General features: G+C 45.9%; 7 protein-coding genes, 1 long non-coding RNA gene, 3 other non-coding genes and 1 pseudogene across 30 annotated transcripts in view; 5 read left to right on the plus strand and 7 right to left on the minus strand.

The window, feature by feature from the left end:
- Positions 1–3,165: 3,165 nt before the first annotated feature.
- Positions 3,166–8,460, plus strand: LOC132533411 (uncharacterized). Its single transcript, XR_009545275.1, has 2 exons — positions 3,166–5,907; positions 5,941–8,460. It is a non-coding gene; the product is annotated as an uncharacterized LOC132533411 (long non-coding RNA).
- Positions 8,461–32,499: 24,039 nt separating this feature from the next.
- DUOX2 (dual oxidase 2) lies at positions 32,500–55,927 on the minus strand. Of its 3 annotated transcripts, none has more exons than XM_060174565.1 (34): positions 55,778–55,927; positions 55,283–55,366; positions 54,997–55,086; positions 54,660–54,824; positions 53,722–53,909; positions 53,417–53,618; positions 53,115–53,281; positions 52,742–52,802; positions 52,541–52,637; positions 51,443–51,533; positions 51,063–51,165; positions 50,129–50,292; positions 49,490–49,665; positions 48,413–48,531; positions 48,038–48,175; positions 47,706–47,819; positions 47,340–47,542; positions 47,003–47,188; positions 45,487–45,706; positions 45,099–45,192; positions 42,925–43,106; positions 42,349–42,418; positions 39,817–39,900; positions 39,171–39,349; positions 38,809–39,039; positions 38,529–38,628; positions 37,747–37,796; positions 37,363–37,490; positions 36,937–37,114; positions 35,240–35,472; positions 34,874–35,032; positions 34,080–34,235; positions 33,847–33,975; positions 32,500–33,496 (listed from the first exon to the last, which is right to left on the minus strand). In XM_060174565.1, exons 2-34 carry the CDS (start codon positions 55,350–55,352, stop codon positions 33,374–33,376), a joined length of 4,650 nt encoding a protein of 1,549 aa, XP_060030548.1. In that variant the 5' UTR covers positions 55,353–55,366; positions 55,778–55,927; the 3' UTR covers positions 32,500–33,373. The 3 variants fall into 3 exon arrangements, with proteins under 3 accessions (XP_060030548.1, XP_060030549.1, XP_060030550.1); XM_060174566.1 differs by having other exon boundaries at positions 36,961–37,114; positions 55,778–55,926; XM_060174567.1 differs by lacking the exons at positions 36,937–37,114; positions 37,363–37,490 and having other exon boundaries at positions 55,778–55,926.
- DUOXA2 (dual oxidase maturation factor 2) lies at positions 52,849–66,677 on the plus strand. 2 transcript variants are annotated; one of them, XM_060174583.1, is made up of 7 exons: positions 52,849–53,117; positions 56,290–56,397; positions 62,656–62,713; positions 62,917–63,051; positions 63,210–63,423; positions 63,664–63,878; positions 64,143–66,677. In XM_060174583.1, exons 1-7 carry the CDS (start codon positions 52,965–52,967, stop codon positions 64,334–64,336), a joined length of 1,077 nt encoding a protein of 358 aa, XP_060030566.1. In that variant the 5' UTR covers positions 52,849–52,964; the 3' UTR covers positions 64,337–66,677. The 2 variants fall into 2 exon arrangements, with proteins under 2 accessions (XP_060030566.1, XP_007534168.1); XM_007534106.3 differs by lacking the exon at positions 52,849–53,117 and having other exon boundaries at positions 56,009–56,397.
- Positions 66,619–77,460, minus strand: DUOXA1 (dual oxidase maturation factor 1). 12 transcript variants are annotated; one of them, XM_060174574.1, is made up of 9 exons: positions 77,378–77,460; positions 76,998–77,151; positions 74,512–74,602; positions 70,109–70,266; positions 69,747–69,804; positions 69,057–69,191; positions 68,594–68,807; positions 68,161–68,378; positions 66,621–67,126 (listed from the first exon to the last, which is right to left on the minus strand). In XM_060174574.1, exons 3-9 carry the CDS (start codon positions 74,543–74,545, stop codon positions 66,858–66,860), a joined length of 1,086 nt encoding a protein of 361 aa, XP_060030557.1. In that variant the 5' UTR covers positions 74,546–74,602; positions 76,998–77,151; positions 77,378–77,460; the 3' UTR covers positions 66,621–66,857. The 12 variants fall into 12 exon arrangements, with proteins under 12 accessions (XP_060030564.1, XP_060030557.1, XP_060030555.1 ...); XM_060174572.1 differs by having other exon boundaries at positions 76,998–77,146; positions 77,378–77,459; XM_060174573.1 differs by having other exon boundaries at positions 76,998–77,146; positions 77,299–77,414.
- Positions 77,452–125,630, plus strand: DUOX1 (dual oxidase 1). Of its 4 annotated transcripts, XM_060174561.1 has the most exons (34): positions 77,452–77,589; positions 80,826–80,927; positions 83,014–83,097; positions 83,260–83,424; positions 84,180–84,367; positions 84,471–84,672; positions 84,808–84,974; positions 85,288–85,348; positions 85,453–85,549; positions 86,670–86,760; positions 87,738–87,840; positions 88,060–88,232; positions 89,261–89,442; positions 89,670–89,788; positions 95,059–95,196; positions 95,726–95,839; positions 99,065–99,264; positions 102,021–102,206; positions 104,812–105,037; positions 105,952–106,045; positions 106,610–106,785; positions 109,700–109,769; positions 110,201–110,326; positions 110,849–111,027; positions 111,472–111,702; positions 112,104–112,203; positions 112,454–112,503; positions 114,050–114,177; positions 121,155–121,308; positions 122,579–122,811; positions 123,061–123,219; positions 124,131–124,286; positions 124,391–124,519; positions 124,954–125,630. In XM_060174561.1, the coding sequence occupies exons 2-34, from the start codon at positions 80,870–80,872 to the stop codon at positions 125,074–125,076; spliced, it is 4,662 nt and encodes a 1,553-aa protein (XP_060030544.1). In that variant the 5' UTR covers positions 77,452–77,589; positions 80,826–80,869; the 3' UTR covers positions 125,077–125,630. The 4 variants fall into 4 exon arrangements, with proteins under 4 accessions (XP_060030544.1, XP_060030546.1, XP_060030545.1 ...); XM_060174563.1 differs by lacking the exon at positions 124,131–124,286; XM_060174562.1 differs by lacking the exon at positions 110,201–110,326.
- On the minus strand, positions 121,726–122,552 carry LOC103108376 (proteasome subunit beta type-6-like; annotated as a pseudogene).
- A 1,972-nt stretch (positions 125,631–127,602) lies between the features above and the next one.
- On the minus strand, positions 127,603–152,734 carry SHF (Src homology 2 domain containing F). 3 transcript variants are annotated; one of them, XM_060174568.1, is made up of 7 exons: positions 152,225–152,734; positions 140,664–140,805; positions 135,499–135,705; positions 133,819–133,959; positions 132,622–132,790; positions 132,382–132,501; positions 127,603–128,208 (listed from the first exon to the last, which is right to left on the minus strand). In XM_060174568.1, the coding sequence occupies exons 1-7, from the start codon at positions 152,717–152,719 to the stop codon at positions 128,022–128,024; spliced, it is 1,461 nt and encodes a 486-aa protein (XP_060030551.1). In that variant the 5' UTR covers positions 152,720–152,734; the 3' UTR covers positions 127,603–128,021. The 3 variants fall into 3 exon arrangements, with proteins under 3 accessions (XP_060030551.1, XP_060030552.1, XP_060030553.1); XM_060174570.1 differs by having other exon boundaries at positions 128,070–128,208; positions 132,382–132,549; positions 132,624–132,790; XM_060174569.1 differs by lacking the exon at positions 133,819–133,959.
- A 13,349-nt stretch (positions 152,735–166,083) lies between these two features.
- On the minus strand, positions 166,084–166,155 carry TRNAH-GUG (transfer RNA histidin (anticodon GUG)). The gene has a single exon. It is a non-coding gene; the product is annotated as a tRNA-His (tRNA).
- A 1,509-nt stretch (positions 166,156–167,664) lies between these two features.
- Positions 167,665–167,736, minus strand: TRNAH-GUG (transfer RNA histidin (anticodon GUG)). The gene has a single exon. It is a non-coding gene; the product is annotated as a tRNA-His (tRNA).
- A 573-nt stretch (positions 167,737–168,309) lies between these two features.
- Positions 168,310–168,381, plus strand: TRNAH-GUG (transfer RNA histidin (anticodon GUG)). The gene has a single exon. It is a non-coding gene; the product is annotated as a tRNA-His (tRNA).
- A 43,975-nt stretch (positions 168,382–212,356) lies between these two features.
- Positions 212,357–235,772, plus strand: SLC28A2 (solute carrier family 28 member 2). The gene is made up of 17 exons (XM_016185637.2): positions 212,357–212,457; positions 212,565–212,695; positions 218,030–218,118; positions 220,058–220,241; positions 221,535–221,676; positions 222,416–222,529; positions 223,739–223,816; positions 224,074–224,154; positions 224,898–224,978; positions 227,491–227,616; positions 227,698–227,828; positions 228,223–228,391; positions 228,585–228,782; positions 229,754–229,835; positions 230,862–230,960; positions 231,621–231,732; positions 235,190–235,772. The coding sequence occupies exons 1-17, from the start codon at positions 212,377–212,379 to the stop codon at positions 235,320–235,322; spliced, it is 2,031 nt and encodes a 676-aa protein (XP_016041123.1). The 5' UTR covers positions 212,357–212,376; the 3' UTR covers positions 235,323–235,772.
- A 31,120-nt stretch (positions 235,773–266,892) lies between these two features.
- Positions 266,893–284,453, minus strand: part of GATM (glycine amidinotransferase) — an 18,508-nt gene continuing 947 nt past the window's right edge. Inside the window, exons 2-9 of the mRNA XM_060174585.1 lie at positions 283,933–284,151; positions 277,168–277,363; positions 276,296–276,486; positions 274,944–275,081; positions 274,636–274,800; positions 272,676–272,739; positions 271,507–271,623; positions 266,893–267,943 (exon numbers count right to left, since the gene is read on the minus strand). Of these exons, the coding sequence (XP_060030568.1) occupies positions 267,831–267,943; positions 271,507–271,623; positions 272,676–272,739; positions 274,636–274,800; positions 274,944–275,081; positions 276,296–276,486; positions 277,168–277,363; positions 283,933–284,151 (1,203 nt within the window). The 3' untranslated portion in view covers positions 266,893–267,830. The remainder of the gene's footprint in view (positions 267,944–271,506; positions 271,624–272,675; positions 272,740–274,635; positions 274,801–274,943; positions 275,082–276,295; positions 276,487–277,167; positions 277,364–283,932; positions 284,152–284,453) is intronic.

Here is a 284,453-nt window from a genome sequence, read left to right on the forward strand (position 1 = left end):
TAGCTCATGTGTAACTCACATTTGCAAGGTGAAGAACCACCAGCCAGTTAGCAAAAGTTCAAGGCCAGCACTGCAGGTGCCTTTTGTCAGCAGGTAACCAGGAGTCACCTACCTAAAGAGAGTGTTGAGGGGCACCAGGAAAGACCCTGAATCCTGCCTCTGACTAGCCTATGTCTGTCTTTCATACCCACAGGCTTAGTATCCACTTTTAGGCTCCAAGTCACTTGGAATTCTGAGACTTCCCCTTGATTCTAGGAACTGGAACCAGAAACCCTTTCTCCTCATAGCCAGTTAGGAGCCTTGGTACCTTCCTGTCTGTTTGAATGCTATTTCCGAAGGCATCTTATTTTAACTTTGGGCTTTTCCTGTATAATATTTGGGTCCAAACTACATGATGCCCATTTGTGAATTTGAGATTGTTAAGGTATAGAAGGTGCAGCGGCCCAGGTGGTGGTACAGTGGGTAGGACACACAAGGAAGACTGAGGCCCCAAGTTGGAGCCCTAGAACCATATATGACAGAGTGATGCTCTGGTTTTCTCTCTTGTAAATCGATTATTTTATTTATTTACTTATTGTCACTAGGTTATTGCACAGTGCCTGCATGACAAATCCACCACTCCTGGTGACCCTTTCCCCCTCCCCCTTTTCTTTTTATTTGATAGGACAGAGAGACATTGAGAAGGGAATGAGATAGAGAGAGGAAAAAAGAGATACCTGTAGCATTACTTCATTGCTTGTGAAGCTTCTCCCCTGCAGGTAGGGACCAGAGGTTTGTAATCAAGCCTCAGTGCCTGGTAATATGTGAGTTTAATTGGGCTCACCACTGCCTAGCCCCATAAATAAATTTTTTTAAAAATATTTTTATTATTTTTCCCTTTTGTTGCCCTTGCTATCATCATTGTTGTTATTGCTGTCGTTGTTGTTGGATAGGACAGAGAGAAATCTAGAGAAGAGGAGAAGACAGAGGGGGAGAGAAAGAGACACCTGCAGACCTGCTTCACTGCCTGTGAAGAGAACCCCCTGCAAGTGGGGAGCCGGGGACTCAAACCGGGATCCTGATGCGGGTCCGTGCGTTTCCGCCATGTGTGCTTAACCCACTGCACAACCACCCGGCTAAATACATATTTTAAGGATATACTGGGCCCAACATAACTTGGGCTGTTGCAGCTTTTTTTTTTTTTTTCCCTCCTTCTAGCTGCTGGGCTCAGTGTCAGAACTATAAATCCACCACTCCTGGCAGGCATTTTTCCCATTTTTTTCTTTCCATTTTTTATTTGATAGGACAGAGAGAAATTGAGAAGGCATGGGGAGAGAGAAAGGGAGAAAGACAGACAAAGCAACCCTCCCTGCAGGTGGGGAGTGGGGGCTCGAACCCGGGTCCTTGTGCAGTTCCTTGCGCTTAGTTATATGTGTGCTTAACCTGGGATGCCACTGCCTGACTCCCAGTTGCAGCTTTTTTTTTTTAAAGTCTTTATTGGAGAATTAATAGTTTACAGTCAACACTAATATAAAATATGATAGTTTGCACATGTGTAACATTTCTCAGTTTTCCACATAACAATTCAAACCCTACTAGGTCCTCCTCTATCTTCCAGGACCTGAAACCTCCCCACTTACCCCAGAGTCTTTTACTTTGGTGCAGTACATAAGTGTTGCAGCTTTTAATCCCTCTCTTCAGCTGGGGGTGGTGGAGGAGTTTGAAGAAGTTTTCTTTTAAAAAAAAAAATTTATTGGGGAATTAATGTTTTGCATTCAACAGTAAATACAATAGTTTGTACATGCATAACATTTCCCAGTTTTCCATATAACAACACAACCCCCACTAGGTCCTCTGTCATCCTTTTTGGATGAAGAGGTTTTCTTAGGATAGTGGAAAGCTATGACAGTGCCTGAAATTTCTTTTTTTAAAAAATTTTTTAAATATTTATTCCCTTTTTGGTGCCATTGTTTTTATTGTAGTAGTTATTATTGTTGTTGTTATTGATGCCATTGTTGTTAGGACAGAGAGAAATAGAGCAGGGGAAGACAGAGGGGGAGAGAAAGATAGACACCTGCAGACCTGCTTCACCGCCTGTGAAGTGACTCCTCTGTAGGTGGGGAGCTGGGGGCTCGAACCAGGAGCCTTACGCTGGTCCTAGCGCTTTGCACCACATGTGCTTAACCAACTGCGCTACTGCCCGACTCCCCTGAAATTTCTTATGTTGCTTTTTTAAAAAAATTTTCTTTATTGGGGGATTAATGTTTTACAGTCAACAGTAAATACAACAGTTTGTACATGCATAACATTTCTCAGTTTTCCATATAACAATACAACCCCCACTAGGTCCTCTGTCATCTTTTTTTTTAATTTCTTTATTGGGGGATTAATGTTTTACAGTCAACAGTAAATACAACAGTTTGTACATGCATAACATTTCTCAGCTTCCTTATGTTGCGTCAGTGGGTAAATTCTGTGTATGATTAACCACTGTCTCCATGTGTGTTCCTATTTAGGGAGGGATGGACTGATATGTCCCAGTTCACAGGGAAAGGGTCCAGGATTCTTGAAAGTGACACCTTCCACATCACGTGTAATGGCATTGACTTGGAAATTCGCACTGATGCTTGGACATCCTCACAGCAAGGGGAATGCACAGGGTTGCTTTATAGTTAAGGAGGTAGAGAGACCCAGCGATGTGCTCAGGGTCGTGCTGCTTCCTTCTCTCATGTCATCTCTGGGCAAGGGCAGGCTCTTGAGACTTCTTCAAGTCTTGCACTTTATCAGCTGGGTTATCTCCCCAACTCGATCTTGAGATTTTTGTACACGCACACACATGTGCAAACCGACCCCAGCCCACTTATGCTTCCTTATGTGAATCTGCTCACCTCAGGTCAGGCTGGTCAGCTGCCTCTCTCTTCCTGTCTAGTGGTGTCTGTCCCAAAGTCCTGGAAGGTGGAGTGAGAAACCTCTCTCCTTTCTAGATGAAAGGCTCCCCATAGAGAAGCCCCATGGAGATGGAGGCACTGTGCTGAATTCACATATAACTCTTGTTTCTCCGACTCTGTTTTTATAGAAGACAGGAGGCGGTCCGAGTCTGAAAGGGACTCAGGAGCTGCAGAAGGAAGCAATGGTGAGGCAGGGCTTCCTTCTCCATCCATTGGATAAAAGTCCAGTCCCACATTTCATAATCATGATTGAGATGGGTCTTTGAAGTTCATGTCTTGGAACCTCCATTTCCTGGACTATCAGATGGATTCAGTGATACCTGTCACATCACTGGGATGGGCTGTTGTGAAGAGAGAAAAGGTTCTTTGAAAACAAATTTGTCTGGGAGCTGGGCTGAGGTGCACGTGATTAAGCGCATGTAGTATGAAGTGAAAGGACCCACACAAGGATCTGGGTTTGAACCTCCTGTTCCCCACCTGAAAGGCAGACGCTTCAAAAGTGGTGAAGCAGGGCTACAGGCGTCTCTCTTTCTCTCTCTCCTCTCTATCTTCCCATCCCCTCTCAATTTCTCTCTGTTCTATCCGATAAAAATGTTCTACAGGAGCAGTGGATTCGAGTACTGGTACTGAGACCCAGCGATAACCCCAGAGGTAAAAACAAACAAAACAAAAGACAAAACAAAAAAAATTGTTGATATTTCTCATTTCCACATCTGCCTTTTTCATAGTTTCCTCAACAAGGATGACAGGGGTGGACAGATGGTAGTGGGCAGAGTCAGGGTGTGGGGGTGGAAGGCTAGAAGTGCTAGAGCTTCCTTTGAGTGGTGAGAGGACCTGAGTAGATATCACTGCGTTGGTGTGTGTCCCTTCATCTCTGCATCTTTATTGAAACGTGTCCTCCTCACTTGCTGAAAAAGACTTCAGGGACCCCAGGATTTCATTTTATCCCCTCAAGTTCATCGAGGCTCAGTAAATATTGATTGACTCAGTGAATCAGTCCCGGAACCAAGCATATGAATTTCCCTCAAGCTTCCCAACCTCGAGTGGCCTTTGTCTGCTTGTGTGTGTTCTATCACAGGTGCCTGGAACCTAGGTCTCTTTTCAGTCAACATTAGAGAACCCCACCCACCCAGTCCTGCCAGCACCAGGGTGGGGTATAAAGAATGAAGTCTCTAGAGAAGGACCCTGTGGTGGGAGGGAGTGGTGGTGGTAGTGGTTTAGATGATGATGCTAGAAGACAGAATGGGGAGACAGCCCCATGGACCCCAAAGAGGTTCATCCTTGGCTACAACAGACACAGATGTAGTCACTTCTGGCCTCCCAAGCTCTGGTTCTCAGGCCATCCCAGTCTTGCTTCTGTGTGGCCTCTTCCTCCTGGGTTCTGTTTTCTCCCTCAGGAGCAAAGGGAGCCTGTGGTGGAGGTCATTGGGCCAGAGCTGGGGAGTCTGGGAGGCAGACTACAGAAGGATTTCCTGGCTGTTTGCCTTTCCCTAGAACTGCCCTCTGCACTTTATTATTTATTATTATTATTTGCCTCCAGGGTTATCACTGGGGCTCAGTGCCTGTACAACGAATCCACTGCTCCTGTGGCCATTTTATTTATGTATTTATTTATTTTTATAGGACTTGGTTATGCAGAGAGACTCTCATACCTGAGGCTCCAAGGTGTCAGGTTCAATCCCCCAACAACCATGAGCCAGAGCTGAGAAGTGCTCTGGCAAAATAAGTAAATAAATAGAAGCTTGGGTTTACATCTATTACTGTTAAGAAAAGGATTTTAGGGAGTCGGGCGGTAGCGCAGTGGGTTAAGCGCACATGGCACAAAGCGCAAGGACCAGCATAAGGATATGGATTCTAGCCCCCGGCTCCCCACCTGCAGGGGAGTCACTTCGCAGGCAATGAAGCAGGTCTGCAGGTGTCTGTCTTTCTCTCTTCCCCTCCTCTCTCTATTTCTCTCTGTCCTATCCAACAATGACGACATCAGTAACAACAACAATGAAACAACAAGGGCAACAAAAGGGAATAAATAAATATTTAAAAAAGAGAAAAAAGAAATCTAAAGAAAAAAGAAAAGGATTTTACCCCCTCCTTTCTCAATTTCTCTCTGTCCTATTCAATAAAATAGAAAAAAAAAAATGTCTGCCAAGAGTAGTGATTCATAGTGATGGCACTGAGCCCCAGCAAAAACCCTGGAGGTGATGAAAAAAAAGAGGGGGTTAATTTACATATATTAATGCTAAGAAAGAAATAATAATATGACATTTAAATACTTATGTTTAAGAAAAGAACTCTGAAAAAAATGAGAAAAGAACTCTTGTTAACATCTGCTGGTTAAGGAGAGAACTCTAGGGGCTAGGCAGTGGTGCACCCAGTTGAGGGCAGGTAGTACCCTGTGCAAAGACCAGGATGTAATAAGCCCCTAGGCTCCATTTGCACGGGAGAAGCTTCACAAGTGGTGAAGCAGGGCTTCAAATATCTCTCTCTTTCCCTCTCTATTTTATCTACTTTTTTTTTTTTTTTTTTTGCCAGAGCACTGTTCAGCTCTGGCTTATGGTGGTGTGGGGGATTGAACCTGGGACCTGGAAGCCTCAGGCATGAAAGTTGGTTTGCATAACCACTACGCTATCTCCTCCCTTTCCCTCTCTATCTCTCCTCTCTCAATTTCTCTCTGCCCTATCAAGTCAAAAATAATAAACAAATATTTTTAAAAGGGGGGGCAGGCGGTAGTGCAGCGGGTTAAGCGCACATAGTATGAAGCACAAGGATGTGCAGAAGGATCCCCGTTCAAGCCCCCGGCTCTCCACCTGCAGGGGAGTCGCTTCACAGGTCTGCAAGTGTCTATCCTTCACTCCCCCTCTCTGTCTTCCCCTCCTCTCTTGATTTCTCTCTGTCCTGTCCAACAACAACAACAACAGCAATAACAACAATGATAAACAAAGGCAACAAAAGGGAAAAAATAGCCTCCAGGAGCATTGGATTGGTGGTGGACACTGAGCCCCAGTGAAAACCCTAGAAGAAAAGAAAAAGAAAGAAAGGGAGGGAGGGAGGGAGGGAGGAAAGAAAGAAAGAAAGAAAGAAAACAAGAAATGAAGGAATAAAGAAAGAAAAAGAAAACTCGGGGCCAGGCAGTGGCGCACCTGATTGAGCACACGTGATAGTGCGCAAGGACCCCAGTTCAAGCCCCAGGTCCCCACCTGCAGGGAGAGTTTCACAAGTGATGAAGCAGGGCTGCAGGTGTCTCTCTGTCTCTCTCCCTCTCTGTCACCCCTTTCCCTCTTGATTCCTGGCTGTCTCTATCCAATAAATAAAGATAATACAAAAAAAAAATTTTAAAAGAAAGAAAACTCTAATCCTTTTTGCATATCCAGAACTAAAAGGGGAACACCCGGCTTTACAAAATGGACTTTTTATCACGTGACTGACTCAGAAGATTCTGAAGCATGTAAGCGGAAGAGATGAGACTCTGGTAAAAGTAAGATGACGCTAACTTAGGGCGTGGGGAGATGACTTGTAAGTGATTTAAGTAACTAACCTCTCCATTCGTGTGTGTGTGTGTGTGTGTGTGTGTGTGTGTGTGTGTGTATGTGTATGTTGGGAAGAGAGCAGACTTGAAAGATAGACCTCTTCCCCCCATTAGTCAATAGGTCTTTTAAAATAAAGTTTTGCTAATTTTGGCCTTCTTTACTCACAGATATGTGTTATTGATTAAAAAATTAAAACAAAAAAAAAACTTTTCCCTCCCTCTCTGTTTTACCAACAGCCCCTGTAGAAGGTTGGCATAAGGAGGTCCAGGCTCCTAGGGAAGTATTGAGAGTTCTTGAGGAGCAGTGATCAATGTACTGGTACAAAAAGACCCTTCTGTGCCAGATCTCCTTGCCATTTCCTCCTACCTTGCCATTTGCCTAACTTTAATAAGTCACTAGAAGGAAGTGGAGGCAGTGTGTAGAATGTTCCTTTTTGCCTCTGCTCTTACTTCAGTAGATGCGGATCCATGTGGCATAGTGTGAACAGTTATTCTTAAGGTGCACATCTCGGATTCTCAGACCCCCTCCCCAAACCTTGGCCAATTGGAAGATTCTTGAGGTACTTTGTCTTCTGAGTGAGTCATTCAAATACAATCGTCTCGTTGCAGTTTTAATCTCTTGTCCCATACATATCTATCTATATAGTCTTTAATATTTATTTTGGATAGGAACAGAGATAAATTAAGGAGGAGGAGATAGAGAGGTAGAGAGAGAGAGAGACAGAGAGAGAGAGAGAAAGAGCTGCATCACTGTTTCACTATTTGTGAAGCTTCCCTCCTGCATATGGGGACCCAGGGGCTTGAACCCTGGCCTCTGAGCACTGTTATGTGTGTGCTCAACCAGGTGCACAACTGCTCGGCCTCTACAAATCTATATTCAAGGCTGTATATGAGCTAATTAATGTTGATTTTTTTTCTAGCGTGCCTGCATATTTGTGCTGTGTGCTTTCAGGAACGCAAAAGTGAATCACCTTCCTTGCCATGCCCTGTGTGAGATGGTGCTGACATTGGCAACATCAAGGACTGATAATTCCATGGAACTTCTGGAAAAACTGTTATCAGAAAATTGGAGAACAACACATGACCCAAGACAAAATGAATGAGGAAAAGCTGGGAGGTGAAGGAGCTAGTAATCTAGGTCAGGGTGAAGAAAGTGACTCATCTGTGGCCTTTGGGGACTGGGATCACTGATTCTGAGGAACAGAGAGGTTTGAAATACAGCACAGGGACAGATAGGCTCCAGCCAGAGCTCTCTGGTCCAGCCCCACCCAGACTTGGCTGCCCTGACCCTACAGTGGAACCCAAGCAACAGCGCCGCTGAGTCCACTGCTCCCCTCGAGCCAGCTGCTTGCTCCCAGAACAGGGCTCCAGAGAGAATGATACTCCTAAGAGCAGACAGACAGTGTTGGGAAAAGTGTCTGCCTCCCAATACCTGCCTTATCCTGGTTTTGCCACAAGCAAAAGCTCCCTTTCATTTGAAAGAGGCAGGAAATTTGAAAGGGCCAGCAGGAAATCTATCTAGACCTGTTGAGCTGCCTTTAATAAGAAAGAAGGATTTGTCCTTCTCTTGTTGGCATTTAACATGATGTCTTCAAGTACCATCCAAGGTGAGGCAACAGAGATGACTTTAACAGCTCATTGAAAGTAAGTGGAAATCAAGGGGCTCCGTTGAGTACACCTGCCACCATGCACCAGGAGCACTCAGTCAACTGCACCTGTTACCATAAGCAAGGATTCGGGTTCGATCTCCCCACTCCCACCCCACCCCCACCTGTAGGAAGGATTCTTCATGAGTGTGTGGGGTTGGAGAGGGGCCCCAAATATTGATAGCAGCTGTTGACCCGAAACCAATTGTTCCTTGTTCCGTGTGGATATTTCCACCTGTGCCCACCCTGTGATAACCATAAAAAGGTGGAACGAGAAGTGATTGGGGTCGCAGACTCTCCCCTCTCTCGGAAGGGTGTCAGCAGCCCAAGCTTAAGCATCCTAATAAAGGCTCTTGCTCTTGCATGTGATTCTGGTCTTCTTTGCGGATTGGGACTTCTGGGCATAACAAGTGGTGAAGCAAGTCTGCAGTTGTCTTTCTTTCTCCCTCTCTATCTCCCTCCCTGTTCTCTCTCAATGGCTCTCTGCCCTATGCAATAAAAATAGAAAAAAAGAGGGGTCAGGCGGTGGCGCAGTGGGTTAAGCGCATGTGGCACGCAAAGCGCAGGGACTAGCATAAGGATCCCGGTTCAAGCCCCCGGCTCCCCACCTGCAGGGGAGTCGCTTCACAGGCAGTGAAGCAGGTCTGCAGGTGTCTATCTTTCTCTCCCCTTCTCTGTCTTTCCCTCCTCTCTCCATTTCTCTCTGTCCTATCCAACAACATCAACAATGGCAATAATAATAACCACAACAAGGCTACAACAACAAGGGCAACAAAAGGGGGAAAAATGGCCTCCAGGAGCGGTGGATTCATGGTGCAGGCACTGAGCCCAGCAATAACCCTGGAGGAAAAAAAAATAGAAAGGAAGGAAGGGAGAGTGAAAGGGAGGAAAAAAAGAAAAAATGGTCACTGGGGTCAGTGGATTTGTAGTGCTGGCATCAAGCCCCCGTAATAATCTTAGTGGAAATTAAGAAGTAAGGCCAGAGAGGGAAGCACAAAGTAAAACTTGGACTGGGTGTGGTGTATTGCACCAAAGCAAAGGAGGGAAGGGAAGATATGGAGAGAACATTGGGGGCTGATATATAATGATGTTTTATAACAGGATCTAAATGGCAGGTGAGAGGGTTCTGCAAGGGACTCTCACTGGGAGATAAGAAACTATCAACCACTACACTGCTATACACTATTAACCACCTCACCCCCAATACAAGGAAAAGCAAGGAGGAGCAGGAAGAGGAGAGGAAGAAGAGACAATTTAAGTAAAGAAAAGGAAAGGAAAGGAAAGGGAGTCAGGCAGTAGTGCAGCAGTTAAGCGCCTAGTGCAAGGACCAGTGTAAGGATCCTGGTTCGAGCCCCCGGCTCCCCACCTCCAGGGGAGTCGTTTCACAAGCAGTGAAGCAGGTCTGCAGGTGTCTGTCTTTCTCTCCCCCTCTCTGTCTTCCCCTCCTCTCTCCATTTCTCTCTGTCCTATCCAACAACAATGACATCAATAACAACAACAATAATAACTACAACAATAAAAACAAGGGCAACAAAAGGGAATAAATAAATATTTAAAAAAAGAAAAAAGGAAGGAAAAGAAAAGAGAGAGAAAGAAAGAAAGAAAGAAAAAGAAAGAGAAAAAGAAAGAAAGGAAAAAAGAAAATGGGAAAAGATGAACTTGCCAGTCTTCTCTGTGTCCTCAAGCAACACACATTTTTAGCCTCAGGTACCCGACCCTCTGAGTCAGGAAAGTAGTACCCATCTCAGTTTTGTCCCCACCTCAGGTTTGTCATAAGGACAAACTGAAGTGCTTTGGACGTACTTGGCATGGTAAATAGCACCACGATGGTGATTAATAAATGCTCTTGCTCTGCCCTGCCTTCATCAAAGCCTATCTCTTCACCTGATAAATGAGCAAAATGACCTGCTGCCTGATGGTGGACCTGATCTGGAGGTGAGAGTGTTTTGCAGACACCTATCTTCGTGAGAGGAGAAAGTGCACCCACAAGCCAACATTGTACTGTAAAACATTAATGCTCCCCCCCAAAAAAAGAAGCAGTATAGAGATTTTTCAGAACACTAGAAATAAACCTACCCTGTGACCCAGAAATTTCTCTCCTGGGGATTTATCCAAACAAAACAAAAACACCTATCAGCAGAGATCTACATACACCTATGTTCATAGCAGCACAATTCATAATAGCCAAACTTGCAAGTAGCCCAGATGTCCAGTGGCAAATGAATGGCTAAGAAAAACAGAACAAAATAAACAAAAACACTGTGGTATAAAAACACAATGGAATAGAACTCAGTGGTTAAAAATGAAGCTATCTCCCTTGCCTTATTTTGGTTCGGACTTGAAGACATCATGTTAAGTGAGATGAGTCAAAAAGAGGACAACTACAGAATGATCTTACTTATTAGGTGGATCTTAAGAAGTAGGGACAGGGGAGTCGGGCAGTAGCATAGTGGGTTAAGCACAGGTGACACAAAGTGCAAGGACCCGCTAAAGGATCCCAGTTCAAGCCCCTGGCTCCCCACTTAAGGGGAGTCGCTTCACAGGTGGTGAAGCAGGTCTGCAGGTATCTGTCTTTCTCTCCCCCTCTGTCTTCCCCTCCTCTCTCCATTTCTTTCTGTCCTATCCAACAATGATGACAATAATAACTACAACAATAAAACAACAAAGGCAACAAAAGATAAATAAATAAAATATTAAAAAAAGAAATAGGGACAGATATTTGGTGATGGGTGTGATATAATCTTACGCCCTTGTAACATATTACTAATAATAAGCAAAACAATGTGTAGTAAAAATAGAATTCCCTCTAAAAAGACACCATAAAATACCTAATGAAATAGTTTCTACTTAGACCTAGATACCTTCCTCACCTACCCTCTATTGCACGTCCCTCAATCACTCCAAGCTAACCTTGTCAGACAAAGTAAGAACTACAAAAGCTGAGTAAGGGCAAGAGACTGGCACACTTTAATGATGATGCTTTAGTCACTACTAGGTCACCCCATCACCTGGGGTCCTAGTGAAGGAGTCCCGGGATTCTCTGCTTTCTATCTTAACTCTTTTTCAACCACCAGGTTCCAGATGTTACCATGATGCCAACCAGACTTCCCAGAGCAAATGACCCTACCATGTGTCCTAGAGCCCCACGTCCCCAGATCCGTGTCCCACTAGGGAAAGAGAGAGACAGTCTGGGAGTATGGATTGACCTGTCAACACCCATGTTCAGCGGGGAAGCAATTACAGAAGCCAGACCTTCCACTTTCTGCACCCCATAATGTCCCTGGGTCTATACTCCCAGAGGATTAAAGAATAGGAAAGCTATCAGGGGAGGGAATGGGATATGGAGTTCCAGTGGTGGGAATTGTGTGGAATTGTACCCCTCTTATGCTATGGTCTTGTCAGTGTTTCCATTTTATAAATAAAAACTTATTTTAAAAAAAGAATTCTCTACACATGAAAAAATGCTCCAAGTCTCTGATTGTCAGAGAAATGCAAATAAATACAACAATGAGATACCACTTCACTCCTGTGAGAATGTCATACATCAGAAAAGTTAACAGCAGCAAATGCTGGAGAGGGTGTGGGGTCAAAGGAACCCTCCTATACTGCTGGTGGGAGTGTCAATTGGTCCAGCCTCTGTGGAGAACAGTCTGGAGAACTCTCAGAAGGCTAGAAATGGACCTACCCTATGATCCTGCAATTCCTCTCCTGGGGATATATCCTAAGGAACCCAACACACCCATCCAAAAAGATCTGTGTACACATAAGTTCTTGACAGCACAATTTGTAATAGCCAAAACCTGGAAGCAACCCAGGTGTCCAACAACAGATGAGTGGATGAACAAGTTGTGGTATATATACACAATGGAATACTACTCAGCTATAAAAAATGGTGACTTCACTGTTTTCAGCCAATCTTGGATGGACCTTGAAAAAATCATGTTGAGTGAAATAAGTCAGGAACAGAAGGATGAATATGGGATGATCTCACTCTCAGGCAGAAGTTGAAAAACAAGAGCAGAAAAGAAAACAGAAGTAGAACCTGAATTGGAATTGGCATATCGCACCAAAGTAAAAGACTCTGGGGTGGGCGGGTGGGGAGAATACAGGTCCATGAAGGATTCAGAGGACCTAGTGGGGGTTGTATTGTTATATGGGAAACTGGGGAATGTTATGCATGTACAAACTATTATATTTACTGTTGAATGTAAAACATCAATTCCCCAATTAAAAAAAAAGGAAAAGAAAAAAAATTTAAAAAAAAGAATTCTCTGACAACAAAGAAAGAAAAGAAATAGGGGCAGAGAGGGAGAACACAAAGAAAGACTTGAAGATAGGCTGTTCAAAGAGGGAAAGAGGGAAAGAAGGCAGAAAGGGAGTTGTGGGGAGGGGGAGCTTTCAGATCCTGGTATATGGTAATGAATCTAATTTGAGAGTGGTTTTCAGACATTTTTCTTGGTGAGATTTTATTTTTATTTTATTTTTAAAATTTTATATTACTTTTAAATTTTTTATTTCTTTATTGGGGATTAATGGTTTATAGTCAACAGTAAAACACAATAGTCTGTACATGTATAACATTTCCACATAAAAAAACAGCCCCCACTAGGTCCTCCTCTGCTGTCATGTTCCAGTACCTGAACCCTCTCCCCTACCCCTGAGTATTTTATTGTTTTATTTTAGTGAGCGAGGTAAAGAAAGAGAGAGTGGTCTGGAGGGTGGCCTCACCCCCCCAATAAAAAACCAAATCAAACAAATATAAATGAATATATCAGAAATGAATGAATGAATGAATGAATGAATGAATCTCAGAAAACTGAAGTACAGAGATTAGTTTGCTCCCAATCCCACACATCCATTTGAATGTGTTGGAAAAGAAGTGCTTAGGAGCAAAGTCATCAAACTGTTAATGGTAGTTGACTCCAGAGAAGATTGGGGGGTACATTGTGTTGCTTGAAGGGAGGAAAAGCAGGGGAAAAAAAAGTTTTTTAACTGAATAAATTCCTCTACTGGTTGAAAAGGTGGAGTGTTTGGTTTGCTTTACCATGATAGAGAACCACATAATTTAAGAAAATGAATGTGGGCATCAGAGAAGACATTGACCATACTCACAGAACCACTGGCTGTAGTCAGTTCCCAGGAACAGGGTGAGTGCTCTCCAGCTCTCACACCCCACCCCACCCCTCCCCTGAGAGACATGTGGAGAGTTGGGGCAGGGTAGGTCAAGGGTCCTTGTGAGGTCTCAAAGAAGGTGGAGTAGAGCTCTGAATTTTACAGAGTGAGCTGCTTGTAGGCTTTAGCCATGAAGCTGCACACTTGTCTCATCTCTTGGTCTTTAGAATTAATCATCTGCTTACCGGATAAGCAACATAACAGCTGCCCACAACTGGGTGAGTCCTTATCTCTCACCACTTTGGGCCCTTATAGCCCCATCTTTGGTCTAGCCTTGTTTTGTGGACTCCCTGTCATTGGCAATTGGTTTTTATTAAATATATATATATATATATATATAAAATATATAAATTAAAGCCTGGTGCCAGGCTTCACAAATATATAGTTTCGGGGGCAGGGGAGACAGCATAATGGTTATGCAAACAGACTCTCATGCCAGAGGCTCCTAAGTCCCAGGTTCAATCCCCTGCACCACCATAAGCCAGAGCTGAGCAGTGCTCTGGTGTTTCTCTCTGTGTGTGTCTCTCTCTTTCTGCATCTCTCTCAAAAATAAAATTAATTATATATATATATAGTTTCAGTGCTCTTGTTTTTTCCTTTTTTCAGAAAGAGAGGAGAGACATGATAGATAACACCATTCCACCATTCATGCAGTCCCCCACTCCACCCTACCCCCACACCAACACTTGGTGTTGTCCATGGGGCTACTTTGTGGTCCCAGGGCTTGGTAAGACATGCATTCCACTGAGCTGTCTCCTGGCCTCTGACTTTTGACTTTAATCAAGTGAATGAATGGCCTTTCCACTTTCAGGGGCATTCAGTAGACATTTATTTATGACTATGTTTGTGCTATCATTATCCTTTGATCTTCCTGCTATTACATCCTCTGCTTTATGCTTTCTGTCTGATCCTTTTAAACTAGATCAAGATAACATGTATATTATTGGGGGATTAATGGTTTATAGTTGACAGTAAAATACAATAGTTTGTATATGTATAACATTTCCATATAACAATACAACCCCCACTAGGTCCTCCTCTGCCATCACGTTCCAGGACCTGAACCCTCCCCCACCCCACCCCACCCCACCCCACCCCAGAGTCTTTCACTTTGGTGCAATACACCAACTCCAGTCCAACTTATGCTTAAGAAGAATATATATATAAATATATATTTATATATATAAATTTATTTATTTATTCCCTTTTGTTGCCTTTGTTTTTTATTGCTGTAGTATTGTTGGTGTTGTTGGATAGGACAGAGAGAAATGGAAAGAGGAGGGGAAGACAGAGTGGGCATAGAAAGATAGACACCTGCAGACCTGCTTCACCACCTGTGAAGCGACTCCCCCGCAGGTGGGGAGCCGGGGCTGGAGCCAGGATCCTTATGCCGGCCCTTGTGCTTTGCACCACGTGCACTTAACCTGCTGCGCTACCGCCCGACTCCCGAGAATATATATTTTTTTAACTGCATCTGTTTAACAGTTTAAAGTGTTGTTGTTTCTGCTGCTGGTTTTATCATAAGATACTCAAACAAAATATGCACCCTTAGTTTCTATTAGTAATCAAGTCATATTTTAATCTTACTTCAGAGAAATATGGACTGAAGTGCTTTCTTCCCAGATATACTCATCCTTTGGTGTTCCCTCCCTGCCTAAAACTTCCTTTTGCAGTCAAATGCTCTACCACTGAGCTATACCCCCTAAAAATTCCTTTTGATAAAAGGAATCAGTGTTATGTTGTGAAGGATGGAACTGGCCTGCTAATGGTGAGCTTAATGTACATATACAGATAACCACTTGTAAAGACGCCCACCTGAAACCTGCACGCAGTATGATGCAATGCTACTTCAATTTAAAAATTGCAGAAGAGGGGGCTGGGCGGCAGCTGATCCGGCATACGGATCCTGGTTCCAGCCCCTGGCTCCCCACCTGCAGGGGAGTCACTTTGCAAGTGGTGAAACAGATCTGCGGGTGTCTTTCTCTCATCTTTTCTATCTTCCCCTCCTCTCTCAATTTCTCTCTGTCCTATCCATCAACAAAAAATGGGGAAAATGGCTGCCAAGAGCCATGGATTTGTAGTGCCAGCACCTAGCCTCATAGATAACCCTGGAGGTAATCATCATCATCAACCAAAAAATTACAAAATAAATCTAAATCTGCACCCTATAATGACCCTGGGTCCATATTCCCAGAGGGATAAAGAATAGGAAAGCTATCAGGGGAAGAGGTGGGATACGGAGTTCTGGTGGTGGGAACTGTGTGGAGTTGTACCCCTCTTATCCTATTTTTTTGTCAGTGTTTCCTTTTTATAAATAAAAATTTTTTAATTTAAAAAATTAAAAGAAAAATAAATCTAAATCCACATGCTCATTGCAGCATTACTTACAATAACCAAAACACTGAAATAATATAAATGTCCATTCGTGAATGAAAATATAAAGAAAAACATATACATACAATGGAATATTATTCAACAATAAAAAGGAAAGAATCCCTGCCAATCATAATAATATAGATGGACCAAGAGGTCATTATGCTAAGTCAGACAGGGAAAAATAAGTGCCTTGTGAGGGCTGGGAAGATAGCAGAAGGGTTAAGCAGAAAGACTTTCCTGTTGAGTTCCTTGCACCATCATAAGCCAGAGCTAAACAATGCTCTGGTAAATAAATAAATAAATAACATATATTTCACTTATATGTGAAAGCTAATAATAAACAAAGCAATAAAATGGATACATGTGATACAGTAGATGCAACAGAAAAATAATATAACTTATACAATTGAATTATACAATTTATACAAAGAAGTGATAGAGTAGATTAAAATGCATAAAATGGAATCAAGTGGACAGATGAGTGATTTGTACAGGTAGGGTGAGTAATATAGATGAAACATGTTGTTCAAAAGATACCAACTTGCACCTGTGAAATAAATAAGTCCTGGGTATGCAATATACTAATATACTTCATGGTGATTATAGTTCATAAAACTCTCTGCTATATTAGAAGGTCAATAATAGAGTAGACCTTAAAAGCTTTTATCACAAGAAAATATTGTGACTCTGTGATGATGGAAGTTAGCTAGATTTGCTGTAGAGAAATATAACTTCAAGCGCTTTTGATCACCTGGTCATGTACACATCATTATGCTGTAAACATGAAATGAATATAATATGAAAAAAAAATTAAATTAAAAACCCTACTGGACTTCCCTGTTTACTGTTCTGAGAGTTCTCACAATATTGCATCTTGTACATGATTTAATTAGGCCTCGTGTCATTGGCCATGACCTCAGTGAATCTGAGTCCTTCAGATCTCCCCTCTGTGTCCACATCTCTATTGTTTCTGATGATTACTTCTGTACCAGACATCCCTGTTAAGGAATTCTTTCAAGACTTCTTTTTCTAGAAACACTCTTCCAGAAGGGAGAAATCGACTGGGAGTCTTACCTTACTTTGCTCATTCTGTTTCCTTTAGGTCGTGGGATTTCCCTTTGGTTCTTCTCTTCTCCCAAGCATGAGAAATAAGATAGAAAAAGAAGTTCTAACTTTTCAAACAAGATTTATTTACTTTGTTAATGCAAGAGAAGACAGAGAGAGCCAGAGCGTCACTTTGGCATATGCGTTGCCAGAGATCAAACTCAGAACCTCATATTTGAGCTTCTGGTGCTTTAACCTACTGCATCACTTTCTGGGCCACTTATTCTAACTTTTAAAATTATCTTTTTTTTTTTTTTTGTCTGCAGGGCCTCCCCACCCCTCACCAAGGACTGCATACACATCTGCATGATTCCATTTGATGTCACCTCTGAGTTTACAGAGTTTACAAGAAAACATGTAGGGAAAAGTCACAGAGGACTGCATTTTTCTACAAAATGAGTTTTGCAAGCAGTATTTCACTTGACTCCCACACTCACCTGGAAACTGAAGGTCAAAGCAGTCATGGAACCTGGGTGAAAATAACAGGGATGTAGGGAGTTGGACTCTAGGCTGGTGACTCCAAAGATTTTCCCCCAGTCATGGTGATCATTTACTTTTTTGATCAAGTTCCTGTTCACTGTACTGCCCTTGTATTTTGTGATTTTACTGTGTTTAGTTGTGAGGCTTGTTGTTTTTGTTTTGTTTTCCATTATGCTTTGTTTAATTTGGCTCTGTTTAGGCTTTCCATGCTCATATTTTTGGTTTTGATAATGCTTTGCTCTTCTCTCTAATAGAATGTTAGCTCAAGTACTGCAAAGCAAAATATTCCTACTTACCCTACCCAGCCCACATTTTCCTAGAAGCCGCCATTGTTAATATTTTGGAGAATATCCTTGCACATGTGCCTCCTGAATTCCAAATCTGTCTATCTAGCCTGTGTGCACATGCATAGGTTCAATTTTACAAAAAAATGAGTTTACATCCTGGCTATTTACATGTCAGTTCATGTAAATCATATTCATTCATTTTTTTTTTTCTGCCTCCAGGGTTATCGCTGGGGTCTGGTGCCTGCGCAATGAATCCACTGCTGCCGGCGGCCATTTTTTCCATTGTTATTGTTGGATAGGACAGCTCAGCCCCCACCATTTCCCTTTTTTTTTTTTTCACTTCCAGGGTTATTGCTGGGGCTCAGTGACTGCACTGGAAATACACTGCTCCCAGAGGCCATTTTTTTCTTATTTTTGTTGCCCTTGTTGTTGTCGTTATTGTTATTGTTGCCATTGATGTTGTTGGATAGAACAAAGAAATCGAGGGAGGAGGGGAGACAGAGAGGAGGAGAGAAAAATAGACATCTGCAGATCTGCTTCACCACTTGTGAAGCAACTCCCCTGCAGGTGGGGAACTGGGGGCTCGAACCGGAATCTTTAAGCTGGTCCTTGTGCTTTGCGCCATGTGCACTTAACCCTCTGTGCTACCGCCAAGCCCCTACCATTTCCCTTTTAATGGTAAAACACTGATTTAATTTTCTTTCCTCTTGACACTATCAGTCAAGATAGTTACCACAGTAACACAGCAACTTAAAATTTTCTGTGCTGGTTATCAGTCATTGTATATCTGTATTCTCTTTAGAATCTCTAATGTTATGGTTGTGATAAAATTAAGTCATAAATCACAGAAGTTATTTTTAAAAAGTCACAGAAGTGATTAGAAAATGAAAATCATTCTATTCCTCTCCCAGTGATAAACACTGTTATGAATTTGTAGATAAATATTTCTTCAGTCACCATCAAAACACAGTAACAGTTTATTTGCACTTAATAAATCTTAGTTATTTTTAAATACTTAACAAAATCTTTGTAATTATAGTTCTCCCCCCCTCCCATTGCCCAAAAAAGCTTGTTTGGATTGGAATTTACTTTCATAGTTTTGCCTTTTACTATAACTATTTTGCAATATTGGACAAATGTACAAAATTAAAAGAAGAAAAATTAAGACTGACCCTAATATTATCACAGAGAAGTAGTCCCTTGTTATTTAGGTTCATTTTCTCCTGAAAACATACACTTTTCTCCAGATTTTTAATCATTTTCCTGGGAGAAAGTAGTTTGTGTGTACCAGGGGGATGGGAGGGGAGGCTTAAATATTTTAAGACTTCTGAGTATGAGATTATTTATGTAATAATTTCACTTTTTGTATGTGAGGGAGCTTTGGGGGTCAATTCCAAACAACATCTCTCTCTCTCTGACTAATCATTCTCATTGTAAACTCCATCTGGGTTGCACTTGTACTTACTTGTAGCCTGTTGGGCATCCAGATTAGTATGGGTGCCTCATAAGGTTACTGAGAGAATCATGTGAGAGGACATTTGGGGAACCTGGTCCTAGTCTGACTTAGAAAGTCAACTCCATTACTCTCTTTGCCCACCCCTACTTTCATCACTCCAAGTAATGTTACTCCTGTCTTTTTACTGTCTCTCCTTCCACTGGGAGCCACTCCAGCCCCAAAGTCTTGACCTTCCAACGGTCTCAACCTCTCCTGAACCCAGGCCAGATGAGACGCTTGTTTCCCACAAAGTGCTTCTCATAAAGTGACAACCTTTCCTTAGAGGTCACTGAAACTGATGAGGCAATGACACCGTCATCATACTTTAACCTGGGTGGCTGGGAGATCCTACTACAGATCCAGAGACTCACTTTCTTCCACGGGTGCCATCTTAAAAAAAAAAAAAAAAAAAAAAGTCTGGCTGTGGAAGGAGGGCACATCTTACATCTGGGCCGGGAGAATGTGGGCTGCAGCCCAGAGATGAGCTTGTACAAATGGCCTTCTTTTTCCTTCAAGATGCAACTCATACCCCCCTTCATCTGAGATCTGTCTTCCATTCCTCTGACCCTCACAGTCACTTTCTGTGCACTGCCATCTGCTTAGTAAGTACCTGTGATAATCTTCAGGCACCGGTCCTGTCTTCTGTGGGTTCATGGTATAACAGGAAAGAAGAAACCTGAATAAACTCAGTGCCAACAAACATAACAGTTACCACACCTTCTCCCCAGAGCTGGACTGGTTTTCCACTCCAGAAGGATGAGGAGTGAGTTATGCATTCCTTTTAGGTTCCGTAGAACTTAATATGATCTGTATTCATAGCAACTGAAAAATTAACAATGGGAAATAAAATATAAAAATACAAAAATTGCTTCCTCATCACTTCCTCACCCCCTTAGATTTATGAGAGGGTTAGAAACCCATAAGATGATCAGAAGGTTGGAAAGAGGAGAGGTTTTGAGAATTCATGAAACCTGAGTTTAAATGTCACCTTCTTAACTAGATGCACTAAACTGTCCATGATGGAAATAACAAAACCGCCTTCAAAGAGTTATTGTGAGGGGTAGGGGTAGACAGCATAATGGTTATACAAAGAGACTCTCATACTTGAGGCTCCAAAGTCCCAGGTTTAATCCCTCGTACTACCATAAGGCAGAGCGGAGTAGTGCTTGGTTAAAAGAGAGAGAGAGAGTTATTGTGAGGAGCCCAGCTATTGAACACCTGGTTAAGTGCACACATTACTGTGTACTGTGCAGTGGGAGAGTTTCAAAAATGGGGAAGCATTGCTGCAGCTGTCTATCTCTCCCTTATTATCTTCCTTTCCTCTCTGAATTTCTTCTAAAAATTTTTTTGTATTATCTTTATTTATTTATTAGATAGGCAGGCAGAAATTGAGAGGGAAAGGGGCAGTAGGGAGAGAGAGAGAGAGACACCTGCAGCCCTGCTTCACTACTCTCAAAGTTGTCCCCCTGCAGGTAGGGACTAGGGGCTTGAACCCAGGCCCTTGCACTTTGTAACATGTGTGCTCAACCAAGTGTGCCACCACCCAGCCACTCCTCTCTGAATTTCCAGCAAAATAAAATAATTAAATAAATATTTTTCAAGAGTTTTTATGAAGAGTGAATGAGGCCATCTGTGTAAGTGGTGAAAGAGCCATCAAATATTAGTCCCTTCCCCCTAACCAATTGGACTTTAGATGGGAAGTCACAGAAGTTTTTATGTTAAAGTTCATCTGAGGTGCTTCCCTAGGAGGATAGGTTCCTGTGAAGCCAGCTGGACAGATTCCCAAGGCCTTGACAGCTTTCTGGAAACTGGAGGGAAGAGCGCCTGCATCTTCCATTCCATTCCAGGCAAGGTCAGGAAAGAGTGACCCCCACATGATCTGAGCTGCCTGGTTTCCCTGGGGTGTAAGGCAGTCTCTTCCTCCTGCACTTCCTGGGGAGTTGAGAAGGAGATGGGGAGGAATGTCAGCTCAGTATAGGCCTGTACTAAGATCAAGTCACTGGACATCACACAATCCCCAAAGACTACCCAGCAGAGTTTCGACTCTTCTGAGAGCAGACAAGACCAGGCATGTTCAGGGTAGTATGGCCATAGTCTCACCTCTTAATAATAACAACAATTATTATTGGACAATTAAAAAATTCCTTCTTAAAAAATAAATAAATACAGTCGTTATTGATGAGGGAAGGGGGTAGGGTAGTGTCAGAGCATCATTCATGGGATACCAGAGCTTGAACTCAGGACCCTGTGCTTGTGCCTCCAAGGTTTTATCCATAGAACCATGCCTGAGCCTGAGTTGTTTCTTGTCTGTTTTATCATACTAGCATGGAAGTTCTGTAAGAGTGGGATCTGTTTCTGGGACATAAAAGAGACTCTGCACAAATTTGTTCAGTTGAGTCAGATCATATCATTGAACTTTCCCTTATGAAACTTATGAAACAGATACTTGTGCCATCCTCCCTCTCCCTCCCATTTTTAAAATTGCCATTGGGGCTCAGTGCCTGCACAATAAATGGCCACTTTTCAAATATTTATTTTCCTTTTTTTTTTTCTCATGGAACAGAAAGAAAGTGAGATGGGAGGGGAAGAAAAAGAGGGGGAGAGAGAGAGAGATACCTGCAGCACTGTTTCACTGCTCTATAAGCTTCTTTTCTTTTCTTTTCTTTTTTTTACCTCCAGGGTTATTCCTGGGGCTCAGTGCCTGCACCATGAATCCATCGCTCCTGGAGGCCATTTTTCCCCCTTTGGTTGCCTTGTTGTTGTAGCCTTGTTGTGGTTATTATTGTTATTATTTATGTTGTTCACTGTTGGATAGGACGGAGAGAAATGGAGAGGGGGGAGACAGAGAGGGGGAGAGAAAGACACCTGCAGACCTGCTTCACCGCCTGTGAAGCAACTTCCCTGCAGGTGGGGAGCCAGGGGGCTCTAACCGGGATCCTTACGCCTGTCCTTGTGCTTTGCACCACGTGCACTTAACCCGCTGCGCTACTGCCCAACCCCCTATAAGCTTCTTTCTGCAGGTGGGGACAGAGACCTGAACCCAGATCCTTGTGCATAGTAATGTGTGTGCTCAACTAGTTGTGCCACTGCCTGGCCTCCATCATTCTCATTTTATGGAAGAATAAACCGAGTCATGAAGTTTTTTTCCTGATTGCCCAAGGTCACCCAGTTAGAACTCAGACCCAGGTTGGTTTAATAGTCCTTACTTACTCTTAACTACTGTGCTAGATTGGTATCTTTTCATCCAAAATTGTTGGCAAGTGAGTAAAAAGGGTTCCACATCTCAGTTTCTGCCCCCTCAGTTGGGGCAGAAGCTGAGTGTAGATATTCAGGAAGAGAGGTGAATATCCAGCTTCCATTCCTGTCCTGTAAGGCATGGCCTCACCAGCTTCCTGAAGAAGCTCTTCCCTCCTGTCCCACCCTCATCCTTGTCGTCTTCATTCCCCAAGTCATCGCCATCTAATCCCACCTGACTGCTTCTCCTTCCCTTTTCATTCTTCTCTTCATCCTTGCCCCTGCAACACAGAACTTGGCTTGGGCTTTGTCCCAGGACCTGAGGTCAGTAGCTGTGTTGCCAGTGAGGGAAGTCTGCTGTCAGCACAAAAGTTTTCATGAATTTCCTGACTCATTCTTCCTCAGTCTTCTTTCTCTGAGCCATTTTTGTAACCTCCCTTGTTTACAACACTCACTTGTGCTGTTGATGACCTCATCTTTGCAATCCAAAGGCATATCCCTCGAGAGCTGTTTTATTCTATTTTCCACTACTCTTCCAGAGAAGAGCTGATCACAGAGCCCCAGAAAGGGTAAGGCCGGCTATGAGGCCTAGACAATAACCAAGATGAAGATAATTCGATCTTCTTTCCAAGTCTCTGACTCTTACCACAGCAGCAAGTGATTTTCTAGAAGTCTGGGCAGGGTTACACAGAGCAGCCAGGTCACATGTGTATGTGCCTGGGACTGGCATCTAGCGCTGGGCTGGGGAATGAATCAGGTCTGAGGTCGGGCAAACCCAGTGACAATGGAGACTACTCAAGATCACGATGGACAGTAAAGTCCTCTGCCCAGCTGGACATGTATTTGGCTTTGTCTGGAATCTAGACAAGAGAAATCCTAGAGGAGCAGGAGAAGTAACTCAGCTGGTACAGGGCAGGACTTGCATGCCTGAGATCTGGCATTGCATGTACCACAGTGGTGCTCTGGCTTAAACTTCTCTCTCCCTCTCTCTCTCCTTCTCCCTCTCCATCTCCCTCTCCCTCTCCCTCCATGTAAAACACTATATGAAATAAGTCTTTTTTGTTTAAGTGATCATAGAGTCTTCAGGAGACCCTCATTTCAAGGCTGAAAAGAGTGCCTCTCCCAGTGTACCTCGGGTGGAGAGGGATGCAGCTTGCTACCCAGGCAGCAGTTAAAGCTTGGAATAAAATCCCTGATCCAAAGCACTCCAGCTGGTTCCTTCAGGGCTATAATCCAGAATGCTACAGAACCCTATATGGATTTTACTGATAGATTACAAGAGGCGATTGACAGACAAACTGGTAACAAAGAGGCCACAGAAATCCTTATCAAACAATTAGCTTAAATAATGCAAATCAGTGGCATCCTTGGACCACTTAAGAGTCAAAATTTAAATATTGCTTAAATGATAAAGGCATGTAGTGCAATTGGGACCCAAACCCATAAGGCACAGGTCATGGTGGCAGTAAACTACGCCACATTTGTCGCCAGCTCAGCACAGGCTATGCAGGTTTTAAGTGCAATAATGAGGGTCATACCCAAAGAGACTGCAAAGCTAATTTCCTGCAATCTAATTATAGATTAAATAGAAATGATAGCTATTCAAAACCCCCATCTACTAAATGTCCATGCTGTAAAAATGGGTTTCATTGGGCTATCCACTGTCCACTCAGAACCAACACAGAAGATAATTCTCTGCTGGGAAATGAGAGGCAGGGCCTACGCCCTCAGGCCCAGCACAAAAAAAACAAGGGTTTCTCCATCACTCACAACAGCTAATCACAACAGGCATGGACAGTAGCGAACCTGACAGGGATGCCTCAGCCAAGCTGGGATCCACTTAATCCATTCTCAGATGATCAGTAAATGATCTTATGACAGCCCCCACACACACACACACACCAGGCAGTGGAGGATTAGATATTATCATCTCACAAGAATGCCTTTTAACTGAATGAATCAGAATAGAAATTGTACCCACCAATGTATGGGGACCTCTCCCTAAAGGTTTCACAGGTCTCCTGCTAGGGCGGTCTAGCTTAACTTCCCAAGGTATTCAGGTGCACCCAGGTGCAACTGACTGATTATGAAGGAGAAATTAAAATTCTGATTTCCAGCAAAGGATTTTGTCACTTGCCCAAAGGCACCTGAGAAGCACAACTAGTTCTTATTTCCTACTTACAAGGACCGTCAGATGGACCCCCAAGGGTGACAGTGGATTCGGCAGTACTGATGCTTTCTGGGCCACAGAGATTTCTGCTAAACGACCCCTCCTGACTGTGCTGATTGACAGGAAGGCTATTACTGGATTACTAGATTCAGAAGCAGACGTTACTATCATGGCTACTAAAGATTGGCCCAAACAGTGGAAACTTATCTCTGCAGATCTCACCCTGTCTGGAGTGGGAGGATCGAAGGCTCCTACACAGAGTAGAAATTTTCTTACCTGCAAGGGACCTGAGGGACAGGTTGCCTCCATATGCCCTTATGTCCTAAACCTTCCTGTTTCACTGTGGGGTTGTGATTTATTAGAACAAAGGGATATGTATTTATGTACCCAGCCAAATTTTTCCTAGAGGCCACTGCAACATTCCCACTACTCAAATTTAAGTGGATACTAGGACCTCCCCTGTTTGGGTGGTTCAGTGGCCGTTAAAGGAGAATGAACTTCAGAAGGCTATAGAATTGATGAATGAGCAACTCGAGGCTGGTCATATTGAACCATTACAGAGCCCATGGAATACCCCTATTTTTTGCACACCTAAAAATTCTGGCAAATGGAGACTGTTACATGACTTAAGACTGGTGAATGCTCAGATGTTGCCTATGAGTGCCTTACAGCCAGGACTCCCAAGTCCTACTCTTATTCCCAGAGAATATCACTGGATAGTTATAGATCTCAAAGACTGGTTTTTTTTTTTTTAATATTTCACATCATCCTAAAGTTAAAGAAAAAGTTGCCTTTTCCCTGCCTGTGCAAATTCATTCAACCCCCTCCAGAGGTTTCAGTGGAAAGTCCTACCACAAGGAATTGAAGAATAGTCCCAGTACTTGGCAATATTATATTGGCCTAGTGCTCAACCCTATTCAAAAACAATTCCCAGGAGTCGGGCAGTAGCACAGTGGGTTAAACGCAGGTGGCACAAAGCACAAGGACCGGAGTAAGGATGCTGGTTTGAGTCCCCGTCTCCCCACCTGCAGGGGAGTCACTTCACAGGTGGTGAAGCAGGTCTGCAGGTGTCTATCTTTCTCTCCCCCTCTCTGTCTTCCCCTCTTCTCTCCATTTCTTTCTGTCCTATCTAACAACATCAATTCTTTAAATTCATTCTTTAAATTTATTCTATAAATAAATATTTAAAGAACAATCCCCAAATGTTATTCTGTACCATTATATTGACATTTTAATTAGACATTCAGATCTATCATATCAGTCAGCCTGTCATACAGTCCTCCTAAAATGCGTGGCACTGTATGGGCTACAAATAGCTCCAGAGAAAATTCAGTTAACCTCATCTTGGAAATATCTGGGATAGCACATTATGGCCAAGACTATCTCAGCCTCAGCCGATTAAATTACATTTGCCACATACTCTTACCATTAATTCTTTTTTAAAAAAATATTTTATTTATTTATTAATGAGAGGGGTAGAAGGAGAGAGGGAGGGGGAGGAGGAGAAGTAGGGAGGAGGGGAGAGAGAAAACCAGACATCACTATGGTAAATGTGCTGCCAGGTATCGAACTCAGGTCCTCATGCTTGAGGGTCCAATGCTTTATCCACTGTGCTACCTCCCGGACCACTAGATTACCTTTTATGACAAAAAGCAAACAGGGAAACAAACACTTGAACATTTGTGTACCTTGTTCACTGCTCTCAGTTGGAATCTTCCTGTCGAAGGAAAAATTTCACTTCTTCTCTTCGTGGCCCCCACTTCTGAAGATGTTCATACAACATATGATCGAAGGGTATGGGACACTCATTTCCCCTCCACACTTCAGCTAAATGGCAACTGCTTTCCCCGGGTTCCTTACAGAATTCTGTAATGTCTCGACATGCTGTTTCTGGTGTTACAGGAACTTCTGTTAAAATCTGTTCATTGTTGCTCAAGAACACGGTTAAAATCTTCGGCATCATCATGGTATGGGTCCGCGGCACCGCAGCTCCTAGGTACCGCTGCTCCCTCGGTTGAGGCGGCCGGGGCGCTGCGTCTGCCACGTTAATTCTTTACACAAATTACTTAGTCAAATTAATTGGCTGCAACCTTCCCTAGTAAATCCAGCCTACCTACTTACAAATCTTTTCAGTACCTTGAAAGGTGACCCAACCCTTAATTCACCAAGAACATTATCGTTAAAGGCTTTACAGGAGTTAGAAATTGTTAACCAGAGTCTTACACTGAGGTACTTGACTCGCATTATTATTATTATTTGCCTCCAGGGTTATTGCTGGGGCTCAGTGCCTGCACCATGAATCCACTGCTCCTGGAGGCCATTTCCCTCCCTTTTGTTGCCCTTGTTGTTGTAGCCTTGTTGTGGTTATTATTGTTGTTGTTGATGTCGTGCTTTTTGTTGTTGTTGTTGGATAGGACAGAGAGAAATGGAGAGAGGAGGGGAAGACAGAGAGGGGAAGAGAAAGATAGACACCTGCTGACCTGCTTCACCACCTGTGAAGTGACTGCCCCGCAGGTGTGGAGCCTGGTGCTGGAACCCGGATCTTTACGCCATCCTTGAGCTTTGCCGCACGTGCGCTTAATCCACTGCACTGCCACCAAAACCCCGACTTGCATTAATTTGAACTGCAGAGTCCACTTAATCATGCTTACTACTCCTCATAGCCCTACAGGTGTCCTAGGTCAATTTGATCCCAAGTTCCAGGCAACTGAATGGCTCTTCCTCCATTCTCAAATAAAGAAAGTATCAACCTCAGTAAATGTTAAGATCTCTCTTATATCCCAAGGAGGATCCACCCACAACAGCTCACTGGTAAAGACCCTGATGTGATTCACCCAGGTTTTACTAGACATGATTTTAATATACTTATGCTTTTTCAGCGGTCACTTCAAATTGCCTTAGCAGATTACCTGGGAGACATATAATTCTTTTTTTTAATTAATTAATTTATTTATTTATTTATTTTTTTATTTAAGAAAGGATTAATTAACAAAACCATAGGGTAGGAGGGATACAACTCCACACAATTCCCACCGCCCAATGGGAGACATATAATTCACTCTGCCTAATGACAAATTACTCAGAGGGCTTGAACTATTACCTATCCGACTCTCCTCTTGTATATTCTCCAAACCTTTATCTAATGTACCCACAGTTTTTGTTGATAGTTCAGGAAGAACCGGCAAAGGGGCATTCACCTGACAGAGTGACTCACAGTGGCGTCATTTTTTGACTGACCCACAGACTTCAACCTAGCAAGCAGAGCTTGCAGTGGTGACTGAAGCACTTCAATGGTTCAACAAGGATCCTATTAATATTCTAGCTGATTCTGCTTATGTGGTTGACCTGGTTAAAATATTCATTCTGCCTTACTCTCAGATGCTAATGATCCTTCTCTCCTACAGATGTTTCACACTCTCCAACGTCTTATCCGGAACAGAACCTGCCCACTTTTTATAACTCATTCATTCCCACACAGGTCCTCCTGGTCCCCTTGCTGAGGGAAATGATAGAGCTGACAAATTAGTCATGCCCGCTACATTAAATATGGCTACTAGTTCTCACTCCCTTTTTCACCAAGGTGCCAAAGCCTTAGTTAAGCAATTCAGTATCTTCTTAAAACAGGCACGGGCCATCAATCTTACATGCCCACATTGTCAAGTTATCACCCATAATTCTGCTTCCTCTATAAGTATTAATCCCAGAGGGCTTTCTAGTAATGAATTATGGCAGATGGATGTTACACACATGCCACAGTTCGGTAAGATGAAATTCGTTCATGTCTCTGTAGATACATTTTCGGGTTTTATACATGTCACCTGTCAGACAGGAGAGAAGGTGATCCATGCTCGTAAGCACCTCCTCTTGGCCTTTTCTGCTAAAGGCATCCTCCATAAAATTAAGATTGACCTATTTCTAAAACTCTTGCACATTTTTTCTCTCAGTGGAATATTAAGCATGTAACTGGCTTACCCTACAATCCCACTGGACAAGATATTGTAGAACACTGTAATGCACTCCTAAAAAGACAGATTCTTAAACAGAAACAGGTGTATACAGATATATCATTACAGCCTCAGGAACAATTACACAGAGCTCTCTAGACATTAAATTTCTTAAATTGCAATTCCTCCAGACAGCTGCTGAATATCATTTTTCTTCACAGGACCAGTCACTTGGTAGTGACTGGTCTTGGTAGACCACAAGTCCTGTATAAAGACCCATTACAAGGAAATCATTGGTTAGGACCTGCTCCTCTGCTAACATGGGGCAGAGGGTATGCCTCTGTTCTTTCTTCAACAGGTGCATTGTGGTTACCATCACACCTAGTGAAACCTTTCCATGAGCTGGCCAAAGGCAAACCCCAACCCCATCCCAAAGATGTCCTTGCTGAGGATAGACTCTCCTCTGAAGACAAAGGCAAAATATCAAAGACCAAAGAAACACCCCCATCAAAGCTCCCAAAACAGCCACCCTGCCCACCAGTTCAAACCCTGACAGCCTCTCCCATCACATGGGGAAGTGTGAAACATCTCAGTGAAGATGCTACAAAAATCCTGAATGAAGGTAACAAGCCACACACATCAGAAAACATGATAATAGCAGCCATGACTCACATGGCCATTAGTTCCTAGGAGAAATGGGTAAGCTATTATTTCCTCCTTGTTCTCTTTCTTTCCTTACTTCTCCCAGTGCTGGATTTGTTTACTGGGCTCATGTGCTAAACCCCCCCATGTGTTTACATTACACACCTGGGGGGATCTGGAGCCTCCAATTTCTTACAATGACTCCTCAGTTACAGGAGGTGAATGGCTCCCACCACCAGACAGATTGTTAGAATGTACAAACTCCTGTGCCGGTAAAAGCTATCACCAGGGGTGGCATCTTTTACAAACAGATTGGTATTTTCTGATGGAAGATCTTCCATTTTGTCTTAATACTAATGAACAGCCAGATGTCTGTATTAAATTAACTCATCAGTGGTATATGAACCACATTTATCAAGGTGTAGACAAATCAGGCCGTGTTAGTATAATCAAACATCAAGCTTTTGTCAAAACTACCAGAATCATGGGGGAAAGAGAGATAGGTATTGGAAGATCTAAACCTAATGTTCCTCTCTGTGCAACAAAATTGTTTTCTCTTGATGGAGATCCTAACTTCTGGAAAATATGCAGATTCGTTAATTATACTATACAGACCCTAAAAAATAACTGCACTATCCAGAACTGAGAATCCCAAGGATTATTAACCCAAGATTCCAAAAATTGCGATTATCCCCTTCCTTTTAAATATTTCGGGTTAGGTATTAAGTGGAACCCCGGATTGGCTGAACCTTTACTCTACTTAAACAAATCCAGTCTCTTATCTTCAACCAAAAAACATATCTGGAGAGCTGGACTTCCTTTTTTTTCCCCCTGAGAATTCTTAGACAAATGTATCATAGCCAAACTGGAAAGATATCATGAGTTCCTAAAGACTCTGTTCAAAAAATCATGATCTGCCCCTCTAGACCCCATATCTTTGCTACGATTTGGAAGTTTGATAAAACTTCTCTTTTTAATCCTCACTCTTTCAACAAAAAAAAGGGTATTCTACATTTAATGTCACACTTCCAGCTAAACACACCTGGCTTATTCCTGTGTCACTCATCAAAATATTACATATCTCAATATATCCCATTTATTATACTCAAACAGAGAGCCAAAGCCTGGCTACCTGTCAATCTAACCTGAGAGTGGACAGGTGACTCTGCCCTGGCTCCAGTTGCTAGAGCTTTAGAACACATTCATAGGAGTAAGAGATTTTTAGGATTATTAATATCATCTGTCATTGCCATTACAATAATTGCTGCTACAGCTTCAACTGCTCTTGTAGCTTTGTCATGTTCTGTTCAAACAGCACATCAGATGAATGAATACTTTCAAAACACAACCTTTGAGATGTTAGCTCAAATGACAACTGATCAGGAAATCCTGGAGAGACTTGACGTCCTTGAGGCTGCGGTCTCCTGGCTGCGAGAACACCAGTAGGCATGGTGGACGCACAGTAAATTAATGTGTGACACAGTCTCTGTGTATTACCCAAGCACCTTTCAATTACTCCCAGTCTTGGGAAGATGTTCAGAGGCATCTTCATGGGGCCTTCCACAACTATCTTGGACAAGATATAAATAATTTAAGTAAACAACTAAAATCACAACTGGACAGACTAAAGTCTGGAGCTAGGAACATGACACTCAGTAATTTAGATGATCTTGCATATTGGCTAAACCCCAAAAACTGGTTTACTGGACTTAACCTCCACATATGGGTGTTGTTGGGAGCAAGTTTATTACTCTTTCTGCTTTTTTAAAAAATATTTTTATGATTATTCTACAAGCTCCTCACAAGAACACGACGAGCTGAAGCATGGATTGCAGCAGTCCAACACCCTGGATATGCCACGATTGTCACCCAGGAGCCACTTGAACTTGGGGACACCTCTGTAAGTTTCTGTTCTGAGCTTCCCTGAGTGATGGACCATCTCTGGGTTAGACACAGATACTAGACCACAGGTCTTCAGGCTAACAAGGCCTTATCTGATACCCAGAAATTGTGCCTGCACTCTGGGGGCAGGGGGGGGGCGGTGAAGACAGAGCTTTCAGGGGTAACCTTAGAATCACTTGAAGATTTGCTTATTTCTCCTGTGTTCATACAGACTGAACATCTTGTCCATGTCTATAATCAGAAGTGGGGAAGTGTTCCTCTCCACTATTCCAAGCTTTGGGTCCATGATTGCTCAACAATTTGTTTGGCTTTGTATGTTAACTCTCTTTTCAGTCACCAGGTTCCAGATGTCATCAGGATGCCGGCCAGGCTTCCCTAGACTGAAGACCCCACCAATGTGTCCTGGAGCTCCGCTTCCCCAGAGACCCACCCTACTAGGGAAAGAGAGAGGCAGACTGGGAGTATGGACCAACCAGTCAACGCCCATGTTCAGAGGGGAAGCAATTACAGAAGCCAGACCTTCCACCTTCTGCAACCCACAATGACCCTGGGTCCATGCTCCCAGAGGGATGTAGAATGGGAAAGCTATCAGGGGAGGGGGTGGGATATGGAGATTGGGTGGTGGGAATTGTGTGGAATTGTACCCCTCCTACCCTATGGTTTTGTTAATTAATCCTTTCTTAAATAAAAAATAAAAAAATAAAAAAAAGAAGTGGGGAAGTGTTGTGACCCCAGCAGGAGTTTGATGTCAGCCTGAGGTTGGGACACACAAGGGAATTTATAAAAGCAAGGACTTGGAGCAGCACAGTTTCTTGGTTGGATCACCTTCACCTCAGCACGCTCCTGTTGGTTTTGACTCTTGACTTATCTCTACACATGGTGGTCTTGGGTGGCTTGTTGCAGACTTTAGACTTTGCCTACTTTCTTAACTAGACTTATTCCCTCACGACTACTGTGACTTTATAAAAAAAATCACTCTTTTTATTTAACCTTAAACAGAGCCACGTGTTATTTGCTATAGGTAATCATGATAGTCATGGATATTAGCCATACTCTCTAGTCTAGCAAAAAGAGACAAATGAATTCAGATGGGACAGATAAATATTCTGAGCAGCCTTTAGAAAGGGGTAGGGGAAGAACTGATGGACCAGATTTTGGACTAAAACTGAGGCTGAGACTTAAGGGGCTGAAGTCTAGAATAACTAAGAGGGTATCTGTGAGGGGCAGCAGAGCTAGAGCCCATAGGCAGGATGCTGTTAATGATACACAAAGAAAGAAACTCAGGGGAGTTAAGGATATTTTTCCTTAAGAGCGGCTGAAGGGTGAAATTGGCACAAGAATCTGGGTTTCTTGGCTACCAGTCCAGTGCTTTTATATTATAGATATGTGAAAGACAGTCCTTCAATATAGAGGGGTGGGAGTCAAAGCCATCTGACCAAACAGGAGAGAGGCAGAGTAAGACTAACAGAGAGAAGCGCCCGGGGCAGGGATGTAAAAATGGCTTGTCGCTCTCTCTGCTATGCTTCTATTGGCTGGAAAACTCTTAAGACCCATTCCCACCTTTGTCCCCAAGAGGAATGAATGAATGCACCAAAAGTCAGGGTTATGACTGTTCCCAGTAGTTTTATTCATAATCATCAATAATGAGAAACTGTAATTTCCATCAGCAAAAGAATAGTCAACTGGGGTCCATCTCAAAAAAAATAAAAAGGAATATGAGTCAGTAACAAATGGCTGGTACCAGAGATAACACTTGGATGAGTCACAGAAGCATTGTGTGGAGTGACATAAGTCAGCCTCAAGAGCATACAAACTCATCTGGTCACCTGACTCTTGAAGTAGGGAATTAAAAAGGGGTGTTAGATGTCTGGAAGAGAGGGGCTGAACCCCCTCATTCCCAGAGCCCAGGGTGGTGAGCTTTGCTCGTCAACACCAGTAACACCAAGGGTAAGTAGGCATCTTTGTTCCCTGATTTCTCCTCAGGATTTCTGACCCCCTGGAAGCAAGAGGAGGGACTGATGCAGTGGGGGAAAGGCTTCAGAGACTGATACAAGGCAATTGGGCCGTCCAAGTTTTACACATCACAGTTGTGTAGCCATAGTCTGAGGAATTCTGTCTTTATATCAGTTATTCCCATGCTTCTGCCCTCAAATAGCTAGGCTGAGAAAACACTAGAAAAATACCCTGATTTTTGTGGAATTTAGAGATATGGGGACCTGTTGCGGGCACGTGTTGTTGCATCTCTTCACCTCCACACTGTCACCAGGCAGCCCACCTTGTCTGCCACAGCCTGCAGTGACTTGAGCCAGCAGAGTCTCCTCTACTTTCTTAGAGAATGGGACATGTGGACAACAGAGGGAGGGTCTCTCCTGCCTCGCCAGCAGAGGCTCGAGGTGGATCTGGCAGAGAAACTGCCAGCAGGGTTATTCCACAGAAGAGGAAGGCAGGGTTGGTGAGAAGCTGAGTGCCACTCAGAAGTTTTCATAGTGGTGCATGAAGAGAGCTCGGTCCTGCTTGTTGATGAGCTGACAGGCCTTCTCTACATTCTTGGTCATTCCTGGGGGGCCGCAGCTGAATACCCCAATCTTCCGCACCTGTCAAGTGGACAAGGAAATGGCTTCAGAGAGAAGGATGGACACACACACACACACACACACACACACACACACACACACACACACACACACACTCACACACCCTAGGAGGCTGCTTCTCAAGGCGGCTGCAGTGACCAGAATTTCAATCCCATGTCTCAAGAGGAAGCTTGGGCTAGGATCAAGATGGGGGGTGGGGGGGGCAGGTGCTTGCAGCCTACCATCCATAGTCACCCCACCTCAGGGCCAGGATAGGAGGTGTCCACTCAGAATAGAGCTGCAGGCTTGAGGACCAGGATTTCCCAGCAGCGGGAAGACCAGAGTCCTAGGATGACTGGGGTGGGACTGACCTGTGGGTGGACCTCCTGCAGGGAGTTGAAGAAGGGCTCGAAGGGGGGGCGGCCGAAGTGGGTGACAGAGCGCAGGCCCGTGAACAGACTCCGGTTCAGCACCTTCTGGAAGTGCCGCTCGCAGATGTACTAGGGAGGGAGTGGGAGGAGGCGGTCACAGGCAGGTAGGACCAGGGTCAGCTGCTCACGTGATCCCTGACCTCCCTAGGCCTGTTTGGCCGGCCCTGGCACACCAGCATGGTGGTCCTGAGGTCGAACTTCTCAGCCAGCTGGGTGATGTAGATGTGCACAGACACCAGGTCCTGGCGGTCATTCTCCTCCACCTCCCGGATGATGTCAGCCAGCCACTCGAACTGCCGCTGGGTCCGCGTCACCCAGATGAAGTAGATCTGGGGACACACGGCTGGAGCTCAGGTCCCAGTTCAGTGCAACATCCCTCCATCCCAGAAGCCCTCCCCTGAGAGGCTGGAAGGCCCCGAGCACTGACACCAAGCTTCTGATAGCCTGACCCAAGGTTTCTGCTCAACAGCACTCAGCAGAGGCTCTTCTGGGATAATATCCAACAATCCCTCAAGTCTCTCATCTCTCCCTCTCCCTCTCGCTCTCTCTGCCACCAAGTCTTTATACCTGCATGATTTCATTGCTTCTGGCAGACTTTTTCTTTTTTTTTCTTTTTCAGATAGAGCATGAGAAACAGGGAAAGACACAGAGAGAGAGAGAAGGAGAGGGAGACAGAGAACAAGGAAGGGAGAGGAATGACACTACCTCACTGTCCCACCACCATTTAAGAAGCTCCGCCTTTGCATGAAGATCTCATATGATAGCCAAGGGCTGGAACCCAGGTCCTTGTGCAAGGTAAAGTGTGCACTCCACCGGGGGAGCTATCTCTTAGACATCCCTCACTCCAATCTTTGGTCTCTGGACAACCAGAAGTGAGGGGCGTTTTCTCACGCTACTCTGCTGTATCTTGGGGTCACCTTGGGCTGGCTGTCCCTGTTCCTTCAGGGAGTGGGAAAGAGACACTCACTCTTTTGCAAAGCATGTGGCTGCCCAAGGATGACTTGAAGACCAGGTCTTTGAGGATGGAGGCAAAGGGGGTGACCCCAATGCCCCCTCCCACCAGCACTGACACCTCAAACTTATGCCACTCCTGGTGGCCCTCTCCAAATGGTCCATCGAGGTACAGCTGACAACAGAAAGGGTGAGAGGGGGAATGAGACTGACCTTGTCAGACAGAGGCAGGGAAAGGGACTCTATAGGAACATCCCAGCCTCTGCTAAAGCAGCCCCCTGCAAGCTGGGCCTTAGGGTGCCTGGAACTCATGGTCTCAGGGAGGGGGAATGGAGACCCTATGCCAATGCCAGAGGCCCAAAAGTGACCCCAGGGATGGTACCTTGGGATATCGGGTATAACCGTCCCCTTTGGGGAGTGAGTAGATCTCCCTGAGGCGTGTGGTCCAGGGCCCTGCTGCCCGGATGTGCAGACTCAGCGTGTCCTCATGGGGCGCAGATGTCAGCGTGAAGGGGTGATACTCATTGGTCCCCAGGGCCAGGCAGGCGATCCGCACCCACTGTCCTGACTTATACTCGAAGCCCTGGGGTCGCTGGAACTGAAGGTAGGTTACTCCTGGTGGTTGTGGACAGGGAAGGACAAATACGTTTTTTTTCTTCATTATTTGATTGGGGGAATAAAGATTTACATGACAGTGTCAGCAAGGAATCATGTTAATTGAGTTAAGCCCAGGGAGAAGGCTGAATAACAGATGATCTCACTTTTAGGTGGTACTTAAAAAGCCAGGGGGAGGAAAGAGGGCTAAGGAGACAACAATATGGTTCTGCAAAAGACTTTCATGCCTGAGGCTCTGAGGTCCCAGGTTTAGTCCCAGCATAAACCAGAGTTGTGTAGTGCTCTGGTGTCTCTCTTTCATTAAAATAAGTAAAATTGGGGGTTAGGCGGTAGCGCAGTGGGTTAAGCGCACATGGCTCAAAGCGCAAGGACCGGTGTGAGGATCCTGGTTCGAGCCCCCAGCTCCCCACCTGCAGAGGTGAAGCAGGTTTGCAGTTGTCTATCTTCCTCTCCCCTCTCTGTCTTTCCCTCCTCTCTCCATTTCCCTCTGTCCTATCCAACAACAATGGCATCAACAACAACAACAATAATAACCACAACAAGGCTACAACAACAAGGGCAACAAAAGGGGGAAAAAATGGCCTCCAGGAGCAGTGGATTCATGGTGCAGGCACCGAGCCCCAACAATAACCCTGGAGACAAAAAATTAAAAAATAAAATAAAAGAAGTAAAATTTATTTTAACAAAAATAAACACATTTAAAAGAAGAAGAGGGGTCAGGTTGTAGGGCACCTGGTTGGGTACACGTTACAATGTGCAAGGGTCTCTGGTCCCCACCTGCAAGGGGAAAGCTCCTCTCTCTCTCTCTTTCTCTCTCTCTCATTCTCTCTCTCTCATTCTCTCTCTCTCCCCCTGTCTCCCCCTCCCTTCTCAATTCTCTCTGTCTTTATCTAATAAATAATAAGTAAAATAAAAGAAGATGCAAAGGGAGAAAAGGGGAACAGAAAGTAAGTAATCGCGGTTGCAACCATGTCAACAGGGTTTTAGTCTTCTCACTAGGTGAGTCCTGAAAGCTAGGTCATTCCTCAGCACCCACAATCCTCTCCTGCCACCCCCGACAGCAATGTAAGTTCCTACTTTGGCCAACACTGACTTGCAATAATGGACTCTGGCCAGTGGTGTCTGAGGGGACGTCATTCTGTGAGAAAGTATGGTTAGAGGGTCTTGCAGTTCCCTGCCCTGTACCCAGGCAAACATGGAGGGGTTTTTCTGGCCCTTACTTTTCCTCAACTACTTCTTCTCATGGTCACTCCTCATTATTTCCTAAACACTAATTGAGCACAGTCCTTTGATGTGTGTGTGTGTGTGTGGAAGGTGGGAGGGGGGAATGGTGGGGAGGCTACATTTTCATCCAAAAGCTACAGGGTTCTCAAAAAGTCTTATCAAAAGCAGTGTTGGGAGGTTGTCAAGAGGTCTTGGGGAGCTATTTCCCCAAATCCTGAGTGGACTTTGAGCGCTCCCCACCCAGGGTCAGGCCAGGCCTGGTACCTGAGGGCAACAGCTCGGCCTTCACCACGCCAATCTCCACCTTCTTCCGGCTCAGGCTCACCAGCTTGTCCCCCATGTAGATGAGGGCTGGCACCAGGAAGTAGATGTGGAAACTGGGCAGCTGGATCAGAGCGTAGCTGCCGTGGATGATGATCTGGAGAGGTGGCCAGTTAGTACGTCCCAGGACTAGCCAGGACCCCTGCCTGCACTGGCCCTACCTAGGCACCCCCAGTCCAGCCCCTGCACAGAAGTGGGGTAGATGGGGCTGGCAGGGGCTTCAGAGCATCTTAGGTTCAGGGTTTCAGGCTGGGGTCTTGGGTTCAGTTCAGCCTACTCCCTCCCCTGAATCATGAGTGCTGGTGTCCAGCCCCTGGTCTGTCTCTGCCCAGAGAAGTCCCTCACCAGGACATAGAGCAGGATATAGAGGTGGTGGGTCAGCCAGAAACCCCGGAAGCTGCGGCGGCGAAAGTGGTGGGAGGCGAAGACATACATGATGGCCAGGACCAGGAGCAGGAGCACACCTGTCATCCCTGAGGGCAGTGAGGACAGAGTCAGAGAGTAGACCTGGATCTCACTCTGGGCTGGAAATACAACAGAGTGTCCCCTGCCCTTTGTCTCCCTCCTTCTCCCTGTCCTCCCAGAACAACTTGACTGAGGAGACAGCAGCTGGGGCTAGAAAAGGAACCTATGACCACTAGAGATGAGGGTATGTTTGTGGGAAGATGAAGACAAAAGCAGAAGTTCCCAAACAGAGCCCCAGACCCCACATCAAGTTCCACTTCCTACCTGGGACGGTCTGAAAGAACCACCAGTAGAACTTCTGGGGAAGCTTAGACCTGTGGAACAAAGGAACACGGAGCCTCAGACTGGGGTGGGTGGAGCTGTCACCCTGTGACATACAGCCAAGGACTCTTCCAAGGAAAATGGTACCCACCCTTCTCCCCACTGGTTTACCCTCTGCCCCCTCAGCCTGAATTCTCTGCCTGTGATTGACCTTTGCCTCCTTTTGAATGTTTCATGGAAAGCTGGGTGGGGGGGGGGGGTAGCTGCCTCATGTCCATACAATGCCAGGCACATAGTGAAGGCCCAACAAGAACTGTTGTTGGCTGTGCCTGCTTGACCACGTAAACCGTACTCCATGAATTCTTGCCTAGTGGAAGGATGAGAGTCTGAGACAGCAAGCTATCTGTCAGTTACATGTGCAAAAAAGTCTCCAACTTCTCCCAAACTCCTTTCCTAGACAACCACAAGTAGCTTCTTTCTGGAGACAAGGAAATCACCTCTCAGCTTCCCCAAGAAGGTTAACTTCTCACTGTCACTTAAATGAGACAGTAAAGTATCCAGGACCAAATATTTCTTTCTCTTCTCTTCTCTTCTCTTCTCTTCTTTTCCTTTCTTTTCTTTTCCAGACTTATGTATTTATTTTATGAGTAGGAGAGATCAGAGCACTCATTCTATAGTCAGTACCTTGGGCATGCATGCAAGATCTGCGCTCTACACTATTTCTTTCCTATTAAATTCTTAGGCCTGTGATAGGTGTCCTAAGGAGGACCTTCCCCAGCACTGACCCATCATTCACAAAGACGTTGGGGAAGATGCAGGACAGCAGGCTGAGGGGACTGACGGAGAAGATGTAGACATTGACTGCGTGGCCGGCACTGTGCAAAACTGAAAGAGACAGACCCTGTTAGAGAGCCCCCAGAGCCTGACTTTCTTATCAGCCCCATGGAGAAAGGATTGAGGGAGGTGGGGTAGAGAAGGGAGATTCTCTAAGTCCACTCATGACATCGCCCACTGCCAGGTCCTGGGGGGCTGCAGCAACAGAGAGGATTCCCAGGACCCACGTACTGGCCAGGACCACAGCGGCCATGGCAATCCAGCGGTGGAAGTCCACGGCGGCATCGAAGGGTATGTAGCGGTTGAGGAAGGTCTCCCGCAGGAAGGTGATGAGGTTGCGGCACATGGTGAGCAGGATGTAGGAGAACATAAAGGAGACGCTGGCTGCTGTGCCCCGCGACAGGATGATGCCCACGAAGGTGGTCTGGGCGATCTCCGAGGGTGGTGAAGAGAAGGCATAGTCTGGAGACGGGGCAGGGGTTGGATCAACATGGGTTCTGGGATCCCCCCCACCCCTGCAGACATCACAAGGAGGGGTGGTCCAGCCAGGGGCACCTCCCGCCCTGTTGCCCACAGCAGCCTGGAGCCCGTACAGTAAGCGCGGTCTGCAAAGAGGCCGGCGCAGATGGCGGAGAACACAGCCACGCAGACGATGTGGCGCCGGTAGTTCTCCACGAAGCGCTTGTACTGCTGCAGCTTCTGGGCCAGGAAGCCCCGCTGCATCTTCTCCTGCAGCGCCTCTGTGTACAGCCGGGCTGGGGTCCCCACTGACCTGCAGCAATGAGAGGCAGAAGCTGGCCCCACACTCACCCCGCCTCCCCAAACGGCCACCCCTGATGGGCTACAACAGATGAAGGCAAAATCATCTGGGGGCTAGACTCCCACATCTGCAACTTCTACCTCCCAACTTGATTTTCCCCATCTGTCTCTCCTCTACTCCACCTCCTCAGACTCCTTTCTGGGCTGTCCTTCCTTCCTTCCTCCTTCTCCCTGTATAGGCCTCCCTGCTACACTCAAAGTGGGTAGGAACCAATGGTCCCTTCTCTGCCACCTCAGTGCTGGATCTGAGTGGAAGCTCCCTGCTTGAAGAGTGGGGTGCAGAGGCTGAAGAGACATTACTTTATATACAGACTGCCGGTTAGGCCAGGCACCAAGGAGAGGGGACTCAGGAGGGGCCCTTGTGTGTCCAGGCTCCTCTCCCTGTGTGTCCTTGGGCCCAGGGATTTGGGAAATACTCACTTTTTGCCAAACCTCTTCTTCAGTCCAGAACCTCCTAGTTCTGAGGATTCTGAGGCAGGAAATGCCACTCCCTGAGGGCCCGAGCTGACCAAAAAAAAAAAAAAATGAAGAACTTCCAGATTGGGGGCAGCAAAGAAGTAGCCAGATGGAGCCTGGGACCCAAGGGGCCTACAGAAACTTGCCAAAAAAAAAAAAAAAAAAAAACTGGGCAGAGAGAAGCATGCTAGAGGTAGGGAAAAGGAATGAATAATATCTGGTTATCTGCTTTGTAGCATTCTTCTGTCCTATTCCATCTCACACCTGTGAGAATGGCTTACATCAACAAAACAGGACATGACGGACGTTGGCAAGGTTATGGAGAAAAAGGCACTCTGCTACACTGCTGGTGGGAATGTAAACTGGTGGAGTCCCCTTTGGAAGACTGTATTCAGAGTCCTTAAACAAATAAAAATGGAACTACTTTATAATACAGCAATACCACTCTTTAGCACCAAACCAAAGGAACATATCCTATGTTCACCCCTATGTTCATAGGCACGTTATTCATAATAGCCAAGGAGTGGAAGCAGCCAAAATGCCCACCAACTGATGACTGGCTAAAGAAGTTATGGGAGAGGTCGGGTGGTGGCACACCTGGCTGAGCGCACATGTTACAATGTGCAAGGATGTGGGTTTGAGCCCCCAGTCCCCATCTGCAGTGGGAAAGTTTTGTGAGTGGTGAAGCAGTGCTGCAGTTGTCTCTCTGTCTCTTTTCCTCTCTGTCTCCCTCTTCCTATTAATTTCTGGCTGTCTCTATTCAAATAAAGAAAATAAAAAATTTCTTCTAATTAAAAAAAAAAGTTATGGGATAATCACAGATCACTTCCGTCAGGAATGTCATCATAACATAATGAAGGTCTTACCTAAATGTAGGTGTGACTTGGAAAGGAAGTAAAGGGAGAACCATAGAATAAAGGGATAGATAGATAGATAGATAGATATAAAGTTGGTGGGATTAGAAGGCATAATGGTCATGCAGAGACTCACATGCCTGAGGTTCCAAAGTCCCAGGTTCAATCCCCTACATCACTGTAAGCCAGAGCTGAGCAGTGAGTGCTCTGGTAAAAATTAAATTAAGTTAAGTTAAATTAAATTAATAAAAAACATCTATCTGGGGGCCAGGTGGTGACACACCTGGTTAAGTGCACACATTAGTGTACATGGACCTGGGTTCAAGGCCCCGGTTCCCACCTGCAGGGGGAAAGCTTCACAAGTGGTGAAGCAGGGCTGCCGGTGTCTCTCTGTCTCTCTCTAACTCCTCCCCTCTCAATTTCTCTCTGTTTCTTTCTTAAAAATAAATAAAAATAAAATTAAAAAAATCTATCTGTGGCCTTGGGAGAACTATTGAAGCTTCTGCTGGAGGGGGGTAGGGTCATAGAACTCTGGGAATGGTGTGGAATCATATACATGTTATCTTATTATTTTGTAAATCACTACTAAATCACTAATAAAGAATAAATTAAACAACAAAAAGAAGTTATGCGATATATACTCCATGGAATGCTACTCTGCAATTAAAAAAAGGGGGGGTTGGGTGGTAGCGCAGCAGGTTAAGCGCACATGGTGCAAAGTGCAAGGACGGGTGTGAGGATCCCAGTTCAGCCCCCGGCTCCCCACCTGCAGGGGAGTCACTTCACAGGCAGTGAAGCAGATCTGCAGGTGTCTATCTTTCTCTCCCCCTCTCTTTCCTTCCTCTTTCCATTTCTCTCTGTCCTATCCAACAACAACAACATCAATAAAAACAGTAATAATAATAACTACAACAACGATAGAACAACCAGGGCAACAAAAAGGCAAAAAATAGCCTCCAGGAGCAGTGGATTCATGGTGCAGGCACCGAGCCCAAGCAATAACCCTGAGAGGCAAAAAAAAAAAAAAAAGAAAGAAAAAAAAGAAAGAAAAAGATGGTATTATGTCCTTTGGGACAAAATGGACAGAACTGGAGGAGATTATGTTTAGTGAAATAAGTAAAGAATTGAAAGACAACTAGCAGATGGCTTCACTCATATGTGGAGTCTAGAAAACTGATACACATGAACTTGAAAAAACACAACAAATAAACAAAAACAGAATCAAGCAAACTGTGTATAAGGCTTGTGAGAACTCTGGCGGTGATCTTTGAGAGTGGGAAGGTGGGGACACAGAGCTGTGGTGATGGGAGTGGTGTGGGACTTCACACTGCAATCTTACAATCTTGTATCCCACTATTAATCACAAATAAAAAGTGTAAATTAAAAAAAATAGAATGATTCTGTCCTAAAGTAGTGGAGACAGAAGAAAAAGGAAGCGAGGGAGAGAGAGGAAGAGAAGTTTCCAGGCTCCTGAGCGGCATGCTGTGGGAGGCAGCTGGAATTCAGGCCAGGACCGACCATGCATGAAGAGCTACTTTCAGAGGGCAGAGGTCTGACCCCAGAGGCTGGCTGGTTCAGCAAGCCCCACCTCCTTCCTTTCTCTGCAGGGGACTTAGTCAAGGGGCCGTCCTGTCCTGCTCACCGTTCTCCTGGAGTTCGGTTTATGAATGAGACTCGGCTGCTGATGTTCGGTTTAAAGATGTCTCCAGCACCTGGAGAGAACAGGGAGCTGAAGAGGCTCCCCCATGGAGGCTGTCGGGTGCAAGACTCTCTCTGCCCACCCTGAAGGCTGCAGCCACAAGCACTTGTCAGTGACTGGTCATAGCCTCATCTCCTATCCCGGCCTTGTTCTCCTCACTGTCCATGGGGCGGCCACTGCTGGACAAAGGGAAGCCGCCCAGTTGGAAAGCAGACATGCCCTGCAGCTTCTTCCAGGGGAGCAACAAGTGCCTCTTCCTCTGACCATAAATACCCCTCAGAGGATTGCCTGTAATTCGGGGAGCAGCAGAAAGGCTGGTTCTTGACCCACCCCAACACTGCATGGGCATCATTTTGTAGTGTACAGATCAAACAACCATGGTCACTGCCCTTGATGGCGCATGTCTGTTATGTGTTAGGTGCCAGGGACCGAGAGAGATGGCAGATCTCAACCTCCTCCACCAGGAGTTCTCATGCTAAAGACGGCCCCTCCACAGCCCCTCCTCACAGACTCACGCACCCCCAGCCCGGACACAGAGTTGCGTGCGACGGAGCTCGCTGTCATGGTCCCGCAGCATGAAGTGGAAGTCCTCCCACGTCAGTTCCTCCTTGTCCTGGAAACCCGACTCCCGGAACATGGACTCCACCACCTCAGCCAGCTGGGCCTTGGACAGGCAATTGTTGGAGATCTCGATGAAGGACCTGGGGGTGGGGGGACACCAGTAGCAGAGCAGCCTGTCACCCGGTGAGGTCAGGCTCAGGCAAGTGATGGGTGGGGTGGCCTGGGATTACCAACTGTGGTTTCCCATGACCTGGGAAGTGACACTGAGACTGTTCTTGTCCAACCTGTAGCTGACACTAAGCTGGGTGGGGTGGCCACAAGGCTTGAAAGGTAGAAATTGAAAGTGACCTTGACTAACTAGGGAAAGGAGCCCTCAACATGGAAGAAGAATGGTGGCTTTCCAATTGGGACAAAAGTCTGTTTAGCTTTGGGGCACATCCAGTGTACACGGCCCTCTCTCTGCGCACTCTCTCCCACTAATACCTCCCACACTACCCCTGGGGTTCCATCCAGCTATGGCTGGGGGGAGGGAGGCGCACACCCAGGAGGGCTGGGAGAGGGTGCGGCTGTAACACCTCAGGGCAGAGACCCAATCTGACAGCACCAGTGTCAACCCTGGTGATCATGTTCTTGACTTAGACTGTGCTTTTGCACCACAGGCCGTGCAAGTGTGTGTGGGTCTAGCGGACGAAGATTGCTTGGCACAGTGAGCACTGGGGTCACATTAACCACACACACCATCCCCCTCTGAGACAAAGCAGGAGGACAGGACAAGATGGTGGGAACACAGCCCTTGGGAGGAAGGGACATGCTCCCTGCTTCCCTAGAGCCCTGTCAAGGTCCTGCAATAACCCACGCAGTCAGGTGGGCCCATAGTCACACTGGTGCTTTAAATGCACAGGTCGAGGGCAGGGGAGATGCCACAATAGTTCTACCAAAAAGATTCTCATGCCTGAGAGTCCCAGTTGCAATCCCTCATACCACCATAAGCCAGAGCTGAGCAGTGCTCTGGAAAATAGAAAAAAATAATAATAATAAAAAAAAAAAAGCCAAGTCCAGCCATGGAATCTGACTGTAAAAGGGACGTGGCAGGGGGGCCAGGTGGTGGCACACTGGGTTAAATACACATAGTATGAAGCACAAGGACTGGTACAAGGATCCCGGTTCAAGCCCCCAGCTCCCCATCTGCAGGAGGGTCGCTTCACAAGCAGTGAAGCAGGTCTCTCCCCCTCTCTGTCTTCCCCTCTTCTCTCAATGCGATCCAACAACAACAATGGAAAAAAAAAAAGAGATGGCTGCTAAGAGGAAAAAAGAAAAAAAAAGGATGTGGTAGTGAAAGGGAAAGAAAGCTGGGGTCAACAGAGAGGATTACTGGTAGGAAAGCTAAAAGCATCTGCGTTCTGTGGGCTCTTTTGCTTCTTGGTTTCACCTCCTTCAGTTCACTGCATATTGGATAGCAACTGTATGCCAATCACAGCGCAGAGAACAGGGCTCAACTGGAAACAGGGAGACAAGAGCCCTGTCCTGGGCAGCTGTGTCACTGCAGCAGGACTTCCAGGATCGAGAAACCCAACATCGTGTGCTCAAAATCGGTCTTTGACAGCAGACCACACCCAGAAAGGGCAGAAGAAGCAGGAAGTGAAATAGGTCGAACACAGAGTTTCTCTTCCTGTTTGTCTGGTGATTACCATTGGAAGAATCACCATGGTCATCCACTAATTCAGTGCGTGAACCACAGTGTTTGGATCCTGTAGGCATCCACGAGGGGGCTTGTGGGCTTTGCTGGTGGTCATATTGGTGGTGACTGGCTGACTGGCTTGTTTGTTTAATCTAGGGAGAGTTTTCTAGCTGGTGTTGACAGTGCGAGTATAGACCCTCCTGGGTCAGGGGCAAGCCAAGTACTTTTCTTTCTTTCTTTCTTTTTTTAAAGATAAAGACATAAAGGCAGAGCACTACCCAAGAGAGCTATTTTGCCAGCCCCAGACACACATTTGATGCTGAGACAGAGAGAGTCTGGGATGCAGTGTCTAGGTCGCCTCTCAGTGCAGACCTCTGCCTGCCCTCCTCTGGCCTGACTTGCTGTCCTGTTTAGAACATCAAGAAGTCTGGAGGTTGGAAGGATCACCCCGTACCGCATCATGGTGAAGAACTCGCCCTTGGAGAGAAAGCCGTTCCCATCAAGGTCGTACATGGTGAACATCAGGCGGGACTTGTCCTCAGGGGACCCTGGGGAGAGAAAAAGGAAGCACATCACCTCTCTGAAGAAATACCACTGAGTCCTGGGATGGCCCTAATTTTAAATATATATATTTTGTTTTAATTTTTTATTCATGTGTTAATTTTTGCCACCAGGATTATCACTGGGATTCAGTCCCTGCACGTGACTCCACCACTCATGAAACTTTTTCCCTCCCCTCACCCCCCCTTCAGGTGGTGACAGGGGAACTGAACCCAGGTCTTCACACATGGTAGCATGTGCACTCTACCTGGTGCACTGTCACCAAGCCCTTGACCCCCTACCTTTCATGAAGACCACTAGGATGTCCAGGAATTCCCGGAAGGACAGGTAGCCATTGCCGTCCTTGTCTGCCAGAGAGAACATGGACTCCACAAACATGTCCTGGGGCTTGAGGCCCAGGGACTCGGCAAACTCGGCTCTGCTCAGTTCACAGGTCAGGGCCTCTCGCACCTTCTGTGAGGAGTCCTGTGACCCTGCATCAGCCTGACTGATGTCCAGCACCTGTGGTCGAGCAGCAGCAGAGGGGCGAAGAGAAAGAGGTGAGACCTGGACTGGAGGCATCTTGGTGACGCTTCACATCTCCCCAACACCCAGCTCAGAAAGGACAGGACTTTGTGAGGGGGTCAGGCAATAGCGCAGCGGGTTAAGCACAGGTGGTGCAAAGCGCAAGGACCGGTGTAAGGATCCCAGTTCGAGCTGCAGGGGAGTCGCTTCACAAGTGGTGAAGCAGGTCTGCAGGTGTCTTTCTCTCTCCCTCTCTGTCTTCTCCTCCTCTCTCCATTTCTCTCTGTCCTATCCAACAACAATGACAATAATAACTACAACAATAAAACAACAAGGGCAACAAAAGGGAATAAAGAAATACTTAAAAAATAAATAAATAAAATAAAAAGACTTTGTGGCTCGCAGCTCCTGACCCTCAGATAGGCTTCCAATGTGTGTCTTCTGCTCTCCTGTGGAGCTAGCTAGTGAATGCATCTCTTCTCCTGGAAGTCAAGTGCCAGGAACTTTATAGAGCAGGAATAATTGCTAAGAACAAGAATAGGGGCAGGGGAAGGCAGAGGGAGACTGAGGATGGGCAGTTTGGGAATGCAGAGTGAAAGAGCAGGGAGATATGTCACCAGATAGAGGGTATCTGCGTGAGGCCCTGGGTTTAATCTCCAGTGCTGGATGGGAGCACTACAGCACTGGGGAAGCTCCACAGATGGTGGGGCAGTACGCTGATATCTCTCCCTCCCTCTCTCTCTTTACCTTTCTGTCTCTCTCTCAAATTAAAAAGAATGAAAATAAAGTCAGTTTGGGAGCAGTGGAGCTATGCATGCATGAGGCTGGGGTAGTAAATGCTGACGATGTACTAATAAGCACTTGGGCTGAGCACTGTCCACAGAGAATGCTTTTACACCTGGAGGGATCATGGGTTCATGGGTTCCAGTCCCATCCTCTCTGCTGCAGAGGCCTGGGGAGGGCCCAGAAACCTGTATTTCTAACACACACACACACACACACACACACACACACACACACACATACATCCCCAGATAAAGGCTGATGCTGAGCAGTTTCACCTTGGGAACCAAGGATCTCACTGAATCGTCACAACAACCCAAGGAGATGCTTTGCAGATGAGAAAACCAAGATACAAAGCAGAGATGTGACTCGTACAAAGTCACATGATGAGTGAGTGGCAGAGCCAAAATGCAACCAATAATGGTTCTGTGCAGCCCACAGAGTTAAGTCCATGGGGGGTCCTGGCCAGTCCAGGTTCCCTCCCACTTCTAGCAGGCAGGGTGCTGGCACCTGGGCAAAAAGGTGCCTGAAGAAGACCTCCAGGATGCTGCCACGCTGCTGCTTGGTCACGGCCTTCCGGAACAGCTCCTTCTCCACCATCTCGTCCACATCGAGGCCTAGAGCCCAGCGCCCGCAGAAGTCCTGCAGCTGTTCCACAAAGGGGCCTCGCTCCTCCTCTGAGTGAAAGAGCAGCACCTGTGTGGGAATCAACACTCAGGCCCCAGCTGTCAGCTCAGCCTCCCCTCGTTGGGAGAGCAAAGCTGCCCTGGGGCATCTAGGCTGGAGCCAGAGAAACAGCTAGGTCAGAAAAGTGTAGGGACACCCAGGGACGGAGCTCAGGCCATACCAGGTCATATTCCTTGGGGATCTTGAGCAGCAGGGCCCGGCGTCCATGGTTGCTGGACTGGATGAGGTGGACCCTCTGCGGGGGCCGTAGCTGGACAGTGCGGAGCACAGTGAGACGCCTGTCCAGGACCTGCAGACGCCAGTCTGGGAGCAGCTGGATGGTGACGGGACAGCTCTTCTCCCTGGGGCCCAGCCACTCCATTGCTGGGGAAGGGACATGAGCAGAGGACCTCACGCCTTGTCCTCCAGCCAGTTGCACCCTACAGGTCTCAGCAGGCACCTCCTAGGTTCGCCCTTGCTCCCCTTTCTCCTCTTCCTCCTCCTCTTCCCCTCCTCCCCTTCCTCCCTCCCCTCAGCCCCATGTCACCTGGCACTCCATCTTTGGCTACCACCTTCTTCACACTCTCTTTGCTTTTCTTCTGGAGCTTCTTAAATTCTCGGCCCCGGAAATAGGCCACCAGGCCAGAGATGATCAGACTCACTGAAGGGAGGTCAGAAGGAGAGGGTAAGTGGGGACTCGTTTGCCTGTTGCTTCCCTGAGACTTTAGCTGTGGCCCTCCCTCCAGACTACCTCCCAGCCCCAAGGCCTGGCCTCAGCTGCACCAAGGAGCTGGCCTCCAGGTAACAATGCAGGAAGTGATGCAATGGAGAGGGGCAAAGCCAAGAGAAGAAAAATGGGCACAGGGTCAAAGGACTCACCCAGTGGGAGACAGCAGAGAGCCACGATGGTGATCCCAAAACCAGCTCCACTCCCCTCAAAATAGTCCAGCATGGTCAGGCCCACACAGTTGGGCAAGCCTTCTGTGGTAAGCTGCTGGGGTTGAGGGCAGGGCGCGCCTGGTGGGGAGAGCACAGGAGGCCTCAGTGCCTGAGGACCCTGCCTCTCAATCAAGTACCCTTCCCTTCTCTCCTATGTGGGGCCAGGTATCCTCCTCCTTCCCCAGGCCCAGCTCAAAAACCCTGACATTTCTCAGCTGGACCCCAGAGTGCAACCTGCACCAGGTGATCCCCCATGCCAATGCTGGTGCTCTGTCTGGCTGCCATCATGTGTGGTCTCTCGGGTCACCAACCCACCTTCATGCCAGACAAAGACATTGTCCTGCAGGGCACTGGTGTCCACGTTGGTGACAGCCACTATCACATCCCGCAGAGTGGTCTTTCTGATTTCTGCTATTTCCGCCTCAGAGAACAGCCTAAGTTGGGGAAAGGCAGGCTTCACTGGGATGGAAAAGGAATGTGAATCTCCAGCAACCTCAGACCCAAAGAGAAGAGACCAGGGATGGGGAGACAGCATAATGGTTATCCAAAAGACTTTCATGCTTGAGACTCTGAGGTCATAGGTTCAATTCCCCAGGTCCACCATAAACCAGAGATGAGCAATTATCTGGTCTTTCTCTCTATTTCCATTTGAAAAATAATAAGACATACCCCCACCCCCACCCCCCAAAAAAAAAGATTATCTTTTATTCCAGAGATTGAAAATATACAGACCTGTATTGAAATCTTTCCTCCATCACTTCAAGCAGGGATAGATAGCATAATGGTTATGCAAAGAGATTCTCATACCTGAGACTCCAAGTCTCAGGTCCAGTCCCCACCACCACCATAAGCCAGAGCTGAGCAGTGCTCTCATTAAAAACAAACAAACAAAAAAACACCGGGGGGGGGGGGTGCGGGCAGTAGCACAGCCGGTTAAGCGCAGGTCAGGTGACACAAAGCACATGGATGGGCGTAAGGATCCCAGTTCGAGCCCGGCTCCCCACCTGCAGGGGGGTTGCTTCCCGGGTGGTGAAGCAGGTTTGCAGGTGTCTATCTTTCTCTCCCCTTTTCTGTCTCCCCTCCTCTCTCCATTTCTTTCTGTCCTATCCAACAACAACAACAGCAATGACAACAACAATAATAGCGACAACAAGGGTAACAACAAGGGCAACAAAAATGGGAAAAAAAGCCTCCAGGAGTAGTGGATTCATAATGCAGGTACCAAAACCCAGCAATAACCCTGGAGGAAAAAAACCAAAAACACCAGACCCTCAGAGGGGTAAGGGAGGGAGCTGGGAGTCAAGGACATGGGAAGGGGGCTATCTATAGGCAGAGAGTCTGGGGACCAGACTGAGGTGGGTTCTGGGGGAAGGGGGTCCAGGCAGACCTTACCCATTCCTGGTGTTCTCAAACCAGTAACGGTCACCGTCCCGCAGTCGCACAAACTGGTCAAGGATGATGGTACTGAAAAGGGGTCCCGGGTCCCCATGGCTCTCCAGGAGCCCCCCAAGGAGCAGCTCCAGCCTGGACAGGTCCTGGTTGTAGAGGGCGGCTGTGGCCTCCAGCACCTGGGGCAACAAGGAGTGGGATAGGGAATGTCACTGTTAGCCCATCCTTCATACACAGGACCCCCTCAGCTGCCTGGCTGACCAATCAGGCCCATGGGGGTGAGGGGTGGCAAGTGCAGCAGGAGCACCAGTGTGTCCACTGTCAGGTGCCTGAGAACCATATCCTGTGACCGTCATTGCCCACCGTGCCAGGCCCAAGCACAGCAGGCTTCAGGATCAATCAACTCATGTCCTATTGCAGGAAGAGGACAACAGCATCCAACCCAGGGGTCACCCGGCAGGAGTGGATGGCACAGCGTGGTGGTGAGGAACTAAATTTACATCCTGCCTCAGCCACACCACTGGCAAAGTGAGGGTGTTGATAGTCTCTCAGTGCAGAGTGGATGAGCTACATATGTGAAGGATATGGAGCAGTGTCTCCACCAGAAAGCTTTCTGCTGCTGTTGTGGTAACTATTCCTGACCTGGGGGTCCAGGTTGGGATTGAGTTCGGTCCAGTTTTGGGGTTCCTTCATCCCCAATGCCTGCAGGGCTTGGCTATAGCTGGGAAGTCCCATATCTCGGCCTCGTTGGATGCTGCTGGCTACATAGTCAGTTCGAGAGAACTTGTCAGGACCTGGCCAGTAATCTAAGGAGGAGAGAGGATCAGGTCATAGGTTAGATCCCCCCCAACCTATGTTTGTCGCTCAGGCTAGAATTGAGCTTTCAGACTCACCCCTCTTGGTACCCTACTATGTATAACCTGTGCCCAAAATGACCTTGTCTGGGAGTCGGGTGGTAGCGCACTGGGTTAAGCGCAGGTGGTGCAAAGTGCAAGGACCTGGTTTGAGCCCCCGGCTCCCCACCTGCAGGGGAGTCACTTCACAAACAGTGAAGCAGGTCTGCAGGTGTCTGTCTTTCTCTCCCCCTCTCTGTCTTCCCCTCCTCTCTCCATTTCTCTCTGTCCTATCAAACAACAATGACAGGGCAACAAAAGGGAATAAATAAATATTTTTAAAAATGACCTTGTCTGGGTGTGACTCCAATGTCACTATGCATGACCAGGAACAATTTTTCTGTCAAAACTCTTCCTTTAAAAGTCTAGATTGTTCTAGTCACCAAGCTGTAAATTCTCTGTCCTTTACTTCCATATCAAGATAGTGTGAGCTGAAAACCTTGAGAGACCCAAGTGCAAAGAGACCATGGCACCACCCTTCCCCACCCACATACTCAGACACAGGTAACTTAAAATTGAAAGCAATACTCAAATGAAGGAGGGGAAAAAAAAAAAAAAAAGGTCAAAGTTTATTCTCCTCTAATGGCCACTTGCAATGTGTAAATCCGTGTTCCTGCACTGTCAATCTTCCCAATGATTAAGCCCAGAAGAGGCCCTACCCTCAGTCTGGTTCCAGAACTCACCTCTCAGATCTTCAACAACTATCCTGTCCTCCAGCTCTGAAATCTGCGAGGCCATTCCCAGTAGTAAGTGATTCACTGCATGGGAACTGTTGAGATTAGGGTTCTGGAAGTAGAGAGTCATCAAGGTAGGCATTCGGACTTCTACCCAGTGCCCAGTCCCTCTCACCTGAACCACGGCAGCACCTTAGGACAAAGGACTCCTGGCCAGTCCTAGCCTCTCTTGAACTGTCGCTCCCAGATAATTTTCTAGGTTACTCTATGCTTCATCTCCCACCATACTGGAGAAGCCCAAGAGCTGGCATCACTGCTTTTCCCAGTCTATGAGACAAGACTGATTTTGAGCCACCCTACCCCAACCCTGACCCTGACTCCAGGCTGACCTCCCGAATCCAGTAGCTGTTGCAGACCCTGAGAGCCGGAAAACTGTCAGAGTCTGTGCTCAGGACCTTCTGGAAGTGACAGGTTGCGTTTCTGAAATGGAAAATCAAGGTTGCTTTAGGGACTCAGGGAAGAAGTTGAGATGGGACTAAGTAGGGTGAGAAACTCACAGGATGTTGACAAGGACTGAAGGGTCACCCCCAAATTCCCATAAGCAGGGCAGAGGTTTGGAAATGTGTGTGAATTGAAAGTAAAAGCTGCTTAGTCCCCTGCACCACCAGAAAACAGAGCTGAGCAGTACTCTGGTAAAAAAAAATATATATATATATATATATATATATATATATATATATATATATATATATATATATGAAGAAAGAATGGAAAAGGAAAAGCTGCAATTTATCAACATGGGGTGAGAAGGAAATGAGGGGAGAGGCTGCCCCAACTGCTGGGCACATCCTGACTTCAACAACTGAAATCCAGAGAAAATTTTTCCAGAGCCAGGTGGTGGTGTACTCACAGACGTTACCATGTACAAGGACCCGAGTTCAAGCCCCCAGTCCTCATCTACTGGAGAGGAAGCTTCATGAGCAGTGGAGTAGGGCTGCAGATGTCTCTCTGTCTTTCTCCCTCTCTATCTCCCCCTCCCTTTTGATTTCTCTGTCTCTATCCAATAAAGTAAAAATAAACAAGAAAGATTCTCCTGTTGGGACTGAACCTCCTACCCTAAAGTCCTTTAGTTTAAAATTTTCCCTTTATTTTGAATAGAAACAGCAAAAAAAAAAAAAAAAAAAAAAAGTCAATGGGAAGGTAGTGAGAAAGAGAAGAAAGCCAGCTGCAACATTGCTTCACTGCTTGTGAAGTTTCTCTCCAGCAACGGGAAGTGGGGGCTTCAACCTGGATCCCTGTGCATGAGACTATGTGTGGTCAACCAGGTGCGCCACCGCCCATACCCGCCCCCCCCCCCAAGAGTCCTGATATATGGCCGCCAAATTCCATTTCCCTTCCTTGATGAAATTGTGGAGATGTACAAAAAGCCCCAGCACCCCAAGGTGCTCTGTCAATGGGCTGACTTCCACCAAAAGCCCCTCCCTCACCTCATGTAGACTCCAGGGGGCACCATGGTGGAGAGGAACTGCTCAGAGGCCACCAGGAACTCTGGGGAGATGCTGGGGTCCAGGAAAGGGCGGTAGCCTAGGGAGGCAACAGGAGAGAAGGCAGTGAAACACCAGTCCTTACCACTGCCCCACCCACTTGCTCTCCCCCCAGACAGCCCCCCGGTTTTCCCATCCTCTCACCTGCATACTTTGGGGGTGTTTGTCTCAGGAAGCTGGGCAGCCACTCATACATGGCGATGTTCTGAGGGTGAGAGACAAGGGTCAGGAGGCTGGGCGCTGGGGACCAGGCAGGGCAGTCGGTGTGGGAGAGCCGGCTCAGACGGGGCTGGTGCGGAGGCCGGGCCGGTCCCCAAGGCAGGGGAGCACGGGCTGGGGTGGGGGGCGCGGTCGGGTGGGGGGCGCCATGGAGCCACCACCCAGAATCTCCCACCCCCTCCCAAGGGCTCTTGGCCGCCTCCCCTCCTCCCTTCAGGCTCCAGCCCCCGCCCCGGCCCCGGCCCTCCGGGCAGGGGCTCAGAGGCTGCGGTGGCCGGGGCTGCGGGGCCGCGCTGACCTGGTAGGTGGCGATGACCCTCTTGCGCGCGTGCTGGAACAGCTGCTCGTCCCCCCAGCGCGGGTGCCGGGCCGCCAGCCTCCGCGCGCACAGGTTGTGGTAGCGGAACCACAGCAGCCCCAGCGCCTGCAGGAAGGGCTCGCGGTTCCCGCGCTCCGCCCCGAACGCTGCGGCGGCCCACGGGCGCGGGGTGAGCAGCCGGCCGCCGGGCCCCCCGCGCCCCCGCGCTCCCCGGCCGCCCTCGCCGCCCCCTTCCCTCCCCGCCGGGGCCCCAGCCGGCCCGGGGGCGCCTCGTCACCCACCGTACAGCCCCGCCGGCCCGCGCTGGCCCGTGGCGGGGTCGGGCGCCGTCCACATGAGCAGGGGCTGCTGCGCCCCCCGCGGGAAGGCGGGGTCGCCCCCAGACGCCAGCCGCCCCCCGGAGAAGCTCCGCAGCGCGTCGCTCCACGAGTGCGACGACCCGTAGATGGCGCTGCCGTCCAGCCAGCCCGTCACGTCGTTGGTCTGCGGGGCAGCGGGGGCTCAGCCGGGCTCGGGAGGCCCTAGGGCTGCGGGGTTGTGGGGAGGGGGTGTCCCCACCCGGCCCCGGCCCCCAGCGCGGTCTCACCAGGTCCCGGGGGTTGCTGGGGCTCTGGCCGGTGCCGGGGTCCCAGCGGCTCCTCTGGAAGGGCAGGACCACGTCCCCGCGCTGCTGGGGGTCGAACACGGGGTCCCCGGGCGGGATGCGGATGTTGAGGAACTCGGCGGGGCAGCCGGGCCGCTCCACGCTCACCAGGTCCGACAGCACGTGGTAGCCTAGTGGCATGGGGTGCAAAGTGGTGAGAACTGCCGCTCCCCACCAAAGGAGAAACCGTAGGAGAAGCTTGGGCTTCCAGGCTCGCCAGCGGCTCTGCGGCTTCTTCCTAATCTGCAAAGTGAGAGGTGAACTCATCTTTTGCGCCTCATCACATAGTAATAAGGTATTCATATAAAATACGGTAATTACGGTAAGGCGCCCCCCCCCTCAGGTTCTAAATGATCTTGTCCCCTTCCCCCTGGGGGTGGGAGGAAGGGTAAAGGAGGAGGGGGAGAAAGGTTGCCGTCTTGTAGGAAAGGAGATGGTCGAGCTTTAACGTGAGGGACCGGAACTGAGGCTTCCAGTAACACCCCTCAATTTAGAGTAAGGGGTAGAAAAAGTGTTAGGAGCAAATGCCGCTGAACCAATACCCCCGAACGCCTTCAATCAATACCCCCAAATCAATGTCCTCGTGGCAGGCAAGAGGGAAGCGACAGCCCTGGATCTAGAATAAAGGGTAGGAGTAAGGTCTGGAATAAAGATCCCTAAATCAATACCCCCGGACGCCTCCAATCAATACCCCCCCCAATCAATACCCTCGCGTGACGAAAGGCTGGAAACGCTGCCGGGGGGGGGGGGAGGAAGTGATTGGTGTCCCGTGGATGTGTAGAGGGACCCCAGGGACCCTTTTCCCGAGGCTCTGAGTTAAGCGCCAGGGAGACCTCAGGGTGCCCTCCCCCACCTACCCCCACGCCAGCCCTGGTCCTTACCGAAGAAGACTGACAGCACCGTGCGGTTGCGGCTGGACGGCAGTCCCGCTGGGCCCCGCGTGGCGGCGCTGCTGAGCCGGCGCGGGTTAGGCAGCTGCGGCTCCTCCAGCGCCTGGTACACGCCGTCAGCGTAGTTGGCGGAGACCAGGCGCTGCAGCCGGGAACCTACGGGGGGGGGGGGCGGGGACGGCCGGGGCTCCGTCAGAGCGCGGGACCCTGAGAACCTCTCATTCCCAGCCTTCGCCGTCGAGCTCCCTGGCGCAGTGGAGCCTCCAGCTGCGCGCCCCCTGCTCCACCAGCCAGGGCTCCCCCACCCCCGCTCCCGCCCCGGACGCACCTGCAGCGCCCCGCGCGTGGTGCCTCAGGTTGTTGAACCAGCCGTCGTAGCGCTGCACTTCCCAGGCCAGCGGGGGCGCGTCCTGGCTGCCTGCGGGGCGGAGAGCGACTGTCACCCACACTGCGGGGACCCGGCCCCGCGCCGCTGCGGCTCATCCAAGGGTGACCTCGCTGCGGCGTCGAGGCTGCACTGCCCTCCGGGAACCGTTGTCTGCTTCTCCTTCCTCCCACCCCAAGGTTACCCCCAGGCTGACACCTCGAAGCTGGATTTGGCGCCTGATACTTACTCGTTGGGTCCACAAATCCCGCCAGCAATGCTCCCAGGAACACCAGCGCCTCTGGCCTCGCGAGGAGCATGCTGATCCTGAGCCCTGAGGGAGGGGGGGCAGGAGGTGGAAGGTGGCAGAGCCGGCGGCGTCCCCACTAGTACACGGTGGGATGGCGTCTGGGGGTCGGAGGCTTGTTCCCACTTCTGCAGCATCACCAAGAACCCACACCCGCAAGCGGGTCCTCTTAGAGCTGCAGGCGCGGGTGCTGGTCCCCACTCACCACGGGGCATTGGGGAGAGGGGACGGAACCTGACATAGAGGCCCGGCGAGGACAGGTTCTCAGAGTCCTACTGTCCATCCCGGGCAAGATAGTGCCTCCAGCCTCCCAGCGCACCCCACACACACACACACACACGTCCTTCTCCCTTCTCCCCAACCCTGAGGGCATCTTGGAGGGAAGGGAGGAAGGGAATGCGAGTAGATCCTCATTCACCCCTCCCCCCATTGACATACCAGAAAATGAGCCCTAAGCCTCGTCCCAGCTCTGGCCCTAAATCGTCTTCCCTCTGGGAATAACAGCTTCCCTGCGCCGAGCGCAGCGTCTCCACCTCCCGCGCGGCGCGGTGTCCACTGCCAGCAGCCCAGCGCCAGGTGTGAGCATCTGGCCCTGGGGCTTGCCCTCTGGCCGCGGAGGCGGGGCGCCCCTGATTTGCATATCGACCTTCGCCCCTCCTCCGCGCGACCACTTCCCGCTTGGGGAGCCGCGGCTATAAAAGGGGTCCCCGGGGCGCACGGCTTCCCCAGGCATCGCAGACCTGCGGGGAGTCCCTGTGCGCCTAGCTCGCTCCACCCGCCGGCTTCGAGAGCGCCCCGGGCAGCCAGGCGCGGCGCAATCTCCTGGGCTCTGGTCCAACCTCGCCCACAGGCGGCTGCATAAAGGACAGGGGGGCCTGGGCGCGCCCCCCACACACACTCCCAGCGCCAGCATGACCCTGTGGAACGGCGTGCTGCCTTTCTATCCCCAGCCTCGCCACGCCGTCGGCATCAACGTCCCGCAGCTCATCGTCATTGTGGTGTTCCTGGCCTTGGCCGCAAGTTTTCTGCTCATCTTGCCCGGGATCCGGGGCCACTCGGTGAGGGATTTCTACGAACTTGGGTCTGGGGGTGGGACTGAGAGTGTCATGGGGCAGTCCTCGTTGTCTCTGTGTTGATGGAGAGGACCCAGGAGCCTGGGACAGCAAGCACACCACCTCAAGATCGAGGTGTTCTCCCTTATAAGACATCCAAGAGACTTGGATTATTCAGGGATTGCTGAAGAGGGTGGGTACCCTGTACAGGAATCCTGGGACCAGTACTAATTCCCTTGTGCTCCAACCCCCCCCCCCACACACACACACACCCGCAACCCTCCCTCCTCTCTCCAGACTCTAACTCTACTCCCATCTGTCCTGGGGTGATGACTTTCAGACAAAGAAGCATGAAACCAGATAGCGAACTTCAGTTTTTTTTTTTTCTGTGCACCCGGCTGAGTGTGGGTGCGTGCTAAGGACTCAGAGTATCCTGTGCACATAGAACAGGATATAAAGTTGCCCAAGACAGTGACTATCTCCTTAGACTTCCTCTTCCTGCAGAATCCAGGTTGCTTGTTTTTGTCAGTCTGGGAGGACTCTGTCTCCCTCCATCTTGCTCTGTGTTCGTTTCCTGGGAAACTGGTGAACCTAGGAATATTTGAGAGGTTGTATAACCACCTCTTCCACTTGGCAGTCAGACCTAGGGGCCTCCTCTCCTAGAGGAGGTGACCTCTCTCTCTCCCTGGTACTTCTGGGCTCACTGAGCCTCACCATAGCAGTGACCCAAGCAGGAGGCTGGCCAGAGAGCTGAGGTGGTGGAAAGCACCTCCAGTTGCTGAGCCAACTGGGTGATGAGGCTGAGGGGACAGACCTAGAGGATCACACGCCAGAAAATATCTGAAGTGCCATTTCAGATGGACTTGCATCAAAAGCAAGAGTGGCTTCAGTATCAAAATGTTACTAACTTCTGCTGGGGAGATAGAATAACAGCTATGCAAAAAAACTTTCATAACTGAGAAAGCAAAGGTCCCAGGTTTAATCCCCAGTTTCACCAAGAGCCAGAACTGAGCAGTGTTCTGGAAGTGGGGATGGGGGTGAAGAAGGAGAAAATAGGTACAGAAAAGAGTCAATAATGTCACTGGGAAAAGGGTGTGGGGTAAAAGAGTCTGAGTAGCAACTTCAAGAAGATCCTGGGTGTAATCTAACACACAGACACACACACACACACACACACACACACACACACACACACCATGATGAGTAAGAAGCGACCGAAGGAAAAGACAGGCCACTCCATACTGGTGGGAACTTAGGAGACTTGGCTTCAAGTGACAGCAAAACAGTTTTCCACATCCTTCCACCAAATCCCAAGAGTTTATGCAGCATCCTGATGCTTTCAACAACACACGTTATCTCAGGGATTTGTCCTTAGGCAGCTTCTGGGAGCAGAAAGGGAAGGGAAATACACATTCCAAGGGCTGGGGGAGGAGTGTAGAGAGGGTGCTACCAGGGTTCCACTGGACAGTGTTCTTTCCATTTCCTTCCTCAGCATTCCAGTCCTCCTGACAGGATCTTAGTGCCCCTCACCCACCCCTCTTCCACAATGTGCCCTGAGCAGTCAGCAAGGGTTTTACTAGCACAGAGAAGACTCACTTGGCAGCTAGCCGGGTGCACTGAAGTCAGGTGCCACACAACAGCATGGGCACATGCAAGAGAAAACACAGGTTAAGACAGTGACCTCTGGGGGTCCAGCGGTAGCGTACCGGGTTAAGCACAAGGAATGGCGCAGGGATCCTGGTTCGAGCCCCCAGCTCCCCACCTGCAGGGGAGTTGTTTCACAGGCAGTGAAGCAGGTCTGCAGGTGTCTATCTTTCTCTCCCCCTCTCTGTCTTCCCTTCCTCTCTCCATTTCTCTCTGTCCTATACAACAATGACGATATCAACAACAATAACAATAATAACTACAGTAACAATAAAACAGCAAGGGAAACAAAAGGGAAAATAAATGATATGATAAAAAAAAAATTTTTAAACAGACAGTGACCCCTAACATCAGTGACAGCTTTTTCCATCAAGAACTGCATCATCCAAACCACCGATTTATTAAGAACCTTGGGCTGAGGGTAGGGCTACTCAGGAGTTCACTTGTGTCCTTGTATGATTTAATGAAGATGCTATCTGACTCATCAGGTATAAACACACAGATTTCTGTTTCGATAGTGGCACTGAAGCCTCCCTGCAAGGCAGAAATAATGTCCAAGCCCGTTCCAATTTTTCTCATTGCAGTGTTCAGTAAGGACAGGTTTTGCTGAGTGAACTTAGTAAGGGCTTCCACCCTTACTATAGCTATAGCGTCTTTCGGGCAGCCAAATGATAGCACCTATAAAAATGAAAACAAAGAAAAATGGGTTTTTTTCCTACCTTTGTGGAGAGAAGGGGGTTGCCAGCTTTGGAGTCTGAACCGGTTGTGCATACCGTACATGTTGGCCTGGGGAGGTGGCACTGTCAGGCATGAAATGGTCTGAGAGCAGGCTATGCCAGACCTGGGTGCCCCTTCTCCCCTCTTTCATTGGCATGGGGGACCCTAGTGACTGTTCATTCAAATGCATTGATGCTTGAGCACAGCTATGGTTCTTTCTCATTGATAAAATAAACACATCTGCACAAAATCTAGTAAAGTCTAGGACAGTAATTGTGGCCTCCCTAGCCCAAGTTTTCAGCTCTCATATATCTGATAATTATTTATTATATATTAAATAGATATAATTAACACACTGAATCATTTTTCTGCTTTAATGTATTCACTTAATGTGAATATTCTGTTTTTAAAAATATTTTACTGTAATGAGAGAGATACAGAGAGAAAGACACAGAGAGAGACATCAAAGCATTGCTCATCTCTGGCTTATGGTGTTGCTGGACATTGGACCTGGGACATCAAAGCCTCAGGCATGAAAGTCTTGCAGAACCACTATGCTGTCTCCCCAGCCCAATATTCCAGTTTTCTTTTCTACCAAGTCTGCTGCCTGTGGGCTACAGGGGAATTGGAGCCTCCACTCACTGTCACGTTCTTTTGCCCAGTCTTGTGTATCATGACCTCTGAAATAGGAGCTCCCCAACACTGTTTAGCTGACATGGGTATCTCTACATCAGGCTGCTCAACCTCGTTAACCCACCAGTGGTGGCAATCTGGTTTGCATTTGTGTGGTGATGAGAGGAAGCTTGGATTCAGCCAGATGCAGTACCCACAAACACCAGGGCACATGTGGAGCCCTCGCTCAGAGGGAGGGACCAAGCTAACTCATCACTTTGCCAACACTTTCCTTGTTGGGAATTCTGATGAGTAGCTCCCAATTCCTCTGGTTGGGTGCTATTAAGAACACACAAACAGGGCTGGGTGGTGGCGCACCTGGTTGAGTGCACATGTTAAAATGTGCAAGGATCCAGGTTCGAGCCCTCAGTCCCCTCCTGCAGAGGGAAAGCTTTGCAAGTGGTGAAGCAGTGTTGCAGGTGTCTCTCTGTCTCTCTTCCTCTCTGTCACCCCCTACCCTCTTGATTTCTGTCTCTATCCAATAAATAAATAAAAATACTTAAAAAAAAAAAAAAGAACACCCAAGACATACTGTTGTTGCATTAACCAGGACTTCACTGTATTTCAAGGGCAATTAGGAATCTTTGGAAAGATGCCATTCCACCAGGGCACTGACCAATCTGCTTTAAGAGCCCATTGTCAGGGATGCCTAAGTTAGGGCATCAGCTTCCTGACTGCCAGGAGGTGACAGTGCCTGATGGACTGGAATATGGGAGACAGTGAGGACCACATCAGAGTCTTGTTGGCAAATCCAATTGTCCCTGCACACCCAGTGAGCCCAGAAGGACCCACTCATGGTCATCTACCTTTCGACTTCCTGCCACCCAAACCACAGGGATGGAGACACTGTGTTAACTGGGGAATGAAAGTCCTCCCAACCACACAACCCCTACAAAGAACTGCATCTCTTTCATTTTCTTATGGGCTGGATAGACTTGCACCTTACCCATCACAGTATCTGGGATACTGTGTCTTATTCAACCAAATGACTTGCCAGGACTTTACAGCAACGCTGTGACTTCTGTCCGTCCTGTCTGCTGCAGAGATCTGGGTAAAGTCTTCAGAGCTCCCTGCAGCAGAGACAAGTCTACCCACGCTAATCAGTCAGAACATACTGCTTTGTACACCCTAGAAAATACCGCTCATTTAACAGCAATTCCCATGTAACTTAGCAGGCCAGATAAATCTACATAAACTAACATTCTTCTTTTACTTCAGTAAGAATTCTATTTGAATTTTTTTTAAAAACCAAAGGATTTATAGAGAAATCAGTTTTCTTAGGTAATCAAAGTCCTGGTAAAGGGGGGGGGAAGCCAGTAGATTTGTTTTCTAACCAGATTACATTAAAGGTAGATGGAACTCTTTATTTACAATTTCTCTTTAAGAGCAGATCAGTAATCTAAGGAAAACTTTGTCCTTCTTTAAAAAAAAAAAAGATTGTATTTATTTATTAACGAGAGAAATAAGATGAGAGAGATAAAGAAAACCAAACACCACTCTGGTACATGCACTATTTGGGTTCAACTAGGGTTTCATGATTGAGAGTTCAGTGCTCCATTTACTGCTCCACCTCCTGGACTATAAATTTTTGATCTTTTAACAGAGAAAACAACATTAGGGAAACCAATTTAATTTTAGTCAGCTTTACCATATTAAGGTAGACTTTTCAAGATTCCGTTTTTCAATTTTCCAGATACACACAAGCTTAGAAACCCCATGGCTTTTATTTTTTTTCCCCTGTCTTTTTTCCCCCCAGGACTCCATGGCTTTTATTTCAAAACTTTAGCTATGAAATCACACACTCACTAACATAACCAAAATCTTGTATTACTCTATATTTTCAAAAGTCTGTCTTTAGAACAAAGGGAACATGTAAGTTTTCTCCTAGATGTGGATAATTGTTATATACCTTTTCCTTTATCCTTTTTTTTTTTTCTTTTATCCAGAATTTCTACCCCTTGGCTTCCTGATGAGACTGAGATTTGAGTTCCAGGCAACTTATCCTTTCCCACTTTTGTAGAACAGCAGAGTTGTCTAGGCATAGCTATTTCCAGTTTTCTAACTCAAATGTGGACTTCATCTGGACACCAGTGGTCGGCCAGACACCCACACCAGGGGCTAGTCCACTGTGGCAATTCTTCACTTCTTTGCCACCAATCAGGATACACAACCTCTCAGAGGATCATATTAAAGCAGCCAATGTTATTAGGGTGTCTCTATATTCATCCAGTAGTTTACAAGTACTTGACTCAGGGACCACTGCTGGAAGGAGGGTTTCCCTCTGCCTATGCCTCTTGCCCAATGCTGAATTCTTGGGTCTCCTGGCTGACTCCTGAATTGTTAAGTTACTGCTGCAGAAACATCCCAGACACCATCTCAGACAGCACCCCATCACAAACTGCAAGGAGAGAGCAATGAAGGAGACAGACCATCTCTACATTGCCACCCTGCAGAGTTAATAGCCAAAGGAACTGCACTTTGTCTTGGGTAGCTGCAAGACAAAAGAGAAACGTTTGCTTTGCTTTTGCACTTTCCTGCCAAATCTCAAAAGTTTATATAGAGGCTTTTATTGTGTTTAATCACGGTTACCATCCAGATGGTCCCCACAGTACCTTCTTGCCTTAGGGGTGTGTCTTGGTGCTGCTTCTGGGAAGGCAAGCTAAACACACATTGTAAAAGAGGTGGATGGAGGCCAGGTGGTGGCAAACCTGCTTGAGCACACACATTACAGTGCACAGGGAACATGGTTCAAGCACCAGGTCCCCAACCGCAGAAGGAAAGCTTCACAAGTGATGAAACAGCACTGTAGGTGTCTTTCTCTCTCCCTATCTCCCCTTCCTTCTCTGTCTCTACCCAAAAATAAAGTTAAAAAAAAAAGTGGGGTGGAGGGGCTTAGAAGTGAGAAACTTCTACTTGCCTGGACTCAGTTCAGTGGTGAAAAGGCAATTGTGGTAGCCCAGTAGATTGGATGTTGGATTCTCGAGGAGGAGGAGGTCCTGAATTGAATCCCTGGCGTCATACATGCCAAAGTGATGCTCGGGTTTTCTCTCTTCCTCTTCTCTCTTAAATACATTTTTGAAAGGCAATAGTGTTCTCTTGACAACCTTCCCCAACGGGGTGTGGCGGGGCCCGGGGGATACTTGCAGATACACTATGGGTGGGAGGCAAGGGAGGTCTTAGATACTCTGGTTGTGCTGTACCCAAGCCTGACTCTGGTACTTGTTCCTGCAGCGCTGGTTCTGGTTGGTGAGAGTTCTTCTCAGCCTGTTTATAGGCGCAGAAATTGTGGGTGAGTGTGGGGTGCACCTAGCACAGGAAGGAGGGAGTGGGAGGGATGGGAATGGGAACCCCGGGTCAGTTTCCTGTTCCCCTTCCTCTTTCTTCCACTCTTCCTACCTGGCGGCTATGCACCCGACGTCCGTCGGGCCCCTGCTCCCTACCTCTGTGCACTGCGCACAGTGACCCCACACCCCTGCCTCCTGCTCCCCGCAGCGGTGCAGTTCAGCGCAGAATGGTCGGTGAGCGCAGTGAGCACCGACACGTCCTACAAGGCCTTCAGCGCCGAGCGAGTCCGCGCGCATGTGGGGCTGCTGGTGGGCCTGGGGGGCGTTAACATCACTCTCACAGGTGAGAGGGGTCGCGAACTCCGCGCTTGGCGGGGTGTCTGTGTCTGGAGGGGGGTGAGTAGCTGGGTCTGGAGCGCTTGCTTGGATGGCTCGGTGCATTCCCCGCCACCGCGCTACCCCGCGCGGCTTTCCCGCCGCTGACGGCGCCGCCCTCCGCAGGGACCCCGGTGCAGCAGCTGAACGAGACCATCGACTACAACGAGCGCTTCAGCTGGCGCTTCGGCCAGAGCTACGCCGCGGCCTACGTCCAGGCGCTGGCCAAGGGGCTGCCCGACCCGGTGCTCTACCTGGCCGAGAAGTTCACCCCGAGCAGCCCCTGCGGGCTGCACAGGCAGTACCGCCTGGCGGGCCACTACGCCTCGGCCACGCTGTGGTGAGCGCGCTGGGGCGGGGCGGGGCCCGCGGGAGCAGAGCGGCCGGACCCGCACCCCCCACCCCCGGGGGCAGAAGGCGGAGGCTGGGAACGCGGCCCGGAGCCAGCTGCTCCCCCGGGGCTTCCCCGCCGCCCCCGGACTTCCCTTCTCCGCGGGGCCCCCGGGGGAAGCGAGGCTATGGGAACCGCGCGGCCGCACGCAAGCTAGCGGCCGGCTGACGCGCCCCGGGGTCCCCGCAGGGTGGCCTTCTGCTTCTGGCTGCTGGCCAACGCGCTGCTCGCCATGCCCGTCCCGCTCTACGGCGGCCTGGCGCTGCTCATCACCGGCGCCTTCGCGCTCTTCTCGGTCTTTGCCTTCGCCTCCATCTCCAGCGCGCCGCTCTGCCCGCTGCGCCTCGGCCCCGCCGCGCTCACCCCGCGCTACGGCGCCGCCTTCTGGCTCACGTTGGCCACCGGTGAGCCCCGGGGCGGGGCGGGGCGGGCGCGCGCTGCAGCCTGCAGACCCCGGTCTATAACGCACCCACAGGTGGATTCCACAAACTGTGCCCATCGCACAGGGGTGCTTCGGCGGGAAGGACCCTCCCGGGCACCCCCGGAGCATGTGCGCGGGCTGCGTCTCTGCCGGGCGCACGCTCTAGGGAGGAAATGGGAGAAGGAGAGGGCGGCGGGGTTACGGCTGAGCCCTTGACACCCCCTTTCTCCCCTCCCCGCCGCCACAGGCATCCTCTGCCTCCTCCTCGGGGGCGCCGTGGTGGGGTTCCACTACTTGCGGCCTCGCGCTCTGCGCATCTTCCTGGACCAAAGCGTCAAGGACTGCGGCAGCCAGGCGAAAGGGGGCTCACCCCTCGTGCTCAGCAACCCCCTGCATCAAAAGTTGGGGGCTTCGGACTTAACGATCAGTACGAACCTATGATGGGAACTCAGCCCGGGAATTACACTCCACCTGGGTCCCCCGCACGGCGGGGGATCAGTGCCCACCGTTGGCACTCTGGGAAAGGCTCTCAGGGTGAGCTGTAAATAAATTTTTTCCACTTGTTTTTTTTTTAACCCCCCCCCCCCCAATTAATTTCTATGGCTTCTTCCCACATCTCTCGGGACGCTTCGCTGGGCGGGAGGCAGCCTGGTTCTTTGGGTCTGGAGAGGGCGGAGTATGCCCTGCAGCGGCTCTGGGAGAAGGGCGTCCTCTAGTGGGCTCCACGGGGCAACGACCGGAACCAACCGCTTCCTGAGCAGGTGGGTTAGGATCACAGTGACACAGTGACCAGTCACCCCTTCCCACTGGGCCAGCCGAGTGTGCTTAGCAAGGAATCTTGGAGTTTATTCACTAACTCCATTTAGTTCTCTAAATAAGAGTTGGTGTCTTCAGGCCAAGGAAATTGTTAGCAAGACAAAAAATAAGGTCAACCCTGGGAAATTTTTAGGTCCTACAGTTTTTTTCCCCTTTAAATCACTGGGGTCTCACCTCCCCTGGCTGAATTTTTTACAGATAGAGAAACGGGGGGGGGGGCTGGGCGGTGGCGCACCAGGTTAAGCGCACATAGGGCAAAGCGCAAGGACCTGCGCAAGGATCCCAGTTGGAGCATTTGGCTCCCTACCTTCAGGGATTTTCACCTCACAAGTGGTGAAGCAGGTTTGCAGGTGTCGATCTTTCTCTAGCCTTCCCTGTCTTCCCCTCCTCTCTCAATTTCTCTCTGTCCTAGCCAATGGGATAAAAAAAAAAAAAAGGCCACCAGGAGCAGTGGCTTCCTAATGCAGGCATTGAATTCCACCAGTAACCCTGGAGGCAAAAATAAATAAGTAAATAAAGAAATAGAATAAATAGGGAGTTGGGAGGTAGCGCAGCGGGTTAAGCACAGGTGGCGCAAGGACTGGCTTAAGGATCGCGGTTCGAGCCCCGGCTCCCCACCTGCGGGGGGGGGGGGGGTGTCGCTTCACAGGCGGTGAAGCAGGTCTGCAGGTGTCTATCTTTCTCTCCCCATCTCTGTCTTCCTCTCCTCTCTCCATTTCTCTCTGTCCTATCTAACAATGATGACATCAATAACAACAACAATAACTACAACACCAATAAAAAACAAGGGCAACAGAAGGGAATAATAAATAAATATAAAATATTAAAATTAAATTTAAAAAAAAGAAATAGAATAAATAAATTAGGAAAATAGAGAAGCGGCCACATACGAAGTGGCACCATGGATAAGGCACTGGACTCTCAAGCACGAGCCCCTGCGTTAGATGGCCAGGTTGCATGTGCCAGAGCGAATAATCCAACTCTATCTCACTCACTCTGTCCCTCTCATCAGTAAACAAATCTTCAAAGTGAGAGAGGGAAGGACACTACAACACTGGCTCTTCCTCCAGTATTGGGGGGGGGAGGCCCAAACCTGGATTGGACATGGCAAAGCAGGCACGTTACCCTAGATAAGCTATCCTGCCAGCTCAAGTCATACACTCTTATGTAGCAAACCTGAGCACTGAATCTCCAAGAGCATGGCGCATGCCTTGTTACTAGTCAACTGGCAATAGTTTCTCCTTCCTCCCAGCACCATCTTTAGTTGTTTCGAGAGGTCACACAAATGGGAGAAGCAGGGGGTCGGGCGGTAGCACAGCGGGTTAAGCGCACGTGGCACCAAGTGCAAGGACCGGCATAAGGATCCTGGTTCAAGCCCCCAGCCCCCCACCTGCAGGGGAGTTGCCTCACAGGCGGTGAAGCAGGTGTGCAGGTGTCTGTCCTCTCCCTGTCTCTGTCTTCCCCTCCTCTCTCCATTTCTCTCTGTCCTATCCAACAACAATGACATCAACAACAACAATAATAACCACAACAAGGCTACAACAGCAAGGGCAACAAAAGGGGGAAAAATGGCCTCCAGGAACAGTGGATTCATGGTGCAGGCACCGAGCCCAGCAATAACCCTGGAGGCAAAAAAAAAAAAAATGGAGAAGCAAAGAGAGAACATGAGGGACTCAAGGAAAAGGGAAACAAGAGGGGCAGAAGGAAGAGAGGGGCATAGTGGTATCCATAGCTCCCCTCCACATAGGTCATTGTGTAAATGAAGTGGGGTTTCCAGAGATGGCGCCCCAAAGGGACAAAGCACCAAGCAAAGGCAGGTGCTCTTGTGAGAGAGGTCAGCTCTCAGCAAGCTGATGGGCACTGTGTTCAAGGCCTTGGGGTTTTTGTTTTACTTAATGTTTGTTTATTTGTCATGTATGTGTGGTATCAGGATTAAACACAGAATCTCACACATGTGAAGCACTGAGCTCTGTCCCCAGTCCTTGTCTTGTCTTCATTACATCGCCAGTACTGCCTCCTTTTCCTACATGTACAGATGGGGCTACAGTCTGGTGCAGCCCATCCTGTGGACATAGTCCTGGTTCGACAGGGCTCCAGCAAGGTCTGGAGCCAGACTGGGAGTCCGGATGCTCTGGGGAAGGGAGCCTCAGAGAGCATGGTCAGCCTCTTTGGGACATTCTTCCTTGCAGCAGGCCTCGGAGGCAGCTTCGGAGGCCGCCTCAGACAGTGGGATGTCCTGGGGCTCAGGACTTTCAGCCTTGGGCCGGTACCGGGGACTCAGGAGGCCCCCTTCTTCAGGACTCCACTCCATCACAGGGTGCTCCCCAACACTCTGGTTGAAGAAGGCTTTCAGCCTGTGGGGCTGCGTCCTGTGGGCCACTGCCATGGCCAGGCCCAACAGCACACACATCAGTCCTAGGGGGAAGGGGAGGAGGCAATGTGTCCTGTGCTTTAGTATTAGTAACAGCTTCCTGGGAGCATCAGAATGTGTGGAAGGGAGCCCTGCTTCAGGGCGGAGTGAGGCTTGGAGATGTGACTGGCTGGGTTAGAGCCATATGTAGCTCTGTGGTGAGTTTTTGGACTCAAAGTCCAGTGCTCTTTCAGTTACATCTCGGGAGGAAGAAAGAAAGGAAGGAAGGAAGGAAGGAAGGAAGGAAGGAAGGAAGGAAGGAAGGAAGGAAGAGGGGAGGCAGGAGGAAAGAGAGAGGACAGAAATCCTGTGAGAAGGGCAGGCCACAGCAGAGGAACCATGAAAGAGAGCATGAGGGAGCAAATACAGGAGTGATGGAATAGAACTAACTGCAAGACAGTTTGAGTCCATGTGATGGAAGGGTTCTGCTATAGGAATAGGGGACACAGGGAGAAAAAGTGGATTGGTCCTCCACACCACCATAAGCCAGAGCTGGGAAAGAAAGAAAGAAAGAAAGAAAGAAAGAAAGAAAGAAAGAAAGAAAGAGAGGGCAGGCCAGGGGGGTGGTGCACCTAGTTGAGCGCACACATTACAGTGCGCAAGGACCCAGGTTCAAGCCCCCGGTCCCCACCAGCAGAGGGAAGCTTCACGAGTGGTGAAGCAAAGCTGCAGGTGCCTTTCTCCTTCCCTCTCTCTACCTTCCCTCCCTTCTCAATTTCTCTCTGTCTCTATCCAATAATAAATAGATAATATTAAGAAAGAGAGAAAGAAAGAAGGAAGATGGGGACTTGAGATTGGCAGACTTGGGAGAGCTCTGAGTGAAAAGGGAGTCGAGGTCAGAGGAGGGACCTGGCTAAGGGCAGGCATGTCGTAGGGGTGTGGTGGTGGGGGGTGGTGAAAACCCAGAGATGACAGATACAAGAGGGTTGGGCTGAATGAAAACCCTCCTGGCTCCCAGAGGCAGACCCTCAAACCCACCAACATGAGGAACCCTGCTTCCCACCCCCAAGACTTGTCTTCAGAACTGGGCCTCCCTCACCTGTGGCCAGCGTGACCCAGAAGGCGGGCCCGCAGTGAGTGTGCAGCGTCTCGGTGCCCAGGTGCAGGGGGCAGGGTGGGGTGAGAGACGTGGCCATGGAGAAGAAGAACAGTGCCAAGAGCTGGAAGAGGCCCGTGGCCAGCAGCATGTGCCCCCCATACACCAGCACGGGCATGGACAGCATCACGTTGGCCAGCAGCCAGCAGATGAAAGCCACCCTGGGGTGGGGGGCAGGATCCAGTGAGCCTGCCAGCCCAGATGGAGGCTCAAGGACCCAAGGACACCCCAAAGAGGCACGGCAGGGGCACCTCCCTGTGGGCTTCCCAAACACGCATGTGGTGACTGACACCACCTGCCACCCCAGGGAGCTCCCTGGCTCCAACCAGTGGAGGAAATGGAGGTGAGCCCCACCCCTGGGTGGGGGTGCCCTCACCACAGTATGGCTGAGGTGTAGTGGCCTGCCAGGCGGTACTGGCCATGCAGCCCGCAAGGGCTGTCTGGGGTGAACTTCTCAGCCAGGTAGAGCACGGGGTCCGGCAGCCCCTTCTCCAGGGCCTTGGCGTACTCCTCAGCATAGCTCTGGCCCAGGCGCCAGGTGAACGCCTCGTTGTAATAGATTGTCTCATTCAGCTGCCGCACAGGGGTCCCTGGAGAACAGGATGGCTGTGCTCAGCAGGGCACTGGGGGCCATCGTGAACATCTGCCAGGGGAGGGGACTCATCACACCCGGTAAAGGGACAAGATCTGATCTCAAATCAGAGCAGACAGCTTCCATGGCCTGTGAAGGCCCTTGCCACCATCCTTCCACCCCCACCCTGGAATTTTTCAGACCACAACAAATCTAGATCCCCAAGATGCACAGCCTTCCCTTCCCTCACAGGTAAGATCCCCCTCACCTATGAGCGTGATGTTGACGCCTCCCAGCCCCACCTGCAGCCCCACGTCAGCACTGATCCTCTTGGAACTGAAGGCCTTGTACGTCATGTTGGTGCTCACCTGGCCCACAGACCACTCGGAACAGAAGTTTACGGCTGAGGTTGGGAAATTGGACATACAGGAACTCAGGGAAGTCTGGGTGTTACTCCCTGTTAAAGGGAGCGAGCCACAAGGGGACTGGTCTTGCTCATAATTGTACCTTTGACCCATGGCCAGTTTGCCAATCGTGTGCAAGATGAATGAATGGGTCAGAATCCAAGAGTTCTCTTGATCACACTCTACGTGCCCCTTCCACACCCAGCCTCACCCCACCCCCATTTAGGGAGAGTTACTCTAGCCTCTAGGGGACGAAACAAGAACATAATTAACACTGATCAGCAAACACTACTTCCACTAGGGACTTCCCAGCTCTCCCATTTAATCCCCAGAGCACAGTGAGCAGTGCCAGCCTGCCCCCCTCCCCCCTCTCCACCCCATCCCTCCTCCAAGGTGAGGGAAGTGTGCTGGAGGGTCTGGACACCCACCCTGAAGCAGAGGTGGCTGTGGAGAACTGGAGGGGTGGGGTGGGGGTGGGAAGCAGAGAAGCTGACTGCTAAGGAATTTAGACTGGACCCAGGCAGCTGCCCAGCTCCGCTCCAAGTCTCACTCACCCAAGATCACAGCCCCGATGAACAAGCTGGTCACCACACGCAATAGCCAGAACAGCCTCTAAATCACAGGGAGGGTGGGATTAGGAAGGGGTAGCCTCCTTCTAAGTCCCTCCTCGCTCCTTCCAAACTTGAGGAGGGTACTCTCAAACTGAGCTCTCTCAGCCGGTTGAGATCAGAGCGCCTGGCACATAACAGGTTCTCAGTTATCTGCCCAGTTGAGAAGGGAGGACCTCTCTCCAGGGGGGTGGGGAGGGGGCAGGTGACACTTTCAAATGATGAGTCTCTTTTCTGAATCTGTGTCCCCCAGCTAGAGGCAAGGTCTCCCTGAGGCTAGGGTCTCCAGGGCTGGGCTTGTGCCTCACCATCTTGCCCCGAATGCCAGGCAGGATGATGATAAAGGTGACCAGCGCTGTCAGAAAGATGCTGATGATGATAGCCAGCGTAGTGTCCACTGGGAAGGTTGGCTTGGGACCAGCGTAGAAGGGTAGCGTGTCTCCCAAGGCGGCCATTTTGGTGGGTACTGTATCACAACAGTGGGTTTTTAGTGGTTGCCCTCCTTGTGCCAGAGATAGAGCAGAAAGTGAACCAGACTGGTGCCCTCTTCTCAGGAGCTCACCAGGCTCCACTGTTGTTGCTACCACCCCCCCCCAGGGCCCACCTAGTCTTGTCCTCGTGTTTCCATTGTAAGAGAACGAGGCACTCTCTGCCACCCCTGCTTCCTTCCTAACCTGAAGGTCTCCTAAATCAGTGTCATCTCTACCCTTGAGTCTTTTCTACTTCCTCTGGGACTGTCTGAGGAAATATAATTCTCTTTTATCTCCTTCAGGCCTCTGGCAAGAAGCAGCAAGATCACAGGACATAAAAATCTTTACTATCCAGTGAAGGTGTAAGGGTCCAGATTACAAAAAGATTGACTTTCCTCCTCGGTCCCTAAAGAAGCAAAGGTCAGACAGCTCTGCTAAGTATATGATCCAACCGCATCATCAGAGGACTGAGTCCCAGCCTGGCTCTGCCCACACCAGTCTGGCTACCTCTCTCAAGAGGCTTGGCCTCTGCCCTGGAAATGCCAGAACAGTCACGCTGAATTGAGCTCACTTCGGTAAGCACTGAAGGACCTCCCCAGGTGCAGTGCTGGGCAAGAGGTTCCTCTAGCCTGCACTTTTTTAACAGCCTCCTTCCTCCTTTTTTATTTTTAATCACGCATTTATTTTTTTAATATTTATTTATTTATTTATTTATTCCCTTTTGTTGCCCTTGTTGTTTTATTGTTGTAGCTATTGTTGTTATTGATGTCATTGTTGTTGGATAGGACAGAAATGGAGAGAGGAGAGGAAGACAGAGAGGGGGAGAGAAAGACAGACACCTAGAGACCTGCTTCACAGCTTGTGAAGCAACTCCCCTACAGGTGGGGGGCCGGGGGCTCGAACCAGGATCCTTATGCCGGTCCTTGCGCTTGGCACCACATGCGCTTAACCCACTGCACTATCACCTGACTCCCATTAATCACCCATTTCTTTATTTATGAGAAAGAGTGAGAGACAGAGAGAGACACAGAGAGAGAACCAGAGTATGCACATGTGATACTGGGGGTTGAATTCAAGACCTCACGCTTGAGAGCCCAACACTTGGTCCACCATGCCATCTCTCAGGCTTTGCATCATTTCCTCCTTCATTCAGATTCTCAGGCCTCATTTCAGCTTCCCTGGTGCTGGCCTCCTCTTCCTGTCTCTGATTTCAGAGTTGGTTTGGTTCTAGTTATTCTTTTCCCCCTTTGAAGGCAGGACATTGAGTAGATGAATTTACTGTGTTTTGTTCAATGAGACCAAAAAAAGATCAAAAGGACATGATGGGGACAAGGCAGTGCTGCATCAGGTTAAGAGCGCACAGTACCTTGCATAAGGACCTAGGTTTGAGTCCCCACTCCCCATCTGCAGGGGGGAAGTTTCACGAGTAGTGGAGCAGGTCTATAGGTGTCTCTCTTTCTCTCTCCATGTCTATCTTCCCATCCACTCTCAATTTGTATCTTTCCTGTCAAATAAAAATAAGTTTGATTTATTTTAAAAAAGAATGACTGTTGGGAGCCATTCATTGTGGATTTGTCATTCCAGCACTAAGCCCCAGTGATAACCCTGGTGGCAATTAAAAGAAAGCAAGAAAGGAAGGAAGGAAGGAGGGAGGGAAGGAAGGAAGGGCAAGAACTTGCTACAACTTCTATGTACCAAAAAGAAAGAACAAGCAAAAGAAGAATTCAAAAAAACACTCCCAATGGAATTGTAGTAATAGCCATACTGGTACGATATCTATCAATTTCAGAGATATCAAAATGTGTGTGTGTGTGTGTGTGTGTGTAGGGGTCATCAGTGACCCTAGCTCTGCTTATTTCTTCTGATGTCATCAGCACTGGAGTCTCCATCATATTTGACACAGCTGACCAATTCTTCTCCAAACTCTTCCTTTCTGTTTCCCATGACCATGGTTTCCTCCTTTCAGTCATCCCTTTCTTAGCTCCTTTGCTATTTCTTCCTTCCGCTGAAATGTCTATGCTTCAAAGATGCCATCATGACTGACTTCATGTCATGATTCCCTGGACTGATGCTTCTTGAGTCTGACTCTTCAGTTAGTCCTCCAAGCCAGGCTCCAACCACCAAAGTATCAATTAATATAATATAATAGGTTATAATATAATAGGCTTCAAACGAAATTCACTGTCTACTCTATTTTCTGCTTCTCTTTGCTGCTATCTCCACCTCATCAATCAAGGAAGTCAGAGACTTGGAACATCTTACCTCTTAAATATTTCTTGAAACCATTCAAACATTTCCTGCCTCAGCCCTAATTCAGCCTCAGCTTGTCTTGCCTGGAACCAAAACACCTTTTCTTCCTGTTTATCTGTCTGTCTTTCTCCAGAGCAGTGCACAGCTCTGACTTCTGGTAGAATGAGGATTGAACCTGGGACTTCATAGCTTCAGGCATGAAGGTCTTTTGCATAATCACTATGCTATCATCTCCCCTAGCAAGAACAGCTTTCCTAACAAGTAAATGTAATCATTTTACTTCTTTCCCATCTACCCTTCTTTTTTTTAACCAGAGTACTGCCCAGCTCTGGCTTATGGCAGTGCAGGGGATTGAACCTGGGTCCTTGGAACCTTAGGCATGAGAGTCTCTTTGCATAACCATTATGCTATGTGATACCCCGCCCCCACACCACACCCTATCCTTCCATTTCTATCTTTTGTCAAATGTGATCTCTTGTCATCCTGGACTACTGGTCTCTCCTTACATCTGAGGTGCTCTTTCAAGCCTTCAGGTCTTTGTATATACTGGAATCCAAACTCCTTTTCACCTGTAAGCCTCAGCTCATATGAAGCATCTGCAGATGCCACTGAGTCAGTGTAGACATTCTCACCTCTAGTGCTTTCATTCTATTTTGAACATACTTCCATGGTCACAAGAATGACACTGTATTCTGTTTAAACAGCCATCCTCCATTAGCTTCTAATCTCCTTAAGGGCAAGGACTCTGTCTTTCCATCTTTGCATTCCCTGCATGCAGCATACTTCTGTGGGTCATGTGTTCTTTGCAGGTGGCCTACTCCACGTTGCTCACAAGAGGGCGCTGTACTCTCTCATTGTCCTATATACTTTTTTGTTGTTGTTGTTCCCTTTTGTTGCCCTTGTTGTTTTATCGTTTTAGTTCTTGTCGTTGTTGTTGGATAGGACCAAGAGAAATGGAGAGAGGAGGGGAAGACAGAGGTGGGGAGAGAAAGATAGACACCTGCAGACCTGCTTCACCGCTAGTGAAGAGACTCCCCTGTAGGTGGGGACTGGGATCCTTTCTCTGGTCCCTGTGCTTTGTGCTACCTGCCCTTAACCCACTGCGCTACCACCCAACTCCCCTATATGATACTCTTACTCAACATTAGAGTCTCGACAACGTAGGGCTAAAGACTAGTCCAGAAGGGATTTGACCAAGCTTTCACATTTTAGAGCTCTCACAAAAATTTCAGAAAATTTCTTCCAATAGTTGGGAGTTTCCAGAGCACAAATGTCTATGTTTTATTGAATCTGAAGCATTAATTTCAATTCTAAGTAGCTAATAATGTGTGTTTCAATTTATTTTATAAAATATATGCTAGCAGTATTTTATTTCAAAATATGCACTCATTGGTCTGTGAACTTTCTTACTCATGACATCTAGACTGAACCCATTTTCATGGATGGCTATATATTTTTTAATGAAATGCTTTAAAATGTGAAACATTTTGACTAATAATATAAGAAGATAAAGCAAGTTTGCTATATGTATATCTGGTTTAAAAAAGGAGTATTGTGATATATGAAAATAATAATGTAATGCATTTTGGTCAGGGTCAATATTAATGTTATCCCTACACTTGCTTTAAAGGGTGGTTATAAAATGATTTACAAGGATGGCTCATCCCTGCTAACATGTTGCTTCAAAGAAACACTAACAAAAGGCTTTCTGTTCCTTATGTACAGAAGAACAGTATTAACTCATTTTCAATTTTCCAAAACATGTATTAAAGATGAGCACATCAAAAAGACATTTGGTGGATAAAAATGTGTCTTGTTTCACTTTCTCCTTGCTCAACTTAATGACTTAAGTCTCCCTTGATCTACATTGCCTAACTTAAAAGTCAATCTTCATGATTCTGACCTTAATTGGTTTTTAATTATTAAGCAAACAAACTTCCTGTAAGTAGAGGTGGGACTGAAATGAAAGTCTCCATACCCAGAAACCCTACCTCTTTTGCAAAGCTGGCAGTGTCCCTCAGGCATGAATTCTCTGGATCACCAAGTAGGATGGTTGAATTTCTGGCAGGTGAACTTCTTCTACTGGAAAAAAATATTCATGTCAGTATTCACTCAATCCAGCATCCCCCCACCCTGACTCACCAGTAAGAACAACATATATACACAGTGTGTATTGATATAAAGAAGTTATGAGGCCAAGTGGTAGCGAACTTAGTTAAGCACACAACTTAGTTAAACTTAGTTAAAGTGCACAAGAGGGAGTCGGGTGGTAGCACAGCGGGTTAAGCCCACGTGGCACAAAGCACAAGAACCGGCTTAAGGATCCTGGTTAGAGCCCTCGGCTCCCCACCTGAAGTGGAGTCGCTCCACAAGCGGTGAAGCAGGTCTGCAGGTGTCTGTCTTTCTCTCCCCCTCTCAGTCTTTCCCTCCTTTCTCCATTTCTCTCTGTCCTATCTAACAACGACGACATCAATAACTACAACAATAAAATACAATAGAATACAACAAGGGCAACAAAAGAGAAAATAAATAAATTAAAAATTGGGAGTCAGGTGGTAGCACAGCGGGTTAAGCACAGGTGGCGCAAAGCACAAGGACCGGTGTGAGGATCCCAGTTCGAGCCCCTGGCTCCCCACCTGTAGGGGAGTCGCTTCACAAGTGGTGAAGCAGGTCTGCAGGTGTCTATCTTTCTCTCCCCACCTCTGTCTTCCCCTCCTCTCTCCATTTCTCTCTCCTATCCAACAACGACAACATCAACAACAACAACAATAATAACTACAACAATAAAAGAACAAGGGCAGCAAAAAACAAATATTTAAAATTAATTAATTAATTAGTTAATTAATTTTAAAAAGACTGAAGCATAGTGCCAGATAGTAGTGTTCCTAGTAGAATGCACACATTATTCAAGAAGCAGGGTTCAATTCCTCACACATGTATTTGTGGGGAGGGGGTGATGGGTGATGAGTTTTACTAACAGGTGTCTCTCCTCTCTCTCTATCTACCCCTTCCCTCTTGATTTCTCTGTCTCTATTGTAAATAAATAAACAAAATATTTTTTTTAAAAAAAGACAAGCATTTCTCATGCTCACCTGACAGAACTTTCTCCCCACCCACATCTTGTGGAATGCATAGAGAAGGCCTATTAATGCTCCACAAAGAGGGACGAGGTGACCCATCTGCGGTTGCCAAGACAGCTGCTAGAATGTGATGGCTTATCTCTCAGGTTGGGGATGGCCCCACTGAAAGTTCACAGCTTGGGCTGGCTAAAGGAGACCCTGTTCAAAATGGCGTGGGTGAGGACACGTGCAGGTGTGTTACTGCACTAAAGGTGAAGTTCAATGGGGAAAAAAAAATCTGTAACAAAATCTACACAGTGTTGGGGGAGGAATCTCCAGTAGGGGGGTGAGGAGCGCTGAATCACGACAGCCAGCCAAACCATCCAGTTCAGCTGGGAGGATTCCACGTCTGGAAACATGTGGCATTTGTGGCCTGATGAGGTTTTTCTTCACTTCCTCATACTTTCTCCATCTCTCTCTCTCTCTCTCTCTCTCTCTCTCTCTCTCTCTCTCTCTCTCTCTCTCTCCCTCTCTCCCTCTCTCCCTCTCCCTCTCCCTCTCCCTCTCCCCCTCCCCCTCCCCTCCCTTCCCTCTCCCCCTCCCCCTCCCCCCTCTCTCTCGGCATTATCTTTATTTATTTACTGGATAGAGGCAGCCAGAAATCACAGAGAAAAGGGCTAACAGAGAGGGAGAGAGACTAAGAGACACCTGCAACACTGCTTCACCACTCACAAAGCTTTCCCCCTGCAGGTGGGGACTGGGAGCTTGAACTTGGGTCCTTAGGCATTGTAACTTGCACTCAGAGAGGTGCCCCATCACCCAGACCCCTCTTGGTACTTTCTCTCCGAAAATCTCCCATTTACTCGCAAGTAGGTCTGGATAGAAGCAGAAGTGTGAGCCCCCAGGGTTCTGGCTGAGAAATGACACCTAAAGACCCCTTCAAATCCCACCCCCCCCCAGCAGTCGCAGCCCAGCTGTCACATCCGGGACTCTAGGTCCTACCTTCGCCTGGTCCAATCTCTGCGCGTTTGGAGAGTGGGGGTGGAGGACAGGACACACCTGGTCCGGAGGTTCAGCCACCGAAAGCGTGCTTTTCCTCTCCTCTGGGGCTCCCTTCCAACCCCCCCCCCACACACACACACTTTTTTATTAATTCATTTAAGGACCTGGCCTTGACCGGACAAACCAGGTCCAGGGTGCTTTCCCGAGCCCCCGCCCCCACTCCAAGTGGCTGTCAAACTTTACAGACCACACCCTTGGTTGTAGGCCACAAACACCCACCAGAGTCTAGCTCAGAGAAGGGATGGGTCCTGGGACCCCAATACGCACCCACCCATCCCTGCAGCCTTCTCTCTACTCTCGTCCTTCTCTTCGCCCACCCCCTCAGTCCAGCGACCGGCCCCCCATCCTGCACTAACCTTGCAATGCAATCTGGGATCCTATGGGGCGCGGCTGGCTGGCGGTGAGAATCCCCCCAGGAACCCCGGGATGGGGGTGGGGATGAGAAGTTCTCACAGATTCTTACAGGATCCCAGGATGGATGTCTTGCTTGGAAGCCTGGCCAGGTCTACACTGGCCAATAATACACTTGTTCTCAGAGACCAGATCCGACGACGGTGAGGGGAAAAATTAGGGAGTTCCCTTCCCAAGTCCCCGCCCCCTCAACCCCCTCCCTCTGGGCCTTCTGCCCGCAGCCGGCGAGGCCCCCGGGACGCAGACCTGCCCTTTTCGCAGTCCAAGTGTCCGCACCCACGGGCCATCGCCCCCACCTGGGCCCCGGGAGCCCGCGCCGTCTCACCTTGCGCGCCGGCTCTGCTCCGAGCACCCCCGCGGGCCCCGGGTGCGCCGGCTGCTCGCCCGCCCCTCCGTCCCGCCCCGCCCAGGGCCGGGACACGCCGTGCCGTCCGCACCCCCCGCCCCGCCCGCGCTGGCGCAGAGCTGGAGCCGGAGCCCGAGCCGGAGCCGGAGCGGCGTCGGGGACAAGCTGCCGAAGGGACACCTCGGCCTCAGGTCAGAACCTGGGGAGGGGGGGCTTTTCTGGATCCCAAGCCCGGGCGCCCCTAGGGGAAGAGAGCTCCCAGGGCAGGTTGTTGGAAGGACGAATTCTAGCCTTGAGCCCCTTGCACTCCTCTACAGACTCCTCGCCCTAAGCTAAAACGACCCCAGTAGGACTTGGGTGATTCTCAGATCCTGCGGGATCTGGGGATGCTGGGTGATCTGTTTTGTTGGGTGGAGGGCAGCTCCCTGGAACTCCTGCGGGCAGCAAAAGAGAGGGAGGGAACCTGACATGTTTAAGAGTCCATGATTCTTTATTCTATGAGTTTCTTGGGATCCAGTTGGAGCGCAAGCTTCTCCCCTCACCCCCACCCCAGGCTCACCTCTCTAGGACCTCAGTCTGGGAATCAGGCGTGTGGGGCTGGTCCCACGCAGGCCTGCTGTTCCTACCCCCCACCCCCACCCCACTGTGCCACCGCCTGAGGCTTCACTGCCCTGGCTTGGGGCTCTCTTGGATTTGTGCCTTCTGTTCAAGGTTGTTAGGAAACTGCCCAACCAATGTCGCTAAGTGGATGGCAGCGGCCACCCACTCACGAGAAGGGGTTATGAACATGCCCACATTCCTCTTCAGATTCTCCTCACAGCCTGGCCTAAAAGCTCACTGCCTGACTCTACAGCCCAAGAAGTGGATCTGTTGGTTTCCAGAGCCCCAGGACTTCATTTGGAAGGGGGAACAGGAGGGGGCCGGGAGGTGGTGCCCAGTGTTAAGCTCACATAGTACAAAGTGTAAAGACCCATGCAGGGATCCGGGTTCCCCACCTGCAGAGAGGTCGCTTCACAAGCAGTGAAGCAGGTCTGTGGGTATCTCTCAGACTCTCTCCCTCCCCACCCCTTCTCAGTTTCTCTCTGTCCTTTTCAATAAAAAACGTCCACCAGGAGCTGTGGATTCATATTGCAGGCATTGAGCCCCTGCTATAACCCTGGATGGAAGGGAAAAAAAAAAAAAAAAAAAAGGAAAGGGGAACAGGATACCCTAGATGAGGGGAGGGAAGAGTCACTGAAATAGGCCTTACAACCACACTCCATTAGAGGCCAGCATAGAGGTTCTCTCAGGGTGGGAGTGGGTGGGATGCTGCACTTTTGAACAATGACAAAGTGCAGGTTTTTATGTTTGGTTTGGTTTTGTTTCTCATTTGTTTAATGGAAGATAGTGAGTGAGAATGAGGTCATTCCTTGGGTTCCCTCCTCTATGACTAGACAACTTGGAGCCTGAGGGTTTGGCTGAAGATGAGGCTTTCTCTGAACCCCTGTCTTCTTCCCCAGCCTCACTCACCCCAGTCTCCAAGCTGACAGTGCCTGTACCACTCAAAAGCCCCATCTTGGGTGGGAGTAGATAGCATAATGGTTATGCAAAGAGACTGTCATGCCTGAGGCTCCAAAGTCCCAGGTTCAATCCCCTACACCACCATAAGCCAGAGCTGAACAGTGCTCCCATGGGGGGAAAAAACCTCTAAGTTCTCTGCAACCTCTATTTTCACTCTATCACTGGATGATTTGTTGGCTTAGGCAGAGGGAGACAGCAGGAGCCCAGCAACAAACACACACCAGGTGCTAAATTTCTTCTGAGTCAAGCTCCAGCCCACCCTTTCTCTATAGCAACTACATGACATATGCCAATTTCCTAGCTTTGAATTTATCTCCTGTTCACATTTGATTCTAGCAACCATGCTAGGAAGCAGACAGCTCAGGCCTGTTTCCTTCCTTAGCACAAAGAGGAAACCAAGGTCTGAACAGGATAAGTGACCTGCCTTAGATCATACAGTGGTCTGGTGGTGGTATCACATCCTGGACTCAGCTCAGTGTCCTGGCACCAAGCAAAGCTCTGTCTAAGGAACACAAACCAAGGAGAGCTGGACCAAACCAAGTTTCCCAATTAAAACTTAGAAGGTAAAGAAAGGGGGCCAGGTGTTAGCACACCTAGTTAAATGCACACATTATAATATGCAAGGACCTGGATTCAAGCTTTTGGTCCCCATTTGTAGGGAAAACACTCCATAAGTGGTATCTGCAGGCATCTCTCTATCTCTTTCCCTCTCTATCTTCCCCTCCCTTCTCAATTTCTCTCTGTCTATATCCAATAATAAATAAATAAATATTTTTAAAAGAAGGTAAAAAAAAAGGGGGGCAGGCGGTGGTACACCTGATTGAGTACACATATTATCAAGCACAAAGATCCAGGTTCAAGCCCCCACCTCTGGGGGGGATGCTTCATGAGTGGTGCAGCAGGTCTGCAGGTGTCTGTCTTTCTCTCACCCTCTCTATCTTCACCTCCTCTCTCCATTTCTCTCTGTCCTAATAAAAACTAAAACAAAAAAAAAAAAAGAGAGAGAAGAAGAAGGAGGAGGAGGAGGAGGAGGAGGAGGAGGAAAATGGTGGATTCATAGAGTAGGCGCCAAGCCCCAATGGTAACCCTGATGGAAAAAAAAAAAGTAGGGGATTGGGTGGTAGTGCAGTGGGTTAAGCGCAGGTGGCACAAAGCGCAAGGACCAGCGTAAGGATCCCAGTTCGAAGCCCCGGCTCCCCACCTGCAGGGGAGTCGCTTCACAGGCAGTGAAGCAGGTCTGCAGGTGTCTATCTTTCTCTCCCCCTCTCTGTCTTGCCCTCCTCTCTCCATTTCTCTCTGTCCTATCCAACAACGACATCAGTAGCAATGATAATAATAACCACAACAATGATAAGAACAACCAGGGTAACAAAAGGGAAAAAATGGCCTCCAGGAGCAGTGGATTTGTGGTCCAGGCACCGAGCCCCGGCAATAACCCTGGAGGCAAAAAAAAAAAAAAAAAAAAGTAAAGAAAGTGCTTTTATTTGCTTTGTTCATCACTCTTTCCAAACTAGGAGGTTATAATGTCCAGTAGATAGTACTAGTGCACAAGTGTTTGTTTAATGAAAATACTATAACGGTCCTGGGGAGATAGCATAGTGATTATACAAACAACTTTTTGCCTGAGACTCTGAGGTTCCAGGTTCAATCCCCAATACCACGATAAGCCAGAGTTGAGCAATGTTCTAATGAAAACAAAAATACAAAGAAAGAAAATATTTTCAGGAACTATTGTAAGTCTCTTGGTCTTTGCTACCCACTGTATTGTGGCCCTGCCCCAACCCTTGATTCTTAGGGGCCTACCAGGGCTAGCCTGAGTTTTCTGATCCTGGGGAATCAGTCATGACTGTCTTCTGTCTTTTTCTAGAATCTTTACTCTAAGGTGTCCTGACACTTGAGCCCTATAGTATCATGAGTGTCTGCCTGGCTCTGGCATGGATATTCCTGGCTGGACTATGGACATCTGTAGGTGAGTACAGATTGGAGAAGGAGTGTGACTAGGAGTGGACAAATCTCTCTGGAGTGCCCATATTCAGCTCTGTGTTCCTATTCCTAGCTAATATGGTACCCTGCACTCAGTAGGTGTTCCTTCAAGTTTGTCAACCAGATGTATGAATAATGGAGTGGTAGGTATCATTAAATACAGAGAATTAGGGAGCCTTCAACTTCTGTAACATGCACACTCAACCAGATGTGCTGTGCCGCCACCCAGTCCAGGAGCCTTCAACTTCTTTATCAGTACTTCCTAGTTCATTCCTTACTACTGGGGGGACCTGTTCTTTCTCCTCTGCCTTTTCTCTTCATGAAGTAAAGACCTCTGATCCCAAATAGGAAAATCCCGATTAGACCCACAAGAAAATAAAGGACCTTAGAATCAGATTAGATTCAGAGCTGAAGAAAAGTAGCCTATGTTTTCAAATAACATTAAACACACACATATTGATCTATAAGAGTTCTATCTTGTTATCTTTAATTATAGACAATCCCTTACTAGAATGAGGCCCTTTTCCTTCTTTTTTAATAGTTTGGGTCTCTGATAAGGAAAGTGGGTTTGAGGTGTCACAAATTTGGTTAAAAGGAGGCAGTCTCCGGTCCTCATAGGAGGGATGTGAAGAGCAGGAAGCAGAGAGCCCACATGGAATGGCCTGTCTTAATTGGATGCCATAGTGTGGGGAGCCAGCCCCTGCTGCTGCTTCCTCCTCAGAGATGCTCACTTTCACACCTCTTCAAGCTCTGTCCTTGCCTCAGCCTTGAATTCTCCTCTTCTCAGCTTTTGCTCCTTAAACCCAAGAAGCATTCTTTCTTCCTTCTGTCCAAGTGGCTCCCTTCTTATTTTGTCACTGGTTCATTATATTTTCAGATCATGGGTATGTGGCTGCCCCAGTTCCTGCCTGAAGTCCTGGATGTTTAGTTGAGTTCTTTGCTCAAACATCAGAAACCAAGTCATTTTCCTTCTGTGGCCCCCTAGTGAGTGTGTGGGGAGAAGAGTAGCTCTGAGCTTCTGTCTGGGGAAGAAACAGTCAGAGGAAGAGATGTCTCTGGCTGATGAGAGTTCCTTTCTCTGTCCTCTGAGTCAACAGAGAGGGAGCCTCAGTGCTGTAACCTTCTAACTTGGAATGGGAGTCTAAGTGGTTATCCACTTACTAATGGACTCCCACTTTACCTTCACCCCTGATTCTGGAACTTTCCTTTTGTCCACCAGCACTTGAACTCTTCCCTCAACAGCTGAGTGATACTACACAGACTCTAGTTTTTAGAGAATGCAGTAGGGTCAAGGAGAAGAATTATATGGGGGGAGGGGGCTGTAATTCCATAGCAGAGGAGGGGGCGAGGCTAATCTATGAGGCCAAGCTAGTCTCTGAAACCATCTTGGACATTGCAGAAAAATAATACAGTGGTAAAAGACCAAGCCACAGCCAGTGGCCCACACCCTTGCCCTGGGCTATGCTGAGTAGAGAGTCAACCCCCTCTCACACTACCAGCCCAGGGCTGGGTGGGTCACAGAATGACATGGTCTTCTCTGGCTCATTCCTGGGTGGAGATGGCTCTTGCTCTGTGTGATGTCTTAGAGCTGGGACTCCTTTGAGTCCAGCTGCCACCCAGGGAGTTGAAGTATGAGAAGGTGTTGGAATCTCCTCCCCATCACCACTGTTCTTCATTCTGCCTTCTTCTCTGAGACCATCTGTCAGCACACACTGCACTTGACTGCAACACATCTGTGGCCACTGCCATGTCTTCCTCAAGCAGCATATCTTCCTCTGCATTCCATTTCCCAAAGTGATATATATATATATATATATATATATATATACATATATATATGTATATGTATATATATTCTTGTGAATGAGAAATAGAGAGAGAACAGTCACCGATCAGGTGGTGTAAGGACTGAACACGTGGGGCCTCAGGTATGCAAGTTCTGTGCTCTAATGCTAAACTAGATCCCTGACTCTAGATGCTCACTTCCTGCTGCTCAGAGTGTTGGACTCCAGGCCTGCCTGTCCTCTCTGCACCAATATGCCCAGCTACCCCTTCCCTCTGTTCTCACACAGGAGCTCAGGATCCCATCACGTGGGAGGTGCAGCGATTTGATGGTTGGTACAACAATCTCATGGAGCACAGGTGGGGCAGCAAAGGTAGGTGAGAGGCAAGTGGACACAACTCCAGGGAGTTAGGGAGTGATGACATACCACTAAGGGGCAAGGCTGACCCACTGTGGTCCTGAGCATATGCCCATCCATTCCCATGGTTTTAAGATCTGTGATACAGAGCATCACTTCTGCCCCTTCTCATCTTAGGCTCCCGGCTACAACGTCTGGTCCCAGCCAGCTATGCAGATGGTGTGTACCAGCCCTTGGGAGAACCCCACCTGCCCAACCCCCGAGCTGTCAGCAACATAGCCATGAGGGGCCCTGCAGGGCAGGCTTCCATGAGGAATCGCACAGTGCTGGGGGTCTTCTTTGGTGAGCAGCTCCATGTGGAGAGAGAGGGCTGTGGGGGTGTAAGGGAGTGGAGGGGAGATGTAATGGAGGGTCTGGGACATGGGGTGAGAGACAGAGGGGAAAGCAGTGCAGTGGGATGGGATAGGAAAGGCAGAGGAAGGAAGTCAGGTTGGGAGAGGCATAAATCTGCCCCTCGGAGAATAAGAGGAAGGGCTGAGGGGAGGAAGAAAGGAAAGCTGGCTGTTGGTAGGAGTGGGGATAAAGGTGATGACAAATTGGAGGATTGGTGGTACTGTTCTCCCTCTTTGCACCTCTGGAGTCTAGGATAGGTCCAGGGCAGAGTTGTAATTCTGGCAAGAGGGCTGGAAGTGAAGGTGAGAGTTGGGGTGCTAGGTAAGTCTGACCAGTGATGCCAGCTGTAGACACCCAGCTTCTCCAGGCCATGTAGGGTGCCAGGGTACTGACAGGCTGCTCCCAGCTGCGTGTTGGAGCCGGTGCCACCAGCCTGCCTGCCTAGGCACACTCATCGGGCACCTCCCCATTACCAAGGCGAGGGCCAAACTGGTGAAAACATCTTGGACCAGGGTGTGACAAAGGATTGGGGAGGAGTGGGGAAGTCAAGGTCTGGACTTGCCCATGATGTCCGCTGAGTCTTTGGAAGCTCTGGTGGGGGGTGGGGGCAGGAGGTGGAAGGGGGGCGCTAGGAAGGACTAGCGCGCAGGCACAGAATTGGGGGCTGTCAGCTGATCCATCACCCCCTCCCGCCATGCCACTAGGCTACCACGTGCTGTCGGACCTGGTGAGCGTGGAGCGGCCCGGCTGCCCCGCCGAGTTCCTCAACATCCGCATCCCGCCCGGGGACCCCGTGTTCGACCCCCAGCAGCGCGGGGACGTGGTCCTGCCCTTCCAGAGGAGCCGCTGGGACCCCGGCACCGGCCAGAGCCCCAGCAACCCCCGGGACCTGGTGAGACCGCGCTGGGGGCCGGGGCCGGGTGGGGACACCCCCTCCCCACAACCCCGCAGCCCTAGGGCCTCCCGAGCCCGGCTGAGCCCCCGCTGCCCCGCAGACCAACGACGTGACGGGCTGGCTGGACGGCAGCGCCATCTACGGGTCGTCGCACTCGTGGAGCGACGCGCTGCGGAGCTTCTCCGGGGGGCGGCTGGCGTCTGGGGGCGACCCCGCCTTCCCGCGGGGGGCGCAGCAGCCCCTGCTCATGTGGACGGCGCCCGACCCCGCCACGGGCCAGCGCGGGCCGGCGGGGCTGTACGGTGGGTGACGAGGCGCCCCCGGGCCGGCTGGGGCCCCGGCGGGGAGGGAAGGGGGCGGCGAGGGCGGCCGGGGAGCGCGGGGGCGCGGGGGGCCCGGCGGCCGGCTGCTCACCCCGCGCCCGGGGGCCGCCGCAGCGTTCGGGGCGGAGCGCGGGAACCGCGAGCCCTTCCTGCAGGCGCTGGGGCTGCTGTGGTTCCGCTACCACAACCTGTGCGCGCGGAGGCTGGCGGCCCGGCACCCGCGCTGGGGGGACGAGCAGCTGTTCCAGCACGCGCGCAAGAGGGTCATCGCCACCTACCAGGTCAGCGCGGCCCCGCAGCCCCGGCCACCGCAGCCTCTGAGCCCCTGCCCGGAGGGCCGGGGCCGGGGCGGGGGCTGGAGCCTGAAGGGAGGAGGGGAGGCGGCCAAGAGCCCTTGGGAAGGGGGTGGGAGATTCTGGGTGGTGGCTCCATGGCGCCCCCCACCCCAGCCCGTGCTCCCCTGCCTTGGGGACCGGCCCGGCCTCCGCACCAGCCCCGTCTGAGCCGGCTCTCCCACACCGACTGCCCTGCCTGGTCCCCAGCGCCCAGCCGGGCCGAGATAGATGCCTCCTGACCCTTGTCTCTCACCCTCAGAACATCGCCATGTATGAGTGGCTGCCCAGCTTCCTGAGACAAACACCCCCAAAGTATGCAGGTGAGAGGATGGGAAAACCGGGGGGCTGTCTGGGGGGAGAGCAAGTGGGTGGGGCAGTGGTAAGGACTGGTGTTTCACTGCCTTCTCTCCTGTTGCCTCCCTAGGCTACCGCCCTTTCCTGGACCCCAGCATCTCCCCAGAGTTCTTGGTGGCCTCTGAGCAGTTCCTCTCCACCATGGTGCCCCCTGGCGTCTACATGAGGTGAGGGAGGCGCTCAACCCTGCTCTCAGGAGTCATCAGGACAGAGCGCCCAGTACCCCCAGGAACTATGAACATGGAGGGGAAGGGTAGTTATTTAAAAAGACAAGCCACTGTCATTTTAAAACGCCTCTAGGTTCATTTTCCTACAGCTGGTGTAGATGTTAATCAGGTAAAGATGGGGCAATTGAGGCTCCAAAGGTGAATCATAAGTCTGAACCTCAATTCTGACACATCTAGTTTGTTGTTGATGTTTTGTCATAAGCATGGGATCTACGGCTTAAGGGGAACTACACTGCAAGTGTGCTGGAGCTGAGGAAAACATTGACTCCAAAATAATCAAAGGGAGCTCTCAACTTAAAAAGTGTGTCTGCTGGGTCTGCAAAATAGCTAACTTGGAATTTTGCATGTGTGTGACTCAAGTTCAAACCCAGCCCCCACCACAACAAAGGAAGATTTCCTACTGTGGTCTCTTTTACTTTCTCTCTCTCTCTCTCTCTCTCTGCCTCTAATAAATAAGTAAATGAATAAATAAGTAAGAAAAAACACTGATAATTTTTTAAAGTGTGTTAGCTTACTTTTTAATGCATGTGTATGTGTTTATATACATATAGAGAGATAATTTTTAGATCTTTGATCTGATGTAGAGGAAGGAACTTTCCAAATATTGGACTGTTCAGTACCTACCCATGAACATATGCTACCTTAGGGAAGCAGAAACCCCTGGCTACATCCTTGAAAAGCAGAAGCTGGGAGTTGGGCCGTAGCGCAGTGGGTTAAGTGCAGGTGGTGCAAAGGTCAAGGACCAGTGTAAGGATCCCAGTTTGAGCCCCCAGCTCCCCACCTGCAGGGGGGTCACCTCACAAGCAGTGAAGCAGGTCTGCAAATGTCTATCTTTTTCTCTCCCTCTCTGTCTTCCCCTCCTCTCCCCATTTCTCTCTGTCCTATCCAACAACGACGACATCAGTAACAACAATAATAGCTACAACAATAAAACAAGGGCAACAAAAGGAAATAAATAAATAAATATTTTTAAAATTTTTTAAAAAAGAAAAGCAGAAGCTGTTGCCTGACATTAGGACCTTGTGGCCTCAGTCACTAGCCCCTGTTCCTTGCATTTCAGAAATGCCAGCTGCCACTTCCGGGAGGTCCACAATGGGAACTCGAGTGTCTCCAGAGCTTTCCGGGTCTGCAACAGCTTCTGGAACCGAAAGGTCAGGACTAGGGGATGCATGTGAGAGTGGGTGCTTATGTGGGTGATGGTGGTAGTGATGGCTGTAAGTGTGAGAGGGTGTTAGGTGAAGCTGCACAGTAGGGCTGAAGCAGACAGTCGGACTAGACTGGGAAGAATGAGCCCCCCTCCCTGGGGACCTCAATCATCTCCCCCAGCAATGTCTGGTCAGGACCAGGTGAGAGACACTAGGGCCTGTGCAGGTGTGGCTCTACATTCATTGCTTCCTCCAAAGTTTTTCCTCTTCTTGGAAAGCCTTGGGTCCCTTATAGATTTTGGATCCCCAGCCTCCAACCTCCAAAGAGACTTCCTAATTAGACACACTCAGATCAGTGGGTGTGAGGGCTAGGGTGGAGGTGAGGAGGAGAAAGGGATTCTGAACATTTGCCTGGGGTAGTTGTTTATCCAAACTGGCTCAGTGTTGCTGAAGAGCCCTGATGAGTAGTTTAAAGCAGAACCACACACTTTGTGTAGAGTGCTTGTAAGAGGGTAAGGGAGGTGGGAGTAAAAGCAAGAAAGGGCATAGAGTTAGAGTCCTGGCTGAACTGAAAGAGACTTCATAGTCTTCCCAACCCCTTTTTATTACTTTATTTGTTTTATTATACTATTTCATTAATCAATCTCTCTCTCTCTGTCATGACTTGCTCAGGGTCACAAAGTTGGCTGGGAATGGAGCAAGGATTAAGTCTTTGGCCGGCCAGTTCTTTGTCAACCATACTGTCAAGGCTCCTCAAATAGAAAATATAAAGTGCTCGTGACGCTCTGTCTCAGCAGCATGGGTTTGGGATGGGGACAGTGCCCTGAGTGAGGAATCACCCCACAGAGCAGGATTAGCTCACCAGTTTAGGGGCAAATGGCAGGACTGGGGAGGCCCAGAGGCATGGATTATGGGGTGGAAGGAGTCTAACTGACCAACCTCTGGCCACATCCATTTCCTCTTTCCCCTTTCTGCCCCCAAAGCACCCCAGCCTGAAGAAAGCAGAAGATGTGGTTGAACTGCTGCTGGGCATGGCCTCCCAGATTGCCGAGCGAGAGGACCATGTGGTAGTTGAGGACGTTCGAGGTGAGATTGAGGCTCACCCTGCAGACTGTGGACCCCTGGCCCATGGGAGGGGAGTCTACTGGAGTTCTAGATGCAGGCAGGGATGGTTGCCATGGTCTGGGAGCCTGCCCTCTCTCGCCACTGAGAGCTCGCTTGGTATGGCTACCTAGCTTGGGGCTTGGGCTGGAGGAGCTGTGGTGGGCCAGTTCTCCCTCACACTTTCTGGTATCTTCTCCCCAGATTTCTGGCCAGGGCCACTTAAGTTTTCCCGCACGGATCACCTGGCCAGCTGCCTGCAGAGGGGCCGGGATCTGGGCCTGCCCTCTTACGCCAAGGCCAGGGAAGCTGTGGGCCTGCCTCCCATCACCAGCTGGCAGGACATCAACCCTTCACTCTTCCGGAGCAATGGCACTGTGAGGAGCTGAGGAGGACTCGGGACCCAGAGGGCAAGGCGGGAACACCAGCCAGAGACGCAGGCTTGAGGGGCAAGCACCTGATGAGAGGAGCCAGGCTCACCCAGGCCACCTTTCCCATGTCACATGCCAGGATAGAAATGACCACACCTGTAGGATTCTGCTTTAGGCGCTGCGATGGTGCAGGTCGAGCAAATATTTTTCAGGCATCTATTACCAAGCATTTAATGGCATTGACTTATTTATTCTGCCCTGAAGCCCCAGAATGGGTAAAGAAGGTTTTTCACTCAGGAACCAGCTATTCTTTGCTGAGCTGATATTCAAACTGTCATGAAATGAATTCGCCTGAGCAAGTGGCATTGGGTGCCAGTCGGCAGACCAGTTTTGCCTGCCTGCCCCTCCTGGCACCACAGCGGTCCTACACAAAGCGCCTGTTTTATTGCATTTGACCTTTGGTACATAAATTGGGGAGTAGAGAGTTGAAAGGCTGGTAAAGGAGTGTGATGTACACACAATGCTCAAAAACTTTTAAAAAGCAATATAAAGATAGAAATCACCAGGCTTACCAAGTTCAGCTAACCTGGAACCTCACTAGAATTAAACTGGTCAAGTGTTTTATGTGGTGGATAAAAGAACTGAAGTTATAGGTCAGGTAGAGCATATTGGTCATATCTTGTTGAAGAAAGTCTCTGACAGGCAGTGGGTATGCAGAGATTGGAGTTTTTTTTATTGTATCTAGCTCTCAAGAATAGATATCTTTAGAACACATCATCCTGCCATTCAGTGTTTGCCTAGGTTTTGCCCCATCAACTCCTGTGTCTTTTTGATGATACATTCAGAAGGTGATGGGCTGCTTGTCACCTCTGTCAAGCAGGCAGCTGGGGCTGTGCTTTATAAATGAGTTCACTTATGTAGAGTGCTCAGAGGGTGAGTTACAGGAACTGTCACTGATAATGGCTGTCCCCAGGAGCCACCTCTTTGTGCCTAGGGCTGGGTTCTGGGTCCTTCATTCACTACTCCCTTTGCAGGCCCAGGTGCTGGAGGCCACGGCCGCCCTCTACAACCAGGACCTGTCCAGGCTGGAGCTGCTCCCTGGGGGGCTCCTGGAGAGCCATGGGGACCCGGGACCCCTCTTCAGTACCATCATCCTCGACCAGTTTGTGCGACTGCGGGACGGTGACCGTTACTGGTTTGAGAACACCAGGAATGGGTAAAGTCTGCCTGAACCCCCCCACCCCACCCCACCCTAGCCCACCCCACCCCACCCCACCTTGACCTGGTCCCCAGACCCTCTGCCTGCTGACGGTCCCTCCTCTGTATCCTTGATACACCGGCCCTTCCCACCCTTCCCAACCCTTTCTTTTCCCATTGGAGTCCCTGTGCCTCGGGGGCCTCTATGTCCTCCCAACAACAGCTCCCCATATCTCCCACATTCAGACTGTTCTCTGAGGAAGAGATTGCAGAAATCAGAAATACATCCCTCAGGGATATCCTAGTGGCCGTCGCCAACATGAAACCCAGCACACTGCAGCCCAACGCCTTCTTCTGGCATGCTGGTGAGTGGCCAGCAGGGACCGGAAGGGATGGGACCCTACTGAGGTGGGACTGAGACTCAGCAGGACCTGGTAAGGAGGCTGAGGCTTTAGCAGGGGCCAGGCTGTCCTAATCCTAAAGCAGTGAGAGAGAGACAGAAGTTGAATTATATTTACTTACTTATTTATTTTTGACACCAGGACTATTATTGGGGCTCAGTGCCTGCATGACCCTGCCACTCCCAGCAGACGGTTCTTTAGATTGAGAAAGACAGGGCTGAGGAGACAGCATAATGGTTATGCAGAAGCCTTTCATGCCTAAGGCTCTAAGGTCCCATGTTTAATTCCCAACACCACCATAAACCAGAGCTGAGCTGTGCTCTGGTGTCTCTCTTTTCTCTTTTATTAAAAAGAAATGGGGTGGGGGTGGGGGGAGGCTGGGTGGTAGCGCAGTGGGTTAGTGCACATGGCACAAAGCACAAGGATTGGCCTAAGGACCCCAGTTCGAGCCTTCAGCTCCCCACCTGCAGGGAGGTAGCTTCACAGGAGGTAAAGCAGGTCTGCAGGTGTCTGTATTTCTCTCCCCCTCTCTGTCTTCCCCTCCTCTCTCCATTTCTCTCTGTCCTATCCAACAACAATGATAGCAATAACAACAACAATAATAACAATGATAAACAACAAGGGTAACAAAAGGAAAAAAATAGTCTCCAGGAGCAGTGGGTTCATAGTGCAGGCACCGAGCCCCAGCAATAACGCTAAAGGCAAATAAATAAATAAAAATAAGGTATTAATAAAATAAAGTTGTCTCATATTTCCATGGCTTGTTTCTGGGTCTGTTTTACTGTGTATCACCTTGTTGAAAATTAAATTTCATAGAAAGAGAGAGAGAGAGAGAGAAAAGGCCAGGCAGTGGTGCACCAGGTTAAGCGTACATAGTACAATGCACAAGGACCCAGAGGAAAGCTTTGTGAGTGGTGAAGTAGTGCTACAGGTATGTCTCTCTTTCTCTCTCCCTATCTCCCCCTACCCTTTTGATTTTGGCTGTCTCTATCCAATAAATAAAGATAAAAAAGAGAAAGAGAGATAATGGGAAAGTAGTCTGGGACGTGGTGCAGTGGATAAAATGTTGAACTTTCAAGCATGAGAGCATGAGGTCCTGATTTCAATCCCCAGCTGCATATGTACCAGAGTGATGTCTGACTCTTTCTCTCTCTCCTGTCGTTCTCATTATAAATAAATAATTTTTAAAAGAAAATGAAAGACAGAGAAAGAGAGGAAAAAGACACAGAGATAATAGACATCACTGTTCCTAAGGCTGTCTCTCCCCACCACCTTCACTCCCTCCCCTGTGGTGGCCTGGAGCTTGAAGCAGGGTCCTTATGTACGATAACGTGGACTCTACCGGGTGAACCACCTGTTAGCTCCTTAATTTTTTAATATTTATTTATTTATTTATTCCCTTTGTTGCCCTTATTGTCTTATCATTTTAGTTATTATTGTTGTTATTGATATCGTCTTTGTTGAATAGGACAGAGAGAAATGGAGAGAGAAGGGGAAGACAGAGGGGAGAGAGAAAGATTGACACCTGCAGACCTGCTTCACTGCTTGTGAGGCGACCCCCCTGCAGGTGGGGGAGCTGGGGGCTCGAACCGGGATCCTTATACTGGTCCTTGCACTTCGTGCCACCTGTGCTTAACCCACTGTGCTACCGCCCAATTCCTAGCTCCTTAATTTTTTTAAAGATTTATTTTATATAAGATAGAATATTTCATAAAGTCACCTTTAGATCTTCAAATTGAGATATAAGACTCACCAAATAGGGGCCAGGTGATGGCACACCTGGTTAAGCACACACATTATAGTGAGCAAGGACCCAGATTCAAGCCCCTGTCCCCCACCTGCAGGGGGAAAATTTCATGAGTGGTGAAGCATGGCTATAGGTATCTGTCTCATCCCCTTTCTATCTCCCCCTTCCCTCTCAACTTCTCTCTATATATCCAATAATAGATAAATATTTTTAAAGATTTTTTAATTTATTAATGAGAAGGATAAGAGAGAGAGAAAGAACCAGACATCACTCTGGTACATGTGCTGCCGGGGATTGAACTCAGGACCTCATGCTTGAGGACCTAGTGCTTTAACCACTGCACCGCCTCCTGGACCACAGATAAATATTTTTAAAAAGTAAGATTCATGGGTGGGGGGTAGATAGCATAATGTTTATGCAAAGAAACTCTCATGCCAGAGGCTCCAAAATTCCAGGTTCGTTCCCCTGCACCACCCTAAGCCAGCGCTGATCAGTGCTCTGGTAATAAATTAATTAATTAATTAAATCCAATAATAGTTTAAAAAAAAAAGTAAGACTCACCAAATGAAAAGTAAAATAAAGCTAGATATCCCAGCCTAGACCCTAAAAGAATAAATGACTTCTTCCCATCTTAGCAAATTCCGACTGTTAAAAGCTATCAGGGGTCTGTAGATTCTAAGTTATATTTATAAATGTGTTTTCTAAAATTAACCTTTTCAAAATTACTTTTCTATTTATTGGATAAAGATAGAGGGAAGTTGAGAGAGATGGGGAAGATAGAAAATGGGAGAGAAAGAGAGATACCTGCAGCACTCCTTCACCAATGGGAAGCTTTCCCCCTGCAGGTGGGGACCAAGGGCTTGAATTCAGGACCTTTCGCATTGAAAGATGTTTGCTCAACCAGATGTGTCATTGCCTGGCCCCTCTGAAATTAATCTTAAAGAAGATATCTGTTGGGGCCGGGCTGTGGTGCACATATTATTATGTGCAAGGATTTGTGAAAGGACCCAAGTTCTAGCCCTCACTCCCTACCTGCAATGGGGGCGCTTCATGAATGGTAAAACAGGTCTACAGGCGTCTGTCTTTCTGTCTCCCTCTCTATCCTCCCTTCCTCTCTCAATTTCTTTCTGCCCTATCCAAAAAAAAAGGTCACCAGGAGCAGTGTATTCATACTGCCAGCACCAAATCCCAATGACAGCCTGGAGGCAAAAAAAAAAAAAAGAGAGAGAGAGAGAGAGAGAGATCTGTTCAGACTATCTTTTTTAGTATGCAGTCATCTCCTTCACATCATCTTAGATGGAACTTGAAGGGATTATATATATATATATATATATATATATATATATATACATATATATATATATATTTGTATCATCTTTATTTATTTATTGGATAGAGACAGCCAGAAATTGAGAGAGAAGGGGGAGATAGAGAGAGAGAGACTGAGAGACGCCTGAAGTCCTGCTTCAACACTCGTGAAGTTTCCCCCCTGCAGGTGTGAATGGGGGGATCAAACCTGGGTCTTTGTGCTTTGTAACATGTGTGTTCAGCAAGGTCCACCACCACCTGGCCCCCTGTTCAGACTATTTTTTAAGGAATTTAAATATTAGATGAATGTCAGAAATGACTTTTTGTTGTTTTGGAGTAAATTTGTTATATTTTAGTTTTTTTAATGATGTAAATCAATATTAAGTTACTAATAAAAAATTTTTAAATAAAAATCCACATGCAAAAGAAGCCAGAGCATTCATTACTCAGGTACTGGGAGTCAAACAGGAAACTCAGGCATGCAAGTCCCATGCTCTGCCAGAGGAGCTATTTCCTCAGCTACATTTTATTTATTTATTTAGAAATTTGCTTTATTTATATCATGAGTCAGAGAAAAAAGAGCCAGGCGAGGAGTGCAGAGCAATACTCTGGTATATGCTGTGCTGAGGATCTGAACGTGGAGCCACATACACTTTTTTAAGTATTTGATTTATTTTATTTTTGAGAGAGATACAGAGAGAGAAAGACACAGAGAGAAACGCCAGAGCACTGCACAGCTCTGGCTTATTGTGGTGCGGGGGACTGAACCTGGGACTTTGGAGCCTCAGACATGAGAGTCTCTGCATAACCATTATGCTATTATCTACCCCCACCCAAGCCTCATACTTCTAGATACAGGGTTCTACCACTGTACCACCTCCTGGGCCTTATGTATATACTTATCATTTTTTAATATTTTACCTATCATTTATTTTGGATAGAAACTGAGAGAAATTGAGGGAGAGGGAAAGAGAAACACCTGTAGCACTGCTTCACTATTCATGAAGCCTCACCTCTTGCAGGTAGGGACTGGGGTCTTGAACCTGAGTCCTTACGCATTGAATACGACCACGTATTCAACCAGGTATGCCATCACTCGGCCTCTGTATTTGTTTTTAATAAGATTTTTTTTCGAGAGAAAGAGTCAGCGATAGAGGCCAGAGAACTGCTTAGCTCTGGTATATGGTGGTGCCAGAGATAGAACTTGGGGCCTCTAAGACCACAGGCATGCAAGACTAGTGTGCTGTCACACTGGCAGAAGATGCATCTTCCTTCCTCCCTTTCTTTTCTCTCTCTCTATACACATATATATGTATATTTTAAACCAGAACACTGCTCAGCTCTGACTTATAGTGGTGCTGAGGATTGAACCTGGGATTTCAGAGTCTCGGGCATGAACAGCTGTACTATCTTCCCAGAACCATTACTTAAAAAAAAAAAAAAAGAAAGAAAGAAAGAAAGAAAATCAAGTAATGATTTTGATTAATTTTGTAGAAACAGAAATCAAGAGAGAATGGGGAGATAGAGAGAAAGAGAAAAGAGAGACATCTGCAGTACTGTTTCAACACTTGTGAAGCATTCCTCCTGCAGGTGGGGACCAGAGGCTTGAGTCAGAATCCTTGCACACTGTAACATGTGCACTCCACTTAGTTCACCTTCTCTCTTTTCCTACCTTCCTTTTTTCCTCCCTCCCTCCATTCCTTCCTTCCTTCCTTCCTTCCTTCCTTCCTTCCTTCCTTCCTTCCTTAACTAAAGCACTACTCAACTTTGACTTCTGGTTTTGCTGGGGACTGAACCTGGGATTTTTGGTACCTCAGACATAAAAGTCTTTTTGTACCTGTTGTTTGTTTGTTTGTTTGTTTGTTTTTATTACCAGAGCTCTAGTCAGCTCTGTTTTTTGGTAGTGCCGGAGACTGAACTTGGGACTTCAGAGTCTCAGGCACAAGAGTCCCTTTGCATAACCATTGCAGAACCATCTACCCCCACCCCCCAAAAAAGTCTTTTTGTATAAACATTATGCTACCTCTCCAATCCATTTTTTGTTTGTTTGTTTTAATTCATGACAGAGAGTGAACACTACCACTTTGGGGATCCAAACTCAGTGTCTCAGGCAGTCTACTTCTAGAGCCACCTCCCAGACCCCTTCCCACTAGGATTTTAACACTTTCTGTTTCCCCAGGAGACCCCTGCCCACAGCCAAACCAGCTCAGTACCGAGGGCCTGCCAGCCTGTGCACCACTTGTCATTCGGGACTATTTTAAGGGCAGTGGATTTGGCTTTGGGATCACCATTGGGACCCTCTGCTGCTTCCCCTTGGGTAAAAGGGATGGAGAGGGTGGGGCTGGTATGGATGGGTGGGTGGGACTGGAGTAGTGCTATCTACAGCAACAAACCTACTGGTCCTCTGGTCATATGAAGAAACTATACTGAGAAGTATCTGAACTACAGATAAGTAAGTCAGCTCCAGGGAGACTTGCCTCCCCACCCTCTAGGGATCCCCTTCCAGGACTCAGATTGGCCAGGAACCTCTAAGAATCAAGTCCACAGTTATTTTGCAGGAGTCTGGGCATTGGGGCAATCAGAGACTCCTAGATGGAGTTGCTGAGGCAAAGGCTTGGGACTTAGTCTTTGGCTCAACTGTCAGGGCACAGGGCAATCTTGGCACAAGGACTGTGAACTTAGTCTCTGACTGAAAAGGGACCTCAGTGGAGGAAGCTGGAGAGGCTGGTCAGGCAGCTTAGATCATTGATAACCCCCAAACTCCGGGTGAGTGGAAAACTGTAGCATACAGATCCAGGAAGTGGGGGACACCCAGCTTCCTCTGAGCATCCTCTCTGCTTTCTCAGTGAGCCTGCTCAGCGCCTGGATTGTCGCCCGGCTCCGCAGGAGGAATTTCAAGAAGCTCCAAGGCCAGGACCGCCAGAGCATCATGTCTGAGAAGCTTGTGGATGGTGTGGAAGGTAGGCCTGGCACCTGCTAGGGTGGGGACTCAGGCAGATGTGTCTTAGGGCTGAAGCCCCCACCCACCTCAGCACCTCAGGGAGAAGTTCTCCCTTGTCTAGGGCTGTAGCAAGTCCAGGCCACATGGGAAGAGCCATAAAGGCATTTCAGAGAAATCGGAGCTCAAGTCCTCCGACCACCACAGCTCCCTCAAATGGCCTCAAATTAAGGGAATGAGAGAGACTCACAGGGAGCAATCAGAGGACCCTGCCTACACTCTCCTGGTTACTGTGATCCTTGGATCCCTGAGCATTGTTGCTGTCACCTCTCACTTAACAATTTTAGGCAACAGAGATGGATTTTTTGTAAGATGAATTGACTCTCTTGTCTTTAAATATTATATTTATTTATTTATTTATTTATTGGATAGAGACTATCTGAAATGGAAGGGGAAGAGAGAAAGAAAGACACCTGCAGCACTGCTTCACTGCTTATGAAACTTCCTCCCTTTAGGTGGGAACCTGGGGCTTGAACCCCAGTCCTTACATATAGGAATATGGTGTACTCAACTGAGTGCACTCCACCTGGTCTAAATAGAGAAGGAATTAAGGAAGGTTTAGAACAGGAGTGACGAACCTTTTTTCTGCTAAGGGCCACTTGGAAATTTATAACATTATTCAAAGGCAATACAAAATTATAAATTTAGTGGTCCGGGAGGTGGTGCAATGTATAAAGTATTGGATTCTCAAGCATGAGGTCCTGAGTTCAATCCCCAGCAGCACATGTACCAGAGTGATATCTGGTTCTTTATCTCTCTCCTCCTATCTTTCTCATAAATAAATAAATAAATATTATTGATCTATTCCCCACCTTCAGGGGGAAAGATTCACAAGTGGTGAAGCAGTGTTGCGAGTGTCTCTCTGTCTCTCACTCCCTCTCTACCTCCCCCCTCCCTCTCAGCCACTCTCTGTTCTATCAAATGAAATAAATCAAATCAAAATTACCAACTTAAAAATTAGCAGTTAGGGTGGAGGAGATAACACAATGGTTTTACAAAAGAACTCTCAGGCCTGAGGCTCTGAGGTCCCAGATTCAGTCCCATGCATCACCGTTAGCCAGAGCTGAGCTCTGGTAGAAAAAAAAATAGCACTTACTGTTACTATGAAAAGGATTCTAGATTTATTGAATTTCTAGTCTTTCCTACAGTTGTCTTGGCAGGACCAGACTAAATGATTTCTTGAGCTGTATATGACCCATGGGCTAGATGTTCCCCATCCTTGGTCTAGAGTAAGATGGACTGAGGACTGAAATCTCAGTCCCATCATTATCGGCTATTAGGTCTAAGGCAAAATTACTTTTATGCAATGCAAAAAAAAATTATCCAGGTTCTTATGCTTGCATATTAACACTGAGCTGCTTCCCTGGGCCAGTTTTTAAAATCACTTTATTGGATAAATGATTGAAGACTGTTGTCACATGGGGGCAGGTGGTAGTGCAACGGGCTAAGTGCACACAGTAAGAAGGACAAGGACTGGCGCAAGGATCCCGGTTCAAACCCCCGGCTCCCCACCTGCAAAGGGGATCACTTCACAAGAAGTGAAGTAGGTCCTTCTCTCCCCCTCTCTATCTTTCCTTCCTCTCTCATTTTCTCTCTGTCCTATCCAATTTAAAAAAAAAAAAAAAAAAAGGAAAAATGCCCTCCAGGAGCAATGAATTCATAGTGCAGGCACCAAGCCCCCACCATAATCCTGGAGGCAAAAATAATAATAATAATGTTGTCACATAGGTAACAACAGTTTCTAATAGCCCCAAGATAGGTGTCAGCATAAAACTGCTGTCAAGGGGGTCAGGTGGTAACGCAATGAATTAAGTGCACATGGCGCAAAGCACAAGGACCGGCATAAGGATCTTGGTTCAAGCCCCCGGCACCCTACCTGCAGGGTGGTTACTTCACAGGCGGTGAAGCAGGTCTGCAGGTGTCTATCTTTCTCTCCTCCTCTCTGTCTTCCCCTTCCCTCTCCATTTCTCTCTGTCCTATCCAACAACAATGACATCAATAACAATAATAATAACCACAACAATCTTAAACAAGAAGGACAACAAAAAGGGAAAAAATAGTCTCCGGGAGCAGTGGATTCGTGGTGCAGGCACCAAGCCCCAGCAATAACCCTGGAGGCAAAAAAAAAAAAAAAAAAAAGCCTGCTGTCAAATGTGTAGTGTTTCTTTTCTTTTCTTTCTTTCTCCTCCCCATCAGGGTTATCGCTGGGACTCAATGCCTGCATGATTCCACCGCTCCCAGTGCTCCCCCCCTTTTGTTTTCCTTTGTGATCAGGTGGTGAAAGAGGCGGGGGAGGAGGTGGCAAGGGGTGGGGAGAAGAAAGAGAGAAAGGGAGATGGTGCAGCACTGTTCCGCCATTTGCAAAGCTTCCCTCAAGCAGGCAGTCCTGTGGTGGCCTGGGCCTCAAACCCCAGTCCTTGTGCAGTGCAGGTACTGTGGGCTTCTCTGCTGAATGAGCCTTCTGCCTGCCAGCCCCTGTGTACAATGTCTTATAAGTGTCAGCACACACATCACCACCCACCCTGACCCTGGTTTGTAAGTGATGTTCTGCTTGTATAGCCTTTACAGTCGTTTGATTACTAGTTTAATCATGAGGTTTCAAGATTATAAGAGTATAATAATGCACTGTATCTACACTGCACCAAAGTTCTGTGAGCCCTCACTCCAACAGCACAATTTTAAATTATTTTTTAAAGATAGAGCAGGGATAAATTAAGATGTGAAAGGGAGATAGAAAGCAGGAGGGAGAAAGAGAGACACCTAGAGACCTGCTTCACTTCTGAAGTTTACACCCTCTTGCAGGTAGGGAACAGGGGCTTGAACCTGGGTTCTTGCACATAATAATATGTCTTCTCAACTGGGTGCACCCCCACCCCCACACACACATTTTTAAATTCTTTTTTTTTTTTTTGCCTCCAGGGTTATCACTGGGGCTTGGTACCTGCACTACAAATCCACTGCTCCTGGAGGCTTTTTTTCCCCTTTTGTTGCCCTTGTTGTTTTATTACGGTTGTTGTTATTAACTGTCATTGCTGTTGGATAGGACAAAGAGAAATCGAGAGAGGAGGGGAAGACAGAGAGAAGGAGAGAAAGACAGACACCTGCCGACCTTGATCCAACTGCAGCTCTGAGCTGCCCCCTTGTCTTCCCCGAGGGGCCCTGCTGACCCAGCCTTGTCTCCCCGTAGCTGTAGAGTGGCAGGGCCGCAAGGAGCCCTGCAGGCCGGTGCTTGTGCACCTGCAGCCCGGGCAGATCCGTGTGGTGGACGGCAGGTTCTCTGTGCTCCGCACCATCCAGCTGCGGCCCCCTCAGCAGGTCAACCTCATCCTATCCAGCAACCTCGGACGCCGGGCCCTGCTGCTCAAGATCCCCAAGGAGTATGACCTGGTACGTAGCAAATGACCGACGGCTCTTGCTTGGTCCACAGTCACAGCCAGGGAAGCAGCCAGGTTGGGTTTCTGACTTCTGGGCCCTGGTTGTAGAACCAGATGATGAGATTTTTATCCTGCTCAGCTTTCTCCTCCTCCTTTTCCTTCTTCCTCCTCCTTCTTGTAGACACAGTCTACCTCCTAACTTTTAAAAAAAAAATTTATTAGTGATTTAATATGGATTTATAAAATTATGAGACAACTGGGGTATAATTCTGCATGGTTCGCACCACCTGAGTTCTTTGTCATCATTCCTTCCATGGGAAACTGCAGTAGTTCTCCCATGGTCGCAGATATGGGTTGATTATCATTTCTATACTTTCATATACATATAAATTGTTTTGTTTTAATGAGAGAGAGAATAAAAACCAGAGCAGTGCTCAGCTCTGGCTGATGGTGATGTGGGAGATTGAACATGAGACCTTCAAGTCTCAGGCATGAGAATCTTTTTGCATAACCATTATGCTGTCTCCCCCACTCTCTCTCTCTCTTTCAGAAATTTTTTTGTGCCATGTTAGAAGTGGAACTTGGGGTCACATGCATGTGCTTTATCACTAAGCCATACTCTTTGGTTCAATTTTTTTATTTTATCTTTTATAAGAGTAAGATAGATAGGTAGATATAGGTATGCAGGGAGAAAGAAGGAAAAGAAAAGAAGAGGGGAGTCGGGCTGTAGCGCAGCGGGTTAAGCGCAGGTGGTGCAAAGCACAAGGACCGGCATAAGGATCCCGGTTCGAACCCCGGCTCCCCACCTGCAGGGAGTCGCTTCACAGGCGGTGAAGCAGGTCTGCAGGTGTCTATCTTTCTCTCCTCCTCTCTGTCTTCCCCTCCTCTCTCCATTTCTCTCTGTCCTATCCAACAACAACAATAATAACTACAACAATAAAACAACAAGGGCAACAAACGGGAATAAATAAATAAAATTTAAAAAAAGAAAAGAAGAGAAGAGAAGAGATAGGGAGAGACAGCACCTGAGCTCCCCCCAGGGCCAGGACTTGAACCTGCGCTGTGTGTCTGGCAGAGATATTTCACCTACCTGGTGAGATTTCTGTCCTGCCCAAGAGCTCCATTCATTGTGTCTTTTTTTTTTTAATATTTATTTTATTTATGTATTCCCTTTTGTTGCCCTTGTTGTTTTATTGTTGTAGTTATTATTGTTGTTGTTGTCGTTGGATAGGACAGAGAGAAATGGAGAGAGGAGGGGAAGACAGAGAGGGGGAGAGAAAGACAGACACCTGCAGACCTGCTTCACCGCCTGTGAAGCGACTCCCTACAGGTGGGGAGCCGGGGTTCGAACTGGGATCCTTATGCTGGTCCTTGTGCTTTGCGCCACCTGCGCTTAACCCGCTGCGCTACAGCCCGACTCCCTCATTTTGTCTTTGTTGCTGTCATGTGATGCCAGGGATCAGACCAAAAGTCACATATGCAAGACAAGAGCTCTATTACTGCTCCTTTTCCCTGGCCCTGTACCCTGTCCTCCTTGTTGTTTTTGTGTTTTGCGTCCAGGGTCATTGCTGGGGCTCAGTGCCTGCACTACAAATCTACTGCTCCTGGAGGCTATTTTTTTCCCTTTTGTTGCCCTTGTTTATCAGTGTTGTTGTTATGATTATTGTTGACATTGCTGTTGTTGGATAGGACCGAGAAATGGAGAGAGGAGGGGAAGACAGAGAGGGGGAGAGAAAGATAGACACCTGCAGACCTGCTTCACCGATTGTGAAGCGACCCCCCTGCAGGTGGGGAGCCGGGGGCTTGAACCCAGATCCTTTCACTAGTCTTTGCGCTTCGTGCCATGTGCGCTTAACCCACTGCACCACCACCCAACCCCCTTTTTCTTTCTCTTTTCTTTTCTTTTCTTTTTCTATTTCATTTTGATAGGACAGAGATAAATTGAGGGGAATGGGAGAGAAAAAGGAAGAAAGATAGGCAGACCCACTTTACCACTTGTGAAGTGTCCCCACTGCAGGTATGTGGGGGGACTGTAATGTGTGTGCTCAGCCCAGGGCACCACTTCCTGACCTCATATATATATATATATATATATATATATATATATATATATATATATATATATATAATTTTAGTGAGAGAGAGAGAGAGAGAGAGGAGAGAAAGACTAGAACACTGTTCAGCTCTGACTTATGGTGGTGCTGGGGACTGAACCTGGAAATTTGGAGCCTCAGGCATGAGTGTCTTTTTTGCAGAACCCTCCTCCACCCTGTGCCCCACCCTTTATATATGTGTGTATATATATATATATATATATATATATATATATATATATATATATATATATATATATAAATCTCCCTGGCAGATGCTCACTTGGAATTCAGGGAAGAAAATGGGCAGTTTTCCCTGTGCCCTAGTTGTCGCTTTAGTGAACTGTCAGCAGTTTGCGGTGTGGGGGTGGGGGGTGCACACAGGCAGGAGCTCAGTCAGTGGCAGATCTTTACCTCAGTCTCCCTTTACCTCACTGACCCCCCCCATCTCCCAGTCCCTCCCCTTCCTCCTCCAGTGTGAAGTAGAGAAAGGAGACTGGCTTTGTGCACATGTACAGATGCTATCTCTGCCCCAAGCAAGCCACTGAAGCCCAGAGTCCAGGAGCTAGCAGGGCACTCTCCAACACTCCCCTGACAGTATCCTCGCAGAGCCTGGCACCAGGAGGCCTCAACAAAGGGCCGTCTCCACCCCCAACACTGTCGCCCGCCTCCACAGGTGCTGCTCTTCAACCTGGAGGAGGAGCGGCACGTGCTGATGGAAAACCTCCGGGCAGCCCTGAAGGAAAGCGGCCTAAGCTCCCAGGAGTGGGAGATGCGGGAGCAGGAGCTGATGCGGGCAGCGGTGACACGGGAGCAGCGCAGCCATCTCCTGGAGACCTTTTTCAGGCACCTTTTCTCCCAGGTGTGGCTGTGGGGGCTGTTCTTGTGCTTCTGCCTGGGGTGACACCCTCACCTGTGTGAGCCCAGGGGGTGACTCCAGACACAGTCGGAAAGCCTGAGTTCTCAGCTGATAATCAACTCTGCAGGAGTTGTGGTTAAAACACAAGGAGATACCCACCCCAGCTGTGAGACCCCCAGGGAAGCCCAGGAAGAGGCTTAACCCAGGAAGGCACTTGGTCACTTGCATCAGTCACCCCCTCCCCAGGGATGCCCTGACTTTCTGTCCTCACTCAGCTTGGCCTGCCCCAGACTACAAACACCTAGGGTGAGGCAGGCAGTATGAGGCATAGCCACCCCTGCTTCAGGAGTGCAGCCTTCAGAGACCCACATGGCGTGTTAACATAGTCCTTGATGACTTGAGAGTTATTGGTAGGATGTTGGGAAAGGAGATAAGAAGAGAAATATAGTCAAGGACTGGAGTCCCTCTCTTCGTGGACAGCTTCCAAGGCAGTTTGGAAGGAACATGCCACGTCCCTGGGGAGATGGGACATGCACAGAAAGAAAGGTGACTGGTGGAGAATGACAACTACAGAAACCACACAGGAAATACATGTTCCAGGAATTCAGAAGAGGTATACTAAGACTCCAGGCTGCTTTCAGGTCATGGTGGCAGTAAGATTTGGCAAGGACTCAAATCTGGAAATTTTGGGGCTCAAAAGAAAAGAGTAGGAAGTGATGAGGGGACAGGAGCAGCTAACTGGGGCCATTTTTCAGTTCCTTCCTGTGGGGTCATAGATTGACTTCTACAAGGAAGAATCACAGAGAGAGCCAGTCATGTTTCAGGGAGAAGATGAACATTTATTGGGAGAAAGTAAGGACAGAAAAGGAGAAGAAAGGGGTGAAGTAGATAGCATAATGGTTATGCAAAGAGACTCTTATTCCTGAGGCTCCAAAGTCTCAGGTTCAATCCCCCATACCACCATAAACCAGAGCTGAACAGTGCTCTGGTTAAAAAAAAAAAAAAAAAAAAAAAAAAAGGAAAAGAAAGAGAGAAGAAAGTATAAACCATGTAGGCAGGTATACACACACACACACACACTCACAGAGAGAGAGAGAGACGGAGAAAAGCAGAGAGAGAGAGATGCAAAAACCCCTAGCCTCCAGGTCTTCTGAGCTTGATAGTCCCTCAGAGGAAAGGCAGGTCCCTCAGGGATGTGCTTCAGCCTTTGTCTCCAGGTGTCACATCTACCTCCATCTTGTCACATCTCCCTCCATCTTCACGTTGTGGCCTTTGCAGTCAAGGAGGGAGGGAGCTGGGGCAGGATATGCAGGCACACTAGGCTCCTGGCTCTGGCCTCCAGCCCCTTCTCCTGGCTTCCTGCAAGGTGCAGGGGAAAGGGTGCTGCTTTCTCTAAGCTGCCCTCCAAAAGAGAGGTACCTAGCCGAAGACCCAGAAGGAATGTTGATCAGAGAGAAGGCAGGATGCTCAGCTGAGGAGAAAATCCACGGGGGAGTTGCCATTTAATGATCACTTACTACGTTCTGGGTATCTGACTCATGTTCAACCTGTTTGTTGGGGGACATCCATTCCCAGGGTCCCGGGGTAGGACCTGGCACCTCTGCTTAGTTCAGGAGGCATCAAGGTGATGGGAACTCCCTGTGCTGGGAAGTGAGGTTGCACTACTCCATCCTGTGGGCCGCCAGCCTGAATTCCTGTCTGCACAGTGCTCTCTGGGCTTTCAAAACATCCTCCCTACAACCTCCCTGTTTGGTTCTCACAATAACCTTATGAGATAAGTAGGGCAGGTGAGGAAACACAGAAGCCAGACAACCAAGGAGACTTACCTGAGGTCACGTAGCAAGCAAGTGGCAGAGTTGGGACAGGAGCCTGGGTCCCTTGTTTCCTGCCTCAGGCTCTTTCCACTGAAGCACCTTGTTTGAAGTATTTCATGAAACCATTGTCAGGCTGGGACTTGGGGGTTGGGGGTGGTAGTTGACAGGCAGGAAAGGCAGCCTGCCTGCTTCCCCCGCTGTCTGTTCTGAAGCCTGGGCAGCCCCTGAGTGGGCTGGAGTTAGCTCATGAGAAGGCCCCTTTCTCAAGCCTGACTTTTTTTTTCTTTCTTTCTCAGCCAGTCTCTTCTGGCTGAGATTCAGTGCTCAAGTTAGCTTTGATCAAGGGCAGTCACCTCTAAGGTTACAAGGGTATCCCAGAAATCCCAAAGGGAGACCAGTGACTAGACCTGATGGGATCAGGACAGGAGAAGCTGTTAGCAACGTTCCTCTGTCAGGCTGCCTCTGTTTTTCTCTGTGCTCTTTGCCTGTGTCTCTCAGCATTCACAAAAACAGGATGAACCACAATGTCAGAGTTTTCTTGTGCTCAAGAAAAACTCCCTTGAGTCAAGGGCACACCTGTGCCCCCCCCCCCCCAGCTAATGCAGAGGGTCAGGACTCTGTAGATCCCCTGTGACTTAGGAGACCCCCCACAAGGCTGATGGGATAGTGCTTAGGGAAGGGAGTGCTGGGCAGATACTTTGAAAGGTGACCCCTATAAGCCTTAGCTGATCTTCAGGTCACGGAAGACTTGTCTCTTCTCTGCCCTCCTACCCTCCCACTGCTACCTGACACAGGTGCTGGACATTGACCAGGCCGATGCAGGAACACTACCCCAGGACTCCTCACAGAAGGTGCGAGAGGCCCTGACCTGTGAACTGAGCAGAGCCGAGTTTGCTGAGTCCCTGGGCCTCAAGCCCCAGGACATGTTTGTGGAGTCCATGTTCTCTCTCGCAGACAAGGACGGCAATGGCTACCTGTCCTTCCGGGAATTCCTGGACATCTTGGTGGTCTTCATGAAAGGTAGGGGATCCTTGTCTGGGTGTCAGGGGTTAAGGACTCAGGCTGAGCCTGAGTGTAGAGATTGGGAAGCAATGGGCCCAAGTCTCCATCCACAAAGACATCTGGGATTGGCCATGCAGGAGTCTGGAAGCAGAATGGGGCTGGGAAGATAGCTCTATAAATTACAGCACAAGATTTGCTTGCCTGGGGGCCAGGAAGTGGTGCACCACGTTGAGTGCACACATTACCAGGCTCTAGGACCCAGGTTCAAGCCCCCACTCCCTATCTGCAGGGTGGGATGCTTCACAAGAGGTGAAGCAAGTCTTTAGGTATCTTTTTGTCTCTCTCTTTATCACCCTCTCCCCTCTCAATTTTTCTCTGCTCTATCAAATAAAATAGAAAGAAAAAAATGCCTGCCTGAGGTACTGGCACCATTATATGCCAGAGTATAGTCTCTTTTACTCTCTCTCATAAATTTTAAATATATATATATATATATATATATATATATATATATAGCCTCCAAGGTTATTGCTGGGGTTCAGTGCCAGCACTATGAATCCACTGCTCCAGGCAGTCATGTTTTCCTACCCCCCTTTTCTATTTGATAGGACAGAGAGAGAAATTGACAGGGGAGGGGGAGAGAGAGAAGGAGAGAGATGTGCAGACCTACTTCACCGCTTTTGAAGCATCCCTCCTGCAGGTGGGGAGTGGAGTCTTGAACTAGGGTCCTTGTGCACAGTACTATGTACACTTAACCAGGTGTACCATCACCTGGCCCCCTAAAAAACACTATTTTCAAAGTGGAAGACAGCAGAGTGACCCCTTGCTATGTCCAGCAAGTGGGTCATACTAATATGAGACTCCCTTCCTGGCCAGCCTGGACTTCAGGCAGGTGAGTTGGGATGTTCCTCATGGCATCGTTCTCCTCCCAGGCTCCCCTGAGGAGAAGTCTCGCCTAATGTTCCGCATGTACGACTTTGATGGGAATGGTCTCATTTCCAAGGATGAGTTCATCAGGATGCTAAGGTTGGTCCTCTGTCTGGTAGAGCCAGGAGAGTGGGTCAGGGCACCGATTGGCAGGGGAAAGAAGTGGAGCATGGGATCAAGCCATAGCATAGCGGGTTAAGTGCAGGTGGTACAAAGCGCAAGGACCAGCTTAAGGATCCCAGTTCGAGCTCCCGGCTCCCCACCTGCAGGGGGTTCGCCTCACAAGCAGTGAAGCAGGTCTGCAGGTGTCTGTCTTTCTCTTCTCCTCTCTGTATTAACTTCCACTCTCCATTGCTCTCTGTCCTATCTAACAATGACAACATCAATAACAACAAGAATAACTACAAGAATGAAACATCAAGGGTAACAAAAGGGAATAAATAAATAAATAAATATATTTTTTTTAAAATAAAAGAAGTGGAGCATGAAGGAGAAAGAGGGGCTCCTTCTCTTCTTCACACAAAAAGTCACAGGCTGACTAGGAGGAGACTTGGGAGTAGACCTGTCAAGTCCTTCCATGTGGCCTTTGATCTCCTGGCGGATACAAGTGTATGCTCACATCTCAGCCCCCGGGTCTCAGGGTTCTCCTTTCCCCACCCCCAGGTCCTTCATCGAGATCTCCAACAACTGTCTGTCCAAGGCCCAACTGGCTGAGGTGGTGGAGTCCATGTTCCGAGAGTCGGGTTTCCAGGACAAGGAGGAGCTGACGTGGGAGGACTTCCACTTCATGCTGCGGGACCATGACAGCGAGCTCCGCTTCACACAGCTCTGTGTCAGAGGTGGGAGCCGCCGGCAGGGCCAATTTAGCCAACAGGCATAGAGCCTGGGCCCCCATATTTTACTCATTATTACTATTTTATGCCAACAGGTTTATCACTAGGGTTTGGTGCCTGTACGATGAATCCATTGCACCTGGTGGCTAGGACAGAGAGAAATTGAGGGCGAGGTGGGCAGGTGGTGGTGCTCCTGATTGAGTTCACATGCTATAATGCACAAAGCCCTGGGTTCAAGCCCCCAGCCTCAAATAAATAAAATATTGAAAAGAGAAAGAGAAATTGAGAAGGGAGGGGAAAAAAGAGCAGGAGAGAGAGAGACAGAGAGAGAGAGAGAGAGAGAGAGAGGGAGAGACCGAGACTTGTAGTACTTACTTGACTGCTTATGAGGCTTCCCCCCTGCAGGTGGGAGTGGGGCCTCAAACCCAGGTCCTTGCACATGGTGAGTGTGTGCTTAACCAGGTTTGCCACTGCCTGTGCCCCTTATTTGTTTTTTATATTATTTTTATTAGCGAGTTGATCATGGCTTACAAGATTATAACGTTACAGAGGTGTGGTTCTACACCACACCCACCACAAAAGTTGTGTGTTCCCACTCTCTCAACAATAATCACCTTAATTCTCATAAAGTCTTAGAGACAGTTTGCCCCCCCACCTTTTTGGGGCATGGAGTTCATGTGTCTCAGTTATCTCTCTTCCACGTGAACCACATTATCCAGCAGTTGTCTGGAAAGGGGAACCTCCTTACTTGCATCACAAAGCATAATTGCCTCCAAGTCCATCTATTTAGTACTAAAGGAAATAATACTTTTAAATTACAGAGTAGTATCCCATAAAGTACATATCCTGTGACTTCTTTATCCAACAGTTCTTTGGTGGCATGTAGGTTGCTCCCACTTTTTGGATATTGTGAATAATGCAACAGTGTGCATAGGGATGTATATATTCCTTTGAAGTCCATGTCCTTTGGCTCCATGCCTAAAAGTGGTGTTATTGGACCATAAGGACTCACATCCTTGTAGTTTTATTATCTTTAATGTCAGAAGAAAATAAGGATCATATATATGTATATATATACATACATACATACATATATATTATATAATTATATGTCATATATACATGCTGCTGTACATTGTATATCATGTGTTTATGAATACAGATGTCATAAAATATGTATCACTTAAATATAGATAATATTTGATGCATATCAATATAATGTACCTAATATGTATATGCATAGCATATATTTATTATATATTTATATAGCATGCTAATATATTTCATATGTCATTTAAATATCAAAGAGATATATCAGTAATAGATATATAAGAATGTACTCAAGCTGCCCCAAGAGGAAAGCTGTGTTCTTGTTCGTCCCTGCCTGAGCCATCCCCACCTAGGCCAGGCTTCCAGCAGTGCTGTTCTTCTTCTTCTAGCGTTTGCCCTTCTTCCGTAGCCAGTCAACAGTCAGGTTGAGCCTGATGTAAAGTTTCGAGACCTCCTTTGAATCTTGAGAGGTGGCAGTCGTTGACTATGTGGGTCATATGGGTGCTGTGCTCTGCTTTTGTTTCTCAGTATGTCCCCAGGCAAAGTGCTCAATAAATGTTTGCTAAGTGCACTGAGAGACCCACTCTTGTGGTCCCTCCCCCAACTTCCTGCCCCACCTGTGTCTGACTCAGGAGGGCGGGCCCTAGGGGGTGAGGAAGAGGCAGATAGTAGGCAGGGGGACTGTCTGTGACCTGCTCTGAGCTGTTTTCACCGCTTAGGATTCTCACTGGGACATGTTGAGACCAAACCCAGCCCCTCCCTGTATTATGAGAACTTGGGGGAGTTGAGTGGCCTAGATGGGGGGAGGGCAAGTTAGACTCAGGAGAGCCCCTGGTCAGGCTTCCCTGCCCAGAGGAAGAAGAAAATTGGTGAGGCTTAGTTCTGCCTATTCTTCAGTTTCACCTTCCCAGAAAGCCCAGTGGCAGCACCTGGGCCTGAGGGCAGAGCGAGAACAGGTGCCTAGGAGCTGACCTGGCCAGAGTCCCGGGAACATCCAGCCCCAGACTGGGAGCTGAACATTAAATAGAAAGTTAACATTGAGTACTATTTTGCTTTATTTGTAATTGTTATTTTCTCCAAATTTCATTTTGAAACCTTTTAACCCTGCAGTGAAGGTGCACGAATAGTACAAAGAACATTCCTCTCCTTGACCTTGACTTGCCACCATTTGCTGCTGTCTATATCACATTTGTCTCTCCCGAACTGTTGAGAGGACAGTCGTCTTCACTTTGTTTTAAACTCTGATTCCATGGAATTTACCTTAATCACTTTTGGCCTCTGGGCTATAGATCAGAGCAAGCTTCAGGACTAGGGATAGCACATGGAAAAGACCTAGGAATTTCCAGACCTCCTGTGAGGACCTACCTCAACGGTTCAGTCCAGATAGGGAACAGTGGGGTACCTCTTGGAAGGGTATCCTTTCCAGCATTTTACTATGAATTTTTCAAACACAAAAGGTGGAAAGAAAGTTACAGTGGTATCCCATACGTGCACCACCCAGATTCTACAGTAATTAGTGGGAGGTTTTAAACTGAAGGGTCTTTAGTGGGGTTTTCATGGCAAGGGTTTTTAGTAGGGTTTTAACAGGTAGGTTACCAACTATTCCTGAGTTCTACCCCAGAAGTCTGCTATCTTTTGTACTTGAGGACCAAAGGTGGACACACATTAGGAGACTGCCAGCCAACTTTTTCCTGAACGAATAGCTGGTCTAGCTCCCAGTGGGGGAAGGGCTAAGATCCAGGTACCCAAAGGCAGGGCCTCTACTGGTCTGGGACCATCTGCGGACCATGTCTGTAGGTGCTGTGCATTGGACTGAGGTTCTCCTGGGCTCTGGCCCTGAGCTGCTTCTTAGCCCACCTCTGTGCTGCAGGGGTGGAGGTGCCTGAAGTCATCAAGGACCTCTGTCGGAGAGCCTCCTACATCAGCCAGGAGAAGATCTGGTGAGCCTCATGTGGGAATGCTGGAGGGATGGCTGGGCTTTGGGGAGATGCTTTTTCTCTCCTTTAAATGACTGGGTCACGGCCCATGCAAATTAGAAAAAAGTTCATGCAAAAAAAAAAGTTCATGGGTTCATGCAAGTTAGAAAAAGACATCCCTTGATCGAGACAGACAGCGCTGCACTGGGGAGAGCAGAGAGTCTGCTAGGGTTTAGCACTCACTGGTCACCTGTGTGAAGGACACAGTCCTCTGTGATGGTCCTGGCTGGGATCTCCAGGAAACAGATCCGGTGTCTCTGTGAGGAGCCTGCTGCCCCCTGGCTGAGAGCACTCACCCTGCCTTGACAGAATGGATCTGGAAGCAGGTCAAGGGCAGCAGAAAACCAAATAGCTCTGGTGACCAAGGCCCTGTCTGTCTCTGTTTCCTGTCATAGCCCTTCTCCCAGAGTGAGTGCCCGCTGTTCCCGCAGAAATGCCGAGTCAGAACTGACCCCTAAGAGACTACAGTGTCCCACGGACACAGACCCTCCCCAGGAGATTCGACGGAGGTTTGGCAAGAAGTACGTCAGCCCCGAAAGCCCAAGCAATCTATCCATACCTTGAGCTTCCTGTTTGATTACCTGAGGCCAGGCGCAGGGGCTGCAGGCAGTGTGACATGGCTGCCCAAGAACGTTAACCTGATGAGACTCCTACACTAATCACAATACCCTGTGGAGTGATGAATGTTATATTAGTGGTGACAGAATGAGGCTTCAGAGCTCAGAGCCATGCACACCTCTGCCTGGGTAATTAGGGAAGGCTTCCCAGAGGAGGTGTCCCTTGAGCCTCCTGTTAAGGATGAGAATAGAGCCTCTTCCAGACCCATGGGAATTGGGAACAAGGAGAGATCTGTCAGAATATAGGCACTGGAGTAGTAGATAAGCTGACTTGGGAGGCTGCCCCTACACTGACAGCCTGCTTGAGGACTGTGAACTAGTCTTTGGGGTCTGAACCTTATTTGACTTGAGTAACTCCTGGGAACAGGGAGCCAGACTGCACTAGCATTAGATTCCTACGGAGGGCCAAGGTTCCCTGTCTGCTAGGGTGACTTCGTTCCAACCCCTGCTGTTCACCGAGGCGCACCGAGAGAAGTTCCAGCGCAGCCGGCGACACCAGACGGTGCAGCAGTTCAAGCGCTTTATCGAGAACTACCGGCGCCACATTGGCTGCGTGGCCGTGTTCTATGCCATCGCCGGGGGCCTTTTTCTGGAGAGGGCCTACTGTAAGTGGCTGGCAATGACTGACAGCGCAGGGGGCGGGGCCTACCGTGAGTGGCTGGCGGTGACTGACAGCCCTGGAGGCGGGGCCTACTGAGTGGCTGGCAATAACTGACAGCGCAGGGGGCGGGGCCTACCGTGAGTGGCTTGCAATCACTGACAACCCAGGGGGCGGGGCCTACTGTGAATTGCTCTCAATGACTGACAGCCCAGGGGGCGAAGCCCACTGTGAGTGGCTGACAGTGATTGACAGCCCTAGAGGCGGGGCCTACTGTCAGTGCGGGACTTGCAAGGACTGATAGCCTTGGGGATATGGGGCACCTTAAGTGACTGTTCTGTGGCGGGGTGTCTAATGAATGACAGCCCTGGGGGCGAAGCCTTCCCTGGAAGCTAGGAACAGCTTGACGGAAGGCCGAGTGGCCCCTCTTACTCTCTTGACCCCTCCACAGACTACGCCTTTGCGGCTCATCACAAGGGCATCACCGATACCACCCGCGTGGGCATCATCCTGTCGCGGGGCACGGCGGCCAGCATTTCCTTCATGTTCTCCTACATCCTGCTCACCATGTGCCGCAACCTCATCACCTTCCTGCGGGAGACCTTCCTCAACCGCTATGTGCCCTTCGACGCCGCCGTGGACTTCCACCGCCTCATCGCCTCCACTGCCATTGTCCTCACAGGCAGGGCATGGGCTGGAGGGGTGGGGGTGAGGGGATTCTCTCCAAGTCCTTTTCCAAAACCCCTTCCTCTCCAACTGCAGTTAGCTTGATGCTAGATGACCCCCTAAGGATATGGGTGGCCTTATCCACGGCGCCAGTCTGAAGTTGACATGACACCCCAGCATGAGTGCACATACTAAGGCCATTCCCAGCCTATGTTCCAAAACAGAATTCCGAGAGAGAAGCCACAGGAATGCACTAAGCTAGTGGTACAATTTCAGACTCATGTGACTGAGTTGTTGGACCTGTGTCTGAGAGCCTGGCGAGGAGAAACTGATTAGAAATCTGAATGTGGATTCCCCACTCTGAACCCCCTCACATTGGACTGCCCATGCTCACCCCACCCTCTCTGGTCTCTTCAGTCTTGCACACTGCCGGCCACGTGGTGAATGTGTACCTCTTCTCCATCAGCCCGCTCAGCGTCCTCTCCTGCCTCTTCCCTGGTTTCTTCCATGACGATGGGTCAGTGTGTGTGGGTGTGTGTATTGTGGAGAATGGGGGGTGGAGAGAGAAGGTAGAAAGGAGCAAATCCCCTCAATCCAGAAAAGAATGTTACTTTACAGTTATGGAATACTGACTTGCCTGAGTCCCTGGTCCCAAGTCCCCAGGAAGGGACACAGTGATTAGATGAGGCCTCCTTCCCTGGAGGATGTTTTCTAGAAGTCCCACATTTCTCCTCCCAAGATCTCACTTCGCTTTCCCTTGCTCACAGGTCTGAGTTCCCCCAGAAGTATTATTGGTGGTTCTTCCAGACCGTCCCAGGTGAGAGTCCACCCTGCTCCTTGAAGTTCTGGGCCTGGCACTGAAGGCTTGGGGTTCTCTCTGCCACTCTGGGCAGCTAGTCTGTTCACTAGTTGTCCCTGCCCGTTAGCTCCTGCTGGGCAGTAGGAGACTTGAATCCCAGTTCTTCTCTCCCTGAGGTAGCCTGGGCACCCACCCTTCTCCAAACAGCTCTTCCCCCTGTGGAGTGAGAGTGGATTCCCCAACCCTAGCATGCACACCTTCTGTGACAGTGACTCTGAAGGATGCTTTACCCCATCTGCATGGGGGAGGGACCAGGCTCCTGTCAAACCAGGCAGAGCTCCCCCAGCCCCACTTCTGTCCCAACAAGGGCTGTTAGGAGCATAGTCTTAACCCCACCCCCTGCGCCCCATAATCACCCATTTTAGAGCTATTAGCTATAGCTCTAAACAAATGCTCCTTGAACCTATTTATATTTCAGCCCCTTCCCTCCTTGGGGTAACACATTTCCTGCACTAGCTCCTCTCAGTGCAACACAGCATGGTTTTTTATGTGATTTTAATCCAAAAACGATCTCCTTTGAACTTCAAAGAGCACTTGCTAATTCCCCCACGCTGGGATTTAGTGGATAAGACTGTGCTTATGCTCTTCTCTCCTTTAAGGACTCTACAGGCTTTGGTTAGATCCCTTCTTAACCTTTGCTGTTCCGAACTGCTGGGTACTAATCATCCTAATTTCTGCCTCTCCCTCCTTGATCACTTAAGGGACCATTCTCTGGCCCCTGCACCCCTGCTCTGCCTCCTGCATTGCACTCCTGGGATCCTCTGGGAGAGAGAGAGTCTCCCACTCCCTTTGGTCTGGAACCAAGGGGGCTATGGTGTTGCATTCAATAACTCACTCACTGATGGTGCCGGTGCTCGGACTCTGTGCTGTGGCGGCCAGGTGGAGTGCTGCAAGGACAGGACTCAGCCTGGACTCCCTGGGGACAAGGCCTGCTGTGTCCAGAGCCTAACCCAGAAGGCCCCAGTGGATGCTTCGAGCATTCATTCATGCAGCACACACCACCTGTATACAAGAGCCACAGTTATGCAAAGAGACTCTCATATCTGAGACTCTGAAGCTCTGAAGTCCCAGGTTCAGTCCCCTGTACCACCATAAGCCAGAGCTGATCAGTGCTCTGGAAAAAGAAAGAAAGAAAGCAAGAAAGAAAGAAAGCCACCCACTGTATTCCAGACCCTGCGTGAGACGCTAGGATTCGATGGTGAACTAGCCAAGGCTGGTTCCTGTTCTTGTCAACTCAAGAGTCAGGAAAGTGACAGACAGAAAACAAGTGATGACACAGGAGCTTGATAAACAATAGCGGGAACAAGGTCTGTGAGGGATGAGTCTGCTGCTGTGAACTTCAGCTATGATCTCTGGTGTTGGGAACAGAGGGAGCTACTGTGAGCTTACCTCATCCCTTCCTGGGGCAATGGAGTAGAAAGGGAACCCTAGGAGCTTCCAGACAGACCCCCATTTCATTACAAGGCCCTCCTCCTCTAACCTTCAGCCCTTGTTTGTTTTACAGGCCTCACAGGGGTTGTGCTGCTCCTGGTCCTGGCCATCATGTACGTCTTTGCCTCCCACCACTTCCGCCGGCGCAGCTTCCGGGGCTTTTGGCTGACCCACCACCTCTATATCCTGCTCTATGTCCTGGTAAGGGTGTCAGTGATGGTCTGGCTAATGGGTTTGGGTGGGAAGTTCCCAGGGAGGTAGTGAGACATCAATTCCCCATCTCTTTAGTTACTGCAAGTGTCCTCTTAACATTTTTTTTTAATATGGAGATGGGGGAGGAGGCTGAGTGGTGGCGCAACAGGTTGAATGCACATGTCACAATGCACAAGGACCCAGGCTTGAGCCCCCGGTCCCCACTTGCAGGGGGAAAGCTTCACAAGTGGTGAAGCAGGGCTACAGGTGTCTCTCTGTCTTTCTATCTCCTTCTTCCTTCTCAATTTCTGACTGTCTCTGTCCAATAAATAAATAAAGATAATAATTTACAATATTTTTAAAATAATACTACTAATAAAAGATTGGATGGGAGGTAGTGGTATAGAGGGCAGGGTAGTGGCACACCCACCTAAGTGCACATATGACCAAGCACAGACTTAGGTTCGAGCCTCCTACTCTTACCTGCAGGAGGCCAAATTTATGAGCGGGGAAGCAGGTCTGCAGTTGTCTGTCTTTCTCTCCCTCTCTCTATCTCCCAGTCCTCTCTCAATTTCTCTCTTTCCTATCTAGTAAAAACTAGAAAGGGGAAAAAAAAAAGGAAAAGTTGGCCACTGGGAGTGGTGGATTCGTAGTACCAGCACCAATCCCCAGTGATAACCCTGGTTGCAATAAAAGAGAGAGAGAGAGGTCTGGGAGGTGGCACAGTGATTAAAGCATTGGCTTCTCAAGCAGGAGGTCCTGAATTCAATCCCTGGCAGCACATGTACCAGAGTGTGTCTGGTTTTTTCTCTCCTATCTTTTTCATTTATAAATAAAACAGAGAGAGAGAGAGAGAGGAAGCAGAAGAAATAGCTCATTGGGTAGGACACTCACCTTGACATCACTACAGCCCATGCTTGAGTCCTGGCACCACATAGGAGGTAAGGAAAGCCCTAATGCATCTCTCCTCTCCCTCTTTTTGTTTGTGTGATTGAAAGAGTGACCTGGGAGCAGGCTAGATGCTCAAAGAAAGGGCCTGATGCTGGAGAAAACAAAAGAAAGGAAGAATGGAGATTATAGGGTTGGGCTCCAGAATGGGCTGACACCAGTGGACAGCAGTTGGAAGACTGACTCACTGGTGTGGGTCTTGCTGAAACAGCCCTTCCAGGCTGGTCTGCATTCCACACAAACACCCCAACATCTTTTCTGCCCACCTAGTCTTTCCTCTCTTTGGGTGGCTGCTTTGGGCCCCTGGTGGAAAGCCTACACTTGAGAGAACATCACCATTTGTTTGTTAAGATTTTATTTGTTTATTAGTCAGAGAAAGAAAAAGAGGAAGAGAGAGAGAGAGAGAGAACCAAAGCATCACTTTGGCACATGCAATGCTGGGGATTGAACTTGGGGCCTCACGTTTTAGAGTCCAGTGCTTTCTCCACTGTGTCACATCCCATGCCATGCATCACCATTTTTAATTAATTAAGTAATTAATTAATTTTTTGGTTAGAGACGGGGAGTAATTGAGAGGGAAGGAGGAGGTAGAGAAGAAAAGAGAGAGACCTACAATACTGCTTCACCACTTGTGCAGCTCCCCCCTTTCTAGGTGGGGCTTGAACCAGGGTCCTTGCCCACTATAATGTATGCACTCAATCAGGCGTGCCGCCACCTGAGCCCTGCATCACCAGTTTTTAGGACAGTCACTCCACCCAGCTAGGTGCCACCTATAAAGTTAATGAGCTTTATTAAAATGTTTTCACCTAGGACTGCTGATAAAATGCATTTTTAAAAAGATTCCATCAGTCTCCTTTCCTTTTCCTTAACCTAGGTTCCTCCCTCCCTGCCTTCACATTCCCTGACTTCTCTCCTGTTCTCTTCACTTGCCCTTGGGTTTGCCTTCAGCTGCTTCCATTGGTCAGTTTCACAACTCACAGATGACTCTGATCTGTGCCCCTGCATCATCCCTCTGCTTGGCTCACCCTCTCCATGGGCTCGGGCCTGTCCCCAAAGGGCACTCCATGAGCCTCGAGGGCCCAGTCGTCCCCATCCAGACTAGGAGGACATCCAAGAATCACAGAGCCCACAGGGCTGTCCTCAGCCGACTCCATACAGAACTGCACTCAGGGGGCTCCACTGTCCAGGGGCAGAGGGGCAATTCTCCAGTGCCTGGATCAGGCTGTCACCCACGGCCCACCCTGCCTCCTCCTGGGTATCACTCTGTTTTCACTGCTGGAAAGTATTTCCTTTCCTTCCTTTCTTTCTTTTTTTAAATTAATTGATTTTCATCAGAGCACCCCTGGCTCTAGTCTCACAGTGTTGGGGACTGAAACTGGGACCTTTAGTGCCTCAAGCATGAAAGTCTTTTTGCAGAACTACTTTGTTATCTCCCCAGCCCTTATGTTTCTGTTCTTCCATTTTTTATCCCAGAGCACTGCTCAGCTTGGGTTTATGATGGTGCAGGGGATTGAACCTGGGACTTTGTGCACTTAACCCACTGCGCTACTGCCCAACCCCCAACCTGGGACTTTGGAGCCTCAGATAGGAGAGTCTCTTTGCATAACCACTATGCAATCTAACCCCTGCCCCAGGAAGTATTTCCATCTTGCTAGAGGCTCAGTACTTCATGGTTCTGAAGATAATTACCCAGCCCTGGCTTAGAATGCTCCCTAGAATTGATGACAGTTTGTTTCCATAGACATTTCTCCCTTTTTGGGAAGCTGTGGCTATTAATCCCTCCCTTCCCCTTTCCCAGTGATGGGTGGAGCCCTAGTGTCTGGGTTGCTGTTTCTCTTAGTGGAGAGGATACTCTTGTTTCTGCTGATAAAACAGCTTCTTTGAACCATGTGGAAGACCCCAGAAGAGTAGCATCCTGAGACAAAATCCCTGCCAGACTTTCTCCCGGATTTGGGGGATTATTGGGGTTCAGCTCAGAAAAGTGCAGGAGTGTTAGAACATCTCATGCATGGTGGGGGGGGGGGGGATCAGGTGGCTTTAGGCAGAAAGGGAAAGTGCAAGTAAAAGACCCTGGAGAAAGGCCAGTAAGATAGCTCACTTGCATAGTGTGCTTGCTTTATCATGGGCACTATCTGGGCTCAGGTCTTTCCACTCTACTAAGGGAAGCTTTGGCCCTGGAGTGTCTTTTTTCTCTGCACCTCTAATCTGTCTCTGTCTGTTTGAAAAAGTCATCCGTGAGAGGTGAAGCCTGGGGACGGTTATCCAGGCTCCAGATCCAGACTATGGAGGGTGGGGACTGTGTGCCCAATGCTGAGCCCCCAGGGTTGCTCCCTGGCTCCTCAGCCAGCCACAAGTCCACAGCAGCTCTGTGGTTTCAAAGCAAAGCCAACACAAATTGGGGCATATAAACAGGCATATGAGGTCACCCTAACATTATTTTTCAGTCTGGTTGGATGCTCAGAAAGCAGTAGGGGTGGGCATGGGCTGCACAGTGGAAGAGGGACTTGCCAGAAGTTTTTGAGTTGGTTCTGTGAGTAGAGGCTCCAGAATGGGGCACTCAGTGGGGGGGGGGGGATAGAGTCCAGTTTACCAGACTGAGGGTCTAATCTGTGAGCTCTCTGCTAGACCCAACTGAGGAGAGTTCTGTCCTCAGGAATCCACCACAGAATTACTGCCTTTGACTTGGAAATGATCAAAATGAACAGACACAGATGATATAGGATGAGTTTCTGAGCGTCCTGAACAGTAATTGTCAGGCACTCTCTGAAGAAAGTTTCATTCGGGCCAAACTGATTAAGGAGGACCTTGGAGGAGAGAGGACTTGAGCCAAACCTTCAGGAGAGTTAAGCAAAGGGAAAGCAATGAGTCTGCCAGGTAGAAGGAAGGGCATGAGCACAGGTGCAGAGATGGAAAAGATGATGGATTATTCTGGGGAGTGTGGGTGGCCATGGGGCATCAGGTGGTGACAAGATACACAGGGCCTGAATGGGCTGCCAATGAGAGCCATGGCCCAGCTGAGGCCACACCACATGGCAGAGCACAGGAAGTGACTCACAGAGGGTGAGGAAATTAGACTTGGAGACAGGCAGGATTGAGTGTGAAAGAAGGAGCCACTGGTAGAGGAGACAGGAAGAGCAACATCTAGCAGGGCACTGCTGCAGAAGTGACAAGGGGTCAGGGAAGCGACAGTGCCACAGGTTGCCAAGGGTGGAGGTAGATGTTATCTGGAAATAGACATTGGATTTGGTCCATGAATTCTCCATAAGCAGATCCTAAAGCAAAGAGAGCCGGGGACCGGGCGGTAGCATACTGGGTTAAGTGCACATAGTACGAAATGCAAGGACTGGCTCAAGGATCCCGGTTTGAACTCCGGACTCCCTACCTGCAGGGGAGTCACTTCACAAGTTGTGAAACGGGTCTGCAGGTGTCTTTCTTTCCCCCTCTCTGTATTCCCCTACTCTCTCAATTTCTCTCTGGCCTGTCCAACAGCAACAACAGTGGGGGAAAAAGATGGCCGCCCGGGATTTCGGGCGGTAGCGCAAGGACCAGAGTAAGGATCCCGGTTCGAGCCCCCCCACCCACCCACGGGGGGGGGGTCACTTCACAGGTGGTGAAGCAGATCTAAGTGTCTTTCTTTCCCTCTCTTTGTCTTCCCCTCCGCTCTACATTTCTCCCTGTCCTATCCAACAACAACGACAGCAATAACCACAACAACGATAAACAACAAGGGCAACAAAAGGGGAAAAAATAGCCTCCAGGAGCAGCAGAGTCAAAGTGCAGGCACCGAGTCCCAGCAATAACCCTGTAGGGAAAAAAAATAGGATGTCAACAGAGATATGAGAGAGGATCAAGGGAGGCCTGAGGAGGTGGCATTTGTGCTTTGATATGGGAGCTAGACATGGGAGGAGCCGGGGAGGGGGATTGCTGACAGAGAACAACAGGTACAAGGATGCTGAAGCAGAAAGGACTAGCCAGGTTTGCAGAACAGGGAAACGCTGGCTGGCAGAGGCTAGACCGTCACAAGGCCTTGTGGGGGCAGTGGGGAGTCCACAGAGACTTTATTTATTTTTTTGTCTCTAGAGTTTTCACTGGGGCTTAGTGCCTTTACTATGTGTGTTGTTGGGTTTTTTTTTGTGTTTTGTTTTTAATTTTTAATTTTTTTATTTATTCCCTTTTGTTGCCCTTGTTTTATTATGGTAGTTATTGTTGTTGTCGTCGTTGTTGGATAGGACAGAGAGAAATGGAGAGAGGAGGGGAAGACAGAGAGGGGGAGAGAAAGATAGACACCAGCAGACCTGCTTCACTGCTTGTGAAACGGCCCCCCTGCAGGTGGGCGGGGGCTAGAACGCCAGTCCTTGCGCTTTGCGCTACCCGCGCTAAACCTGCTGCACTACCACCTGACTCCCAGTGCCTGTACTATGTATCCACAGCTCCTGGCAGCCATTTTTTCCATTTTGTTGTTATTGTTATTGTTGTCGTTGTTGTTGGATAGGACAGAAAGAAATCGAGAAAGGAGAAGAGAAAGATAGACACCTGCAGACATGCTTCACTGCCTGTGAAGTGACCCTCCTGCAGGTGGGGAGCTGGGGGCTCGAACCAGGATCCCTTCGCTGGTCCTTGTGCTTTGTGCCATGTGCACTTAACCCACTGTGCTACTGCCTGGCTCCCCACAGAGACTTTTAAAGTTCTGGGGTGGTCTGGGAAGTGGCATAATGGATAAAGCATTAAAGTCTCAAGCATGAGAGTCAGGCTGTGGTGCAGCGGGTTAAGCACAGGTGGCGCAAAGCACAAGGACCGCCATAAGGATCCCAGTTCGAACCCCGGCTCCCCACCTGCAGGGGAGTCGCTTCACAGGCGGTGAAGCAGGTCTGCAGGTGTCTTTCTCTCCTCCTCTCTGTTGTCTTCCCCTCCCTCTCCATTTCTCTCTGTCCTATCCAACAACGACAACAACAATTAAAAAAAAGGGCAACAAAAGGGAATAAACAAATAAAATAAATTTTAAAAAAATTTAATAAAGCATGAGGGCCTGAGTTCAATCCCTGGCAACACATTATCAGAGTAATGTCTGATTCTTTCTCTTTCTCCTCCTGTTTTTCTTATTAATAAATAAATTAAATCTTAAAAAAAAAACTCTGGGGACAAAGGGCTGGTTGGTGGCACACCTGATTAAGCACATGTTACCATGTAGAAGGATCCCGGTTCTAGCCCCTGGTCCCCACCTGCAGGAGCTGGGGGTGGGTGGGGATAAGATTCACAAGAGGTGAAACAAGTATTGCAAGTGTCTTTATGTCTCTCTCCCTCTCCCCCACCCCTCTCAATTCCTCTCTGCCCTTTCAAACAGAATAGAAAAGGATGCATGCTAACCCCAGGGAATTTGTAGTGTTGACACTGAGCCCCAATAACAACCTTGGTGGCAAAGATAGAGAGAGAGAGAGGGGGGGGGGGAAGAAGAAGAGGAGGAGGAAGAGAGGAAGAGGAGGAGGAGAAAGAAAAGAGAGGGGGGAGGAAGGGAGAAGGAAAGAAAGAATGAACTACAGCAGAGTAAAACAGAAGACTGGCTAGAAGGGTAGGTGACAGCTCTGTAGTTTGGTCTGGGTTGGGGTCAGGGAAATGCAGTCTTTCTTTTTCTGTATTTATTTATTTATTTTTCTTTTCTGATTTTTTTTTATTGGGGAATTAATGTTTTACATTCAACAGTAAGTACAATAGTTTGTACATGCATAACATTCCCCAGTTTCCCATATCACAATACAACCCCCACTAGGTCCTCTGTCATCCTTCTTGGACCTGTATTCTCCCCACCCACTCAGCCCCACCCCAGAGTCTTTTACTTTGGTGCGATACGCTAATTCGGAAATGCAGTCTTATTCTCAGGGATGCTTTAGAGTGGTTGGGTCTTAGAACCTGGAAGGAATGTGGCACAAGGGGAGGGGAGGAGGTTCAGGATGTGCCAGTGGGGAGGTGCAGGTGCTATGGCCTGTGTTGGCCTCACCGCCTGCTGTGGGCAGGTCTTAGCCACCCCCTTTCACTCTCTGCAGCTCATCATCCACGGCAGCTTCGCTCTGATCCAGCTGCCCCGTTTCCACATCTACTTCCTGGTGCCAGCCCTCATCTACATGGGGGACAAGCTGGTGAGCCTGAGCCGGAAGAAGGTGGAGATTGGCGTGGTGAAGGCCGAGCTGTTGCCCTCAGGTACCAGCTGCGAGGCTGCCAGAGGACAATGGCAGGACCTCAAAATCTCCTGGCCAGGCAGAGGGTAGATAGCATAATGGTTATGCAAAAAGACTCTCATGCCTGAGGCTCCAAAGTCCCAGGTTCAGTTCCCTGCACCACTATAAGCCAGAACTGAACAGTGTTCTGGTAAATAAATAAATAAATCTGGCCAAAGCCAGAGGGGCCTGGGGCCTTGGGGAAAAGGGACTAGGGACAGGTGAGAGAAGCTCTTGCTCAGCAGGTCTAAGGTTCTCTCACAACAGAGAAGAGGAGCCCAGGCCAGGCTGCCCCCTGCCCATCTGGCCACCAACCCCAGTGCGACCCAGCCCCTCGTCAACGTGGATTTGTTGGGAAGGGAGTGATGACTTCAAGCAGAAACCGTGGGTGGGGGAGACTCTCTGTGGACTATATTGTTGCTGGGTTCAGGACTGCTGTACCCAGCTCTCTCTTTAACAAAGTGTTCATTTGATTTAGTATCTGTATGGGGTGCCTCCTATCATATCCTAGAATCCCAGTATTTAAGGAGGTGGTAAAGTGGCGATGGCGAATTTGGGGATCTGATCTCCCCAAAAGTACCTGCCGCTCCACCCGATTCTGCAATGGCTGCCGGGCAGATCACCCCTCCAACTTGAGCCATCCCGCTCCATGGCCAAAGCAAGAGCATTAGCAGTGAACTGAAGACATTCTTCCTTGCCCATGCCTTCCCAGTAGGTAGCATCAATATAGCCATAGATGTAGGAGCTCCCAGAACCCCCAGTGGCGAAGGACTGCCTAGCCATCATACCTCCCACGAGCACTGAGTACACCTGTCCTCTTTCTTGGGACCAAGCCTGCAGTGATGATTCCTGCCATTAGCTCTTCTCGGTATCAGTAACACATCTCCTTAAAGAGTCTGGCAGCTGTGTGTACCAGTGGAGGCTCATTCAGTCCAGTGCTGTGGAAGCCAAGCTGATAAGTGACTGCATCAGTGACTGCCTGGGTATTAGCTGCTGAGTCTGAGCCACTGCAGAAGATTCCGTCATGAATGGGGGCAGCTTGTCAGTCAGTCGGTTGGCAATGTAGGACCCAGTGGTAGCTCTGGAGTCAGAAGCCCCCGTCAGACTTTACGGCCATAATAGTGGTCCTTGTAGAGACTTCCTGGCCTTCCCATTGGAGGCAAAGGCCTCTGGTCCCCATGCCAGTGCCAGCCCTGCTGCTCGAGTAGCTACGAAGGTAACCGCCATCTTCCTCCTCTCACCTCTTTTTTTAGGAGTGACCCACCTGCGGTTCCAACGGCCCCAGGGCTTCGAGTACAAATCAGGACAGTGGGTGCGGATCGCCTGCCTGGCCCTGGGGACCACGGAGTATCACCCCTTCACGCTGACGTCTGCGCCCCACGAGGACACGCTGAGTCTGCACATCCGGGCAGCAGGGCCCTGGACCACGCGCCTCAGGGAGATCTACTCACCCCCAACGGGGGACGTTTGTGCCAGATACCCCAAGGTGCCCAGCCCAAGGCCACATACCCCCTCATCATACCCTTAACAAGTGCTGGCCTGGGGACACCAGATCCCCCGCTATGCCCCCCCCCCGTGTCCATCCAGAGACTGGTTATTCCAGAAAACTCCACCAGCTTCCCTCCCCTCGCCCCATTCCATATACCCACCCATTTGCCTTTCCACATCTCCAGTTTCTGGCTTCAGAACTATGGTGGAAGCAGAGCTTAATGCAAACACACTCCCCTTTCTGCAGCTATACCTCGATGGACCATTTGGAGAGGGCCACCAGGAGTGGCATAAGTTTGAGGTGTCAGTGCTGGTGGGAGGGGGCATTGGGGTCACCCCCTTTGCCTCTATCCTCAAAGACCTGGTCTTCAAGTCGTCAGTCAGCTGCCAAGTGTTCTGTAAGAAAGTGAGTCTCCTCCTGCCAGCCCATGGCTCCCAGTACCTAGTGGCATGTCTATCTGAGCCTCTGACCTTGACCTCAGCCTCTCTGATCTGGACATGACCCAGCTGACCTGACCCCAGGAGGATCAGAGTATCCCCAGAACCTAAAGGGCGAGTTTGGTTCGCTGATACCGCTAGGCTCCTGCCTAGCTTACAGACTCAGTTATCTGAGGATGTGTTTCTGTGGGTCCTTCCTGCAGGGCTGAGGAGGGCTAGAGAAATCTGTTCCCCTCTCCTAGGAGACCTGAAGCATTGTGGGGCTGGGAAAGGGAAGGGCACTCGGGGCAGGGCACAAGTAAAACTGGATTTGAGGAAGGGAGGTGGCCAGGCAGGGCTGGTGGGCTGGGCTGGCTTTGGGAACACAGCCCAGGCCCTCAGGCCTCCGCGGTGGGTCCCTTCCCCCCATCCTAGACCTGGAGGCAGGTCCCTGCTTGTCTCCCTGGGCCTGGCAGGTGAATCAGGGGTGCAGGAATGCGGGGGTGGGGGGGGGAGAGGAGGGGGAGGCCCAGCCCAGATGTTGGGAGCATTCAGTAAATGACTGACGGCTCCCTTCCTCCACTGCCCCTTAACTCACTGCTTCTCCCCATCAAAACCTGGTGGTGGGTACCTGCAGGGCAGACGTGTTGCCCCTGGTCTCAACATGAACACCTTCATCTGGGCAGCCTGGAGGTGGGGAACCTGGTGGCTTCAGTGAACCAGAGTCCTATCTCACATACACCATGGTTCAGTGCCACTGCTCCACTGTCCTGGAGCAACTCCACATGTCTACCAGAGCCTGGCCTTGTGGCCCTAGATACCCCCTGTCCCCAGGCTGTCTGGAACAGACCCCCTGGGATGACAGGAGCTGGGACCTGAGCTCCAGCCGTGTGTCCCCAGATCTACTTCATCTGGGTGACGCGGACCCAGCGGCAGTTCGAGTGGCTGGCTGACATCATCCGGGAGGTGGAGGAGAATGACCGCCAGGACCTGGTGTCTGTACACATCTACATCACCCAGCTGGCTGAGAAGTTCGACCTCAGGACCACCATGCTGGTGTGCCAGGGCCGGCCAAGCGGGCCTAGGGAGGTCAGGGATCACGTGAGCAGCTGACCCTGGTCCTACCTGCCTGTGACCGCCTCCTCCCACTCCCTCCCCAGTACATCTGTGAGCGGCACTTCCAGAAGGTGCTGAACCGGAGTCTGTTCACGGGCCTGCGCTCTGTCACCCACTTCGGCCGCCCCCCCTTCGAGCCCTTCTTCAACTCCCTGCAGGAGGTCCACCCACAGGTCAGTCTTCCGCTCTAGTCCAACCAACATCTGCAAGCACCTCACCTTTACCATCTGGGGCTGAGCAGAGCCCCATACCCCATCAGAAACATGGCTAGGAAATAACATTTAATAGTTATGCAGGGGGGACTTTTTATGCCTGAGTTCAGAGATTACAGATTAAATATCCCCCTTACCACCACCACCAAGGGCCAGAAGAAGCTGAGCAGTGGTCTAAGAAGGGCGGAAGGGGAGAGAAAAGTTAGGCAAATCAGATGTGTCGCTTAATGCTGGCAAGTGCCTTGAGGTGCAGAGACTGGACTCGCTGTGAGCAAGTTTGCCAAAACTGAGCCAGTCCTCACTGTGCCTGCACACAGCACACCCCCACTAGGAACATGGGCTGAGCCTGCACCAAGCACTCCTGCTGAGCTAGCCTTCACTTTGTCTCCCAACAGGTCAGAAAGATTGGGGTGTTTAGCTGTGGCCCCCCTGGCATGACCAAGAATGTGGAAAAGGCCTGTCAGCTCATCAACAAGCAGGACCGGACTCATTTTTCCCACCACTATGAGAATTTCTAGACTTCCTGTTGTGGGGAGGTGTCTCCCCACCCTCACCTGCTAACTTTGGTCCAGGTGGCCATGATCAGTCACCCCCACATGGTTTCAGGGGACTGGTCTCCCACCTCCTGCCCTGTGTGGGCTGTGACCACTAGGTTTACAATGGGCTTCAGCCTGGAGAAGTGTGAGGCACTGTCTGGGGACTAGAGATTGGGAGGTGCAGAGCTATTTTTAGGATAAAATGACACCCCTTCTTCTGAAGTAAAATCTAAGTCTAGAGCTAGTGTGTGTGTGTGTGTGTGTGTAAGGGGCTATGTGTCTAAGGATGAAGTGGGTGCACAGATGCTGGCATCTTAGGACCCCTTCCCAAGATGCCCCCTCATGACGTGAAGAAGAGTGCAGAGGCTGGAACCACAGAGCAGTTAACAGGAACCCCCTCAGCACTTGAGTGTTACAGTACAGCTGACTTGGCGTCTTTAAACACAGTCAGAACCTGGCCTGGGATCTCTGGTGTTCTTTGGCGCTTCTCTTCCTGCTCTAATTGTCCCTATTGAAAATAAACCACTTTTCTGCTCTCAGAGGTTCCTTTATTCTGCCCTACAATGGGGCAGGTAGTGTACTGGCCACATTCTTAGTTCCCAGCTGGTCCGTTCCTTCTCCCATCCAAGTACAAACCAGGCCCAACTCTGCTTAGCTTACGAGATTGGATGTGTTCACGGTGATATGGCCATAAACAGGTCTGTTCCTTCTCTATGAGCTTGTCAGTATTCTGAGAATAAAGGGAACTACCTACAGTCAAGTATCCCCTAAATGGAGACACTCACCCAATCCCCAGGCTCAGGGGTAACCCTAATAACAGAGGGCCTTTAAGGATGGCTCATGTGGGACTTCTGAATCTGGACCAGAAGCACAGAGAAGTGGGGTGGGGGCGCAGTCTGCAGGAGGTGGGCTGAACACACATTGGATGAGGGAGGAGCTCACCCCCAGCTGGTTTGCTCCCAGCACCCACATGGGTATCCACAACACCGTTACCTAGCCTCTTTAAGCCTTCTTCCTCATCTGCAAATGAGTGTCTTCCCAGTCTACTAAAGCATAAGGCAACTCAAACCCAAAAATAAAGGGAGGGGGGGCAGGCAGTAGAACACAGTGCACATAATACACCAAGGACCAGGGTTCAAGCCCCCAGTCCCTACTCGCCAGGCGGGGGAGAGCTTCACAAGTAGTGAAGCAGGTCTGCAGGTGTCTCTCTTCCTATCTCCCCCTCCTCTCTCAATTTCTAATAAATACCACCTGTGGATTTAAAAAAACATAAACGCTACATTAAAGAACTGCAGTTCAAGGGGTGGGGATAGACAGTATAATGGTTATGCAAAATAGACTCTCATGCCTCAGGCTGAAGTCCCAGGTTCAATCCCCTGATACCACCATAAACCAGAACTGAATCAGAACCAGCACCAGCAGTGCTCTGGTTAAAAAAGGGGGGAAGGGGGGGGCGATAGCTCAGCGTGTTAAGTGCACGTGGGGTGAAGCGCAAGGACCAGCGTAGATTCCCTTCACAGGTGGTGAAGCAGGTCTGCAGGTGTCTTTCTCTCTCCCTCTCTGTCCTATCCAACAATGACAGCAATAATAACAGCGGCAACAGAAGGGAAAAAAATAGCCTCCAGGAGCAGTGGATTCATAGTGCAGGCACTGAGCCCTAGCAATAACCCTGGAGGCAAAAAAAAAAAATGCAGTTCAGAGGGCTGGGCGTTGGCACACCTGGTTGAGTGCAAGTTACCATGCACAAGGACCAGGGCTCAAGCCTGCAGGATGAAAGCTACACAAGCAGGCAAACAGTGCTGCCGGTCTCTCTCTCACTCTCTCTCCTTCTCCCTCCCTCTCTCTCTCCCCCTTTCCCTCTCAAATTGTCTATGTTTAAAACAAAAACAAAACCCAATTGCAGTTAACGTTCCCAATTGCAGTTAACTCAGCCCAGCCCGCCTTTCCAGGGCAGTTTTATGTATCTTTTTTTTTTTCCCTCCGTTTTTGCAGGCTGGCCCTAAGGGTTTGACAGCAGCTCCTCCTGGCGGCCCGGCGGTTCCCCCCGGGACTGGACGCCTCTTCGCGGTTGGAAGCAGGGCCAGCAGGGGGCGCGCGCGGACGGCCCCACCGGGCTCGGCGGCCAGTCGGAGGGCCCTGGGGGTGGCGCGCCGTAGGCCCCGCTGCCCCGCACAGGCACCGCGGTGGGCCGCGCCCGCCTCCCCAGCGCACGGCACCCGCGTGGCAGCCCCCCCCCACCCCGCACGCCGCCTTTGTCTCGCGCGGCTCCCTTCTCGCCCGGGCGGGGAGGCGGGAAGCGGGGAGGGGCGTCGCCTCCCTAGCGCGGGCGGGGGATGTTTTGACGTCTCGTCCAGGGAGAGAACTTGATGCTCCGAAAGTGCTTTTCACCGCCGGGCCTGCGTCTGCGTCTGCTCCCGGGCTGATGCATAATCAGAAGCTGCGCCACTGCGCCGCTCCCCGCCCCCAGCAAACCCGGGGGTGGGGGGGCAGAAGGCAGCGGACACCGGCGGGCAGCACTGCATTTATTTATTGCCTCTGGCCTCCACTCCCCGCCCCCAGGCCTCTCGGGGTGGGGGTCTGCCCCCCCCCCGCGCCCCCAACCCAGACTCTGGGCGGGGCCCACCGCTGGTTTGGGGGTGTGGTCTGCCGCCTCTGCCCTAGGGCTGCAAGGGGCTACAGCGGCGGGTGTGGACCCCCGAGGGGGCCTTCCTCCAGGAACAGTCCTTCCCTACTCCCTCCCCCCTCCCGGGGACTCCTCCAGCCTTGGCTCCTAATTCCAAGGGCCCTGCCCCCCACCCCTTCAAATAAATTAAGGAATCTCCAGCTTCCACTCAGGGAAAGGGGAAGGAAGGTTTGGGAGATGACGTGTCTGCTCCAGAAGGACACAGGTTCGGGTCCCTCTCTGTCACAGTGTCTGGGCCTCACATCTACAGAGTCCGGATGGCCACGGGGTAGAGCAGGGACATGTGTTCGGCCCCCTTGATGGGCAGCTTGCGGCTGGCGTAGTGGTGCACGATTTCTGGGACGCTGCTGAAGGGCGGGCTGTTCTGGCCCAGCACATACTTGTGTTCTTTGGTCCTCGAGAGCTTCATGTGCATGAAGCCCTGACTGCTCCTGCCAAGAGGAAGGGACACCCGGGTGAGTGAGTGGGGACCCTTTCCAGCCCTCCTCCCACCCTGGAACGAAGTATGGTTGTTCTATGAATGGGCTGCAGGAGGGAAGCGGGGAAGGGGGGGCAGAGTAGACTTTGGTGAGTAGGCAGGCAAGCAGAAGGCACTGACTGGCTGGGTGTGCCAAGAATGTGCAATGAGTGTACAGGGCGTGTGCATATGGCAACTGGAGTGACCAGCACCCCCACCTATGGCCAGAGCTGCTGGGTCCTCCTCCTCCTCCTCCTCCTCCTCCCTGAACTGTGGGGGAGGGAGGGAGTGCTGTTCACTCATGTGAAGACAGACATCTCTGGCAGGGCAGATGTGACAGCCAAGTCCAGTCTGCTGGGGAGGGCGAGAGCTGCCCTGAAATCCCTCCCCTGTCCCCCTCACCCACCCTGCCTGTCCTCAGAACCCTGAGCCAAGACCCCCAAGCCCCCTCCATCCTTCCAGCCCTTCAATGAGTGACATCACCCATTAGTTCATCAGGCTCCGGCTCCAGTACCTCCCAACAGCCTCTCTGGCCACAGCCCAGGAGTCTGCATCTCAGCCAGGCCTGGCTCCAGGGAAGAGGTGCCCACTGCTCAGAGCTCTCTCTGGTCAGCTCCCTGCCCCCCCCCCCCAGTGGGTGCAGTGGGTAGGGGCCTTGAAGCCTGAGTGCCTGATTGATACAGGCTGGAGACCACAAAAAAAAAAAAAAAAAAAAAAAAACACTCCTATGGAAGCTTGTGTGTGGTGTGTGGTCTCCACTGTGAATTCCCCACTCCTGAAAAGTGAAGCTGGGAGACGTATTCCTCCCCCAGTCCCCTGGACACAGGGGGTTCTGACAGACCCACTTTGCCATACCAGTATGGGAAGAAATAAGAAGACTGAAGAAAAGGCAGAAATGCCTTAACTCTACTCCTCTGGGGTCCAGAGCCCTGAAAGCTGTAGGGGGACCCACAGCTGGGTGTTGGGAGGCAGGGGAGAAGTATCCTTCAGCTGTCATTCTGAGATAACCAAGGGCTGAGTGTGTGACCACACAGACGCAGGGAAAGAGGCCAAGAGTCTGAGGAGAATGGGCAGGCACTGGGGCAGGCAGGTGAGGGGCTGCCCTCCCAGTCTGCCTTAGCCCAAGGCCCAAGCCTGAGACTGGGCAGCAGCCAGTCTACCCAACTTTGTCCAGTTTGGGGGACAGTCTGGAGGCTCACCCCTCCCTAAAATCGTACATTTAATCTCCTTGAGGGGCAGATCTGGCCAAGATAGGTAGCAAGTGGTCAAAGCCCAGCCTGCATTCATATAAGGGGCTGGCTTGGGACAAAGTCCAGGGGACCCAGCATAGCCCTGGCCTGACCCTCAAGGAGCTGGGGTGGGACCAGTTAGGCAGTAAAGCCAGCGCTGGAAGGGTTTTTTGAGGAAGCTGTTTAATTACCAGTGAAAGCCCTTCTATTACAGAGAGTAGAGAAACCATAATTGTATTTCAGAGAAGCCATTTATATGCAAACGAGATTCCGGCAGACAGCTGCTGGCAGGGCCAGTTCAGTCCCAGCTGGAGTTGGTGTCTCAGCCCCTGCCTCCCCCCTTTTGCTTCCTCCCCAGGCTAAGGCAGGGCCCAGCTCAGCCTGGCTGAGCTCTACTTGGCTGGGAAGCCAGACCCCAGATTTGTGAGGGGTGGAGCTGTGCAATGAAACAGGACAGCTTGGCTCTTGCAATAAGGTTAAACTGGGTTCCAATCCTGCCTCAGGCCTTTTATTAGTTGTGGCCTCCAGCAAGTCACATACCTCTTGTATCTATTTTCTTTTCTTTCTTTCTTTTGTTTTCCTTGTTGTTTTTTATTGTTGTAATTATTGCTGTTAATGATGTCATCATTGTTAGGACAGAGAGAAATGGAGAGAGGAGGGGAAAACAGAAAGGAGAGAAAGACAGACACCTGCAGACCTGCTTCACTGCCTGTGAGCGACCGCCCCCTGCAGGTGGGGAGCCGGGGGCTTGAACCATCCTTTTTACATATATATGTATGTATGTGTATGTATGTATATATATATATGTTTTATTTTATTTATTTTTCCTCCTTTTGTTGCCCTTGTTGTTTATCGTCATTGTTGTTACTATTGTTGTTATTGTTGTTGGATAGGACAGAGAGAAATGGAGAGAGGAGGGGAAGACAGAGAGGGGGAAAGAAAGACACCTGCAGACTTGCTTCACTGCCTGTGAAGTGAAACCCCTGCAGGTGGTGAGCCAGGGGCTAGAACCAGGATCCTGATGCCTGTCAGTGCACGTTTAACCCACTGCACTACTGCCCGGCTCCCTATTGATTTATTTTTACCAGAGCACTGCTCAGCTCTGGCTTATGGTGGTATAGGGGGATTGAACCTGGGACTATGGAGCCTAGGCATGAGAGTCTCTTTGCATAACCATTATGCTATCTACCCTCTGCCCTGTATCTATTTTCTATCTATGAAAAAGTGATTATCATTATGTGCAACGACCCAGGACCTGCTCCCCACCTGCAGGGGGGTACACTTCACTTCACGAGTGGTGAAGCAGGTCTGCAGATGTCTATATTTCTCCCTATCTCCCCACCCTTCTCAATTTCTCTCTGTCCTGACAAGTAAAAAAAAAGAGAAAAAAAAGGTTTTTAAAAAATGGCTGCTGGAAGCAGTGGATTCGTAGTGCAATGGCTGAGCCCCAGCAATAACCCTGGTAGAGGGAGGAAGGTGGGGGGAAGAGACTGAGTGACTGAATGGTCCAGGAGATGGTGCAGTGGATAAAGCATTGGACTCTCAAACATGAGGTCCCAATTTCAATCCCTGGCAGCACATGTACCAGAGTGATGTTGGGTTCCCTCTCTGTCCTCGTCCTTTCTCATTAATAAATAAATAAAATCTTCAAGAAAAAAAAAAAAGTGGTTGATCTTGCAGGCTGATGGTTTGGTAAATTCTCTATGACTACACGTTTTGAAGCAATATGCTTTCCTGATGAAAACAGATTTTATTTTTTTCAAGATTGTATTTATTTATTCATAAGAAAGATAGGAGAAAGAACCTGATGTCACTCTGGTACATGTGCTGCCGGGGATTGAACTGAGGACCTCCTGCTTGAGAGTCTGATGCTTTATCCACTGAGCCACCTCCTGGACCACAAAATGGATTTTCTCATTTTAGATTGGGGGCTAGCTTAAGAGTCGCAGAGTATGAGAACTAGAAGAAATCTAAGGGCTTCCATCAACACACTTTGCAGATGGAGAAGCCAGAGCTCAGAGAAGTTACACGATTTGCCTAGAGCTCAGGCTATCTTGATATACCTGGATGCTTCCATGATCCTACTTGGTGAAGTTGGAGAATTCTCAAATGTTATCTGTTTAGTGCTCCAGATGTCCACACACTGGATTTGTTTGGAGTGTGTGTGTGTGTGTGTGTGTGTGTGTGTGCACACGTGCACGCACGCTAGTGCCTCTGGGAATGTGGCAGGAAGTGGTGCAGATACCCCTGAGCAATGGGGGAATGTGAACTGATGCCCCACTTTGACAGGCTGCCTCGTGTGTGTGTGTGTGTGGGGGGGGGCAGGTACAGAACCACCAGGTAGAACAGCCGGGTGCCAAGGAGGGACTGACCACCCTGCCAAGGGAGCCTGGTGCTGCTCTGTGTGTCTACCCACCCGCTCCCTTGCCTCTATGGAGGGAGGCTGACAGGAAGGGAGGATCCTGTTCCCCCCAAAAGCTGAGTTTTATCATCCCTTAGTACCCAGACCTCTTGCCCACTTCAGAGTAAACAAGAGTGAACTGAGTCCACTGTACCACCCTCCTTGCAAACCCAGCTCCCACCCCCACCACCAGCTCCCTGCCTGGTTTCCAGAACAGCTCAGACTCCATCAGCAGTCATGGTGCTAATTTATTGGCCACTTCACACCATGCTAAATGCTTCTCACTCATTATTCCATTAAGCCGTTCCTACAAGATAGGTTATAATGACTCTCCAGTTTTATAAGTAAAACTGAGGTCTGGAGAGGGGAGGGGTGACCCAGGCCATACAGTTGGTAAGTGGCAGAGCCCTGCTGCACTGCCTGTCTCCTTTCAGGATCCCCAGGACTTAGCTCAGAGTTGTCACCAGCTTGGAGGGAGAACACAGTCAACTCCCCCTAGCCCCTCATACACACTCACTTGAGGGAAAGGGAGAAGTCATTCTTGCTGGTCTCACTGTTGCGCACCAGGTAGCTGGCCTCTTTGCACAGCCGCAGCAGGTTCTCGGCATCGGTTCGGCTGATGGCCCCGTGGTACCAGCTGAGGATGAGAGAGGTAGGTGTCTCTGCAGGGTCCGTGGTGTGCTACCTTTAGGCAAGCTGGTCTCAGAAGAGGGAGAGAGGGAGAGGACAGCCCCCCCAGCTGGACACAGACACTCACACCTGGTTTTCCAAAGGCAGTGCTGGGTCTGTCCACTCCCCTAGGGGGCTGCTGGGCTCCAGGCTTAGGGGCTTGGCTGACTTGGGGTTCCCTGCAGAGAGTCGAGGGAGCCGTCCTTTCTCCTCCCAGCCTGGTGACAAGCAGCTCTTCTCAGTGCCTTCAAACTGGGCTGTGGAGAACAGATTGGTTACCAACTCAAGAGATGTTCTGGGAGGTTGAGGTCCTCACTCAGGAAGCCTGACTGGCTCTAGTGGGGCCAGAATCCTGGGTCCTTCTCGGGGAGGGGCAGGGGTTCAAGTGGACCATAAGGGGCCTCCCAGTCCCCACACAGAGGGAGGACAGCAGCAGCTGGAGAACCCACTTAAGCTGCTCCCTCTGGAGTGTGGCAACCTCCCCCTATCCCTTCCCCCTCAAGGTGGCTTCAGTGCTGATAATATTGTTTCTTTCTCCTCCTCAGAGTTCATTACCACCCTCCAAATCACCCTGCCAAGCCATTCTGTAGAAATGACTTATTGATCTGAGAACAATTACTCGAGTCCCCCTGGTACCATCCTGACACGCTAATCCTGCCCCAGCCACCCTCCCTCCCCCATTGCCCAAGGTTGCTGCCTGTGGCCTCCCCTCCCCCACCCTTACGAACCCACCCTCCACTGGGCCCTCAGGGGCAGGGGCAGGGGCAAGCCTGGACATCACAGGAATACATGCAATAAACACCTTCTTTCCAGAGTGCCCACACAGTCGTGCAAACAGGTGCTTGAACATGCAGGAGTGTGTACCCAGGGCTCCTCTTTCCCCAGCTGCTTAGGGCTTCTCTCCTTGAAGCACTTTCAGACTCCCACTGTCACCACAGTGGAGGATTAGCACCCCCAAGAAGTGTGACCTTTCTGTGCTAGCACCACACCTAACCCCCAGCTATCTGCACTGCAAAAAGATACGGTCATGCAAAGCCAAAGAACTGAACTGATGAGTGGGTTTGTGTGGCATAACAGGAAAGAGGTTTGGCAGGAGCAACACACACACACACACATACACACACACACACACACACTTCCCCTTGGAGACAACTCCCCACAGCTTTGGGGGAGGGAGGAGTGTGTACTTTGTTCCTTCCTGCTCCCCAAAACCCTATCCCGCCTCTCAGCTCATCCAACCCCAGCCCAGGGGGTGTGAGGGGTGAGAAGACCCCACAGGACCCACCGCTGCTGTCCTCCAGGCCGGGCTCAGGGAGGGGTGAGGCTGGACCGGAGATGTCCCTGTCCCCATCAGGCAGGGAAGGGCTGCTGTCCAGCTGTCCCACAGGCGGAGGCCAAGGTAGGTCTTTGATGACCTTAATGTCAACTGGAGCCAGTAGCAGAAGGAAGAGGGACAGACAGTGACAGAGACAGAAGCAAAGGTTGAGACACCAAAAACCCAGAACCAGGACATAGGACAGCCTAGGAAGGAAGAGGATCGGAGCAGAGGCAGGGGACACAGGACTCTGGAAGGGCTGGCCAGAGGGGGACAGATGCTCAGTTGGCAAATGGTAAGTCCTTGTGGGCCCCCTTGATTTCATCTCTCACAGCCTCCATCCAGTGCCCAAAGGCAGCAGGAAAGGACAGACCTAGAATGAATGACACCCCCAATCCCCATCTCTTTCCTGTAGCCTGGGAACTTCTGTAGGGAGAATCAGGCAGCCCAGCTTCAAGCTGTCAGGGAACCTCAGGTGTTTCACTGGGGGATGGGGGCAGGGGGCAGATGTTCACTGAAATTTACCCCCATCCCAAATCCATCTGGAGCCCTGACAATTAGAAGAGTGATGTCACTGGCGGCTGCAGGGCTGCTAAGGAGGTTTCCTAATGACAGGCATAGATTTTCCCATTAAGCAATCCAAACAGAATCGATTCTCCAAGGAGAATTCTGGAGATAAACGGCCTGGCCTCACTGGCGGTGCTTTACAGGAAGCAAACCAGAGACCTTGTGGTTTCCCAGTCTGTGTGTGTGTGTGTTGTGTGTGTAGGTAGGTATGTGTGTGTGTGTGTGTGTGTGTGTAGGTGTGTGTATGTGTGTGTGTATGTGTGTGTAGGTGTATGGGAGGCAGTGGTTTGTGGCCAGTGAGGATCAGTCCCATGCCTGGAAAGAGCAATGAGGGCCCAAGGGGGTGGGAATGAGGGCTTGAGGCATTTCAGCTCTTCCTATTCTCACTGAATCCAGTTCCTTATCCCAGGCTCCTAATGCACCCACTGAAACCACCTACTCGGGGCCAGGGGTGCATACCGGGTGCCTGGTAAAGGAATTTCTCCAGCATCCCATCTTCCCACCAGTTCCTGCTCTTCAGAAGCCCCCTGAGATTAGGTACCCCTAACCTCCATTGGGGCTGGGCTCTCTAAAGGAACCAACTGCCTGCATTACCAGGAATGTTAATGTCCTCTTTTTGTCCAATGTGGGTACTTAACATATACCACAAGTTTGATTATTTTGTTGGGGGATTTAATTTTAAATACGCCTTTGGGGGCTGGGTGGTGGCACACCTGATTGAGGGCACATATATATTACGATGTGCAAGGACCTGGGTTCAAGCCCTCAGTCCCCACCTACAGGGGAAAAGCTTCACGAGTGGTGAAGCAGGTGTGCAGGTGTCTCTCTGTCTCTCTATCTCTTTCTATTCCCCTTCCTGTCATTTCTGTCTCTATCCAATAAAGAATGACAATAATTTTTTTTTTAAATGCCTCTGGTCTTCTCCCTTGCAGTTCCCTGAGCCTACACACAGCACAGTGCTGGCTCCACTGCCCACTCACCATTGATACTGCCATGGGGCCCAGTCCTGGGCCTCCCCTGACTCAGGGTCCCCTCCTTCCACTCTCCTCAGAGCCCCCTTGCCTCTTTCTACCCTGAGCTCACCTGCAAAGGCTTTGGAAATCCGCTCCTTCTTCCACTCCCAGGGCTGGTCATACTCCTCGGGGGGCCTCTCGTCATCCTCTGGTAGCCGGGACTCCCGGGGCCAAGCGGCCCCCTCGCCCTCCGGAGTGGCCCCCTCCTCCTCTGGCTCATATGGCGTGTCATACAGAGGCAGGGGCTGAGCTGCTGTGTCCTTGGAGCCCCGGATCTCTGCCAGAGCAAGGCAGGAGGGGAGAGCTCAGCCCTCATTGCCTGGCTCAGTGCCTCCAGTGTCCACACATCTGGGGTCCCTCACCCTCAAACACATGTGGGGTTCCAAACACACACACCCCACCACAGGCAGGGCAGAGAGGCAACAGAAGGAAGCTCAGTAATGACACACAAGGACTGGGGAGCTGGGTGGAAGTAGATAGCATAATGGTTATGCAAACAGACTCTTATGCTTGAGGCTCTAAAGTCCCAGGTTCAGTCCCTCATAACACTAAAAGCTAGAAGTGAGCAGTGCTCTGGTTAAAAACAAATAAAAAAGGGAGTCGGGAGGTGGCGCAGAAGGGTAAGTGCACGTGGCGCAAAGCGCAAGGACTGGCATTAAGTATCCCGGTTCGAGCCCCTGGCTCCCCACCTACAGGGGAGTCGCTTCACAAGCGGTGAGGCAAGTCTGTAGGTGTCTGTCTTTCTCTCCCCCTCTCTGTCTTCTCTTCCTCTCTCCATTTCTCTCTGTCCTATCCAACAACAACGACATCAATAACAACAACAATGTTAAGCAACAAGGGCAACAAAAAGGGAAAATAAGTAAAATTTAAAAAAAAAAATAATAAAAAAATAAACTGGGGGGTTGAGGCTTTGATAGTTTAGGAAACAGGGAGGAAGACAGACTAGCACTCCTAATCCATCTCTTCCTTGCTACTAAACTCCATTTCTTTGTGGTTTTTTTTGGTTGTTGTGCTTTTTCTAAAAATTATTTATTTTATTTTTAAAATTATTTCTTTATTATGTTTATTCCCCTTTTTCTGACCTTGTTGTTTTATTATTGTAGTTATTATTGTTGTCTGTCTTCGTTGTTGGATAGGACAGAGAGAAATGGAGAGAGGAGGGGAAGACAGAGAGGGGGAGAGAAAGACAGATACCTGCAGACCTGCTTCACCGCCTGTGAAGTGACTCCCCTGCAGGTGGGGAGCCAAGGGCTCGAACTGGGATCCTTATGTTGGTCCTTGCACTTTGCGCCTTGTGCGCTTAACTCGCTGCGCGACCACCCGACTCCCATTTTATTTTATTTTTACTAAAGCACTGTTCAGCTCTGGATTATGGTGTGGGGGGCTTTAACCTCGGACTCTGGAGCCTCAGGCATGAGAGTCAATTTGCATGACCATTATACTATCTATCCTCCACCGGCTTTTTTTTTTTAACCAGAGCACTTAAAAAAAAAACATTTATTTTGGATAGAAACAGAAATTGAAAAGGGAATAGAAGAGGAAGCAAGGGAAGGGGAGAGGGGGGAGGAGGAGGGGGGAGGGGAGAGGGGGGAGGAGGAGGGGGAGGGGAGAGGGGGGAGGGGGAGAGGGAGGGAGAGAGAGAAAGAGACCAACACCTATAGCATTGCTTCACTGCTTCCCCCTGCAGGTGGGGGTGGGGAACCCAGCCTTGGGCCCTGTAACATGAAGGAACCTCACTTCATAGCACTTTTTAGCTCTGGTTTATTGTGGTGCAGGAATTGAACCTGGGACTTTGGAGCCTCAGAAAGACTCATGAAAGTCTTTTTGCATAACCATTATGCTGTCTCCCCCATTCTGTTTATTTCTTTGTGTCTGTTGTGCTAGCCCTTCACAATCAGAAAATCCTGCCTAGTTGCTCAGTGTTGACCACCCCACCCAGGAACTGCACTTGCCAGATAAGCCACTCTCCCAAACTGTCCTCTCTGATCACTCACCATGTGGTGTCTCCTAGGATCTCACTGCATCTCCATTCCAAGAACAGAGGTCCTGTTCCCTCAGCAGGCCAGACCCCACCCATTGGTCACCCCTTGAACGACTTACTCAGCCTCACAATACCCATTGCCCCATACCTTTCCACCTGTACAAACAGCTTAAGAAGCTTCACTGTCATATTTCTAACTCGCCACTTAGGGAGCTCAGAGGTCTGTGTCTGCTCTGTGATTCTGGGATCACTGGTCTGTGACTCATCAGTGGCCGGGGGAAATAGCTCGACAGGTAGAGCAGGGGATTTGCATGCCTGAGGCTCTTGGTTCTGTCCCTGGTGCCGCATATATGCACTTGATCTCATATGAGATAAACACAGTGAATGTGCACTAGTGGATGTGCCGCTCCCTGATCCCTCAACTTTTTTCACTGCCACCAGAGTTATTGCTGGGGTTCGGTGGCTGCACAATGAATGCATGGCCCCTAGCAGCCTGTAACACGCCATTTCTGCCCTCCCCCTTTCTTCTGATAAGACAAAGAGGAATTGAGAGGAGAGAGGGCGACAGGGGGCAGGATTGAGAGACACCTGCAGTACTGCTTGTGAAGTTTGCAGGTAGAGACCAGGGATCAGAACCTGGGTCCTTGAACACGGCAGTATATACTTTACTTATTTATTTACTATGGAGATAGACAGCATAGTGGCTATACAAAGAGATTTTCATGCCTAAGGCTCCAAAGCCCCAGGTTCAATCCTCTGCACCACTAAGAACCAGAGCTGAACAGTGCTCTGGGGAGAGACTTAGTACCAGGGCACTGAGAGACTTAGTACCAGAGCACTGATCTGCTTTGGCTTATGGTAGTGCTTCAGGCATGAAAGACTTTTTGCAATAACCATTATGCTCTCTCTCCTGCCCCTAATAATACTTTTTAAGGCTTTTAAAATAGATATTTTAGGGACTAGGTGATGGCACATCTGGTTAAGTGCACAAGCTATCATGTGCAAGGACACAGGTTCAAGTCCTAGTCCCCACCTACAGAAGGAAAGCTTCACTAGCAGTGAAGCAGTGCTGCAGTTCTCTCTCTCTCTCTCTTAATTTTTTATTATTTTTACTTATCTATTGGATAGAAACAGCCAGAAATTGAGAGTAAAGGGGAGATGGAGAGGAAGAGATACAGAGACATCTGCAGCACTGCAGCACTTGTGGAACTTTGCCCCTCTGCAGGTGGGGAGTGGGGGCTTGAACTTGTGTTCTTACACATTGCAACATCTGCCTCAACCAGGTGCAACACCACCTGGCTCCCTTCTTTCCCTCTCTAACCTTCTTCCCTCTCAATTTCTCTCACTCCTGTAAAAATAAAATATTTAGGGGGTCAGGTGGTAGCGCAGAGGGCTAAGTGCATGTGGCGCGAAGTGCAAGGACCAGCGTTAAGGATCCTGGTTCAAGCCCCCAGCTCCCCACCTGTAGGGGGGTTGCCTCACAAGTGGTGAAGCAGGTCTGCAGGTATCTATCTTTCTCTCCCCCTCTCTGTCTTCCCTTCCTCTCTTGATTTCTCTCTGTCCTATCCAACAATGACATCAGTAACAATAATAATAACCACAACAACGACAAGACAACAAAAGGGAAAATAAATAAAAAGGGGCTGGTTGGTGGCACACCTGCTTGAGCACACATATTACAGTGCACAAGGACCTGGGTTCAAGCCCCTGGTCCCCACCTGCAGGGGGGAAAGATTCATGAGAGATGAAGCAGGTCTGCAATTGTCTCTGTCTCTCTCCTATCGGCCCCTTCCCTCTCAATTTCTGACTGTCTCTACTCAATAAATAAAATAAATATAATTTAAAAAATACTGAAAAATATACAAGTTTACAGACACAATTCCCAGGCATCTGTGGCTGGATGGATTAGATCTCAACAGGGTAACCACTTCTTCCATTTCTGCCCACCTCACTACTCTCCGTAATACCTGAGGACTTTCACCCTCATCTCTCTAAGGCGAGTGAAACCTATTTTTACAAAGCTCCTTGGAATAGTGCCCCAAACAACCCTCTGGTCTTTGCCCATCTTTCTTGAGAGGGAGAACAGCTCGTCTAATCAGCCAGTGGGAGCCTAGTCTCGCTCTCATATATGCCTTCTTGCAGAGAGAACATTCTGATTCTTACACCTTCTGCCCCCAGTTGGAAGCCCACAGCTGTCCTGTACTACTCAAGCCTGAGCGGACAGGTTTGATTCTGCAGCCAAGTCTTACTATGTGCGCTTAACCAGGTACGCCACCACCCGGCCCCTGCAGCCAAGTCTTAAGAAGCCCATGGTAACATGGCTAAGTAATGTTCAACTTTATCAGTAATTAAGCTGACATTATCTCCATTTATTATCTCCATTTATCTGTCTCCTTAATCTTATTTCTCAATTACTTCCAAGCTTGGGAGGGGAAGAAAGGGGTGCTGATTACTGGTCGGTCCCTTGAAGCCTCAACAATTTCCACAACAGCTCGCTACATAGGATGCACCTCACTTCTTCCAGTCTATTCTGCATACCAGAGCCTCAGTAACCTCAAAACAGGCTATGTGTCCTGTTCCTTTCTCACTCAACAATCCAGAATGGTTTCCCCCTCCAGAGCAAGTCCAGACACTGCATTCCAGCCTCTGAGGCCCCTTTCTGCCCTGGCAGACTCTCTCATCTTGGCTCTCCTGGATGCCCTGAACCATCCCCTTGTCGTGCCCTGGGGCGTTGGCTCAGACAGACTCCTGCATCCTCCTCTCTGATCATCTCCCTACTGGTCTCTTTCTCTGGATCCTCTCTTAGCCTCTGTTCTCTGGGACCAGGTTTTGTTCACTTCACCTTGTTCTCACCCTTTGAACTGCTTGTCCTGTATCACCTCCACTTCTTGGCAATGTTTCCAGTTGCCATGGAGATGTTTGACTTCGTCATTACATCTTCTCAAACTCACTGCCTTCTCTGAAATCAGTGATTTCCCCCCTTTGGGGAATCATCAACACACAACTCCCCCACCCTCCTCACTATTGTGTTTTTCCTGACCATCTCAAATGCCTCTGTCTGTTGGACCTTTGGTTGTGTGACTCCCTACTGCCTCAGTTCTCAGCCCCACAAGTCGTAGCTCCTTCTCTGTCACTTCTAGGAGGAATCCATCCTTGGGCTTGTGGACCCCAGAGCCTGTTCTACAGACCCCTTCCTTTCCCCCAGGCTTCAGGGAGCACCCCTTCAAGTCCCCCGCCCCCAAAGCCCCACTCACCAGCCATCATCTTTTGGGCCTCGTAGGGCTCCATGTAGCCGTCATTTTCGGGGACCTTCTCTGGGACTCCTGAAGCTCCTGTTGGGGTGTCACCAGACTCCTGAACATCGAATGGGTCCGCATAGTCCTCTAGGATTGCCAGCTGTGGGGAGAGTAGGGACAACAGACTTCAGGACAGCTCTGCTTCTGCCCAGCATGCATCCTGGATGGGCCGCCTGAGACTAGGAGCCCCAGGCACCCATGGCAAATTCTGGGCTTAGAACAGAAGCTCCAGTGCTTCCATTGCAAGGGTCTCCGCACTGGGTTGCTAGCTGGGTGCTACCCCTTTCTTCTCGGTTAATTCTGTGCCCAGGGGCTGTCCCCAAGGCTAAGGTGCCAGGATGAGGCTCTGAGGCTTCAGTTCTGCTTCAGTCAGGATCCACTCAGGTTGGGAGTTGCACCGGGTGATTCCACAGAAGGAATGAATGCAGAGACCAGGCTACTGGGGTGCCAGGAGTGTTCACAGAGCAGGCAGAGAGACAGCATCGAGGCAACTTAGACCATGTGGACCAGCATGCCCCAGATGCTGAATGAATGGGTATTTGTCAAGGAAGAAGAGCCGAGCTGGCACTTTCTGTCACAGCCCTTGTGCTTTCTGCACACAGCAGCCATCTGTCATAATGCCATGTGCATGGCTAGCCCCATCTTTTTAATTTTTCTTTCATTATCTTTATTTATTGGGTAGAGACAGCCAGAAATTGAGAGGAAGGGAGAGAGAGGGAGAGACACTTTCAGCACTGCTTCACCACTCAAGAAGCTTTCCTCCTGCAGGTGGGGACTGGTGGCTTGAACCCAGGTCCTTGCTCAACTCAGTGCACCACATCCCGGTCCCCTACTAGCCCTATTTTAATGAAATTGGGAGGAGGGAGAAGAGGGAATGACATGGCCGAGACAATCCTACATCACTACTACTACTATAGGAACCAGGACTGGGCCCTGTGCCTTCTCTGCCCACTTGCCACCTGGTACATCTTGGCTCTCCTGGGAGAGTACCTTGGCATAGCCCTGAGGGAAGCCTGGAACTTGGATTAGCTTAAACTCACTTGGTCCCTGGGGTGCAGGGATAGGAAGGCCTCACTCTGGCCCATGTCCCAGCTGTCTTCTTCCTCCTATGTGAGTGACTTGCATGCAGCCTCCCCTTCCCCCTGCTCCCAGTCAAGGCCCCAGTGAACCACAAGCCACAAGTCTGCAGGGGAGCTCAAGGTACTCCAGGGCAGGGTGTAGCTGAGGACAATAGAGTCTTTCTCCCAACCCAGACTCCTTCTGGAGGACCTGCAGAGGTTGAGACAGAGCCCAGCCCGCCCCATCTGGGCTGCCAGTACCGCAGGGTGACAGGTGTTGACAGGAGGTGGCCCTAGGCCTGTGGCACTGGAAGGGACCATACCTACTTCTCCCCCAAGCCTGCACTAGGCTTGGGCTCTGGGGGCAGATTAGTACTGAGGGAGACTGCTGAGCAGAGAGGAAGTGGGGGGCTGGAAGATTTGCAAGGCAGAGATGGAGAAAGGACTGGGCCTCCTCAGTAGTTCCTCTTGCATGTTCCTTAGACACCCCCCCACACACACACACACACACACACCCCGGCCACTGGCTGTGTTAGGGATTTGTGAAGCAGGGCCCAGTGACCTCCCATCATGTCACCAATAGGTCTCAAGCCCCTCAGTCCTTCTCCCCCTTCTAGTCTCCTCCTGAGGTCTCCCTCCCAGATAATCCATTGGAGTGAGCCCTTTGTCACTTCTCCAGCTTCAAACAGCACCAGACTCACAGAAGCTGCTCCAAAGCTGTTTCTGCTACTTAGACGCCTGGCTGCTCTCAGAGCCCTCAGAGAACCCCTAGTCCTCCTTCCTCTAGAAAGTGGAGACAGCACAGCAGTCCTACAGTTGGGCTGTAGGACTTTGATCCTGGACCCCAGCAATAGCCAGAGCTGAACAATAGCCATACAAAGCAGAAAGCAGGGGCTGGGTGGTGGCCCACCTGGTCGAATGCACATATTATCAAACACAAGGACCTGGGTTCAAGTCCCCAGTCCCTACCTACAGAGGGGAAGCTTCACTGGTGGTGAAGCAGAGCTACAGGTATCTCGCCCTCTCTATCCTTCCTCTTTCAATTTCTCTCTGTCCTATCCAATAAAAGTAAATAAGGGACTTGCATAATAATAGGCAGATAGTATGGTTGGCAAAACAGCTCACTAGGATAGTGTGCTGCTTTGCCATGTGCCTAACTCAGGTTCTAGCCCAACCCCTACTGCACTCAAGGAAGCCATGGTCTCTTCCGTTTTCAACCTGTCTCCCATCTTAAAAAAAAAAAAAATGTGGTCGGGGAACTAGCACAATGATAAAGCATCGGATTCTCAAGCATGAGGTCCCGAGTTCAATCCCCGGCAGCACATGTGCCAGAGTGATATCTAGTTCTTCCTCTCTCTCTCCTCCTATCTTTCTCATTAATAAAATCTTAAAAAAAAAAAAAAATTCAAGCAGAAAGTAGAAGAGACACTCTGCCCTTTATCCCAAGCTGCTCCCTCCACAGCCACTCCCTCCCTGACCCAGTCTCACCCAGTAACTCAGTCAAGTGACATGAAAACCAGAAACCTTGCAATGACTCTCCAGAACCTACAAGAAAAAGTTCCAGGGACTGAGTGGTGGCACATCTGGTTAAGTGGACATATTACTATGCTCAAGGATCCAGGTTTGAGCCCCCAACTCCCCACCTGTAGGGGATGCTTCACGAGTGATGAAGCAGGTCTGCAGGTGTCTTTTCTTCCCCTCTCCCTCCATCTCTACTTTCCCTATCCCTCTCAATTTCTCTGTCCTACCAAAATAAAAATAAATTTAAGAAATGGCTGCCAGGACTGATATTTATAGTGCCAGCACTGAGTCCCAGCAATAACGCCAGTGACGATAAAATATAATAAAGAAAAAAAGTTCCTGGGGGCTGGGCGGTGGCACAGTGGTTAATTGCAGATGGCACGAAGCACAAGGATCGGACCGGCTCGAGGATCCCGGTTTGAGTCCCTGGCTCCCCACCTTCAGGGGGGTCACTTCACAAGTGGTTAAGCAGGTTTGTAGGTCTTTCTCTCCCCCTCTCTGTCTTCCCCTTCTCTCTTGATTTCTCTCTGACCTAGCCAACAACAATGATGGCAACAAAGGGGATGGGGGGAAGCCCCTCCAGTGGATTCAAGCCCCAGCAATAACCCTGGAGGGAAAAAAAAAATCATCCTCTGTGATCTTTAAAAAAAAAAAAAAAGTGGTCCGGGAGGTGACGCAGTGGATAAAATATTGGACTCTCAAGCATGAGGTCCTGAGTTCAATCCCTGGTAGCACGTGTACCAGAGTGATGGCTGGTTCTTTCTCTCCTCCTATCTTCATCATAAATAAACAAACAAATTCTTAAAAAATAAAAAAAAAAGTTCCAAGTTAAAATGAATAAGTAGATTTTACTTTCTTATCTGGTTTCTCTCTAACCACCTCAGGTCACTTTGTCACCTTAAATTCTCTGCTCTTTTACCTAAAAAGTGTTTGTTGTTTGTTTGATTTTTTTTTTTAATCAGAGCACTGCTCAGCTCTATGGTAATGCTGGGGATTGAACCTGGGACCTTGGAGGCTCAGGCCTCAAGAGTTTTTTCATGTAATTTCTTTTTCTTTTTTGACAGACAGAGAAATAGAGAAGGGGGGGGGTGAGGAGAGAGAAACACCTGCAGCACTGCACCCCCATAGATAAGAGATGAGGGTCCTGAGTCCCTAAAGGGCTTTCCCTCTACCTGGCTCAGATGTTCTCTCTTCCCCAGGTCAGGCTCAGTGTCCCTGTGCTAGGCTATCACCACAGCTTGGAGTAAATACCTGTTTCACTGTCTCCCTGCAGACTCTGAGCTTCCTGAGGGCAGGAACTTTGTTTAAAGCTAAATTCCCAGGGCCTGAATGTGCTCAGTCAGGTATCTGTTAAGCCACATAAAACAGGAAGGATAGACGACGGAAGCACTTTTCCTCAGCGAGAGGAAATAGGCATCTGGGTGGGTTGGGGAGCAAGTCCAGGATGAGGCTCTGGAAGCTGCTTAGGAGCAAGAGTATCTGGCCCCATACTCACACCTCCCAGCTCCATGGTCCTCCCCAACCTGGCCAGAGCTGCCCACGGTACCCTTCCCACTGCAGTCCTGGGCTAGTGCCCAGAGCCACAACCTCTCCCAGGCTGGCGTGGGCCTCCTCAGCGCCAGCCCACGGTGCCCGGAGGCACCCAGGTGGCAGCTCTGCGGGCAGCTCAATGGCTCCTCTGTTCCCTTCCTGGCTCCACACCCTGCTCCAGGAAGCCCTGGTCCTCCACCCTGGGCTGGGGCACCCCAAGGAGCCACCCACAGAGCCCAGGAATTGGGAACAACAGCAGAGGTAGTGCCGGGAAGGCTGGCCAGATGGTGCCCTCCTGGGCAAAGACACCCCCAAGTGGGGGGCCAGGTCTATTTCTTCAGTGACTTCTGGGTCATGTGAAGAGGTAAACCTGCCAGGTGGGGGGAGGTGATGGCTTCTGACATCTTTGCCCACCACGGGCACCTCTGCTGTCCCCCTCCCACAGGCATTAGCAGTATGTGCTCAATGCACATTTACTGGGTGCTCAGAGGCCTCCTGCTCCCCAGACTCCATCTTCTGGGGGTGACACAGATCTCTCAGACACTCAGATCCCCACTCAGCCTAACTCTGATGGACCAGCATCAGCTGCAGGAGTTGCTGCCTGGGGAATGGGCCTTTGAAGCAGGATCAAAGCCTCTGACTAAAAGGCAGAAGGAAGGAACTGAAGGGCAGGCCCCTAAAATGAGGGCTGGTATTCCAGCAAAGCCCCTGGAAGGGAAAGAACACGGAGAAATCTGAAACATCTGAAATGGTGGCTGCAGCCCAGGAGGCCCCTTTGTCCCCATCAGGATCCCCTTCCCTACTGCCACCCAGCAGGAGGACCAGGGGACGGACGGACACACACACACACACACACATACACACACACACTCACTCACTCACTCACTCTTTCTCTGTTCAAGCCTGAGAATCTATCAGGCTGACTTTCCATTCTGCCCAGGCCTCACCTGGGGTAGCTGACAGCCCCACCATCTGGTTTGGCCATCCACTCTGCAGCTGGACTGGCCACGAGTCCCTGGGATTTGGGATTCTAGGGCAGCAAAGGGGACACACAGTATCTGGACTCTTCTAGATCCTACCACTACCCTCTCCACTTCTCCAGTTTGTATTTAATGTCTGAGAGAGTATATATGTTTATAATATGTCGAATGGAGACAGGGCTGGAAGAGGACGATGAGTATAAAAGTCTTTGGCCAGAGGCTTGCTCAGAGTTCCTGCTAGATAAGTACTGGTACTGATGATAAGCGCTGACATTCAGACAGCAGGTTTCAGAACTTAAGGCTTGTTCAAGGTATACAGTTTGTCCACATCAGAGATAAGACCCAAGGCACTCTCTGTGCCTTGCTGCAGTTGACCCAGATTTTTTTTTTTCTTTCTACTTACAGAACACTTACAGAGTTTTAAGATTTATGCGTTAATGACAGAGGGGACTGGGTGGTGGCAAAGCCAGTTAATTGAATACATTACCATGTGCAAAGACCAGGGTTTGAGCCCCAACCCCCCGCCTATGGGGGGGATGCTTGGTGAAGCAAGTCTGAAGGTGTAGTATCTCTCTCTCCCTCTATCTCCTCTTTTTTTTTTTTTTTTTTTAAGATTTTATTTATTTATGAGAAAGGCAGGAGGAGAGAGAAAGAACCAGACATCACTCTGGCACATGTGCTGCTGGGGACTGAACTTGGGACCTCATGCTTGAGAGTCCAAAGCTTTATCACAGCACCACCTCCCGGACCACTATCTCCTCTTTTCAATTTCTCTGTCCTATCCAATAAAGTGTGTGTGTGTGGGGGGGGAGACTCCATTGGGAGCAGTGGATTTATAGTGTCAGCACTTAACCCCAGCAGAAACCCTTAAGGCTTAAGGATCCCGGTTCCCACCTGCAGGGGAGTGAAGCAGGTGGTGAAGCAGGTCTGCAGGTGTCTATCTTTCTCTCCCCTTCTCTGTCTTCCCCTTCTCACTCCATTTCTCTCTGTCCTATCCAACAATGATGACATCAATAACAACAATAATAACTACAACAATAAAACAGCAAGGACAACAAAAGGGAAAATAGAAATAAAAAAGAGCACGTTACAATGTGCAAGGACAAACAGTGTTGCAGGTTGGTCTCTCCTCTTAAAATTTTTTTAAATTATTAGAGACAGAAACTGAAAAGGGAGAGAAATCTAGAGAGGGAAACAGACACCTGCAGTCCTACTTCACCACTTGTGAAGTTTTTCCCCTGCAGGTGGGGACCAAGGGCTTGAACCCAGGTCCTTGCACAGTGTAATGTGTGCACTTAATCAGGTGAGCCACCACCTGCCCCCCCCATGTGTATGTCCCCCTTTCCTCTCAATTGCTGTCTCTATACAATAAATAATAAGTGAATAAATATTTTTTTAAATAATGTTCTCCTGTCATTGGGAATAGTGGACTCACTGTGCAGGCACAAAGACCCAGTGATAACCCTGGTGTCAAGAAAACAAAACAAAACAAAACAATAAACAACGGGCCCAGGTGGTGGTGCACCTGGTTAAGGGCACGTCACAATGTGCAAGGACCCAGGTTTGAGCCCCTGTTCCCCACCTGCAGGAGGAGAGCTTTGCAAGTGGTAAAGCAGGGCTGCAGGTATCTCTCTTTCTCTCTTCCTCTCTATCTCCCCCTCCCTCTCGATTTCTGACTGTCTCTATCCAATAAATAAAGATTTAAAAACAAACCAAAAAACACCATGCTTGTAAGACATTCAAACATCTCAGACCTGAAGTCAGTGTCACTGATTCCTTTAAGATCCCTGAGTTGTGTCTGTGGCCACCTTTGGACTAAGTAGTAAGTGCCGAAGTGCTGGCCTATGGCTGACAGAAATTGGTGAACTCAGAGAACATTTTCCTGCTTTCTTTCAGTCTCTCTCCTTGTGTTCATTAGAGCCTTGGAGAACATATCCTTTCTGGGGGGCTCCACTTAGTAGGTGCAAAGGCCCTGAGGCATGGAGCTGGCTGTCAGTCTGGAGTCCTGTCTCCTACTGACTGAGAAGGCCATGCAATGGCTAAACATTCCTGTGTGACAGTCTCCCTGCAGAAGAGCCCAGAGAGCAGGTTTCTCCTCCGGGGCTTGCTGTGAGGATCAGCTGTTGCAGAACAGACCAACTGCTTCAAAATGGTCCTACGCAAGAGGCAGGTGCTCAGTGAATCTCTTCAACTGTTTTGTCTTTTTTTTTAAGATGAGAAAAGGAGAACCAGAGCATCATTCTGGCACATGGGATGCCAGAGGTTGAACTTGGGAACTCCTGCTTGAGAGTCCAAGGCCCTATCCGCGGTGCCACCTCCTGGACCTCACCACCATGTTATTAAAGACCAAGGAGACCCAAATTCCTGGGATTTCTAGGAAGTACACTGTAACCAAACAAGCAATGAAAGAGTTAAGAGCCTCCTGCGGTGCTGGGAGGCTTAGTAGCAGCTCTGGAGATAACACAGACTCAGGAAGGCAGGGTTTGGGCTTGGCCTTTGCCTTCACATAACATCTCACTGACTCTGGGTAAGGGCTTCGGAAGTGGGCAGCAGCTAGCCCTCTGTGCCAGCTGGCTGTTCCCAGCCATAGTTCACAGTGTCCCAACTGTGCCCACCTCCTAGTGGGCAGAGCACTGAGGCTGGGATGCCACTGTGTCACTGACCCAGCCAGACATCTTTCAGAGAGAATACGTCAGTGTGCAGTGTGAGGAGGCGGCTCTGGGCTGAGGGGACAGGCCTGTTATTAATCCCAGGGCAGCTGCAGGCCATCCTCAGAGTAATGTCGTAGCGGTCCTGGCCACAAAGGGCTGAGAGATCTCACTAGGACACAAAGCTCCCTTCCCGCATCTACTCTCCTCCTCCCTCCTTTCTCCAGGACCTTACCTACCTCCATTGGAGCTCACAAGCAAGATAAACAGACCCCCCCCCCCCACCTCTCCTCTCTGTGGAGGTCATGGAAGGAAAATTTAAAGCAAACAAGAGAACTCAAAAAAAGGATCAGGTCTTGTAGGTAGGGTGTCACTTCCAGCACCCAGGCCAGTGGCACTTAGTTTTACTCAAACACTCAGTGAACACTGGGTAGGTTGTGGGGTTCCCCTCCTGCTCTCCCTACATCTTCCTGGAGGGTCCAGTCCATGTGGAACCCACCCCTGAGGTCTAGATCCCCTTCTAAAAGGTCTTACTATAGGGGCATAATGGTTAGCAAAAAAAGACTAACACTCTTGTAGCCTAAATTCAATCCCCAGCACCACCATAAGCCACAGCTAAGCAGAATAAATTATTTTTTTCTTAGTTCTTTTTTTTTTTTTTTTTAACCAGAGCACTTATCAGCTCCAGTTTAAGGTGGTACAGTTTAAGGGGATTGAATTTAGAACTTCAAGCACCAAAGAGGCATGACAGTCTCTTTGCATAACCATTATGGTATCTACCCTCACCCTAAGTAAAATAAAATTTTTAATATTAAGCTTTGGGACCCTTTTGAGAATCTGAGAACTGTACATGTTCTCTCTCCCATATACCTCCAGATCTGCTCACCATTTCTGGGGATTCACAAGAACCCCTTTCATAAATCTAAGAACAAGTGCCCTAGTTCTAGTTCTTTTGGGGCATCTGTCTTATTGTTCTATAAATGCACAGCTCTGCCTCTCTCACTCACACAAGAACATAACTTGGTGGCCTGATGGAGGAGAGGGACGTGCTGAACAGATGGCCGGGCATCTCAAGGCTGCATCCAACCAGGAACCCATGCCCAGATCCAGCCCCCTCCCCTAACTAGACCTGCTCCTGTTGAGGGTCCAAGAAGGAGCAAAGCAAGGGAAGGCCTGGCTCTGTGGCCCCTCTGTCTGGTGACTGGACTGAACCCAGCACTGCTTGGGGGGCTCTTCCTACGGCCAGATGGCCGGGCCTGCAGTCAGGGCGTGGGTGTGACTCCTGCTGCTCCCACACCTGTCCTGCCAGGCCTACCCAGATGGCTACCTCAGGGTACCCTTGCCCACTGTAGCAGGGGGCCTCAGAATGGGTCAGCAGCCAGAGCCCTGCATAGGGAGAAAGCTAATGAGCCTGAGCGCTCCCTGCCCCAAGCAGCTCAAGGCCCTGTCTGGAGAGGTCTCCACTGTCTGCTGTGTCCTCATTCCATGCATCATTCCAACACAGCCTCTTGGACTTACCCAATAGCAGCCTCTGGGCTGCTAAGATCAGCCCACAGGTGGTCCCCCAGCCCCACCTCACCTCAAGGAGCAACAAGCCAAGAGGACCTGCAGAGCTAAAGAGGCAGTGGGATGGGACAGACTATGGACTTCTGATACTTGGACTTGGCGCTCTGATAGCCAGTTGGACTTATTCTGAGATCCCACCCCTCACCCCCCCCCAAACTCTGCTCCTGAAGAAAGGGGTAACCGTTCTCTCTGAATTCCAGGAGGCCCCAGGTCAGTGTTCCTGCCCTGGGTCAGCTCAGGTGGCATCCTGGGTCCTTCTCATCACACCCACTAACGAAAACACAGATGGTGTGGCTCCTGGGAGATCCTGCTGGATTTCATTCCTGTCCTTGCAGCTGACAAAGGAGTCACACAGCTCTTGGTCCCCAAGGTCTGAGCAGGCCACAGATTACAGGCCAACCCAGGGTGAGGCATTAATTTCCTGGGTGAGAAGAGAGAAGGTCTCCCCATGATTGTGTGCATGCAGCCCCTTTCTTGTTGGGAAATGCACCCGGGGAGCTGGGTTAGGGGAGTCTCTGGTCCTCAGGTCACCCTGGAAATGGAGTCACCATTCAGAATGTACTTTCGCCCTATATATCAAGCACTGTATGGAGCATGTGGGAGGTGCAGCCATGAAGAGAACACAGTCCTCGTCCCTTGTCCCAAAGGAGCCCAGGCTCGGTGAGCAGCCTTCGAGGACATTCCAAGAAAGTGCAGAGCGGAGGGCCACATGTCAATGGGCAATGGTCAAGGAGGAGACACTGGTGACTAGTGAGAACAAGGCCTTATGCTCCCCTCCGCCTTGCTGCCACCACCAGGCTCGGTCACATCACTGGACAGCATGGAACAATCAGGCAGAAGAGCCCAGAGACATGGGTTGAACAGTGCCTGAGAGAGGAGCTCTCCTGAACCAGCTTCAGGCAAAGAAGACTGGCCTGGAATGGGCAGCCATGCCCCTGGCAGGAACTGGCAGGAACTAGGGGAAAATAATTCACATTCCTGAGGCTTCTGCTCTGACCCTGACACAGTTCTCAGATCCAGGAAACTGGGCAGAGCTGTGTTCTCTCAGCTGAAAGCCTAGAGCCAATGGATTCAAACAGCAATGAAGCTCTTTCCTCAGGCAGCAAGAAAAGAGGAAACAAGAGAGTCCGGGTAGCCCACAGAGTCAAAGTCACAGAATTTGGGATGACAGGGACCCACGATGGCATTCAGCTGTCAGATAAGGCCAAACTAGGGTGTGGGTGTGTGTGTGTGTGTGTGTGTGTGTGTGTGTGTGTATTTTCTCTCTCAGGAATACTGACTGCCCAGCGCTCTCTCTCTCTCTCTCTCTCTCTCTCTGTGTGTGTGTGTGTGTGTTTTCTCTCTCAGGAATACTGACTGCCCAGCTCTCCTTGCTAGCCCAAGCATGCAGATCCACAAAGGGTTCCAGACTCCCCCATAATGGACCTGGCGGCCAGGAGAGGGAGGACAGGCTCAGCTGCTTAGCCCCTTCTGGGCAACAGGTCCGAGAACTGCCGGTCACCACACCTGGGGAGAGGGGCAGACAAGGGAAGGAGTGGAGGAACCTGCCCCCACCTCGGGGGGTCAGCATCCTTGTCTGCCCCCACTCCTGGTGAACAACAGTCCACCAGGCCCATGTGGGTAAGGCCAAGGCCAGCTCTGGCCGTGTTCACAGGGGGAAGCCCCAGCCTTCTTTCTCGGGCCTCTGCACCTGCGAGGATGCTCAGGTTCCCGGAGGAGGAGAAGGAGGAGGAGGAGGAGGAGGAGGAGGAGTAGGGAGGAAGGGAGGAAGGGAGCATGGTGCCGCTCTGCCTGAAAGGGAGGGGTCAGAGATCAAAGGGCAGGGCACCGCAGTCCCAGAGGGCAGGGACTATAAAGCAGCAGGGGTGGGAGCGACTCAAATCCCGTTAGAAAAGGGCTCTCAGATTAGGCTTGGCGGGGGTCGGGTGGGGGGGTGACTTCGAGGAGAAGGAGGAGAGCTGAGCCCCCAGGGGGTCACCAGTGCTGCGGTGGTCCTTGCAAAGGGGCGAAGAGTTTGGGGCGCTCGCCTCCATAAAGCATGCAAACAAAGGTGAATGCAGGCTCGGAGCCTCGGGGTCAGGGAACAAGCTCGTGGCCGCCAGGAACGTGACACCAAGAGGCCAGGTCCTGGCCAGGCCACCTTTGTCCCTCTTGAGAGCCCCAGACCTCCGGCCACTTCTCTTCCAGGCCTCCCCACCCCCCCGCCCCGCACTCACCCGGTCGCTGCTGGCAGGGTGTCCAGAGATCCGCTCCTCTGGAGGAGCGGCAGGGGGCCCGGGGGTCTCGACCCGAATAAGGCGGTGGGGGGGCGAGCCGTGGCGCGGGGGCGGCGCGGGGCCCGGGGCGGCGGGGGTGGCCGGGGCAGTGGAGCCGGATGGGCCCCCGGAGTAGGGGTCCTCGAAGTCGCGCTCTCTCTGCAGCCGGTAGGCGGCCAGGATGTCCGGCGGCGGCGCGGGGGGCGCGGCCGGGGAGGGCGCGGGGGCCCGGTAGTCCGGCTCCGGGGGCGCCGGCTTTCCCCCTCCGCCGCCGCCCCCCCCGCGAAAGCCCAGGTGCTCCCGGAGCCACTTGGCCACCCCGCCGCTGCCACCCCCTCCCGGGCCGGCGCCTGCACCCCCGGCGCCCCGCCGCGACCCCCCCGGGCCGCCCGCCGCGCCCCCCTGCGCCCGCGGCCCCGGGCCGGAGCCTGCGGGAGGAGCTCCGCTCAGCAGCATGGGGCCGGCAGACTGAGCGCAGAGAGCTGGGGGCTGGGGGGCGGGGCGGGGCGGGGCGGGGCTCCGCCGGCGGGGGCGGGGCCGAGGCAACAAGGAGGGGCGGGGCTCCGCTCCCCCGGGTCGACCTCAGGCCTCAGGGGGGGGTGCGGGGGGGGGGGGGAGGGCGCGCAGGCTGCCAGAAGTGACACCGAAGACCCCCAGGGCGGGAGAGGAAGGTGGAAGCTTCAGGTGTCGCTTCGTGTGCCTGGGGGGCGGGGAAACACACCTGTCCCCTTCTGTGTCCCCTTCCCAGCTTTCGCGAAGCCTGGAGGTAGGGGGTCTTCTGACTCCTGGGTTGCAGAACCTGGGGTGCGTTCGGACATGTCCCTTTTCTTCTTTCACTTTGTCCTCCCTCACCACCTCCCACCTCAAGCAGCACCCATGGCCTTTCCAAGGTTTCCCAACTGGATGATGATACTCCAAGAGGAACAGCTGGGGGTGGAGCAGAAAGGGCTGCTCCGTAAGATATGTCTGCCCCCCACCCCCAGTATTCCCGTAGGTGCCCGCCTCCCTCCTCCCCAGCCAGCCATACTCGGCTTCCCATCCAGCAGACACATATCTCAGCGTCACATCAATCAGCTCCCTAGAGACACCCACTTGGCCAGGGTGGTTTCCACACACTCGCAAGCAGCCCTCGTACCTGCCCCAGGAAAGGAGCAGGCCCAGCGGCAGACAACCCTACAGCCCTGCGAGTCACACCCCCCAGGCTTCACTGTCATCAGATTAGTGACAGGATGGAAACAGACAAGTCAATAAATCAAGTCTAGAAGCTGTTCCAGGGCTGTCTATCACACGCCTCCCGGATGCTCAAGCCATAGGCATTGTCTTAGAAATCAAACCAAGTTCTCCCAGGAAATGCATCCCTGAAGCCGTTGCCAACGTTTATTTTAGCTCTCTAGTTGGACTGTAACAGCTTCACCTCACCATCGTCGCCCTTGAATAGTACCTCTGTGTCTCCCTCATTCCTAGGTTGGTTCATTCTGCCTTGTGAGGAAGGGAAGAGTCACGCAAAGCCCCAAGGGGAAAAAGGTTCAGAGCTGGGGGAATAGAGAAGGATGTTGGGACATATATAACTGATTCTGCTGGGATTCTGCTGGGATCTACAAATAGTTGTTGAGTTTCTGCTTTGTGCATATTCTAGCACTTCTCAAACTTTAATGTGAACACAAATCACCTGATTCCTCCATCCAAGCACTTGTTAAATTGCATCCTCTGTGGGTCTAGCTGCAGTGGGACCCAGGTGATGCAAGTGCAGTTGGTCTTCCAGCTGGGTTCTAGGAGATATTGAAAGATCTGATAGTGTGCCTGAAACCAAGGGCTGTCATGGAGATAATAACATATGCACATTTATTTTTTATTGCCACCAGTGTTGTTGCTGGGGCTTGGTGCCTGCAGGATGAATTCTCTGCTGCCAGCGGCCATGTTTTCCCCTTCCTGCCTTCTTTCCTTCCTTCTTATTTATTTGGTAGAACAGAGAGAAATTGAGAGGGGAAGAAAGATAAGGAGGGAGAGAAAGACATAGAAAGAGAGGCACCTGCGGTCTGGGAGGTGGCGCAGTGGATAAAATATTAGACTCTCAAGCATGAGGTCCTGAGTTCAATCCCTGGCAGCACACGTACCAGACTGATGTCTGGTTCTCTCTCTCCTCCTATCTTTCTCATGAATAAATAAATAAAATCTTAAAAAACAAAAGAAAAGAAAAAAGAAAAAGCAGGGGTAGATAGCATAATGGTTATGCAAAGAGACTCTCATGCCTGAGGCTCCAAAGTCCTAGGTCCAATCCCCTGCACCACTATAAGCAAGAGCTGAGCAGTGCTCTGGTAAATAAAAAGAGAGAGAGAGAGAGCCACCTGCAGACCTACTTCACCTCTAGCTAAAATTCCCTCCTGCAGGTGGGGAATGTGAGTTTGAACCCGGTTCTCACGCATAGTTATGTCTGTGCTCAAACCAGTGCTACACTGCCCAGCCCCATGTACATTTTATTTGTCTTTTTTTTTTTTACTTAAAGAATTTATTTACTTATTCATGAGAAAGATAGGAGGAGAGAAAGAACCAGACATCACTCTGGTACATGGGCTGCTGGGGATTGAACTCGGGACCTCATGGTTGAGAATCCAATGCTTTATCCACTGTGCCACCTCCCAGACCACTATTTTTTTAAAAAGATTTTATTTATTTATTTATTAATGAGAAAAAGAGGAGAAAAGAGAGAAGAACCAGACATCTTTCTGGTACATATGCTGCTGGGGATTGAACTCAGGACTTCATGCTTGAAAGTCCAATGCTTTATCCACTCTGCCACATCCTGGACCACTCCCATGTACATTTTAAAAGGTACAGTTTAAAACTTCACTGTGTGTCGGGGCCAGGCAGTAGCGCAGCGGGTTAAGCACACATGGCAGAAGCACAAAACTTCACTGTGTAAAGCTGGAAACTAGTGTAGTAGCAGGAGAATGACCAAGATAATCTGTACTGGGGGGGGGGGGGGATATGCACTCATCAGGCACCTGGCTCGGGAATCCCAACAGCTGTGTTCTCCAGTGAGCTCTGAGCATGTGCTCAGTACCATGAATCCTCATTTTCCTTATATCTGCAAAGGGCATAAGAGTCGTGAGCATTAGGGAAGGCTAATGAACAAACTTTGAAAAGACAAAATGCTTATAGTGAGAGGTGCCAAAGTCATGTTTGAACCTGCGAAATAAGAGCCCACTTGGGTGGTGTATCGCTTTTGCCATGTGTTCAACCCAAGTTTAAGCCCAACCCCTTACCTTATTGAAGGAAGCTTTGGTGCTGTGGTCTCTTTTCACACTCTCTCTGCCTCTCTGTACTCTCTGTATCTAAAAACAAACACATGTATGCTTATTACATATGGAGTAAAGCTAATGGCATCTCACAGGAATAGAATCAACCAAGTCTGTACAAAAGACAACAGGCTTCAGGAAGAATAAACCCAAGCCAGGTGAAATTAAAAAAAAAAAAAAAAAGAGGATAAACTCATTCCAAGGTAGGTAGGTCAGTTTGAGCTAAGTGAAGACCTTGGGTTGAGCCAGCATTTCCAGAAAGAAGGGGGAAATAAGGGTGGGTGGAGAGATAGCAGTAATTGTTATGCAAAAAGACCTTCTTGCCTGAGGCTTCCAGGTCCCGGGCTTCAATTCCTCTACCACTGTAAGCCACAGCTGATCTGTGCTCTAGGAAAAAAAAAAAAAAATCAAGGTGAAAAAGATCAGGAATTGGGGTTGAGGTGGAATGGGGTGGGGTAGATAGCATAATGGTCATGCAAAGAGATTCTCATTTCTGGGCTCCAAAGTATCAGGTTCAGTCCCCTATACTACCACAAGCCAGTACTCTGGTTTCTGGTTAAAAAAAAAGGGGGTGGGGGGAGTCGGGCTGTAGCGCAGAGTGTTAAGTGCAGGTGGCTCAAAGTGCAAGGACCAGCATAAGAATCCCGGCTCCCTACCTGCAAGGAAGTCTCTTCACAGGCGGTGAAGCAGGTCTGCAGGTGTCTTTCTCACCCTCTCTCTGTCTTCCTCTTCTCTTTCAATTTCTCCCTGTCCTATCCAACAACCAACAACGATGATATCAGTTACAACAACAAAACAAGGGCAACAAAAGGAAATAAATATTTAAAAAGAAAGACAAGGAAATAAATAAATTGCACTATATATATTAACTTTTGTTTAAAGTGACTTGTTAATAACATTTTTTTTTTTTTTTACAAATTTTACTTATTAATGAGAAAGATGAGAGGAAAGAAAGAACCAAGTCACAAGACATCACTCTGGTACATGTGCTGCCAGGGATTGAATTCAGGACCTCAGGCTTGAGAGTCCAGTGCTTTATCCATGTCTTGGACCACTGTTAATATATTTTCCTTCCCCACCAGAGTGGGCTCCTGAGAGCAGGCATTTTTTGAGCATTTCACAGGGGCTAGGCCTTTCTTTGAATCAAAGATATAGAGGTGAACCAGGGTACTTTGAGTTTGCCAGATCCAGAATTGCATGGCAAGCATGTTGAGCATTACACCATAAAATCAGAATCCTGAAAGAGAGTGGGATACTCCCATCACATAGTGTAGTATCTGCCTCATGGTAGGGGTTAACATGTTGAAATGAATAAAGATCATTTCTCTTGTTGTCATTTTTATATAAATTGTAATTGTGACATCCACAATTTATGTCATTTTTCATTTAACACTGCATACTTATTTCCTTTACTTTTATTATGTGGGCTTAGTTTTCTTGCAACTTAAAAAAAAAAAATCCATGTGGTCCAGGAGGTGGTGCAATGGATAAAGCATTGTATTCTCAACCATGAGGTCCTGAGTTCAATCCCCGGCAGCACATGTACCAGAGTGATGTCTGGTTCTTTCTCTCTCTCCTATCTTTCTCATGAATAAATCAATAAATTCTTTTAAAAAAATCCAAATGGGGGAGGGGAGGTAGAAAAATGGTTATGCAAAAAGACTTTTAGGCTGGGAAGATGCATAATAGTTATGCAAAGGACTTTCATTTCTGAATCTCCCAACTCTCAGGTTCAATCCCCAGCATCTTGTAAACTGCGTGCTCATTCTCTCTCTGAACTGATGAACTGAAGAAAAAAAAAAGAAAGAAAGAAAAAAGGTTTTTTGTGGAGGGTAGATAGCATAATTATTATGCAAACAAACTGTCATGCCTGAGGCTCTGAAGTCACGGGTTCAGTCCCCTGTACCACCATAAGCCAGAGCTGACCAGTGCTCTGATTAATAATAATAATAATGATAAGATAACATAAAAATCAAAAGGAAGAAAGACAAAAAAGACACCTGTAGCTCTGCTTCATGACTTGTGAAGCTTTTCCCCTGAAGGTGGGGACCAGGGGCTTGAACCTGGGTCCTTGTGCATGTTTAACCAGATGTGCCACCACCTGGCCACTCTTCCTATCATTCTAAATAAATAAATAAATAAATAAATATCTAGTGGTCTGGGGATGGCACAGTGGTAAAGCTTTGGACTCTCAAGCATGAGGTCCCCAGTTTGATCCCTGGTAGCACATGTGCCAGAGTGATGTCTGGTTCTTTCTCTCTCCTCCTATCTTTCTCATAAACAAATAAAATCTTTAAAAATAAATAAATAAATAAAAATAATAATAAATGTCTAAAAAAAAGTTTTCATGGTGGAGGCTCCAAAGTCCCAGGTTCAATCAACTGTACCACTATAAACCAGAGCTGAGCAGTGCTCAGATAATATGTATATAGTAAACATATATTAATACAATAAAGAATAACTTTTTTCACAGAAAAACTCAAAGAAAGTACAGTGGGGGACCAGCGAGCTTGTTTTATTATTTGTTTTTAAATGAATTAATTAATTGTCTTCAGGGTTATCATTGGGGCTTGGTGCCTGCACTACGAATCCACTGCTCCTGGCAGCCATTTTCTTCAATTAAAAAAAAAATTAATTATCTTTATTTATTGAATGGAAACAGCCAGAAATCAAGAGGGTAGGAGAGCTAGAGAGACACCTGCAGCCCTGTTTCACCACTTGCAAAGCTTTTCCTCTGCAGGTTGAGACGGGTGGTTCGAACCGGGTCCTTGAGCACTGTAACATGTGCGCTCAACCGGGTGCACCACCACCAGGTCCCTTCAATTTTTTTTGGCTACCTAGGACAGAGAGAAATTGAGAGGAGATGGGTAGACAAAGAGGGAGAGAGGAGTTGAGCTGTAGCTCAACGGGTTAAGCACAGGTGGCACAAAGTGCAAGGACCGGTGTAAGGATCTTGGTTCGATCTTGGTTGTAAGGATCTCCGGCTCCCCCACCTCAGAGGGGGCTCGCTTCACAGGCAGTGAAGCAGGTCTGCAGGTGTGTCTATTTTCCTCTCCTCCTCTCTGTCTTCCCCTCCCCTTTTCCATTTCTCTCTGTCCTATCCAACGATGACAATAATAACTACAACAACAAAACAACAAAAGGGAATAAATAAATAAAAATAAAAAAAAAAAAGAAGGAGAGAGAAAGATAAACACTTCCAGACCTGCTTCATCGCCTGTGAAGGGACACCCCTACAGATGGGGAGCCCAGGGCTCGAACCGGGATTCTTACGCCGGTCCTTGTGCTTTGCACCGCATGCGCTCAACCCGCTGCGCTACTGCCAACTCCCCAAATAAATCCTCTTTTTTTTTTTAACATTTTATTTATTTATTTATTTATTTATTTATTTATTTATTTATTATTGGATAGAGACAGAGAGAAATTGACATGGAAGAGGGAGATAGAGAGGGGAAGAGACAGAGAGATACCCACACCCCAGCTTCACTACTTGTGAAACTTCCCCCTTCAGGTGGGGACCAGGGGCTTGAACCTGGGACTTTGCACACTGTAGTGTGTGCACTTAACCAGGTATGGCACAGCCTGACCCCCCCCATAAGTCTTTTTTTAAAAAAATATTATCTTTATTGGATACAGACAGAAATCAAGAGGGAAAGGGGAGATAATGAGACACCTACAGCACTGCTTCACCACTCATGAAGCATTCCCCCTGAAGGTGGGGAACAGGGGGCTTGAACCCAGGTCCTTGAACACTGTAGTGAGCACTTATGCAGGTGCGCCATCACCTGGCCCCCAAAATAACTCTCTAATGAAGCTTTTTGTGCAAATAATTTATTCAAGTTTAGAATAATTTCCTTTGTCAAGGTGCCACAAAGTAAAATTACTGGGATAAAAAGTGTAAAAAATATTCTTTTTTAAATTTATTATTAGATAGACACAGAGAAATTTTTTGCACTGCTCAGCTCTGGCTTATGGCGGTGTGGGGGATTGAACCTGGGACTTGAGAGCCTCAGGCATGAAAGTCTCTTTGCATAACCAGTATGCTATATCCCCACCCTATGACAGAGAGAAATTGAGAGGGGAGGGGGAGAGAGAAAGGGAAAGACACCCCAGACAATAACTTGGATCCACCTGTATATCAGATTTTAGGCTCAGAGAAAAAAAAGAAGAAGAAAGAAAAACTGGTATAGCTACAGGCCCTTTGAAATATAACTAAAATATGCCTACTAGCTATCTATAAAATGGAGGACACCCAACACTTCATCTGCACTATTCCAGCCTTTAGGTCCATGATTGTTCAACAGTTTGTTTGGCTTTGTATGTTAACGCTCTTTTCAGCCACCAGGTGCCAGATGCTTAGCATGATGCCGACCAGACTTCCCTGGACAGACAGCCCCACCAATGTGTCCTGGAGCTGCGCTTCCCCGGAGTCCCACCCCACTAGGGAAAGAGAGTCAGGCTGGGAATATGGATTAACCAGTCAACACCCATGTCCATCTGGGAAGCAATTACAGAAGCCAGACCTTCCACCTTCTGCATCCCACAATGATGTTGGGACCATACTCCCAGAAGGATGAATAGGAAAGCTTACAGCAAATCCTAACAAAGGGATTTTTCAAAGTTAACCCAACTGCCAAACAATACGATTATTGCAATAACTATCTATTGTCTTCTTAAACTCTAAGACAATAGGAGTCACCCGCTTTGTCTATAGAGCCTATGTTTCTCCCAATCCTGGAACCTCTGGGGTGGGGCTCACTTCCCTGCATGATTCTCTCAAGTCAGACCAAATGATATTGCATCCACTGATTCCAGCCTAATCAATGCAATGGGTACCATCTCAGCATGCTTCACCTCAGACTGTGTATAGAGACATCAGGCATGGAATGCCAACCCTTCACCCTCATCACTTGGGTGAGACCTTTCCTTTTATGGTATTCTCTAATTCCATTCCAGGAGGTTCACTTCCTAACAAAGTCCCCAAACCTAGATATAGGCCAGGTCCTGTAAGATAGAGCATATGTTCACATGTATCCATAAATTATGGCAAAATATATACCTGAAAGCAAAAATACACAATAGTCTTTCCTATTACAGTTCTCTCACTCACTCCAAAGCTAACCTTAGCAAAGCAAGGACTGCAAAAGTTGAATAAGGGCAAGAGACTGGCACACTTTAACAATGACTCTTTAGTCACTATCAGGCCACCCCATGAGCTAGGGCCCTAATTGGGAGTCCTGAGACTCCCAAACATACTTGATGGGCCTAGACCTCAAATAAATCCCTCTTTCCATTGTTACTGGTCATCTCTAATAGATCAGGAACAACAAAATAGACCCCTTTGTGGGCCCCTATACGACCTTGCCCTCAACTTGGATCAACAATGGTAGAGAATGTTTCATCCTCTGAAGGGAGGATGGACAACATACTTTATGCTACACCTGAGGAAGAGGGGTCAATACTGGGGCAGCATGGAATGTTCCTACTCATGACCACAGAATGTGAGCTTAGATCTAGAGGGATGTAGAGGTCACACAGACACCTAAGCTAATTATGGGCCCCAGATCACATCAAATCGATGGGGTTTACAGTCAACAATATTTATACCCCTTTCCCATATTAGGGAGCTACTCTCTTCTCTAATCCAGCTTTCTGGTCCTTTTCCCAGCCATGATATCACCTCCCCTGACAATAATTAGGATTCACCTGCATATCAGATTTCACGCTCAGGCAAAAAAACAAAACAAACAAACAAACAAAAAACACTAGTATAGCTACAGGCCCTTTGAAATGTAACTAAAATATGCCTACTAGCTATCTACAAAATGAAGGACCCCCTCCCCCAACACTTCATCTGCACCATTGTGCAGAATTGTGTGGAGTTGTACCTCTCTTATCCTATGGTTTTGTTAATGTCTCCTTTTTAAAATAAATTAAAAAAAAAAAGTATAGTGCGTTCAGAGGTGGGGCTACGGGGCAGCAGCAGCTGTGTTTCTCTCCTCTCCCAGGTAAAAAAAATGCTAAAGAATTTAAGTATCAAAATGAAACACAAAACAAAACAAACAAACAAACAAAAAACATACTGAGAAGCATTGTAAAATCTAAAGGAAGCATTTTCAAATAAATCTATGTACAAACTTAGAAAAGAAAAAAAAGAAAGGAAAAATACAGTGGTCTGGGAGGTGGCACATTGGATAAAGTGTGAGGTCCTGAGTTCAGTCTCCAGCAGCACTTGTACCAGAGTGATGTCTGGTTCTTTGTCTCCTCCTATCTTTCTCATCAATCAATAAATAAAAATCTTAAAAAGAAAGAAAGAAAGAAAGAAAGAAAAAGAAACAGAAAGACACCTGCTGCAGCCCTGCTTCACCACTTGTGAAACTTTCCCCCTACAGGTGGGGAAATGTGTGCAATTAACTAGGTGCACCACCACAACCTGACTCCAAAAACTTTTTCTAACTCTTGACACACATTGCTCAACTAGTCTCATGTAAGGGTTTTGTTTTTTGTTTGTTTGTTTTTCAAATTCAACTATGGTTTCCAAATGTCAATCCCAACAATTTAGTTTTATTCCTCTTTCTCTGTAGCACCCGAGTCTGCAGACTTCCATAGTCCTAAACTTCTTCTTCATTCAAGATTGTATTTATTCATGAAGAAGATAGGCAGAAAGAGAAAGAACCAGACATCACTCTGATGCATGTGCTGCCAGAGACTGAACTCAGGACCTTATGCTTTGGAGTCCCTCCATCACTTCCTGGACCAAGGCCTCTCTCCTCTAACTGTGTATTGAGTGGGGTATCAGTTCTCTTTGCCTTGACTTTGGTGTCAGGTCTTTCCTGAGCTATGATCTGTTTTGGGCTTAGCCTTCTTCTAAGTCTTTTTTTTAAACCTTATTTATTTGTTTTATTTGATAGAACAGAGAGAAATAAAGAAGGAGGAGGAAGAGAAAGAGACAGAAACACACAAGTAGCCCTACAGGTGGGGACTGGGGGCTTGAACCTCCGTCCTCGTGTATGGTAATCTGTGCACTTAGTCAGGTGCACCACCACCTGGCCCCATAGGCTTTTTTTCTAAGTCTTTTGTCTCTAGGTTTACCTGGGGCCTACAACCTTGAGACAATAAATATATCCTAGCATTTTTTTATCATCAAATATGCTTCACTTTGGGCGTTTTAAAAATTAATTAGTTGGGGGCGGGGAGGGGGGTAAATAGCATAATGGTTATGCAAAGAGACTCTCATGCCTGAGGCTCCCAAGTCCCAAGTCCCAGGTTCAATCCCCTGCACGACCATATTCCAGAGCTGAGCAGTGCCTCTGGTAAAAAAAAAAAAAAAAAGGAAGGAAGGAAGGAGGGAAGGAAGGGAGGAAGGGAGGAAGGAAGGAAGAAAGGAAGCTAGGCGGGAGAGTCCGGCAGTAGCGCAGTGGGTTAAGCGCAGGTGGCGCAAAGTGCAAGGATATGAGTAATGATCCCGATTCGAGCCCCCGGTGCCCCGCGCCCCACTTACAGGAGGGGCGGTGAAGCAGGTCTGCAGGTGTCTGTCTTCCCCCCCCCCCATTTGTCTCTGTCCTATCCAACATCAACAAAAGCAATAATAACTACAACAATAAAAAAAGGGAATAAATAATTAGTTGGGAGAGTGGGCAGTGGCGCACCTGGGTAAGCACAAATAGTAATAAGCCCAAGGACCCCCAAAACCTGCTCAAGGATGTGGGCTTAAGCCCCTGTCTCCCCATCTGTAGAAGCTTCACAAGCTGAGAAAAAGGTCTGTAGGTATCTTTCTCTTTCCCTCACTGCCTCCCCCTCCTTTCTCAATTTCACTATCCTATCCAATAAAATGGGGAAGAAAAAAAAAAAAAGGCTGTCAGGATCTGTAGTGCCAGCACCGAGGCCCAGAGACATAACATATATAACATTGGAGACAAAATAAACAATTTATTTATTTATTGGCTAGAGACAGGGAAATCGAGAAAGGAGAGATTGAGACACCTGTAGCGCTGCTTCAGCATTTGTGAAGTTTCTCCCCTACAGGTGGGGACCAGGGACTTAAACCCTGGGTCCTTGAGCATTGTAGCATGTGTACTTTACCAGATGTACCACTTTGGACCTTCCCAGATAGTAAAAGAGACAGAGGGAGAAGAAGAAAGGGAAAGATACCACAGCACTGAAGCTTTGTAAAATGTGCTAAGGACTCAAACCTGGGTTGCATGCATTGCAAAGCAGGTAGATTATCCAGGTGAGCTATTTTGCTGACCCTATATACATACTGATTTGAGATTCTGGATATAGATGGAATTTCAGTTGGGTCACTTTTTCTGTTTGATGTGAAATGAACATAGTTCTATGTTGAAAAGACAGAGTTTAAGGTATAGCTATATTATGGGAAATAGATTAACAGAGTGCATACTCTCCTGATTTACCCTGTGTGGATATTTTAATCTGTGCCCTGTGGAGAAGTGCCTTTCCTCTCTGATATGGAGACATAAAGGCTAAGATTGCATTTCCTTTGTGTTTGCTCTTCTGGCAATTAAAGCAGTGGCTGTAGTTGCTACCCCTCCTCCCCTTCACATTCCTAAACTAATAGGCCTGAGACAAAGGTGATTAGGTAAAAGATAATTAGGGAGTAAATTCAGCTGTCTCAAGACTGCTATATATCAGGCACTAGTTTCCCCCTTTCTTTTCCTTTTTAATTAATTTATTTATAAAATGGGAATACTGACAAGACCATAGGATAAGAGGAGTACAATTCCTACCACCAAAGCTCCCTATTCCATCCCCTCCCCATAGCTTTCCTATTCTTTAACCCTATGGGAGTATGGACCCAGGGGTGCAGAAGGTAGAAGGTCTGGCTTCTGTAATTGTTTCCCTGCTGAACATGGGTGTTGATAAGTTGATCCATACTCCCAGCCTGTCTCTCTCTTTGCCTAGTGGGGCAGGGCTCTGAGGGAGTTCTCCCCTTTCTTTACCAAGGCCACAGATAAGGAAGATGTATAGCAATTGCATGAAAGATTGCCTTTGTCTGTTTCTGCCTACTTTGTAATTGTGAAGCAAACCTGTTCCCTCCACCCCTTTGGGGAAGGGGACCTCAAGAAAACTGTGTGGTTTTTGAAGGTGCGGAGAGAACTTCCCAGAACGATCTGCAGTCTCCTACACACTGGTGTAATAAACTCCTCTCCTTCACCAAGAACCGGCTCAAGCCTTGTGCTATGGAGATCATTTTTGTGACAGCTATAGTGGCCAGCCCAGGAAGTAGCACAATAGGTAAGATATTGGATTCTCAAGTGTAAGGTCCTAAGCAACCCTTAGCATCTCATGTGCCAAAGTGATGCTCTAGTTTTCTCACTCTCTTCCTCACTCCCTCTTTCATAAATAAATGGGTAACTGTTAAGAAAAAAAATCATAGAATAAACTTCACACATTTATGAACTCCAAATGAAACTTCTATTCACATATTTATGGAGCGATTGCATGCTTGGGAGACAAAGCATAGTAAGACCAGTTCTACCTTCAATGAACTTGAATTTTCTAACTAGAGGTTTGTGGCTTAGGTCAATAGCATAAAGGAGAGGTGGGAGTGAAGCCTCTCCAAAGGAAGATTCAGTCCCTTTTACTAGTTCAATCCTTCAATGCTTCCCTCCTCTTTCAAACTGAAATCAAAATAAGACTGTTTGCCAACAGAGCTTTGGCTTATATCCAAGGGTTTTAATAGGAGCAATAAGGAATCCCCTCACCCTATGATCCCCACTTGGTAACCAAAATTGGGAGAGAAAAAGAAAGAATGGAACCAAAGTGGGTGCAAAATCTCTCCAAGTATGTGTATTCTTCTGTTCTTTCTGGGGAAGAGCTAAAGGAAGTGAAATTTTCACTACTAAACGACGTAAGAAGATTGCTTACATGAAGATTCATGGAAAAATACCTTGGAAACTGGTAATAATCGATGGAGAGGGTGAAAAAAACGAGAGGGAGACTTACTTTTTCACGGACTTGTGTACATGTATTCCATATTTTTAAGTGAACAAAGTCAAGCATCTATTGGCTTGTGAAATAAAGGCTTGTGAAAGCAGAGAAACATTGTCCATCTCCACAACTGCGATTTCATTTACCTAGGGTTTTTTCTTGATATCTCGGGGAGGAGGAAGCCGGAAATTACTGAATAAATACCTGCTTGATGAGCAACCTAGGTTAAAACAATGAAACCAACAACGTAATTTTTAGATTTCTGGAAAAAAAAAATATCAAGGTCACAGGGCCGCTGAGAAGGAGGATGATCTAGACAACGATATTCGATTTTCGTCGGGAGGGAAGGGATTTACATCTGTTTGATACGAAACTGCATTTAGTGCATTAAACGAAAATTACTCGAGGAGGCGATCTTTGGTGTGGGCTTGGTATTACTGTAGAGAGCTGCAGTGACGGTTCATTTCAAGGAGGAAGGTCATGATTTATATAGAAAGCGACCTGTAACAAGAAAAAAAAAAATTATTTCCCCTAAAAGGAAACGGACCCCTTGCCGTGCCATTGTTCCCACAATGCCGTGACTCGGATTCGAACCGAGGTTGCTGCGGCCACAACGCAGAGTACTAACCACTATACGATCACGGCGAGCTACCGGGGACCCGTAGGACGAGCTGTCTCATTGTCCTCTTCAGCAGTCATAGGCCTTCCCAGTCTGTCGTCACTGCAGGGCCCGCCTATGGGCGGAGCTCCAGCTTGGACCCAGTCTGAGCGTGCGCAGGCGCTTTACGCTCCTGTCAAATTGTCCAGTCTCTCCTGTTTTGATCCCGTAGCCCCAGGGAGCTGTGATGGTGGTGTGGTTGGAAGGCTAACCCCCTGGGAGGAAGGTGGAAGTTTAGGAGAGACCACTTGGGCTTCCAGGCGTGATCTGGCTGGCCAGACTCAGAATGTTGACAAGTTGTGCGAACTCACCTCCTCGGAGGAAACCCACCACCAGTATCCTGGAGATGTTTCCAGTGACATGGGGTCTGTCTGCTTGGGGCACTCTTGGGGGAGGGAGGTGTCTCTTGTCCTTAGATGCCCTCAGGAATGACTCTGCCTCTCAGCGGAGGATGCGGACACCCCCAGACAAGGCTGACCACACAGCAGGCATTCGATGAACAAATCTCGCTTCTCTGCCTCCCCCCTCCCAACCTAATTTCCTTGCAGCTCCTTTTCCTCCCCGGAGAACCTCGACTCCTCCATGATGCTCCACCCTGCATTTAGCCCCCTGAACCGCAGCTGGAACAGAGTCCTTTTTCTTTTCTTTTCTTTTCTTTTCTTTTCTTTCCTTTGCTTTCCTTTCCTTTTCTTTTCCTTTCTTCTCTCTCTCTTTTTCATGTCCATCAGCCCCCCCCACTCCCATACGCCGTCTGGAAACAGCTCGAATCCAAAGGAGGCGGTAGACTTTCTGGTAAACTCAAAACGTTATCTCTGTTTCTAGCAAATAACTAGAATGATTATCCCACTCCCCACCCCCACCCCAGGCTCGCAGATTCCAACACCTCCCACTCACCCTCTCCGCAGAGCCGGCGAATGCATGAGGCTAAGTGCGAATAGAATCCTTTGATTCTCCCATCCCCACTCCCAACGCAGAAACTTCGTCTGCCTCTCCCAGCTCCTTTCTCGGTCCTATGCTTCCCATCCCCTAATCAGCTGCACCTCTTCACTCAACAGGTCCTGGAGAAGACCCTGCACTGCCTGTCCAGCTGGGGTCTTTGGGCTACGCGGGAAGTGGGGAAGAGAGACTGACCTAGATAAGTGAATGACAGCTCCTTCTCAAGACCCGCAAGCGTTTGCACGCGAGGCTTTCCTGCCTGATGGACAGATCTCTTGTCTTTAATTAAGAGTCATTTCAAAGGTCTCTTATTGGGAGTCCATTTCTGGTATGGTCATGGATATTCGCGGACACTGCAGTCTTTTGGGTCTTCTGTGCTGTCCCCAAGAGCTATAGTAACACGGCGCCCTAAAGCAGACGTAATCCTATATTTTTTGGGAAGTCACTTTACCGTCCTTTCCAACTGTCTCAAGGGACTTGGGATCCATATTCGCGAATGTTGCAAACTGGAAAGAAAAAAATACAAAAGCGAATCCTTGCCGTGCCATTGCTTTACGCAATGCCGTGACTCGGATTCGAACCGAGGTTGCTGCGGCCACAACGCAGAGTACTAACCACTATACGATCACGGCGAGCTACCGAGGATCCGAGAGCTGGCGTCTTCGACTGGGTTCTTCTCTACTGGAGACCACGCCCACTCCGACTCGTCATCACTTAGCCCCTCCCACCCCAGACTCCAGATGCTGCTCCTAGGTGCGCAAGCGCGCTGACGTCTCAGTGTCCCTAATTTTGGGGGGAACCGGGGGTGGCGGCTACTAACTGGACGGCTAGGCCCCGGGGCTTAATCCCGGAGGAGTCTGAACTCTGGCTTCCACTTCCCACCCGCGCCCCATTTATTAAATCCTGAAGTTGTGTCAGAATTGATTTCTTTCTCCCCATGGCGGGATTGAAGAGACAGCCTGAGCTTCCTTTCACGGCGCGGGGGAGAGACAGAGACAGAGAGACTCAGGGCCACCACCATTCTGGCGCCCCTGGAACTTCATAATCTTGGAGGTGTCCCCTCATTGGAACCTTCTAGTTTGAGAGCATTTTCATTCCCTCCCTTGAGCGGCCAACATGCATGACAGTTGTCGGGGCCGGGCGGAGCCGTCTAATCTTCAAGTACAACCCAGCGCAGCGCTGCCCTCAAGGCGCTCCGGTAGCTCGCCGTGATCGTATAGTGGTTAGTACTCTGCGTTGTGGCCGCAGCAACCTCGGTTCGAATCCGAGTCACGGCATTGTGGAAACAATGGCACGGCAAGGGCGCATTTTTAACCTGGGGACCACGAAATGCTCTTAGGTCTGGAAAGACAATGAGGTATGCACAATCTCTGTAAAGGCTGTTTTAGGCGGTGCTTGGCTTCTCTGGTTTCACCTCTTCCAGAGACTATCATCTTGTCATCAATTTTTCTGTTAAATTACTTACTTGAGTCTCATCTCTCTTATCTATTTTTCTTGTTGTGGCCCCATCAGTGGACAAGTCACGTGCTGGATCCCTTACTAGCCTTCACTCTGCCTAAAAATTTGATGCTTTGGAGTGTGTGTGTGTGTTTATAGGAATAAGCCATTTAGCCATAACCATTTACGCCTCTGATACTGTGACAAATAACAATTGGGACACCCTGCTTGCCATAGCCATTAGGAGGGGTTTCTGATAAGCTGTTTGTGGTCTCCATCTCTGCACAGGCTCTTAGGTGAGAGGATGTTTTCTCCCAGAGGATTGTGTCCTGATCTACCCCAGCTTGAATGCACATATTCTTTGTTAACTTGTTTTATGTGAACTTAAAAACAAACAACCCCCCAAACAAACAAACAAATAAACAAAACCCAGAAAGGACACATTCAGGTCTGTCGTTAGGCATTAGGGAAACATAAGTCAGTTTTGGATTTGGCTCCGGGGTGCTGGCCTCTGCTGTGTCACTGTCAAAGAGGGAAGGAGGACTGAGCTTCCCCAGCCCCTCCCAGGGGACATGAAGCTGACAAAGCAAGTTAGGAAGCAGTCCTGGGAGAGATGGACGAGAAGGGAGGGGGGTGTCTGTGCCCCCTAGCTACACCGTCATCAAAGCTTTATTGAACAGCCTGTAAAAACTAGACACAGTTGCAGGCCTGTAAACTTCCCAGGTCTGCCTGCTCCCAGTTTCCTACATCTGAAACCACTCAACAGGACAGCCAAAAAACAGACTGGCAAAAAACAGAATGGGAGAGATGAACCCAAGAACTCCCCAACACTTCTTCCAGTCTGAGGACTCAGTTCTTTTTTAGGTTTCAAGACCAGAAAAAGAGACCAGAAGCTAGAAAAGCTCTCTGCCAGTACATTCCAGCTGCAGCGGTTTCTGTCTTGGATAGAAAAAAAAAAGCTACTTTCTGTAGCTTTCCATGCTCCACTCAAAGTCATCCCTTCCTCCCCTCCTTCTGAGAGACTGACATAGTATCTGACATCCTTTCTCTCCAGGCTAGTCCAAACTCTAATGAAGGGATAGCTATAGCTGAAGCCCTTGGCCGTGGAGCTGCTTAGAGTCTGAATACTGACTTTTGCATTAAGTAGTTGGGTACCTTTGGGCAGGCACATTGTGTCTCTGTATCTCTGTGTACTCGTGTAAAAAGGGATTGATTAATAGCTTGTTATATGGACTAAATGAATTAGTATTATAAAGCAGTAAGTGTTTGCCACTTACCTAAATCTTATTTAAAACAAACAAACAAACAAACAAACTTAAATAGTGGCCCTGGAGTTGGTGCAGTGGACTGAACTCTCGGGCATAAGATCCTGAGTTGGATTCCTGGCAATACTTTGGTTCTCTCCCCGCACTCCCACTAGTAGATAAATAAATATATATATATATATCTAAAACTTAAATAAATAAAATTGAAGGGAATATGACATAATGGAATCAAATCCTTAGAGAAGAACACAGAGAAACATCTAAATGAATGGTGTGTTTTAAAGTAGCTATTCTCCTTTCTCCAATCAGCTGTCCCAAATATTTTTGAAACTCTTATTGGAGATTATCTTCAAGGACTACTTTTTTTTTTTTTTAAAGAATTTATTTATTTAGGGGCCAGGTGATAGCACACCTGGTTGAGTGCACATGTTTCAGTGCACAGGGACGCAGGTTCGAGCCCCTGGTCCCCACCTGCAGGGGGAAATCTTCACAAGTGGTAAAGCAGGGCTGCAGGTGTCTCTCTGTCCCTCTATCTCCCTTTCCCTCTGGATTTCTGGCTGTCTCTATCCAATAAATAAAAAAAAATAAAGATAATAAAAAATGGAAAAAAGTATTTATTTATTCATGAGAAAGGAGAGCGAAAAAGAACCAAACATCACTCTGGTGCGCTGCCAGGGATTAAACTCAAGACCTCATGGTTGAGAATCCAATGCTTTATCCACTGCACCACCTTCTGGACCACCAAGGACTACTTTTTGAAGCCATGTGAGCAAATCCATCTCAATATTTATGGTCACAAACTTTTTTTTTTTTAACCAAAAAAAGAAGTACTTCTTAGAAGTTTACGCATTGGGGTTGGGTGGTGGCGCACCTGGTTGAGCGCACAGGTGACAATGCTCAAGGACCTGGGTTTGGCAGTGCCGCAGAAGTCTTTCTGTCTTTCTCCCTCTCTATCTCCCCTTTCCCTCTCCATTTCTGGCTGTCTCTGTTAAATAAATAAAGTCTTTAAAATGAAAAAAAGGGGGGAGCAGCAGGTTAAGCGCATATGGTGCAAAGTGGAAGGACGGGCGTAAACATCTCGGTTTGAGCCCCTGGGTCCCCACCTGCAGGGGGATTTTTTTTTAACCAAAAAAAAAAAAGTACTAAGAAGTAACCCTTTTTTTTAAACCAAAGTAATCAGCTCTGGCGTATGGTGTTTCCGAGGGCCTCGGCCATGAGTCTGTTTGCATAACCATTATGCTATCTACTCTCCACCTGGTCACAAACTATTTTAAGGTGGTCTTTGACTGCTTTGAACCTGGGTCCTTGTGCACTGTAATGTGTGTGCTCAACCAGGTGTACTGCCACCTGGTCCCCTTCCAATTTTTTTAAAAAGGTTTACTTATTTAGCAACGAGAGAGAGAGAGAGAGAGATAGATAGAGATGGAAAGGCATCATTCACACATATGTGATGCCAGAGGCTGGGGGTTCAAGCTGAGGATCTTATGCTTGAGAATCCAATGTTTTATCCATTGTGACATCTTTTAGGCTTCCAAAAATGCTTTAAGCAACTTTCCAAAATCAAAGTAAGCATAAGTGTGTAGATTTTTAAAAAATACCATTTTAATTTTATTTGTTACACATTAGAGAGTTTTGTATGATGCAGAGAAAAAGAGAAGCCAGTACACCACTCCATTAAATAGGTACCAGGGATCAAACTGGAGACCACCCGCCACCCTCCCAACCCCCTGCACATAGGCCTGATGCTCTACCCATTAGAAAAATTTCCCGGCCTAGATGTGTAGACTTTTTTCTTTCATTTTTTCAAATATTTATTTATTCCCTTTTGTTGCCTTTGTTTTATTGCTGTAGTTATTATTGCTGTTGTTATTGATGTCGTCATTGTTGGATAGGACAGAGAGAAATGGAGAGGAGGAGGGGAAGACAGAGAGGGGGAGAGAAAGGTAGACACCTGCAGACCCACTTCATTGCTTATGAAGCAATCCCCCTGCAGGTGGGGACCCAGGGGCTCAAACCGAGATGTTTACGCCCGTCCTTCCACTTTGCACCACGTGCGCTTAACCCGCTGCTCCCCCCTTTTTTTCATTTTAAAGACGTTATTTAACAGAGACAGCCAGAAATGGAGAGGGGAAAGGGGAGATAGAGAGGGAGAAAGACAGAAAGACTTCTGCGGCACTGCCAAACCCAGGTCCTTGAGCATTGTCACCTGTGCGCTCAACCAGGTGCGCCACCACCCAACCCCAATGTGTAAACTTCTAAGAAGCAACCCTCCGAGGGACAACGGTAATTTATATACTACGGAATGCTCAGTTTAAAATCCAGAGCCTTGTTCTCTGACCCGGAAGTACTGAGTCAGAATCTTCATTTTAACAAGATTCCACCTACGTGACTTTTCTGCACTTTAAAGTTTGAGGTGTGCTGCTTTCATCCAGCATCGATGGAGTCTTTTAACGTTCAGCTTCTGAGTATTTGTGGTTTCTAGAAGGATTTGCCCCTATCTACTGGATCTCTGGGGAGCTGAAGGTTCCATGTTTGCGACAATATTCCAGAATGTCCACTAGGAGGCACTGCACCCCAGGAAGTGGATGTGGTATAAGAGGTTTGGTAAGACAGCACTTTGAACTTAATCTGTATAATAGCCAACCCATTCCTGGGTTATTCTTTGGGTATTCAGGGCTCAAACTCCATTGAGTTACTCACTTGTTGGTTCATTCATTCATTGAGGTAGCATTGCTTAACTCTCAAAGTTTGGCACATCAGGAGGAATTGTAAAGCTATATAGTTGGGATACTTCTTGCTCACAGCAAATATTTAAAAAAATATTTATTTATTCCCTTTTTTTGCCCTTGTTTTTATTGTTGTAGTTATTGATATCGTTGTTGGATAGGAAAGAGAGAGATAGAGAGAGGAGGGAAGACAAAGACACCTGCAGACCTGCTTCACTGCCTGTGAAGCGAACCCCCTCCAGGTGGGGAACCAGGGGCTCGAACCGAGATCCTTACGCCGGTCCTTGAGTTTTGCGGTGCGCTTAACCTGCGGCGCTACCGCCCATCTCCCTCAATATATTTATTTGAGACTATGGATAAGATTCATTTGTCTCTTGTAATGCAAAAGTCACTACTGAGTCAGTGACTTTTACAAAATGATAAAGTGGGTGATAATTTGAAAAAAATCTTGGAAAAATTAAAAATTGGCATCCCTGGCCTGGGGTGATAGCTTAATGGTTATGCAAAAAAGACTCTCATCTTTGAGGCATCACAGGTTTCAGGTTTGATCCCAGCACCACTATATGCCAGCAGTGAGCAGTGCTGTGATAACAACCAAAACCAGTGGTCTGGGAGATGGCGCAGTGGATAAAGCATCGGACTCTCAAGCATAAGGTTCTCAGTTTAATCCCTGGCAACATATGTACACATAGTGATGTCTGGCACTTTCTCTCTCCTCCTATGTTTCTCATCAATCAATCAATCAATCAATCAAATCTTTTTTAAAAAGTTGGCAACCCTATTGCTTTCCAATGTCATTTTAAAATTTGATTCACCAGAGAAATCTGAAAGCATGAAATTCATTACTGAGTCCTGAGTGTGAAGCCTCAGGCTGAGAAGGAAAACGTGCTCAGTAAGTCTGGGTGGGCTGAGGACAGGTCAGAGGGATGACCGCCCCGCTCTGTTAGTGCTCCAGCCTCAAACCCATCCCTCAGCCCACTGCAGTGCTAAGCCTCGGAGATTTGAGTATTATTTATTTATTTACTTATTTACTTATTTATTTATTTACTTATTTTTATTGCCACAAAGGTCATTTCAGGAGACTGGTGCCCGCACTATGAACCCACCATTTCCGGCAGCCTTTTTTTTTCTTTCTATTTTATTTGACAAGAGAGAGAAAAATTGAGAGGGGGAGAGGCAGATAGACACATACAGAGAAAAAGAGACACCTGCTTCACTACTGTGAAGTGTCTCCCCCTGCAGGTAGGGAGCGGGGTCTCAAACCCGGATCCTGTGGTATGGTGATATGTATATTTAATCAGGTGCACCAGCACTCAGCCCCATAAGATTCATTATTATTGGGAGTCAGATGGTAGCGCAGCGGGTTAAGCGCATGTGGCGCAAAGCGCAGGGACGAATGAAGGATCCCAGTTTGAAAAAAGATTCATGATTATTTTTAAGATTTGTTTATTAATTATTAATTAATTAATTATTTAATCATTAAGATTTATTTATTAATGAGAAATAAGGGAGGAGAAGGGAGGGGGAAAGAGAGAGAGAGAGAGAAAGAGAACCAGACATGGTATATTTGCTGCTGAGGATTAAATTTGGGACCTCATCCTTGAGAATCCAATGCTTTATCCACTGCGATGCCTCCTGGACCACACCCCATAAGATTTGTGCTTAAAGTCAGGAGGTTGGGGCAAGGGACATGTAAACTGGGACAAAAAGGACACACATGTTGGATTTTTAATGATGTTCATCTGAAACCTATATAGTTAATTTTTTTGTAATCCATTCATTAAAAAAAAAGAAAAATATTTATTAAAAAAAGGAAAAGTTTGGGGGCCAGGCAGTAGAGCAGTGGGTTAAGCGCACATGGTGCAAAGCGCAATACTGGTTCAAGCTCCTGATCCCCACCTGCAGGGGGGTCTCTTCACAAGCCTTGAAGCAGGTCTGCAGGTGTCTATCTTTCTCTCCCCCTCTCTATCTTCCCCTCCTCTCCCCATTTCTCTCTGTCCTAACAACGACAACATCAATAACAACAACAATAACTATAACAATACAAGGGCAACAAAAGGGAAAATAAATAAATAAATATTTAAATAAAAAGATTTATTTGTTGACATGAGAGAATGGGAAGGGGAGAAAGAGAAAGAGGGTACCAGAGCATCACTCTGGCACATGGGATGCAGGGGAACAAACTTGTGATCTCATGTTTTATATTTATTTATTTATTTTTAGTTGGAGACAGAAATGCAGAGAGGTTGACAAAGACTGAAAGAGATCACAATACCGAAGCTTCCTTCAAAGCAGTGGGGGCTGGGCTCAAACCTGCAGCTCCTGCATGGCAAAGCAGCACACTATCCAGGTGAGCTAATTTGCTGGCCCTCACCTCATGGTTTTTTTTTTTTTTTTAATTTTTTATTTATAAAAAGAAAACATTGACTAAACCACAGGATAAGAGGGGTACAACTCCACACAATTCCCACCACCAGAACTCCGTATCCCATCCCCTCCCCTGATAGCTTTCCTATTCTTTTTTTTTAAATTTCTTTATTGGGGAATTAATGTTTCACATTTGACAGTAAATACAATAGTTTGTACATGCATAAAATTCCCCAGTTTCCCATATAACAATACAACCCCAACTAGGAAGGACCTGTATTCTCCCCACCCACCCACCCCAGAGTCTTTTACTTTGGTGTGATATGCCAATTCCATTTCAGGTTCTACTTGTGTTTTCTTTTCTGATCTTGTTTTTCAACTTCTGCCTGAGAGTGAGATCATCCCATATTCATCCTTCTGTTTCTGACTTATTTCACTTAACATGAATTTTTCAAGGTCCTTCCAAGATCGGCTGAAAATGGTTAAGTCACCATTTTTTACAACTGAGTAGTATTCCATTGTGTATATATACCACAACTTGCTTAGCCACTCATCTGTTGTTGGACACCTGGGTTGCTTCCAGGTTTTGGCTATTACAAATTGTGCTGCCAAGAACATATGTGTACACAGATCTTTTTGGATGGATATGTTGGGTTCCTTAGGATATATCCCCAGGAGAGGAATTGCAGGATCATAGGGTAGGTCCATTTCTAGCCTTCGGAGAGTTCTCCAGACTGTTCTCCACAGAGGTTGGACCAATTGACATTCCCACCAGCAGTGCAGGAGGGTTCCTTTGACCCCGCACCCTCTCCAGCATTTGCTGCTGTTACCTTTTCTGGTGTATGACATTCTCACAAGAGTGAAGTGGTATCTCATTGTAGTCTTTATTTGCATTTCTCTGACAATCAGAGACTTGGAGCATTTTTTCATGTGTTTCTCGGCCTTTTGGATCTCTTCTGTGGTGAATATTCTGTCCATGTCCTCTTCCCATTTTTGGATGGGATTATTTGTTGTCTTGTTGTTGAGTTTGGCGAGCTCTTTATATATGTTGGTTATTAAACTCTTATCTGATGTATGGCATGTAAAGATCTTCTCCCATTCTGTGAGGGGTCTCTTGGTTTGGGTAGTGGTTTCTTTTGCTGTGAAGAAGCTTTTTAATTTGATGTAGTTCCATAGGTTTATACTTGCCTTAGTCTTCTTTGTAATTGGATTCGTTGCATTGAAGATGTCTTTAAAATTTATGCGGAAAAGAGTTCTGCCAATATTTTCCTCTAAGTATCTGATAGTTTGTGGTCTAACATCCAAGTCCTTGATCCACCTGGAATTTACTTTTGTATTTGGTGAAATACAGTGATTCAGTTTCATTCTTCTGCATGTTTCAACCCATTGTTTCCAACACCATTTGTTGAAGCGACTTTGCTTTCCCCATGTAATAGTCTGGGCCCCTTTGTCAAAGACTAGATGTCTGTAGGTGTGGAAGTTCACACCTCATGGTTTTTTTTGTTTGTTTGTTTGTTTTTGCTTCCAGGGTATTGCTGGGGCTTGGTTCCTATACCACCAATCCACTGCTTCTGGAGATCATTTTTTCCCCTTGTTGTGGTTATTATTATTGTTTGTTGTTATTATTGTTGGATAGGACAGAGAGAAATGGAGAGAGGAGGGGAACATAGGGGAGAGAAAGATAGATACCTGGAGACCTGCTTCACTGGCCTGTGAAGTGACTCCCCTCCAGGTGGGGAGCTGGGGGCTTGAACCAGGATCCTTAAGTTGGTCCTTGTGCTTTGTGCCATGTGCTTTTAACCTGCTGTGCTACTGCCTGACCCCCCTCATGTTTTTAAGTCCAGCACTCTAGGTAGCCACCACTTTGCCACCTTTGGGCTCACTAAAAATTCATTCTTACTCTCAGATCCTCTCAGTTAAGGGTTAATTAGATGAGTGAAGGAATAATTACTAAAAGGAAGAAATAATTCCAACAAGTCAGGAAGCATATATAAATTGGATATGTGAAATGACAGCAGGCTATGACATTTTAGCTGTGTGCCAAGGCGTGCATAGTAATTCTCCTGGCAGTGAAGGGGGAAAAGTATTTGAGGCAGTGAAAAAGACAGGAAAGAAGTGAAGGGAGCATGAATATACAGACAGGATAGGGAAAAACAAGTCATCACTATACCATAAGATATGGAAGAAAAACAGATGGAGAAAGAGCAGAGCCAAACTGTGATAAATATCTTGCTCTGTATTGAGGCAGGCCTTTTCCCTGGAGGCTGGCATTCTTATTTATGTCTCCATTTTCAAGTAGAAGAGGGACATAATCACATTTGTCTTTTAGAAAAGTGAGGAGCAGGGGGGCTGGGTGGTGGTGCACCTGGTTGAGTGCACACATTACAGTGCATAAGGACTCAGGTTCAAACCCCTGGTCCCTACCTGCAGGGGGAAAGAGTGGTGAAGTAGTGCTGCAGGTGTCTCTCTGTCTCTTTTTCCTCTCTATCTCTCCCTCCCCTCTCAATTTCTGGCTGTCTCTAGCCCATCAACACCTAGAAAGAGTCTTGATTTGCCATGCGGGTGACCCTGGTTCAAGTCCAGCCCTCAACTGCTCTGGGGAAAGCTTCAGTGGTGTGGTGTCTTTACCCCTCTCCCTCATTCCTTTCTTTTATTTTTAATTTATTTCTTAATGAGAAAGTAAGAGAGAGCAACAGCAAGGACCAAAGCGTCACTGTCACATCTACAGTGCCCAAGGTCAAACTCAGTAACTCATGTTCACAGACCAGAGGGCCTGCCTGCTGTGTCACCTCTGAAAAAGTCAGCCCAGAGAAGTGAAGCCCCAGCATGGTAAAAATGCAGTGAAGAGGGAGCCAGGCGGTAGTGAAGTGGGTTAAGCGCATATAGTGCAAAGCTCAAGGACTGGCCTAAAGATCCCAGTTCCAGTCCCTGACTCCCCATGTGCAAAGGGTGTTGCAGGTCTGCAGGTGTCTATCTTTCTCTCCCCCTCTCTATCTTCCCCTCCTCTATCGATTTCTCTCTGTTCGTTTCTTTTTTTTTAAACTTTTAAATTTTTAATTAATTTTCAAATATTTATTTTCCCTTTTGTTGCCCTTGTTGTTTTTCATTATTGTTATAGTTATTATTGTAGTTATTATTGATGTCGTTGTTGGATAGGACAGAGAGACATGGAGAGAGGAAGGGAAGACTGAGAGGAGAAGAAAAAGATAGACACCTGCAGACCTGCTTCACCGCCTGTGAAGCGACTCCCCTGCAGGTGGGGAGCCGGGGGCTCGAACTGGGATCCCTACGCTGGTCCTTGCGCTTTGCGCCACCTGCGCTTAACCCATACTGCAGGCACCGAGTCCCAGTGATAACCCAGGAGGCAAAAAAACAAAACAAAAACCAGTTTGCTTGCTTCTGTTTTTTTTTTTTTTTAACATTTTCTTTTCTTTTTTATTTTATTTATTTTGACTCCAGGGTTATCGCTAGGGCTCAGTGCCTGCACCACAAATCCACTGCCCCTGGAGGCTATTTTTTTCCCCTTTTGTTGCCCTTGTTTTTTTTTTTTTTTTTTTTTGCCTCCAGGGTTATTGCTGGGACTCATTGCCTGCACCATGAATCCACTGCTCCTGGAGGCCATTTCCCCCCCTTTTTGTTGCCCTTGTTGTTGTAGCCTTCTTGTGGTTATTATTGTTGTTGTTGATGTCATTTATTGTTGAATAGGACAGAGAAAAATCTAGAGAGGAGGGGAAGACAGAGAGGGGGAGAGAGACACCTGCAGACCTGCTTCACCGCCTGTGAAGCGACTCCCCTGCAGGTGGGGAGCCAGGGGCTTGAACTGGGATCCTTACGCTGGTCCTTGCACTTCGTGCCACATGCGCTAAACCCACTGCGCTACCGCCTGACCCCCTGTTGCCCTTGTTTTATCGTTCTTGTGATTGTTATTGTTATCATTGCTGTCGTTGTTGGATAGAACAGAGAGAAACTGAGAGAAGGGGAGCCAAAGAGGGGGAGAGAAAGACACCTGCAGACCTGCTTCACCCATTGTGAAGAGACCCCCCTGCAGGTGGGGGCCCAGGGACTTGAACTGGGATCTTTAAGCGGGTCCTTGCACTTTGCGCCATTTGCACTTAACCCACTGCGCTACTGCCCGACCCCCTGCATATTTGTATATTTTAAAGAGATTAGATCTTTTTAAAATTTTTTATATTTATTTATTTTCCCTTTTGTTGCCCTATTGTTGTCGTAGTTATTATTGTTGTTACTGATGTCGTCATTGTTGGATAGGACAGAGAGAAATAGAGAGAGGAGGGGAAGACAGAGAGGGGAGAGAAAGATAGACACCCGCAGACCTGTTCCACTGCCTATGAAGCGATTGATTCCCCTGCAGGTGGGGAGCCCCAGGCTCTAACAGGGATCCTTATGCTGGTCTATTTATGTATTTTTAAGGTCAGATGTAATCAGTTCTCTAGACTCCACATCTTTTACTTAGTTTGCTAAGCATAATCACCTTCAGTTCCATTCCTTTTGTCCCAAAAGACATAATATCATCTTATTTGATTGCAGAATACTATTCCATGGAGTATATGTTCCATAACTTCTTTAACCAGCCATCCATTGATGGGCGTTTAGGCTGCTTCTACTTTTTGGCTATTGTGAATAGTGCAGCTATGAACATAGGGGTGCATATGTCTCTTCAAATTAATGTTTCAGTGTCTTTTGGATAAATGCCTAAGAGTGATACTACTGAGTCATAAGGCAGTTCCATATTTATTTATTTATTTTTCCTCCAGGGTTATTGCTGGGGCTCAGTGTCTGCACTATGAAACTTCTGCTCCTGGCAACCATCTTTTCCTGCCCCATTGTTGTAGTTGTTGCGGGTGTTATTGTTGTTGTTGCTGCTGTTGTTGTTGGATAGCACAGAAAGAAAATGAGAGAGAGGAGGGGAAGACAGAGAGGAGGAGAGAAAGATAGACACCTGCAGAAAGAGAGTCACCTGCAGCCCTACTTCACCACTTGCAAAGCTTTCCCCCTGCAGGTGGGAACCAGGGGCTTGAACCCGGGTCCTTGCCTCTCTATATATTTTGTCTTAGTTAAGTGGCTTACCTTTCTGGCTATATTTTATTTACTTATTTGTGAGGAAGTAAAGGACTATGTATATTCCATGTTGTACTCAAAAAGGTTGCTAAGCGGTGACAATGACTCCCTAGCAAGATTGATTTACTTATTTATTTTCGTGGAACCAGCACCTATATATGTGTGATTTCATGGCTCCTGACAACTTTCCTCCCTTCCTTCGGTCCTTCCTTCCTTCCTTCCTTCCTTCCTCCCTCCCTCCCTTCCTTTCTTTCCCTTTTTCTTTTTAAAGTTATTTTCCTTGAGGGCATTAATTGTTTATAAAGTGTAGTATTGACACATGAGTACAATTTCATTATACACCAGGCCCCCAAAGTTCTTTTCTGCCCCTCACTCCATTTCCTTTCCCAGAGTCCTTTGCTTTGAAGCAACACACCGTGCCCAGTCCATGTTTCACTTTGTGTTCTTCCTCCCTGTCCCTATTTAGTAAGCCCTGCTTATGAGTGAGATCATTAGGCATTTGTCCTCTTTTGGCTTATCTCACTTAGCATGATGTTTTCAGGTGTCCACCAAGGTGACACAAATCATATGACTTTTTTATTTTACGATATAACTTTTAACAATTATTTATTTATGTGCTTATTTATCAGAGCCCCGCTCAGCTCTGGCTTATGGTAGTGCCAGGGATTAAATCTAGGACTTCAAAACCTCATATATGGAAGTCTTTGCAAAACCATCATGCTCTCTCCCCAGCCCTCTACTTCTTTTCTTTTCTTATATTTTATTTATTTATTCACTTATTATTGGGTAGAGACAGAGAGGAAATTGAGAAGAGAGAGGGAGAGAGACAGAGAGACACCTGCAGCTCTGCTTCACCACTTGAGAAGCTTTTCCCCTGTAGGTGGGGATTGGGGGCTTGAACCTAGGGCCTTGTACACTGTAATGTGTGCTCTATTTTTTTTTTAATTTTTAAAAATTTTATTTATTTATTCCCTTTTGTTGCCCTTGATGTTTTATTGTTGTAGTTATTATTGTTGTTGATATTGATGTCATCATTGTTGGATAGGACAGAGAGAAATGGAGAGAGGAAGGGAAGACAGAGAGGGAAAGAGAAAGACAAACACCTGCAGACCTGCTTCACAGCTTGTGAAGTGGCCTCCCTGCAGGTGGGGAGCCGGGGGCTTGGACCGGGATCCTTATGCCAGTCCTTGCTCTTTGCACTGCGTGCCCTTAACCCGCTGCGCTACCACCCAACTCCTGTAATGTGTGCTCTAAACCAGGTATATCACTGCCTGGGCCCTATCTACTCATTATCTAACTTATATTTTCATCTGTAGTCAATTCAGCAACTAGTAGTAATACATGCGTTCAACCAGGTGAGCCACCATCCGGCTCAGCAACTAGTAGTAAACCATTAGATTTCTTCCATGGGACTGCAAGAACAAACTGCTCCAAATTAGGTGGCTAAAGACCACAGTGACTAGGGCCAGGCAGTGGTGTGCCCACTTCAGCACACACGTTACTATGCATGAGGACCCAGTTTCAACCTCCCACTGGTTGTGATTTATCAGGTCTTTCTTCCAGATATTAAAATGATTCCCTAATTCCAGATAGGTGCCTTTTAACTTAGAAAACTGAGCTGTTGGATGGACTGAGCATCATCCAACAGGAGCATCTGTAATGCTCTTTACCATTTCTATCTCAGAAGTTGTATCCCCCACATGGAAGAGTGAATTTTTTTTTTCACATCTCTGATAAGACCAGAACCCAGAGGATGTTGAAATAGTGTCAGAGGGAAAATGAAAAAGAAAAAAAAAGATGGAAGGAGTTCCAAGACCTGGTTTTTAGCCTTCTCCAGCCTCTGGGCATTGTATTTGTTTCCTGTGTCTGTTGTAATCAATTTCCATAAAGTAATAGCTTGCAACACAGAATTTTGTTCTGTCCCTGTTGTACTGTAAGTCTGAAGTCAAGGTACTTGCAGGATTGCACTCATGCCAAAGGCTCTAAGGAAGAATTCTTCCTTGTTTTTTCTGCTGTGAGTCACTCCAGACTTCCTTTGCCCATGACTTGTCTAATTCCACCCCTGCCTTTATCATTACAGTATCTTGTCTCTTCTGTGACTCAAATCTCCCTTATAAGGAATTTATCATTGGACTTAGGACTCACCTTAATTCAAGATGATCTCCTTTGGGTTGATATGCAAATATATTTTCCCCCTCCAAATAAAATCAAAGGTTAATTAAAAAGTTACCCAGAATAGATATTTCTTCTCAAACACAGGGGATTTCATGGATGGTACAGTCATGCTTTAGTGACTCTATTTGTTTCTATCTACTTAGTGACCTCTCTCCTCTCTATCAAAATATACAATAAAAATTTCCCAGAGAGGTGGTGCAGGGGTACTAGGAATGCATTTAGTGCATTCAAAAACATGAGTTGTGGGGGCTGGGTGGTGGTGTACCCAGTACTGAGTGCACAATTACCATATACAAGGACCCAGGTTCAAACCTGAAGTCTGCTCATACAGAGAAGACGCGTCACACACAAGTGGTGAAGCAGTGCTACAAGTCTCTCTCTCGCTCTTTTAAGACTTTATTTATTTATTAATGAGAAAGACAGGAGAGAGAACCAGATAACACTCCAGCACTCTGGCTGCTGGGGATTTGTTGGTCTGCTTCTAAATTCTGCATCTAAGACCCCTTCTGTTGCATTGCTTTACGTTGTGGTCTATTTACATAATCATTGCTCTGTTCGCATTGGTTTAATCCCCACTGGTTCGTGCACTTTTTCCTTCTCCCCACCCCCTATCCTATGTACATCCTCTTCTGACCTGACACTTCCGCCTCAGGAGATATATAAGGACAGGATTGTGATTAGAGATAGATCGAACTGCATTCCTGCTCAAAAAAGATTGAACACTCAGCCATGAGTCCCTGGTCATCTCTCTCTCTCCCGCGAAGCTAGCCAGGCAGGGATTGAACTTGGAACCACATGCTTGATAGGCAATGCTTTATCCACTGCATCATCTCCCATCTCTCTCTCTCTCTCTCCTTTCTCTCTCTCTCTTTATTTATTTATTTATTTATTTAGTCTCCAGGGTTATTGCTGGGGCTTGGTGCCCGCACTATGAATCTACTGCTCCTGTGGCTATTTTTATTTTTGGATAGGACAGAGAAATTGAGAGGGGAGGGGAAGATAGAGAATGAGAGAGAAGGATAGACACCTGGAGGCCTGCTTCACCGCTTGTGAAGTGATCCCCCTTCAGGTGGAGAGCTGTGGGAGAGGGGCCTCAAACTGGGATCCTTACGCAGGTCCTTGTGCTTAGTACTATGTGCACTTAAACCGGTGCGCCAACTCCTGGCTCCTCTCCTTTATCTCTCCTTCCTCTTTCATTTCTCTGTCTTACCAAATAAGTAAAATAAACAAACAAAAAACATGAGTTGAAACTGGAGAAATGGCTCAGCGAGTAGAACCTTGGGCTTGTGTCTCTGAGGTCCCCTGTCCAGTCCCTAGTGCTGCATGTACTAGAGTGCTCTGTCTTCTTTCTGAATGTACCAGCGTGAGCACTGGCTTCTTCTCTCCTTGTCTCTACCTCATGTGATACTCTTTTCCATATGTAATCAATAAAATTAATCTTTAAAAAATGTTGAGTCTCTGTTAAGTGATTTAGGGGCCTGCTTTCTTGGAAACTGACAAGGTGATGAAATCTTAGTCACCAGACAACATAGCATCTTGAAATTCTAGATTGGTTTCTACTGGTGACTCACCCTAAAACATTTCCAAGGGGATACAAAGACCTAATATTTTATTTACTTATTTTTATTATCTTTATTTATTTATTGGATAGAGACCGCCAGAAATTGACAGGGAAGAGACTGATGGAGAAGGAGAGAGACAGAGAGACACTTGCAAAACTGCTTCACCACTTGTAAAGCTTTCTCCCCTGCAGGTGGGGACCAGGGGCTTGAACCTGGGTCCTTGCACATTATAACATGTGCACTCAACCAGGGGTGCCACCCCTTGGCCCCAAGACCTAATATTTTTTGATAAGGCAGAAAGTTGAGATTGGACAGAAAATAAGTCTGATACAATTTTAGATCCATTTTATAGAAAAACACTGTTTCCAATAGGCTTTTTCTTCTTTCTTAAAAAAGAGGTTTATTTAGAAATGAGAGAGATAGAGGAAGGGAGAGAGAGAGAACGAGAAAGAGAAAGAGAGAGAGAAGTCAAAGCATAATTTTGGCACATGTGATACTAGAGACCAAACCTGGAAACTCATGTTTGAGAGTCCTTGTTTTATCCAATGCATTTCCCTTCAGGCCATCCAATAGTTTTGTTTGTTTTCTCAGAGCACTGCTAAACTAGCTTCTGGTGGGGCTGGGGATTGAACCTAGAACTCTTGGCACCCCCAGACACAAAGGTCTTTCTGCATAATCACTATGCTATCTCCCCAGTCTCCAATAGGCTTTTCCTAGCCCCTTCTTCCAAGCAATTGCTTATATATTAGTTTGGAAAAGGTAACAGTCTTTGTGATTAATGCCGGCACCTGGTCTCGCCCAAGTGATGAAAGTGCAGTTGTCAGTCAACAGAGTTCTAGAGCCTCTTTCCCTGACCACTCATTTCCTTCCCCTCTTCCAGTCCCACCCCCACTCCCACCCCATTTTAATGGATTCTAACTGGGCGTTTCCCTGTTTCCCTGTTTCCAGGTAGGCAGCACTCCCTATCCAGGCCTCACCTCCCACATCTAGGTCCTATAAATCAGGAGCCTGGCTCTTGCATTTCTAAGGTAGTCAGTTAATCATTGAAACATTTTATCTTAAATGCTTTATAATCGTTTATTAACATGAGCTAAATTTTGTGCTGTGCTTGCATCAAGTGCTTTATTGTGGCTTCTATCTTCTGTGAGATACAGGGAATCTACCAAGTCAGCAAGTCTGGTTTGCTGATTTTTTAAAAAATATTTATTTATTTATTCCCTTTTGTTGCCCTTGTTGTTTTGTTGTTGTAGTTATTATTGTTCTTTTTTCTTTTCTTTTTTTTTTTCCTCCAGGGTTATTGCTGGGCTCGGTGCCTGCACCATGAATCCACCGCTCCTGGAGGCCATTTTTCCCCCTTTTTGTTGCCCTAGTTGTTGCAGCATCGTTGCGGTTATTATTGCCATTGTCGACGTTGCTTTGTTGTTGGATAGGACAGAGAGAAATGGAGAGAGAAGGGGAAGACAGAGAGAGAGGGGGAGAGTAAGATAGACACCTGCAGACCTGCTTCACCGCCTGTGAAGCGACTCCCCTGCAGGTGGGGAGCCGGGGGCTCGAACCGGGATCCTTATGCCGGTCCCTGCGCTTTGCGCCACGTGCGCTTAACCCACTGCGCCACCGCCCGACCCCCAGTTATTATTGTTATTGATGTCGTCGTTGTTGGATAGGACAGAGAGAAATGGAGAGAGGAGGGGAAGACAGAGGGGGAGAGAAAGACAGACACATGACGACCTGCTTCACTGTTACAGTCTGTGAAGCAGGTAGGGTGTCCGGGACTTGAACTGGGATTGTTAAGCCGGCCTGCATTTTGCGCCACCTGCGCCTAACCTGCTGCGCTATCGCCCGACTCCCTGCTGATTATTTTTTAATTTCTTTTCCTTCTCTTTGAAGTAGCCACTTGTGTTGAGCATATATTTTTTAAGGTTTATTTTTTTATCTTTATTTGTTTATTGGATAGACAGCCTGAAATTGAGAGGGAAGGGGGTGTTAGGAAAAGAAACAGAGACACCTGCAGACCTGCTTCATCACTCGCAAAGCTTTCCCCTTGTAGATGGGGACCGGGGGTTCAAACCCGGGTCCTTGATCCCTGTAAAATGTGCACTCACCGGCCCGAACATATTTTTTCGAGATTGAGTCATACTGTTCACTTTCTCAGTAGTTTCATTACCAAATGTTTTTCCTACTTATTTTAAATTTGATTTATTACTTTTTTTTTTATAGGACAGAGAGAAATCGAGAGGGATGGGGGTGGGGAGAGAGAGTGACCTGTATCACTGCTTTACCACTTGTGGAACCTCCTCCTACCAGGCACTTGAATCTAGGTCCTTCTGCATGGCAATGTGGCTCTACCACTATGCAAGCAAACACACACACACACACACACACACACACACACACACACACACACACACACACACACACACACACACACACACACACACACACACACACACCTTGCTGATTTTTGCTTCATGCTTTAGAATACGCCAGCTCTGGTTCCTAAACTGTTTCACTTAGGGCTCTTGACTCTTTTTTTCTCCCATTAATGTAATATTCAACTCTCCATAGAGTGAACCAACTGACTTGATAATTTGTTGAAAAGTGTTATTCAGGGCAGGGTGTATCGAGCATAATGGTTATGCAAAGAGCCTGAGGCTTTTTTCATGATCTGAGGCTCCAAAGTCCCAGAGTTGATCCCCTGCACCTCTGTAAGCCAGAGCTGATCAGTGATCTGGTAGAATAGAATAAATAGAATAGAATAGAATAGAATAGAATAAAATAAATAAGCATGGCACAGTGGATAAACCATTAGACTTTCAAGCATGAGGTCTTGAGCTCAATCCCCGGCAGCTCATGTAGCAGAGATGTCTGGTTCTTTCTCTCTCCTATCTTTCTCATCAATAAATAAATGAAATCTTAAAAAATAAAAATAAATGAAAAGGAAAAGTGTTAGTCAACACATTATGCTTCTCTGCTAAAGTACTGTCACTTAAAATGGAGACATCTGGGGCTGGGTGGTGGTGCACATAGTTGAGTGCACATGTTGCAATACACAAGGACCCAGGTTCAAGCCTTGGCTCCCCACCTGTAGGAGGGAAGCTTCACAAGTGGTGAAGCAGTGCTGCAGGTGTCTCTCTCCCTCTCTATCTTTCACTTCCTCTTAATTTCTGGCAGTCTCTATCCAATAAATAAAGATAAAAAATATTAAAATGGAGACATCTGGTGAAGATCTTAAGACAAATACATCAAGAAAGAAGATTCTCTGGTATTACCAGGGCCTCATGGTGTACTTGTATCTCCCAAGAGTCTTGTCTCACAGAGTCTAGCTGACAGGTGATACATCTGAAACGTAGCAAAAGATATTGGAGTGCAGGCAAAAGCAATGTTGTGTCCACTTGTGTGGAATAAAAGTGTGTAACAGGAAGACCTTTGGTTTGGGTAAGAGTGGACTTAGAAGATATACCTGCTCACCTGACTCTTTCTGAACATAATTCTTTTTTTTTTTTTTTTAAGATTTTATTTATTTATGAGGAAGATAGGAGGAGAGAGAAAGAACCAGGCATCGAACTTGGAACCTCATGCTTGAGAATCCAAAGCTTTACCACTGCACCACCTCCCAGACCACCTGAACATAATTCTTTTTTTTTTTATTTTATTTTATTTATTTATTCCCTTTTGTTGCCCTTGTTGTTTTATTGTTGTAGTTATTATTGTTGTTGTATAGGACAGAGAGAAATGGAGAGAGGAGGGGAAGACAGAGAGGAGGAGAGAAAGATAGACACCTGCAGACCTGCTTTACCGCCTGTGAAGGGACTCCCCTGCAGGTGGGGAGCCGGGGTTCGAACCGGGATCCTTATGCTGGTCCTTGTGCTTTGCGCCACCTGCGCTTAACCCGCTGCGCTACAGCCCGACTCCCTGAACATAATTCTTGATGCATTTATTACAGAGGAAGTTCAGGCTGCCACAACAAAATACAATGGAATGGGGGCCAGGAGGTGGCACAACTGGGTAAGCACACATAGGTTCAAGCCTTGGCTCCCTACCTGCAGGGGAAAAGCTTCACAAGTGGTGAAGTAGGGCTGCAGGTGTTTCTCTGTTTCCTCTCAAACTTTCCCTCTTTTCTCAATTTCTCTTTGTCTCTATCTAATAAATAAATAAATTAAAAAAAATAAAAAATACTATAGGATGGTTGGTTTAAATGACAGAATTCATTTCTCATAGTTTTGGAAGGTTGAGAAGTGTTAAGACCACAGTGCTGGCTGATTTATCTTCTGGTGAGGCTTCTTTCTTGACTTGCCGATGTCTTCTTTCTTGTTTCTCTAGTATATTTTTTAAAATTTTATTTATTTATTTATTTATTCCCTTTTGTTGCCCTTGTTGTTTTACTGTTGTAGTTATTATAGTTGTTGTTATTGATGTCATTGTTGGATAGGACAGAGAGAAATGGAGAGAGGAGAGAAAGACAGACACCTGCAGACCTGCCTCACCACCTGTGAAGCGACTCCCCTGCAGGTGGGGAGCCGGGGGCTCGAACCTGGATCCTTCTGCCGGTCCTTGCGCTTTGCGCCATGTGCGCATAACCTGCTGCGCTACCGCCCAACTCCCTCTCTAGTATTTTTTTTTCTTTTTTTTTTTTAAATATAAAAAAAACTTTTATTTTTTTTAATACCACAAAGTCATTTATTTTACTTTGGCTATATATTTTTTATTGCTTATAGTAAGATCCACTTATCAGTTATACTTTGTAAATGAAAAAAATTTGTTGAGAAAATTATGAACAACTTCAATGATCCTCACTAAATTCTAAGAAAATCACTTTCCCAAAATAGTGATAATTACAAGATAAACCTCATAAATGTTGAAATAGAAACTGAAAGAAAAGCAGGAAATCTATGCTAGGCATTGTGTGCTTTTCATAGAGCAACATAGGTAATACTTTATAATTCTAGTATTTTTTTTTCAATATGTATATTGGGGGGCCAGGTGGTAGTGCACCTGGTTGAGTGCAGATGTTACAAGGACCTGGGTTCAAACCTCCAGCACCCCACAAGCAGAGGAGAGGCTTCATAAGCACACAAGCAGTAAAGCAGTGTCTCTGTCTCTCTCATTCTCAATTTCACCTTTCCTCTCAAGTTTTCTTTGACTCTATCTTATAAATAAAATACAATGCAATTAAAACTATTTTATTTGCTGGATAGAGGAATAAATTGAGAGGGAAAGGGGAGATAGAGAGGAAGAGAGACAGAAACCTGCAGCTCTGCATTTCCACTTGTGAAGCTTCCCTCCTGCGGGTGGGGACTGGGGTCTAGAACTCAGGTCCTTGAGCATGGTAGCATATACACTCAACCTGGTGTACCATCACCCAGCCCCATTTCTAGCCTTCTGAAAGTTCTCCAGACTGTTCTCCACAGAGGTTGGACCAATTGACATTCCCACCAGCAGTGCAGGAGGGTTCCTTTGACCCCACACCCTCTCCAGCATTTGCTGCTGTTACCTTTTCTGATGTATGACATTCTCACAGGAGTGAAATGGTATCTCATTGTTGTCTTGATTTGCATTTCTCTGACAATCAAAGACTTGGAGCATTTTTTTCATGTGTTTCTCGGCCTTTTGGATCTCTTCTGTGGTGAATATTCTGTCCATGTCCTCTCCCCATTTTTGGATGGGATTATTTGTTTTCTTGTGGTTGAGTTTGGCAAGCTCTTTATATATTTTGGTTATTGGCCTCTTGTCTGATGTATGGCATGTAAAGATCTTCTCCCTTTCTGTGAGGGGTCTCTTTGTTTGGGTATTGATTTCTTTTGCTATGAAGAAGCTTTTTAATTTGATGTAGTACCATAGGTTTATACTTGCCTTAGCCTTCTTTGTGATTGGATTTGTTTCACTGAAGATGTCTTTAAAATTTATGCGGAAAAGAGCTCTGCCAATATTTTCCTCTAAGTATCTGATAGTTTCTGCTCTAATATCCAAGTCCTTGATCCACTTGGAATTTACTTTAGTGTTTGGTGAAATATAGTGGTTAAGTTTCATTCTTCTGCATGTTTCAACCCATTTTTTCTTTTCTTTCTTTATTTTTTAAATTAAAAAAAATACCTTTATTTATTTATTGGTTAGAGACAGCCAGAATTAAGAGGGAAGGAGGTGGTAGAGATGGGAGAGAGATAGAGAGACACCTGCAATACTTGCAAAGCTTTCCCCCTGCAAGTGGGGAGAGGGGGCTCCAACCTGGGTTCTTGTACATTGTGACATGTGTGCTTAACCAGGTTTGCCACCACCCAGCCCCTCAACCCCTTTTTTCCAACACCATTTGTTGAAGAGACTCTGGTTTCCCCATTTAATACTCTGGGCACCTTTGTCAAAGATTAGATGTCCATAGGTGTGGGGACTTACTTCTAGGCTCTCAATTCTATTCCACTCGTCAGTGTATCTATTCATGTTCCAGTATCAAGCAGTTTTGATGACAATGGCCCTTTAATACCATTTGAAATCTGGGAGTGTGATGCCTCCAGTTCTGTCCTTTCTTCTCAAGATTGTTTTGGCAATTCTAGGTCTTTCCTGGTTCCAGATAAACATTTGTAGCATTTGTTCTATTCTCCTAAAAAATGTGCTTGGGATCTTGATGGGGATAGCATTACATTTGTAGATGGCTCTGGGTAGTATATTCATTTTGATGATGCTAATTCTTCCAACCCATGAACATGGAATATCTTTCCACTTCTTTGTGTCTTTTTCAATTTCCTTGAATAGTGACTCATAATTTTTCAGTATACAAGTCTTTCACTTCTTTGGTTAGTTTACTCCTAGATATTTTATTGTTTTTGTTGCTATAGTAAAAGGAATTGATTTCTGGATTTCATCTTCTTCTAGCTTAGAGGAATGCCACTGACTTTTGAATGTTAATTTTGTAGCCTGACACCTTACAGTATTACCTGATGATTTCCAAAAGCTTCTTGCTGGATTCTTTAGGTTTTTCTATATATACTATCATGTTGTCTGCAAATAGGGAGAGTGTGACATGTTCTCTTCCAATCTTTATCCCTTTAATTCCTTGCTCCTGCCTGATTGCTATGGCAAGAATTTCCAACACTATGTTGAATAGTAATGGTGATAGTGGGCAGCCCTGTCTAGTACCCTATCTAAGGGGAAAAGCTTCCAGTTTTTCACCATTGAGTCTGATGTTGGCTATAGGTTTGCTATATATAGACTCCACTATCTTCAGGAATTTTCCATCTATTCCCATTTTTTGTAGTGTTTGTCAAAGGCTTTCTCTGCATCTATTGATATGACCATGTGGTTTTTGGTCTTGCTTTTGTTGATGTGGTGGATCACGTTGATTGATTTATGTATATTAAACCAAACTTGCATCCCTGGGATAAACCCCACTTGGTCATGATGAACAATCTTTTTAAAATTTTTTTTATTGGGGAATTAATGTTTTACATTCAACAGTAAGTACATGTACAGTTTGTACATGCATAGCATTCCCCAGTTTCCCATATAACAATACAACCCCCACTAGGTCCTCTGAATCCTTCTTGGACCTGTATTCTCCCCACCCACCCACCCCAGAGTCTTTTACTTCGGTGTGATACGCCAATTCCATTTTAGGTTCTACTTGTGTTTTCTTTTCTGATCTTGTTTTTCAACTTTGGCCTGAGAGTGAGATCATTCCATATTCATCCTTCTGTTTCTGACTTACTTCACTAAACATTATTTTTTCAAGGTCCATCCAAGATCAGCTGAAAACGGTGAAGTCACCATTTTTTACAGCTGAGTAATATTCCATTGTGTATATAGACCACAACTTGCTCAGCCACTCATCTGTTGTTGGACACTTGGGTTGCTTCCAGGTTTTGGCTATTACAAATTGTGCTGCCAAGAACATATGTGTACACAGATCTTTTTGGATGGATATGTTGGGTTCCTTAGGATATATCCATCTATTTTCCATCTATTCCCATTTTTTGTAGTGTTTTGATCATAAAGGGATGTTGTATTTTGTCAAAGGCTTTCTCTGCATCTATTGATATGACCATGTGGTTTTTGGTCTTGCTTTTGTTGATGTGGTGGATCACATTGATTGATTTACGTATATTAAACCAACCTTGCATGCCTGGGATAAACCCCACTTGGTCATGATGAACAATCTTTTTAATATACTGCTGTATCCAGTTGGCTAGAATTTTGTTCAGTATTTTAGCATCTATGTTCATTAGAGATATTGGTCTGTAGTTTTCTTTTTTGGTTGTGTCCCTGTCTGCTTTTGGTATCAAAGTGATGTTAGCTTCATAGAAGCTGGCAGGGAGTATTCCAGTTTCTTCAATCTTCTGGAAGACTTTTAAAAGTAGAGGTATTCTTCTTTGAAGGTTTTGTAGAATTCATTTGTGAAACCATCTGGTCCAGGACTTTTATTTTTGGGGAGATTTTTGATAACTGTTTCAATTTTATTGGTTGTGATGGGCCTGTTCATGTTATCCACTTCCTCTTTACTTAGTTTTGGAAGTTGGTAGGTATCTAGGAAATCGTCCGTTTCTTCAAGGTTCTCTAGCTTGGTGGCATATAGTTGTTCATAGAAGCCTCACATGATATGTTGAATTTCTGCAATGTCTGTTGTGATATCTCCTCTTTCATTTACTATCCGATTTATTTGGGTCTTCTCCCTTTTTTGTTTTGTGAGTCTGGCTAAAGGTTTGTCGATTTTGTTCATTCTTTCGAAGAACCAACATTTACTTTTGTTGATCTTTTGTATGGTTTTCTTATTCTCAATGTTACTTATTTTTGCCCTAACTTTAGTGATTTATGTCCTTCTGGTTGCTTTAGGGTTCCTTTGTTCTTCTTCTTCTAGGTCTTTAAGATGTGCAATCAGACTGTTTATTTGTGCTTTTTCTTGTTTCCTAATGTGTGCTTGTATAGCTATGAACTTCCCTCTCAGTACTGCCTTAGCTGTGTCCCAAATATTTTGATAGCTTGTGTCTTCATTTTCATTGAAGTCTCGAAACATTTTGATTTCTTCCTTGATTTCCTCTTTGACCCAGAAGTTGTTAAGAAGTGTACTGTTGAGCATCCATATTTTGGGATTATTACTAATCTTTTGTTGATTGTTAAGTGTTAGTTTAATTCCACTGTGGTCTGAGAAGATGCTTGGGATGATTTCAATCCTCTTGAATTGGCTGATGCTGTCTTTGTGGTCTATCCTTGAGAATGACCCATGTGGATTTGAGTAAAATATGTATTCCAGTTTCTTGGGTTGAATAACTCTGAAAATATCCAATAGTTTTAGTTTATCTATCTCTTCATTTAGCTTCTTATGTCTTTATTGATTTTCTGCCTGGATGATCTGTCAAGCTGAGAGAGTGCGGTGTTGAAGTCCCCTACTATGATTGTGTTTCTGTTAATATATTGCTGTAGCTCTTTCAGTAGAAGTTTGATGTATTTAGATGGCTTCTCATTGGGTGCATAGATGTTAATAATTGTTAAGTCCTCTGGATTGACTGATCCTCTGAGCATTAATTATTGTCCATTCCTATCTTTTAAAATCTTATCTATTTTAAAGTCTATCATGTCAGACTATGAGAATAGCTGTTCCTGCCCTTTTTTGTGGGCCATTAGCTTGTATGACAGTTTTCCATCCTTTCACTTTAAGTCTGTGTTTGTCTTGTTGAGTTAGGTGGGTTTCCTGTAGACAGCATATTTTTGGGTTGTATTTTCTGATCCATCTTCCTACTCTGTGTCTTTTAATAGGTGAATTCAGGCCATTGACATTTATTGATATCAAAGATTGAAGATATTTTAACGCCATTCTTGTAGAGTTTTAGAGTGTTCTGATATATGTCCTATTTATGATGGTCTGACTGTTTATAGAAGACCTTTCAGAATTTCTTTTAGGGCAGGATTGGTAATAGTTGATTCTTTCAACTGTTGCTTGTCTGAGAAGGTTTTGATGCCTCCATCTAGTCTGAACGACAGCTTAGCAGGATATAGTATTCTTGGTTGAAAGCCTTTCTCATTGAGCACTTGATAGATATCTTGCCATTCTCTTCTTGCCTGTAGTGTGTGTGTCGAGAAGTCTGCTGCTAATCTTATGGGTTTTCCTCTGTAGGTGACTCTTTGTTTTTCTCTTGCAGCCTTCAGGATCCTTTCTTTATCCTTATTCCTTTCCATTCTAAATATGATGTGTCTTGGTGTCTTTAAGTCTCGGTTAATTCTGTTTGGGACCCTCTTGGCTTCTTGAATCTTTATGTCTTTGATGTTGTCTAGACTAGAGAAATTTTCAGCTATTATGGCCTGGAGAATGCTTTCTTCCTCTCCCTCTCTTTCTTCCTCTGGTAAGCCAATAATGTGTATATTGTTTCTTTTGAAGTCATCCCATAGGACTCTGTTGTTGTTTTCAGCATCTCTTAATCTCTTTTTGAGATCTCTTACTTCTTTTTTAGTTGTCTCTAATTCGTCCTCAATCTTGCTAATTCTGTCTTCAGCCTCATTGATTCTATTCTCTCTGCCCTCTACTATTTTCTGGAGTTCATCTATTTTGTTTCCCTGTTCTGCTACTGTTTTAGCTTGTTCAGCTAGTTGTGTTCTTAGCTCAGCTATTTCAGCTTTCAGCTCTCTAATAACCTTGAGATAGTTAGTGTTTTCTTCCAGAGTCTTATTTGTTGTTTCTGTTTTTCTAACTACAATTATTTCAAACTCTTTACTCACTCCTGTGATTATTTCCTTAGCTAATGTTTGGATGTTGAACTCTTTATTTTGTGCTTCACCCTTTGGGGGGCTTTTAGCTGGACTGTTGTCCTGGTTAGTTTCTCCAATATTTCTTCTTGTTGGTTTACCCATTTTATATATTATGTTATGAGTTCCCTCTCTTAGTACTTTACAAATTACTATTTCCTGGATTGATTTGCATCTAAGTAAGGTAATTAAAGGGTTCATAGTGGTGGAAGTTAACAGTTGTTTCAATAGTATTTTAATCCCTGAGTTGGAGCTCAGTAATTTAAAAGCCTCTTTTTTAATTATTTTTTTCTTCTCTGTAGGCTATGGGAGTCTGAGTGCTTCTAACTATAAGTAGGCTTCTTAATCACTGACTCCTAACCAAAAGATAAGGCAGGGTATGGCAGAGATAGTCTGGTGGTTATGCAAAGAGACTTTCACAGCCCCACAGCTATGCCACCGAGGTATAGGTCTTCTCCTGAATTTCCTGGTTAGATCTCTGTCCCCTGGTGTCCCTCCCTGCCACTGCTCCAGATTTTTAGGGCAGTAGCAATGGAGACTCAGAGTTGCACTTGGTGAGTCTCTGGGGAGTCCTCTCCTCCCTTCAGCTGTCCCCTTGTTGGTGGAAGAGACTGGAGGTGGTGTCTCAACTGATAGACCATCGGACTGTTACCAGCCACTTAGTCTTTCCCTAGGCTTCTCTCTGTCACCAGCCACGTGTGTTTGCACTCACTGGTGATTTGGTGGGTTCCTGTAGTCATTCTAGTCCTGTCTTGTTTCAGTCCCAGGTGGTCTCCTTTGTTATTCCTAGTTGATTCGGGAGAGGAGAGGAGACCAATGAACAATCATTTTAATGTACTGCTGTATCTGGTAGGCTAGAATTTTGTTCAATATTTTAGCATCTATGTTCATAAGAGATATTGATCTGTAGTTTTCTTTTTTGGTTGTGTCCCTGTCTGCTTTTGGTATCAGAATGATGTTGGCTTCACAGAAGCTGGAAGGGAATATTCCTGTGTCTTCAATCTTCTAGAAGACTTTTAAAAGTAGAGGGTATTAGTTCTTCTTTGAAGGTTTTGTAGAATTCATTTGTAAAACCATCTGGTCCAGGACTTTTGGGAAGGTTTTTGATAACTGTTTCAATTTCGTTGGCTGTGATGGGCCTGTTCATATTATTTAGTTACTCTTTATTCAATTTCCTAGGTATCTAGGAAATTGTCCATTTTTCCCAGGTTCTCTAGCTTGGTGGCATATTGTTGTCCATATCATACCTCGTATGATATGTTGAATTTCTGCTGTGTCTGTTGCCCATCTCTCTTGATTTCTGGCTGTCTCTACCCAATAAATAAATAAAGATTTTTTTTTTTTCCTTTTCCTCCTTCAGGGTTATTGCTGGGCTCGGTGCCTGCACCATGAATCCACCGCTCCTGGAGGGCATTTTTTCCCCCTTTTGTTGCCCTTGTTGTAGCTTCGTTGTGGTTATTATTATTGCCCTTGTTGACGCAATTCGTTGTTGGATAGGACAGAGAGAAATGGAGAGAGGAGGGGAAGACAGAGAAGGGGAGAGAAAGATAGACACCTGCAGACCTGCTTCACCGCCTGTGAAGCGACTCCCCTGCAGGTGGGGAGCCGGGGGCTCGAACCGGGATCCTTACGCCGGTCCCTGCGCTTTGTGCCACATGCGCTTAACCCACTGCGCCACCGCCCGACCCCCATAAATAAAGATTTTTAAAAAATTAAAGAAAAAAAAAACATGTTGCAGACGGTGATTCTTGTGGACAGAACTGTATTGGGACTTCTGGTAGATGTGGGAGGGAGAGCAGGGAAGCGGGGGTGGGGGGTAGAGGACTGGGGGTAGTTTTCTGCTCCTTGTAGCCAGGGTACAAAGTCAGCAGGAAACGTTCTTGAGAATCCAGTCTGAACCAAAATAGGTGCAGTTTGTGAACTTCAAAGTGGGTGTCAGCCTGGCAGCCCTTCCCTACCATTAAAGTTATCTTAATTCCTTGCAGAAGAACTACAAGTTATCCTTATCTGCCTTGCAGCACTGCCTGCAGGAAGGCTTTTTCAGGAAATGGACTAACTTCCTGAGAGGATGTGAACCAGGGGCTGGGTTAGCCCACCACTTGCCACTCCTTTGTCTCTGCCCTCTGGAACATCAGGAGAACCAGGGGACAAGTTTGGAACCTACCAACTAGGTGTATGCTACTGTCTATGAGGAAATGTCCATCTGTCTGTATTCAGAGCTAAGAGTTCCTATTAATGGCAGTTGGGTTCATGGTGATGATCAGTAGTAACTGAGTGTTTTGCTGATTGTGGTAGGACATGGTTTCTGTCGTTTTCTCCCTCTCCCCATTGACTCGACATGTTCCACTGAGCCCATCCAGTGTTGTGACAAAGTGTCTGGAAAGGCCTCACCTGTGTTCTGAGCCAGGTCCATGGTGCCTGGACTGCCAGTCCCAGGGGGGTCTCCCGGCAGACAGCATTCACTTGCCATGGGAGGGTGGTGGTGTGCACTTTTTCTTTTATGGAAGTGAATGCTGTTCTTTTGTATAACATTTCTTGTTCATATCCTATAGTGTTCTAGGAGTAAATAATATCTAGCACTTATTAAGGATATACTATGTATATAAATATATATATTATCTTTATCCTTCATATGTATATACTGCTTAATGTATACTTAATATGTATATACATACTTAACATGTATATGTTGGGCAGTTAGCCAGCTTCCCCCTGCTTATCCCTGCGGTCTATTTACATAACCAGTTACCTAGGAACCGCCCTGCCTACAGGGCACTGGTTGACAATGTCTTTTTACTCCGCCCCCTCTCGTAGTCACCCTGATTTCCACCGGTCTCTTTTCGCTCCACCCTCTCTACCTCACATCCTGTTTCCACCCTACTTGGTGAGTATATATACAGCTGCTCTTCTGTTTTAACACACTTGGGATTGCCTTCCGGCTCCAAGAGTTCCAGAGTCTATCTGCTGTGATGCTAGCTCAGCACGAGTTCCTGATCCCTCTCCTAGCTCAGCATGAGTTCCTGATCCCTCTCCCACGCAGCAGCCTAGGTTGGCTCCAGTTCTCTCTAACCCAGAGAGCACTTGCTCGGGAAGAAGCACCCTCAGGCTCTCCCGGCATGTATATGCTACCGTAGCACTTTTTCTTATTGCCACTAGGGCTGGGGCTTAGTGCCTACACAAAGACAGAAACTGAGAATGGAGAGGGAGACAGAAAAGAAGAGAGAAAGAGAGGTATCTGCCACACTACTTCACCATGAATGAAGCTTCACTCCTTGCAGATGGGGATGAGGGCTTAAACCCAGTTCTTGTGCATGGTAATGTCTCGCCAAGGTGTGGTCTGTATACACAATGGAGTATTACCTTGCTTTCAGAAAAAAGTGAAATACTACCTATTGCTCCAATATGGATGGAACTAAGTGAAAGAAGTTAGAAGGAGAAAGACAAGTACTATATAGATGATGTCATTCATATGTGGGATTTAAGAAGCAAAGCAAAGGAAAATACAGGGTGAAATGTCAATACACCTTTAGCCTAAGCCTGCAAAACTAGGGTCAGTATGGCAGGAAGGGGTTGAGTAGAGGACCCAAAGTCCAGCATGGAAGAAAAGGGGTCTATGTTGGGGGACGGTGTTCTAATACATATACTGGGGAGACATGAGGCAATAGCAGTCTTGTAAAATGACATTTACTCAGTAGAAATACACTTAAAAGAAAAAAAATGTGACTGAACATAGAAAAGGATGAAGAGCCAGATGCAGACTATTCCACCACACTGTATTATAGTCTCTGCAGGGGTCATAATAATTGATCAATCAGTATTTCTGAGAAGAGTGAATCACCACTATCCCTAGAGCTTTCCTCCAAATACACATTAATCAAATTTTCATTTTATTTATTTTATTTTTGAGAAAGATGCAGTCACACACACACACACACCAGAGCACTGTTCAGCTCAGGTTTATGGTGGTGCGGGGAATTGAACCTGGGACTTTGGAGCCTCAGGCATGAGAGTCTGTTTGAATAATCATTATACTATCTCCCCCTTTTCATTCATCAAAAAAATTTTAAAGGAACTTATCTTTTTTTTTTTTTAAGATTTTATTTATTTATGAGAAAGAAAGGAGGAGAGAGAAAGAACCAGACATCCCTGTGGCACATGTGCTGCCAGGGATCAAACTCGGGACCTCATGCTTGAGAGTCCAAAGTTTTACCACTGCGCCACCTCCCAGACCACTCATTCATCAAATTTTATGGCTATAACTTGGTTTCTCTATATTGTAATATTCATTTCACTTTCAGAGGTATGGAAATGTGAAAATATGCATGTTAAAATCAATGAAATACGATAATACAGCACTCTCTAAACTTTCTGATGTGGGGAAAAAAAATCCGTATTTTTTACGTTTCCATAAAGAAAGGAGAACCACGAAAGGAGACAAGAACGTGCAGGTTAAAATCAGTGAAATGTGACAATGCAGTGCTCGCTGGAGGGGACAATCACTTCATTTTAGAGCATTGGGGAGATATTTATATGTTGAAGAATTTATGTGTTTTTACCTTTTTCTTCACAAATATAATGCTAGTTGTATTTCAGAGAATTGAGTTTTACATTGAGTTCAAACAGTGATATGTTAATATTCTTCTCTGACTTCTTGTCCTTGATTTCTTATTCTTATGAAAAGTTAATTTTAGGACTATAGAAATAGCTACATTTTTTAAAAGGCTTGTTTTATTTATTTCACAAGAGGGGAAGAGAGAAAGAGGGAGAGAGACAGGAGGAACCAGAGTATTTTTACTCTGGCATATGAGATGTCAGGAGTTGAACACAAGAGCTCATGCTTTTAAGTCCAGAATTCTACCACTGTGCCACTTCCTAGGCTATGAGATGCTTTAATTTGATGAAGATCTCCCAAGACACTAGCAGCAATGCCTACTAATTAATTGCCCAATAAATTATAAGTATGTAAACTATTCTTAACAAACATTTCCCTCAGGAATAAAAAGTAATTTATCTCTAAGCACTCATTAATTGTAAAATAAATAACTTTCATTATTCAATATAGACAATTTATTATATGCAATAGATCTGGAGTGCTATTTTCTTAGGAAACATAGCAGTTCATTCTGTGCATTGTGATAGCCTCAAAGAACTCATATATATATATATATATACGTATATATATATGTATATATATATGTATATATATATATATATATTTCTCCTTTTGTTGCCCTTCTTTTTTATTGTTGTTGTAGTTATTATTAGTGTTGTCATTATTAGATAGGACAGAGAGAAATGGAGAGAGGAGGGGAAGACAGAGAGGGAGAGAGAAAGACAGACACCTGCAGACCTGCTTCACTGCCTGTGAAGGGACTCCCCTGCAGGTGGTGAGCCGGGGGCTCGAACTGGGATCCTTACTCCTGTCCTTGAGCTTCGTGCCATGTGGGCTTAGCCAGCTGTGCTACTGCCCAACTCCCAGCCTCAAAGAACTCTTTGGGCAAAGAATCCAAACCTAGAACTTGTCACATGGGTAAAAAACCTGGCTGCCCCTTGTTCCTGGGCCTGAGATTAACCACGTCTCCATCACTTTGCATTTCTGTCATAGCACCTTCATGGCCTAGCACTTTCTGTCTGACTCAGCCCAAGTCCAGCATCAGTCCAGCTCCTGGTCCCATATGCTGGGTTATCGCCGGGTAAAGGGTCAAATGGTCAGTCGTGTATCAGGTGTCTTCAAAAGTGCAATGAAACAAGAAACATGACTGGGTAGAATGAACACTGAAGCGAAACTTAAGAATAATGAAAGAAAGGAGGACTTCAGAAGGGAGAAGAGAAGGTTTTCTGGGCATCACTATGTGTCATATGCCACTAACTTAATGATTTCATTTACATAAAAGAGTAACTTGACTCATTTCATTCTGCAGCTCTGGGATAAACCTATTGTAATTGGCCTTTTAAATATTATACAACTTGTTTAAAGATTTTGCTGTAAGTTGTAATTTTAGGAAAGTACAAATATCTCTCTGGCAGTATAGCAGCTGTGGAATGTTGAGTGAATTTAGGAAGAGATTGACTGGGCCTGGGGAGATAGCATAATGCTTATGCAAAAGACTTTCATGCCTGAGGCACTGAGGTCCCAGATTCGCTCACCAGTACCACCATAAGCCAAAGCTGAGCAGTGCTCTGGTTTCTCTCTCATGAAAATACATATATATTTTATATATATGAATAATATATAAATAATAAATAATATATATACATTATTGCCACTAGGGTTATTGCTGGGACTTGGTGCCTACCCTATGACTCCACTGCTCTCGGTAGGCATTTTTTCTTTCTATTTTGTTTGACAGGACAGAGAGAAATTGAGAGCTGCGGGGGAGATAGAGAGGAAGTGAGAAAGATAGACATCTGCAGACTTACTTCACCACTCATAGGAACTATTCCCCTGAAGGTGAAATGTGGAGGCTTGAACTCAGGTCCTTGGGCATAATAATATGTATGCTGGGAGTTGGGCGGTAGCGCAGTGGGTTAAGTGCATATGGCAGGAAGCGCAAGGACCAGTGTAAGGATCTGGTTCAAGCCCCAGGCTCCCCACTTGCAGGGGAGTCGCTTCACAGGCTGTGAAGCAGGTCTGCAGATGTCTGTCTTTCTCTCTCCCTCTCTGTCTTCCCCTTCTCTCTCCATTTCTCTCTGTCCTAACAACGACATCATTTACAACAACAGTAATAACTATAATAATAAAAAAACAAGGGCAACAAAAGGGAAAATAAATAAATAAATATAAAAAATATGTGTGATTAATTTGGTGCTCCATCACCTGGCCCCCTACACACACACACACACACACACACATCATGACAGTGAAGAACTCTATGCATCACAAACCCTTTCACTGTCCTAGACTGGCCTGACTTATTGTTGACTCAGTAACCCAGGAAGGAATCAGTATCAGTACACTGTGGCTGCATTTTCCTATCTTGAATATAGGAGAAATACACTGATCCTTCCAGAAGGTTAATACCAGGAACCAGTGTGCTAGTGCACAAGAATGAAATGCATGGGGAAAAAAAGTCATGTTGATTCAGTTCAACACCTTGTCACACATAGCTCCTGTCCCAAGGAAGTTATAATTCAGTTAGGAAGGTCACAGTAACCAAGAGGTGATGGATGATACAGTTGTGACTGAAGTGCTAACCATCTGGCCTGCTGATAACAGCCGTCTTTTAATATTTAAATAAAATTGTTTTGAACCCCCCTCTCTTCTGTACAATGAAATATTACTGATATTTCTGAGAATCCTTGGAAAGCAATTGCTCTGGGTGTCTCTGACTGCACATTCTGCTGAATTCTCTAACTCTGACAGATGAACTCTGTTCTATTTCCTCCCTGGTGTCTGCTCCTCACAGCCCTAACACCACCTGGTTCTTTGAATTCTCCATGTACTTTTAGGAAGGTGGGCAAAGTTGTAGTCCAGCATAACAAATGTTAAATAGTCCTTTCCTCAGTCACTCCTTGGCCATTGGCACTGCTAAACAGATCTTACCCGCGTGCTCTTTACAGAGGCCCCAAAACCCACAATGCTCACTTGTCTTTCTCTTCTCTCTTCTCCCTGCCCCTGCTAAGATGCTCCAATGATTCCTACTGTATAATTTAGGTAGCACAAGTTAGCCACCACCTAGTGAATGTTTATTTTGTATCTGGCACTATGTTAAGTGCTTTACATTTCTCAGATTACAAACACTCACACTTTTTTTTTCCCCAGCCAGAAAATCCAGGCACATATCCACATAATTAACAATTTTTATTTGTGAGCTAGGTGCTGGAGTCTCTGCTTTAACAGAGTGTCACAGACAAAGAACCCATCAAGATAAGGAGGAGGGAGCAGGGCAGTGGCGTGCATGCATTCTGTGCTCAAGGACCTGCGTTCAAGTCCCTGGTCCCTACCTGTAGGGGGGCGACTTCACAAGTTGTGACGCAATGCCACAGAGGTCTCTCTTTCCCTCTCTATCTTCTTCTCCTCTCTCAATTTCTCACTGTCCTAGCAAATTAAAAATAATAAACAGCTGTTATGTAAACTCTTCTTTTTTGTTATTGTCTGGCTACCATGTATGACAATATTGTGACCAATAACAAGATTAGATAAAAATGCACAAGTTCTAAGATAACTGACTTATGAAGTGCTCAGGCAATGACAGAGGACAATAAGATCACTGGAGGTTGAAAGGGCCTCCAAGGTTCCCAGGAAAGATGGGAGTTGTCTGAGTTGGGCACTAAAGGATATCCAGTTTACATATTAGCTAGGAAGAGGAAAGGAAGTCATAAGTGGTTGGGACAGGTTGAGCAGAAGGCAGTCATTGTTATGGGCAAGAACCTGGGGTTCAAACTCAGCTGGCATTTGCTCATTGTGACTTTAGTTCATCTTCCACAGCCAGGGTCTCCTTGCCTGGAAATCTCAAAGACATGTGAAAGCACACATGTAGGCATGGAGTCATAACTGAGATAGGGTATGTGAACAATTGGAATCAGGACAGAGATAGACAGCATAATGGTTATGCAAAAAGACTCTCATGCCTGAGACTCCAAAGTCCCAGGTTCAATCCCCTGCACCACCAGAAGCCAGAGCTGAGTAGTGCTCTGGTTGAAAAACAAAATGCAACAAAAGCGAGTGAAATCACATGTGCCAGAGTGCTACTCTTGTTCTCTCTCTCTCTCTCTCTCTCTCTCTCTCTCTATTAATACATAAACAAGTCTTTGAAAAAAAACAAGATCTATAATAGGGTCTTTATATAGTAACTATTAACATTTTGGAGTATTTTATTATTTATGAAAATGCTTTTTTCTTCCACTTCTGTTTTAATTAAACCTTCCCCAGTTTGCAGAAGTGGAAATCTAGGTTCAAGGCAGTTAAATGCTTTCCCCAAATTTATAAGGTCAATTTTCCCATGGAATCTCTGACTCCAAATATTTACAATTCTTCATAAAAAACAAAACATACAGAAAACACTTGTGATCTTCTCTTTACCCACTGTTTTTACTGTCCTCAATCGTCACCTAAGGATGGGGATGGGGGACACCTAGAGAAATGTATTATTAGACACATAGGCTGTTGTATATCTGTACAGAGTGTGATTACACAGACCAAGACTGAATAGCTCACCACACACCTGGGCTCTCTATAAATGACTGCTGTGGTCTGTGCAGCAGGCTTGTAATCAGGGTCAACCCTACCCCTAACTGTGACCTTGAAGAAATGTTGAAATAAATGCTTCCTTTTAGGGATGGGGAGGTGACTCAGTGGCATAGGGGGGCGTGGGTGGGGGTAATGCATCTGAGAAGACACAGTAAGTTCTTGTTTAGAACATACTGGCAGGGGGCTGGATAAGTGGCACACCTGGGTGAGTGCACACATTACAGTGCACAAGGACCGGATTTCAAGCCCCTGGTCCCCACCTGTAGGAGGGAAGCTTCACAAGCGGTGAAGCAGTGCAGCAGATGTCTGTCTGTCTCTCTTCCTCTTCATCCTCCTTCTTAATTTCTTCTGTCTTTATCCAAAATAAATAAAATAAATAAAAATAAAATAATATAAAATAACATGTTAAAGAAAAAGAACATACTGGGAAGTGCTGGGTGGTAGCGCAGCAGGTTAAGTGCATATGGTGCAAAGTGCAAGGATCTGAGTAAGGATCCTGGTTTGAGCCCCCGGCTCTCCACCCACCGGGGGGGTCGTCTCTTCACAGGCGGTGAAGCAGGTCTAAAGGTGTCTATCTTTCTCTCCCCCTCTCTTTGTCTTCCCCTCCTCTCTCCATTTCTCTCTGTCCTATCTAACAATAATAATGATAATAACAATAATAAGAATAACAAAGGCAACAAAAATGGGGAGAAACGGCCTCCAAAAGCAGTGGATTAGTAGTACAGGTACCGAGCCCCAGTGATAACCCTGGAGGAAAAAAAAAGAAAAGAAAGAAAGAAAAGAAAAGGGAAAAGAACATACTGGCACTGAGACATCTGTCTAAGCATGGAGTCTCTTAGCTGGAAATGGCCTTCAGGCCTTGGGGAAGACTAGAGTGTGGGAAGAGACTGCTTAATGTCAGGGTTGTGGAGAAGGACTGGATACCATCTCCATCAAGTACAAGGTGTGTAGCAGGCGCTCAGGTTCAGGGGAAACGCAGGCGCAGCAGCAGCAGCAGAGCAGAGTCCTCAAGCCCAGCTCACCAGCAACGGCCCATGGCTTCATGAGTCCATTACGCAGTCGGTGCAGTCATGCTTAGCAGGAAGATCTGAAAGGTACAGTTTGCTCTAAAAATTGATACGACTCTTTGAGATAATCTGCTCCACACCCCCAAATAACAACTGCTTTATGACTCTGGCTGGCGCCAAGGCCAGATTGTTAAACAAGGAAGGGATGGAAAGGCTTCTGGATAATCTTCCTTGGTACTTTGATTTCTTCCAGTAGCCTCTTGAAAGTAGGGTAGTTTTTCTAGCACTTGAAAGGACTGCCCCACTCTCTGAAAGGAGGGCTGGGTCATCTTCCTCTGCCACTCAAGGAAGACTGGTCCGAAAATGAGTGCAGCCTAGAATGTTCCCAGCTGTGACCATGGACTGTGAGCTCAGACTGACAAGGACTCAGAGGATATATTAGCTCCTGTACTAAATATGAATATACAGTGGGTCTCAGGTCAGATTGATGTGGTAAACAGTCATATATATTTTAACGAGAGTACTGCTCAGCTTTGGCTTATGGTGGTGTGGGGGACTGAACCTGGGACTTGAGAGCCTCAGGCATGAAAGTCTCTTTGCATAACCATTATGCTATACCCCCACCCTATATGTATATATTTATATACAAAGATTTTATTTATTTATTAATGAGAAAGATAAGAGGATAAAGAAAAAAAACAGACATCTCTCTGGTACATGTGCTGCCAGGAATTGAACTCATGCTTGAGAGTCCAATACTTTAGCCACTGTGCCACTTCCTGGACTACTTGTTCTCTTTCATTTTATTTATTTATTTATTTATTTATTTATTTATTTATTTATTTATTTTTTCAAGTTTGGGAGCCACTCTCTACCCTAATCTGGCTTTCAAATGTAATCTCAATTGTGACACCAATTGAGACAATATCTCTAGTCTATGTCCATGTTAGCTATCAATCTCTAGCCATGAGACTAGCCATGTGGTATTGTAATTCCCCCCTTCCCTGCCCTCCCTCCCTCCTTCCTTTTTTTTTTTTAAGTTTTAATTAATTTTTTTCTATTGGCTAATTATGAATCATTTTCCATATGTTTCTTTGACTATGCATTTTTCTGGCTAAGGTGGTATGTCTTTTGTCCATTTATAAGCTTGCTTGGCTGCTTTTTTTTCTTTTAAGTTTTATTTCTTTCTTTATTTTTAACTCTAATGATATAGAAATGGAAGAATTTCTCACTCACATTTCACCCCACAGAACCAAAATGGGAATAAATGTGTGGATTTGGTTGAACCACGTTGGGCAAATAATTTCATTCTTTCTCATGTGTAATTTGAGCTTATCAAGCTAGAAGGGATAAAACAAAAGTAAAACATTTAAACAATGAAACCTAAGTGCCTGAGCCAAGAGTTAATTGAGGGGAAGTAACGCCAGATGAATTATCTTCCTCCTCGCAGTTGGGCTATGTCAATAACACCTATATTTAAAGGAAACTTGGATCCCCTGGAGAAGTGAGATAAGTCTGCACATAGAAGAAGAAGATGGATTTTTTCACAGCTTCTACTAGAAAAGAAAAAGGAAAGAGGAAGAGAGAGAGAGAGACCATTACTGACATCATTTCACCTGCTTGAATACTTTCTTATAATGCTTGAGCCTGGCCCTGAACTGGAAATCATTTAAGGTAAAAATGAAAAACAGAAAAAGTTTGAACTAAGATCAGCAAGAGAGATTTTGCAGCTCTATGAAGATGACAGCCAGATATCAACATGAAAATACCTGTAACTTTCCTGACCTGTTACAGTACCTTGTACTATAAGTCTATTACTTCCCAAGTTCTTTCTCTATATTAATTTAATATTTTCATTATGTTCTTTTGATAGCCCTAGAAATTAAACAGGGAAAGGGACTGGGTAGTGGCATGGTGTGGCACATATGGTAGAGCTCACATTATCGTGTACAAGGACCTGGCTTCTAGTTCTAGTTCTAGTCCTAGTTCAAGCTCTGGTCCCCACAGCAGGGGTGAAGCTTCTGCAGGTGTCTTTAAAGTGCTCTCCCTCTCAAATTCTACCTTCTCTGTCATTTATTTATTTTTGTTTTTGTTTTCTTACTTTTCTGATAGCTACATGGAGAAATATAGGATGAGATGCAAAGAGAGGGAGAGAGAAAACCAGAAGAGGAAAGACACTAACAGCATTTTCCAACGATGAAGCTTCTTGTTCACGCCGCCCTCCCCCCCCCCCCCCCCCGCCGGTGCCACCACCACATAGGTGAGCCTGAATGCTTGTACATGTCGATGTGTCCTTCTATAATCCGTGAGACAATCCTATAATCTTATTTCTTGCTCTGTCTTTGTTTCTTTCCATATGTGTGCATTTGTACAAAACAGACATTATAGAGCACAATAATAGAGAGGTGATCTTCTGACTTTTACAGTTGTAGTTGCAATGTGTAGTGCTTCCTTTCATGGTATACTTACAGTAATCACTGCTAGCTGCCAAACCTTCCTGCCTTCCACAGCATTTCTTCCTTCCTTCCTTCCTTCCTTTCCTTTCCTTCTTCCCTCCTTCCTTTCCTTTCCTTCTTCCCTCCATTCTTTCTTTCTTCTTTGCACCTCCAGAGTTATTGCTGGGGCTTAGTGCTGACACTATGAATCTGCTGCTCCTGGTAGCCACTTTTTCCCCATTTTATTGAATAGGACAGAGAGAAATTGAGAAGGAAGGGAAAGATAGATAGAGAGAGAGAGAGAGAGAGAGACTTACAGACCTGCTTCCCCACTTGTGAAGCACCCCCCTGCTTGTGGGGAGCTGGGGGCTCAAACCCAGATTCTTGTGAGGGTCCTTGTGCTTAGTATTGTGTGCACTTAACCAGGTGCATCACTGACCAGCCCCCAACATTTCTTCTTAAAACAAAGTGCATCAAATGGCCAAGACTTACAGGAACAAGGAGTGAGTAACAAAAGATCCCTGGGAGTTGGGCGGTAGTGCAGCAGATAAAGCGCAAGGACCAGTATAAGGATCCCGGTTCGAGCCCCCGGTTCTCCACCTGCAGGGAGGTTGCTTCACAAGCGGTGAAGCAGGTCTTCAGGTGTCTATCTTTCTCTCCCCATCTCTGTCTTCCCCTCCTCTGTCCATTTCTCTCTGTGCTATCCAACAATGATGACATCAATAACAATAATAAGGGCAACAAAAGGGAATAAATAAATAAATAAAAAAATTTAAAAAGATCCCTGCAAGGTAAAATAAGTTGCCTTAGGATGCAGTACAATACACATTTACTCTGCTTGTACTTGTGTGTGTGTGTGTGTGTGTGTGTTTGTATATGCATGAACATGCATGGAGACCAGGAAATATATCTGGCTTATTTTGGTGCTTGCTTTTGTCATCTTTCTAATATTCAATAGTCTAAGCCAGAATCCTGTGTTTTCCTCCATTTATTTTATCAATATAAATATTTACTCATTGTATAATATCATGGTAGGTCTTAATCCCTGGGGATAGAGGGATTAATAGATAGCAAACCTGTGCTTGAGATCATAGTCTAGTGGGAGATAAGCCAGCACAGAGAATTGTGTGAATTTTGCAGACTTCTGCACAAACATATTGCAACAGGAGCTCAGCAGATGGACTCCTAAGTGTTGTTTACGGGGAATCACAGAAAACTTCACCTTGAAGGAATGGGAATTTTCTAGGGGCAGGATTTTAGATGCAGATGGAAAAATATGACACAGGAACATGCAGGCACAAGGGAACATTATGCTACTTTGTTTATTTTTATATTGCTACCAGGGTTATTGCTGGGGCTCTGTGTGCATTGCATGAGCAATTTACCACTTGTGGCGATCTTTTTTTTATCTTTTTCTTTTTGATATAGAGACAGAGAGAAACTGAGAGGGGAGGGGAAACAGAGGAATAAAAAGATATCTGCAGCACTGCTTTACTACTTCTGAAGCTTTCTGAAAGTGGGGACTGGGGTATTGAATCTGGTTCTTTGTGTGTAGTAATGTGTGTGCTCAACTTGGCGCACCACTTCCCGTTCCCAGAATATTATGTTTAGAGAACAGAAGGCAGCTAAGTGTTACTGGAAGATAGTTGCGGGCAGAAACTCAATTATTTGAGCAATACTGAAGATCTAGTTTCTCTTTTTCTTTATTCCTGTTCTCCATGCCCAGGATGAACCACCAAATATTTCTTCCTAACTACCTTTTCAACTATCTTATTTAGAACCTCCCCATTTCTGACCTACATGATCATTCCTGTCTACTCTCTGTCCCTAATACACAAACTTGAATCCATTCTCTTCTTGCCACCTGCATTCTCTGCTTTCTTCACAATTACCATCATTACCATCCTTGTCATTACATTTATCAGAGCACTGCTAAGCTCTGATTTATGGTGGTGCTGTGGATTGAAACTGGGACCTTCAATGCCACAGGCATGACAGTCATTTTACCTTACCATTATGCTGTCTCCCCAGACTTCATTTGTTCTTATATAAGCCCAAATTTTTGGCCTGTTATATAGAGCCCACGTCCAACTGGCATATGATTGCATTTCTAGATTTATTTCTTGTTAGACAACTCCATCTCATTCATATATCTCCCTTTTATTCCTTAATTAATTAATTATTTTATTATTTTTCTTTTTTTGCCTCCAGGGTTATTGCTGGGACTCAGTGCCTGCACCATAAATCCACTGCTCCTGGAGGCCATTTTTTTCCCCCTTTGTTGCCCTTGTTGTTGTAGCCTTTTTGTGGTTATTATTGTTGTTGTTGATGTCGTTCGCTGTTGGATAGGGCAGAGAGAAATGGAGAGAGGAGGGGAAGATAGAGAGGGGGAGAGAGACAGACACCTGCAGACCTGCTTCACCGCTTGTGAAGCGACTCCCCTGCAGGTGGGGAGCCGGGGGCTCGAACCGGGATTCTTACGCAGGTCCTTGCGCTTTGCGACACATGCGCTTCACCCGCTGTGCTACATTCCGAACCCACTGTGCTACCGTCCGACCCCCCCCCCCCCCCTTAATTAATTTCTTACTTTGTTTGGATCATTAATTTCTCTAAAATTTATCTCCATTCTTTAGCTAATTTTTGTAGCCTTAAGTGGCAGGAAAGCCGTCATCCCCATGTCTTTGAGCTTTTTCTGCTGATGCAGTGTTCTCCTTCTCCATCAGGGATCCTCCTACTTACCTTTCAAGACTCTTCAGGACTCAGAGCAAATGTTCCCAACTCTCTGAAGTCTTTCTTGTTGCAGCTGTCTTTTCTCAGTTATTTCTAAGTTCCTTCATGGTAGAGACAAAGCCTCTTTCATCTCCAAGTCCTTAGCTCCCTAAACTGTGTTAATAAATACTCAATAAGTATTTGTTGATTAGATTAATATAAGACATTCTGTCGGTCATTTGGAATGGAATCATGTCTAATTTTCTTTCTGTTGTTTTTCTAGGAATTGTTTTCCCAGGACAAAGTCATTAGTTTTCTTTCTTTCTTTTCCTCTTTCTTTCTGTCTTTTTTTTTTTTTTAATTATTAGTTTTCTAAGTGCAGGGATTTTTCTCTTTTCTGCAAAGTCAGTTTAGAAGCAAATAATATTTAACTTGAAAGGAGGATCTCAGATGGTAGCCAATCCTTAGGAGTTCCCTCCTTCTACCCCACCCCTCTCACCCCTGCCCCCACTTCAGAATCAAGGTGTTTCTGTCCCTTACTCTGGGGCTTGAAGGAATCCTACAAACTCAGGTAAGCAAGGGTATTGGTGGTAGGAAGGAACCTAGTTTACCACATTTCTCAATTAATTCTATAGAGACCAAATTCAAGGAGTCCGGAGCCAGTACAGAAAGGTACTAATTTACATAGCAAAGTTGTTTGTTTAGGTGTGTTTGATGAAACTGTATTTTTTTTTTTTTTCCCTACAAGGTTATTGCTGGGGCTCGGTGCCAGCACTGTGAATCCACTGCTCCTGGAGGCTATTTTTCCCATTTTGTTTCCCTGGTTGTTGCCCTTGTTGTGGTTGTTATTGTTACTTCATTGTTGTCTTTATTTGCATTTCTCTGACAATCAATGACTTGGAGCTTATAACGATCTCTCATTCTGTAAGGAGTCTCTTTGTTTTGGTCTCTGTTTCTTTTTCTGTGCAAAAGCTTTTCAGTTTGATACAGTCCCATTGCTTTATTTTTGTTTTAGTCTTCCATGTAATTGGATTTGTATTATTGATGATTCCTATAAAATTTAGATGAAATAGAGTTCTGCCAATATTTTCCTCTAATTATTTGAAAGTTTCTAGTCTAACATCCAAGTTCTTGATCCATTTGTAATTTACTCTTGTGTATGGTGAAATGTAATGGTTCAGTTTCATTCTTCTGTATGTTTCAACCCAATTTTTTTCACCACCATTTGTTGAAGAGACTCTCCTTTCTCCACTTAATAGGGCCCCCCTTGTGAAAAATTAAATGACCATGGAGTGGGGGCTATCTTATTTTATTTTTATCTTAAACTAGAGGGTTACTAAACTCTGGTTTATGGTGGTGCTGGGGGTTGAAACTGGGACTTCTGAACCTCAGGCATGAAAGTCTTTTCCCATATCCATTATGTCGTCTCCCCAGTTTGCTTTAAAGGGTCTTACAAGATTCTTGTTCACATACTCCTAGGGGGATAAAGAATAGGAAAGCTATCAGGGGATGGGATGGGATACAGAGGTCTGGTGGTGGGAACTGTGTGAAGTTGTACATCTCTTATCCTACAGTTTGGTCAATATTTCCTTTTTATAAGTAAAAAAATTAAAAAAAAAAGATTCCTGTTTAAGCTCAGTTGCATAGTGTACTGCTCTATGCCCTGTGTGACCCAGGTTCAAGCCTGGTCCCCCACTGCATTGGAGGAAGCTCCCCACTCACCCCCACCCCACACTTTTTTATCTGAAAGTTATGCCAGAGCAGTGATGACAGAGATAAAGAAAATGACACAAAATTTACTCGCCTATTGTGATTTGACTATAAAATAAAATGAAATAAAACAAGAGAGCCATGGATGGGGGTATAGCATAATGGTTGCAAAGAGACTGTCATGCCTGAGGCTCTAAAGTGCCAAGTTCAGTCCCCCTCACCACCATAAGCCAGAGCTGAGTAGTGCTCTGGTAGAAAACAAAAACAAGGGAGTCGGGCTGTAGCCCAGCAGGTTAAGCGCATGTGGCACGATGCGCAGGAAGGGCATAAGGATCCGGGTTTGAGCCCCAGGCTCCCCACCTGCAGGGGAGTCGCTTCACAGGCGGTGAAGCAGGTCTGCGGTTGTCTATCTTTCTCTCCCCCTCTCTGCCTTCCCCTCCTCTGTCCATTTCTCTCTGTCCTAGCTAACCATGACGACAACAATAACACGGGCAACAAAAGGGAAAGTAAAGTTAAAAAAAATTAAAAAAAAAGAAAACAAAAACAAACAAACAAACCCGAAGGGAGTCATTTAGTCAATCTCTCCATGTCTTGGGTAAAATACTGATTCGGTAAAACAATTCTCCTTGCCCTTGACTTGTCTTTTTCTATCTTATGGCCTCTCCCTGGCTATTCACAGGAGGAAACAGAAGTCTATATTTTCTTTATGTACCATGGTAACATTATGCTTCCAATTTTCCACTTCTTGGTTTTAAGAAAATAAATCTCTAAAGATTTTTATTATTGTTTTCTTGTGGGTTGCTTGCTCTAAAATTTCTCCCCAGACCACATTATGAAACCACCAGTCTTTCAACTTTTGTACTGTATTTCAGTTGAGGAGAACAGAAAATGAAGGAGACAAATGGACAAGAAGCCATTATTCTGCCTGCAGTGGTGTCTGGCATAGAGAACCCTGAGCCAGAGTTCTTGGTAATCTAGCAGTTTGGTTTCTGTTCAGATCTGTGGGCTGCTATCAGTACATCGCTTCATGGAGGGTGTTTGGCCCTTTGACTGACTGGTTCTGCCTGTCCATATAGGAAGAAGGAGTAAACCTGGAGGGAAGTAGAAGGAATGACGAACATAGCCTTGGGAATGACGAACATAGCCTCGGGAATGACGAACATAGCCTCGGGAATGAACTGGGGCCTCCCACTCACCACAAGAACAGGTATTCTGCAACTGGCTTAGTTAGGGTCTAAGGGTCTAGGGTGGGCTGAATTTAGCCACTTGATCTACAGAATGTCAACTTTGCTCTATTCTCAGGGAATTTGGGGTCTTACTGAGGAGAAAAGACAGTCACATGGAATTATTACATGCACATGTATGTTTTTATTGTTATTTAAATCTGTATAATATATAATAGGAATTTTGTGTGGTTAGTGTTGGTTGGATGGGTAACAAAAATTATTAGCAACAATGGTACTAATAATGGTTTACATTTCGGGAGTACTTACTACTATGTGGAACGCATTGTGTAACTATTATTTAACTAGGGAAAGAGAGAGACAGGCTAGGAGTATGGATCAACCTGTCAACACCCGTGTTCAGTAGGGAAACAATTAAAGAAGCCAGACCTTCCATCTTCTGCACCCCATAATGACCCTGGGTCCATACTCCCAGAGAGATAAAGAATATAGGAAAGCTGTGGTCCAGGAGGTGGTGCAGTGAATAAAGCATTGGACTTTCAAGCATGAGGTCCTGAGTTCAATCCCTGGCAACACATGTGCCAGAGTGATGTCTGGTTCTTTCCCTCTCCTCCTATCTTTCTCATAAATAAATAAATAAATTCTTTAAAAAAAAGAATAGGAAAGCTATCAGGGAAGGGGATGGGATACAGAGTTCTGGTGATGGGAATTGTGTGGAATTGTATCTCTCTTATCCTATGGTTTCTGTCAGTGTTTCCTTTTTATAAATAAAAATTAAAAAGTATTTATTTTAATGAGAAAGAGAGCGGGGAGAGAAAGAACCAGAGCATTATTATGGCACAGATGATGCTGAAGATCGAATCAGAACTTCATCCTCAAGAGCTGAATGCCCCATCCACTGTGCCACTTCCTGGGCCATGTCTTATGTAATTATTAACTTTAATTTTTATTTTTCTGACTCCAAAATTGAGGCATAGAAATTAACTTACTTGTATTATTAAAAAATTCAAAAAATTCTTCTGAAAACTCATAGTTGAGGGATGTAAATAAAAAGAAACAAGAAATAAAAAGGCAGAGAAAGACCAGGGAGATAATAAAGAAAGTAAAAAGCCACAGCCTTGAAAGTCAGAAAAAAAGGAAGTGTCTAGAATACAGGCTGGAGTTCACAATGTTATATGTAACAGATGTCAAAGATGAATGAGTGGAAACAATATTTGAATTTGATCATGCATATTGTTAAAGAAGTAACATATAAGACAATTATTTGGGGGGGAAAGTAGATGGATCAGGCAAGGGTAGATAGCATAGTGGTTATGCAAAAAGACTCTCATGCCTAAGGCTCCCAAGTCCTCAGGTTCAATCCCCTGCACCACTACCATAAGCCAGTACTGAGCAGTGCTCTGGTTAAAAAAAAAAGCAGATGGGTCTGGAGTGGCTGGGTGATGGTGTATCTGGTTAAGTGCATACCCTATCATGAGAAAGAACTTGATTTCAAGCCCACTCACCATCAGCAGGGGGGAAGCTTAATGAGTAGTGAAGCAGTTACTGCAGGTGTATCTCTGTCTCTCTCCCTTTCTGTCCCCGCCACCCCTATTTCTCTGTCATATAAAAAAAAGGGGGGGGGAGCAACTAAAAAAATGGCCTTCAGGAGCAGTGGATTGGTTGTGCAGGCACTGAGCCCCAGCTTGGTGGCAATAATAAAATATATAAATATCACTATATAAGTAAATAAATAAATAAACAGATGCAGATGAGTCCGTTATTTATAAAAACAAGTGCAAAAGTCATACACCGAGAAGTCAGAAGAGAATATTGGATCATTTGTAATGGGGATATGTAATTTTAGTCCAAAGAAGTGTTCTCTCTCCCCCAAAGCATTTTTTTTTAACTTCTCTTCATTTTTAAGAATTAACTCAGGGAGTCAGGTGGTGGTGCATCTGGCTGAATGTGCACGTTAGCTCCAAGCCCTTCGTCCCCACCTGCAGGGTGGGAAGCCTCACAAGCAGTGAAGCAGGGCTGCAGGTGTCTCTCTCTCCCTCTCTACCTTCTCCCTCCCTCTTGATTTTTCTACATCTCTATCCAATAAATAAATACATAAAAATAAAAAAGAATTAACTCAGGGATTTCATAGAGAGGGCCAGGTGGTGGCGCACCTGGTTGAGTGCACAGGTTACAGTGCGCAAAGACCCAGGTTTGAGCCCCTGGTACCCACCCACCTGCAGGGGGAAAGCTTCACAAGTAGTGAAGCAGGTCTGCAGGTGTCTCTTTGTCTCTCTCCCTCACTACCACCCCTTCCCTCTCAATTTCTGACTGTCTCTATCCAATAAATAAAGATAAAAAAAATTTTAAAATCATAGAGAAAACAAGTTTAAAAACATTTAATTTGGGGGTCGGGCAGTAGCGCAGTGGGTTAAGTAAGGATCCAGATTCTGGATCTGATTCTAGCCCCCAGCTCTGCACCTGTAGGGGGAGTCACTTCACAAGTGGTGAAGCAGGTCTGCAGGTGTCTCTCTTTCTCTCTGTTCTATCCAACATCAATAACATCAATAACATCAATGGCAACAATAACAATAATTACAACAGCAAGGGCAGTGAAATGGGAAAAAAATGGCCTCCAGGAGCAGTGGATTTGCAGTGTAGGCACCGAGACCCGATAATAATACTGGAGGCAAAAAACAAAAACAACATTTAATTTGTGGCATAGGAAATGATACAGTGGTAAAATTTTGAAACTCTTAAAAAATGTTTAATTCTTCTTTAAAATGTACTTTTAGGGGCCAGGCAGTGGTGCATCCAGTTAAGCACACATAGCAGGAAGCACAAGGACCCATGCAGGGGTCTGGGTTCCAGCCCCCGATCCTCACCTGCAGGGGGGAAGCTTCACAAGCAATGAAGCAGGTCTGCAGTTATCTATCTCTCTCTCTCTCCCTTGCCCCTTCTCTCTGTTTCTCTCTGTCCTATCAAATAAAATAGAAGGGGGGGGGAGTAGATAAAGAGACAAAATGGCAGCTGGGAGCAGTGGATTCACAGTTGTAGCATCAAGCTCTAGTGATAACCCTGGTAGAAAAAACAAAACAAGGGGGTCTGGTGGTAGTGGTTAAGCGCTCATGGTGCAAAGTGCAAGGACCAACGTAAGGATCCCGGTTGGAGGCCCCGGCTCCCCACCTGAGGGGAGTCGCTTTACAGGTGGTGAAGCAGGTCTGCAGGTGTCTGTCTTTCTCTCCCAATCTCTGTCTCTGCCCCTCCTCTCTCCATTTTTCTCTGTCCTATCCAACAGCAACGGCAGCAATAACAAAAACAATAATAAACAACAAGGGCAACAGAAGGGAAAAATGGCCTCCAGGAGCAGTGGATTCATAGTGCAGGCATCAAGCCCCAGCAATAACCCTGGAGGAGGCAAAAAAAAAAAAAAAAAGAAAAAGAAAAGAAAAAAGAAAAAAACAACAAACAAATGAACACCCAGCAAGTTAAGAAAAGAGGGGCTTCTAGCACAGAGCTATGGTGAGATGGTCTTGAGAAGTTAACTCTCCTCAGAAAACAAATACTACAACAAGACAGCACAACGAATTTCATCAGAACAATTGGGACTTCTGATAAATAAGCATTATCTGAAGGTTGGCGATTGTGCATGGATAGTGAGAACAGGAGAGGAAGAGAAAGACTCAAATGGAGACAGGGCACTGCATTGCCAGCAAGCACCAAATTTACAATTGCTTCAAACTCACCCAGTAGCTCCAGAGGGCTAAAGAAATCACTCAGGCTGATCCAGGAGGTGGCACAATGTATGGTAAAGCACTGGACTCTCAAGCACGAGGTCTCAAGTTCAATCCTGGGCAGCACATGTACCAGAGTGAGGTCTGGTTCATTTTCTCTCTCCTCTTTTCTCAGTAATAAATAAATAAGATATTAAAAAAAAATGAAATCGCTCAGGGCCTGAGTGGCTGAAGAAATGGAGCTTGGGAAGAGTCGGGCGGTAGCGCAGTGGGTTAAGCGCAGGTGGCGCAAAGGCAAGGACCAGCATAATGATCCTGGTTGGAGCCACAGGCTCCCCACCTACAGAGGCGTTGCTTCACAAGCGATCAAGCAGGTCTGTAGGTGTCTTTCTCTTCCCCTCTCTGTCTTCCCCTCCTCTCTCCATTTCTTTCTGTCCTACCCAAGTACAACATCAATAACAACAACAGTAATAACTACAACAATAAAACAACAAGGGCAACAAAAGGGAATAAATAAATATTTTCAAAATGAAAAAAAGAAATGGAGCTTGAGACCTATAAAAAAGATAATGTTGGGTGCCGGGCAGTAGCTCACCCAGTTAAGTGCACATGAGCCAAAGAGCACGGACCAGCAAAAGGATTCCAGTTCGAGCCCCTGGGTCCCCACCCACGGGGGGGGGGGTCACTTCACAAGCAGTGAAGCAGGTCTGCAGGTGTCTTTCTCTCCCCCTCTCTATCTTCCTCTCCTCTCTCGAGTTCTCTCTGTCCTATCCAACAACAATAACAATAACAATGACAACAACAAAATGGATAAAATGACCTCCAGAAGCAGTGGATTTGTAGACCAGGCACTGAGCACCAACGATAACCCTGGAGGTAAAACAACAACAAAAAAAGATAATGTTGGACTGGAGTTAAGTTGGTGTATTGCACCAAAATAAAAGACTCTGGGGGTATAGGGGTGTGGGGGGATGGTTCAGATGCTGGAACATGATGGCAGAGGAAGACCTAGTGGGAGTTGAATTGTTATGTGGAAAACTGAGAAATGTTACACATATACAAACTATTGTATTTTACTGTTGACTATAAACCATTAGTCCTCCAATAAATAAATTTAATGATATCCTTCAGGTACTCTAAAACCTTTAAGCAACCCACTTAACTCTTCTTTCACTTTATTTTTCATTTTCTATGTGATTAATAGTGGGTTACAATATTTTTTTAAATTTCTTTATTGGGGGATTAATGTTTTACAGTCAACAGTAAATACAATAGTTTGTACATGCATAACATTTCTCAGTTTTCCACATAACAATATGAGTTACAATATTTTAAGATTACAATATATAGTTCCATACCACACCATCAAAGTTATTATGATCAGTTTCCATTTTACAGATGTGAGGACTAGATAAGACAGGGATGTTAGATCATTTTCCAAGATCACAGCAGACATGAGCAAAGACAGACTGCAAACTCTTGTCTGTCTTTAGAGTCACACTCTTAGCCATCCTCCCAGGCTGCATCTTACCAAGACCCCAGGGTTGCCTGATTCTGCCTTTCAGCACATAGCAATCATATCTGCTTTCCAAACTCTGGAGTGGAATTCTTTTTATGTCTTAACTTTTGGATTTTCATTGATAGGTACCTACAACCTTTCTCCAGGGCAAGAAGTTTCTACACATCCCACTCTGCTTTGTTCAAGAAGATCTTGCTGATTCTCCTGTGTTTGGGTGAGATGTTAAAAATTCATGGGAGTTGAGAGATACAGTCATTTTAGGGATACGACCTTCTGTCCAGTGTATTACCAGATGAAAAACAACTTTACTCACAAACTCATCTAAAGGGCTATTTAATATATATATCTGATAGTTACTTATAGAGGGATCATACTTTACTGAGTTTTACTTCCAGGAATAAAGAAAATCTGAGAGTAAATTAATTTCCGAGTTATGCTATTTGATATATGCTTCAGAAAATCTTGTTATATCTCAGTTTAATTTAAAAGCTAAATTTTATGAAACACCAGAGAATGGCCCAGGGCTTTGCCAATGAGTGATAATCCCTGAAATGCCTCCACAGCCCCATTTTCCATTCTTTGTATATGAGAGAGGCATCATAGTTATCACCCCATTACCCAAGGAGTTTCCCCAGTGCCATTTATGGTGCTCCCATGTGGCACTGGGGCTCAAATGCAGGTTTTCAAATGCAGTGTTCTGGTGGGTTCTCCCAGCTATCTCTTATAATGTCTTGATTCAGTGAGGTGCATTGATTCAATGTGGTGCATTGAATAAAGTTCTTGCAGACTTTATCACACACATATATATTATTTTATGTTATTATTATTATTATTATTATTATTATTATTATTATTACCAGAGCATTGCTTAGCTCTGGTATGGTGGTACAGGTGATTGAACCTGGGACCTAGAGACTCAGGCATGAGAATCTGCTATCTCCCTTACCTTCTTGCAGACTTTATGAGACAAGTTTATAATATACATTTCTTCCCTTTTTTAAAATATTTATTTATTCCCTTTTGTTGTCCTTGTTGTTTTATTGTTGTAGTTATTATTGTTGTCATTGTTGTTGGATAGGACAAAGAGAAATGGAGAGAGGAGGGGAAGACAGAGAGGGAGAGAGAAAGAGAAACACCTGTAGATCTGCTTCACCACCTATGAAGCGACTCCTGGAGGTGGGGAGCCGGGGGCTCGAGCCGGGATCCTTACACCAGTCCTTGGGCTTTGCGCCTGTGCACTTAAGCCACTGCGCTACCGCCCAACTCCCAATATACATTTCTGGATTGCTGGCTTAGTATTAAGATTAATGATATAAAATACAGTCATTTAAAAAAGGAAGTCTCTGTCTAAAACATGATGATGATATAGTTCTTTTTTATTATTATATTTATTTATTTATTGGATAGAGACAGCCAGAAATCAAATGGGGAGGGGAGATAGAAAGGCACAAAGACAGAGAGATACCTACAGCCCTGCTTCACCACTTGCAAAGCTTTCCCCCTGCAGGTGGGACCCAGGGGCTCCATCCTGGGTTCTTGTGCATTGTAACAAGTGTGCTCAACCACTTGTGTGCCACCACCTGGCCCTACAATGATATATAGTTCTTTGATGGCAATATTGAGACAGCTGGAATGGTGAGAACAAAAGTTATATTTGGGATAGAGACAATATGGCTGTACTTCCTAGTAGTATCCTTGTTTACAGTTTGTCTAAAAAAGAAAGAAAGAAAGAAAGAAAGAAAGAAAGAAAGAAAGAAAGAAAAGAAAAAAGAAAAGAAAGGCTAACATGACTGGGGTTATACCATTTTGAGAAGGGTGACTTTTAAAGAATCTAATGAATGCTGATCACATCCACTTCAAGGGACAGAAAAACAAGAGAGATTTCACCAGCAGACTGGGAAAAAGGCAGCATTCAAACTAAGCCAAACTCTTCTTGGGCATCCTTGAGAAAAAAAACAATCAGTCGTCCATCTCAGACTGGAGAATTGCCAGTTAGCCTTAGTTGGTTGGGTGGAAAAATTACTCGGAAGACTTTTTTTTTTCTTTTTGCTTCAAGTCTTAAGTAATCTTGACTAGAGCTTCACCTGCCCCTAGGAGCTGTACTTTGCAGCTACCTGTACCTGTACCTACCCTGTACCTTCTTTCTATTTTAGCCTATGCTGCCTACTTCCTAGCAGCTTGCATCTTGAATTTCCAAAGGGCATTAGCTTTGTTTGTGCTTACCTGTTTGGTGTTACTGGTCGTGGCTCACCGTCTTCTGAAAAAGTTCTTCGGTAAAAAATTAACAGGATGTCTGAAGCCCTTTAATAACGCTACCCTGAAGCTTTGGATGAAAAGGTAAATACAGTAAGAACCTCAATATTGCAGTTTTCACAACTCACCTCAAACATTTCTTTTTTTTTTTTTTTCTCCCTTGAAAGTTCCCAGGTTGTCTCCTAGACACTTGCCTACACTTTCAACACCAAGGCTCACACAGCCAAGAGTTGCATGCTTCTCTGTGCCGGTTTCCTATAGCCTTGTGTCTCAGCATTGGGAGGGGGAAGGCAGGAGGGTTTAAACAAGAGTTTCAGTCTTTTATTACCAGGTTCATGTCAAGAAGGAGAAAAAAAAAACAACAAAAAACAAACAAAAGCAAAACAAAAAAAAGAAAATTGTAACTGCATTAAACATATTTATTTATTTATTTATTTATTTTGGTGGTCATTTGTGTCTACCTCAGACCCCTGACACATTCTGTGTCTTTCTTTTTCTCTACTCTCTCAGGCTAACTGCAGTCAGTGTTATTTTTTGCAATTCCTGAGACCTTAAAGAGCAAACTACCGGTTTAGTGTACACTGAACTGCATTCTCCAGCAACCAAGTCTCATCTGAGTATGGCACACAGGCCTGTTGAAAGAATGACTTACAGGCTCTCTGAAGTTCCTCTTTTCTGTCTGTTATCCAGGAAATTGGTGTTAAAAGCATCTGCCAAAAAAAAAAAAAAATCTGCAACAGCAATATTTTGGAGACACACCAGACTTATAGTGAAAATTTGAGTTGCTATTGGGGAATAGAGTTAAGACTTTATTCATTGGCGACATAGAACCTGGAAGTCAGAGTTTGTTCACCTTAATTGACATGGTTTCATAGGGAGAACATTTTGAAAGCCAAATTTGACCTGTAATCCTTGTCTATGTGGATGATGTCCCTGAAATATCTCAACAGACAAAAAAAAGCACTATTTTGGTTTGTTTTCATATGTAATCTCCTTTTAAAAATTTTTTCCCCTTGGAATAAAATGATGTTAACATTCAGATCTGCAGAAACTATCTTATGTATTGATTAGGTCTGTTTGGTGCACCAGGGTACCACCCACCAGGCCACATGCAGTTCATTTCAAAAGGCTCAGCCTTTTCTGTCATTTATGTCCTCAAATTAGCCTCCTGAAATTTTATTCCATAAGCCAAGGATTGGGAGACTGAGGTGGTTGCTAGGAAACTACCAGATGATTCTCAATTTATGTCTGATTTATAAGAAACTATTGTGCCATTTTGCCTGCTCTTAAAGTGTACTGTTTTTTAGAATTGAAGTCAGTTAGTTATAACTCACTCACTGAATCCATGCATGACACGGTCTTGGCGTTCCTCTGCAGGGTGTTTGCAGGACTCTGTCTGGTTGGCTTGATCTTGTGGCTGGCTCTGGACACAGCAAAAAGGCCAGAGCAGCTCATCTCCTTCGCAGGAATCTGCATGTTTGTCCTCATCCTCTTTGCCTGCTCCAAACGCCACAGTGCAGTGAGTCTTGTGTATGCAGGTTGGGCTGAGTAACACATGACCCTAGCATTTACCTCTAGTAGTTTTGTTGCTATAAGAAGTTTTGAAGTTCTTAGAAGCCACAGACATTTTATTATTTTCAACCTGAAGTTTCCAAGTCATTAATGAGATTTTAAAAATTATTTAATTTTCTTTATTTATTTATTTATTAGGTAGAGACATCCAGAAGTCAAGAGGAACGGGGAGACAGAGAGGGAAAGAGACAGAGAGATACCTGCAGCACTGCTTCACCACTTGCAAAGCCTTCCCCCTGCAGGTGGGGGTTGGGGGCTCGAACCCGGGTCCTTGAGCATTGCAACATGGGCTCTCAACCAGGTGTGCCATCACCCAGCCCCCATTGTTTTGTCATCACTTTTGTGGATCTAGACAAATGTAAAGAAAGATCAAAAGACATAATGAACGAGGCAACAATGCAGCTAGAATATAATATAATAATTTGTAGTGCATGTAATAATAGGAATGTGTTTTATGATTTATAGAGCATTGTTTATGACAATTTATTTGCATAAAATGACATGGACATATATAACTTTTTACATATTACTGCCCTGTTCCTCCTGCTTCTAATGCATCTAGGTACAGATTTACTGTTAATATCCTAGCTTGGTTTTGCTTAGATTACATGTACCCATTTTTTAAACTCCGGCTAGGTAATAGACAAGCAGAACTCTCATTAGAATAATGTTCTTTTTGGTTCCAGGTGTCCTGGAGAACAGTGCTTTGGGGTCTGGGTCTTCAGTTTGTCTTTGGAATATTGGTCATTAGAACTGATCCTGGATTTATTGCATTTCAATGGTTAGGAGACCAGATGCAGGTATGATTATGAGGACTACTTTTTTTAAAAAAAATAATTCTAGGAAAAGGAAATTTGGAGGAAGCATGAGGAGATTGGGAAACATTTATGACCCATAAATGGATAAGGGTGACAGACTGGTCAACCTCTCTTGATTTCCCAAGTGGTGGCACATGACCATTCTTCATTGGTGAAGTGATTTATCTGGTTAATTTTGATAGTGGCATGCTAATTTGTTACTGTACCTCTAACAGGCAGTGACACCACACAACTTCTTTCTCCTCTTTCTTTCTTTCTTTCTTTCTTCCTTCCTTTCTTTTTTTTAAAGAATTATTTATTCACTAGAAAGCTAGGAGGAGAAAGAATCAGTACATCACTCTGGTACGTGTGCTGCTGGGGATTGAACCTGGGACCTCATGCTTAATAGTCCAATGCTTTATCGACTGCGTCACCTGCAGGATCACCACCGTACAATTTCTTAGACAACTGGTGTACAGACACTCAAAATTGAGCCACATCGAGTCTTTGATGCTGCTAGATATCCAGGCTGCTCTATCCTGATGTTCAGTGCAGGCTTAATCTATGCTGGCTGGCTGGCAAGGATGATCTGTTGAACTCCGATTCATGTTAAGGATGGGAACTGCATTTCCCATGACCACAAAATCTCCAGTGTCTTGTTGATGGTGGTGGTGGTGGTGGGATAGGAGCGAGTGTACTGACTGGGGTACAAGTAAGCATGTAGGTAAAGAGAACTGACCTACTGAGTCCTCTCTCTGTCTCATGGGAACAGCTCACCTGGATTCTGTCAAAGGGGGTTTACTCCCTGCAGCGTGAGGCTTAATCATACGTGAAACTGAACCTGTCATGGCTGTGATCTTCCTGGTTTTACCCCTGTTCTCTTCTTCTATTTTTCCTTCCTCTCCCTCTTTCTCTTCTTCTTCCAAATTTATTTACTTATTCCCTTTTGTTTCCCTTGTTGTAGTTATTGTTGTTATTGATGTCATCATTGTTGGATAGGACAGAGAGAACGGGAGAGAGGAGGGGAAGGCAGAGAGGGGGAGAGAAAGATAGACACCTGCAGACTTGCTTCACCACCTGGGAAGTGACTCCCCTGCAGGTGGGGAGCCAGGGGCTCGAACCAGGATCCTTATGCCGGTCCTTGTGCTTTGCGCCACTGCACTACCGCCCGACTCCCCTGTTCTCTTCTAATACTCTCTCTTTCACCTGCAGATATTCCTGAGCTACACCCTGGCAGGCTCCAGTTTTGTTTTTGGGGATCTGCTGGTCAAGGATGTCTTTGCTTTCCAGGTTATATTTCTTTATTTTATGGGCAGGAATGAGGGATCAGTATTGGGGTGGTATGGCAGGATGATCCTTACTATCTGATGGTGGAATGAAATAGGAGTGGGGGAAGAAAACCCCAGAATATCTACTGAGTATTTGCCTTGCTTCAGCTGTTTTGGAGATGCTGAGAGCTTCACTAAGAGGGCTGGAATACAGTCCACTTAGGGCAATTGAGCACATTCAATGTACTACCTCACCACTTAACTCTATTCTCATTGCAGGCTTTACCAATCATCATTTTCTTTGGGTGTGTGATGTCCATTCTCTATTACCTGGGCCTTGTGCAGTGGGTTGTTCAGAAGGTGAGTTATTCTTCTACAGCAGATGGGCCTTTATCTTATGATATGTCAGGAGGCATGATGATGACACCTTGGGAAAATACTCAAGTGTAGGATTCAGAGTAGTAGAACCAATGCTTAACAATCAAACTCTTTTAAAAATATTTATTTATTTATTTATTTATTTATTTATTTATTAATGAGAGGGGTAGGAGGAGAGAGAAAGGACCAGATATCACTCTGGTACATGTGCTGCCAGGGATGGGACTCAGGACCTCATGCTTGAGAGTCCAACCCTTTATCCACTGTGCCACCTCACGGATGACAAAAACCAAACACTTAAGAATGCCTGGTATCAGATGGTCAGGCCCAGGCCCTAGACAGGATAAGGAACAGAATAGGAAGGGGAAATGGACCAAACTATCACTTCATGGTGAGTTCTAACTCACTTGCTTTTAAAAATATATATATTTATTATTGGAAAGAGACAGAAAGAAATTGAGAGGGGTGGGTGAGGTAGAGGAAGAGAGACAGAGAGACCACTTGTGAAGCTTTTCTCTTGCAGGTGGGGACTAGGAGCTTGAGCCTGAATCCTTGTACACTGTAATTGTGTGCTTAACCAGGTGTGCTACCACCTTGCCCCTGTAATTTGCTTACTAGTCTACATCTTAGTCTCCTTACTAGTAAGATGGAGAAGGAGGGGTTTTAGTGGGTTCTCTCCATGATTCCTGCTAACGTTAATGGTTTAGATCTTTGTGTCATTATAGATTGCCTGGTTTTTGCAAATCACCATGGGCACCACTGCCACAGAGACTTTGGCTGTGGCAGGAAACATCTTTGTGGGCATGGTAAGCATCTTGAGGCCTTCAGGTGTTCTTTTCTCTGGGAACTAAACAAAGTGACAGGAAACTTGTTAAGAAAAATGTATATTCCTTCTGAAAAATCAATTCGTTAATTTTGTTTACCATATCACTACTCAGCTCTGGTTTATGGTGGTGCTTGGGATTGAATATGGGACTTTGGAGCTTCAGGCATGAAAATCTCTTTGCATAGCCATTATGCTATCTATCTCCAATCCCTCCTTCTGAAAAAGTTAAATTAATTAAAAAGGTATGAACAACTAATCTGTGATGAAAGAAGATTCAGAAACTCAAAAGAATTCAGCTCATTGCTTTCACACTCCATGTCCTATAACACTTGCCTGAGTACACTTAATTTAGGTATCTTTAACCACCAACCCATCTTCCCACACAAAAATTTAGAGAAATATCTTGTTTCAAATTTGATCCTCCTTTGGGGGTGCTATGAAAGATGTATGCTTTGTATTCTGGTTTCTTCCTGTGGCTCTTGTTTTCAAAGACCTCTTGGAGATAAAGCTTGCCTTGCTCAGGAATAACACCAAGTCTAGTTCCCATAACATTTGTTTGATGTATTTGTCTACATGGCATAAGAGTTCTGTATATGCTGTTGACTGATCACTTTACTGTGAGAGACGATGGCTTATCACACTGACAAGGGATAGTATTGAAGTCCTTCTCTCTTAAGGCCATACGTACTTTGCTGTTTCTGAAATGTTCTCAGAGTACTTCCATATATTTCTACCATAGTACTTAACACTGCTGAAGATAGCCACAATTTGTCTAGTTTCCCCTGATAACCTATAGAATCCTAAAAGTGGAAACTTTGCCGTATTTATGTTAAAATCTTTAGCTTTTCAGGAATTATTTTATTTTTATTTTGCCAGAGCACTGCTCAGCTCTAGCTTAGAGTGGTGCAGGGGATTGAACCTGGGACTTGGGAACCTCAGGCATGAGAGTTTTTTTTGCATAACCATTATGCTATCTACCCCCTCCACCTACATCCTTAGCATCTAGTACAACACGAGGTATGTAGTAGTCCCTCATTAAGTGATAAGTAACATTATCTCAGGTTGTACACAGTTGGGTAGAACTTCATATCATTTTGACCATCTGTCTGAAATTCACCACTCTCTCTGTGTTACATTCTATCAAATAAAGAGTGGGACCACAAAGAATAATGGAGTCATCATGGGCACCAAGCCCCAGTGATAACGCTGGTAGAAAGAAGGAAATGGAGGAGGAGAAGGTGGTAGTGCAGCAGGTTAAGTGCACATGGTACAAAGCAGAAGGACTGGTGTAAGGAACCTGGTTCAAACCCCTGGCTCCGCACCTGTAGGGGGTCACTTCACAAGCGGTGGAGCAGGTCTGCTTGTTTATAAGAGAGGACTGGAACATCACTCTGGCATCTGCAGTGCTAGGAATAGAACTTGGGACCTCCTGCTGCTATTTCTTCTCTTCCTCATTCACCTCCTCCATTTCCTTCTTTCTACCAGGGTTATCATTGGGGCTTGGTGCCCCGTGATGACTCCATTATTCCTAGTCGTCCCACCCTTTATTGATAGAGTGTAATGTAGATAGAAACACAGAGAGGAGAAACACCTATAGCACTGCTCCACCAGTTATGAAGCTTCCATCTGCATACAGGTACCAGGAGCTTAAACCTGGGTCTATATGCATGGTAATGTGTGCGCTCTACTGGGTGAACCGTCATTTGGCCCCAAGCTTTTATGTCTGAAATTTCAGCCACTGTATCACCTCCTTGACTGATGAATGAGTGCTTTCAAAGCAACTAGTATGTACTTAGTAAGTACGTACTCTATGTGGCCATTCATTAAGTATAAGGCTTTAAATACTGAGAACACAGATACAAATACACACTTTCTCTTCTTTAGCATTTACATTTGGATAGATGGAGGAAACATGTATGAAAACAGATGAGGGGGGCCTGGCGGTAGTGGGTTAAACGCACATAGGGCAAAGCGCAATGACTGACTTAAGGATCCGGCTTTGAGCCCCCGGCTCCCCACCTGCAGGGGGGTCGCTTCACAAGCGGTGAAGCAGGTCTGCAGGTGTCTTTTTCTCCCCCTCTCTGTCTTCCCCTCCTTTATCAATTTCTCTGTCCTATCCAACAATAATGACAACAATGACAATAATAACAACAACAACAACAACAACGATAAACAACAAGGGCAACAAAAATGGGGAAACATGGTCTCCAGGAACAGTGGATTCGTGTGCAGGCACCGAGCCCCAGCAATAACCCTGGAGGGAAAAAAAATAAAAGAAAAAGAAAACAGATGAAAACAGTGTCAGTCAGGGTAATATTAGGAGAGAGATGGAGGAGGGGTGTAGGTTGGGGAGGAGAGAAGTGGAAGGCAGGCTGAGAGCAGAGCTCTGGCCTGAAAGATCACATTGGAGAGGTGTGTCCTGGGGCGCCCGGGAGGTCGTTCTGGGTTGGGCATCACATCCATTTGAATGTGTCTCTTTCCCTTGTTTATAGACAGAGGCTCCCCTGCTCATCCGTCCCTACCTGGCAGACCTGACATTCTCTGAAATCCATGCAGTGATGACTGGAGGGTTTGCCACCATTTCAGGCACAGTGTTGGGAGCCTTCATATCCTTTGGGGTAGGCGTGGCCTATGTGATCGCTCGTGGGTGAGACCTAGTCTGGGCTCCGCAGAGGCTGATTCCAGTGCGCTTCTTACAGGTGGATGCATCCTCCTTGATTTCTGCCTCTGTCATGGCGGCCCCGGGTGCTCTTGCCTTGTCAAAGCTGGTATATCCAGAAGTGGAGGAGTCCAAGTTCAAGAATAAGGAGGGGGTAAAATTGCCCCGTGGGTGAGTCCAGAGAGGTGCATCATTTGGGAGATAAGATCAGTGCAGAACAGTGGGTAGTGCTGTCGGGTCTCCCAGAGAAGGAAAAATGTGATTCCATATATATATCAACATCATGGTAATCACAATGGTTTTCTCTTTCATTTAACCCTCTCATTTATCTTGATCTTGTTGATGGCAGTTACCTCTGTCTGTGGTGTCCATGCGACCTCATAGCAATGAAATCAGATAGTATTTAAGTGTAATTGCTACCAAAAAGATCACTGAGCCATCACTTCTCAACCTGGCCCTGTACCCTCCCCTTACACTTTTACTCTACATAAGGCAGTAGAATTTCTCAGCTGTGACCTACTAATATAAACACCATTATTCCTCCTCCTATGTCCAATAACCACAGGAAGGAGAAGAATATCTTGGAAGCTGCCAGCAATGGAGCCGCAGATGCCATTGGCCTTGCTGCAAATGTAGCCGCCAACCTGATTGCTTTTCTGGCAGTGCTGGCCTTCATCAACGCTACTCTCTCTTGGTTAGGAGAATTGGTAGATATTCATGGGCTCACTTTCCAAGTAAGTGGTCACATACGTTGGGCTATCCTTCTTGGTGAGGTTATATATGTCTGTTCCCCTGATCCTAAGTAAGTTGAGATCAAGCATGGAGAGAAGGGTGAAGGAGACTGAGACAAAGCTCCAGAGAGGATTGTTGACTCCTGGTCTCTGTTATCTACTCTTCCCTTTCCTGGGATTTATCTCTTTCACCCAGGTCATCTGCTCTTACATCCTAAGGCCCATGGTTTTCATGATGGGTGTAGACTGGGCAGACTGTCCACTAGTGGCTGAGATGATTGGGATCAAGTTCTTCATAAATGAGTTTGTGGCCTATCAGCAACTGTCTCAATATAAGAACAAGCGTCTCTCTGGAATGGAAGAATGGATTGGGGGCGAGAAACAATGGATTTCTGTAAGTGACAGTCTAGAAAAGTATAACCAGTCTCTGGGAAGACAGAAAGTCTTACACAAAAGTTTGTTTTATACTCATGCCCCCCCCCCCCAAGTTTTCTTTTCTCTCTCTCTCCCTTCTCCCCCCTCCCCCCGCCTCCAGGGTTATTGCTGGGGCTTGTTGCCAGCACTACAAATCCACTGCTCTTGGTGGCCTTTTCCCCACGTTATTGGATAGGACAGAAAGAAAATGAGAAGGGAGAGGGGAGAGGAGACAGAGAAAGAGAGAGAAAGACACCTTTAGACCTGCTTCATCACTTGTGAAGCTTCCCCCCTACAGGTGGGGAGATGGGAGCTCATACCCGGATCCTTGCATGGGTCAGTGCACTTAGTACTATGTGCACTTAACCAGGTGCACCACTGCCCAGTCCCCTCCATGGAGTCCTTTTCAGTATCACATTCCAACCCACAAAGCAGGCAGAGGGTGTTCTTAGATCCAGAACCCAAGTTCTGGAGAAAAGATAGACCTTGAGGTCTATCTTTTCTGCCTCTCCCACCCCCATCTCACCACACTCAACCACTCTGGCCTATTCTCTATAATATAATTATTGAGGCAATCCAGGGAAGATATGATTAATGATGGTCCAAGAGTTCCTTCTTCATTTACTCACTGTGAATTGCTGCAAAGTGCTCTCCTTTATCTCTTTCTCTCTGTCTCTTTCCACTCAACAACCTCATTCCTCAGCCTTCTTCACATTCATAGACTGTAATAAGAAGAGTGTTGGACAAGGAGGCAAGCAGCAGTTTCCTTATCATTACCTCTCTGTGGTAATGAGCAGTTATTTCCAGAGCATCCTTTCCACATTTTTTAGGGTCGTGTGTATGAGATTAGGGGTTCTAAGTACTTTGGAACTTCTACCATGATTTCTAGAACTGCACACATTGACATTGGACTGTGTTTACTTATATATTGATTCTTTCTGTTTTTCCTAGGTGAGAGCTGAAATCATCACAACATTTTCACTCTGTGGGTTTGCCAATCTTAGTTCCATAGGAATCACACTGGGAGGCTTGAGTGAGTTCATTTATCCATTCATTTTTTTCTGTGTCCCAGAAAACCAGCCAGGCCTCAGTTTCTGCTGTGGGAACTCTGGGTGCTTCAGTACAAGTTCCAATCAGATAGACAAGTTGAGGTGGGGTCCTGGTGGTAGTGCACTTGGTTGAGTGCACACATTATAGGGCACACACATATAGGGCACATTATAAGTTCAAACCTTGGGTACCCATCTGCAGGGGGGAAGCTTCACAAGTGGTGAAGCAGTGCTGTAGATGTCTGTCTATATCTCCACCTTCCCTCTTGATTTTTTTCTCTGTCTCTATCCCAAATAAAATTATTTAAAAAGTTGAATTGCAGTGGGATTAGGGCTCAAACCCTCCAGTCCCCACATACAGCAGGTCCTCTCAGGTAGCAGTTAATTTGGACTTGAGATATTCTTGCTACCTGGCTATACCTAGAGCCCAAGATGGTATTTTAATTTCAACTTTACCTTTTCAATTAGATATCAAGAAGACCCACATTTTCCCCCATAAACCCATGGCCTTGAATGTGCTATGCCATCTCAGAGTGAACTTCTTGGGCCAATTTTTATGAGTTGAGAGATGGAGACAGACAGAGAGAGAGAGGAGAGACCACCACTCCACCATTCACAGAGTTCCCTTGGTGCCCCATAGTGCCTCAATGCAATGCCAAAGGGCATGAACCCAGGGCTTTACACAAAGTAGAGCATACGCTTTACAAAGTGAACCATCTTCTAAATGGGGGCTCACAAAATATATCCAGTTGCCTGGCAGGGAGGAAATGTAATAATAATTTTTTTGGGAGAATCAGGTGCACATCTGGTTAAGCACACACATTACAGTGCACAAGGACCCAGGTTCAAGGCCCTGATCCCCACCTGCAGGGGAAAGCTTCAAAGTGGTAAAACAGGCTGCAGGTGTCTTTCTGTCCCCCTTTCTATCTCTCCCACCTCTCAATTTCTCTCTATCTCTATCAATAATAAAAAAATAAAAATAAATAATACTTTTGTTTTCTTGCCTGCAGCATCCATCGTACCCCAGCGGAAGAGTGACTTGTCTAAGACTGTGATTCGTGCCCTCTTCACAGGATCCTGTGTGTCCCTTATCAGTGCCTGTGTAGCAGGTAGGTGCTTTAACCTGTTTTTGCACAGAAATCACATACCTAGCTGGTGTCTATGGAATCCTCCCTGAACATGTCTGATCTCACCAGAAATCACATACCTAGATCCAGACAAGATTTCTTGCAGAGTATTCATTTAACCATATCTTTCTCAGATGCTTAGAAAAAGCACCTACTCTACAATTTTCTTATTTCACATTCCCCAAGAATTAAGAATCTTATGGAACATGTATAAAATACTCCTTCCAAGAATATTCACTTATTTACTAGGTAGAGACAGAGAGAAATTGAGAGGGAAGGAGGAGATAGAAAGGCAGCAAGGAAGACAGACAGAAGCAGCACTGCTTTTCTTTCTTTTTCTTTCCTTTTTAAAAAGATTTTATTTATGAGAAAGACAGGAGAAAAGAAAGAACCCAGACATCACTCTGATACATATGCTGCTGGGGCTTGGACTCGGGACCTCATGCTTTGAAAGTCTACTGCTTTCTCCACTGTGCCACCTCCTGGACCACACAGCACTGCTTTTCAGCTCATGAAGCCTCCCTCCACCCCTGCTGCAGGTGGGGACTGGGGGTTTGAACCCCTGATCCTTACACTTGGGAATGTGTGAGCTCTACCTGGTGAGCCCCTCTGTCCAGCTTCTAAAATCTTCCTTTTATCCAGGAATCCTCTATGTCCCCAGAGGAGCTGAAAGTGACTGTGTCACCTTTCTAAGCACAAGCTTCACTAATAGGACCTATGAGAGCTATGTGTGTTGCAGGCAGCTCTTCCAGAGGTGAGTGGGAGCCTTTTATTTCTGTTTTCATTCCCTATCCTCAGCTCTGGGCTCTTCTGGGGGGAGGGGAGAAACAGTCAGCTTGACGGATACAGAAAAAGCATTTGACAAAACCCAACATACTGTATGAAGATAAAAATTCCCAACAAATTGGGTCTAGAAAGAATGTAGTTCAGTGTAATGAAAATCACATATGGGAAACCGAGAGCTAGCACTATAGTTAATGGGGAAAAGCTGGAAGCTTTTATTCTAATATCAGGCATGAGATGAGAGCAAATTTGCTCACACCACATTTTTCTTTCTTTTTGAATTTTTTAAAAAATAATTATTGTAGTGATTTACAAAATTATAAGAGGGATATAATTTCACACTGTTCCTACCACCAGAGTTCTGTGTCCCTACCCCACCTCCAGCAGAAACTGCAATAGTTCTCCCAAAGTCACAAATATGGATTGACTTTGTATCTATCAGTCTATATCTATATCTATATGTTTTGCCCATTTTTTCTACAGTCCTGCTCTCACTTCCTTTAAGAGTCACACCTACATCTGTTACTACTTCTGAGTGTCCTCCCTTTTTGCTCGTCTCTCTCAGATAGGTGAAACAGTGCCTGACTTTCTCTGGTGTTTTCCAGATTTAACTTTTTTCAGTGATAGTTTAAAAACAAAAATTCCTGGTGACAAACGTTTCCAGTTCCAGTGGCACTGAGGTGCAGAACTCTCTGGTTATCTTTCCCTAATATTTACCCTTTCTGGGGATATGGACCAGAATCTTTTTAGGGTACAGAAGAAAGGACACTGTTCATAGACATTGGCAGGTTGATCCATACCCCCCCACCTGTTTCTATCTTTCCCTAGTAAGCGTACCATATATATTTTTTCAGCTAAGCACTGAAAATTATAGCCAGTGAGTTAGGCAAGAAAAAAATATGCACCCACATCAGAAAAAGAAAAATTAAAATGATAACAAAATTATATATAGAACACCTGAAGACTCTACCAAAATAATTATGACTGCTACATTAATTTTGTAAAGTTGTAGTATAAGAGAAATTAATATATATATAAATACAGCTGTATTTTCATACACTGGTGAAGAACTATTACAAAAGAAATTAAGAAAGCAATCCCATTTATAATATCATCAAAAAAGAATAAAATACTTAGAAAAATTTATTAACTGAATATCAGCAATTTAATTTAATAGTGGATAACAATGAAATGAAAAGTCTGTGCACTATAAATGATAAAAATTTGATGAAAGAAATTCAAGAGATAAATAAATGGAAAAACCGTCTTTGTTCATGGATTAGAAAAATTAACATTAGTAAAAATCCATACTACCCAAAATAATCTATGATTCAGTGCATTCCCTATTGAAATTTCAAAAGCATTAAAAAAAAACTCCTCATGAGACCACAAAAGACCTCAAAGTTGTCAAAATTATCCTGAGAAAGAGTGACAGACCTAGAGGCATCACATTGATTTCAAGCTAGATTATGAATCTAGAGTAAACAAAACAGTATGATATTGACATAAAACAAATAGATCAGTAGAATAGAGATAACAGAAATAAGCCAACAAGTAAATGGTTAATTGATTCTCAACAAAGGAACCAAGAAAATACAATGGAGAAAGGACAGTCTTCAGTAGATGGTGCTGGGAAAACTGAATATCCACATGCCAAAACATGAAGCTGAATCCTATTTACACCACACACAGACATCAACTCAAAATAGACTAAACTTGAGATAGCATAATGGTTATACAAAGAGACTCTCATGCCTGAGGCTCCAAGGTCCCAGGTTCAATCTCCTACTCCACCATAAGCTAGAGCTGACCATTTCTATGGGAAAAAAAAAAAAGTCTTACTAAGTAATTTTTTCAATTATACACACACTAAAAGCAACAAAAATAAACAGATAGGACTTCACCAGACTGAAAAGCTCTGCACAACAAGGGGAGTTAGCAACAAAATAAAAGGTCAACCTATAGAATGGGAGAAAATAATGGTAAACCAAGTATTAAAGAAAGTGTTAAACTCTAAAATATTACACAAGTAACTCATACAACTCAATAACACACACACACACACACACACACACACACACACATCTTTAAAAATAGTCTGAGGTACTGAGTGGACTTTTTTATTTCCCAAAGAGGGCATCCAGATGGTCAGAAGTACATGAAAGTTACTCAGTGTCATTAATGCATCAGGGAAGTACAAACCAAAACCACAATGAAAGGTCACCTCACACCTGTTAGGATGGCTGTTATCACAAAGAGGAATGGTAAATTGACTCAGATGTAGAGAAAATAATTGAAGAACTTAAAACTAGAAATACTGTATTATCTAACTAACTTCTGAGTATATTCTCCAGAGTAAACAATCACTGCCAGAACTCCAAAGTTCTTTGCAGCATTAGTCACAGAAGCCAAGGTAGGAAATTAACCTACCTGTCTACTGACAGATGAATGCATAAAGAAAACATGACATGTAAACATGCACATGATGGGGTAGTATTCATCCATATAAAATAAATGTTGGTATTAGCAACAATATGGATGAACTTGGAAAGTACTATGCTAAGTGAAATAAACCAGAGAAAGACAATTACTGAATGATGTAACTTGCATGTGGAATCTTAAAAGGAAATCACACTCCTAAAAACAGACTAGATGGGTAGTTGCTTGGGGCTGAAGGTGTGTGGTGCATAGCGAGAGGCTGGTATTATAAAAACTTTCATTTGTGTGTAACATGGTGACTGTACTTGAATTTGTACTCTATAGTGGAAATTAAATTTGCTAGGAAAGCAGCACTTAATTGTCCTCATAAAAAAAAAGCAGATACCTGAGTTGGTGGATGTGTTAAATTACTATTGGGAGTTCTTTTACATGCACATGTGTCCAAATCATCATGTTGTATCCCTCTACAGATAATCATTTGTCATTATACCTCAATAAAGCTAAATAAATAAGTAAACTTGAACTGGCTTACTTTCTCTAGAGGAACATGACTTTGAAGTGCCATCTCACTTTTTAGAATAAATTCAGTTTTCACTCATATGTAAAATTCTGCCTCACTGATAATTTGGAAAGGAAACTCTCAAAAGGACTATATTTAGTTAGTGGATTCACAGTGCTGGCACTGAGTCCCAGTGATAACCTTAGTGGCAGAAACAAACAAATGAACAACAACAACAACAACAACAAAAACCCAAAAACTATGGTTAGGAGCTGGGTGCAAAAACAGACATATTGTAAAGGGTTCCTTGATAGCATTATCCAGCATGAATGAGAACATACTTCTAATCTGCTCATTGGACTAGATCCATTTATTAATTTTCTAATTGCTTGATAACATTTATTGATACTTATGCGTGTATATTATTTCATTTTTGTGTGTATGTTTTAAAATCTGACCCACTTCTTACTTCCTCAACTTCTTATTTCAGCACTTCTCTGAATGACAGCATTCCTTCTTTTTCCGGTCCCTGGGAAGGTCAAGAAATCAGTGCCATGGCTCTTGCTAACTGTTGTACATTCTACACCAGTACAGTCTGCCCTGAAATTGGTCCACATCCATAAAAACCCTGATAATGATGCTTTTTGTTGTTGTTGTTGGCAAGTGTGTTTATGTTTATGTGTTCAGAGTTCCTACTCTAGCTAATTTATCATTTAACAGTAAATGAAACATTTTCAATTTGGTTCACTGTATGGTAACAATGAAAATTTATTATCTTATCTTTCCGTTATTTGACTGAACCAAATAGGAAATTCTTTAAGGGTGCTGACTGGACTTAAGACTTGAACTTGAATACTGCCAATAAAAAAAAAAAATCTTGCAACTAAGGCCCATAATAGTTATCTTTAATATTATCTGGTGCAGAATACTATCAGTGTTATTGAGTTTGTAATGTATACTTATGTGAAATGCTGTATTTCTGGAAGTTTTGTGGATGATAGCTGTTTATGGTACTAAAGGAACATATGAAAGGGACATGAATATTTAATGATAATATCTTTCTGATTGCCACACATTTGTAAATCTATAGACTCCTTAACATCGTTTCATAATAAATAAAATTCCTGTATGCAAACTTCTAAAGGGACAGCTTTTTAAAAATAAACATTTCGGGAGTTGGGCGGTAGTGCAGGTGGTACAAAGCGCAAGGACCAGCGTAAGAATCCTGGTTTGAGCCCCAGGCTCCCCACCTGCAGGGGATTCGCTTAGGGAGCAGTGAAGCAGGTCTTCAGGTGTCTATCTTTCTCTCCCCTTCTGTCTTCCCCTCTTCTCTCTATTTCTCTCTGTCCTATCCAACAACGACGACACGACGACATCAACAGCAACAATAACTACAAAAACAAGAGCAACAAAAGGGAAAATAAATAAACATAAAATTAAATAAACATTTCATTTAAAATTTTTATTTGCTTAAATAGAGATCAAAACAAATTGAGAGAAAGGGGGCGACAGACGGTGGCGCACCAGGTTAAACGCACATAATACGAAGCACAGGAAGGCTCAAACCCGCAGAAGAATCCGGGTTTGAGCCCCCGGCTCCCTACCTGCAGGGGTGGTAACTTCACAACCAGTGAAGCAGGTCTACAGGTGTCTTCCTCTCTCCCTCTCCATCTTTCCCTCCCCTCTCTGTCCTATTTAACAAAATGGGGGAAAAGTGGCTTCCAGAAGCAGTGGATTCGTAGTGCAAGCACCGAGGCTAGTGAAACTTCCCCCTCTGCTGTTGTGGACCAGGGACCTGCACCAGGGTATTTGTGTGCGGTAACTTGCGCTCTGCTAGATGCATCAGCACCTGCTCCCTGGAACATCTTTTTCTTAAGACTCTTCATTTTAGTATTTTACTTTAGCCTTAAATTTGCTGTTTTTTTTTTTTTTCTTCTCACCAGCGTTATGGCTGGGCCTACAAATCTACTGCTCCCAGGGGCCATTCCGCCCTTTTTATTTTTATTTTATTTTGACAGGACAGAGAAACTGAGAGGTGATGGGAAATGGGGTTTGGGGAGAGAAAGACACCTTCAGATCTGCTTCACTAGTCATGAAGCATTCCCCTTGCAGGTGGGAGTGGGGGGCTCAAACCCGGGTCCCTGTGCTTCATACTATGTGCGCTTAACCTGGTGCGCCACCGCCCAGACCCCCTAAATTCGTTGCTCTCTCTCTCTCTTTTTTTAATTTATTATTGGATAGAGACAGAAAAATATTGAGAGGAGAGGGGGAGATAGGGAGAGAGACAGAGAGACACCCAGCAGCACTATATCACCACTTGTGAAGCTTTCCCACTGCAGATGGAGACCAGGGGCTAGAACCTGGGTCCTTGGCCACTGTAATGTGCACACTTAATCAGGTACGCTACCACCTAGTCCCTTCGTTGCTCTTTTTAACAGCAAGAAACATGACTGTTTTGATACAATGCCCTAAGGACCATAAGAGAAAAGCCGGGACTAAACAAAACTTCGGCAAAAAGCAACTCTCCGGGTCTACACTGTATCTTCAAATTGAGCGAGATAACTGCTAGCCCGGCAATGTGGGCTGGGCGGGTTTGGATTGAGTGCCAGCGCTTGTCAATCTCGGGAACGGCATCATGGGGACCAATCGCTGTTCGACTCAGACCTGGGGGCGGGACAAGTCTGTAGACGCCATGTTGTCTGAAGCCAGGTTTCCAATTTCCTGCGGCCCTGTGCTTGGCTTGCACAGCACTGGTTTAGGGAAGCAGCCTGAGGAAGACAGTGGACAGGATTGGAACAGCAGAGAGAAGGAGCAATGGGAGTTGGGGTTGGGAGCTGTATTGGTATGTAAAAATAGTGGTGTGGGACCAAGACCCAGGGGATGGGGAGAGATCTTTTCACTACACCTTTTTTTTTTTTAATGATCTTTATTGGATGGAGACAAAAATTGAGAGGGGAGGGTAAGATCGGGAAAGAGATAGACACCTTCAGCCCTGTTTCACTACTTATAAAGCTTTCCCCCTGCAGGTGGGTGGGGCCCGGGGGCTTGAACCTGGATCCTTGCACATTGTAACGTGCATGCGCTCAACCAGGTGCGCCACCACCCAGCCCCACTACACAAATTTAAGGCTCAAAGTCTCTTGTATAGATTGTGTCATAGCTGGCTGTTTAACTTGATGTGTGTGACCATCTTTCTAGGACAGTAAACAGGATCCTCCTTTTTGATTTATTGGCTGCGGGGTATTCCGTGCAACTTGTTCCAACCTTCCCCTGTGAATGGGCGCCAAGATGGCTTTAGGGGTAACTTGCTCTCTCTTGCCACAAGGGTTATTCCAGGGACTCGACGTCTACACGACCCGATTATTCCCGGTGGCATTTTTCTTTTCTTTTTTTTTTTTTTTCTTCTTCTGATAGAGAATGAGAGACAGCAGGAGTGGGGGACGGGGCTTTGAATCTCGGCCCCTCACTCATGGCAACTGTGTGCGCTCTACTGGTTGAGCCATCACTAGAGCGACCACTTCTTGCTCCCAAGGTAGATAGATAAGGTTTGATCTCCCGGCTACTTTATCTTAAAATATTTATTTATTTATTTATTTATTTATTTTCACCAGAGCACTGCGTAACTCTAGCTTTTCATGGCATGGGAGATGGAATCTGGGACTTCAGAGCCTCGGGCATGAAAGTCCTTTGCATCACTATTATACTATCTCCCCAGCTCTGACCTTGACTTCTGCTTCACCTTTTTAGATATCTCACCCACTCTTGGGTAAGCCATTGACTGTCACACACTGGAAACAGGTAGCACTTCTGTAGGAGTAATTAAATTTTTCTGTGGTAGCTGGTCCTTTGCTGTTGCAGGTTGATTGTTTCAGATAGAAAGAGAGGAGGCTAGATGGGGAAGACACCACAGCACCAAGGCTATGTGGACTCCATTCAAAACCCGAGTGGCAGACATGACAAAGCAAGCACCCACTCTAGTGAGCTGGGGAGTAAGATTAGGAGCCAGAAGCTCTGAAGTTTTTGCCTGAAGCCCTTTCAATAGCCATGAGTAGTTCAGCTTCCACTTCTGCAGAATGACGGTGAGAGAATCATACGTACCGTAAAAGAGGTTAGAAAAATGTGTTAATAATATGTATGAAGAAGAGGACATTGTGTGTTCTGATAGGTGGTGCAGTGGATAAAGCATTGGAGTCAGTATGAGGTCCTGAGTTCAGTCTCCAGCAGCACATACACAAGTGATGAACTGAATCTCTTGTCTCTCTCTATCTCTCATGAATAAATAAAATCTTTAAAAAAGTTAACACATATAAAAGAGGGACATTGTATAAATGGTAAGTTGCTCCAAAAATTTTTTTCCACAAGTAGTTAGTATGGAGACTATACTAAGAGTTTCTGATCCTTTTCACACAAGCATTTGCTTGAAATTTATGACAGTCCTAATATTTTTTCTTTTTCTTTATAAAAAGGAAACACTGACAAAAACCATAGGATAAGAGGGGTACAACTGCACACAAGTCCCACCACCAGAACTCTGTATCCCATCCCCTCCCCTGATAGCTTTCCTATTCTTTATCCCTCTGGGATCATGGACCCAGGGTCATTGTGGGGTGCAGAAGGTGGAAGGTCTGGCTTCTGTAATTGCTTCCCCGCTGAACATGGATGCCGTGGACCACCACAGTGGATGAGCAGCAGGAGGGTCAGGGGTCTTGAAGGCAACCTCCCCGGTGGGTCAGGAGTCGGCACGAGGGAGAACAGATAGACACCACACTCTATTGGAGGGTGAATCTGGACTCATTTTAATAATGAAACTGCATTAGCTTTTATACTTTTTTCAGGTTACATTCAGGTTGCCTAAACAACCAGCTTAGTCTTGTGGCTTTGGCAAGCTACATGTTACTCCCCTATAACTGTAAAGAATGGGTAAAGAATGGTACAATGCTTAGTATCGTTCTGTTCTCAGAATTGTTTTAGACTTTTGCAGAGGGCTATCTCTACCATTAATCTTCTATGGGAGGCATACAGATCTTTGCCTAGTCGTGGACCACTGCTCATCTAGGTCTGGTACAGTTTAACTATATTAATCTTTCTTTGTTTCAATACGTCAACTTGTACGAGGGAGGCCTCAATCTCTGCATTCTTTCTTTGAGGGGCAGGTCATAACATGACTTATTTTGTCCGTCTATGTTGACCCACCTTCCCCAGTTTCATAATGTAACTTTCAAATATGCTCTTGTGTAAGGGAGAGGGGGTGCTTCTGATTCTCCATTTCCACCAGGCACTGCCAAAGCACTATTAATCAATTGTGACAGTATAATTATTTGTAACAATAATGGGGGGAGAATGCGTCGTCCCACTCTCCTCCAGCTTCCTTGAAGTCTGAATGCAGGTCCAGAGGAGATGACCCTATCAGGCTCCCTGGCGTTCGTGACGGGGTGGCAGGGGGTGGGGGGGGCGCCGCACATGGATGTTGACAGGTTGATCCATACTTCCAGCCTGCCTCTCTCTTTCCCTAGTGGGGCGGGGTTCTGGGGAAGTGGAGCTCCAGGACATATTGATGGGGTCGTCTGCCCAGGGAAGGCCAGTTGGCATTATGGTAGCATCTGGAACCTGGTGGCTGAAAAAAAGAGTTAACATATAAAGCCAAACAAATTGTTGACTAATCATGAACCTAAAGGCTGGAGTAGTGCAAATGAAGAATTGGGGGGTCTCTGTTTTGGAGATAGCTAGTGGACCTATTTTAGTTATATTCCAAAAGGCCCATGACTACACTAGTTTTTTTTCTGAGCCTGCCATCTGATATACAGGTGGACCCAAGTTATTGTCTAGGGAGATGATGTCATGGCTGGAAAAAGGGCTAGAAAGCTGGATCAGGGAAGAGAGTAGCTCCCAAATATGAGAAAGTTGTATAAATATTGTTGACTGTAAACCCCATTGATTTGATCTGATCTGGGGCCCATATTCAGCATAGAAACCTATGTGATCTCTGCATCCCTGTAGATCTGAGCTCACATTCTGTGGTCATGAGTAGAAACGTTCCAAGCTGCCCCAATTTTAGAACCCATCTTCCTCAGGTGGGACATAGAGTATATTGTCCAGCCTCTCTTTGGAGGATGGAACATTCTCTACCATTGTTGATCCACGTTGAGGACAAGGTCCTATAGGGTCCCACAGAGGGGGTCTATTGTGTTGTTCCTGATAGAGATGACCAGTAATCATGGAGAGGTATTTATTTGAGGTCTAGGCCCATTATGTCTGTGTGGGAATCTCAGGACTCCCCAACTAGGGCCCTAGCTGATAGGGTGGCTTGATAATGACTAAAGAGCCATCGTTAAAGTATGCCAGTTTCGTGCCCTTACTCAGCTTTTGTAGTCCTTACTTTGATAAGGTTAGCTTTGGAGTGAGTGAGGGAAGTGTATGTAATAGCAAGTAGGTGAGGAGGGTAGCTAGGTCTAAGTAGAAACTATTTCATTAGGATCTTTATGGTGTCTTTTTAGGTCTTTCTACTTGCTTTCAGTACTCACTGCAGATTATTGTGTACTTTTGCTTTCAAGTATATATTTTGCCCTACTTTATGGATACATGTGAACATATGCCCTATCTCATGGGACCTGGGCTATATCTAGGTTTTGGGACTTTGTTAGGAAGTTAACCAACTTGAAATGGAATTAGAGAATCCTATGAGTAAGGAAAGGTCTCACCAGAGTAATAAGGCTGAAAGGTTGACATTCCATGCCTGACGTCTCTACACTGCTCAGCTGTTTTATGGTGGTGCAGGGGATTGAACCTGGGACTTTGGAGCCTTAGGCCTGAGAGTCTCTTTGCATAACCATTATGCTTTTTAGCCTCTGCCCAGACAGTCCCAGTGTTGCTTAAGGAGATTCACGTTTCTACTCCCACCCACCCACCCACCCAAGACCCCAATTTAATCCATACAACAATCCTTTGAAGGAGAGACAGTTATCTCATTTTTCCAAAAGAGGACTAATCAAAACAAAGTTGCTCCTAGTGTCCAGGTATCCAACAACAGATGAGTGAGCAAGTTGGAATACTACTCAGCTATAAAAAAAGGTGACTTCACCATTTTTAGCCAATCTTGGATGGACCTTGAAAAATTCATGTTATGTGAAATAAGTCAGAAACAGAAGGATGAAAATGGGATGATCTCACTTTCAGGCAGAAGTTGAAAAACAAGATCAGAAGAGAAAACAAGTAGAACCTGAACTGGAGTTGGCGTATTGCACCAAAGTAAAAGACTCTGGGGTGGGTGGGTGGGGGAGAATACAGGTCCTTCAGAGGACCTAGTGGGGGTTGTATTGCTATATGGAAAATTGAGAAATGTTATGCATGTACAAACTATTGTATTTACTGTCGAATAGAAAATGTTAATTCCCCAATAAAGAAATTAAAAAAAAAAAGCTGGGATTTGAACCTTGAGCCTATGAATTCCAAAAGCTGCGTCCTTAAACCACTGTGTTTGGCATTTTAAAAAATTATTTTTATTTTTATTTATTTAGAGACAAAGAGAAATTTCAAAGGGGGAGATAAATAGGGAAAGAGACAGACACCTGCAGCCCTGCTTCACCACTCATGAAGCTCTCTCTCTGCAGGTAGGGACCAAGGGCTTAAACCTGGGGCCTGTGTGTGCTTAACCAGGTGTGCCACCACCTGGCCCCTGTGTTTGACATCTTAACATCCTAGCCCTCCCTCACTTCCTTTCTGCTTGCTCTAGCCCATTACCTCAAAGCCCACCAATTTGACCCATGTTCCCATCAATTTTATTCCTTCTAGATTACTTGTGTGCCAACTATATCCTGTTTTGTACTGGATTTAGGACTTCACACATGTAAATCCGGCACTCTACTACTTGAGCCACCTCACAAATGCTGTTGTTTTTATTTTCCCTTTTGTTCTATTGTTGTTTTCTGTTGCAGCAATAGAAAAATAGTTGCTATAAAAACTGACAATCCCTGTTCCACTAGGCCAGAAACTATGTATTTTTTTTTTGTTAGCTAGTCTCAGGAGTTACTATTTTAACTGGCAGAAGATGAAAAATTGTTTTGTATTTGTTGAATTAATAATAATAATAAAATGAAATACCAAGCAGTCTGACTACCTAAGCAAAACAAAGGGAGAGAACACATGTCTGTTAAGTGGAAGAACATACTTAAAACACATACACTGCCTGTTACTAAGTAAGCTTTTAAAAATATTTATTTTAAATGAGAGAGACACAGAGCACTGCTCATTTCTGGCTTATGGCGGTGTTGGGGATTGAACCTGTGACTTCAGAGTCTCAGGCATAAAAAAGCCTTTTGTATAAAAATTTTGCAGTCTCCCCAGCCAAAGCAAGATTTTAATTAGTACCAGTTATTATTGTTATCTAATATTGTGCCCCAGTATGGTTCCGTAGCCCCCATGTCCACTTGGTCTATTCCAAATTATATTCCTCCATGAGGATAATTTCTGGAACCATCCGTTCCACCCCGGTCCCATGGCTGCCAGTTCTTAGCAACATCGCCCCGCCAGATATTCGTCGGGATGCGGCATCATCTAAGTTCATTTCCCACGTCTACGCTCGACCGGACCTGCCAATATACGCGGATATCTTCGCCCACCTGTCCAACGCTTGACGTCTCGTCACCCAATCTGGTCCCCTACGCCTACACTGAACTTCTCTGTTCCAGTCTCTTGGAAACAGAGCTGGCAGTCAGCTGAGGTAAAGAACAAACACCTCATCACAGACCCCTGCAAGCGTCAACCCGGCTTTGACCTAGCACGTTATGATTGGGCCCTCCTCAATCGCTATCGAACAGGCCATGGCCGGTGCGCCGCTATGTTCCATCGCTGGGGAGCCAGAGACGACCCGAACTGCCCCTGTGGCTCCAGACAGACTATGACCCACATAGTCAACGACTGCCACCTCTCCAGATTCAAAGGAGATCTCGAAACTTTACATCAGGCTCAACCTGATGCTGTTGACTGGCTACGGAAGAAGGGCAAACGCTAGAAGAAGAAGAAGAATTGTTATATATAAGTGAGGACTCTGTAGAAGCAGAAATGGGCAAAGGGGCTGAGGCTCTGAAGTCCCAGGTTCACCACCATAAGCTAGAGCTCTGGTTAAAAAAAAAAAAAAAAAAGAATTCAGCTGGGGGGTGGGCTAGAATGTGGTACAGTGGATAAAGTGTTGGACTCTCAAGCATGAGACCCCAAGTTTGATCCCCAGCATCTCATGTGCCATAGTGATGCTCTGGTTTGTGTTTCTCTCTCTCTCTCTCGTAAATCAATAAATCATTAAAGAAAAAAAGAAAAAGGGAGTCGGGTGGTGGCGCAGTGGGTTAAGCGCACATGGCGCAAAGTGCAGGGACCGGCATAAGGATCCCGGTTCGAGCCCCCGGCTCCCCACCTGCAGGGGAGTCGCTTCACGGGTGGTGAAGCAGGTCTGCAGGTGTCTATCTTTCTCCTCTCTCTCTGTCTTCCCCTCCTCTCTCCATTTCTCTCTGTCCTATCCAACAACAAAGCAACGTCAACAATGGCAATAATAACCGCAACGAGGCTGCCACAACTAGGGCAACAAAAAGGGGAAAAAATGGCCTCCAGGAGCGGTGGATTCATGGTGCAGGCACCGAGCCTAGCAATAACCCTGGAGGAAAAAAAAAAAAAAGAAAAAAGAAAAAAAGACTTAAGATCCTGAAAGAAACTCTTCCTTGGGAATTAGCTAAAAGATAATGGTGTTGCAATTCAATAGTCTATGTCTACAGTTGTGTCATCTATCAAGAGTGAAACTAAAACATACTATATGTGGATTCTCCATATGCTTGTTATCAAATTACTTTTTTTTGTTCCTAATCTGTCTGATGCTGTTTTGATTACTCATCTAATCTCAGAAAAACCCAGAGGGGCAGGGTATTTTATCCTGTACCCTGACTCTAGGATAACACAGAACCATAAATGTAACTTGATTTTTTTCTTTTATTTTTTAATGTTTATTTATTTGTTTATTCCCTTTTGTTGCCCTTGTTGTTTGACCTGATTTTTTTTCTATCCATATCTATCTTTGGTTTATAAATTAGGCACAGTAAACAGTTAGTAATAATACCTAATAGTAATAGAGTGATTATACCAATATAATAAGGCTTAAATGAGTGTGGTAACTCTCTCTCAAAATATCTTACTATATGTACTATTTTCAGAACCCATTGACTTCTGGCAACAGAAAGTAGAACTATAGACATGGAGACAGCTATATAAGGAGAAAGGTAAGCTGTCTAAGAAACTTCAGATGTTGGAAATAGTTCTGGTTTTTCTTGTACCATAAATGATTTGGGCCCAGGAGCCTTTCCATTAAGTGGTCCTTAAAGGAGGGGGATTATTCAGTAGACTAGAGAAAAAGAGAGAGAAGCCTTGAGTTATATTTCTGTGGTTACTCTGTGGAAGTTGTATTCATATCATTTTCTCCGTTAGAGTTTAAAATTTTATAAGAAGAAAACATGATAAACAGGTTTAATTTGTATGACTTTTTTTTTATGATGTGTGGATTTCTTTATATCAACATGTTGGAACAAATCAAACCGTCAGTGATAGGATGGCACCGTGCTGCCACCCATATTAAAGACATGGCAGCTCAGGTACAGAGAGGCTAAATACATTTGCCCTCAGTTTCAGTGCTAACAAGGACTAAAAGCTTGTGAAGATAAATGTCTTAACTTAAATGTCTTAAAGCAGTTGGAACATATTGCTTATTAAGAAATATTTTCTGGTTGGTTCCTTACAGTTCTTTCTCTTAAATATCTTCCAGATTTAATACTTTATTTATCATAATTCTGTTATATGTCTATATTTCTTTCTGCAACACTGATGGAATCTGGCTCCATGTCCTGTACATGAGACCAAAGCTATACTCAGGTGTGGGAGGTGCAGATCCCCCAACCTGGGGAGAGGCCTATCACTTCTACACTGAGTCTTGAGGAGGCAGACCTCAAGGCCCACCTGGCCTAAAGTTGTGTCCCTCCCTCCTTGAGTCGGTAGGCTGAGATGGCACCGAGCTCAGGGGCAAGGGAGCGGCCTCCTTACACAACATACCCTAAAGGTTCCCATTTCTCATGTGTGAACGATATGTGACCTCCCTTTATAAGGCCATAACTTGGGTCCTTATAGGATGGTAACTTGCCTTTGAGCCAGAGCTGGATATGAGAAGCAGGTGTAACTTAAGAGCATGAATGAGGTGCACCTGGGGGTAATTACCATGGCGTGACTGTCACTCTCTTTCCTCATTGGGTCCTACATGCTTTCCCTATGTTCCTATTGGATGGTGATCAGTATATCTAACCCTGTGTGTCAACAATCAATGAGCTGTCTCTCTGAAGCACTCCCCGGGGGTTGGTCCTTTCCTGCATGCAGGTTCCCTGAGTTGCCTCTCTGCTGGCGGGAGGATGTCCAGCAACACTCAGGAAGATAGGACTTGGGGTTAGGTCAATCCTGCTGAGGGTTGCCTGAAACATCCAGACAGGAATAAAGAAGACTGAATAACTTCAGTCAGTTTTATTTTCAAAAATTCAATTCTTCCAGAAAGGCAAAAGTTATATTAAAAACACATACCCAAATTCACTTTTCAGTGTCTCAAGGCTCATGTATATCACATCTATCAGTACACAAATTTACCTTGACTGTGAAAACCCTCCCATATATTTTAAGCAGGAGTCAAAGCAGCATATTGTGGCATATTTTTAAAAAACATATAGAACAGCAAGTTCTACTGTTACTTGTCAAGAGCTATTGTTCCCTCAAGGGAAGTAAATGTGTCTGCTAAGATTTGAATTATTCATCAAATGAGGGGCATTTATTTATGATGAACCAAGCTCAGACCGTGATCTAGCAGAGTCCCCAAAGAAAATATCATCCTTCAAATATTTGACATCTGAAGGCCTCTGTACTCATAGTTTCAGAAGCAAATCTGTGACTGTGAATGGGAAAATTATCCTTGTGTTATGTGGCTATAAATTACAGGACAACCCCCCACACCAAAGTTAATTTATTTCCATGCTGTATTTTAGAGGCAAGTTACATGTTTAAAATTCTAGGCTGGGGAAGTAGTGTATTATGTAGGGTGCATGCCTGACCATGCTGGTGATGCAGGTTTGAACCCCTGCCACTTGAGAGGCACTATAGAACTAGAGAAACTCCATTGCTGTTCTGTGACTCTCTCTGAATGAACAGGCAGCTGAGACTGGTGAAAACACTATGCATAAATCCTCAGTTCTGCAAAGTACATACATACATACATATTAAGGCATTATCATACTCATATTTTTATAAAGGCAGCTGGCTCAGCCCTGTTAGATAGCTGTTTGTTGCCCATTTTGTAGCCACCACTATTGTGAATTTGCTGCAAAGCCTTATGTCTCTCTGACTGCTCCCCTCTGGGCTAGACCACAGACATTGTAGAACCACTTAGATATAGGTTCACAGTGCTGACTGAATTCAATGGAATTTAACAAAGGCTTAGAGGAGATGGGGATAACAACCAGTTGTGTCAGTTGATAGTCAATATAGAAATTCACTTTTCCAGGCCGGGTGATAGTGCAGCAGGTTAATCACACAGTCCTTGCAAAGTGCAAGGACTGGCTAAACCATCCTGGTTCTTAAATAAAAAATAAAATAAAAAATAAAATAAATCAAGAAAGACAAAAAAACAAACAAAAAAATGGTGTAGAGTTGAGTGTGAAAGGAAAAAGGATAATAAAAGATGAACAATTCCAGATATTCCGTTTAAATAGACCAGGAAAACACTTGTGGAAGGAACTGTTTAAAGGAGGGCCTATCTTCTCTATGACTGGTGTTTAGACTTTATGGAAGAATATGAAAGGGGATGGCACTAGATGAAGAAGATTGCTGAACTGGGGCCTGGTGGTGGCATGCCTGACTGAGTGCACATTTTTCAGTGTACAAGGACCCAGGTTTGAGCTCCCCGGTCCCCATCTGCAGGGAGGAAGCTTCACAAGTGGTGAAACAGTGCTGCAGGTGTCCTCTGTCTCCCTCTATCATCCCCTTCCCTCAATTTCTGGCTGTCTCTATCCAATAAGTTTGCTGAACTGCTGCAGGCGGAAGGCCCCCAGCAGATGTGCTGGAGTACTGAGTGAGAGTGCTGATGAAAGTTCTTAGGAAGTCAAGGCACGTCTAGGAAGCTGCTCACAGGGGTGCTGGCTGAAGTCAGTGGGAAGACACCCACAGACGTACAGTTGAAACTCACTGGGAAACTGCCCTTTGAGGTGCTGTTAAAACTTGACTGTGGAGGCTGGGTGGTGGCACACCAGGTTGAGCGCACACATTACACACCCAAGCACTCAGGTGTCTCTAGGTGTCTCTAGGTGTCACTCAGTCTCTCTCCCTCTCTACTCCTCCCATCCCAATTTCTCTGTGTTCTATGGAATAAAAATAGGAAGAAGGTAAAAAAAAATTTTTTAAAAAGGAGAAAATGGCTTCTGGAAGTCATGGATTTGTAGTGCAGGCATGGAGCCCCAGCAGTAACCCTGGTGGCAATAAAAACAAACAAACAAACAAGCAAATTTGATTGTGGGCAAACACCATTGGGTATTCCACTTAACAGAGAAAAATAAATCGTGAATGAATTCAGGACTAGCAAGAAGCCCTTTTCCTCCTGCAGTGTTCCTCCAGCACCCTCTATTGGTCAAGTTTAAGATCCTATCAGCTGCCAAAGGAAAATGTTCACAATATACAGTATCACAAACAGGACAATGAAAGGTGGGTGGTAGCACTGGTTGCACTGATTTGGTTGAGGTCAGCAGAGGTAGTATCACAGGATAGGGGATCAAGAGGAGAAGCATGAAGAAACACAAAGTCCCAGAGGTTCCAGGACTGGGAGAAATACAGATTTTTAAAGAGAACTGGGAAGGTTTCTTAAGGCAACAGATAATTATTATTATAACCAAGTTACTTGGGAACTTGGTTTAGTTTGAAAATCCCATAATTAGGATTTACTGTACCATACATGACCTCACCATGAGTTATGTCACTTAATACTATTTACAAATAACTATGTCTTAGATGCTGATAGGACCGATTGCTTCTGATCTACCTGGTCTAAGATTATAGATAATTTATTATTTCAAAAAAATTATTAGAAATGCTTTAACAATTTAAGCCCAGTGTCTGAAGTCAATCAGTTTACAAATTTGAAACATTGAGTGCTTAGACTAAAGGAATATATACTTAGAACTGAAATCTATGCATTTAAAAAACTTGAAACATTCTATCTTCCCCTGCTTTCTGTCTATCCTTTCAAAAATATATATATATATTTTAAGTCAGCTGGGAGTGGTGAAATTCTAGAGACAATAACAACAACAACAAAAAAGTCATCATATTATGGTTAAAGTGGTAGCTCATTGTGACTTTGGTTTGTATGTTCCTAATGATTTCATGTGTTTGTTGTCTCTGGGTATAATTTCTTGAAGAAGTTTTTAATTAAGTTTTTTTTACCCATTTTTACTTTGGGTTGTTAATCTGTTTGTTGTTGAGTTATAAGAGTTCTTTATATATTCTGGGTCCAGGAGGAGGCACATCTGATTGAGCACACATGTTATCATGTGCAAAGACCCAGGTCCTCACCTGCAGGGGGGAAGCTTCAAAAGCAGTGAAGTAGTGCTACAGGTGTTTCTTTTTCTCTCTCCCTCTCTATCTCCACTTCCCCTCTCAATTTCTGTCTCTATCCAATAAAAAAATAAATAAAATATAAAAAAGTTCTTTATATATCCTGAATACCATGCCTTTGTCAGATATGTGATTTGCAAAGATTTTATTCTATTCTGTGTGTTTCCTTTTCATTTTCTTGATGTTCCTTCATATATAAAATTTTCATTTTGGTTAAGTCTTATTTATCTATTTTGTTGTTGTTGCTTATGCTTTTGGTTTCATGAAAGCATTCATTCTGAGTCTAAAGTCATGAAGATTTACTTGTATGTTTTCTTCTAGGAGTTTTAAAGTTGTTTTATAGTCTTTAGTTGCGGGTCCACTTTGGGTTAATGTTTGTATATTGTATATAGGCAGAAGTTTTCAGTTGTTCTAGTACCAATTATTGAAAAGACTATTTTTTTCTTTACTCATTGTCTGCACTTGGCATCCCTACTGAAAGTCAGCTGGCCATAGATACATGGGGTTGCTTCTGGCGTATGTCAATACCACACTGTTTTTAGATCTGGCTTCATTCTTTCTCAGTGTCATTTTGTGTTGGGCATGACGATAGCCCCCCTGCATTGCTTGATACTATGGTCTATTTGCATAATCATTGTTTTCTTGAGACCCGCCCTGCCTGCAGGCTATTGGTTAATGCCTCTGGTTAGAACCTTTGCAAGAGCTGCTACGGAAGCTTTCCAGCTTCCCACTCTTTCCTTTCCTCCATCCCCTTCCTAGCCATTTCCTTTTCTGACTTGCCACTTCCCTTTCAAAAGACATACTGGCGTTGTCTCTGATCAATAAAGGCGCATTGCGTTCCCACTCCACCAGGAGTTCCCTGTCTTTCTCCGGCATTGCTGAGTAAGCAGCAGCTCAGGTTGGCTCTGGTCGAGTTTCTCCAACCCAGAGAGCCCGGGAAGAAACACCCTCAGGCTAGCCCGGCAATTTTGACCAGTCTAGGCCCCTTTAAATTCTGAAGATATGTGTTACTTTCCATATATCAATAGTTTCTCAAATTTTGTCTCTTCTATGAAACCTTCTTAGGTAGGTTATTAAAAACAAATACTGAGGCTGTGAGACAACTCACCCAGTAGATACACAGTTTACTATGAGCACGGACCTGAGTATTAGTCAGAGGCTTATAAATAATCCTTCCTTTCTTTATTTCTTTATTTAGATTTTTAAATTATCTTTATTTATTGGATAGAGACAGCCAGAAATTCAGAGGAAAGGGGGAAATAGGGAGGGAGAGAGACAGAGACCCCTACAACACCATTTCACCATTCACAAAGCTTTCCCTTTGTTGTTGGGGACAGGGGGCTCGAACCTGGGTCCTTGCACATCATAATGTGCGCTCACCCAGGTGTGCCACCACCTGGCCCCTGTAAATAATGTTTTCTAACATAGGAGTTACTTCCTTTTCTTCAATCCTTTCTGATTTTTTTTTTCCCCAGATCTCTGGTTTAGGATGGTGCTGAGGGATAGAACTTGGTTCCTTGGAGCTTCAGGCATGTGAGCTTTTTGCGTAACCATTATGCTGTCTCTTCTACTCTTAACCTGGGAATTGTTAGCCCCTCCTAATTTTAAACATCTACCAGTTCTGTTCTTCTTCTTCTAGCGTTTGCCCTTCTTCCGTAGCCAGTCCACAGCATCAGGTTGAGCCTGATGTAAAGTTTCGAGACCTCCTTTGAATCTGGAGAGGTGGCAGTCGTTGACTATGTGGGTCATAGTCTGTCTGGAGCCGCAGGGGCAGTTCGGGTCGTCTCTGGCTCCCCAGCGATGGAACATAGCGGCGCACCGGCCATGGCCTGTTCGATAGCGATTGAGGAGGGCCCAATCATAACGTGCTAGGTCAAAGCCGGGTTGACGCTTGCAGGGGTCTGTGATGAGGTGTTTGTTCTTGACCTCAGCTGACTGCCAACTCTGTTTCCAAGAGTCTGGAACAGAGAAGTTCAGTGTAGGCATAGGGGACCAGATTGGATGACGAGACGTCAAGCGTTGGACAGGGTGGGTGAAGATATCCGCGTATATTGGCAGGTCCGGTCGAGCGTAGACGTGGGAAATGAACTTGGATGATGCCGCATCCTGACGAATATCTGGCGGGGCGATGTTGCTAAGAACTGGCAGCCATGGAACCGGGGTGGAACGGATGGTTCCAGAAATGATCCTCATGGAGGAATATAATTTGGAATCGACCAAGTGGACATGGGGGCTACGGAACCATACTGGGCACAGTATTCTGCAGTGGAATAGCATAATGCCAGAGATGATGATCGTAGTGTGGAAGCGCTCGCGCCCCATGAGGAGCTGGCCAGTCTTGCAATGATGTAATTCCTCGCGCCCACCTTTGCTGCAGTTTTTATGAGATGTTTGTGAAATGACAGAGTGCAATCGAGAATAACGCCAAGATAGACTGGCTGGGCTTCATGCTGGATTCTCGTATCGCCAAGCTGCACATTAAGCTCACGCGAGGCCGAGGCATGGTATAGATGGAAAACAGATGATAACGTTTTTGCATTGGATGCATTGGATCGACCTTCCCGTGGTGCATCTCATGAGTACCCATTCATTGGGGAAACTGACGATCCTTCCTAGCCGACTGAATCCACATGGATCCCAGTCACTTTCAAAGCCAGCAACAAGCAGCTCCTGACAGCTTTCAAGCTGTTGGTCCTGCTCTTCGAGTCCTCCAACTTAATGTTGAGGGGCTGTCCTTTGCCAAACGCGTTCTTATTGGTCAATTGGCGATACAGCATCAGGCAGATGTTATCTGCCTACAAGAAACACATATAGCAGTCGATGAAGCTGCTCGATTCACCATCAGTGGATTCGATTTAATATGCTATAATCTCCATCCTAAACACGGCCAAGCCATCTATGCCAAATCGTGTCTTGCGGATGTTTACCATACGGCCTCTTCGACCTTCTACGACTCCATTACTATTGGAACTATTCAGCTCGTCAACGTATATAAGCCTCCCAGTGCCTCATGGGATAATGAGGTCCTGCCTAGCCCAAATCACCCAGCCGTTTACGTTGGAGACTTTAATAGTCATCACCAAGACTGGGGATATTCCTCCACTCGTGCTGACGGCTCTATCTTAGCCGACTGGGCTTCAGTGAATGACCTCTCCCTATTATACGATCCCAAACAACCAGGCTCTTTTCACAGTGCTAGATGGAATAAAGACTCGTCACCCGACCTGTGCTGGATTAGCACAGTCAATGGCCAAGCCTTTCCCGCTACGAGACAAGTTCTCAAGATCTTCCCGCACAGTCATCACCGCCCAGCTATCATCCACATTGGTCTCCAGCTCCCACTGATTCTGTGCTCGGAGAAACTAAGATGGAACTTTCGGAAAGCAAACTGGCGTCTGTTCAGTGATCTTACCAACAAATCTATTCCTGCATTTCCAATTAACTATCCCCTCTGAAGATTCCTACAGGCGCTTCCGCCAAGCCATGTTCAAAGCAGCTTCCCAAGCCATTCCTCGTGGGAGACGTGCTAACTATACGCTTTGTCTTGATGCTGAATGCGAGCAACTACTAAAGCAGTATGATGAGTCGGGCGACCCAGATGTGGCTGACCATCTCATTGCCTCCCTGGATGCAGCACGCCAAGCCTGCTGGCAACAACTCACGGAAAGTCTGAACTTCACCCACTCAAGTAGGAAGGCCTGGAAGCTTCTTCACAGACTGGATGCCGGTAGCCAACCCCCTCCTATCTCCCATCCTCCCGTATCTCCAAACTCAGTGGCCAGTCACCTAACTCAAGTTGGACGTGCTAAGATCGACCCAGTCTGGAAAAGAGAAATTTCCCACGAGTGGTCATCCCACTTCCGGTTATCTTGTCCATCTCCAAAACTCTCTCCCTTTACACTGTCTGAACTGGAAGATGCTTTAAAGAGGGTTAAACCGGGAACAGCTGCTGGCTATGATAACATCACCCCAGAACTCATTCTTAACCTGGGTCCCGCGGCAAAGAAGTGGCTCGCTTCATTCCTGTCCCACATCTTGGAATCTGAGTCTATGCCCAAAGTTTGGCGTCGTGCGAAGATTATAGCGGTTTTGAAACCAAAGAAAGACCCAACACTGGCCGCCAGCTATAGACCAATTTCTCTCCTCTCCATGTGTTACAAACTCCTTGAGAGGCTGCTTCTGTCACGTATTTCTCCTCTTACAGAGAAATTCCTATCACCTGCCCAAGCTGGTTTCCACCCAGGAAGATCTACCTGCGAACAAGCCCTGGCCCTCTCAACTTACATTGAAAATGGATTCCAGAAGAATTTAAAGACGGGTGCTGTCTTTGTTGATCTCACAGCAGCCTATGACACAGTCTGGCACCATGGTCTCCTAGTCAAGATCTCAAGATGTCTGCCTCCATGGGGGGCCAACACTATATTGTTTCTTCTCCAAAACAGAAGATTCCGGGTGCATCTGGGTGACAAGTCTAGCAGATGGAGACTTGTCTCAAGTGGCCTCCCCCAGGGCTCTGTTCTGGCTCCTATGCTATTTAATATTTACATCAATGACCTCCCAGAAACTTCTTCAAGGAAGTTCATCTACGCCGATGACATCTGCTGTGCAACTCAGGCATCAAAGTTCGACATCCTTGAGGAAACACTCACGAAAGACATGTCTCTGATATCTGATTACTGTAAAAAATGGCAACTAATCCCTAGCACCAGTTCTGTTTATCAACATCATCAAGTGACCATTTACTCAGGAAACTCTCAAGTCCTTGATCTCAAAATCTGTGCTTCCTGTGTCCACCTCCTCTAAGCTGTTATCTTTGTCAGATCCTCCCCGAGTCTTTGCAGTGAAAGAGTTGCCACAGCCAGATTTCAGAACCTCATAAATATCTCAAATTTGCCTGTCCGCCTCTGAAAGGCATGTTAGGGTCCTTCCTTACCACAATAAACTTAGCTTTTTTTTTTTTTTTTTTTGACTAACAGGCTGTTTTAGTGGAAGTAGAGCCATCACCTCTCATAAAATAGTACATAAAAGACAAAGGAGGGGAGGGGCAAAGGATGAGTAAGATAATAGGTGAATTTAGGACTACCTAGTATAGAAATTATAAGAAATTCAAAAGAGAGCTGGGGAACAGCATATAGTTATGAAAAGACTTTCATACTGGAGGCTTTAAGGCCCCAGGTTCAATACCCAGCACCACCAGAAGCCAGAACTGAGCTGGTTAAAAAGAAGGAGTAGAAGAGGAAGAGGGGGATTTTTTTTTTCTTTCAGGAAAAGAACTCTTAAAAGTGCTGGGGAAAACATATCAAAGACATATTTCAAAAATTTCCTAGAATTTCTAAACAGAAGGTCTGCCATATCAAAGCATGCTAACACCAAGGTTAAAAATTCACTGTGAAAGTTCTGAAAAATTGGTAACAGAAGGCAGAAAGTGATAAATGACATAGTGGGGGTTGTATTGTTAAATGGGAAACTGGGGAATGTTATGCATGTACAAACTATTGTATTTACTGTTGAATGTAAAACTTTAATTACCCAATAAAGAAAGAAAAATTAAAAAAAAAATCACACACACAAAAAAGTTCTGGGCTGCTGTTAATTAACATTATTGCCACCAGGTGGCAGTAATGTGTCAAAGTTATATTTTCAGTCTTTCTGCTCTCTAAAATGTCCTCTCTGTAAACCCCATTGATTTGATCTGGGGCCATATTCAGCATAGGGGCCTATGTAACTTCTGCAACCCTGTAGGTCTGAGCTCACATTCTGTGGTCACGGCTAGGAACATTCCAGGCTGCTCTCATTTCAGTACCCATCTTCCTCAAGTGGTAGAGTACGTTACCCAACCTCCCTTCAGAGAATGAACAGTCCCCTACCCTTGTTGATCCACATTGAGGGCCAGGTCCTATAGGGACCCACAAAGGGGTCCATTATGTTGTTCCTGATGAAAATGACCAGTAACAGTGGAGAGAGGGATTTGTTAGAGGTCTAGGCCCATCATGTCTGTGTAGATCGACCTGCCAATGCCCATGTTCAATGGAGAAGCAATTATAGAAGTCAGACTTTCCACCTTCTGTACCCCCTAATGATCCTGGGTCCATACTCCCGGAGGGATAAAGAATAGGAAAGCTTTCAAGGGAGGGGATGGGATACGAAGTTTTGGTGGTGGGAATTGCGTGGAACTGTACTCCTCTTATCCTATGGTCTTGTCAATATTTTAATTTTATAAATAAAATCCTTAAAAATTTCATTCTTTGTGTTTCTCTGATAGTCAGTGACTCAGCATTTTTTCCATGTCTGTTGGCTTTTTGGGTCTCTGGTGAATATTCTGTTCATATCATCTTCCCATTTTTTGGATGGGGTAATTTGTTTTTTAGTTGTTGAGTTTTGTGAGCTCCTTATATATTTTGGTTATTAGTCTCTTGTTTGATGTATGGTATATAAAGATCTTCTTCCATTCTGTAAGGACCTTCGTTTGGATGGTGGTTTCTTTTGCTGTGCAGAAGCTTTTCAGTTTGATGCATTCCCATGGGTTGCAATACTGATTCACTCCTGTAAGAATGTCATACGTCAGAAAGGATAGTAAAGGCAAGTGCTAGAGAAGTTACAGGATAAGGGAACCCTCCTGCCCTGCTGGTGGCACTGTAAATTGGTCCTACACCTATGGAGAACAGTCTGGAGAATTCTCAGAATGCTAGAAATGGACCTATCCTATAGTCCAGCAATTCCTCTCTTGGGGATATATGCAAAGGAATCAAACACACCCATTCAAAGAGGTCTGTGTATAATTATGTTTATAGCAGCATAATCTGTAATAGCCAAAACCTGAAAGCAGCAGATGAGTGGCTGAGAAAGCTATGGTCTATATAGACAGTAGAATACTACTCAGCTATTAAGAATGATAAATTCACTTCACCTCATCTTGGATGAAGCTTGAAGGAATCATGTTAAGTGAGATAAGCCAGAAAGAGAAGGATGAATATGGGATGATGATCCCACTCATAAACAGAAGTTGAGAAATAAGAACAGAAAGGGGAAACACAAAGCAGAACTTGACCTGGGTTTGGTGTGTTGCACCAAAGTAAAGGACTTGGGGTGGGGATGGGGGGACTTCAGGTCCTGGTGCCTGATGGCAGAGGAGAACCTAGGTGGGGGGTGAGAATATTTTGCAGAAAACTGAGTGATTTTATACATGTGCCAATACCTATATCTACTATAAACTATTAATCCTCCTAATAATTAAAAAACAAACAGAAATATAACTTAGGGTGGGGGTAATAAAAATTGGTCAGGTATTATGAAAATTTCATCTCTTTTTAAAGCATTAGAAAGTAAGTCTCAGTTTGGATTCTCAGAGGACTGATTTTGAACTATTCCTTAAAAACTCTGCTAAAAGGTCACTGTATAATTAGGATCAAAGAAGTCTTTCAAATGTCCAAATTTCTTTCAGAGATTGATTCATGGGTCTCTGAGAGGGAAAACACTTAAAACATTTTTTATTATCTTTATTTATTTGATAGAAACAGCCAGAAATGGAGAGGGAAGGGGCTGATAGAGAGGGAAAGAGACAGAGAGATACCTGCAGCTCTGCCTCACCACTCATGACGCTTTCCTCCTGCAGGTGGGGACCCGGGGCTTGAACCTGGGTCCTTCTGTACAGTAATATGTGCTCAACCAGGTGCGCCACTGTTGTATGCTTTACATTGGGTTGTTCTAGCTCTCCCCCGCCAAGAAAATTGGATCAGTCCTGCTAGTTTCGCGGGCTGCTTGGCCCCGCCCCTGGGAACCCCGAGAGGGTTCCAGAGTTGCAGAGTTCGAGAGTGCTTGGCGCCGTCGCGGGGGAAAGAGGCAACAGAGTTCTGTTTGGTGATTAGTTTGGGTTAGTTTATGAATCGTTGTTCCTGAATAAAGAAATACAGCTTCCCTGCCCAGCCGTGTGTCTGGTCGTCTCTGTTACCCGCCCGTGAAGCTAGCCCGGCCAGCTGGAGCCCCCGAACATTAACAACATGCCACCAACCAGCCCCCTGGGAAAACACATTTTTAAGAGAATAAACTCTGAGCTATAGTGGTCTACTGTGTACAGAAGGAGCATAGAAGTACAGAGATTCTGCAAAGCATTTATTCATTCTCTCAACAAGGTTTATTAGTGCCCTCAATGGGATGCATTGGATTGACCTTCCCGTGGTGCATCTCGTGAGTACCCATTCATTGGGGAAACTGACGATCCTCCCTAGCCGGGCAAACGCTAGAAGAAGAAGTGCCCTCAATATGTCAGGTGTTGTTCTAGGCACCAGGAATACTCCCCACCCCCAAATCAGACATCATCTTTGCAACTTATACTTGGAAGAAAAAATACCCATTGAACAAACTACACTGCAAATATACTCAAAGGTTTTGATTGGGGTCAGGGTGAAAGTAAGCTGGACAGTCAGGAAACTATTGTAGCTATCCAAGTGAGAGACAGCTGACTTGGATTAAGGTGGTGTCAGGTGAAAGAGAAGTAGAAGGATTCAAGATATGCTGGAGGTAGAGTTGATAGGACTTAGCCATTCTGGATCTGGGGAATTAAATGATGGAAGAATATTCGTTCATCTAGACTGAGTAGGTAGTTGACTTGATGGGTTTACATTTTCTCCAGTGGTCGAGGGTATGGTGGGTAGAATCCAGGATTCTGTGAAGAATGCAAATTAAATGGTTCTTTCTCCCCAAATATTAGTGTTCGGGTATATGTCGCTGGTCCTGACTTGGATGGGATTTGCTCTGGCCCACTGCTCTTTAGCATGATGTCTGGCATGTCTGGTTTACATTGGCTTAAAGTTGGTATTCATGAAGTGCAAAACTACTGTTAACTCAATATCCTCTGGAGTGGTAGCAAAATCTGCAGTAATCCCCCCCCTCAGGTGGGCTTTTCAGAGTTAAGCAGGGCAAATGCATTTTTTACATTTTATTCTTGTACAATCTCAAAGACAGTAAGCTTCTGGAAAATGCAAGGTCATTTGTTCTAGTGTATCTTTTCCATTTACTATGAACTGGTAAGACCCTGAGTGTGATTTTTGGAAGATAGAAATGAAAAATTCTTCTGTTGTCTCTGTGACTAGAAATCATGCCTGTTTATTTTATCCCTTTCATAACTAGACTATTCATATTTGATTAACAAATATATGTTAAGTGAAAGCCACTCCATCTGGATGTTTTATCTAGACTCCAGGCCTGAATTGAACTCTCCATGGAACTTGAATTACCTGATAGTAACTGGTAAAAGTTCGTGTCGGGTCAACAAATTAATGTAGAAAGCAGCTTAGCTCATCTGTAACCTATTTCTCTAGTTGATATAAACAAAACTTATACTGACCTTGTAGTTGTTTCTTAATCTCTGATAATTCCCTTAACTATAGATTTCAGTTACAACAATATACTTAAAATTTCAACTCTCAAAGTTCAGTTGTGAGATAACTTGTTAAGATTTTTATTTTTAATTTTTTTATTTAAGAAAGGAGACATTAACAAAACCATAGAATAAGAGGGGTACAGTTCCACACAATTCCCATAACCCGATCTCCATATCCCATCCCCTCCCCTGATAGCCTTCCCATTCTCTATCTCTCTGGGAGTATGGATCCAGGGTCATTGTGGGTTGCAGAGGGTGGAAGGTCTGGCTTCTATAATTGTTTCCCCGCTGAACATGGGCGTTGACTGGTCAATCCATACTCCCAGTCTGCCTCTCTCTTTCCCTAGTAGGGTGGGTCTCTGGGGAAGCAGAGCTCCAGTACACATTGATGGGGTTGTCTGTCCAGGGAAGTCTGGTCAGCATCTTGCTGGCATCCGGAACCTAGTGGCTGAAAAGAGAGTTAACATACAAAGCCAAACAAATTGTTGAACAAACATGGACCTAAAGACTAGAATAGTGCAGATGAGGTGTTGGGGGGGTATTCCCTGCATGCTCTTATGTACTTTTGCTTTCAGGTATATATATTTTTCCCTAGTTTATGGGCACGTGTGAACCTATACTCTATCTCAGGGATCAACTTGTTAAGATTTTATAAAATTCTTTCCTTCCTCCCATATCTCTGTAGAATTCCTTTCATGGCACTTCTGTGAGTTGAGAATATCCTGATCACTGCTTGTTTGGTAATGTCACCATATATCGTATTCTTTTAACATAGATCTAATGTCATTGTATAATAAATACCAGCTTTGTAATGTAATTTGATCAAAATAATTCACAGTCTTCCATGACTCAGAAACTTGACATTTGAAGTCTACTTTCCCTCCCACCCCCTTTGGACACATGGGCATGAATTGGCAAGAAGAAAATAAAATATCGTGAAGTCCATGCAGCACTTGAAGTGCCACTAGGCTATAAATGTGTGTGAAGCAATGACAGCATGACACATGTCCTCTGTTGCAACTACTCAGCTCTGCCATGATAGTATAGAGGCAAATATAGATAATACATAGTGTCTGTGTCCAAGTGAAACATTATTTTTGACACAGAAATGTGAGTCCCACACAGTCTGTGTGTCATGAAATATTTATTTCCTCCCCCTTTCAGCTACTCAAGAATTTGAAGACCATTTCTAGCTCATAAGATGTTAGAGACAGGTGGCAGTGTAGATATGGCCCTGCAACCTATAATTTGCTGATCCCTGCTCCAAAACATAAGCTAAAGGAAGAGTATCTCAAGAGAGAGCCTAGAAACGGGCCAAGGGAACTCTCAGTTCTTTGTTGAATTCAGAGGAAACATTTTTTTAAAAATATTTATTTTATTTATTTATTCCCTTTTGTTGCCCTTGTTGTTTTATTGTTGTAGTTATTATTGTTGTTGTCGTTGTTGGATAGGACAGAGAGAAATGGAGAGAGGAGGGGAAGACAGAGAGGAGGAGAGAAAGCTAGACACCTGCAGACCTGCTTCAATGCTTGTGAAACGACTCCCCTGCAGGTGGGGAGCCGGGGTTCGAACCGGGATCCTTATGCCGGTCCTTGTGCTTTGCACCATAGAGGAAGCATTTTTGACAATACTGTAGGGCAAACCAGATAAAAGCTGATTGATTGTGAGTAGTAAGACAATGGTTATGGAAAGTGTAAGTAACACTTTTTATAAAAATTGGTTTTGGAAAGGACGAAAGAAATGAGAGAATGATGTGATTTTAAAGAGGATTTAAAAAATAGAAGTAACTTCTTCTAGCGTTTGCCGTAGAAGTAACTTAAAGATGAGCATTTAACATCGATGTTTCTCTTTGTTTTCAATAAGGAAAATAGTACCTATCTTGAAGATTGTTAGGAAGGTTAAATGTGACAAAGTAAATTTTAACCTTAAGATGACACCTAGCATATACTGGATTCTCAGTAACAGATGTTAAGAAATAGTCATATATACTCACAATCTTCTTTGTCAAAAATAAGAAAAGGGTGACAGAGGACCTAGTGGGGGTTGTGTTGTTATGTGGAAAACTGAGAAATGTTATGCATGTACAAACTATTGTATTCACCGTCAAATGTAAAACATTAATCCCCCAATAAAGGGGAAAAAAAGGAAAAAATAAGAGTTTACTATCCCCTATGTTATTTTGTTATTAGGTACAAGTGAGTCTTACAAATCACATGCTGGTATTAGTGGGTTTTTATTTTTATTCATTTTTTTAATGCAACTTTTTTTTTTCTGGTCACATATACCATTACTACACGATCCCCCCAATTCTACTCTTATCCAAGGAAATGGAAACATGTGTCCACTAAAACATATACATAAATATTTAGAGTAGCATTGTTTTTCTAATTCAACTTTTTATTTACAGACCATATATTAGTACTCATCCGCATATTTACCCTGGTGGACTTTATAGTCACATTGCCTGCACACTAAATTTGAGCATAGAGTAGCATCATTAGTAACAGTCAAAAGTAGAAATCACTCATGTTCACAGCCTGATAAATGTGCAAATTAAATGTGAAAGAGCCATACAGTGGAACTGTATTCAACCATAGAAGGGAACCAGATACTGGATGGGAGTTAGAAAATAAATGAAACTTGGAAACATTTTGCGAAATAAAAGAAGTTCATCACAAAAGTCCTTCTAGGAGTTATAAAAATAAATGAAACTTGGAAACATTTTGCGAAATAAAAGAAGTTCGTCATAAAAGTCCTTCTTTTGTGTAATTTCATTTATGTGAAATGTCCAGGATACACAAATTATTTGTAATAACACAAATTGGGTTAGTGAATTAGTAACAGTGTATCAGAACTTAGACAAGAAATAGGCAATGACTATTAACATCAAGCAAGGATATAAAATGACTGATACGGAGTTTGTGGGGTAATTGTTTTTTAAATTTATTTATTCATTATTGGATAGAGACAGAGATAAAGTGAGAGGGGAGGGAGAGATAGAGAGGGAGAGAGAGACACCTGCAGCACTGCTTCACCACTCATGAAGCTTTCCCTCTGCAGGTAGGGAACCGGGGGGGGGGGGGGCTTGAACCTGGGTCCTTGTGCACTAGCACAAGTGTGTGTGTGCTTAGCCAGGTGCACCACTGCCTGGCCCCAGATGATGTGTTATAGTCTGTTCCTGATAATCTACTCAGTAATATCTGCAGTCCTAATAACACACTGCTGTTGAATAGTTTTGCTGAAGGGGTCTTTTATGTTTCTATAGTTGACTGTGTGTGTAACTTTGTTTAAAAAGATTTATTTTTAGAAATAAGTTGAAGTCTTAACAGTTTCTATCTTCATGGAAGAATTTGAATTGTTTTTTTTTCAGACTTCTGGGAACACCAGCAATAATAAGGTACTATCTTTTTTAAAATTTTTAAAAAATATTTATTCTCTTTTGTTGTCCTTGTTGTTTTATTGTTGTTGTTATTGATATCGTCATTGTTGGATAGGACAGAGAGAAATGGAGAGAGGAGGGGAAGACAGAGAGGGGGAGAGAAAGATAGACACCTGAAGACCTGCTTCACCGCTTGTGAAGTGGCTCCCCTGCAGGTGGGGAGCAGGGGGCTCAAATCCGGACACTTAAGCCAGTGTTGTGCTTTGCGCCATGTGCGCTTAACCCGCTACCCTACTGCCCGACTCCCAGTAAGGTACTATCTTTATCCATTTCCAGGCTAGAGATTTTCTGGGTTACCCATATGATTTGAACTAGGATGCACACAGTACAAGGGCTGGCTTAACTCTTAGCCAGTGTCATGCCAACCATCAGTAATATATAGCCAGTGTATAATGTATAGCCAGTGTCATGCCAACCATCAGTAATGCTCATCTTGTCTGTGTTTTAAAATTTGACACTTTGTTCATAATGAACTTTTTTAATGATGGATTTTAAAATTAATTTTCTTTCTTTCTTTCTTTCATTCTTTCTCTCTTTCTTCCTTCCTTTCTTTCTTTCTTTCTTTCTTTCTTTCTTTCTTTCTTTCTTTCTTTCTTTCTTCCTTTCTTTCTTATAGTTTTACCACCAGAGCACTGCTCAGCTCTGGCTTATGGTTGTGCAGGGGATTGAACCTGGGACTTTGGAGCCTCAGGTATGAAAGTCTTTTTGCATAACCATTATGCAATCTCCCCCACCCTAATTAATTTTCTTAATTAAATGAGTAATACCTTTTGATAGGTGCTTTCAGGCCATTGATATTTATTTATATTCTAGAATGAAGATATTTTAATACCATTATTCTAAAATTTAAGAGTGTTCTGATATATGGCATGTTTATGATAATGCAATTGTTTATGAGACCTTTCAGAATGTTTTGCAGGGTAGGCTTGATGATTATTGATTTCTTCAACTGTTGCTTGTCTGAGAAGGTTTTTATGCCTCTATCTAGTTTGAATAACAGTCTAGCAGGATGCAGTAGTCTTGGTTGAAAGCCTTTCTCGTTGAGTGCTCAATATGTATCTTGCCATTCTCTTCTGGCCTTTTGTTTGTGTGAACATTAGATATATTTTTTTTGAAATTAAATTCTTGATGGCATTGGGTTTGTCCTGATGTGTACAGCTGGCTCTACACAGTGGGGCACCAAGTGGTACAATGTTTCCTAGGAGATGGGAATTCAAAGTTGCTGGTGGGTGATCAGGAAACCTGACAAATGTAGCCTTTCTTTATGTTTTTTATTATTATTTTTTAAATGTAGCCTTTCTACCTGCTACAGACCACAGGGAAACTATCGAGCTGCAGCAATAGTGGAGGACAGAAAGAAAAGAGAACCTGATAGCAGTTGCCTCTCAGAGAGGAAGCTGCTTGTTTTTCTCCACAATCCTGACAAGAGAGCAAGGGTCTAAAAATAGAGACTATTAGATCATTCAGTGGTGCTATTTTTATTGAAATAATTGTCATTTCAAAAGAGTTTTCTTTTTTAAAAAGAAGATTTAAAAATATTTCCTTTTTGTTTCCCTTGTTTTATTATTGTTGTAGTTATTATTGTTGTTGTTATTGATGTTGTCGTTGTTGGATAGGACAGAGAGAAATGGAGAGAGGAGGGGAAGACAGAGAGGGGGAGAGAAAGATAGACACCTGCAGACCTGCTTAACCACCTGTGAAGTGACTCCCCTGCAGGTGGGGAGCCGGGCGCTTGAACATGCATATCCTTGGAGTTATTTCTTTTTAACATGAGAGAGGAGAGAGAACTGGAGCATCACTCTGACACATTCGATGCCAGGGATCCAACTTGGGACTTAATGCTTTTTTTTTTTTTTTTTTTTTTTTAACTGAGAGCACAGCTCAGCTCTGGCTTATGGTGGTGAAGGGGACTGAACCTGGGACGCTAGAGCCTCAAGCATGAGGGTCTGTTTCCATAACCATTATGTTATCTCCTCTTCCCAGTAACTGTAGCTTTTAATAAAATTCAAAAGGCCAGTGAAAGGGACAAGATTAGGGAGGGAGGGAGGGATTGAGAGTGGGAGAGTGGGAGAGGGAGGGAGGGAAGGAGAGAGAGAAGAGAAAGAAACCTCTAGCATGACTTGACCAAGTGAGACAGTTGTGATGTGTTCATCCCACTGTACTTTGCACATCCAGATAGTGTCACAGACTCACAGACTGTTGGGAACGATCTGGAGCTCAGGAGAAGGCGTCGCCTTAAATGTGCTCCCTCTAGCTTCTGGGGATTATTAGTGGGTATTTGGGAGGGGAGGACCTGCACACAGATGAGATCACTCAGGAGGATATAGGAGAAAAACTAAAGACAGGGTCCTTGAGCATCTAGGTAGGATGGTAGGGAGAAGGAAGTATAGTGACAGGAGCTTAGAAACCAAAAGAGATGGGAGAAAATTGTGTCACAGAAAAACTAGTGAGAGACACTGGAAGGAATGATCAGTGTGACCAGAATAGTGTCCACTGTGGCTCACACTCAGATCAGGACTATCATTAGTGCATTTCAGAAATACAGCAGAGATCAGGTAGCGGGAGATTGATACCTAAAATCTATTTCCTGTGAAAAATGAAACAATACAATCAGCTAAGATGATATGATAAAGGTTCGTAGTAGCCATTAGAGAAAATGTATATAATGTGTATAATGGGATCACTGAGTAGTTTTCAGGCCTAGGAATTTATATGCACCAATTCACACATTTTGTTTCTTTATTTGCTTCTTTGCTTTTACCAGAGTACTGTTCAGCTCTGGCTTACAGTGGTGCTAGGAACTGAACCTAGGACTTTTGTTGACTCAAGCATGGAAGTCTTTTTGCATAACCATTATGCTACCCCCCCATCCTCTATTCACATGCTTGTACAGATTTATTTTACTTTTTTAATGCATTGCCTTGGTCTCATACATGTGTGATACCACTGCCAACGTTCTCACTTCTCATTTTAGAGAGAGGAGATAACCTCACCACTCACCATCCATGGAGCACTCCCATGTGGTGCTGGGGCTCAAGCCCAGGACCTCATGCAAGGCAAAGAGAACACTCTACTAGGTGAACTGTCTCCTGGAGCCTGTACATGTGTCTTAAGCAAGATTAAGTCCAAGTTTGAACTGAAAGGTGTTTCTGTGATAGATGAAAAAGTACACTCACTACTGTGAGTTAAAGTTGTGAACAAGAAAACAATCAAAACCTATGACTCACTTCAAAGTGCATCTCTTCATTTACTAACCCATCTTCCATTTTTAAAATCTTGAGAACAGAAATTCTTTTTTTTTTTGTTTAATTTATTGGGGGATTAATGTTTTACACTTGACAGTGAATATAATAGTTTGTACATGTATAACATTTCTCAGTTTTCCACATAACAGTACAACCCCCACTAGGTCCTCTGTCATCCTGTTCCAGAACCTAAACTGTCCACCCCCACCCCCAGCCCCACCCACTCCAGAGTCTTTTACTTTGGTGCAATACACCAACTCCAGTTCAGGTTCTACTTGTGTTTTCTCTTCTGATCTTGTTTTACAACTTCTGCCTGAGAGTGAGATCATCCCATATTCATCCTTCTGTTTCTGACTTATTTCACGTAACATGATTTCTTCAAGCTCCATCCAAGATGGGCTGAAAACGGTGAAGTCACCACTTTTATAGCTGAGTGATATTCCATTGTGTATATAGACACAATGCTCAGCCAATCATCTGTTGTTGGACACCTGGGTTGCTTCCAGGTTTTGGCTATGACAAATTGTGCTGCTGTGAATACAGGTATACACGAGAACAGGAATTCTTTTTCTTTTCTGGGACCTGGAATTAGTCCCTTTTATTTAGAAGATACTCATATTTTTGAATAAGTGCATTAATAAGTTTTGGTTCTGCTAGATATTTCTGAATTTAAGTCTTAACTTTAAATCAATATCTACTAGCAATAAATATATTGATTATCTTACAGCATTAGAATTCTGTCCAGGGAGTCGGGTGGTAGTGCAGCGGGGAGTCATTTCACAGGTGGTGAAGCAAGTCTGCAGGTGTCTCTCTTTCTCTCCTCCTCTCTGTCTTCCCCATCTCTTTCCATTTCTCTCTGTCCTATCGAACAACGATGACATCAATAACAACAATAATAACTACAACAATCAAAAACAAGGGCAACAAAAAGGAATATATATATATGTATATATATATATATATATGAAGAATTTTGTCCTAAGAGATAAACTCTTATACTTTCTTTTATTGTTATTATTATTTTTTATTTTATCAGAGCATTGCTCAGGTCTGGTTTATGGTGGTGCGGGGGATTGAACCTGGGACTATGGAGCCTCAGGCATAAGAGTCTCTTTGCAGAACCATTATGCTATCTACCCCTACTCAATTTTTTTTTAAGATTTAAAAAAATATATTTATTCCCTTTGTTGCCCTTACTGTTTTATTGTTGTAGTTATTATTAATTGTTGTTGTTGTTGGATAAGACAGAGAGAAATGGAAAGAGAAGGGGAAGACAGAGAGAGGAGAGAAAGATAGACACCCCTGCAGGTGGGGAGGCAGGGACTCGAACTGGGATCCTTATGCCGGTCCTTGTGCTTTGCACCACCTGCACTTTACCCACTGCGCTACCGCCCAACTCCCCCCACTCAATTCTTATACTTTCTTTATACTTAATAATTAGACTGATGCTCAACTCTAATAAAATCCATCCTGTAACGTAAGAGTTTATTAGAATAAAAATACATGTACAATATCCAACATTAACATTATTTTACATGGCATGTAGGTTTTTTCTTCCATTAAGTTTTTTCAATCCTTTTATAGTCTATTCTCTAGATAATTTTCATATCTGTAAACAAATCTTAGATTACCAAAGACATGGTATACCCACCAATTGACAAACATCAAAACTTACGAGCTGAAAACTGGTAATCATATCATAATGTACTAAAGAGTTCTGTAGTGTTTTGGAAAGAGAAGAAAAAAAAGATGAAAATAAATCAGTTGAACTGAGGTAAGTTGTAAGAAAAGGTTTTTAGTAGCAAAAATCACCAACATTGAGATGAGACTATTAGAAAATTGGTGGAAGATTCACTTAAATGTTTGCATACTCTAGATTACTTTTTTTAAACTAAAAATTAACAAAATTCCATGTTAGAAAAAGAGACAATTTGTTGGTTCTACTTAAGATCTGCATATATTCTAGGTCTGTCTCTCCTTTAGAAAAAGAAAGCATTGATACAAACAGTCCCAAGTCTAGCTCAGAGAAGAAAGATAATGAAGATTAGAACCAACATTTCAAGCTGCCTTTTGGAAAGAAAATTAAAAACAGAGGTAGACAGTTAAATATTAGTGGCCAAGCTACTTAAATGACTAATTTCTGTCTTGGTGTGTAATTGCTAACTTTTTATATTTGAAGCCGAATGGTGAAGAAATTTAGATGTACAGAGTAAGGCCTAGCATAAGTTATTTTCCTTACATCCAAGAAAAGTAATAAAAATAAAACCAGGCATAAGACCTCTGTTAAGAATACGATTGTTTAAAGCACTACAGGGCATGCACTTTTTAAAGCAGGAGGGTGAACCTCATCCTAAGGCTTCTAGGTTTTTATGAGGCTAAGCCACAAAGCCCATCAGGCCTGGTCAGTCAAAGTAGGACTGTAGGGTGCCTCGGCGCCGGATGTCACAGGTCCAGCAGTGAAAGCCACCTCCCAGGGAATTGGCGTTCCGAATGTTAACCTTAACGGTACTGATTCCTGCATTAGAGAGAGACATGGTCAGTTGAAGGGACTCACATAAAGATTCTCCTACAGAAGTTAATGATGGGAAAGGAATGCTGTGGTGAGGGCAGATGGTTATGTAAAGAGATTGTCATGCCTGAGATTCCAAAGTCCCAGGTTCAATCCCCTGCACCACCATAAGCCAGAGCTGGACAGTGCTCTGGAAAAAAAAAAAGGAATGCAGTGATTGCAATCCTAACTCTACCTCAATCCAGGCTACTCTTTGGATTTACACCAATTACTCTCATCTAGTTTATTCCACTGCTTATGTAAAACCTTTACTGAAAAGTTAGCAAACTGAAATCTTTTTTTTTACTAATGACTCACCCTAAGTGCACAGGTTAGATGAGCATATACATCTGCTAAATGTTCAAAAATGGTCAGATTAAAATTGCAAGACCTTTTAGAGCTATGCTCTACTTTTCCAGATTGTTTTTCATTTTTATCAGGTCATCTAGTAGGAAAAGTATAAGTTAGTCAATCTGAAAAGCTGACTTTACCTACTTTCATATAAGTAGAATTTATCTATCAACATTAAATTTACCAGCCTATATTGATGATGAAATGGTGGAACAAAGCTCATATTTAATATCTGAGTTGTATGGTTAAACAGGCTCTGAAGTTACTCAGACCATTAATTTACTATATCACTACTTCTGTTGTAGTTATGATGCACACAACTCAACACCAACCAATGGAAGAGTTGTAACTTGGCATATTGAGGTTTTAAAAAAGAAAAATGTATTCTACAAGTGGCTTATTATTTCATTCTGTTGATCTGAAAGAAGAAAAGTTGGTTTGGGAGAAATAAAATTATATATGCTTGAGGCACTGGCAAGAGGATAGAAATGAAGGACAGAAGAGAAACTCACTATTTGGGGGGGTGTATTTATAGTCATTAAAGGGCCCATTAGAAGAGTCAGGATGTGGTAGCCAGTATTAAGCATCAGGAAAGGATTTCCTGAGACTGAGCAGGGCTTTGAAAAATAAGAATAAGGTCTGAACACAGTTAAGAATTGACTTAAAAATTTTGCCTTATTTATTTATTTGGATAGAGACAGAGAAATTGAGAGGGAAGGGGGACAGAGAGAGGGATATAGAGAGAAATCTGAAGTACTGCTTTACTGCTTGGGAAACTTTCCCCCTGGAGGTAGGGACTGGGAGCTTGAACCTGGGTCTTTGTGCATTGTAACACATGTGCTACGACCCAGCCGCTACGACTGGAGGTTTTTTTTTTCCCTTTTGTTGCCCCCCCTTCTATTGTTGTTGTTATTGATGTCGTCGTTGTTGGACAGGACAGAGAGAAATGGAGAGAGAAGGGGAAGACAGAGAGGGGAGAGAAAGATAGACACCTGCAGACCTGCTTCACTGCCTGTGAAGCGACTCCCCTGCAGGTGGGGAGCCAGGGGCTCCAACTGGAATACTTAAGCTGGCTCTGGTGCTTGGCACCACGTGCGCTACCACCCGACTCCCACCAATTGACTTTTATTATTATTATTTTTTTTTATTTATTTATTCCCTTTTGTTGCCTTTGTTGTTTTATTGTTGTAGTTATTATTGTTGTTGTCGTTGTTGTTGGATAGGACAGAGAGAAATGGAGAGAGGAGGGGAAGACAGAGAGGGGGAGAGAAAGATAGACACCTGCAGACCTGCTTCACCGCCTGTGAAGCGACTCCCCTGCAGGTTGGGAGCTGGGGTTCGAACCGGGATCCTTATGCCGGTCCTTGTGCTTTGCGCCACCTGCGCTTAACCTGCTGCGCTACAGCCCGACTCCCCCACCAATTGACTTTTAAACATGTTTCCTGGTTGACATATCTCTGATGGTTGACACTGTTATTTCTGATCAGAATTCAATTGCTTGATAAAGTTTGCTTTAACAATTTCCCTGTACTAAAAAGATAATTAAAAGTAAAAATTATAAATCAGAAACTTGTTATATCTTAAGTTGAGAAACCATATAATATTAGTGGACAAAGGAACTGAATGCAAAAAATAGATTAGTATCTTTAAAAAGCCAGAGAAAAGTGGCATAGCACAAGGGGCTTAATCTTCAGACTGAGCCCATTCTAAAATATGACAGGACAGTCTTTTTAAACTGATACTAAATTATTTTCATTTTCTTTTTTTTTAATTTTTAAAAAATTATTTATTTATTCCCTTTTGTTGCCCTTGTTGTTTTATTGTTGTAGTTATTATTGTTGTTGTTGTTGTTGGATAGGACAGAGAGAAATGGAGAGAGGAGGGGAAGACAGAGAGGGGGAGAGAAAGACAGACACCTGCAGACCTGCTTCACCGCTTGTGAAGCAACTCTCCTGCAGGTGGGCAGCCAGGGCTTGAACCTGGATCCTTACTCCGGTCCTTGTGCTTTGCGCCACCTGCGCTTAACCCACTGCGCTACAGTCCGACTCCCACTGATACTAAATTAAAGAGAGGCAAATACTTTCTTCTGGATAATTGAAATAGAAGGCATGAATCCAAACAACTCAGTCTCACCAAATGTACTGCCTGGCTTGATTTGATACTTAGAATGTGTCAGGCATGTAAAAAGTGATAGCCCCAGCTCTAGGTATCAGTCATCTGAAGACTGTTTCAACATTTTTCTCAATAGTATTTATTAGAATAGCTGACCTCAGGAGAAGCAAGTCCTCACCCACATAAAAATCAATGCTGTGAGTTGGATGGTAGCACCAGGCAATAGCACATACATTACCAAGTGTGAGGACCATGCCCCTAGGGGCCCCCATCTGGAAAGGGGAGCTGCATAAACAGTGGATCAGCCCTTTAGCTGTCTCTGTCTCTTTTCTCCCTCTCCTATCTCTCTCTCTTCTTCACCCTCTATTAAAAGTATGACCACCAGGAATGGTGGAGTTGTGGTGCAGGCACAGAGGCTCCAGCGATAGCCTGGAGGCAAAAACAAACAAAAAATTCTAACCCCCCCCCCAAAAAAAAACCAACCCAAAATATAACTAATGCTGCTTTTTAGTTTAAAGTTGAAGGACTTAATGACATCCTCTATTAGGTTTCATTACTTGTTCACACATGACACTTCTGTATCTACACCCTTGTGAGGCCTTTAAAATTTATAATAATAATTAAATGACTTTAAAGAACTCTCAATAATTTTTTTTTTTTGGCTGACTAATCTCTACGCTTATCTGCAAAAGGGTCCTTCTATTAATAATAACTTTGGTACCTATTAAGGGGGTAGAAATCAAATATATCTAATTCCTCTAAGAGTAATTTGTCTAATTCATCTAAGATACAGTCTGAATTAAAATGTATACATTAGGCAACCTGGAAAGTGGCACAGTGGAAGATGCATGGGACTCTTGGGCATAAGGTTCCAAGTTCAATTCCCAGGATCACATGTGCCAGAGTAGCACCCTGGTTCTGTCTCCCCACCCCATTAATAAAGAAATATTTTTAAATGTACAGAAGAGGATTCAGGGAAATCATATAGCAGACCTAGTGTGTCACTTGCTCAGTTCTTACATTGGATATTTTCATGTATGACGACATGTCTCACTTAGGGCACATACCCAGCTTTTCAAACATCTTCTGAATTGGGGTTTCATTGGCATCCACCATCACACGCTTTTCATCCAGCATTAAGACATTCATGGAAAGCCATTTGGAGGACATCCAGAGTGGGTGATCTACAAAGAGCAACAACTCTTAACTCAGGTCTGCTGTCCTTTCTGTCTAAAGCAAGGATTTCAGAGTGAAAAATATCAAGATGACAGCTTAGTTCTTTCAGTGATTACCATTCTCTGAGGAATCATATTGTAGTTTTATTTACACTGAGGAAACAGACTTATGGGGGGTGTAGTGTCACCTCTTCAAATTATGTATGGTCACACAACACCTACACCACCAGGGGTGAAATTTATCTTAATTGGAAGATAATTTATCTATAGATGTTATGAATCAACCTGCCGCCATTCAACAATTGATTTTTTTCTTTTTTTTAGAATATTTATTTATTTATTTTCTTTTGTTGCCCTTGTTATTTTACTGTTGTAGTTATTATTTTTGTTATTACTGATGTCATTGTTGTTGGATAGGACAGAAGGGGAAGACAGAGAGGGGGAGAGAAAGACTTATGAAGTGACTCCCTCCTCCCCTGCAGGTGGGGAGCCAGGGGCTTGAACCAGGGGCTTCCGCCAGTCCTTGGGCTTTAGCCACCTGCACTTAACCTGCTGCGCTACCACCTGACTCCCTCTTGTTTTCTTTTTAAAAGTCATTTTTTGGAGGCCAGAGAGAGAATACTGAATGGGATATGTGCCTTGCCATGCATGTGCTCTAGGTTTGAACCACAGCACCAAGTGGGAGTCGCCCTATGGCACCAGAGGAAGCTCTGATTTTGTGGTGTCTCTTCTTCTCTATCTCTTTGTCTCTTTCTCTGAATGAAAAAGTAGCCCAGTGGTGCAACTGTACATGCACATGGCTCTGGGGACACACGCGTCATTTCTTGCTCTATAGGATGTTATTATCTCCTGCATTCCCCCATCTTATCACTTTCTTTTTCTGTGGAAGGACAGGGTGCAAACACAAGTTCAGCTCAGTTGTAGGGCTCATGATCCCAACCAGTATTGAGTTACTCCTTACTGGGGGAAATGTCATCTCTAATTACTAAAGTTAGGGCTGCTGTCCTTAGGTGAAAGATTTTTAGTCACAAAAGGAACCACTTGAGTCAAATTCAACATACCCTTTGGGATGACTGGTTCTGGAGCAGTAACTATGGTCCATCCTGCTTTCTTGAAAAGATCAATCTGCACGGCCAAAACAAAACAAAAAAACCTCAGGAGGCTTAAACATATATGTAAGACACACATATCTTATCATTTTTGTTCTATTACATACACACACACATCTTATAATTTTTGGTCTCATAGTCCTTATAACTAACAATTCTTTTTTTGAAAAGCTATCTTTTCTACTCTTAAAATAAATTAATTTCAAAATATTTTAAAGATTTAGTCTGAATCCCAATTAAAAATGTGCATAAAGCCTTAAATTGGCAGACAATAAAGTTAAGAAGTACAGGGATGTTGATTGTTTTTAAAGCCTTATGATGTTCTCAGGTATGAGAGACTGAAAATTATCAAGATTTGATAATTTAAAAAATTATCATAAGAGAAGATGAAAATATTTCCTAACTATTTAGTTATAAAAAACCAAAAATGTCTGGGGCCAGGTGGTTGAGTGCACATGTTACAATGCGCAAGGACCCAGGTTCGAGCCACTGGTCCCCACCTGCAGGGGGAAAGCTTCACAAGTGGTGAAGCAGTGCTGCAGATGTCTCTCTGTCTTTCTCGCTCTCTATCATCCCCACCCCTCTCAATTTCTGATGGTCTCTATCCAACAGATAAAGATTTAAAAAAAAAAAAGAAAAAGAAAACAAAAATGTCAAAACCATGGTACATCTACTTTATAACCCACTACGTCTTTTTTCTTTTTACCTCCAGGGTTATTCCTGGGGCTCAGTGCCGGCACTAACAATCTACCACTCCTAGCAGCCATTTTTTTCCCATTTTATTGAATAGGACAGAGAGAAATCGAGAGAGGAAGGGGAGATAGAGAGGGAGAGAGAAAGATAGACACCTGCAGACTCACTTTGCCATTTGTGAAACGTACCCCCTGCAGGTGGGGATCGGGGGGGTCAAACCTGGATCCTTGAGCTGGTCCTTGTGCATAGTACTATGGATGCTTAACTGGTGTGCCACTGCCCAGTCCCCTAACCCACCACTTTCTATCTATGGTCATGGTATAAAGATAAATGTCAGGGATATACTTTTAGGTGTACCAAAGAACAGTAATTGGCCCCACTATCCATTATAACTCAACCAAACCTATGTTCACATAATTCATATCAACATGCCAATAAATGATATTTAAATGAAACAAGTAATTGTAGTTATTGGTCTAAATACATGGACTAAAAATGAATGGTGACATGGTAGAAAATTTCAAAAGTTATACTACAACCTAGAAACAGCACAGAAACCATTCTCTGCCCAAGTGGAAGGAGGAAGTAGGAGGTTGCAGGTGATGGGGATAGACCCGTTGCAGTGGCTCTGTCCTCCCTTAAGGGAGGGGATGGCTAAAGGGGGCCTGACTGGCTGGCATCCGCCCAGACATGTAGGGGTTGTTTTGCTTGCAATTCAGCTGCAAATTATGAGATAATAACAATACAACAATGAAGTCTGAAACATCAGAAGCAGCCTTTATCAACCTGGCTTCTCTGTACAAAAATATCTCTTCCAGCTCAAATGAAGTCAGCAGCATCAAAGCATGGCTCAAATTCAGTCGTCACAAATTTTCCCTGAACAGCCAATTTATGTTGATCTTCTGCAGAATGGATGGGATAATCCTGACTGGAACAAGATTTGGGTAAAAACATATACCGCCATAAGCTTGAAATTCTGATAGTAGGAGGCAGACAAAATCAGCTTGATGACACCGTCCTGATTACCATGGCTGCTATGTCAATTTGTGAGTACTGGACATGTTGTAGGACATACATTATAGACAACCCAGTGTTTGAGTAGAAGGAATGTTGAGTGTGGCTGAATTTGCCATTTTGAACTAATTAGAATCGCAAAGAGCCATTGAGGTAGTTTAAATAGAAGTGGCAATAACTTCAATTGTTAGACTTTATCTCTTACCTGGTGGCATGGCCTGTCAGGGTTGGAAATCACAAGGCCAGGGCCAATGATATTGAAGGTAGCATCAATATGCATTGGGTTGGGGTCTTTAAAGGAGATGATATGCACTCTGTAGTCTGGAGCAAGATGCCTGCGCATCCACTCAATGCCCAGGTAGTTTGTAACCTGCAAGTAAAAGGAAGATGTGAATCCACAAAGAGTTGGTTTTATATTTAGAAAACTAAAAACAATTGCAGTTAAAATATTTTAATGTGGTAATGAAAAATACAACGACGAAGTCTGAAACATCACAAGCAGCCTTTATCAACCTGGCTTCTCTGTACAAAAATATCTCTTCCAGCTCGAATGAAGTCAGCAGCATCAAAGCATGGCTCAAATTCAGTCGTCACAAATTTTCCCTGAGCAGCCAATTTATGTCTGTCTTCTACCGAACGGATGGGATAATCCTGATTGGAACAAGATTGAAAATGTGAAATGCACTGGTTCCCAAGAAGATGATTTATAGTGTATTCATTACTAAGAAAATTCAATATCATTCCCCAAAATGTTATTACCTAGCAGTAATACCACAGATATAGACTAAAAACATGCATGGAAAGATGTAGGCCACGTAAACCAAACTAACAACCAAAAACTTTAAACCAGGCATGACGACAGTTTCATGATACTTAGAAGGATGTGGTATAAAGGCATGAATGATTCTGAAAATCATCTATGATCCCTACATTAATTTTTGAAGGCCATCTATAATACTGAACGTGAATAGGATAAAATAATTTTGTTCTTTCAGAAAAGGATTTTGATCCTAAGTCTAACTCACATCACAAAATGGAATACTGTGCATTTCCTGGCAGATTTGACTGAATGTGGTAACATGAAATCATTACTTATTTCTGTCTTGAAGCATCTAGGAATAATTTTAACTCTTTCTGTAAATAATAAATGACCTAGCAAATGACATACAATTCCTTTTACTAGAGAGAGAAGAATTCAGCCTAGTGAATTTTCTTTCTCCATGGAAAAATAAGTGTGTGCCTTTAGTTTTTTTTTTCTCCCAGAAATGGAATGATAAATACTGTTCACTCATGGGGTTGTTGAGCATAGATAGGACTGAAGAGGTGAAAAAACACATAGTTCAAGATATTGCACATGGTAAAATCAAATAAGAGCCAGTTATTATTACCATCATTGCAGCTATTATCACAATACAATGTACTTTCATTTGTACCACAAACAACTGTCTTTCAAAATAGGTGTTATGATTATTTTTTCTGAACTGTTTCTAAATACACAATAAATGCAAAGCATCAGAGAATACCTATCTCCTTCTTTGAAGATTATTTATAAAAGTTACTAAATGCCCAGAAACACAGCTCAACTGGTAGGGCTGGGGACTCTCATGCCTGAGGCTCTAGTTCTGAAACCTGGTGCCATATGTACTGGAGTGGTGCTCTGACTTCTCACTCTTGATGTGAAATTCTAGTATGGAATAAATAAAAAATACATATTTTTAAAAAGTACTAATATAGACCAATGGAACAGAAATGAGAGCCCAGATATAAAGCTATGCGCGCGCACACACACACACACACACACACACACACACACACACACACATATTTTTAAGTGCTAATAAACTTTCCTCTCATCAGGGACCTACCTGGTCATAAAGCTCATCAGCCATCGTGGGCTTAGGAGCTGTTGTCCACTTGGCACCACGGTGGAAATAGTCTTTGATAATTGATCGATATGCTCGGTACTCAAAGAAGCGTGCTCGCCAAGCCATGGGAGCCTCGATAATCTCACTTCCCACAACTATCAGTATGTCTCGAGGCATCGCACCATATAAACCTATCAGAACAAAACCAAAAATGTACAACAGCTTCAGTAACGCTTATTTCAAGATAGGAAATAAGTTGGAGGTATGATCTGTATTATGTAATAATTGTATATGGGTATGTACAAATAGAAAAAACTATAAAACGATACATGGATGGTTAAGTCAAACAAGAAAAGAAAAGGAGGAGGAGGAGGAGGAGATTAAAGGTCTTTGTTCAAGAGATCTTGAACCACCAAGTTTTCACTTTTTGTAAACTCCTCTGCAACACAAACAGAGTTCTTCAGGGACTGTCAATATCATAAGATAAAAATTGGGCCAAGGCTACCTTCTAGAACAATAAATTAGAATACTCCTCAGGCATGAGAACTATCTTGTATCAATGTCAGTTTATAATGAAATAGGAGTATTTCTGTTCCTTAACTTCTGTTCTTGGAAAAAAAAAAAAAACCAAATGTCTACTGTTCTTATATAAGAAAATGTTCATAAAATTTTGACAAACTTTCAGAGACTCCAGATAGTGGAATTTAGACTGTATACACCCTAATACTATCAAATTGTTCCTAAGTAATCTTTGGAGTTTTGAAAGTTACTAAAACAAAAAGAATTAGAAATCATCAGAGCTTTCTCCTTATACACTACTAATAAATTAAAAATTATGGCTCTAGCAGTATAGGGTATCTGACAAGACTTACCCGTAGACTCAAAATCAGGAGTAATATACTTCTTTGACCAGTCAATGGGATCAGGCCTCCTCACTGTCACTCCCTCCATTTTTAAAATATTGCACATTTCTTCAATTTCAGCTACCGCCTTTTTCAAATGATCTTTGGGAAAATAATGGCCTCCATTCTTCTGGTAAAATGCCCAGTACTTTTCATATGTGTTGGCCTAGAAACAGAGGGAAGTAAATAAATTACTTATGAGAAATACATTTATCAATAGGTTCACAGGCAGTCACAGTGACCTGTATAACTTAGAAATAAATTCCATTAATGAGTTGAAGTCTTTTGCGCTCTCCTCTTGGGATCTCATAACCTACCCACTCACACTATGCCTGCCATCAGATGGGCTTAATATTCTCTTGTGCTTCTGTTGTTTGTTGTTCACAGATAAAGCAGGTCATATATCTTCCTGTCAGTCTCAATGTATGTGTGTGTGTGTGTGTGAGAGAGAGAGAGAGAGAGACTGACTCCATACATCACAGAATTCTATCTAGAAAATAGTAAAGAAATATTTTGTGGGAAAATAGGTTATGGCTCCCTTAAAGATTAGGGACATGTGCTTTGTTTTTCTTAGAAACTCAGTCCATTTTCTTTTTCAATAGAATCAGCATTGGCAAAATTATGAGTCTGCCACTGGTGGCTCCTCCCATCCCTGTCAATGTGTCTCATCCAATCTTTTTGGGTGGTCATATTGTTTCAGGTCCTTTTGTCATAGAAGTGATCTGAAAAGTGAATTCACAGGTTTTTTTGGCAGTTGAAAAAAAAAAAAAAACCCTTACCCTTTAGGAAGTTTCTAAGGATCATATATATTTTTATAATAATTCTGTCTTTGAAACAACATTGGTTTTTTTCAAGACTATGAATGTCTTTGGACAATATACAATCTCACACTTCTTCAAAATGTTACTACACAACACTCATTATCAAAGTACCAGTATTTCTCCACCAGTGTCTACTGGGCCCACCCCCAGACCTCTTGGTAGCCTCAGTTCTGCAGTACAAGTCCAAAGACTTGTCTTCACATTAATGTACTTGTTTCCCTTGCTCTATTTATTTACTCCATGTGAGTGAAATTATTGAGTATTTTCCTTTTACCTAAGTTCCTTTAGTATTTCTTGTAGGTTTGACTTCGTGGTTGTGAATTTCTTTTTCTTTTTAAATTATCTTTATTTATTGGATATAGACAGCCAGAAATCAAAAGGGAAGGGAATATAGAAAGGGAGAAAGGAGGAGACACCTGCAGCCCTGCTTCATCACTTGCAAAGCTTTCCCCCCACAGGTGGGGACCAGGGGCTTGAACCCAGGTCCTTGTGCATTGTAACATATATGCTCAGTGGTTGTGAATTTCCTTTAAAAATATTTGTATTTAATATTGGAAAGAGACAGAGAGAAGTTGAGGGGATGGGGAGATTGTGAGGGAGAGAGACACCTACAGACCTGCTTCACCACTTGTGAAGCTTCCCTCCTGCAGGTGGGGACCAGGGCCTTGAACTTGCATCCTTGTGCACTCTAATGTGTGCACTTAACCAGGTGCACCACCGCCTAGCCCCCATGGATTTCTTTAACTGCTGTTTATCTGAAAAGCTCTTTATCACTTCTTTAAACTTCATTGATAACTTATCTGGATGGGGTATTCTTAGGTAAATATCTTTTCCATTCAAAAACTTAGAAAAAGAATATGCCCTGTCTTTGCTGGCATTTTGAGTTTCTGTTGAGAAAATAGTTGGTAGTTTCATGGGAAGTCCATGATAGGTGACACTGCTTTTCTTTTGCTATCTTTAATATTCTTCCTTCACCTTTGATCTTTGCTATTTTAATTATTATGTGCCTTGGTAAGCTTAGGTTTGGATTTGTTTAGAGGTCTTAAGAGTTTCCTGCATCTGAGGGTTTATCACCTTCTTCAGTTTGGAAAAAATTTCAGCTACTATTTCTCCAAATAAGAATTCATACCCAGGGCTGGGTGGTGGTGCACTGGTTAAGTGCACATAGCATGAAGCACAAGGACCGGCATAAGGATGCTGGTTTGAGCCCCCAGCTCCCCACCTGCAGGGGGGTCACTTTGAAAGTGACCATACAGGTCTGCTGGAGTCTATTTTTCTCTCCCCCTTTCTATCTTCCCCTCTTCTCCCAACTTCTCCCTGTCCTATCCAACAACAATAATAACAGCAACAACAACAATGGGGGAAAAAAAAGTCTGTCAGAAGCAGTGGATTCGTAGTACAGGCATTGAGCTCGAGCGATAACTCTGAAAGCAGAAAAAAAAAAAAAAAGAATTCATTCTCTTCTCTGTTCTCCTTCCAGTACCCCAGTGATACCGTTGTTTTCCCTCTTGATGTTGTCCCATAACTCTCATAACTCTCCGTTTGTTTTTTAATAATTTTTCTCTACCTTCTCTACCTGTTCATCACTTAGTCTTTGGTTTCTTTCTACTAGTGCTCCCACTGACTGTATTTTTTAAAAACTCAATTACTATATATATTTTAAATATTTATTTATTTCCTTTTTGTTGCCCTTGTTGTTTTATTGTTGTAGTTATTATTGTTGTTGTTATTGATGTAGTCATTGTTGGATAGGACAGAGAGAAATGGAGAGAGAAGAGGGAGAGAGAGGGGGGGAGAGAAAGACAGACCTGCAGACCTGCTTCACCGCCTGTGAAGCGGTGGGGAGCCGGGGGCTCGAACCAGGATCCTTAACGCCGGTTCTTGTGATTTGCACCACTTGTGCTTTGTACCACTTGTGCTTAACCCGCTGCGCTACTGCCCAACTCCCCAATTACTATATATTTTTAAGTATTAATGAGAGAGGGAGAAACAGAGAGGAGAGAGACCTGTAGCATTGTTTTATTTCTTGTGGGACAAGAGGCCTGAATCCAGATCCTTATGCATATAACATGTGTGCTCTGTGGGGTGAGCTACTACCTAGTCCCTCAGCTACTGTATATATATTTTTTATTGTTGTGGTTATTGATGTCGTCGTTGTTGGATAGGACAGAGAGAAATAGAGGAGGGGAAGACAGAGAGGGGGAGAGAAAGACAGACACCTGCAGACCTGCTTCACCGCTTGTGAAGCGACTCCCCTGCAGGTAGGGAGCCAGGGGCTTGAACCCGGATTGTTATGCCGGTCCTTGCACTTTGCGCCACGTGCGCTTAGCCCGCCTCGCTACCGCCCGACTCCCTCAGCTACTGTATTTTAAAAAAATGTATTATTGAGAGAAAAGAGAAAGAGAACCAGAGTGCCAACCCGGCAATACAATGCTGGAGAAATCAACCCTGGGACCTCATATTTTAGAGTCCAGAGCCCTGCCTACCGCTACATTGGGAAATGTAGGCAATGCATAAGGATATAATTTACCAGAAAAATGAAGAATTCCAGTCAGAAGACCCCAATGCTAAACAAACAAAAAAAAAAAAAAAACAAGAACAAAAAGAAAGTATTGACACTTCATCAAAAGATTGAAAAAGCAATGTAGTATATATTTGTTTTTAAAACATTTAAATAAGGCATTTAAAAATGCTTATTTCTCTCATTGACAGTACCAACAGTCAAATAAGGTTTCCATTACAAATCTGATAATTCCAGATAGTGGTCAGTGCTATGAGAAAAGTGGACAATAAATGACATAGAGTGCAACTGCTGTCTAGTTTAGCAATGTCAAAGATTATGTCTTTCCTAGATTTTTCTGTTTCTACTTCCATTTTCACTTCGATGGGATGACATATATCTTTTAACACAGAGAGGCAAACCTGCTTCTTGTTAATTCAATAGCTAGGTTCACAGCAGTTAGGTTAGCTCTGTTGGATGAGAACTAAGCAAATGGAAAACAGGTCTTCAGTAAATACACAGGATGTAAACTAAAGGGGTTGGTAAACTAAAGTCTAGGTGCCAAATCTTGCCACTTATTTTTGTAAATAAAGTTTTATGAGAACACAGATATGCTCAGGCTTTTATTTGCTCTCTATGGCTGCTTCTGATGGAGTTGAGCATTGAATCATTGCCAGAGAAACTTGTGGTCTGCAAAACCTGGAAAAAAATGTATTATCTGGCCCTTACCAGGAAAAAGGTTGCTGGTTCCCTCTCAAGATTATTAGTTGTTTTACTCTTAAAGTTCTGTATAGGCAAACAACAGTCTTAATATCTGGCTTATGAAAAATGTTAGCAGGCAGCTCAGCTAGTAGAGTACAGGGCTTGTAATATCTACGGCTCCTGGTTCAATCATTAGCACCACATGTACTAAAGTGGTACTTGGTCTCCCTCTCTCTCTCTCTCTCTCATATGAAGTTATGCACAGGAAAATGCACTGGTTTGGGATATGTTAGATTCCTTTAAAAATGTTATTGGCATTAATATTTGAATACTTTTCTAAGATCAATCCACTCTAAAAAACCACCAAGGAAGTCCTGCATCAAAGAAGATAATAATGACTCTATATTCCTCTCAGACACATCCTGGTACTACTCATCCATTCACTTTCTTCTTCTCATGCCAGGCACATCTCTTACAGTTCACTAAGAGACAAGAAGCCTTTGACAAGTTAACACTGGGGTACAGCAGATGCACAGTCATGCTGACTTGCCAGTGGAATTCCCAAGGATCCTTTGCTTCTATTGGTGCAAAGAAAAGCTTGCTTTGATCAACAGAAAGTAAACTTTCCTGAGAGCAAAAAGTTGTTTGAACAAATGTGAATTTCCTTGCAGAACTCATAAGTCTGGCTAAGGTTGGACAAAGTTCAAAAGATCAGGACTCACTGCACTTTCCAAGAGATAATTGGAACTTATTTACATTTACTCTATAACACTGTTTAATGAGTTAGCAGTAATTTACCAAGTGTTTGTAAGATAAAAAGCAATATAGCCAGTGTTTATCATGATATTTTTAGTAATCTGTTGCAGATATGTGGCTGCATTCCTAGAAACTGTATTTCTTTCTGTTTATATTTTGTTAACTTACTCTTTTAATGAAAGAAAGATACAAAGAGAAAGAGGTAGAGACCAGAGCACTGATCAGTTCTGGCTTATGGTGGTGCTGGGGATTGAACCAGGGACCTCAGAACCTCAGGTATGAAAGTCTTTTTGAATTAATAATTATGCTGCATCCCTATATTTCTTTAGGAGTCTAAAATCTTTCAGGAGAACTGCCAAATGAATTTTAAATTGCATCTTTGGAGGGCTAGGATGTCTCCACAGAAACTTCATGTTTATTTAGCTGCAAACTTATATTACCTTAACCTTGAGCAACTTTGCATTTTATACAAAGAAAGTATTTTTAAAAGACAAAAGTGCATATTTGATGAAAGTATTCACTATGTTTTATAGAATAAAAGCAATACACTAAAAGCCTTGTGTTTCCAAACAACTCTGTTACTTAATTATTTTTTTCTACTTTCATAAGAACATGGGTATTTAAAAAGGGAGAGGCATTACTTGTTGCCAGGAAGGTTTCCTGGGAAGTACCATCAGGGCTGGGTGGCAGTGAAAGCGGTGTGAGAAGATGCGGTAGGAGCAAAGGCATGATTATTGGAGGAGAGCAAGTAGTCTATATGGTCATCTTCTAAAATCGGCTGAAACCCAGGGTGGTATATTGCAGGGGAGAGGGACCCAGATAGCCTGTCATGTTAAAATATTGGTGCATCTTTAAGATGAGCCAGTTATTGAAATGGGAAGTCCTGGAAAGGCTAACAGGAGTCAGATTGTGCAATATCTTGAATACCAGGAGGGCTCTGTCCTAAGTAACACAGGGCGTCACAAATAGAGTAGTCGTAGGAGCAGGATGCATGACAAGATCAAACTTTGGCTTGAAAAGAATCATTCTGATAGAAGAAGCTGGGAGGTGGGTTGGAGAGAACGATTGGAGGAGTCCAGCTAGGAGTTAACTGCAGGAGTCCAGGCAGGAGATGCCATTTACTATGGAGCCAGCGATCAGACCCAGGATCTCGTTCATGCAAGACGTGGTCTCTATGGCTGAGTCTACCTCTCCAGCCTCAGGCTGCAGATGAGATCCTTCCTTTAGGCAACAGCAGAGGGATGAACAAAAAGATGCGGAGGATGTGACTCACAGAGAAATGGAAGATGATCCTTTTGTGTTGTTGTGAACACACAGGAAATGTCAGAAACTGACTGGAAGGGATGAAGAAGGGTCCAGTTTAGCAGAGTGCCTGGCAGTTGAACACAAACCATGCCAAGTTTGAGGTCCCAGAGAAGTATCTAATGAGATTATTGTGTAGTCCTATATATTCTAGATAAATATGTTGATCTGAACAGTTCAGGAAAAGACATCTGGACCAGAGCAGAGGTGAGAGCAGAAGCTGGGAGAATGGCTGAGAGAAGAGGGCCAAGAGTGAAATTCTATTCAACCAAACACCACCAACAGTGAAAGAAGCAGACTTTAGGGTTAGTGAAAGAATGAACATCCCTATACAGATCCAAGAAGGATAACAGGGGACCTAGTGGGGGGTTGTGCTGTTATATGGAAAACTGGGAAATGTTATGCATGTACAAACTATTGTATTTACTGTAGAATGTAAAACACTAATTTCACAATAAAGAAATTAAAAAAAAAAAGAATGAACATACCAGGAGAACCTTCTGATTCCACAGGAAGGCACTGTCATTTGTGGAAAAAACAAAAACAGAAAACCTCAGAGTTGCCAAGTAAGGCAACTTAAAATGAACAGCTAGCTGTGTCTGGAAGGCACAGAGTAAGTTAAAGTGAAAGCAGATTGTGTGAACCCTGCCTTACCTTCACCTCCACAGTGAATGGGGGGACACAGGCATTTTCCGCTCTGCCCACTATCACTTCCTCCAGTGGGTCCCACTCATTGTAAGAGGAGACTGGACAGTCCTTGGGCAGAGGGTCAGTGGCCTTGTCGTCAGCTGCACAGGAGTTCTGGGAGGAGGCCGCAGCTGCCTGGGTGCTCTGGAAAGTTCGCTGCACCCAGCCTGTGTAGGTTCTTCCAAGCTTCCAAAAGCAACGAAAAAAGATTATTGTGTAGTCCTATATATTCTAGATAGGGTTTTTTTTTTTGGGGGGGGGAGAGGAGTAGAGATGGGTTGAAAATCCAAGTTAACTGAGGCATTTCAAACCTTTGGGAGAGTGTACAGGTAGGTAGGTCATGGACTATGGAAGAGTTTTATCTTCTTGTTTTAATTCTACGCCACCCGTTTTGTCTATTTATGCTAATTGGCGCTGCTCTTTAAAACACCCCAAACTTTACTTCCCCAATTTGTGTCTCAGAATGGGTTTCTGCAATCAGGCTGGGT

The sequence above is a fragment of the Erinaceus europaeus genome, chromosome 16, assembly GCF_950295315.1.
Source record: "Erinaceus europaeus chromosome 16, mEriEur2.1, whole genome shotgun sequence".
Taxonomy (NCBI): Eukaryota; Metazoa; Chordata; class Mammalia; order Eulipotyphla; family Erinaceidae; genus Erinaceus; species Erinaceus europaeus.

Coding starts and splice junctions, on each gene's coding strand:
- DUOXA2 (XM_060174583.1), top strand. CDS start 52,965: ATGGAGCCACCACCCAGAATCTCCCACCCCCTCCCAAGGGCTCTTGGC. Junction 56,398..62,655: donor CCGGGATCCGGGGCCACTCG/GTGAGGGATTTC, acceptor TTGTTCCTGCAG/CGCTGGTTCTGGTTGGTGAG. Junction 63,879..64,142: donor CTGGCTCACGTTGGCCACCG/GTGAGCCCCGGG, acceptor CCGCCGCCACAG/GCATCCTCTGCCTCCTCCTC.
- DUOX2 (XM_060174565.1), bottom strand. CDS start 55,352: ATGCTCCTCGCGAGGCCAGAGGCGCTGGTGTTCCTGGGAGCATTGCTG. Junction 52,638..52,741: donor AACACCCCCAAAGTATGCAG/GTGAGAGGATGG, acceptor TTGCCTCCCTAG/GCTACCGCCCTTTCCTGGAC. Junction 43,107..45,098: donor GAGTTCTTCACCATGATGCG/GTACGGGGTGAT, acceptor CCCCACCCCCAG/GTCCTTCATCGAGATCTCCA.
- DUOXA1 (XM_060174574.1), bottom strand. CDS start 74,545: ATGCCTGAGGGACACTGCCAGCTTTGCAAAAGAG. Junction 69,805..70,108: donor CTGGCATTCGGGGCAAGATG/GTGAGGCACAAG, acceptor CCTGTGATTTAG/AGGCTGTTCTGGCTATTGCG. Junction 68,808..69,056: donor CGTCAACATCACGCTCATAG/GTGAGGGGGATC, acceptor CCTGTTCTCCAG/GGACCCCTGTGCGGCAGCTG.
- DUOX1 (XM_060174561.1), top strand. CDS start 80,870: ATGAGTGTCTGCCTGGCTCTGGCATGGATATTCCTGGCTGGACTATGG. Junction 85,550..86,669: donor CCCCCTGGCGTCTACATGAG/GTGAGGGAGGCG, acceptor CTTGCATTTCAG/AAATGCCAGCTGCCACTTCC. Junction 102,207..104,811: donor TCAGGCACCTTTTCTCCCAG/GTGTGGCTGTGG, acceptor TACCTGACACAG/GTGCTGGACATTGACCAGGC.
- SHF (XM_060174568.1), bottom strand. CDS start 152,719: ATGCTGCTGAGCGGAGCTCCTCCCGCAGGCTCCGGCCCGGGGCCGCGG. Junction 135,706..140,663: donor GGCCCAAAAGATGATGGCTG/GTGAGTGGGGCT, acceptor TTGCTCTGGCAG/AGATCCGGGGCTCCAAGGAC. Junction 132,502..132,621: donor CTGCCTTTGGAAAACCAGGT/GTGAGTGTCTGT, acceptor TCTCATCCTCAG/CTGGTACCACGGGGCCATCA.
- SLC28A2 (XM_016185637.2), top strand. CDS start 212,377: ATGAAGGAGACAAATGGACAAGAAGCCATTATTCTGCCTGCAGTGGTG. Junction 228,783..229,753: donor GCGAGAAACAATGGATTTCT/GTAAGTGACAGT, acceptor TGTTTTTCCTAG/GTGAGAGCTGAAATCATCAC. Junction 230,961..231,620: donor TATCAGTGCCTGTGTAGCAG/GTAGGTGCTTTA, acceptor CCTTTTATCCAG/GAATCCTCTATGTCCCCAGA.